This window comes from Equus przewalskii, chromosome 1, assembly GCF_037783145.1.
Source record: "Equus przewalskii isolate Varuska chromosome 1, EquPr2, whole genome shotgun sequence".
NCBI classification, from domain to species: Eukaryota; Metazoa; Chordata; class Mammalia; order Perissodactyla; family Equidae; genus Equus; species Equus przewalskii.
Window position 1 is genome coordinate 104,056,747 of NC_091831.1, and position 230,648 is coordinate 104,287,394.

General features: G+C 45.4%; 1 protein-coding gene and 1 pseudogene across 13 annotated transcripts; both read right to left on the minus strand.

The window, feature by feature from the left end:
* Window positions 1-11,478: 11,478 nt before the first annotated feature.
* Window positions 11,479-222,060, minus strand: FAM169B (Protein). Of its 13 annotated transcripts, XR_011540039.1 has the most exons (11): window positions 221,911-222,060; window positions 206,623-206,753; window positions 203,363-203,462; window positions 177,950-178,035; window positions 172,173-172,350; window positions 149,360-149,542; window positions 145,716-145,847; window positions 123,789-124,016; window positions 122,264-122,416; window positions 86,924-87,052; window positions 78,758-80,812 (listed from the first exon to the last, which is right to left on the minus strand). XR_011540039.1 is itself a non-coding variant. In XM_070619438.1 (9 exons), the coding sequence occupies exons 1-9, from the start codon at window positions 221,942-221,944 to the stop codon at window positions 140,131-140,133; spliced, it is 963 nt and encodes a 320-aa protein (XP_070475539.1). In that variant the 5' UTR covers window positions 221,945-222,060; the 3' UTR covers window positions 137,924-140,130. The 13 variants fall into 13 exon arrangements, 3 of the variants coding, with proteins under 3 accessions (XP_070475528.1, XP_070475539.1, XP_070475559.1); XR_011540052.1 differs by lacking the exons at window positions 177,950-178,035; window positions 221,911-222,060 and adding an exon at window positions 205,674-205,832 and having other exon boundaries at window positions 206,623-206,758; XR_011540045.1 differs by lacking the exons at window positions 78,758-80,812; window positions 86,924-87,052 and adding an exon at window positions 90,218-91,065 and having other exon boundaries at window positions 122,264-122,360.
* LOC103542053 (SPRY domain-containing protein 7 pseudogene) lies at window positions 164,029-164,832 on the minus strand (annotated as a pseudogene).
* Window positions 222,061-230,648: the final 8,588 nt, after the last annotated feature.

The following is a 230,648-nucleotide window of genomic DNA, read 5'->3' on the forward strand; positions in this document are numbered from 1 at the left end:
CAGCCTCAGCCTGGTCAAATTTTCAGATTCAAGATTAATGAGGTCTTAAAATATAAAAGGCTTGTTACGTCCTTTCTGAAGACATTTTATCTCATCTAATACGCTTCCTTAGGAAGTAATCAACCTCCTACCACCTGTAGGATGCACTGTATCTAGTGGGAAAGGCATGGCCTTTGAGTCAAGGCAGATTTAAGCTCAAATGTGCTACCTGTAGGACTTTGGGCCAGTTACTCCAGCTCTCTGAGCCTCAGTTTGTCATCTGTAAAATGGGGATAATAACATCCACTTCAAAGTTTCATTGTGAAGACAGAATGTGACATGTACTAATCTGTGAAGAATCTAATCAGAGCCAGGTACATGGATAATCAATAAGGTCAGTTCTCTTCCTTTCCCTTCCATGTGAAATCTTGTTTGTTTGCTTGTTTCCTTTTGGTAAAGAGAAGAGAAGGGCTAGGACAGAGTTTTCCAACTCCAGCATTATTGGCATGTTGGGCCTGATCATCCCTTGTTGTGGGGGTCTGTCCTGTGCATTATAGTCTATTTAGCAGCATCACTGGCCTCTACCAGTAGATGTCAGTAACACTCCCTCTCCAGTTGTGACAACCAAAAAATGTCTCCAGACATTGCCAAAGGCTCCTTGGGAGCAAAATTGCATCCAGTTGAGAACCACTGGCCTAGTCTTCCATAACTTGCACGTCACCCAGTAAGAAAAGATGCTTGACTTTCCTTTAGGATCTGTTCTGAATGGTGCTGAAGGCACATGTGATGGAGTCCACGCCAGTCAACCTTCAGGACGAGAGAGGATGCATTGTTGATGTCACTGTAGCAGGATGCCACTGATGTCAATGGCCACTTCATTTACCACAGACTGAATTGTGTTCCCCCAAAATTCACATGCTGAAACTCTAACCCCAATGTGAATGTATTTGGAGATAGAGTCTATAGGAGGTAATTAAGGGTAAATGAGGCCCTAACGGTTGGGCCTTGATCTGATAGGATCAATGTTCTTGTAAGAAGAGACGCCAGAGAGCTCTCTCTCCCCATGCATACATCAAGGAAAAGCCATGTGAGGACAGAGCAAGAAGGTGGCCATCTACAAGCCAGGAAGAGGGGCCCACCAGAAACTGAATTGGCCTTCACCTTGATCTTGGACTTCCCAGCCTCCAGAACTGTGAGAAAGTAAATTTCTGTTGTTTAAGTCCCCAGTAGTATTACGTTATAGCAGCTCCAGCAGACGAAGACACTGACATCATTCTCTCAAACTGAAGATTGAATCGCTGCTCTCGTGACATTCCCAGCACACATCTGTTTGGTCAACAAATTTAACTTGATCATCTACTACGTGCCAGGCCCTGCACTAGGTGCTGGGGGACACGACAGTGAGTAAGTGTCAGCCCCATGGAGTGTACACACAGACACACCCAAGGGATAGATAACTAAATGTCAGGGAGCGATCCATGATCTCTCACTCATCTCATAAATGATGGAGACGACTAAAACAGGGCCAGGGAGATTTTCAGTGATGAGAGGTGGTCCTTTCTACAGGACTACACCTGTCTTCTCCCAGCTGTGAGTAAGGACGGCAGTGGAGATGTGCGCACCCCCAGAGATGGTCGTAGCTGAAGAATCCTTCTACTGACAGTCAATAAGATAGACAGATTCAGGAAGGTTCGTCAAAGAAAGGAAAAGTCTGCATTGTCCCCACATGCCCCCTGCAGTATGTCAGTGGCAGTAAGCTGTCAAAATTGTCTCCAGGGGAAAAAAACTAAAAAAGGCACTGGAGGACATGGTCCTTCCTGTTCACTCCATATAAAGAATATCGTAACCACAGCTATGCTGTTTTTTAAAAGAAAGGATTGGAATTCAAGTTGGGCTGCCTTTGATTGGCGGGATTATAGTTGATTTTTACAAATTCATTATACCTTTGCTGTTTAAAATGTCTATGAGGAGGATTATTTCTTGTAATTAAAAAGTCTCATAAACTTTCTTAAAAGTCGGGGTACCTGGTTTGTAGGGGTGTCTGGTTTGATCCTGATTTATAACCGGGGCTTCTCGTCAGTGAAGGAAGAGGTTGCCACAGGAGGGAAGTGATTTACGACAGAGCTCTGTAATGTTTAAAAATACACTGTAGACAAGGAATTTTTAAAGCTTCAATTATTGCTTTGGACCCACCAGAGCCCTTGGAGCAGGTAGTGTGAAAAAGGGAAGCACTTTTAAAAGTCTTTTGATCTGAAAGACTGAAGGGTCTCTCTCTGAAACTATTGCAATGACCGTTTATCATGTAAACCCCTCTTAATTTGTAAATTATTGACCCCTGAGCTCCTCAGAGCTGCACAGAAGTGTCACAGACAGCCCTGTCCTGCAGGTGGCTGCTGGACCCTGGGAGGGGCATAATTGCATGCATTAGTGCCCACAAACGGGCAAAAATGCTGTCCTTGCAATGCAGCTTCTAACTTCTGCCAGTTCTTCTGTGCCAGGCCGAGGAGGTGGCCATGACCTGGGGCTGTGGGGCTCCCGATACCAGGCCTTTGGAAGTGGCCCCAGGGTGAGGGTCCCCTGGTGTCCTGGGGCATGGGGCTGGTTGCCTTCAGGGGCTTCCACTCTTCTCCCTACAAAACACAGCCCCGAGACCAGCTTCTGGGCTTACAAGGCCATGTGTGGGCAGCCTCTGTCCTCTCCTCCTTCAGCCACCGGCCTCTGGGAACCCCACTGCAGAAGCCGTTGCTCCTCTCTGCCCAAGTGGGGCACTTGTGGGTCCTCTGGGGATGCCAGAACTCAGAGGCTCTGTTCTCTGTGCAGCATCCCAGCCCCTACTCTGCACAGGACTTTTAAGAACACAATTATGTTATGAAGTGTTATCTGATGCACTTGAACTTCACAGGAAAATATCAGGGCAAACTACATCAAGTTTTGCAAATACTGCTGGCATGAGAGAGGGAAAAATCAATTCTTTTTATTACTGTTTTCCTTTTTCACTAATTGGCCAAAAAGGAAACTAAAATGAGTCCACTTTTTGAAATTTTTCAGTGGTGATGTAGATTGCTTGCCATTCATGGCTTCATTGCTTTCTTTTCTTTGCCTGACTTGACCCTGATCACGCCTTTAGCTCACTTTATAATAATGCATTTCTGCTTACAACTTTCTAATGTGTTTTGGTTTTGTGTGTGTGTTTTTTTCCAAAAAGGATCCTCCCTAGAGCTTTCTCACAGCTACTCTGCACCTGATTGAGATAATTTCTCTTAAGATCAATTGTCTCTTCATCTCATGCCCAGAGCATTTTGCTCCCGGAGCCAGCATCCAGTTCTGCGTGGCCTAAGAGTGAGTCATTTCCAAATGGGTCTCTCCACTAAACAGGGAGATCCTTGAGGCAGAAGCTTTCTCCTAGTCCTGTCTGGATTCTCAGAGCCAGAGAACAAGTTCTGACACACAGAAAGGGCTCAAAAGCAGCCAAACGAATCAATGATCAAACGAAAGAGCTCTTGAATTCCTTGTTTGAAATTGACAAATGTATTGGAAGCTATTTTGCTCAAAACGGCAGCAACAACAAAATTCACATTTTTAATTAGAAGAAGAGGGGTGAGATTTTTTTCACCTGAACCCAGAGGCACAACCAGGAGCACTAGTCTCTGCTCTCCAGGTGGCTCGGGATGGGCCACACCAACTCTGTAGGACTTGGACAAGTGCTGAACCCTAACCAGAATCACCGAATTTCGTTCCTGAATGCCAGCTGATGGAAGTGGGAATAATAGAGCCTTGGGAATTAAGCAGATACAAGTTCAAATCCCATGTCTCCTGCTTACCAGAAGTGTGGCCCAGGACGAGTTACGAGACTTCTCAGTGCCACGGCTTCTGCGTCTGCAAAATCAATAAGGCAGAACGTACCTTTTGAGAATTTTCTGAGAGTTGGATGTAATGTCACACTTGTCTGCATAAATGGCTGTTTCTATCCCAGGAGAAGGCACCTGGGGTGAGTTTTGAAGGCTGAGTATGAGGACATCATGCCAAACAAGATGGAGTGGGCATTCCTTCTGCAGCCCTCAGCAAGGGCCTCCAGAGTGTTCCCTTCTGCTCTAGTGCTGGGCAGCAGGCGAGGACATGGGCCTGTCCACACTGTGCCAGGTCCCAGAGGATGCTCAGTGAACACATGATCGGTAAATGGCCCTCCTCCTGCTCACAATCCAGAGGGGAAGACAGACAGTGAGGGGGTGTGATACAGCGCTGGGAGGGGACTAGGGAGGACAGTCCGTCACTGCACTTTTGAGGTTCACTAGAGCCACTGTGTGACTCATTTTCCAACCCGTCAGATGCATTCTTATCCTATAGCTGAGGCTAGCACTGCCATCACAACTACAAATTTGAAACCGACCCACTGATTTCATCATCATGGTCAAAACTAATCATTGAACTAAATCTGTGTAAGTATCGAGATCATTAAACCACCCATAGTTTTTGCCCAGTAACTTCTCTTGCGGAACGTACCTAGAGGAAATAATGAGGGATTCACTCAGAGATATGCGTATAGCAATGGTTTGCACCCCAGCATTATTTATAAAGTCAGCCTGCACCTGGAAACAGGAATAAATGTGTGAATTAGGAATTTTAAAATATTCATGTACACCTCCACAGGAAGGGACACTATGCAGGCGTCAAAAACTTATTTATAATAACAGCATATAAAGTATTATGACAAAGCATACTGCAAACCGGTATATGGAATATGGTCTCAAACTTGTAAATATATATGTACATGCATTTTCAGAGCAGAAATGACAACTAAATGGTATCGGTAGTTTCCCTCAGAGGCAGTAGAGTTGGTGGCTGAAAATACAGCTTAACCAGAGCCGGACAGCTGGGGTTGAGTCCTGACTGCATTGCTTCTGAATGTGGGATGCTGGAGAAGTCACTGAACGTCCCTGTGCCTCAGCTTCCTCATATTAAGCCAGTGGTTGCTAGGCGTTTCTACTTCATGGATGGTTTAACTCATGTACCAGTAAAACAATGGTTCCAGACAGAGCACAGCATCCAGTTAGCACCTGTAAATGTTGTCTATCATTAGGAATTATTATTAGTGGTGGGATTACTGGTGATTTCAATTCTCTCTTTCATCCTTCTTTATATTTCCTACATGAAACTGTATGGCTCTTATAATCATGGAAATGAAATAATTTTTTAATCCATTTCAGTCACTGACATGAATTCAATGAAGAGATTAGTGAGAACTACTTTGCAAGAATTGACACAACATCTGCTATTCACAGAACTAAATCAAATAAAATACAGTCAACTCCCGATTCTACACAAGGCACGTTCATTTATCTGCGGCTGATCTTGCTTTCCCGTTTTTACTGGCCTCATTAAGCATTGGATATAACATCATATGTTACAGCTCTCTCTAGCATCTGTTTGCTTTCTCTCCCACAGCCAACAGCTCAGCAAGAGCCTTGTAAACCAATTCTCTTAATGATTTATCCAGTCGGAGAAGGCATGAACCAGTGATATGGGGAACGTGGAGGTGAGGCCAGCAGCTCGACTTCAGAGAGTGGACACTGCGGCTCCAGTTGGTGTGGTTAGGACTGAAGGCTGAGTGTGCCCTGTGTCTCTGGGTTGGGCCCCTCAATCCCCTCTGTGAGACCATCCGGGCCCAGACCCACATAGGATGGTGCCCGAGGAGGGGGGGGGGTCTTTAATTTAGTGCTGTATGAAGACAAAAGATTTATGGGGAATCATGGACTCCATAATCTGTGATGAAGGTCCACACTATTATAACACATGAATTTCTATAACACATGTAATAAAATGTGCAATCTCCAGTGAGTTTCAGGTGTCAGCCGCCCATCCCTCTCCATCAATACACGATCCCCTGCTCTTGGCACAGAACTGGAGGGGTGATGTTGCTCTCATTTCAGATCCCAAGCTACTGGATTTCCAGTCTTTGCATCATCCAAGGTCAACATTCCCCTCAAGAAGGGTTTTCTGGAAGCTTTGCTCATCTCCCTTCTCAGGTGTTTGCTCCTGAGCATGGTTCCATGATGCTGTGCTTCTCTGTCCATCTCTCTGACGTAAGAGGCTGCTGGCCCTGCATGTTGGCCAGCTGGGTCCTCTCGGGCCCACCATTGTTGTTCTTGGTGCTACAGGGATGGGGGAGGCCATTCAACGCTCTGAGTCTTGGACACACCACACTCTCATTGGAGCCGCTGTGGCCTTCCCTGTACACCCCGCTCTGGCTGCAGCAACCCAGCTGGGGTAACGACCCCCCACCATGATGCTGGGCTGCAGCACCTCCTCTTGGCAAGCCACAGAGAGCAGGAAAGAGTCCTAAGAAGGTGCAAGGGCTCAGGAGACAGATAAAACTCACTGGAAATTTGATTCTTGCATCTGATACTTCGTTCTTCACACTAAACTGATTGTCTGAACAAGGAGAAATTATTCAAGCTCGGTTTTCTCAACCAAAAGTGGTAATGACACCATTACCTTTGATACTGCTTGAAATAATGCATGTGGAAGCCCAGTGTCTGGCCCATCATAGACACTCCAGAGAAATGTATTTTTCTTGCCATCTCTCCTCTAGTCAGCTTTTGATCATGATGTTTCATTTGAAAGTGTGTTTGTTTTTAATTATTTGAATGCAAGTGACAGATAAACTACCAGTGGCTTACACAAATAGGGGCTTACTTTTCCCCTATAATAAAAAGTCTGGAGGCAAGTTGCTGCTGGGGTTGACTTATCCTGTTTGAGCCAGGGACTCTTCTTTTCTCTTAGCCTTACCCTCATGGTTGCAAAATAGCTGCATGAGTTCCAGGCATCACATCTACATCCAAGAAAAGAAGAAGAAGGAAGCAGGTGGTGGTCTTCCACATCTGTCTCTTTTAATGGAAAAGAAAAAAGCTTTCCCAGAAACACCATAGTTGACTCTTCTTTACATTATATTGACTAGCTCTGGGTCACATGACCATCCACTGCATTAAAAGACAGCAGAAAATCACATACTTATTTCATTTCTTCAGTCTCTGTGCTACACGGGGTCAATGGCTGGGACTGGCCCCTCAGGCCAGGCAAACTTCCCAGAGAACTGGACATTTTCAGATTAGAACTAATCGCTCAATGTTAAGTAAAATAAAAGTAAACACCTAGATAATAAACATTTCAAAACCAAACATATATGGTTTACCAGCCACCACGTGGGGTTCTGTCCTTCCTTGGTGGACAGCAGTTCTCCAGCCTGGCTGCACATTAGAATCACCCAGGGAGCTTGTAAAATGCATCAACGCCTGGATCTCTTCTCAGACTAAGGAAACCTGACAGTGGGGCCTCATGATGGCAACTCACAGCAAAAGCTCAGGACCACTAGGTTAGGACCCACGGAGAGTACCCGGGGGAGCCACGAGAGGGCACGAGTGATGACTTGGCCCTGAGGAATCCTCCTCCGTCAGGGAGACCGCAGCAGACACTGAGCCAGGGCTCTGGGCTTCCCATTTACGGAGGCACAGCACCGGAGGCATGAAAGGCATTCTAACCTACAAGGATGCACCCATCCCCCAGAGCCGCTCAGAAGTCTTACTGAATCCTGGCCACGCGGAATACACTGAACTGCCGTTTTGTACTCTGTTGGTAAACTAAGTCCCGAAAGGTTCAGAAACCTGCCCCTGATGGGCTGGAACATCAGCAGGGGCTCCAAATGGCAGGTGTCCTCTCCTTGGTGCCTCTCCCCTCTGTCACACAGAGTGCAGCCCGTCCCCTCAGCCGGAGCAGGGCCCAGAGCCCTGGGCAGCCTGCCTTCCGGTGCCTACTGCTCCTGCCGCTGAGTGCCCACCAGCTGCAGCCCCAGGCAGCCGCAGCAGGGCCCCTGGTGGCTTTCTTGCACAAAGTGCCTTCATTTACATCATTCTCATCTCCCTTCAGAGGCAGCCAGTTCGCTAACGCTGCCAAGAAGCTCTTCCCCCACTTGCTAGCTGTATTTTTAGCGAACAGAGAGAAACTGGGTGTTAATAAGCCTGCACAGTACACAGCACTAATTCTGATACACAGGCAGCTCCAACCACTTGCGGCTCCTGCGAAAACCACAAAGCCAGCAGGAGAAGATCTAATTACCACGTGAATTAGTTAAAAAAAAAAAAAAAAAACAGATGTGAGGTTTAAAGAAATGTCTGCGACTGCCTAGTAAATGGCCACAATTGATAGAGACATTGCAAAGACATGCTGGGGACAAAGGCTGGCTCAGGCAGTCCCAACCCAAAGAGTGCTGTCAACAGAGGTTCGAATCCCCAATTCCTGCCCCCACCCCCACCCCAGTTCCATTGAGGGACAGAGCTGGGAACTAGTCTACAGGCGGCCGTGATAGTCTGGTACGTGCGAACTGCAATTACCGACAGCAAGCACCACCCACAGACTCTGCGGGAACACGTTCATGGTTAATCAATTCGATTGATCACTGTTTATTAAGTAAAAACCTGCTTTCTAAACAGTTCCTCCCTAAATGGTGTTTTTGCAGGCTGCTAGAAAACAGGAGACTAATTAGGGCTTTTAATTGAAATCCAAGGAGGAGGATGCAAGCGTGTACATTAGTAAAAGCATGAGGAGGGGGTTGCAGACATGACAAGTACCCCCATCCCTCCGGAACAGCAAGGCCAGGGCTGGCACGCTCCCAGCAAGACCTCCCAAAGCCCCTCTTCATTTCTCGGATCCAGAAGCCACTGTGACCAGGTCAGGTGAGGACAGCAGGAAGGCAGCTCCATGATAATATAGATTATGGAATGACTGAGTCATATCAGTGCTGTTCAATCGATCGGCTCCATTCAGCACCTTGCGAACCGACACGGGAAATCGATGGTTGGCCGACGGGTTAGGTGCCGAGATAAGTGACCATAGAGGATTTTTGTTATCTCCTTTCAGAGAATAATGATCTCAACCCCCTTGAGTGCTCTAAATCTAGGCAAAATACACACTGCAAATCCAATCCAGGCCTGCGTACAACACAGAGGGTCAGAGGGATTATGCCACTGGTGCATCCACAGAGGGAGGGTCTGGCATGGCCATGGTTGAGGTCTTTCTAAGCGTGGCCATCGCAGGATGTGAGGATGCAGACTAGGGGCAGCACATCGGCTCCACTTCATCCACATCAACTTTCCCTCTGTGCACGTGCTGGGGGCTTAGCAGAGCAGCAAGGAAACCGCCCCCTCACCAGCTGCGACTGCCAATGTCAAGACACCTCTGACATGTAAAGGACCTGAGCCTGCCCTCCAGGGAAGAAAGCCTTGCATGTCCTGTGCGTTACCTGCCTCTCCTGCAAAATCCTCATTGACACCTCACGGAGCTACGCTAGAGTGACAAGCTTCCACGATTCCCGTTATTTCTCATAAAGTCTGTTATCCAGGTCTCTGATGGTTGCCCAGCTCAGGAACTCCTCTCTCTCTGACTGAGGAGACTGCAAAGGTCCCTGCTAAGTCACAGACAGAACAACAATGAAGAGGAGCCATTAATAAAAGGAAACGCAAGTTTTTGCCTGCAATTATATATGAAACTTCTGCATGGACGAATATCCGAAGTCTCAGGAATCCAAATCAGAAATAATGCTAATTACTCTGAAAAGGTACAAACCAAAGGAAATTGAAATTTTCTAAGGATGCTGACATAAGGATTTTAATTTCTGATTCATAAGCCATTTTGAGGTTCAGACCCCAAAGTTCAACCACATCACATGCAAATACCACTAGTCCATATGCTGGATACAAAGCTAGTCTTAGGTATGTCCAAAAACAGGAAAGAGAAGCTCTGAAAATTCTGGACAATAGTTTCCACACAGTTTGGTCTTTCTGTGGTCTTCGCTCGCCTATCTGCAGGGCTGTATTAAATCTGTCTCTACCTCAGTCTCATAAAAAATATAAACCAAGTTATCACCATTCGATAGCAAAGTGACAGATGCTTTTCTCCTTCTGGAACGTGAACATCAAAAAATCTAGAGGATGGGAAGACGAAGTTTCTCGGGTACAGGGCCTGAAATGCGACTGCTTAGCTGGGAAATAGAGCTGAAACATAGCACCCACGTTCTGCAGGAAAGACGGAAAGTTTTAATAGGAGTGGGGCTGCATCAAAGCAACTCATAATTAAGTACAAATTTGGCTCATGGCTCAGCAATTTATACAGATTAGCTGCGCTGACCTTCCGGGCCCCAGGGTGCTTCCTTTCACATATGTGGTCGCAGAGTGACCTCTAGTGTCAAAAGAGGAGGAATTTATTTCAAAGATAACACAAAAAATTAAAGGACGTATTCATAATGTAATAAGATATAGACGCGATCTCTTTGTTCTATACTTGTCACCTTTAGAGAATGTTCTAAACCTCCCATCATGGAAATTTCCAAAGTGTTTGCATAGTTCAGAAAAGATCTTTGATTTTTTTTCTTTTCATTATGTGTTGCGGTTGTGTGAAATTTTATTTTTAAAAATATGTGTGCCTTGTGATACCCTCTGGCCTATAGACAATTAAAAGCCTTATTATTCCTTCTTAAGGAGAATGGACACAGCTTTCACCCCAAACTGAACCTGACATTTGGGGATTGTTTTCAAAAATCTTTCTCCTGGCTCATTGAAAGTAAACGCAGGGAGTGGCACGGTGGACAGGGCTGGGTCCACGGTGGTGACTCACCTCTGGCATGTCAGGCTCGGTTTCCATGGGACCAGGAGCGGCAGGAGCAGGACACGGTGTGTGCCCTAAACCTGTTCTGCTGGCCAGGGTTGGCTACAGAATTGCAGGGCCCAGCGCAAAAGGCAAATGCGGGCCCCATCTTCAAATAGCGGGGCACTAAAATATATAGACCTTTTCTTTCTTCTGTGCGCTCTCTCTTGACTCGGTGTGGTGTTCTTATTTGCTACTTAATAATACATTCCAAGTAAATAAAAATTAAAATCAAATTTTTTTAAATTTTACCATTCACCTTTACAGCATGCAAGGCCAGCTTAAAATGCAAACGTAAGAGCATTCAGCTCAAATGTGGAATAGCCCAAATTACAGACCTCGTGTTTCCTAGCTTATCTGTGCCTTGTTTTCATCCCAGTGCAGGGGACAGAACCCTGTGGAGCCACAGTCACGGAATCGCCCCGACCCCTCTGGCATCGTAAGCGGACCTTTACTGGACATGCTGCACAAACAGAACTCTTCTCATTTCTCTTCTTGATCTGCAGGCATGCCGCCAACCCCCTTGGCCTTTGAGGAGTTAGGGAGGACCAAAAGAACAGCTGATTTCCTTCTAGCTCATAACTCTCAGCACAAGTGGTTGGCTCATACAGGGAAATAAGGGTAAGAAAGGGTATTTTAGGGTTCCTTGGGGGCTGGTCTTTCCTAGGACACTGTCACCTTCTTTCTGTGTTCAAAGCAAGTTCTGGTTCAAACGGAAAGCATGGCTGCTCAGAGCTGCAGTGCCCGCTCACTCAGTCACACGTAACACGCTTACCTTGCACTCACTTTGAGTCCTGCCGGACTCATCGTAGGTTCATCAGAATTCTGGGCTCGTGGGGCATGACAAACACTACATGTGAATGACGTACACGGCCTGTATCTCTTCTGCTCACAGGATGCTCCATCGTCCCATCGGACCTCACTAACAGAACACAAACATGAAGACAAAATTACCAAATATTTCAAGATGGCAACAGCAGAGCATGAAACCAAGCTGGGGCCCTTCTGAGCGTGGGTCCCTGTGTGACTGCACAGGTCACACGCCCATAAAGCCAGCCCTGCTAGGGCCGTGTGAGAGGGTAGGGGAGCCGGCCTCACGGCTGCCATGGCTGCAGGGGACCCTGTGTGCCTCTGCAAATGGAAGCAGAGTAGGAAGTCCCAGTGGGCAGGGCAGCAGGAGGCTTCAAGGAGGCCACCTGGTCTGGGAGGAATGAAAACACGACTGATGCTGTTTTTCACAGGGTGACCCCACCTACAAAAGTAAAAGCTAAAAATGCCTTTCACAACGGGTCCTCCCAGCATCTAGGAGGCAGGGCCAGGCGACGCAAAGGCGATCAGTCGCAGTGACAGGTGAGGAGCCCGAGACTCAGAGAGATGAAGAGATGATCGTAACGGCCCCCCAGCCCGGGGTGGGAGGGGCTGTTCCCACCAACCTCCACACCCCTGGCTTGTTGCGCTACAGCTGCTCGGCTCCCTTGCTGCGCCTCACCCTGGGCTTACTCCTACCACAGGCCTAGGCTGTTCCCTCTCTTGCAATGCTCTTCCCTCAGATATTACATAGCTCAGTCATCACCTCCTTTAAACCTGGCACAAATGCCACCCTCTCAATGAGACACGCCCTCAGCAAACCATTTAAAATTGGGGGCTTCATCCCACCCAACACGTTCCATCTCCCCCTTTTGTATTTCCGGAATAGCACTTATCACCACCTAACCAATCAACCATGTGATTTCCTTGCCACGTGCATCACCTATTGTTTGCTTCCCCACTGGAATGTAGGCACCACCTTTGTCCATTAAGTCACTGCTGGATCCCAAGTGCCTAGAACAGAGTAGGCGCTCAGTAGTTGTTTGCTGAATGAATGAGTGAATGAATGAAATGCACATTACAGATCACTGCCAGTGCTGACTAGAGGAACCACACACATCTCCTAACTCACGGTCCCAGCCCAACCCTGCTTATGGGCCTGTCAAACATCCCCAACCGGAATGGAAAAGCTGGGAATTCCCAGGTGCAGCCTCTGGGAATAACGACGGTGCCTTCCAGAGACATTTTGCTCCACCACATCCTTGTCCGCAGGGGAAATAACATTGACTCTGCCAAGCCGTTCTCCACCGCACCAAAGCTGGCAGCAGTGAGAAGAGGCCTTGGCTAGCAGAAAGAGCTGGAGCACCCTGCTGCTGACTGCCGACTGCCTGCCTCTCTGAGCTTCCCTTTTTCTCGACTGTAAAGTGGACACTCGATCCCAAAGGGAGGGGAGCAGATGGAGAGCCTGGCATGCAATCCTGTGTGTGATGCCATCTCTCCTGCTCCATGCATGTGGACACCCCCGCTCCCGAACTAGTCAGGAGCTCGGTGGGTGATTAAAGGGACGCCCTGCCCCATAACCAGGCCAGCCTGGACCACACGCTCTCAGGTTCTCGCATCCAGCAGAAGTCAGAAGCATGTGGCCCAGAACGCGTGCTGTACACAGTACTATTTTGCTTTTAATTGATCAACTATATCTTCTAAATGAAAGATCTTTTGGAAAAATGCAACTCTCTGGAGTCCCTTGGAAAATCAACCTCTCTGGTGAACCCTGCCTATGATCCTGTCCACTGGGCAATGGCAGAAACAGGGCGGAGGCCGCCCTTCAATGCGGGCACACGCTCAGCTTCACTCCTCCCCCTCCTGGGTCCACTTCACTCCCAGCCCTGGGTGGCTCCTGTGGACACTCACATTTGCCCCCCATGCCACATGCCTCTCCAGCCCAGCGCTTGTCCAGTTCAACTGGAATCCCCCTGCACACTCCCTCCAGGGGGAACCCACTCCTCTGGGTGGCCTTGTCTGATAGCAAATGGTTACAGTGGCCCCTACTCCCCTCAACCCACCTGCACCCCGTTCCACCTCTGCTGCAAAGTCAGAGAGAAAATGCTGGTCCCAGAGTGACCCAAGAAACTAACAACGTTGCAGTTGATTCCAAATGAAGGGAAGGGACAAAGAGCGTATTTGTCTGGTAACTGGCCCTGGGTGATTAGGGAGGGAGATAGAGGCCCGGAGTGTGAGAGCCCCATAAGGGAGACGGGGATATGGGGCTCTCGATTGGTTGGTTTGCATATGAAAGGAGCACTCACAAGTGAGTCCTCCGCTATCTCAAGAACTGGCTAGTCTTGGGAGAGTCAGGCTCCCCAGGGTCAGGAAGTGCCCAGATGTCAAAACAGCAGATAGAAAGACATGCTTAATAGGCTTTCATGGTGCCCGGGCATTCCCCATCGCTGGCTCCCACGACAGGCCGTGCGCTTCTGAGGCGTGAAGAGCTCTTACACCCACTGCGGGTGAGGTCCCTTCCTCAAGATCCTTCTCTGCCTCTGTTTCCCCTATGCTGCCTCCAAGGGGCCCTGAGTCCTGCTCGCCCACCAGACTCTGCCCCTGCGTTGACGGCACCTCCTCAGCATCCCAGCAGCTCGGCACTGCCTCCCTCCTGCTGTATTCCCACGGGGTCCCTGGGCCCTCCTGCTGGGCCCACTGATACTGCTCTCCCTCGGCTCTCTCAGTGGAGTTTCCACCTGAGAAACCCCTTTAAAAACGTCTCCAGAGTGACACTTCTCACTCTCCACCAAGCAACCCCTGATGCTCCCAGTAAAAGTAGGGAAGATGCAGTTTTATCGAAATATCTTTGCAGGAAATTTACCTCCTCCTCACCAGCTTTCCATTGTCTGTTTCACAGCTTCATGCTACTCCCTCCTGTTCACCATGTGCCTCCCTCCTTCCTGGGGGGACTTCCTGTCTAGGCTGTTCCCATCCCACTGCACCTCATCCAACCTCACTCCCCACATACACAGAGCTGTGTGTGTGTGTGCGTGTGTGCTGCAGGAAGGGTTTCAGAAGGAAACTTCTGTTCAAACAGCTTATTCCCAGCTGTCTCTGCCACTGGCACCCTCCCTTTTTTAAAATGGTTCTACTATGGGGATGAGACTTTTCAGCCAGACTTTCCATGGAAGCAGCAGGAGATGGGTCCCCAGGGCTGGTTTCCAGCATCATCCTCCTTGAGTGTCTAGAGGGAAATGCGAGCACTTCTGTGGGTGACGGCTCTACTGCTTTTCCTGGACACGTCCTGATTTCAAACACACTGACTCAGATTCCACATAAGCGCTCTGAGACCCCAAAGACCATATGCCCAAACTACGGGCTCAAGAAATATCGTCACTTCAGACTTGAGTGGATCATTTGTCTCTCCGTTTCTCCCAGGAAGAGTGAGGTTGCAAGGACAAAGTGCAGTAACAAAGACGTGTGCACTATGGAAAAGTTTAAAATGCTACAAAAGTATGAGACATCAGCCAGCTCTCCGCTCCGGTTAGAAAAAACGGGGAGTAATCCATCTCTAGCCCGTAAGTTAAAAATGCTGGCTAGGGCACCACCATTATTCTGTGAATGTATTCACACAAGCATTATTTTTGGGGTCTTGCTAACCACAATAACTAAAAACCCGCCCCCCCAAAAGAATAGAAAGGGACAAAAAATGCCCCCAGTCAGTTCCATTTAATATAAACATCTTGGTAAGTGTCCATCAGTTCTATACCTACAGCAGAATTGTATCAAATGATCCTTGCCATCTTGTCTCCTGCTGTTCCCCTCAGCGTTAGATTCTGAACATTTCCCCAGGTACATAGGGACCTTTCCTTCACGGGTATTCACAGTTACCCTGGTTTACCTTGATTTTCTTAATCCCCTTCAGCTGTACATTTCAGTTGTTTCCTCTTAGTTTTTTCCTCTCCCTCTTCATAACAGTATTGCAGCTCTACCCTGAACATCCTTGAAAATCCTTATTTGGCAATCTCTGATTAACTCCTTAATAGCAGATTCCTAGACATAGAATTGCTGGAACAAAAGGCATCAAAAATTTTGAAATGCCTTATTTTTTATTGTTGAGGAGGCCATCTTAGTAACACACACCTGCTCTTAAAATACGGGTAATAAACACAGGACATACGTGGACTCTGACAAGTGGACTCGAACAACCGTGTGGACCCTCCTTTCTGACTCTGAAGTGCCCAGCCAAGTTCCTCTGGTAAACAGAGAACTTGGAGCTGAATCATCACTGAAATTGTTTCCTGCACAGAATTTCACCACTGACTTGGAAACTTTAAAACCCAAACTGCAGGAGCGAGTGTCGGCCAAAACCGTGTGAGGAGTCTCTGTTGTGTCTGATGGATGCTAAAATTGTCTCCTGGTGCCAGAGTGTAGTTGCTAATCTGGACTTGGTTTTGGAAAGGAATCAAAGCATTTATAAGTAAGTAAAGAATAAAAATCCAAGTCCCAATGTACAGGGAAGTCCCCTGACTCCTAAAGAGCCCACCGGTCACCTAGGAACCCCAAAAGAGGCCCCCGAAGACCCATTGCCCACAGTGTTGCTTGTAACCCATTTTATCCCAAAATGCATTTGAGAGATGGGTGGTCACTTGGCTTCCACTTGAGTCATCAGTGCCTGTGGTGCTGAGAGGTGGAGGGGCTCACAAAACAATAAAAGAACAATAGGCACGAGAGAACGATGATCCTCTTCCTTACCACTCCAAGGGAAGGGATGGCAGTGGGAACGCAGAGCATCCTTGGCCTTGAACTTGGGTCACAAATTAGAACGGGGATTCGCTTAGAAGAGAAAGACAAATCTGAAGCCAAGAGCCACGCATGCCTGGATGGGGAACACTGAGGACTCCTTGGCTGGCACGTGGGTCTGCTCCCTCCTCCACGAAACAAAGCTGGTGCCCCTCCCACCTCCCTACTCATGTGTGGCAAGGAAACACTAAGAATGGGACCACGCCGCCCTGGACAGTGAGCTGGAGAGGGTGTGGCAGGACACCTCTGAGCTGTGGCAGCGAGGAAGACACTTCCTGTGCCCAGGGAACAGCCTGACGTCGTCACTTCTGCCCAGTGAGAAATCCTTCTTCAGCTTAGACCTAATCCAGCCAAAAAGACACTGAAAATAGCCTTCCCATAATCCAGGACGGTGCAAACAGGTAGCCACAGGGTGCTCACCCCAATATTGTCCGTAATAGCAAAAATTTTGGAACAACCTATGTTGTCCAATAGAAGTCAGGCATATACAGACCTTACGTACAATGATGTACTAACTTATCATTTTAAAAAAATGAGAGAGAAAAAAAGATATTGGTACTGAAACAGTAATTCCCAAAAATACAAAGCCTTAAGAAATTTAAAATAATCCAAAAATATTGAAAAATAAGCGAATGATCTGAAAACGTGCTTACGATGCCATGTCAAGTGTAAAAGGCAGATTATCAGATGGCAGAATCAGCATGTTGTGTGGACCAAAATGCTGATGTTTCTATTTCTGCTGCCAGACCATAGAAGAGCCTGCTCTCCTGCTAGCTCATGTGTATTTTTTAATTAAGTATCCTACTTTTATTTATGTCTATGTTATTTTATAGTTTACAATTGTGTGATTTTATGATTCCTTTCATGAGTAAAGGAATCGTGGCTGGCTCTGTTTCTCTGCTTTGCCTTCCCCCTGCCTCTATCCCAGCGCAGCAGACAACTCCAGGAGCCAAAACGCTGACCTGGCAGACAAGGGGTCAGGCACGGAGCTGAAGTGCCGGGCGGGTTATTAATAAGTAATTAGGGGCCGGCACTGGTCAGAGCGCTTTGGAAGAAAGTCATGCCTCCTTGTAAGTCTCACAAAAAGACGCCAGACTTGGGACTTTGGGCGAGTTTAAGCACAGACTTACTCAAGAACCAATCCAGCCCGTGGGCGCCTGCCTCAGCCCAGAACAGCCCGAAACCCAAGGAGGGGAACGCACAGACCCGGGCAGGATGAGCCCCGCCCCTTGGGAAGGATGTCAGCAGCGGCTCAGGGAGGAGGGGCCAACGCTTCCATCAGGATCCGATCGCACAGTGCGCGCGGCCTGCGGTACCTGGGCACCAAATGTGTTGGATGGTTGCAAGCGGATCAGCAGACCCGCCTGATTTTGGCAGACGCGGGTTTGAAGCCAGAATAAGTAAAGCAGTCCGGAAGGCCCCCTTAGGATCTGTTGCTTCAGCAAAAATTTTTTCTCTTCAGGCACACTATGCTTTCCGAAACCATTTTTGTTAAATAAAGCGCAGGTTCTACGCAAGGGCAGTGCTCATTTAACCTGATTTTCTATTTCCGGAAAGGCATAGATTTGGCCATTGTGTTCATTTGAACGGCAGTGTGGGACGAGAGGGGCTCCAGAGACCAGTCCAGCCTGGGACCGACCCTTAACGGCAGGGGGCCACAGGAGCGCTGTGACGCTGCAGCGGCTGCTGGCTGCTCCAGAAGGTGGAATGCAGCCCACCCCCAGAGGAGATCCTCAGCCGGCAAAGTGATTGCAGGAAGAGAAAATAAAGGAAGGTAAAATAAACGAAAAGAAGGAGTGGGGCAATGAAAAGTCTTCCTGATTAGGTTATTCAAAAAAGTGGAAACGATTTTTTTAACTTTGGCTTAAACCTCCCCAGAATTCCCCAGACCACAGGGGAAACTGAGGTTGGTGAACCTTCCATTTGAAGATGCTGCGATGGCCTTGTCTCTTCCTGAGAGGGAGGTGCCCTGTCGTCACAGCTTCACAAATGGGAACTGGCGCTCCCAGTTCTTCCACTGGAGGGTTAAGGAACCTGCTGTGAGCCAAGGGCTGGGTTGGGGCCCTGGTCTCCCAGACTCTGAGGCCCAGCTGCCCAGGAGCCACACGCAGAGAAACTAAGACTCCAGACATAGCACCGGATTCTCCACCCCAGCCAATGAACTTTTGACTGAGAACAGTGTGGCAATTTATTAAGTGATTTCTTTTTATGAGTTGCAAATAGTGGGCACTTGACCTGAAGCCTCCAAGAGACGCACAGATTCAAATCACTTTATCATTCAACAGCTTGGGTTCGGTGTGTTACAGCCGCCCACTAACCGATTCTGTGACCTTTAGCAGGCCACTTAACCTGCTTTGCTGAGTTGCTTCATGCATAACAAAATCCGTCTCCATCCAATAATGCAGAAGCCACATGACCCAGACATTAGTGATCCTAAGCTCGCTTGAGAAGCCAGCCAAAAATGTAGATTTCACCCCCAGAATTTCTGATTCGGGAGGTCTAGGTGAGGCTGGCCAACTGTGTTTTTATAATGAGCATTTCTGAAAGTGCGGATGCTGGTGGCCAGACAACCTCACACAACAAAACAGGAGGTTCCACCTTTTTCTCCTCCAACATTCTGTCAATCAACAAATTTGTAAGGTATGGAAAAGAGAAAGTAACAGCAAGTGGTAATGACGAAGCAAGTGACTGCATTAGTTGGCGCTTTCATAGAAATGATGAAAATATGTTTTGATAGTAAGTCATGAGCCTGGCAAACCATAGGTGTTCAATAACTACCGAACAGATGAGTCTTCCTTTCTTTCTTTTTTTTTTTTTTGTGAGGAAGATTGGCCCTGAGCTAACACTAGTGCCAATCTTCCTCTGTTTTATGTGGGATGCTGCCACAGCATGGCTTGACAAGCGGTCCTAGGTCCGCACCCAGGATCCAAACCTGCAAACCCGGGGCCACCAAAGCAGAGGACACTAATTGAACCATTACACAACCAGGCCAGCCCCAAGTCTTCCTTTTTCTTTAACACACTTTTTTTTTTTTTTTGAGGAAGATCAGCCGTGAGCTAACATCACTGCCAATCCTCCTCTTTTTGCTGAGGAAGACTGGCCCTGAGCTAACATCTGTGCCCATCTTCCTCTACTTTATACATGGGATGCCTACCACAGCATGGTGTGCCAAGCGGTGCCATGTCGGCACCCGGGATCTGAACCGCCGAACCCCGGGCTGCTGAAGCAGAACATGCGCACTTGACCGCTGCACCACCGGGCGGGCCCCCACACCTTTTTTTTTTTTAAAATTTCCACATTCCTCTGCTCTAAAATACTAAAATATTTATCATTGTCAAAAGCAAGTTGAAGAAAGGCTGCCCAGGTCTGAGCAAAAAGGACTGGGTTTCATACTCAGTTGCTCTCAGAGAGTTGTGACCCAACTCCAATGACCTAACTCAGAGCTGCAGTTTTCCAGCTCACAGGTGACAAAACTGACCGGAAATGTGGATCTAAATACACTGCCAGCAGTGAGACCCAGACAGAAGTTACATGGATTGTATACCTCATGTAAGCTCTCTTATTCTGTCATTATCACTAACATTGAGGTCAGCCACAGGCGAAATGCCACAAAACTGGACTCAAAAAGGACAGGAATGGGTGTGCCTGGGGTGAGGGTCCTTTGCTCCCCCAGGCATCCCTGGCTTCTGCCCTCCTTGCTAGAACCCTCAGCGGCCACGAGGAAGGTGGAGGAAGAGGGGACCCAGTGTTCTGGTTCTCGTTCCTGGTGTTACTGCTGTGTGGAAATAAACAAAGACCACCCCAATGAGAAGAGGCAAAGTCATCTCCGAGCTCGCTGAGCAAGTGAGTCTGTCACTGCCGCTTGCATTTTGGCAGAGTGCTGGGAGTGTGGACTGAAGATTGTTAATGGGGAAACTGAAGATGGCTAACTAGAAGTGGGGCGTCCGGTGTGAGTGGTTAGGGGAGCATATTTAGCTCTCTCCAGTTAGTCCTAAATTAGAAGCAAGGACAAAGATTGGGGAAGGTGTCAGTTATTAATCTAATCCTGGCCATTTGGGGTCTGTTGTCCTGGATTATTGCTGGACAGCACAGTACGGCTTCCTACAAGGCTGGCTTATAGTAGGCTGGCTTCCCGGGCCTGTTATGATAGATAAAGGGTTGGTTTTCTGGGCAGGTGCTACAGGTTGTGGGTTAGAGTTCTATTTTTATATACTGTCTGGCCATTATCCATTTATATATTCATTGTCCATTTATATAATCCATTCTTTAGCAAAGACCCGCAGATAACGTCCCAGGAGAGAGGAGGCAGCCACCTCTAGACTCTGCTCGGCAAACTACGCCTGTCCCCCCAGGCAGGAACTGAGACAAATGAGGACTTCGGAGCTGGCAGGAAGCAGGGGTCAGCTCCCCACTGCCTCGTGTCATAGATGAAGTTCCTGGTCACCAGCTGGGGACGGCTGTGCGGGACTGGAACCCCAGTCTCCTGAGTCCCAGAGCTACCTGCTGAGCTGCCTCCTCAGAAGATTCTTTCTCTGTTCGATGCCACAACTTTGAAACAAGACAGAAGATGAGTTTTGAACAAGCTTTGTTCAATGTCCAAAGAATGGAGAAGTGGGAACAAAGTTCATAAATCAACTTCTCAGCTTTTGGGGCCATCAAGCAACAGTTACAAGGGGTCAGTGTAATGAAGGGGAGGAACATTCATAGTTATTTGGGTAAATGGGCAGACTTTTCTGGGGAACAGGGTGCCACCTCTTTTCCCCCCTTAACTGGCCTGGTGTTTCCTGACACGGCTGCAGGTGGCTGTGTTATTTAGGATGGTAACGTAGTACAGTGGATGCATAATGAGCTGCGGCGTCTATGTCAGGTCAAGCCAGACCACCATGTTACCTTCAACCAGTTTTAACTGGTTTTGACCTATGTCTCAGCCATCTTCTTCTTCCTTCCTTTGTGGTGTCCTGTAAGCTAAAGGTAATATGTTAGGCTTGTTCTGAGCTGGTTGTGATTAATATCTTATGGGGCTGGGGGCCTGGGTAACACCTATTCAGCGGTCCCCAGACCACAAGGTAGAGCCCATGATTCTGATGAGAGATGCCATTATGAGTGTGTGGGGGTTATCTTTGAGTTCACAGAGGCATTTCCAGTGTTCCAAAACTCCGAATTAGCCATGTCTGGAGGGCAAGCTCACAAGTCCTGCACTGCAGATCACCTCCCGCTCCAAACTCCCATTTCCTCCTCTGGAAAGTTGCAGGGCTGAATGAATCCATTTCTAAAGAGATTTCCAGGCTAACGTACTGTGATTCTATGATCTAAATGTGTCTACTGTGAGTGTTTCAAAGGAGATTCCTTCTGTCAGGAGCAACCAACGGAGCAGCTGATGGGACTACAACATCCTACTCAGATTGCCTCAGCTCGTCGGAGGGGCTGCCTGCTCCAAAATGAAGCTATAAAAATACACTCCCCATTGGCCCTCTACTACTGAAGCAACTTCCAGGAAACAGAGCAATTTAAGATGTCCATCCTGGGCCTGACCTGGTGTCGCAACGGTTAAGTGTGCACGTTCCACTTCTGGTTGGCCCGGAGTTCACCGGTTCGGATCCTGGGAGCAGACATGGCACCGCTTGGCACACCATGCTGTGGTAGGTGTCCCACATATAAAGTGGAGGAAGATGGGCATGGATGCTAGCTCAAGGCCAGTCGTCCTCAGCAAAAAGAGGAGGATTGGCAGCAGTTAGCTCAGGGCTAATCTTCCTCAAAAAAAATAAAAATAAAAATAAGACGTCCATCCTAACAGGCCACGCCTGTGATCATCCAAAGATGAGGGCTTTCCCACCAAGAGCAAACAACAGTCAATGTCAGAATAAAAGAGAATAAAATAAAAAAATAATGAAGAGCATCTCTAAATATCACATAGGACTTTGACTCTGTCACTTCATCTGTTTGCTTCTCAAAACGAGTAAATTTGACCTAGGATTCTGTTCCATCAGTTCAGATAGTCAAGGAAGAAGAAAGTACGTGTAGTTCAAGTTTAAGAGATTGTCTCTGGTGTTTTATCCAATTCTGTTTTCCAGTTCCAGGGCTGTGGATTTTACTAACAGTGCCACACTGTGCAGAAACTGAGAGCAGCTCGCAGTTACATGCTCACACAGTCAGAGCAAGGAGGAGATTTATTTTTCCATCTTGTTCACATGTTTATAACTTGGTGTCCAGAAACGTTCCTTTCATATTTGTGATAGCAACAGGGAATAAACCCTATTTATTGCTTTAGGTAAATTCTCTCCTGGTCTTGGACCTTTATACTTTCTTATTCTTTAGGTTCTTATCTCCTTCTCTCTTTCAGTTTTTACCACACCCCCAATTTAGATCCCATCAGTTCCCTATCCTTTTATCTCTTCATTCTCTCATCCTTTCCAAAACAGAATCTCCCCCACACACAAAAAAAATATTGCTATTATAGAATAGAACACAAACATTAAAATCTAAAATAAGCCACACAAAAAAATTTAACAACTGGCCATGTGGATAAATCTAAGTAAGCATTAATTGATATATGGTGATAAGAATGATGGTGATGATGAAGATGGTGATGTGGCAGCCAATGTGGGGACTCTAAAATGAAAGTAAATTCTAGAAAGCATAGCGTGGAAGATGAGAGAAATGTGAAAAAAATTTAAAACATTCTGAGGTCTTTGTACTCTTCAGGAGAAGGGAAGCAACGATTATTACCTTAGACTTGTTAAGTCAAATAGGCACAGTGTGAATTTAAGGATAGAAAAGAAATAGAGTATATAACTTCAAAACAAGTAGATGAGGAAAAAGCATTTTTGAGAATACTCAGCCTCTAATAAAAGACAAAAAGATGTTTAAAACAAGGCATTATAACTCACAACTGAAAATACACAGCTATGTCCTGGGGGGCTTTGGGGAGAAAAAGGAAAAATAAAATCTTTAAAAAAAAAACAAGGCATTGTAAATATATAACAAAAAATGTGGTAGAAATACATCTAAACATATTCACAATAAATGTAAATGGACTAAACTCTCCAGTTAAAGATCAATTTTTCCAGATTGGAATTTTTTTTTTTTTTTTGAGGAAGATTAGCCCTGAGCTAACATCTGCTGCCAATCCTCCTCTTTTTGCTGAGGAAGACTGGCCCTGAATTAACATCCGTGCCCATCTTTCTCTACTTTATATGTGGGATGCCTGCCACAGCATGGCTTGACAAGTGGTACATAGGTCCACACCCCAGATCCGATCCAGTGAATGCCAGGCTGCCAAAATGGAACATGCGAACTTAACCACTGCACCACCAGGCTGGCCCCCAGATTGGATTTTTTAATTCAGTTATGTGTAAAAATGAATCTACTCAATTTACATATAAAAACATTAACAAATCTCATAAATACAATTTTAGTGAAAAAAGCAAATTGAAAAGAAATAGAGTATCAAGCAATTGTGCACAATTTTAAATGTGTTAAACAATACTGATGGGTTGTTTACGGATATATGGATGGGAGTTTAATGATGAGGGTGGGACAGATGTGAATTTCATCTGCACCTGTAAAGTTGTATTTTTTTTTTTTTAATTCTGGAGCAAACATATAGCAAAATGTTAAAATGGGTTAAGTCTAGATGAGGGGTTCGTGGGTATATGTTATAGTCTATATTTTGGAGTATGTTTAAAATATTTCCTGATAAAAATTAATTGAATAACTGAATAAAACAAAGCGACATATATATCACAATCGCAGTTTTGAGGATTTTTGCAGAAGATTTTCATGGCAAGAAAATATATAAGATATAATCCTTATGCTTTTCTGTATTTTCCAAATTTTCTACAATGATTTTTTATAAATAAGAAATGTTAATTTTAGAATAAGAAAACATTTTCTAGACATAAAAAAATTTTTAACATATTTTTTCAGAGAAAGATAAAAATAACCATGGGAAATATTTCACGTACTCTACCTCATCAAGACCAGACCCTTTACTGATGGTGCCTTAACCTGATACCTTTTCTGGCCAGCAGGTGGCGGTGGCGCGATAGTCATTTTAAATCAAGAATTCAAAATCCTGACGTCATTCCTAATGTGAAATAGTCTTTAAATCACGTCTGTTTTTGTACCAAAGTTCTATTTGGCTTATATGTGCTCTCCCCACTTATGTTTGTTTCTCTCTATTCACTCAGAATCTGTGTTCCAAATCTTTGACTCTCCCCAGGCCATTTGCAGAAGTAATCCCCCAGAGAAGTAAGAACGTTACAAAGCCAGAGGTAATGAGCCATGGAGCGCCGTCCCCCTGGTTCCTTTAGTCCAGTGAAATGTTTCATTGTTATCCCACATAAAACAGACCCAAAATAATGTAGTTTTCAATTCAACATTTACCAGCTCACTGAAAAAAATATGAAGCAAAATAAAAAAAATTAGCCCTATCCTTCCAGCATTCTGTGGAGAAAAAACTCTCATGTCTTGTGAACATCGCTAACTCAGATCCAATATTAGCAAAGCCAGCCTGCAGAAATGCTGTGTTCGTGGTGACCCAGAAACGGGCAGCGGATGCTGGTGATTCTCTGCTCTGCTCTCCCTGTCGGGTTTCCCAACCATATAAACAAGGTGCTTCCTGCGAGTTTCTCTGTCCACCCTCCTAGTGTCCACCTGGGGACCTTTTCCACTTCCTGTCTCCCTGAACTCTTAAAGGCCACACAGAGACCTTTCAGCTGTGTCCCAGCCTCTCTGCACACTACAAGACCAGAAAGCCAGGGCAGAACCCACCCAACTTCCTAAAAAAGGAACCTTGTTTTTGTTTTTATCATTCTTTCTCTACCTATTTTCTCTCTTTTTTTTCTTTCTTTTTTTTTTTTTTGGTGAGGAAGATTGGCCCTGAGCTAATATCTGTTGCCAATTTTCCTCTTTTTGCTTGAGGAAGATAGTCCCTGAGCCGACATCCGTGCCAACCTTCCTCTACTTTGTATATGGGATGCTGCTACAGCATGGCTTGATGAGGAGTATGTAGGTCCACACCTGGGATCTGAACCTGCGAACCCCCAGCCGCCAAAGCAAAGCGTGAGAACTCAGCCACTACACCACCTGGCCAGTCCCTCTACCTCTTTTCTTTATCTCCCATTAGCCACTTCCAAGCTCCCTTGGGTCCTCTCTTTCTAACAGTCCTCAGTGGGGCAGGCTTCTCCCCATGGTAGTTTCCCATCTATGGAACGAGGATAACAGAAGGGAGCGCTGATTGCAACCGTTCAAGCTGCTTTGAGCACAGTTGCACATAGGAGAGGCAGGTTATAGAAGCTGTTCATGGGTGACGTCCCACATGACTGGGCCAGCGGGCTCCTGATCACAGAGGCCCCATGCAGTGTCAATGCACCCCACAAATTTGGCCCCCTATACAACCTCCTGCCCTTGCATTCCATATTCATCCTGTAACTGCCCTATGAGGCAGGTACTCCAAGTATGCCTTACCTGAGTATCAAGAGTAGATTTGTGAGAAAGCTTTGCAAAAAGGTTTACCCCAAATTCACTATCTGATGCGAGGACATATGAAGCTGCTCTGCAGTCACGGACCGAGTCACGCTCAGCAGCGATTTAATTTAAACATTGCTTAAATGTGATGTGCCTTATTGCTATCATCTTCCCTACATTACTAAGGGAAAATGCCTGCTAAGAAAGTGGAAAGCCCTGGGAGACTAAGAGGCCTAGAAAAACACATACTTTCGACAAAAACGTGAAAGTGAGAGAAATGGACACATAAAGACATAACTTTAGTCAAGTACAAGTCCACAATGACTTGATTGTTTTTTTATGCATGGAAAAATTTAAAAGTTATGGAAGTGTGGTGGGTTGTGGAAGGCTCCACAGTGTTACTCAGGAAAGCATAATAGTCATGAAAAACTGGGAGAACACCTAGAAAGGGGCTTGATGGCCACTGCAGGATGTCGCTGACCATCTTGTTGCAACGACAAAAGGAGCTAATCATCTCAAAGATCAGAAGAAGGAGAGAGAGAATTCAGTGGAGAAGTTGAGTCCTAAACCAGGGCCTGGATGGTTGGAAAGATTTAAGGAAGAATGAAATACGCAAGAACAGATATTTTCAGGATCACGGCAGCTGCTGCTGATGGTGAGGCTGCACGCACCCTCCCCTGAGAATGGCAGAAAACCCTGAAGGAAGGTGCTTTACTGCAAAAGACATTGTTTACGTGGATGAAACTAGGCCATTTTTTTTTAAGGATGCCATTTTATATGTGCATTTCAGAAAATAAGAAAATGTGCCACAACATAAAGCCTTTAAATAGAGGCTGGCACTAATTTTTGGAGGAAATTATAAAGAAGGTGTTAGGCTAAAACTGATCAGTGTCTTCTTCCAACAACTTCAGTGCCGTTTAGAGCCGGTTGAAGAGAAGGAATGCGTGGGCTGTCATGTGGCATTTGAATTATAAAGCCTGTGGCAATGACTCCCTCTCAAGCTTTCTGTTACCATCCACCAAAGATTATCTAAAGAATGACATTTTGTGATCGACACTCTTTTATCGATAAAGAATGCTCCTTCTAGTGCTGTTGATCATGAAGATAATGTCCAAGTCGCTTTTACAGCTTATGGACCAAAGAGTCATCATATCTTCAAGACATCCCACACACAACAGTGACCACAGCCTCCATCTCTTCTCTCACCTCCCAGTCTCGCCTTCAGTCTGTATGTCTTCAATCAGTAAGCAATCAGGTTTTAATTTGCCTTGTTTATTTTATTTCACTATGTGTTTTGGGGTTTTTTATATTTTTAACATATTACCTCATTGTTCATTTATATTAGAGTATACGTGTGATGAAGTCCAGAAAGAAAATAATTCTTATAGCTTCTGTACATGCAAACACACCCACAATGAGTTAACTGATTAAAAAATGAGATAATGTTTTAAATACTCGTCCGTTATGTAGAAATCAGTGGGTTGTTATGAAGTGTTTGAGTTTCAGTGATTTTGGAGAGTGAATTGGGATCCTAGGATGAGCTAGAAATGTACTCACCATTTTTCCCATTTAAAATAATGGGATATAGGTTTCTGCTTTGTGAATGTTCACTATCTTACATGATTTCAGGAGCAAATTGGTTTTGGATAATGAGGGATACTTGCATTTTTCTCCTCTGTTTATAGTGCAAGAAACTAAAGCACAGAGCATTTCAGTGACTTGTCCAAGAGCATCCAGAGCAAGTGGTAGAGCCAAGGTTTGAACCCCACTCAGGTGCTTCTGTGGCCCAGGCTGTGACCACTCCCCCATACTCGCTCTCAGGTAATAGGGCAACATTTGTTAGGGTAGCAAAGACAAAAACAGAAAGAATCAGAGCGATGGCCCCATCTCTCAGGACTCACCAGGCTAGAAAGGAGGGGGTGCATCCACTTTAACAGTTTTCAGTAGTTGAAAAACCTAGGTGACAAGCAAGTACATTAAAAAGTGTTATTTGCTTTACAGCAGGCTCCTTTCCATGGGCCCGAGGGCATTTATCCTTACTGTTATTTTGTAAGAGGACTTATTGTAAAGTCCCCTGCATCTCAAAGTTTCCTGGTTTGTTTGAATAGTAAACAGTTGTGAAATAGCACTATAACTGACCACGGTCTAACGACACACAAGTTGGAAATTTAGGAGAAAAAATTAATTTTTATCAGGGACTCATCAAAAAGTCCAAACTTCAAAGAAAGTCTTAGAGTCAACATAGATGGGCTCTACTCTACCTCTAAATCCAAAGGAGCCAACAGTCATAACTGAGAGACCACAGAGATCATCGAAGAAGAAAACAAAACGTGCTTTGTGTGCCTTACTTAGTATAACCATCGGCAAAAGAGCCTGTCATTTTACTTCTTCTGCTTGACGTTGATGTCACTGCCATCTCTTCTCCAGCAGGCACAGGGCCCAGGGCCCCTAATACTTCTAAGGGCCATGAAAATGTTTTAATTTCTTTTAAAACCAGAAGAAAACAAACACAAACTTTTAGGTGGAAGAAAAAGTTTTCATATACAATATTAATAATGTCACCTTTATATCAACATGTAATAAAATACAGTTTTATGGTAAAAGGGGCCCATGAAGGCAAAAATGCCTGGAGCCCACAGAAGTCACACTGGGTCCCTACTCTTCTCGCTCCATCATCTTCTCCATGTTCCAAGCGTCTTTGGTCAGGCTCCATCTTCCTGTTCCAGGCAGGAGGGAATAAGAAGGAAGGAAGGAAGCTTGAATACTGCCCATGAGCCAAGCAGCACGCAGCACGCTGGTGTTTTATAGTTAGCATCTTTTGTGGGAGGACAGGGGATTCTCCAAGAAGATGCATTCAATGGGCCACACTGCAATTTGATCATCAATCATGAGAAAAGCATAATATCTATCAATGGGAAATGGCTATGTTGATGGGTACCTTGATTTAGGTCCAAATCTAGGTACACAAATGCCAAGACAAGTGGTCAGGGACCCCCCCCCCATCATAACTGGCCACTGCACAGTCAAACCCTTGGGTACGAGGCAGATGATATGGACAAAAGAAATCCAGAGCCTCATCAGAAACGATTTGAGTTGTACACACTGTCTCCTCTTTTCACACACAGTTTTACTTTCTACTTGAAAAGAAACGTCCCGTGCTGCCCCTCATTGCTTTTCCCGCCTGACGTTACCCACACCGATTTGAGGCTCCACTTTTGCAGTGTCACAGTCTGCCGACTAAACACCAAACCCCAGGTCCCTCTGTGCGCATCAGCTGCGCCAGAAGCATCATTCTGACACTGACCCCCAGCCATCGGCACGTCCGCTGTGTGTCACCAGCCAAATCAATCGTCCGCCGCTCCGCACCGTTAGAAACCAAGACTAATAAATCATTTGCCCGCTTTCAGCCCACAGATGGTAAGTGTGGTTCAATGCAGGTAATTATAAAAAAAAATGACTTTAGGAGAAAAAATCAAAACATGGGAGTATGTGTCTAATAGAAAAAGCCTGCAAAGAGATTTGGGAGTTCTAATGACTCCGAGGAGCAGGTGAAAGGTCCCGGAGCCTGACAGTAGCTGGGTAGCCTGATTGACAGAATCGATCCCTTCTTCCGTCCAACATCGCCAGGCCCTGGATCTGCACACCTCTGGGTCCCTCGTGCCAGGCGGGGAGGCAGGGCCGGAGTATTCCCTCCTGCTTTAATGTGCTTGCAGAAAACAACCCCCACCAACCCATCAATTACCAAGACTGTCAGCCCCGAGAAGGTGTTGGGACAGTGACAGGGTTAGGAAAAAGCCTTAGGGGCTATGTTGAAAGGTTCCAACTAGACATCAACCACTCTGTATGTCTCCACCTCCTGTCCTCCATTACCCGCTCCACTTCAAAGAATGCATTTGTTCTTTTTCTTTACCTTTCACAAGGATGTTATGGTTTCTGTAAAAAAGTAGCGTGGATGACATCTTTTTTTATTTCAGCTGTCATTCATTATTGCCATCAGTCCTCCCTAAGCTCGAAGTTCACTCTCTGTCTCCTAGCATGAACAGTTGGTTGATGCTTTGGTCTTCCACCATTTCCTAATGAGACCACTCTCTCCCAAGAGACTTGGAGAATTCTCCTGCTCTAGGGCAGAGATAAAAGCTCAAGCCTCCTCTCAGATCTCTTGAGAACGTTTTGTTTGTTTACTGCAAAAGGAGGTTTTCTGGAAGTCATTCAGAGCTGAAATTTTCACATCAGTTATCAAAAAGTTCTAATCCACTTTCCGGTAGAAAATGGCATTATGCTCAAGCAGAATTCAACTACGGTTCTTTGGGCCCCTTACAATCAAATGCCTCCAACAAACATTGTTAACGAAGGTGATTGTACATTCTCCAGAAACATATAAATATCCCTCATGGCCTAAACAGCTCTTGAGTAGGTTAATTCAGTCAACCAATGAATTAAGTACATAAAAATAATTCAATCTATTGACCGAACTGATGCATCATTGCATCATTCAAGAACTGGTTTTTCAACAAGAAATTGTAAATATTTAAGGTATACAACGTGATGATTTGATATACATAGTGAAATGATTACTACAATACAGATAATTAACATCTCCATCTCCTCACATAGTTACCTTTTTTTCATTTTTTGCAGTGAAAGCACCTGAAATCTACTCTCTTAGCAAATTTCCAGCATTCCAAACACTATTGTTAATTATAGCTATCATGCTGTACATTAGATTCCTAGACTTACTCATCTTACATAAATTCAACTTTGTACCGTTTGACCAACATCTCCCCCTTTCCCCCACTCCCTTGCCCCTGGTAACTACCATTCAACTCTCTGCTTCTCAGTAACTGCTTGTTGAGAGTCCACTTGATGCCAAGAAATGTGAGAGGCATTCAGGATACAGAGATAAAAACATTCCAGTCTCACCTAACTTCAAAAAACACAAACAAAAGTTTCACGTTATGTAGACAGCTTTGGCAATTTTTTTTTTAAATCACAGCAAGGAAAAAACATCATGTAAACGGATGAAAGGTATCTCAGAAAAATAGTGCTAGAAAAAGGTACATTCTCACCCCAGGTAAAAGAAAAGAGGCTGTAAATTTATAGTATAGAATTTCCCTTGAGCTGTGAAAGGTCTCAAGTGGTGTGCTTTAGAAATCTGCTGAAGCCAACAAATTATATTAAAAGCCGTGGAAGCAAAGCTAAGTACTTTAGCTTCAGAAGAAATGCAGTCAGTGCCTCAGAATCAGTTCCCGGGAGAATGCCGTGGTTATCACACCCAGCGCGTGAGCCCCTAGGTCCAGGCAGTGGCACAGACTGACCTCACGTTTTACTGATGAAATAGCACTTCATTCTGCACCTACACTTGTTCATCACCATTCCTAATACTACAGGGCGAGGTGAGGGAGGAAGATAACAACTGTTTTTAGAAGGCACATATTTCTCCTCAGATTCAGAAACTATTCAAATTCAGTTTATGTGGAGTTGTGATTACCACAAACTGAATGGCATTTAGTTGAATTGCTAAACTATACCTTTGAATTGCCTTTGAGTCAACCCCACAGGTAGTTTGAAGAATGTGTTGTGTTAATAAGCTCTAAATCAATTCTCACTGGTAACAAGTCCTCACAAAGCTGAAAACGAACACACACACACAAGCTAACCCAGGTCTTTCGTGTCCTGGAGCCCATATAGACAACAGGGCCAACAGCTACAGCGTAAATATCACCTTTCATACCACGGCCTGTCAAGGTGAGGTGCAAAAGACGTAGGCATCATTTAATCACTCAGCCAGCAATTCCAAGGCAACAAATGAAGAGGAATAAAGGGAGAAAGACCCACAGGCTCCGTCTTAGATGTGCCAAAGGAAGACCGCGGCAGACAACCAAAGAACCTTGAGTGTTTATCAGGTCTGTAGTACACAAATGGCATCACAGAAAGAAAAAACAATGGTGTTAAAAGGCTAGAACAACAACATAACATCACATATAGACCAATGAAAGCATTCTCAGGAAACAGCTGTCTGAAAACTTTCCAACATTCTTCTCAGCCACCATCTGAACTCACCTGGGAGAGACCCAACTGTGGGAATACAGTTGGGATTCAGCACAAATAATTAAGAGGTCGTATAATTTGCCCAGATTGCACATCTCACCTCTGGGGTGGGAGGTTGCCTGGTTCAAGAACTCAAGGTCACACCCAATGAGGGTCATTCTCTCACCTCCCTGACCATCCAGGTGGAAATTAAAGATCCCAAGATACTTTTCAAAATAGCACAGGGGATCACCCAGCTGTCTGGCTTCAGTCTCAGTAAAATCCAACTTAATGTTCCCAGCTGGGAAGTAGTCCTTCTCAAATATAGAGAGTCTGTGTTCAAGTCCACAATTACTAAGCCATCCTTTGAGCACTGTAATTACTTTATAATCCACAGAGGACTTCCAGATACTTGGAGAGTGCGGGATGCTATGAAAAAGTCAATTCTATTGTAATTTATAATTGAATTTATCCACTGAGAAACAATTGGTCACTGAATGAAAGTGTCTTCTAGAGAGCAAATTCACGGGTGGAGGCCTTACGACATAGCTCCAGGAAAATTCAAATTCCAAAATAATAACTTTCAACAAAAACACACCTTTAGGATTGAGTGGTCATATTTTTTTTAAAAAAGGATTCTCCAAAAGTAACATTTTAACAGTTCAATCCCCTGTTAGTTTGATGTCTACTCAATTGGCGGGAAATGGACATAATGTGTAATGAAGATGAAACTAAACAACGTTTCCACAAATGTCTCTTATTGAGAAACTTATCCTTTAAATGAGATGGGTACATGTTATGTGGTTTGTTTAAAAGAATTAAGAAAATTGAAAACCTACAAACATTAATTTTATACTAACTTGTTGCAAGGAAATAATGAGTTAAGTAAGTAAGAATGTCTTAAAGGAAAACAAAATGTTACCATTTTATGCATCAAAGCTCATATGAAGAGCCATAAAGGACATATCTAAATTTAAATATTGCATCTAAATCCATCTTTCAGCCTATAATCTGAAAGATATTTTTGTAACGTGTTGGCAAGCAGATTTCCTAAAGAAAAGAGAGAAAGATAGGATAATGTGATATTTTATCTGTTGCTGCATAAAAATTTATCCCAAAACTTAGCAGATTTGAACAGCAAGCATGTATTTTCTCATAGTTTCTGTGGGTCAAGAATCCAGATGTGGCATAGCTTGGTGTCTTGAGCAAACACAGGGTCTCTCACAAGGTTCATTGAAGGTGTGGACAGGGTGTGAGTCACGTCTCAAGGCTCAACTGGGGATGGGTTTATTCTCAAACTTGCTCACGTGGTTGTTGGCAGGATTGAGTTCCTCACAGGCTGTTGGACTGAAGGCCTCAGTTGCCTGCTGGCTGTTGGCCACAGGCCTCCCTCACTTCCTTCCACATGGGCCTCTCCACAGGGCAGCTCACAACATAGCAGTTGGTCTCATCCATTCACAATTCATGAAGCAAAAGAACAACAGGGAAGCCAGAGTCTTTCTATGACCTAATGCCATCGCTTTTTCAGAATTCTATTTACTAGAAATGAGTCACTAGGTCCAGACCTCATCCAAAGAGAGTAGATTACAGGAGGTATGAATACCAGGAGCTGGGATCATTGGAGGTCATCTCAGAGGCTGCCTGCCACAGGCACGCACCTGTGTAGTGAAGAATTAACTTTACCCAAAGAGAGGTCTGGCTTCTGTCCCAGCTCCTGGGAGGTAACCACTAAACCTTGGAGTTTCCCAAGTGATCCTACTGTATTTGCTATTCATGGTAGCTTCCTGGATAGTTTGTGCTAACAGGGTGACTCAGGATGGGGACTGGCAATGACAGGAAGACCAACTATATTAAAGATGATTAAAGGGTTAGGGCTTTGAGCCATGTGATATCACCTGGCCTCTCAGGGAGGGGAGGGAGTCTGGAGATTGAGTCACCTGGCCAAGGATTAAATCAATCATGCCTATGTAATGAAATCCCAATAAAAACCCTGGACACTGAAGTTTGGTGAGCTTTCCAGGTTGGTATTACTCCATGTGTATTGTCTCAAATTGAGGACAGGAAGGTAACATGTCCCTGAGGACACCGAAGCTTTGCATTTGGGACCCTTCTAGTCCCGGACTCTGCCCTATGTGTCTCTTCCTTTGGCTGATTCTGATTTGCAACCTTTTGCTATAAAACTGGAACTGTAAGTTCAGTACTTTCCTGAATTCTGTGAGTCATTCTAGCAAAGTAAGAAACCTGAGGGACTCCATGGGGATCCACAATTTTATAACTAACTGCTCTCATTTGAGGGTGGCCCTGGGGACTCCCACACTTAAAGCTGGGGTCAGAAGTCTTGGGCAGACTTGGCAGTCTTGGAAGACTGCAGCCTTCTCCTGAGTCTGGCTAACTCTAGGTAGTACCTAAGAGATTTCTGCCATTCTATATATTACAAAAGAGATTGTCTTGTTTGCTTGTTTGGGTTTGGATTTTGTTTCTGTTTTGGAAGATAATTTCCTCAAGAGATGTCCTAGATAGGAAGGTTGGGAAACTGTTGCTATTCTTTAGAAGATCCTGGTCCCATCGAGTGACTGCCCTCAACCTGATGGAGCCTCCAGGGCCATTGTGACTCTGGAGTCAGAGCAGGAGACCTGGAAAGCGAACATGAGAATGATATGAACCTTCTCCATCCCACCAAATACAATGAAATTATTGAAATGCTTGCCAATTCAATATCACAGCAAATATCTTGAGATTTTAGGCAATTTGGAGTTTCGAGTATTCCCATCATGGTCCCCCATTACAATACATATTTACTGAGAGATTCCGTCTGCCAAGCATGAACATAAGTGCTTTCCAGCATGACTACATGCAATCCACAAAAATTACTCCATGAGGTAGCTATTATTACTGTATTAACCCTATTTCAAAGAGGAGAAAACTGAGGAATAGAGAGACTAAGTTGGCAAGAAAAATAACATTCTAAGTTCACATTACAAAGTAAGTTAGCAGATCCTATACCAATTCTTGGTAGGATCATCTTTACTTAGAATGTAAAATTGATTGACAAGCATCAGGCTTTGAATTTTCATCATGGTGGATTGATCATTGTAAACTTAATTGCTTTTTAAAGGCAACTGAAATTACGTGTAAAACTAAAGGAAAAAATCTCCTGTCTTCTTAGAACAGAGATTGCATACTCGAAAGATTCAGGGGTCGGGCACATAATGTGAATGAGTGAGTGAAGCAGCTGGGTGGGGCCCGGGTGAACCCAGGAACACCAGCCCCATCTACAGGGAGCAAAGACCACCTGGACCTGTGGTCCACGCCTGTGGGAACTGAGTACACCAGTGCCTGCCTATAGGCTTGTCAAGAAAAACCCGGAAACCTGGAGTTTTCTGTGGAAATTTCCGGTTTTTAAATGTTGGCAACAAATTCATTTTTTTTAACTCTGTAAGCTAAACAAAACACATTGGTAGTTCAGAATTTTGACTTAGAAAAGTTAACAAAGAGAACAACAGTTATTTTTGTTCATGTGATCCCTGTGAAGAATCAAACTGGATAATCCTGGCCCAGGATTGGCACCAAAATGGCCTGCGTCTGTGGAGAGGATCATCTCACAGACACCTCACCTCTCTACTCCCCAAACGTTGCAGACACTGAGCTGACCAGAGAGACAGCTAAGAAAGGAACCATAAAGTCAGTAGCTCTGGGCTTGGGAGAAATCTTAAAACATGAACTAATTTATTAAAGGAATCGCTGCTACAAATATTTCTAACAAATAATTACCCAGCTTCTTCCTGAATCTTCTAGGGGTTCTAATTTGAAGGCAGCCCATTTCACTTCTAAAGAGCTCCAATTGTTATGAAAATTCTTCCTAACACTGGCTTGAAATGTGTCCTCCACTCACTGGTCCTAGTTCTGTTCTCTGGAGACCCATGACAGCCTTCCGATATTCGTAGACATCTCATGCCCCGGGTCTTCTCTTACCTCAGCTTAGCACCTTAGCCTTTCCTCACACAAATGCTCTCAGAATTCCTCAGTACTCTAGTCACCCTCTCTGGGCCAGCTTCGTGATATTAGTCTCCCTCTTAAAACAAAGCTCCTAGAACTAAATATGCAGGAGGTGAGTTCAAACTGCCCCTCCAAATAAAAAGGCCCTCCACATAAGGCCATGCTACAGTTTCCCAATGAGAAAATTCTACAGCCCACTGTGCAGCCAACATGGATATGTAACTGATGGATTACAGTGAAAGAGTCAAATGTCTATTCTAAAATTTTAATTTTGTAACTTAAGAATTAAATTACATGCTTATGCTGAATCCCGTATTCTGATACAATAGGTTCATTTAGAAGTGTGGCTTTTCTTTCCCACACACTTTTCAGCACAAAAATCATTCACCCTTCCTTTGCATCTTTGACGTCATCTTTGCCGTCACTAAAGCCTCTGCTGGAATCACGTGAAACGGTTTTCCTGAGCACATCATCTTCAGTTCTAAGTTGTTCAGAGTGTGTTCTTTTCCATTGTTCCCTTGAAGAACAACAGGCACACACAGAACAGTGCACAAATCATTGCTGTTTGGCTCGTTGGCTTTGCCCAAAATGAAGTGATCCTTGCACCCAACACGCGATCAGCATCCCGGAAGCCCCCTCCGTCCCCCTTTCGGAAGGGAACCACCATCCTGACTCCTAACACAGTCCACCAGAGCTGCCTGCTTGGGAATTTTGTGTAAGTGCCTTTTTGTGTCTTGCTCCTTTTGGTTAATACTGTGTCTGGGATATTCATCCAGATTGTTTCATATTGTAGTTATATTCAAGGAATTCTGCACTGTTTAAATCTGTGTGTGGTGCATTTACTTAAAATTGGCTCCCAAACCACAGTGGCCATTTGCATAATATTGGACAACTGGGATTTTTAAATTCATCTCATAGGTTTACCTGTGGGATTCCCACAAGATAACTCCCTACTGATGGAGCTTTGTCCAGCGATCTCTAAAAGATCAAGGAAAAGCGTGTAAATCAACATTCAACGTTTAAAATTGTGGGGTCATGCACCTGGAAATAATCACTAAGTTGATGTTAAATTTATTTGCCTCCTTTTTTAACTGTTTCTATCAAGGAGCTTCTGGAAAGTGTCAAAACTAGCATTGACTGAGGTATTTTTAGGCTAATATGTCTTCCTAATATGATATATTATTGTTTCCTATAATATGAGAGACTTTGTTAGAACTTGACTATAGGGTGGGTTTTTCCTCAGATGGATAATTTTAGGAGAAAAAATTCACCATGAATTCAGGCATAAATTGTGTCTCATGTTAACCTCTCATCACTTGGATCCCACCATTGTCCCTTATTGAGTTTGTGGTCAGCTGATACCCAGATCTTTGGCACATGAATTCCCATCAAACTATTTATTCCCAAAGTATATTTATACTTATACTTGTAACTAAATATAATTTTTACGTTAAAATTTACAGTAAGATCATGCATATATATAATGCTTAGGATTTTCCAAAGCACTTTCAAATGCATTATCAAAATTCTATGCTCAATAGCTCAGGGAATGAATGATTACTCACATTTTATAGATATAAACATAATTATCATTGCTAGACTTCACTTTGTTTAAAGGGATAGTGCTCATGTATTATAAAGGGCTCATTCAAATGGGAAAACATCACTATACAGCAAAATATTTGAATATTCACCAAGAAAATACAAAGACTAAGCGAGCACATGGGAAAATATCATTGCTATAAATTTTTTTAACAAGGCAAATTGAAATAATAATGAGTGCCATTTCTGACCTAGTCAATGTACAAATGAATGAGGCAAAATCCAAGACTGGTAAAATCAAAGTGTAACTGTTAAACTCATTATTTGCTGGTGACAATATAAATTAGCATAATTCTTCTGGAAAAGTAAGTTGATGATATACATTTCTTTAAAAAAAATTCCATATCCTTTAACCAAATATTCCCATGTGTAAAATTTATTCTTGAGGAAATAATTTAGAAGAAGAAAAGAGGTCATTTGCAGGAAGATGTTCATTGAAGCATTATTTACAATAATAAGCAAAGGAAACGATACAGATTTATTACAAATAAATAAAACAGAGACAGCTTTGTTCAAATGACTGTAGCACCCAATATTCATGAAGAGGAAGGCATTGCATTTCATTCAATACTTTCTCATCTACTCATGGAGTTAAGTTTGCATTCACCCGACAACAGTCTGCGTAGCCCCCAGCCTGAGAAGGCTAACAGGGGCTCCACCACCACACGAGAACCATGATCCTCAAAACGGACAGGTGGCAGCAATGTCTACACACTGACAAATGAATTGTGTGATGAAAACATATTTGCAGGAAATTCCAGACAACCTGAGCAATTGCTGACCCAACCACTCAGCCCCTGACCGTGTTGGAGGCAGGCCATGTGAGCGCGTCCCACGAGCCATGTCTCTGGCTGTGTAAAGTGCACAGTATCTCCCCCACGCCTTCCTGCTGGGGGAGAAAGGGAACAGCGATGCCATTAGCCAGCGTAGCCCAAATAAACATCATTTAGACTTGAACATGGAATTTGATTTTCTCCTAGGAAGGAAAATGTTCATTCAGTTCATATATTTGCTGGGATTTTTCAGTGAATACCTGGAGGCAGAAAGCAGGGTATTTAAGGAGATTTTGCACCTTAAACAATCTAGCACCTTAACTTCCCCTCCTGGGGCCAGGGGAACCTGCTCAGGTCACTGCAACACTGTGCTCAGTGTCGGTGTCTGACTTCCCGACTTCACACCTTTCTGGTCACTTCATGACTTGTTTATTGGTCTTGATAGGCAAGGAATAGAACAGGAAACTGCAACCTCGTACCCATCTGACTTGTCTGTTGACAGAGCAGCCTCAGTCTCAGGTTTGTTCAGCTCTGCACGGTGGCTACAGCCCCACCAGCTGCTAAGCACCTCATATCCGATTCGCTGTAAAATTCATACCAGCAAGTCTAAGGCAGTTAAATATACGGCTTGGGTAATTAAACAGGTTACAGATGAATATTATTTGGTCTGAAAACAATTCTGTAAAAGGTTCCAGAGGGTTGTGTCTTGAGGATTGTAGCTTATTTGTGGGGTTTCGTCAGGAAATGGCTAATTATGACACCTGCACGAGTTTCTATGCAATTGGTCCTCTGGGACTGGCCACCTTGTGTATACACATCAGCCTTGCCTCTGGGGTGGGAAGCCATGATGTCTCACATGGCAGAAGGTGGCAATCAAACAGGGCCTTGTTAGCTGCACCTTTGCAGAAAACAGCTCAGCTCACCATGTGCCCATGTGCAGGGCTAGCATTTTCCATCCACGTATTCCTCAGGCAAGCCATCCTAAAGATGATGGCATTAAATTTAGGCCCTTTCAACCTTCCTATCCATCCAGGCCTTCTGAAGGTGCACTAGTTTCTCATGAAAAAGCTACTTCATAGACTGGACCATTATCAGAGAACAATTTCTCTGCCCCTCTACATCAGGGATCCTGTTAACGGCCTCTGGGAACACTCCCTAAAACTGTAGGCAGAATTGGCTATGGGTATAAGGATGGGGGGAGGTTCCATCGCTTTAATTTACTTCTCAAGACTATGACTATGCTCTGCCTGGTGTAAATGCTCCAATCTCAGAGCAGTGGGGATCTGTTGAAGGACTTTAAGACAGGGAGCATAAGCCATCCCCACCTCTCCCTGGGCATCCTGCCAACCCCATTTCCCAGCCTCCCTTGCTGGCAGGTGTGGCCACGTGGCTGGGTCCTAGCCAATGGAATATGAAAAGGAAGATGGCGCCTGTTCTGGCCAAGGCTTTTAAGAAGTAGCTGTCCCTCCCACACATCCTTTCTCTTTGCACCAGTTCGTGCAAAGGATGGCCAGAGTGTAGGGCACAGTGGAAGACAAAAGGAACTTGGGTTCCTGAATCACTGTGTGGAAGAAAGCTCCCCACCAGCCAGGAGCAGCTGCCTCAGACAGTAGAGCAAAAACTACAGTTCAATGGTGCAGGGCCATTCTACATGTTCCTACAGAGTAGACTGATCTAATGCAGAGAGTGAGTGACACGGCCAGATCTGCATTTTAGAATGGGCTTCACATTTCAAATACAGTTTTTGTGATGAAGAGAAGCATCAGGCTTTCATTTTACTGCCACACTTTTTGTATTGTCACTTTTCAAAGTGCCGAACACATTCCCAAAGCACCAAAATCTTAGACAACGAAAAAGCATTTTATTTATAGATTGGCTGCTGGGTCATCTCCTTCAGACATCGAACACAAGGGCAAAGAGTCTTCCCATTCTATTTCCCCAAGTATTACAGCCAATTTTCCCCTGAATAACTCCAGTTCTGGTGTCTTGACAGCTTCCCGAGCAAAATTATTCTACGGCCTGATTGACCTTCATGATTCAGAACATTCTTTCCTCGTGTCAGACTCCTGTTCTCCTTCTTCTAACTTCAGCAGATAACTGGTCAGACTCTGGTGAATGAAATTGTCCCACAGTAAAAGTCAGAAATACGGCCTTAAATAACTTAAATTAGCCTTTAATAAAGTCTCCCCGGATCTGATCTCATTTAATTGTCATATCGGGGGTGTGGAACATCATCTGCACTTGACAGGCTCTGAGATTTCAAACAGTTGGGCTGGGGCCACAACACAAGCGATGAAACCATGACTGAGACCCCAATTGGCTTCCGCTATTCTGTTGATAGAAGCCCTGCGGCCACTGACCCGTGCTCCAGTTCCTCCATAGTTTGGGCAGATAAAACTTTGAATTCAGTGGTATTTTAGCTTTGACAGAGTCCACTCCCCGGGACTAGAACAGTCTTGTTTGTACAAGTATTGTAATTCCCTTGAAAGTAACCCAGAAGAACCTTTTGCAGGCTGGAGATACATGGAGGCATTGGATTCAAGCAAATTTCATTCTCATTGCTCAAGACGAGCTTCCAGAACTGACCTGAGGAGTTGGGAAATTTTATATTGGTCTCAATTGGGTCCCTCTGTTCATGTGTTGAAGATCTGAGACCAGGGGCCTGCGTGTTGCTTGTCTCCTCTTCCTTCCATTGCCAGCCCGCCCATGAGGAGGACAGAGAGTCCCCACACCCTCCACCGTGTCCTTACACTCCCGCAGTCCTTGTTCAGTGACACACAGCTGGTCTTGACTGGGAGAGAGATCAGGCCTTCCTAAGCCATGAGAGAGAGGCATCGACACCCACCCACGTTCCCCAGGCCAGAGGTACAGGGTCTCGGAGGCAGGGCAGTCCCAGCCTGGGCAGCCGCAGCGAGTCCGTGCCAAGCTCATCGCCAGGGCTGGATAATGAGGTCAACGTGAAAACAACTGGAAGGCACGTTCCCCAGGAAACACAGGCAGAGTGGAAACAGCCTGACCTTATGTTGTAGAATCCAAACCCATTGAGTCAATTGCCAGGAAACATGACATGACCTTTCAGATGCAGTGAACATCGCTGGGAGAGCAGGCTGCCCTGCTCTTTTCCATTTCACTGCTGCCCTCAAGGCTGCAAGTCACTGGAAATAATAGCCCAGGCTCCAAATCTGTGCTCCTTTAATGAAACACACACACACAGCAACGAGTTTAACACTGGGGCATCACACACACGTGTGTATATATGCATGCAAACATACATATATAGACATGTACTGTGTATATACATTTTTTAGTTTATTTCAATCCCTTCCAGCTTAATATTTTATGTCCTACATTAGCATATTCATTCTAGCTTATATTTTGAATAGAAATCTTTGGGATCCAGTGCATATTTTCAAATGAGAAAATAACCTTTACAGACTCATTCTCAATAGCAGCCAGTGATTCTTGCACTGCAACAACAAAGCCACTTTCCAGCCCAACACAAATCCAGTGCCGAAGAAGGTACTAAACTCTGCACTTCCATCTTTTCTTGTCTTTCCAGGCCCTATTAGAATCTAGACCCAGCGTTTTCTTCACGATCAGCAGTGGCACATTTTCTCTCTTCAGAAAAACCGTGTGGGTGGGGTACAAACCTCAAGCCAGGAATGCTTGTCTTAGAAACCCCAGGCAGGTTCAACAAATGAACAGGAAAAATAGCTAACTGGTCTCCGATGGGGAAACTGCTTTTACGAAGAACGGTAGTTCAGGATCCCCTACACATCATCATAAACCTTCTAAAGACTTTGCAAAGGGTCTGCAGATCTAAACTTTTTAAGGAAAGAAAACTTTCTTACAGGAAAATAGAAAATGCTAGCACTTCACTTGGAGTGTGAAAAATATGATCCTATTTTTTAAAGAGGAAATTTGGGGTGGGGATAGGGGGCCCGATGTGCGATTCATTCATTTCATCTTTGCTGCTGAGAACAGAATAGCATCATCATGAGCAGGCCAGCTAGACACAGGTTAATTGCATGGATATTGCATACATTGAGTGCCCCAAAGGATAATGTATGCCTAGATTGCTCTCCTCGTATTCTATGCTCTACTTAAAGTGTGGAATGACAAATAGCGGAGCTGGGAGGGCTCCCGGGAGCTGTGAAATGTATTCCCTATAGATTACAAAAAACTTTGAGCAATCATTAGAAAATGTAATCACTGCTTTATCATATAAAACTGTTTCTCACTGTTGGAGGTTGATTTTTGTAGGTTTAAAATAGCTCTAGGTCTTGTTTAATGGATCGCTCTGCAGAAACACTTTGCTGGAAGTTTCCATCAAGGTTAGCTTAGCAACGTGGAGGGTAAGGGACCTGGGCAGGGGTGTGGCCTTCCTTCCTACGGAGCTGGAAGAAGATCATTCCTCTAGGGCCCCCTGAGAGGACTTAACTTTGGAGATGCTCCTGGCACAGATGTCCTACAGGTCCTGCTTTCTGTAGGAAAGCCCCATGAAATTTATAAAATCAGCAAGTAATGGCAAAGGTATATGGAGTCAAGGCTGCGCTTGAACATCCCTTAAGCAGCTCATTGAGTGGAGTAAGAAGAATCCTGATGATACCTACACCCAGTGGGGACTTACTCAGTGCCAGCACTACCTTAACCTTAAGAGGCAGGTGGGATGATGAGTTCCCCTTTATAGATTTGGGAAACTGAGGCACAGAGCAATTAAGTTACATTCATCCAAGGTCACAGAGCCACCAAGGTTTGGAGTCGGGATTCGAACAGTGAAGTCTGGCTCCAGAGGCCTCAGACTAACCCCTTGCTTTATCGCCTCCCAGTACATGTGGCTTGGTGTATACTCCCCAATGCACTATTGTCTTTGTATAAAAATCTAACGTCTGATGACCTGTGGGGAAGGAAGATGAGTCCCGTGTAGCTTCCAGAGATGAGTCATTCTCTTCCCCAATAATGCCACTGAAATTGCCATTTTCCTCTGTAAGGGGCTCATGGAGTTGGGTATGAGTAAGCCAGCTGTTCATCCAACATGATTCCACTGTGCATAATACAACTTTATTCAGTCGGGGCCGAATAAAACCGAAGACTGCGTAACAGACAGCTCCATCCTCCCCAAATCGAGGCAGTGCAGTCAAGGCACCAGGCAGCACCCAGTGGCCCAAGAACGTGTGACGGCTGCAACACGGACTCTAGGTCTCCTCGGAAAAACTTCAAGACCAAACTTGGTACTCACACAGGCATCCTTCTTGCTCAGGATGCTGGTCCTTACGCACCTAACAACAGCAGCATCCTAAATGAGCACTTCTGCTTTGAAAACACCACAGTTAACGTTACCCCATTTAACTAAGAAGGAGCCCTGGGGAGCCAGGCGGCTCACAGAATATTATAACATTATTCCTCTTGTCTTAAGACACCAGGCATGAATAAAACCCAAACCTGGGATTACACACATTAAAAAAAAAAATTAGGCCTGCCCAGGACAACAAAAGAAATATTTAAGAACTTCTTCTTTCATAGACTTCTATAATTAATTAAATCTACAAAAATCTTTGTTGCTTAATTGGAAAGACACATTGTGCATTTGGACTGTTTCCAGGAGAAAAATGGAGTGACATATCAAATGAAGGATTCACCACAGAGCCACATCATACCCATGAGGCTTAAAGGCTTAGAGCCCTGGTTTTGTCAGCCCACAGAAAAATTTGTCTCCCAAGGGCAGACTCACCATAGTCAAATGAGCAGAGACTGATGTATAAGCCCAATGTCTCCGGATTAAAAGCTTTCTCATGACTCAACTATTTTCTTGGGCATGGCCAGGAGAAAATCAAATTACAGAATAGAAAATCAAATTACAGAATAGAAAATCAAATTACAATCATAAAGGGACTTGAGGAACATGAAATCAGAACTAAGACAGGTACCAGATCTGAAGAGCAGTGCTCAGCTGAAGTGCCTGAGGCACTCTTCTCCATCTTGGGAAGAACCTTGCCAATGGTCGTCACCCTAAACTCCTGCTGCCCAGCCCACAGCCTCACCACCCTGAGAACGGCTTCCCTCCCCGCAGTACACATCATCCTTCCGTTTCCCTCTTACCTTTACAGGAAATCTCTCCTTTTTGTTCAAGTAGGTTTCTGTCTTGCAATCAAATAAAGTTATGATGATGTCAAACGGGACCAGCCAACATCTGCCTTCTAAGCAGCCCCTTTCTCTAAACCTCCAGTAGTGACTCGTCCCCCTTAAGATAAGTAAGTATGTTCAAATCAACTTCCAGTCCAGTCTGACTATGCTTACTCACTTTCTTTAAGGTGATTTCTCGGGTCTCTGTCTCAGCCATTGTATGTTGGATTCACAGTTTTAACTCTTTGAATGCAACTTGTGCTGGTGATGGAACTTTTGCTGCTTAGCTCCAAACTCGCCCTTCTATACTCTGCTCTGTGATGCTGGGGCCAGGACTGTGCAAACCCCAATCCTCCTTTGCCAGCTGCCCCTGTTAGGCTCTGCCAATAGGGGGCGATAGAGGGACACTGGAGGGTTGGAGGCAGAATAAAGGACTGGCACCTTCACTGTTCCCATCAATAATGCCCCAGTCCTGGCACTTCACCCTGGCAGCAGCAATCGGTTCCAATCTCCAGCTTTTTGAATCTTCCCAGAACCAGCAGCACACAATCCCTCTTTGAAGGTCTGAGTCCCAGCTCCAGGGCACTTTTCCTGCATGGCGTCAGCAGTCAACTACACCTCCTTCTCCAAGATCTGAGTCCCAGCTCTACCGGGCCCCAGCTCTGAGCTCCTAGTTTGGATGACCCTAGATTCTGGTAGTTGCGTCTGGCAGTTGGGATCCTTGTGCTACTAAAGAGTTTGTGTTTGGCTCTTTGAGTCCTCCCACATTTGTTTAATTCCATATTAAATTATCCCTAGTGAAATACCTACCACGGTTTCTGTGTCTCTGTTTTCTTGGCTGAGCTCTGACTGTTACACAACCATCTTTATTTCATTTATAAGTTCTATAAGGTACCTCCTTGGTTCTCCAATGTTGTTCCCAGCCCTAGGTGATGTCATTTGCTTGGGGCTGGTCGGGGGACTGAACAAGGGGAAAAACACCTAAATATTTTCCTATTTCTTCACGAGACGTGTTGGATTTATAGCCATCATCTGGAATCCTCTACAGTGTGTCTATCAGAACGGCCTTGGGAGTTTTTTTAAACACACGGATGCCTGGGTCTTACATCAGATCCACTCAGAATCTTCAGGAGTCAGGCTGGGCAGCTACGGATTTTAAAAGCTCCACAAGTGATTAAGCTTAGTCATCGAGATTGAAAACCATCGAATGGATTGGGTCATGTATGTTGACCACGGGCTACTCTAGACAGTGTGCTGAGGGACCCGTCTCTGGACTCCATCCACTCATAATTGAAGACAGGTTAGACTCGAACAGCCTTCTGGTATCTGCTCTGACATTCAAAGGACTTGGAAGCTCCCTCTCCCCTTCTTACAAGAAAAGGCTGACCAAACTGAAATCAACGCCTTTTCTTGGACCCATCAGAGAACTGAGCTCTAGAAAGACAGGTGAATCCAGAGTCACAGTCGAGATCTGCTCATCTGGAGCAGAAGCTCCTGGAGCCATAAACTGGGTGGAACACTCGAATGGCAGTGTTTAGGAATTGCTGGAGGCTTAGTGTCACGGTAGAAGAGTGAGAAATTCCTGGGGCTGCACTCTGTGGGGGCCTCCACACTTTTATGGGTTTTGCCACCAGGTTCTCACAGTGTGGATCTGAGAAAGGAACCCTCATGACTCTGGCAGAAGCAAGGGAAGAATAATCACTGTGAAATACCCCCGATGGTTGCAGATAATGAAGTCCTACTCTCCAAGAGGAACGGCTTTGCCAGAGTCTCACCCCAGCTGGGGGAAGGGCACTCCTCCCACTCCAGCCCCTCTAGACTTCCCATCTCATCCCAAGGGATGAGAGGTCAGGGTGGAGAAGCTACACCACTGGAGAAACACTTGTGAAGGTCACAGCCCAGAGACACAGGCCCACTAAAAGACTGAGGTTTACTCATAAGATTGGAGACCACTTCCCCTCCCCCACACTTTATACCACACCAACTGGGCTCCAGGATAACAACAGGGAATTACAGCAAAAGAGCTGCAAGATACAGAGTCTCCTTCAGGAAGCCCGAAGTCAATAGTGGACACAAAAATAAGGACACTGGAAGAATTTAAATTCTCTGGTTATTTAAAACTGAATACAATAAAAATAATGTTATATACCATTAGAAAATAAATAAAATAAAGCCTCTGGCATCTACACCTACAGCTAACATTAAACACAGCCCAACTCCTAGCCAGATTAACGTAAAATCTCACACCATAGGCCTATTACCCAATACAACATGTCCAGCTTCCAACAATTACTGGACACACCAAAAGACAAGAAAAACACATACTGAAGAAACAGAGCAAGCTTCAGAACCAGGCTCAGCTATGGCAGAGATTGTGAACTTATCAGACCAGGAATTTACAATAACTATGATTAATATGATAAGAGTTCTAAAGGGAAATGTGGACAACTTGTAAGAAGAGTTGGCTAATATAAGCCAGAGAGATGGAAACTCTAAGAAAGAATTGAAAGGAAATGTTAAAAATCAAAAACACTGTAACAAAAATCAAGAATGTCTTTGATAAGTTTATCAGTAGGCTGGACACCCCCAAGGAATCAGTGAGCTTGAAAAAATATCAATAGAAACTTCTCAAACTGAAATGCAAAGAGAAAAAAGAATGAAAAAAAAACTCCACAACATCAAAGAACTGTGTGACAATTTCAAAAGGTGTAACATGAATAATCAGAATACCAGAAGGAGGCAAAAGAGAGAATAGAGTAGAAGGAATATTTTAAGTAATAATGGCTGAGAACTTTGCATAATTAATGACAGACACCAAGCCACAGACTCAGGAAGCTCAGGGAACACCAAGCAGGATAAATACCAAAATAACTACACCTAGGCATATCTATTCAAACTGCAGAAAACCAAAGATGAAGAGAAAAATCTTGAAAGACTCAGAGGCAACCTCTGACATGTGGACACAAATATTTTTAGAAACTACAACAGCAGTATGAGAACCAAAGAGAAACTCAAAATTCCACTGAAGTGAATTATATCTAACAGATCTCTTAATTAAAGTTAGATAGTAATGTTTTACATATCAAGCTTTACTACCTAGCGGGCTTGCAAATTTACTCACGCTACACTCAGATGTGCATTGAAAATGCACTTACTATATTTTCTCCCTGGGTAGCAGAAAAATTTACATGTGTCAATTAACCACTCTCCTATCTCTCCAGGTATGAATAATCTCCTCTTGGTTTAAACAGCCAATCTATGCAAAGTTCAACTCTCAGGTCAAGAGCCTTTTTTGTTGACTCCGTCTCATCAGGCAGATGCTCATCCTCTTCCCTAAGGTGGGCCTGCAGATGTGAGTGGAGCTCACTGTGTCTTCGTGGGCATGGGGTAGGGAAGGAAAGAAGGTCTTTGGATCTACAGTGTCCTCTGGGTCTTCCTTGCTCCCCACCACCAAGGGGCTGGACAGTTGATCACCAAAGTATCAGTGGTCTCATGTGACTTTTTGTCCTCCGTGTGATGAACCTCCCATCTAGAGTCACGGCTAGGGCCAGTAACCACCAGTCTCAAATGCCCAGCCTCTGGGCCCCATCCCTCCTGTACATCCCATCACTAGGGCATGGGGACCTCTGCATTTCAGGCTCTGCCTTGTCCAGGCCAACCTGAAGTTCACTAATCTAGGCCCCTCCCACCAATACTGCTACACTACCAACTGTGTCATGTTGGAAGTGACAGAGGATGGGCCACTCCTTAAAGGATAAGCCGGGCAAGCATGCCATTAGCTCTATCTCCTTGGGAGAGCCTCCCTCATACATATCTGGATATTTCTAAAGCACCACTCACCCATCTCAAGGTGCAGGCCTCCATTCTACGACTCTGTCCCATCTTTATCCCATACTCCACTAAGCCAGAAGAGGCAGGCTTGAACCTCTCCACTTCCAAAGGCTATCCTCCTTTGTTGTAGCCAATGAGCCTCACAGTCTAGCCTCATAGGTGAAGGACATTATAGAAAAACTATGTGATCGGATGCCTCTAAGCTTTGTTCTGTTTCCATTAAAGAATCTGGAAAATCCTTCTTTCTTTGGGGATGCCAATAGCATAAAAACAAAACCTAATCTGAAGGTCAAAGCTAAGCAATGACTCATTCTAGTAAATACCCACGCTTCTCTGGAACACCTGACACCCATTGCTCTATGGGCACGAAGCCAAGAATTACAGAATAAAATATTACAGAATATAGAATAAGAAAACTATTCTACACACAACAATGGCAAGCTTGGGTAGTGCCTGCAACTCAGATCTTTAGAAGTCTAGTGTGATTACAGACTATCTAATGTGAGGGAAGGAAATTAACATCTTATTGGCCCTTGCCATACACTGGGTACTAAACCAGGCACTTTGTATCATGTATTTAATTCACCAACAATCCTGAAAGGTTGATATTATCACCCATTTTACGGATAAGGTAACTGAGAGCTCAGCCCAAATCTTTTCTTTTCATTGCAGTAACGTTGGATTGTAACATTATATAGTTTTCAGATGTACGTTGTAATATATTTCTAATTCTGTGTAGATTACATCATGTTTACCATCCAAAAACTAATTATAGTGCATCCCCTCACATGTGAGCCTCATCACCCCTTTTGCCCTCCCCATCCCTCCTCCCCCTATGGTAACCACCAATCCAATCTCCATTGCTATGTGTTTGTCATTGTTTTTATCTTCTACTTATGAGTGAGATCATATGGTATTTGCCTTTCTCCCTCTGACTTATTTCACTTAGCATAATACCCTCAAGGACCATCCACGTTGTCAAAAATGGCCAGATTTCATCATTTCTTATGGCTGAGTAGTATTCCATTGTGTACATATACCACATCTTTATCCATTCGTCCTTTGATGGGCACCTAGGTTGTTTCCAAGTCTTGGCTATTGTGAATAATGCTGCAGTGAACATAGGGGTGCATGTATCTTTATGTATTTGTGATTTCAAGTTCTTTGGATAAATACCCAGCAGTGGGATAGCTGGATCACATGGTAGATCTATTTTTAATTTTCTGAGGATACTCCATACTGCTTTCCATAGTGGCTGGACCAGTTTGCACTCCCACCAGCAGTGTATGAGAGTAGATCACATGGTAGATCTATTTTTAATTTTCTGAGGATACTCCATACTGCTTTCCATAGTGGCTGGACCAGTTTGCACTCCCACCAGCAGTGTATGAGAGTTCCCTTCTCTCCACATCCTCTCCAACACTTGTTTCCTGTCTTGTTAATTACAGCCATTCTGAAGGGAGTGAGATGATATTTCATTGTAGTTTTGATTTGCATTTCCCTGATAGCTAATGATGTTGAACATCTTTTCATATGACTGTTGGCCATCCATATATCTTCTTTGGAGAAATCTCTGTTCAGATCTTTTGCCCATTTTTTAATTGGGTTGTTGGTTTTCCAAATCTTACCTTTGGAAAACGGTGGAGCTGAGATTCCAACCCAGCTCTGTCTGGCTCTGATGCACTACATGAAGTTGCATTTTCCTTCCAGTCATCCCCTCCTCCCCTCCAGTTCACAGTAACCAAACAAGTAATAAATGAGACAAGGCTGATTGTATTTGAACTTCTGACCATTCCCAACACATCTGGTAGAGAACTGATGCAAATACAACCCTGTCTAGGCAAAGTTTTCAGATGAGAACGGGTAATTGGCTGATTCTGTGCCTTGCATGTTCATCTCAGTGGCTGCGTCAACGGGCTTGGGCCGCCAAGGCAGGGCTGACTGTGACCGGGCGACAGGGAGCCCCCAGTTAACACGCTGTCATAGCCTGTGCAGGGCACAGAGCGCAATTTACGGAGGCGTAATTAACACCTCCTTTCCGACAGAACAAATTCTATAAACGGAGAACACAGAGCTCCCTCAACACATAAAGTTAATCCAAAGGACTCCGGAAACTTCACCATAATGAAGGAGGAAAATGACTTGGCATTTTCAGCTGTCTGAAATGGAAATGCCCGTCCATATGGCAAGGATAGTTTCTTATTGATCATAACCAGGCCCCCAGTCAGCCCAAATGCTTCTTTTTGGAGCAATTTGTAGCATAAGGTATATGTTAGGGGAAAGTGGAAGGAAGGCACATCAATACAAACTAAGGAAAATGGCCCCCTGTGCTCTTCTGTGTTATGACTCTACCTTTCAATTGTCCCTCTCCCTCTTCACTCTTCTGGAACGTGTGCACTGAATGGTGAAAAACTATGCAGGTTAAGATGAAAAGTGCTCAGGCTGGAGAGTTCTGACTGACACCCAAGCCCGAATGTCTCTGAGATTGAACTGTACTTCAGCGATGTCACAGAGGCCCGGGTGTAGGGCAACGGATGCCCAGGACAAGCAGGGAACCTCACGGGACGAGAGTACGGGGAGCAGCAAGGGCCAAAATACCTGCAGCGAGGGCTCTGGCAGATGAAGATCAGCAGAGGAGGAAAGAAGCTAATGAAAGCAAGCATCAGAGGATCGGCGGGGTGGAGCCTAAGGAAACCGCGAGGAGGGCCTGCGTCCTGCAAGGACGGGCAGCAACTAGAGTGCACAGGGGCCAGAGATGGAAGTTTTGGCTCTCACTGTCAGCCAGGGGGCAGTTCACCATGCCCCCTGCCAGGGTGTCTCCCACTGCCCCAGGAACCAGGGCCTGCCAAGGGAGTCCACACTCGATGACAGACAGGATAAAGGAGCCAGGCAACCGGGCCCAGGTGTCCTCCACTGCAGTTTTGGGTTCCATCGGAGAAAATGGCTCCAGCATCCTTTCTGGAGCCCTTTACTCAGCTGGCTTTTATGGAGGAGGAGGAGAACAGAGAACAAGTCATGTACAATGAGAAAAACAGCAGCTCTGCCGTGGCTGCGGTAACAAAGAACCACAAGCTTTGTGGCCTAAAACAACACAACGTTATTCTCTTTTAGTTCTGGAAGTCAGAAGTCCAAAAGAAGTCTTATGGAGCTACCATCAACATGGCAGCAAGGTTGTTTTGCTTTTTGGAGCTTCTAGGGGAAAATCTGTTTCTTTTGACTTTTCCAGCTTGGGGGGGGCCACCCACATTCCTTAGCTAGTGACCCATTCCTCCATCTCCAAAGCCAGCTTCCTGCCTCCCTCTTATAAGGACTCTTGTGGTTCCATTGGACCCACCTGATAATCCAAGATAATCTCCCCGTCTCAACATCCTTAATGTAGCTGCACCTGCAACGGCCCTTTTACCATATAAGGTAATATACTCACAGATTCCAGGTACTAGGAGGTGGAAATTCTTCGAGCCATTATTCATCCTACCATGTGCTCTTACATTTTTTAATATATTATTTTGCTAATTTCTTTTCAGTACAGCGTATACAGTCAAGCGCACGAATCTTTCTCGAACAGCTCTGTAACACGTGAGGTTTTCCTGAAGTGCCTCTGAGATGAAGATTTGCATTCTGCTGGTTTACAGGGGAGCGATTAGAGATCGACACTGAGGGCAGAGCTAAGTAATGACTAGGTTAATGCTCCCCTCCTCTAAGGGGAAAGCATCCAGCAGATCACCCTGAGAATACAGCAAAACCCCTGAAGTATACAAAAATGGCATCCGAGAACTCAACATATTCATCATAAAGTACGGAGACTAAAGGCTGCCTTTGGTAGACTCATAAATAGAGCAGATTTTTAGTAGCAAGAAAGTCTCTTTAAGACCGGGGATCTTGTAACCTAACTTCATCATTTTCGGGTAGGGGAAACTGACGTCCTGAGAGATTATTGCCAAGGTCACACCAGCGGTTCGCAGTGCAGAGTTTTAGTCCACACACGTGAGTTCCCACGCAGACCTATTCCTAGCTTACTGATTCTTATTTCTCATACAACGCCCACAGTACTGATCATCTATTTTCCTATCTCAGAGTTCACATGACGGCTATAGGGTGGGAGAGAGGGGAGCGCTAGGCAGAAACGGCAGCAAAAAGAAAAAAATTAACAGCCTGATAATGCAGGAGGAGACAGAACCAGTGAAGTAGAAGTTCCAGAAAGCAGCCTGGGAACATCTAGTGTGAAAACCTCTTGATAATTCCTGAAGAACTTGCAACGCTCCACAGCTTAAGATCATAACGACTTCGAGTCATGAAGCAAAGATGAAATTGTACGCATTTTATGAAATGGTGAGAAATGTGATATCCTTATTAAAATAGTTTCCATCCAATACCATCCTTTGTATGAGGTTTTGAGCAACATCACTCCCTGCCCCCAATCACACCAAAATGGACAATAAGAGGTTTAAATGCATTAACTCTACTGGACATAGGGTCACTTGCAAAGTCTATTGCTGTGGCATAAACATTTCATCACCCAAATACAGCAACACTAAATAAAAACAGTTCTGGGAACACAGCCCAGATTATGTAGGCCTCTAATCACATTTTATATCATTTCCCAAAGTGATAAAGAATAAACTGATCAAAATTTTTTAAGTGAGAAAAATACAGACAAAATGAATCTAATAACATGCAAAGCTTCATTCACTTCCTGTATTATTTACTGAGGCATAAATTCATTATGCATTTTGTGTTGCTATCTGAACTCTTGGAATTTAGCAAGAAAAGAATTTGAAGCTTGAGAATATGGAGGAGACAGAAAAACAGACACAGTAATAACCATAAATCCTGAAGCATGTGGATAAATGAAATGCTGATGCATTGAAATAAAAAGCCACAATAATGTGGTGTTAAAACAAATATACCCTCCTCCATAATAGAAAAGAGGTCTCAAGGTTCCATTCATGTGAAAGGATCAGCAGATTTCTGCTCCATAATAATAACTGTTATTATTATTTACTAAGCACCTATCATATAATGGATGCCTGAGGCACCATCCATAAATGAAAGAGAAAAGAATTTTGTTAAAAAATCAGTGCTGAAGGCCCTATGAAATAAAAAGATTCTATATCCAATTTAGCAAAGATAGTAATCGGAGCAATGTGCTTTCCCTTGCCCTCCATTTAATGGTTCCAATCAACACCAAAGGAAGCTTCTCGTCCTTCTTGGCCTTGGGGAAAAAAAATCAATCATGAGTGCCTACAGGCACACGGACAAGGACAATTATCAAGGAGCCATTGGAGCTTCAAATATCACAAAAGCTCTACCTTTATTAATAACAAGCACCTATTCATGATAATAAATGTAAAGGGTGAATCTAGTGTCAAAAATGGAACCAAAAACAAAGACCGACTCTGCTCAAATTTTTTGTTTAATTGGGACAATGTGTTAGTAGTTTAGCTGGGTCCCTATAACTAAAAGAATTGATTGACTTGGTGAATTCCATTGAAGAACTAATAAAGTTAACGAATCAACTCTAACTTACTTTATAGATGAAAAAGATCTGTCAGCATGCAAGAAGAATGGATGAATGGATGGATGGATTGATTGATGGATGAATGGATAATGGGATGGATGGATGGATGGATGGATGGATGGATGGATGTAACAACAGAGAATGAGAATTTCTTGCTGCTGAAATCTGTTCCAAACTCTTTCCTAACCCCAGGCTCCAGATTTGGGCCATCTTCAGTAGGACTTATGTCACCCCCAGATGAGCCTCAATTCTGGGAGATGTCATCTTTCTGGTGCCATTTGTCCCAAGAGCCAAAAGTCAATTAGGATGTTTTGGTGTTATTTGTCTGGCTTGAACCCTCCTTGGAGAAAAATGATTTTGTTCCATTTTATAGATAGAGAGCGTGTGGACTTTGCCAGTTGTTTATGAGTGAAGAACCACATAGAGGGGAAACAGTGAGATACCCTGGCATCTGATTAAATTAGGATATACTGATGACTTCAGGCATCTCTTAGGTAGCTCTGTCTGAAGGGTAAACTGTAAGTTGGTGATTAATGGCTGTTTGGGACGTCCCCAGAGTCCCAAATGAAAGATCTGTTCACGCCTGTAGCCAGAGTCCAGCTGTGGAAATGTGTTAAAATGTGACATAAAATAATGTGAATATTCACTGAGTATTTTCTCTCTGTACAAACCAATTCAAAATCTCACAAAGCCCTGTATTGTTATTATTCCCGCTTCTCAAGTGAGGAAATTGAGGCAAAAGAAGTTAATTAACTTGCCCAAGAATACATAGGCTAATAAGAGATGGAGCCAAGATTAAAGCCATCACCTGGGTCTACACCCCACCTCACCAACAGGAAGGCCGTGCCACCAGAAGACGTGTAGGCAATCCAGCAGACAGAACAAGGAGCATCCAAGACAGGCTTGGGCAGCATCCATGGACCACTGACCAGGAAAAGGTCTTCTGGGCAATGAAACATCCCCTGTCCCCTGGGTAACTTTTGAGACCTCCAGTCACCCTCCCCAGCCTCCTGGCTCTCTCCATCCCAATCCACCTTAGATACTGCTGCCTAAGGAGTCATTGCAATACACCTGCTTATCAAGTCACTCCCTTGTTCCAGAATCTAGAATAGATTCAGTAGTGGATCATATAAAGTGCCTGAGAAGGATCAAACTCCTGTCCTTATCCTGATGCTTAAGGGCCCACATGCTCTGCTCCCTCCCAGCGCCCAGCATTGTCTGCTTCTGCTGCCCCTGCTGCCCACCCCTCTTATTCTCTCCTCTCTACCCGGATGCCCTCTCCCCTCCCCTCATCATGCCTGGTCCTCCCAGCGCTTCCAGCCTCCCTCAGCTCCAACTTCTTCCTGGTGACTTGCTCCTTTCTGACCACTCCTGACACTGACTGACTTTTGAACATGTAGCTTCTTCTGTTACGTTCCAATTGTTTCCTTTGTGTGTTTCCTCCTCCTGACAGATTCTAGGCTCCCTGAGGACGGAAGCTTATCCCATGCTTCCCTTGGCAGAATTTTAGGCATGCAATACCACTCTACAAATACTTGTTCAACTGAGTCTCTTCACCATTTCTGTTCAACTCGGCCAACATTTACAGAGGCTTCACTGTGGAAAGCATTGTGAGAGGAGTCGGAGAGGTGGAGTGTTCCTCCCGCCTTGAGAGGGGTCACTTCTGGGAGAGACAGACTTATACCCCCACCCCGTTTATTTATGTAATGCGGTCTTATTGGCGATCTTCTAAGTCAGGGGCCAAAGCGGATGTTCTGGTTATTATTGCTGAGTAACAAACTCACCCAAAACTTAGTAGCTTAAAATCACAATAATCACTTATTTTGCTCACAAATCTGCAATTTAGGAAGGAGTCAGCTGGGTTGTCTTGTCTCTGTTCCATGCGACGACATGACCTGTGGATGAAGGATGTGCTTTCAGGATGGCTTACTGGCATGGTACCCATGTTAATGCTGGACCTCAGCTGGAAGCCCAGCCAGCACTGTGGGCTCAGGGCCTCATTTCCTCTTCACACGGGCCTGTACATGGGCTGCTCAGACGTCCTCACAGCACAGAGACTGGAAGCTATGTCACCATATGTGTCCTAGCGTCAGACGTCACATGGCATCACTCTCACCATAGTTACGAGCCCAGCAACATTCAAAGGGAAGGGACATAGACTCTGCTTCCCATTGGGAAGAGTGTCAAGGTCATATTGCAAGAAGAGCATGCTGCAGCCATTCATGGAGAATACAGCATGCCACAGTGAGGCCACTGATCCACACTGATGACTGAGACACAGTTCCTGTCCTCAAGGTGTTCACAGATTTGGAGAGCAGAGAAATATTTAATCAAATAAAGCCAGTGTGAGATTAGATTTAACTTTTTGACCACTTAGTGTGCATCAGGCATTATGCTAAGCTCTATTCATGACTTCTCATTTACACCTTACAACAATCATACAAAGTAGGTACTATTATGAGATTTACTTTGTGCACTAGAAAACTATAGAGCAGCAAATCAACTGGCCTAAAGCTTCACAGCCAGTAATCAAGAGCCGGGATATAAAAGATATACTGTGAGAGAATATGGGGGAGCTGGCAGAGCTTGGCAGGGAAAGTGCACTTAAGCTGTGCTCGGAGAGCAGCGGGGAGTGGACCAGGAGGCAGCGGAGGGCATTCTAGGGGAAGGAACAGCCTCTGCAAAGGATGAAAGTAAGGACGAGTGGTCAGGCGCATCCCTGGCGATGCTGGTGGAACTTCAGGTTCGGTGGGGGAGGTGACAGGAGGAAAAGCCAGAGAGCTGTGGGCAGGGTCAGCTCATGGAGCATGTCACACATCATAGAACAGAGGACATAAACTAAAGCACAGACTGAGACGGATGAGCAGCTTGATCTCTGAAGTTTTATAATGGAAGAGCCGGGTTCCCATAGAATTAAGCTGGGGAAGCTTCTTAGAAGGTGAGATGAGACTCAGAAGGAACAATAAACTGCTCATTTTTAGAGAAAAGGAAAGAACATCACCAAGGACCCCTTTCCAGGAAGAATCGGTTTGCCACTCATGGGACCACACAAGACCCACAGAAGGACCTCCTTGTCTCAGAGAGACCCCCTGGGGAGTGGGACAAGGACATGACACCATGCCACATCAGTCTGGCCCCAGATCTCTTCATCTCATGACCACATTAAATTTGTGCCACCCCCAAGGCAGAGCTATTGCATGAAAATAGGGCCAGGGCCCCAAATGCTGTCCTAGTCCTGTCTCCTGCATGAAGTAAAGACAGAAGAGGGATAATAAAAAATCCTCGCACCTGCAGATAACAGGAGGCCACGCCATCTACCAGGAGCTAATTTATTGTGGTGAGAGTGGAAGGCAATTGTCAAGCAGGCTTCTGGCACCTTCGGACTGCCTCAGCTCAGCCCTGGACAAGAGCAGCCACGAATCCCGTGCCCCTCCTTCACCTGCATCATGGCCTCCTGCTCCCCTCTTTCCTCTCTGGTCTTCATCAAAGTCCATTAAAAGACACACGGGTAGAAAGAAAGACCAGTTCAGGCAGTGTTTAAACCCTTCTGTCCTAATTAAGAATCCCTCAGGCATTTTAAGGTTACCCTCAGAGGGAGGTCTGGAGACTCTGCTGGCCCCTCAGAGAAAGGGACCCAGCTTCCTGGCGGCTTTCTCAGGTGAAGAAAGAAATTTAAGTCTCACCCCTCAACTCTCCGTTTACATACACACCACAGAGTCTTCTGGCCGTCCTCGCTTTCCCTGGAGCTCAGTGTCTGTTCTCCCACACTTCACTGAGGAGAAAACATGGCTGTGGGGTCAGACCCGCGGGGACCCGGAGTCCAAGCTTTGCTCCAAAGTAGCCCTGATGGGGCAAGATATTTGACTCCTCCGAGCCCCCGTGCCTCGTCTGGCACTGACACGGACCTTTTGCGTTATTGTGGGGTGTGTACAAAAAGCTGTGTTAGCTTGCTTTTGCTGCATAGCAAATTACCACAAACTCAGTGGGTTAAACAGCCACGTTTCCTCTCTCACACCTTCCCTGGGTCAGGAGTCCACGCACAGCTTAGTGGAGTCCTCTGCGCTGGGTCTGCAACCAAGGCTGAGGCTGTGGTCCCACCTGAAACTCAGGGCCCTCTTCCAAACTGGTTGTTGGCAGAAGTCAGTTCCTTGCAGGTGTGGGACTGAGGCCCTTAGCTCCTGGAGGCCACCAGCAGTTTCCTGCCATGTGGGCCTCTTCATAGTCAGACCACATCAGAGCCACTTGCATCTTCCAGGCCAGGGGGAGAGCCATTCACGCCAGTCTGCTAACACAGTTTTGTATAATGTCGTGCAGTCACGGGAGTGACATCCCATTGCCTTTGCCATATTCTGTTAGTTAGAAGCAAGTCACAGGTCCTGCCCACACTCAAGCGGAGACGATCACACAAAAGCATAGACACCAGGAGGCAGGAGTTATTGCAGGTCACCCCAGGGTCTGTCTACCACAGTGCCTAATGCAGAGCCCAAACCTACAGTGTGTCCAAAGGTAAGTTTTATTTTTATGTGTGTGATGGGTAATTTTATGTGTCAGCGTAGCTAGGCTATGGAGCCCAGTTGTTTGATCAAACACCAGTATAGATGTTGTTGTGAAGGTATTTTTTTAATGTAATTAATATCTACAATGAGATTTTGAGTAAAGTAGATTAACCTCCATGATGTGGGTGGGCCTCCTCTAATCAGTCAAAGGCCTTAGGAGTAAAGATTGATATCCTGAAGAAGCAATTCTGTCTCGAGACTATACCATAGAAACTCTGCATGAGTTTTCAGCCTGCTGCCCTGCAGAATTCAGACTCAAGACTGCAACATCAACTCTTGCCTAAATTTCCAGTATACTGGCTCGCCCTACAGATTTTGTACTTACCAGACCCCAAAACCATATATTGCAGTTCCTTTTATATATATCATTAGTTCTGTTTCTCTGGAGAATCCCAGCTAATCCAATGTCATTGTGTTGTTTTATACAAATCCAGTCAATGACTAGAGACTTATTCATTCAGTCATTTCAAAATATATGTACACGTTACATACATATATGTATACATATATCTCACATACATATACACACACAATATTAAACACCTAGTATGTGCTCGATGTTGTTCCAGGCATGGTGAAGCTGGAATATAGTGGAAAATATATATATATATATATATATATTCTATAAAGATCACACAAATAAGAGTAAAATCGTATTTGTGATGAATACAGTGAAGGGAAGAGTTTGGTGTGGTAGAGAATGTAACCAGGGACATCACCTGGGTAGTAAAATTGGAAGGAGGGAGGGGAGTGACGGAGCATATTTTTAAGGGGAATCAGGAGAATGTGTCATTTCTCTGATATTAATGACTAAGCAACTACCAACTAATGACTGGTCAGTTGTCAACAAGACCAGGCTTCCTACCAGCCCAGGATAAATAGTCAAAGAATGAATTCCCTGAAAATCAAATGGGAAGAAAGTGGCAACATTAAAGAAATCAAATGAGGGCCAGCCCGGTGGCACAGCAGTTAAGTGCGCACATTCCACTTTTTGGTGGCCTGAGGTTCGCCAGTTCAGATCCCGGGTGCAGACATGGCACCGCTTGGCACACCATGCTGTGGTAGGCGTCCCACATATAAAGTAGAGGAAGATAGGCACGGATGTTAGCTCAGGGCCAGGCTTCCTCAGCAAAAAGAGGAAGACTGGCAGAGGTTAGCTCAGGGCTAATCTTCTTCAAAAAAAAAAAAAAAAAAGAAAAAAGAAATCAGATGAGACACGGATCCTAGAGCTGAAATGAATCTCTCGGTCATCTGTTCTAAGCCTCCAGCAGCTACTCACCTCCTCCCTACTTCTGGCCAAGTGACCTGAGGCTGTGTTTGAGCCCAGTCCATCTTGGGCACTTACCACTCTTGGAAAACTCTTCGCTGAGCGGAGCTCTGCCTTCCTGCAACATCTGTTTCCCCCATGGTTCCTGGGACAAACATTTTAGGCTATATGGAGACTGTCTCACTTCCTAACAGTCCCTGGCACCTAGTGGAACTCAAAGAGAATGTGTCTAATGAATGAGTGAGAGATGGAGGGACTAAATTAATTCAGAATAAGATCAAAGAAGAGTTTTCTGGATGAAACTATTTTTAACATTGGAATTAAGCTAATAAAATAAATGAGGGGAGTTCTCTGAATATTTTCTATCTAAATTGGTTTGGAAGTTGACTTACCTAAAGACAAGGAGATAAACCAAAGAACCTCTCAAAGTCTTTTCAGCCTCATAATTCTATTCACACTAATGATGTAACCATTTTCTTGAACACCACACATTTCTTCAGTTTAGCTCTGTAAGAACAATAGAGCCGGACCTGTACCAAAGGTCGATAGGATAAAAATCACAGTATAGACTCTATGAGTGGAGAGATCCAAAGTCAAGAATCCATTCAATCATTTAACCTGTCCTATATGTAGTATAAATCAGGTTTCCAAGTGAATCCTTCCTCCCTTGTTTATTTTTCTTGGCTAACAAACACTGTCAAGTAGAAATGATATTTATAAAAGGATCATGATTCAGAATTCTCCCAGAGATGTATACCCAACCCCATCTTTCCACTAGCAACTTTGACTAAATGAGCCATTACTGTAGATGCTTTGAGCTAACCAGTTGGCAAATGTACTCCATTTTCTGCACAGGAAAAAGAGAAAATCCAAGAGATGAGAAAGGTATGACTATGAGGAGAAAAAAAGAGGACTCAAGTGAAAAAATGATTTGTCAAACCCAGCCAGAGGTTAATCAATACCTTTTGGAGGTAATTAGTGTCTCAAGTGGAGCACCGAGAAAATAGACACTAGAGTTCTTCTGTCTGAGGTCCAGACGGGGAAAGAGAACCACACCAGTTATATTTAACAGAAAGAATTTGATATCTGGAGCTGGTTAAACACAAAGTGTACAGAAAGCTGTGAGTTTCCCAGAACACCACATGTGGACCCCACAGAAGCAAGATAGGCTAGAGTCATCCAAAAAGAGGGCCCAAGAGTACCATTTGGAGGCGGCTGAGACCCCAGAGGAGCCCAGGGAGGCAAAAGCCGTCAAAGTAGTAAGATATGATGTTTTAATGATCATTTGTAAAACCAGACTGTTGACATGTATTTCCTTCACGTGTGTCTGCACTCGTCATTATACTGAGTATGAGCTATATGTATAAGAAGCAAACTGAAAGTTTTAAAGTGAAATCAAAATATCATAAACAAGTTTACACTATGGAAAAATTGCTTCACACTATATAGTGTTAATTTGAGGAATAAATACTTTCACTAATTAATTAGCCAAGGGAAAGAGTATTCCAGTTAAGAAATTTTACACTGAAATGCTGTAAATGTACAATTACAGTCATGCTTCTCTTAACAATGGGGTTACTTTCTGAGAAATGTGTTGTTGGGCAATTTCATCATTGTGCAAACAAACTGAGTGTACTTACACAAACCCAGATGCCTACAACACACTAGTAATAGTGTGCCTACTGTAGCCTATTATACAGCTAGGCTACGTGGTACTAATCTTATGGGGCCACCGTCGTATATGTGGTACATTGTTGATAAAAACATCGTTATGCAACACATGACTATATGTGCCTTTTTAATTATGTTACATATTAACAAAAAGTTTCATTACTGCTTTGAAAAACTTAACCCATAATATACGCACCAATTCACATAAATTTTGAATTCCATTACTTAAAAAATAAACAGTTCTGCTTAAATAATATTTAAATATATGCTGCCAAATAAATATATAATTTATCTAAAGAAATATGTATTTTATCAATAGGCCATTTCTATGAAAAATAGACTCATAGAAATTAGATGAAAATTGAAAAAAAAAAGGAAGGCAGTTGGACTGCAGGCAGAAATCCCAGCTAGGAACCCCAAAAGGGTCAGCTCAACGGAAGACACCAGCATATGACAGTTCCCAGTCATTGCAGCTGCATTGGACTGTGTCCAGTCCACCAGTCCCCACTGGTGACTTGGAGTGGCTGAAAGCCACAGCCAGCCAGGGGGGCAAATGCAGCTAGGAGAGGTCAGGTAAGCCAGCCAACCAGCCTTGCTGTCCTCCTGCAGGCTGCTGGCCAAGATGCAGGAGAGTGGGAGGGGGAGAAGGTTGAAGCGACGTGATTATGAGACTGAAGTAAACTTATCATCTAGATGCACCAAGATGCATCCAAGGACAAAAAAGAATTACCCCATGAAGAGAGTTTATTGGAGAATGATGACGCATGGAACAGCTGGACTTCCTTTCCCTTCTAAGTCCAGCTCATTCAATAAATCTGTTTCTTAAACTCATTTCTATAGCTATTACTGTAAGAAAACTATAGCACAAGCTCAGTAAGAGACACCAACACCAGGAACCAGGAAAGTAATAGGGAGTGGTGGGGACAGTGGCAAACTGGCTATCCAATGCCCCATCTGATTCTAAGGTATCTGTGGAGTTTGTCTACATTTACATAGAATAACTTCATACTCTCCAGGAGCCAGATGCTCACATGGGCTATTCTGGGGTCACATGGAAGGCTATAAGACACATCCCTGCCGTTTAAGGGTGTGACTTCCCTGGATCTAAGGTATTGTTACCACACAAGAATTGTGGACCCAGTGTTGTCAGGTCTGCTGACATTTCAAGAAAAGCTGCAATTCTGGATGATTACATAAATTTTCCTGAGTTTACCAACATTGCCAACTAATTCAAAATACTTTCAGAACACTGTGTGAGCTTACAGTGTATGGGCCATGCAATACATGTCTACAGTGAAACTTGACCCAGGGACCACTGATGAGACCTCTGGCCTACGTCCACCTCAGACCTTGCTCAGAAGAGAAGCTGAGGAGACCTGGATTCAAGTTCTGGTCCCTAATTTCTTGAGTTTCAGTTTCTTCCTTGGTAAAATGGCGATAAACGGGTAAAAACCCTTATCTCTCATGTTTGTTCTGAGAATTCAATGAGATTATGCCTGTTGCATGTCCAGCATGGTGCCCGACAGAGAGTGAACCCTCTTAAAAGTGACCTCTGAAGCTCATGCATGTGGTTAAGCCTGGAGAAATGCCATAGCACTGGTGTCTTTGCTGTGCTGCCTGCCCCGAGGGTCCTCGGACTGTAAGTCAGAGGGCTCTCTGGGACCCAGATTCACCAAGGTCATGTGCAGCAGAAGCCTCTGTCCTCAGCCACTTAGGCCTTGTTCTACCTTCCTCCTCAGCATCCAGGCTCCACAAACATCCCCTCCGGTTTCCAGCATAGAGGGGCGCCGGGAGCTGGGATGCAGGATGGTCTGTTCCAAGATGTTCGCGGGGATCTAGCATGACCTCCCAGGGGCCAGGCACTTACACGAGCTATTTGGGGACCTCACTCCTGCTCTCCTTCAGAAACTCTCTCGTTTTCTGTGCCTGAAAGTCTTTTGAGGATGACAATGACTTTTTACAATGAAAGATACAGTAAGGGAGGGGACATAGTGAGCTTAAGTCAATCCTGAAGTGAAAATGACTCTTCTGCAGACAGAATTATTGTTCTCTCTTTCAAATCTTCTTTATTGGAGTTTTCAATTATCAAAAGATGGTAGATTGAGTAAATGTTCTGTTCCATCTGAACCCTCTCTGAAATCATAGTGAAGGGGAGAACTGTGTAGCCCACAAAGCAAGGGTGACAAAGGAGAGGACATCAGTGGACGAGAGATTTTGACATATTCTTAGGAAACACAAGGCAGATGGGGCAGTGGTCACTGATGGAGTGAACTGGAGGAACCAATAGCCCAGAGTGTCTGCACAGAAGTACATGGACAAGAGGAGAGTCCAGCTACCCCTGCCCCAAATGCCCAAAATCCAGAGTCAGGGGCCTGGGATTTAATGCAGTGGTTAAAGTCACATACAGAAATGCCTACCCCTACCCTCTCCCCCGTTCCACTCCCACACAGAATGCCAGCTGCAGGTTGGCATCCTCATGCAAGAAAATGGAACTCTGCATTCTGGAGAAATCAAAAAGAAATGGCACAGGACTCAAAGACATGTTAGATCTAATCTTAGGATGGGGTGGTGTAATTGAAGGACCAAATATGAAGTGATCTTGACTCTTAGCTTCAATTTCACACCTTATATAGAAAATGCTGGCAGCCAAGGGTCTATTCCTCCAGGAGAAAGATTATTCATATGGAGAAATTGAACAACTCACAGAAAAGGCCACCATATTCTGGCATTTTGGAACCACCCAGATAAATGTCAGATCCCCACTGAAACTACCCAAAGTTAAGGAAGAACCATCAGAAATTGCAGCAAGCCATCTGATATCAAAAAGAGAGATAAACAAATTTTAAAAACTAATGAACCCAGAAGAAAGAGATCATGCAAGGAATATTTAAAAACTCCATTTTTAGAATCCTTTGAGAAATGAAAATATATTTTGCTTTCACCCAACTAAAACACAATGTTGTTTTATAAAATGATGCTCTTGGAAATTAAAAACATAATTGCAAAGACAAAAAATCAACAGAAATGTTCATAGATAATATTGAGGAAATGTCTCAAGAAGTAGATAGCACAAAATGACATAAAGCTGAAACATGTAAGAGAAAGGATAAGAAATCCCAAGGATCATCTACACGGTCTAAAATGTAACAAATAGTAGTGAGAACAGAAGAATAAAGAGAAGAAATTCAAAAATAATACCCAGAACTGAAGAATACAGAGGTGCACACTAAGTGCTTAGTAAAATGAGAAAACTCTACACATGATCAAAAATACACCACATTATAGAACTTCAAAAATAAAGAGAATAGCCTAAAAGCCTCCAAAAAGAAAAAGAATAGTCACATGCAAAGGATCAGGAATAAGAAGTATGAGACTTCTCAACACTGGGAGCTAGAAAACAATGGGGTTTGTAAAATTCTGAAGGAAAGTAATTCTCATCCTAGAATGTCATACCCAGTCCAACTACTATTCAAATGTAAGAGAGAATGAAGACCTTTTTAGATAAACAAAGACAAGCAGTATTTATTTATAAAACACTCTTCATTAGGAAACTACTAAGAGATGTGCTCCAGCAGAATGAAAGAGCAAACAAAAAAAAATAAGAAAAGGAATGCATGTGGTCCAAAACACAGGCTCTAACACAGGAGAGCTAGTCTCCTTGCTTCCACCTGTGTCTATTCTCCATTGAACAGCCAAAGTGATCCTTTGAAATATATGTCCTCTCAGTAAAACCCTCCATTGGTTTTTCATCTCACAAAGAGTAAGGACAAAAGTCTTTACAATGGTCTACAAAGTCCTCCATGCTTAACCTCCTGACCTCCCCCTCATTGACTCATCTCGTACTGCTGTCCCTTGCCCTCACTCTGCTCCGGCCATGCTGGCCTCCTTGCCGTACTTTAACATCCCAAATGCATCTCTGCCTTAGTGCCTTTACACTGTTTAACTTTGTTGGACCATGGCTTGCAATACTTTCCTGAGAAAGAGAGTTTGTATGTAAATATTCTGAGTCCTTGGACATTCAAAAAAAAAGTCTTTATTCTATCTTTACATTTACATTTGAGTGTTAGTTTGGCTGGGTATAGAACTCTAAAATGAAAAGTGTTGTCTTCAATTTCCTTCTGCCTGGAATACGTTTTCTCCAGATATCCACATGACTGGCTCCATACACTGTTCCAATGCACTTTATCAGGCCTAAGCCGCAGCATCAGAGACCAACCATTCCACATTAAAGCAGGAGAAGTGATAACTCGGGGGAGAGGGACCATGAAAAAATGAGAACTCTATAGAATAAGTCATATGGTGGAGTATTTAGGAAAAATAAGAAGAAATAATTAGCAAACTATGCAAGTGAAAAAACAAAGAAGTAAGATAACATAGGAGAAAATCTAGATGACCTTGGGTACGGCAATGACATTTTAGATGCAACACCAAAGGCACAGCTCACTAAAAAAATAATTGATAAGTTGGGCTTCATTAAGATTAAAAATATCTGCTCTGCAAAAGACAGTCAAGAGAATGACAAGACAAGCCATATAATGGGAGAAAATATTTGCAAAAGATATCTGATAAAGGACTACTATCCAAAATATACAAGAAAATTTTAAATTCAACAATAAGAAAATGAACAATCCAATTAAAAAATGAGCAAAGACCTGTACAGACACCTCACCAAAGAATATAACAGATGGCAAATGAGCATGTGAAAACACGCTCAATATCATATATCATTAGGGAATTGAAAATTAAAACAACAATGAGATACCATTATACATCTATTAGAATGGCAAAAATCCAAAACACTGACACACCAAATGCTTGGGAGGATGTGGAGCAACAGAAATTCTCATTCACTGCTGGAGGTAATGCAAAACGATACAGTCACTTTGGAAGATAACTTGGCACTTTCTTGCAAAACTGAACATACTCTTACGAGCAATTGCACTCCTTGGTATTTACCCAAAGGAGCTGAAAAACTTTTGTTCACACAATAACCTGCACACAGATGCTTATAGAAGCTTTATTAATCATTTCCAAAACTTGGAAGAAACCAAAATGTCCTTCAAGAGATGAATGGTTAAATTGTGGTACATCCATACAATGGAAAATTATTCAGCGTAAAAAGAAATGAGTTATCAAGACACTGGAAGACATGAAGGAAATGCATATTATTAAGTGAAAGGAGCAAATCTGTAAGATTCCGAGTATGACATTCTGTAAAAAGCAAAAGTACAGAGACAATAAAAAGATCATTGGTTGCCTGGGGTTAGAGGCAAGGGAGGGATAAATGGGCCGAACACAAGATTTTTAGGGCAGTGAAACTATTCTATATACTCTCAAGGTGGACACGTGTCCTTAGACGTTTGTCTAAACCCAGAGAATGTACACCAAGAGTAAACTCTAATGTAAACTGTGGACTTTGGGTGATAACAATGTATCAGTGTAAGTTCATCAACTGTAAAAAATGTACCACGGTGATGCAGGATGTCAACAGTGAAGGAGGTTCGTTTGGGGGGAAAGTGGGCATATGGGAAATCTCTGTACCTTCTGCTCAATTTTGCTGTGAACCTAAAACTAACCCAAAAAAATAAAGTCTATTTTTTAAAAAAAGAAGAAAATGGCTGTATGAAAGCCTACATCTGAAAAATTTAAAACTTTCTTTAACATTTGAGTCAGAGGAGGACAACATTGAAACTGAAGAATTGGAAAAAATAATAACAAAACTACATTATAGAACCCATGGGTTACAATTAAAGTGGTCCCATCAGAAAAATCATACCTTTAAATACTAATATAATAAATAACAGAGAATGACAATAAATGATTTGAGTCCAACTCTAGAAGTTAGAAATGTAACAAAAGGGGCCAGCCCCGTGGCCGAGTGGTTAAGTTCGCGTGCTCCACTTCTGCGGCCCAGGGTTTTGCTGGTTCAGATCCTGGGCGAGGACGTGGCACTGCTCATCAGGCCATGTTGAGGCAGCATCCCACATGCCACAACTAGATGGACCCACAACTAAAAGTATACAACTATCTATTGGGAGGGATTGGGGTATAAAAAGCAAAAAAAAAAAAAAAAAAGGGAGATTGGCAGATTGTTAGCTCAGGTGCCAATCTTAAAAAATAAAAGAAAAATAAAAAATTAAAATAAGTAAATCAGAGGAAAGAATTAATAAAGAGCAGAAATAAATGATTTGGGAAACAGACAGTGGTAGAAATAAATCTGAGAGCTGTTTTCTAGAAAAAATAATTTTTAAAAATTACTACTAATGAGTCAAGAAAAAAACAGAAAACATACATATACGCAAAAAAACTTTTTGAATGAGACAACTATAGATACAGAAGAAATTTAAGGAACCATGAGACTAATTTGTCAACTCTATGTAGATAAATCTGTAACTTCAATAAAATAGATGATTTTCTGGGAAAATATAAGTTACATAAATTCATCAAGTTTGGAGCAAAAAAACCTAAAGGGACAAATTTCCATTTATATGGAAAAAGTCATCAAAAAGAGACACGTGTATACACACGATCAGTTTCCCAGGTAAATTCTACCAATCATTTAAGAAACTGATAACATCAATTCTATTTAAACTGTTAACAGAGCACAGAAAAAACAAAGCAAAGCTATCAAATTCTTTGTATGAAGGCAGTATAACATTGACATAAAATTTAACAAAAACACTCAAACTGTGCGGAAAAACCTCCTCCGTGAAAATCAGTGCAAAAATCCTACGTAAAATATTAGCAAACAAAATCCAGTAGCATATTAAAAAAAGACACATTGTGGCTGATGTTTTCATATCAGTACTTCAGAGATGATATAATCACTGAATATGTATTAAAATATTTACTACTTCTATATAAAAAGAAAAAATCATATGATCATCTCTTTAAATACTACAAAGATTCTGATATAATATTCAACATCAATCTCAGAATTTTTTAATTAAAAAAGAATTTGATGTTTCCTTTTTAAACATGGTTTACTTTTTAAACATATACATATATACAGATGTAAAGATTTACAGATAGGTAGATGACAGATTGATAGATACACACATACCTATATGTAGCTACATATGTGTATGTACATACAAACATGTATGCTTACTGGTAAATACCAGAGGTTTTCCTACTAATGTCAAGAACAAGACAAGGATGCACTCTGTGCTGGCTCTCTCCTCTTTGCCCCTCTGGGTCTGCTCTATCCTTCCAGGCCTTGCTCTTGCTGGGGAAGCTCACCTGTGGAGAGTGCATCAACAGGGTGCCTTATCTCTGGCTACTCCCTGGATTCTGCCAGTGGGGTGCGCTGGCAGATACAGGGGAGGAGCATGGTTGAGCACCATTCCTCCACTCTCTCCCTGTCATAGCGGTTGGCTGTGTTTCTCAACTAAAGGCCACCCCACTTGTGTGATGACCCTCTGCACAAAGCTCTCTCTGGCTCCAGGCTCCAATAGCTTCTCCCTCCCTTCACCCCGTCAGGCCTAGAGGTGGTAAGAGGTACCCACTGTTACTGGCCAGAGTACTGCGCCATGCCTGGTGGCTTCACTACACTTTGTTCACACTTTGGAAGCAGCTCGTTTATTAAACTTTTCTCATGTTACCCAGTTTTAACATGCTATCTGTTTTGTGTCAGGATTCTGACTTCTTCTCCACCATCTATTTAAGTATCTGATGCAATCAGACAAGGGAAAGAAATGAGAGTATATAAAGAAAGTATCATTAAGTAAAAGTATCATTAATAGAGCATGTAAAGAAATAATGTAAAGCCAAAGTATCATAGTAGGCAGACGAAATGATATATAACTGAGAAACCTAAAAAAGAATCAACCGAAAACACTACTACAAACAATATGAAAATTTATTAACTTGTCTGATTACAAAATTAATATGAAAAATTATTATATTCCCTATATACAGATTAGGAAATATAATAGAAGAAAACAACCCTCCTAAAATAACAACAGAAAAGGCTGAATACATGAGAGTAAAATTAACAAGAAATGTGCTTGAGACCCATCTGAATAAAATGTTCTGATGTTTCTAAAGAACACACTTGAATAAATTAAAAGGCATACTCTATTTGATGAGATAGGAAGACTCAATATTAAAAGGATATCAAATTTTCCTAAATTAATACATAAATTTAATGGAATCTCAGTAAAGATACCAAGCAAAAACTTTTACAACACAATCTGATTCTAAAGTTCATATGGAAATATACAAAAAGCCAGGAAAAAATTTGAAAAAAAGTTAAAGAGGAAATACTTGTCCTACTAGATATTAAAATACATTATAAAACTAGAGTGAAGACATTGTGGAAGTGGCACGTGAATAATCAGATCAATGCAACCAAATAGAAATCCTGGAAGCAGACCCAACATCTATTAAAATCTAGCAGATTATTAAAATGACATTGAATATCAGTGGGGAGAAATTCAATACGTTAACGGTGTTGGGCAACTGAGTAGGTATTGGGGGGAAAATTAAGTCAGATCTCTATCTCAGTCCTTAGACTAAATGAAAGTAACTCCAGATAGATGAACATTTTTTAATATAAAATTGAAACTAAAGTCACTTCCGAAGGAAAATGGAGTCCTTTTTTTTAAGTTGTTGAAGTGAGGAAGGCCAAGAACCACGCTGCTATCAGCTAGAAATTGCATTTCAGGTATACAGAGACTTAATTACAAAAGGATAGACCATTGCTGCTGATGGTTCAGGATAGCAATGATGCCAAGTGTAAGGTCTTTGAAATTCTTTTGTCCCTTCATTCATGAACCAAAGATGGCTGCTGGAGCTCCAGCCACGTTTTCTGCTTCCCAGGAAACTGGAAAGAGAATGAAAAACTGGCTTTTCATTCAAAGAAGACTCACTTGACAAATTTTGCTTTGTTCTCATTGGCCACCCTTATCTGCAAAGAAACAGGAACACTGCTCAAGGTTCTGTTAATAAGGAAGGAAGGTAAAATAAATATTGGGTAGATAATTGGCAGCATCTGCTAAAATTATACATTTTTTAACTTTTTAAACTAACTTATAGACACAGAAAATTTGCAAGAATAGAGCAGAGATTTTTTTATAGCTCCCCCCCAAACACACACCCACTGCTTCTACTAATGTCAACATCTTACATTACTGAAATACAGTTATCAGGACCAAGAAATTCATATTGGCACAATACTAAAGACCTATTCCAATTTCACCAATTTTTCCACCAAAGTCCTCTTTCAGTTCCAGGATCCTATCTAGGATATTATGTTGTATTTGGTTGTTATTTCTCCTTAGTCTCCTGCAGTCTGAAACACTTACTAAGTCTTCATGACCTTGACACTTTTGAAAAGTATTATTTTGTGAAACGTTCCTCAATTTGGATTTGTCTGACATCTTCTCATAAGTGGAGAGGTTATCCAATTGCAAAATGTGATTAGATAAAAATTAAAGTTTTCTGCATGAAAGAAACACTATAAACAAAGTCAAAAGATAAACCCCAAACTGAAGAAAGTAATCTGCAAGACAGAACTCAACAAAAAGCTCGTTCTCTTAATACATAAATAGTTTGAACAAATCAATAGGACATACAATCCAATAGAAAAATTGGCAAATACACTATTAGATAATTCACATAAAAGGAGTTATAAATGGCTCTTAAATGTATTAAAATATACTCAAATTCATTCATAGTAAAAGAAATGCAAAATCAAACTGTGATCATATCTCATAGTTCTTTGTCAGTTTGGGCAAAGAGGAAATTATTTAACAATATTCTCTACTGGCAAAAGGCTAGAGAAACAAATTATATTGGTGGAAATGTAAATTGTTACAACCTCCTTGAAGGACCACTTCACTGTGTTATCCAAACTTAAAATGCCTACATTATTTCACCCAGAAATTCTACATATAGGAATTTATCCTTTAGATAGATAATAAACACACATGTGAAATGACATGTGTATAGAATATGCATTCCAGATCTGATGATAACCTAAATTTCCATCAATACAGCACCAGTTAAATAAATTTTGGTGTATTCATACAATAGAATACTATGCAGCCGCTCACTATATAGAACGAGGCATGTTTATATGTAGATATAGAACAATATCTAAGATGTATTATTTTTTTAAAAAACCAACCAAGTGAGGGATAGTGTATATAATACGCTATTATTTCTAGGGGGGGAAAGGAAAATATATACATATGTGCTCACATGTGCATAAAATTTCTCTAGAAGGATGCATGAGAAATGCGCACCGCTCTGTAGAGGGAATCTGATTGTGAGGAGCTATCAATGGTGGGAAGATATTTTTCACTGGAAACACACAAAATACCCTATGTAATAAAAGAAATGCAATCATAGTCAGAGATTTGGCTCTTTCGGAAACCATAATCCTACAGCCGTAATGAGATAGATGCTTTTCATGGATGTCACTAACAATTGTGATACCATACAACTACGTGGGAAAGACAAAAGAGAGGAGGGACCAGGCGGGGTGAGGTGGGATGGGGCAGAGCTGGGGAGATAAATGCTCCTCCACCACCCCAGGAAGACACAGACAACAAACGCCTAAAACAGGAAGCATCAAGGAAGCACAAGCACATTATTTAGAAATACGGAAGTGGCAACCGAAAGAGACAGCTCAAGTAATTAAAAGTGATTGCCTGTGGGATGACGGATGGGCCGGCGGGAAAGAGCAGAGCAGGGCCCCTTTTTTCATTACAAATCTGTTTGGTACTATTAGATTTTTAACAATGAGCACGTTTTATTTCAATAAAATTAAAATTTTAATGCACAAATACTTTGTTGTAACAAGCATACAACTCAAAGTTGTAAAAGAAAATATTAATAATTAACATGCACACAAACCATCCCTTTGTTCTCACCCCTGAGATGAGCACACTCTCACATATGCACTGGTCTTTGCACACCTTTCACCGTGTCTATGCAAATATAAATGTCTACACACACACACTACTTGTAATATACATATGTGACTATCTGTGCATGTGTATATACATGTATATTTATATATTTGTGTATATGTGTATATTTTATATATAACATACAATATATATTACATAGGCACATAAATATAGAACATTTTTGCAATTGAACATTTTGGTTTTAAATTCTAGAAAACCTTCTTTTGTTCAAGTGCATGCCATTGAAATTATCTATGTAGATATAAACATAGATACAGATACATGAGAGAGAGAGGAGAAATATATATGTATGTATACCCATGTTCATCTCTGTCTCCTGTCTCTGTTCATTCATTCAAGATTCTTCAGTAAGAATTTTCCACCAGTTGTGCAATTAGCTGACAGCCTTCAGCTGCAGTGCCTTTAGGTCCCGCCGCAGGGTTCATGCTGAGGTCATATTCTCCTCAGGCAGCTTCCAGTCAGTGACCGAGCCCAGTGGGGGTACAGGCCTGGCCATTTCTGTCCCATCCAGACACTACAGGCAGTCTTTGCACTGAAGCTCCACACTGGGTTGGCTGACTTTCTCGGAGCTGCATCTCAATCCTTCTTCCTTCCCGTCTTCTGACACAGAAAGCAGCCCCCATGAGGGTCTGAAGGCTTTCCCTGCCTAGTCCTGCTCTTTCTTCTCTTTGTCTTTCACAAGCATTAACCCCCAAATATCTTGCACTTCTAAATGCATCTTGGCAGCTTCTTCTTGGAACATCCAAGCTGACTCACTTCTCAGCTGAGGAACACCGAAGGAAGCTCACTACTCTTAGGTTTATTCCAACTCACCCAGTAAGTTGTCTCCCAACCCAGAAGCCCACAGGTAGTTATCTGGCCTCTGTATGGCGCCCCTTAGCAATCCAGGGTCAGCTCTCCTCATAGCAGAAGGTTCAGGGGGATCCCTAGGGAGGGCCCAGGCCTCTGCTGACCAGGCCTTCTCAGCTGGCACAGTGTCTGCTGTCTTCCCTCTGAGCTGCTGGGAGAGGAGGGCCTTCCGCTCTGCACTGGGCCCTCCTGGTTCACCCTAGGACATGGAGAACGCCCCCCTCCACCTCCATCTTCCACAGGGAGCTCAGACAAACTCACGGCCATGCCTGCACTGGTCATCAGTCCTTGTTTTACTCAAAAGAGAAAGAGGACCTCAGAGATGTGCATGCAAGCTGCCATCTTCCCAGAGTGCCCCGGGCGTGATCCAGGAAGTGAACAAGGAGAGCCTCGGGTGCCTAACGACCAACAGCAGGAGGGGATATGGAGAGAACGTCAGGGGTCACTCAGGACAAATGTCATCCATCACCTCACATGCCAAAGAATTGGCCTCCAGGACAGATCTCAGGCTGTCCTTTATGCCAAACAGTACAACACAGATCTTAGCTTAACAAGAGAAATCTCACCAGCTGATTACTTTCATTCCATGGGTCTCCACATTCGCAAACTGTCACAAGAGAATCAAAACAACACGGGACTTCCACACTGGCTTCCATTCTCCCAGAAGTTCTGAATCCCACCAATTAGCATCTGTCAATGAGTCTTGTCATATAATGAAAAAAAGGAAGTGGAATGGGAATAAAGAAACAAAAGAAGAAGCCCCACAACAATATTATGTTCTTTCTATTCGGTATTGATTGTACGTCATTAACCATTGGATTGTTTTCTGCCTTTTCACTTCAAAATTATTCCAGTAAGGAATGAACGTTTTTCGGCAGCTGACAGAGATGATCAAATGTACTTCTGAACTCTTCTATGAAAGACAATTACTTTACGTTGCCTTAGGCTCTTTCCAGCCAACAGGATGTCGATGTCAAATTCTCCAATTAAAAGGGACATTTTTGAAAAAGACTAATAAAAACTTTAAAGAATGAAGTTGGTTTCGCAGCTATGCTAGCAATCAGAACTTTCTATTAACTAGCTTGGCAGCTCCTGCTGTGCGTGGACAGCACACTGAGCCGGCCCAGGCCCGGGACTGGAATCCCAAATCTGCCACATAAACTGTATAACGTGAACAGGTCGTTTACCTCGATAGGCCTTAGTTTCCTCACCTTTCAGATAGCAGACTTTCAAAATACTTAGCGCTGAGCTTCCTTTTTAAAGAAATCTTATCCAGAGCTCCAATCTATTAAAAGCATCTGTTATGGACTCCATAATGTACCCCCCAAAAGAGATATGTGAGTCCTAACCTCCAGGACCTCAGAATGTGACCTTATTTGGAGATAGGGTCTTTACAGAGATAATCAAGTTAAAATGAGGTCATTAGGGTGGGCCCTAATTCAACATCACTGGTGTCCTTTTAAAAAGGGGAAATTTGGACCCAGAGACACAGACAAAGGGAAGACAATGTGAAGAGACATGATCTCATCAAGCCTGAGGCTACCAGAGCTGGGAGAAAGGCCACAAACATGTCTTCCCCTTAATCCCTCATCCCGCAGCCCCTTCAGAGGGAGCATGGCCCCACCAAAATCTTGATTTTGGACTTCCAGCCTCCAGAACTGTGAGACAATAAATTTCTATTGTTCTCTGCCACCCCAGTGTAGTACCTTGTTATGGTGGCCCTAGCAAACTAATACAGCATAAATGCCCAGTTTAAATCTTCCATTTTTTATAGAATCCCACAGAGAGGAACCCAAAACTCCCTGAACTAAACCATGGCTATGAGCCCTGTGCTCTCCCAGGCTGTGAAAGCTGGTGTCCCTACGTGACCCGGAGGCCCTAAGATTTCTGAGTCCTCAGCCACAGAAAGACATTTCATCCTATGACATGTGAATGTGAAGTGTATGCTCATGCAGTTGATATCTTTAAAATTATTGAAGGGTGTATAGTTTATCTGCTACTCCCAATTGTAAAATTTAACTGACTTGAATATGCTATGCCTACTTGTGACAGATAAAAGAGAAACCCACTTGGATCCATTTTTTAAATACTTGGTGACAGATATTAAGGTTGTATTTGTTGCCTCTAAGTTGTGTGAGCAAGGCCTAAAAGTGCTTGTAGGTACAGTCCTTTTCCAGAAAGATCTCACCATTGGATGATCATGGCCACACACCACATTCAGTTCTTTATCTTTCCCATCCTTGCTCGGCGGGGTGTCTGGGAGGACATTCCTTCAGAATGAAACGTCTGCAGGACCACCATCATTTCTCCTGACAACCTCGGCTGGCTCTTATAACAGAGCTTAGATAAACGATAGTGATATAGCCTCTTTCTAACTCTTACCAAAATATGTATGTTTTAGGTAAAGAAGCAAGGCAGAGAAAAGAAAAGGGATGCAAGGGTGGAAAAAGCCCATTCTGCCAAGTGTTTTATCTATCTTATATCTATATGGATGTAAGTCCAGATAAACATTTCCATATTTATGACACTCATGTCAGTACAAAGATAGGATATAAAACCCCAAGGGGAAAAAAATCTTTCCCTTTTTAAACTTTAAAAAGTTTAAAACTTGGTGATTGACTAAAATAGACTGTTTCTGACAATATCTCAAAGTCATGGTTTCAAGACATACAGAGACACTCGATTTAAACCATTAGACACTACCACAGAGGCAACTCCATTGCTCCCAAATGCCCTCTCTTGAAGAAATCAACTAGTCCCCAGTGAAACGGAGCCTTGGTTACTATTAAAAAGACAAGAAATAACAAGTGTTGGCAAGGATGGAGAGAAAAATGTCACCCTCATACACTGCTGGTGGGAATGTAAATTGGTGCAGCCACCATGGAAAACATTTTGGAGATTCCTCAAAATATGAAGAACAGAACTACCATATGATCCAGCTATCTCACTTCTGGTATTTATCCAAAGAACACGAAAACACTAATTTGAAAAGATACATGCACCAGTACGCTCATTGCAGCATTATTCACAATAGGCAAGATATGGAAACAACCTAAGTGACCACCAATGGATGAATGGATAAAGAAGATGTGGTCTATGTATAACAATGGAATACTACTCAGCCATAAAGAATGAAATCTTGCCATTTGTGAATGAAATCTTGCCATTTGTGACAACATGGATGAACCGTGAGGGCATTATGCTAAGTGAAATAAGTCAGATGAACAAAGACAAATACAGTGATTTCACTCATGCAGAATGTATAAAACAACACAAATGAGCAAATAAAATGGAAACAAAAGCAAACTCGTAGATACACAGAACATATTGGTAGTTACCAGAGGGGAGGGAGGTTGGGGGGAGGGCAAAATGAGTGAAAGGGGTCATTTGTGTGGGGATGGATGGTAACCAGACTTTTGGTGGTGAGCACGCTGTTGTGTATACAGATGTTAACTTATAATGTTGTACACCTGAAACTTATACAATGTTATATACCAATCTTATCTCAATAAAAAAACAAAAAAGAAATGGAAACTTGGGTGCCGCACATTCTCAGTTAGAGAGAGAGTCGCCAACTAAATGATCATAAACTATGACTCCTGCCATCTTTTGAAAGCGTCTCTTTAGTGAGTTTTTTTAATTCGTCGTTTCATTTAATCCCACAGCATGCCTAGAGGAGGCACCATTTATCCTCATTTATGGTCAGGAAGGAAACTGCGGCCCAGATGACTAAGCGAATGTCCCAAGTTGCCTGAGCAGGACACTCCAGTTCTTGAGAGCCGCGGAGTGGCCACAGAGAATGAAGGCCATCCTCATCTTTCCACAGGATGTGGAACAACCTCCGCGGAGCTGCCGTGTTCTTCCAGCCCATGCCTGGGACCCTCCTCCCACCCAGAGCCACTGTCCTGAGGGTGCCCAAGCTCTTCTCTACGAGCTGGTGGAGAAGCAGCAGGACCACGGGAGGAGGAGTCAGACGCCCTGGTGGAATCCGCTCAGCCACCTCCCTTCTGGGCGACGCTGGGGAAGTTTTTGTACCCCTTCTGAGCCTCAGTCCCTCACCTTCAAGGTTGGGGTAAATACTGCTCACCACGTGGAACCTTCTGAGAATTAGATGAGCTAACAAATTAAGGGCACAAAAAATGGAGGCACGACAACAGAAAAGACAGCAATGGTGCAGGATTTTTACTCATTTAGAGGGGAGCTTTACTTAAGCAAAAGATCTGCAACCCTGTAGGCTGCATTTCCCACCGGAACCTCTCCAAGGGGCATGTGAGGAAGCCTGCAAAGTTCTCTGTGATGGCGCTCAACCCCGAAACGTCAGAGTCCCTCCGAGTATCACTGAAACCCTGCCTCTGGGTAGTGTTAGCATTGGAAACCAGAGTCCCTCTCACTCGGTCACTTACCAGATGCAGATCCCTTAGTGTCTGCTGAGGGGACCTAACTTTGTATTGACATATCCTGCCCAGTGTCCTCCCTCAGAAACAAAATAAAAATAAAATAAACAAAATAAAAATCCCATTGGTTCTACCTTTTAAAATCCAAATGACTTAGAATCTTTTTTAGCCATTGGAGAGATTATTGGCAATTCTTTAGAGATGCGTTGTAGATAAAACTAGAACAGAAAAACATAATTCTAAACTGTTCTCCTCTATCCCAATCATCTTAAAAGAGAGAGAATCTGTCTGTCTATAGAGTAAGAGGCTGTCGGTGCAGAGAGAGAAGATACAAGAGAAACAAAGCTTTTCCATTGGGAAAGTGTTGAGTGAGCACAGACTGTGGCCAGGGCCTGGGAATGGAAAGAGGGCACCTCCCTCTGCTAGCTCACAGTCTGGCAGCAGAGCAGCCCAGAAAGTTTCCAATCCTCCTCTTTTTGCTGAGGAAGACTGGCCCTGAGCTAACATCCGTGCCCATCTTCCTCTACTTTATATGCTTTATATGTGGGACGCCTACCACAACATGGCTTGACAAGAGGTGCCATGTCCACACCCGGGATCCGAACTGGCGAACCCCGAGCCGCTGAAGCGGAACATGCAAACTTAACCGCTGCGCCACTGGACCGGCCCCAGTATAAAGACAGAACAGTGTGGTAGGAACTAAGATGCAGGGAACCCCTAAGGGTTATGGGAGTCAAAGGAATCGCTTTCAAATCCAAAGGTGAGGAGATGAAGGTGCCTCCCATCCTTTCTCACTGGTGGTTATGTGCACAGTTTTGCATTTTGCAGACTTACTCCTGCTTTGGGTATGAGGTCAGTCTAACTGCTTGAGAGCTGTCTCCCAGCCTCTAACTCTTCCACTGGCTCCATCAAAAAGGAGAGCGCATCCTGCATAGGACAGTCTCTAACGGGCTCTGATAGGCATGTTTGTTTGTTCTGGTTAGTCCAGATGGTGTGTAATTAAAACGGCGTGCTGCTGGCCCCTGCCTAACTCTCGAAAGCTTTGACCAAGTCACTCGCAAGCCAAGCCTGCCCAGAGCTGCTCCAGCGTCAAGCGCCATCATGAAATGAAGCCCTGCGCGCCTGGCTCTGGAGCACCCAGCACTGGGATGTGGTTGTGAGCAGCAGCTTGATCCTGACCCAGAGCCCGAAATTCGGATGCTCTGCACAAGGGCCTGTACGCAGACACGCGGTTTGTTTTCCCCACCGACGGCCCATGAATACACAGCTGTGTGTCCTGGCTGGCAGTGGGCAGGCCTCTTAGTGTATCATAATTGAAGGCACCTACCTTAGTGACATGCTCCCTGGCCCCCGAAGTAAATGTTGTCATTCTATGCCACCCATCTTTGAAGTTAAACCATCTCAAACACACCTTCTGATTCCAATGAAAATCTCTCCAGCCAGTTTCTCATGAGACATTAACAACACAGAGAATTGTGATTTTATTTGTAGAGGTAGGAGTTGTATTATTTTTATTTTTAAAAACTTTCAAGGTGGACTATAACACACTGTATCAGTCAGGTATGATTTGGCCCCGTAAGGTAAAAGCAATCTTCTGATTGCCTTTGCAAATAGGCTAGAGAAAAAGCCTTTATCTGGTCAACAGCCACATACCAGTATCAGGAGCTGTGTTGATTTGCTCCAAAATAAAACACCACATCTGGAACAGCAGCTGCACTGGAAGTCGCCACTCGATTAAATACAGGATTGTTCACACTCCTTCTCCAGGATCCAGCCACCGCATGCACAGACCAAAAAGTGAGTTACGTGGGACTGTAGCAAGTATGCAGCAAGCATCGCTTACATCTTCAAGTCTTCTGGGGTGGCACTCGTGTCAGATCAGAGTCGGGACTGCGGTGTAGCTTTTGGTTTACTACTGAAGTGGGAAGGGGAAGTTCCAGAGACTTCCCAGCATAAAGAGTTCGTTTATGAATTCTGCCCACTGCTGAGTACCTATGTCCTGATTTTATCTTCTGGAACTGGAGAGACAACCGCAGCATGAGTTCACAGACCTCCTGGGACCCCTGTGATTAGAACTTGGCTCAGTTCTCCATTTATAAACTGAACACCATAAACCCCTACTTTGACAAGGGGATCCCAGTGGCATTTTGGGTCCCTGGGAATTGGCATCAATTCAGAGTCAGGAAATCCTGAAGGGCCTATGTACTTCTCTTCCCTCAGTGTGGCATCACCCTTGGCAATGACCCCATGTCCCTTTAGAGAAGGCTTGGAGGAAGATTTACAGGCTATACTTGTGACAGTGTAACTGTCCTCAAGGGGACCCTACCTCCCCTCGATCCAGGGGCTCCGGATCTGAGCGCTGGCTTAGGCCCAGGATTGGAGTGAGAGACCAGACTCTCTACTCTGGCACCTGTGGCCAGCAGACCTGGAGTGTCCCCCATAACACAGATACATTTTAGTAGGCTGCCCATCTATTTCATTCTTAAGGATGCCATGTGATCATTAGCCTCCGCTGAAGACCCTGGTGGGGGCATGCCATCTGTTCCAGCACAGCCCACCTTGTCTCTGGAGGTAAGGGTTGCACTTGACCTCTGCTGTTCTGGAGTCCCATCGTCCCCAGGGAAGCCCGAGAGCCCCCCTGAGCGGCAGCATGTCCTGTCATCAAACGGCTCCCATCATCAACGCTAGTGCTCCCCTCACCCCTGCATTTCTCAGACCCCTAACAGGGGAAGGTGCCCTGGGCTCTCTTAAGGGATGTAGTGGGGACAGGAGGGTGAAGTTTTCACAAAATAAGTCCACTGCAACATTCCCATCTCCCTAAGACTTAGGATCCCTTCCTCAATGTTATGCCAAGGAAGTTCCGGCTTCTCACTGCCATTAAGCGCGGGCCACCACTGGGTCTAAGCTTTAGTCATCCAAGCAGACAAACCATGAGAGCCGATTCTAGTTACAGACAATTTCCTGGCTCTCTGGTAAGTGCAACCATAAAAAGAAATTTGGTCCTCCAGTGTCACACCCTGTCTTCTTTAAATACATTAAATACTTAAAATACATTACTACCCAAACTCCCCAGGTTTCTGGTAATATAAATTATCAAAACCTTGCAATTCCTTTGAAACATAGGCTGTTTCCTCCTGTGCAGGCTTTGTACTTGCTCTCTGGAGCATGCTGAGCAACGAGAGGTGGTTGGTTAGGTTTTAGGGAGGGCAGGTAGCCTCCCTCGCCAGGCCACTTCCCTGGGTGAGATTATTACAGTGTCTGCAGCAATAAGAGCCTGGTCTCCTCAGACACGGATGACAAGCTTCTTCCACCAACAAGGAAGGATCAAAGTGTCTCAGGACTTCAGTATTATCAGCTTCATCTGAATCCATCCGGATGTCCCCCTACCGGGCCTCAGGGTCCCACTCATTCCCAAAGAACACCTTAAATTTCACATGAGACACTTGCCATAGCTTTGAATTCATTTTAGGTTGTGATTCTGCATCCTGCACAATTAAATACTCTGTCTGATTTTCAGCAAGGTCAGCCCAGGGTCTACAAGAAAAAGAGAGAGTCATTCTAGAAGCTCTCTGGTTCTCTGATCAAGACTTGAACTGAGAGTTTAAAGACCTGAGTGTGTTGTTTTCCTTCCTGTAAGTGCTCCAGCACATTGAGAAACTTCCATCCCATGCTCCACAGTCCTTGCTGTCATCCTTACTGACAAACAGCAAGTGTAGCAGCCGCTTGATCCCCGCGGCCTTTCCTTCAGGAAGCATCTCATTACAAGCCACTGCAGGGGATACTCTGATGACTCATGACACCACTACACGCCACAGCAAGGAGTGCAGTGCTGAATTCAAGTCTAAGGACACAATCAAATCACGCCCCAAATCCCATCTGTGAGGATCTCTTTCCTGAGGTCAATTCCCAGAAACATTTTCTGTATCATTTCAAAGATTTAGTCAGGAGACAGGAACCACATCAATTTTTTTAATTTTATTTATTTATTTTTTTTGCTGAGGAAGATTAGCCCTGAGCTACCATCTGTTGCCAATCTTCCTCTTTTTCGCTTGAGCAAGATTAGCCTTGAGCTAACATCTGTGGCAATCTTCCTCCAATTTATATGTGGGTCACCGCCACAGCATGGTTGATGAGTGGTGTAGATCTGTGCCCAGGAACCAAAGCTGCAAACCCAGGCAGTGAAAGCAGTGTGTGCTGAACTTGAGCACTACACCACAGGGCTGGCCCCAATTATTTTAATATAAAGTGATGCTAACTATGGGGCCACCCCGTGGTCAAGTGGTTAAGTTCACGTGCTCCACGTTGGCAGCGCAGGATTTCGCTGGTTCGGATCCTGGGTGTGGACATAGAATTGCTCACCAAGCCATGCTGAGATGGCATCCCACATAGCAGAGCCAGAAGGACCTACAACTAGAATATATAACTATGTACTGGGGGGCTTTGGAGAGAAGAAGAAGAAAAAAAAAGAAGATTGGCAACAGATGTTAGCTCAGATGCCAATCTTTAAAAAAAAAAATAGTGATGCTAACTAAATTCGTTTTCTTTTTCTTGATTATTGAGAATGAAAAAAAAAAAAAAAGGTGGACGTGCAGTTTTCACAGAAGTAATACCTAGAACATCTCCCAAATGAGATTCCTAAGCATTTCCTCCAGGCTCTAAAGTTTGGTAATAAAATGTAAATGACAACAACAGGACCCAATACCATTTAATAACTTCAGTTAATAATAACTTATAAGTGTTTTCCATAGAAAGCAGCTACATGTAGGAAGCAGTTACTAGCCCTAGGGCTGCAGGGACAAAAGACAGAGGCTGGGATTGTGAAAATTTAGAAGCTGGAAGGAGGGGTCCTGCAGAGCTGGCAATCAGGCCTTCGAGAGCAGGCCACTGCTCCATTTGGACTAGGAGCCTTGCTGGCCGGTGCTGTGACTTCTGAGGAGGGACAATGAGGCAGGTTCCAGCAGCCTAAAAGGCTGCAGATTGGAATCAGCTGCTGCTGGAATCAGCTGGACGGACCTGGCAGGTGAGGAAGCGTGGCTTCGGGGATGTTGGAAGGACAAAGTCCCTCCTTTGTCTGCCAGCCCTCCAGCCTCTCTCCAGAGACAATGTGTAACTGAGCCATTTGGCAAAGGAGAGTGTGGTTCCAGGGTGCCATCCCTAGCATTGAAAAAGGTGTAAAAAGGATAGGTTTAGAGCTCAAAAACAATAGGTTAATAACCAGCAGACCCACATACAGAGAAATGCGTAAAACCTCATTGTACAGAAGTTATGCACTGCCGATTCCAAGAAGTTCCTCCACACCCCTTCCCATTCACAGCCCTCCCTCTGCCCCACGAAGGCAACCACAGTCCTAACTTTTAAAGCATCACCTCCGTGCTTTTCTTTCTACTTTTCCCACCCATATATGCATCCCTAAACACTACAGTTAATTTGTACCATTTTTAAACCTAAAATACATATTCTTCTGTGCCTGGGTTCTTTCACTCAACACATACCAGCCGTAGTTTATTCCTGTTCATTGCTGTATAGTATTCCATTTTATAAATATATCATCATTTATTATCCATTATAGTTGATGGACATTTAGGGTGCTCCCAAACAACCATTGATTTTAAGGCACAGAAATACTTGTTGGTGCACTGGAAGAAATAATTAGGATACTTATTCTCAAGCTTTCTTGTCTCAAGATCCCTTTACACACTTAAAACTTATTGAGGACCCCAAAGCAATTTTGTTTATGTAGGTTGTATCTATCGATATTTACTGTATTAAAAATTAAAACTGAGAAATGTTAATATATTTATTATTTCATTTAAAATAACAATAGTAAACTCATTACATGTTAACATAAGTAATATATTTTTATTAAAGAAACAACTATATTTCCCAAAACAAAACAAAAATGAGAAGAGGGGCATTGTTTTACATTCTGCAAATCTCCTAAACATCTGGCTTTGTAAAAGACAGCTGTATCATTGGGCCTGCTTTTGCATTTAATCTGTTGCAATGTCTTGTTTGGTTGAAGTATACGAAGAAAATCCAGCCTCACACAGATACCTTATTGGAAAAGGGAGAAAGAGTTTTGGGGATCCCCAGGGGTCCTCGGACCACCCTTTACAAACTGCTCATTTGGAAGATGGTCTGGGAAAGTAGATGCAATTCCAAAACAGGATGGCACGGAGGAAGGCCAGGTGAGTTTTGGCAGCTCTTGTAATTCAATGCTCTGGTTTAAGGTATCTCCTCTCCCCTTGCAAGCCTCCTAATTAATAGGAAATTCACACAAATAGATCGACAGAGGTGTGGCAAGGGGCCGGGCAGGGCTGCCAGTGAGAGGCAGACGCATGGTCCCACCTGTTGATCAGGCACTGCCATGTCTCCATCCCAGTTTAAACTCTGCCAGGGAATCCTCTCTGAGTGCAGAAACATGTAATATTTTTGTATTAAGAAAATAAAAGTTATTTTCCAGAAGAAGGAAAAAACAAGGACAAGGGGGAGAGACAGAACACCCAGAAACTTCCCCCCACTTCTCTCCTTGACAACAGGAGCCCTGAGCAGGGAACAAGATGGCGGCTGGGAGGGAAGCGTGGACCAGAGAAGAATGATGGAGCAGCTAAGAAGCCCAAGACTCTGCACTCAGAGACAAGAAATTCACACGACACGTGCCAGAGTGTGATTTCTGCTCCAAAAGAAAGAGATAGGTATTTTTCTGCGTTCATATTTCCTCACTGATGGGATTGAAATGCAAACCTCAAGAGTCAGGAATAGAAACAACGTGCAGGGAGAATCAAGACCCTACGAGAAGGACCCCCAGCGTTGCCTCCCGGTTATACATTACTCAGTGTCTCTGAGTCACTGCTCGAGTGAACAGAATAATAACCCCTAGGATCCCGAAGCCATCCAAAGTCAGATACAGAAATTGTCCACAAAGTAGAACCGCATCAGGGCACAAGATGCAGGTCCTTGCCAATGAACGGCATCCTGGCTTCACAGCCTGGCCGCTCGCCAAACCCATTTGTTTCCAGGCTCTCCTCTTGCCCGCTGAAGTGGTTGAGAATTAGTAGGTCCCCAAAATCTTTCTTTGGATACATAATGTAACAGCTTTCAGGTCTGGCCACTTCCACTGATGCTAGAAGCAGCAAAGTTAAAATGCAATGAAAAGGAAGACCCGAGGTACAGTCAAGCAACACTCCACATGGAACATCCCAAAAGGACAGCAGGTCGTGGCTGCAGGCACGGAGAGGAACGTTTATTCTAAATTCAGCTTCCGATCTTGTGTCATCAGGGTACTGCTAGAGCGTGCGAAGGGAAGCCTTCTACCGCCATAAATAATAAATGTGTTCCAATTTACGGGACTTTTCACTTAAAACAAGCCACATAGTATATACTAACCTGCCTGGGAGGAAATGATAGAAAGTAGATTTTAACTGAAACAGAGAATAAAAGGTAAAGCAAAAGATAGGAGAAAAGTCCTGCAATCCCCATAAAATGTTAATTCTTTAATAAACATTAAAATTCTCTTTTTAAAAAATAGGCTGATGGGAGCAGATCGTCAGCTGCAATTCCTCTCAGATTATATCTTTTCTCATTACATACTTACTTATCAAGCTGCTATTAAGCAAGTTAAGGGTCTCTGGATTTGCCCTGCCCTCTGATTCAGTGGTGTAGATGAGTCTATGCACTTCAACATCAGCTCTCCTGCTGGCGGAGCCCATACGCTCAGCGCCCAGTGCTTTTGCATACGTATACATTATCACATTCCATCCTCACGACAACCCGGGGCGGGGGGGTAGTTTTATCTGCACTTTCCACATGAAGAGACTGAATTTCGGAAGTGAACTAACTTGCTCTCTGATATAAACACACAGTCTCAAACACACCACTATTGGGGATCAAAACAAAACAATATGCAACCTTGAACTCAGTGAGTGTGCGCCTGTGTGTGTATGTGTGTGTGATCGGGAGGGTGGCAGGAGGTGACGAAGGTGCTAGAGCGACTTCCACAACTTGAGAATGATTCCCTGCAAGCTGGATTCAGGAAGTGGCTGCAAGAAATTCATGAAAAACCCAAGGAGGAATTCAGTTTGGGGCTTAAAGGTAACATTAGCGGAAAATTCTAGGAAACGAAAGACAGACAGACCTGATAACTGGGGGCTGCAGGCTGTGTCCATGCTTTAGTGGCTCCATCTCTAAAGCCATAGAGCTTGTCAACCGTCTTCAGAGACATGTGGTCATAGGAATCTCAAATTGCACGAGAATGTCTCCATAAAAAACTTACACCCATCACAGAATATCTGGGACATGGTGCCTTCCCACGAACCAGTCATAACTTTTACAAGATCCAGTACGGACATTTGTGCGTCGGCAACCCAAGCAGCCTATATTAGTCAGGATTATTAACACTTGCTGCTGTAACAAACAGTTCCCAAATTTCTCACTGGTGTGACAGACCAGTGTACGCTGGGCAGCTCTATTCTAAGCACCTTTATCTTCTCAGACACTTTTATCTTGTGGCTCTGCCATTGGGCCTTCTCAAAGTCCCTCTGGATCCTCCATTTTCAGAGTCCACATTACATAGGACATTTTAGTGGCCAAGACTAAAAGTAGCAAAAATCGTGTCTGCCCATATCATTGGCCTGAACTCATTGCATCATCTGCTACAAAGGGAGGCCTGGGAAAGAGTCGTTTCGTTGTGTGTCCAGGAAGGAGTGGAAAACTGGATATGTGAGTGCCAGCAGCTCTGCCAACAGTCCCTGTGACCACAGGAGGGGATGTCTGGAGAGGAGAGGGGAGCTGATGTGGAGGCAGCAGGGGGAGAAGGAAGAAGGTTCCACTGAACTCGGTCCCAGCTCTGCCGAGGACCAACTTTGTCATCTTGGCCCAAATATGGGACCTCTTACAGCCTCAGTTTCCTCGTGTGAGCTCACGGGTTGTTTCAAGGATGAATTAAAGCAATGCATGGAAGTGTGGGCTTTAAATGATTAAAGACCAATTACTGGACCCCCTGGCCAAGGCAGGGCTTTGACCATGTCCAGGAAGTGTGAGACGGCTGATGATTTCTTCTGGTGGAGATAGGTTTCTCAGGAGGATCCTGGCCTGAAAGCTGTTCCCTACCCAAACCCAGAAGAGCCTGCTCAGCACATGGCCCCACACCTCAGCCTCCCCCACCCGGCCCCAGAGCCAGCCCATCACAAAGAGAGGCAAGGAGAGGTGTGGCTCCCTGAGAAGGTAGCCCAAGCCCATGAGAAACTATGGTGGGGCCTTCACAGAGGGGCCTCAAAGGAGGGAGACATCCTCTGGTTCAGCTGTGCCTGGATCCAACAGCAGCTTTCTAAGGGCAAGGAGAACTGGTGCAGAAACCCAGTCCTCTCTGTCTAGACAGTGACGTTGGGACATGCGCAAGGCGAGGGACTGAAGACTTTTCTTCTATTAGTTCTAAAAGCATTGATACAAGGATGCCTCCTGTTCAACTCAGAATCCAGAGCAAAGGGAACCAATGGGCCCCTAGCAGCAGACATGTGACTCACTGAGGGTGACTGAGGAGGCCCGGAGAGGACCAAAAGAGCCACGTGCCTCAGCCGCACACTAGAGAAAGCCATCAACACCTCCTCCTCCACCCTTCCCTGGCACACAGAATGCACCACAGCTCACCCAGCTCATGCTCTCAGTGGCCAGATAGGCGACACACGTCTTCTTCCTCAAGGAAGGCCCGGGAAGCCTCAGAGTCGTCCAGATGGGATCACCATGCTGCAGGCAATTGGATTTTCTTTTGTTCTATGCCTGAAGTCAAAAAAGAGATTTAATTCTAAATCTAAACTTCATGGCTTGGGGCTTGATCAGTTAAGATGCCTAACAGCTGGGCCTTCTCTTTCCTCTTTACCCAAAGGAACCACAACGGAGCCAGGCTCTTTCTCACTGCCATCTCCACTATCCTTAGGACAGAAATTTTATCCTTATGGTTGCAAAATGGCTGCCCAACCTCCAGCTCTTCCATTGCTGTTCCAGGCAGGGAAAAGAGCAGTAGGGGAGGGCAAAAGGCAAAGGGCTAAAGGCACGTGCCAGTCAGTTGACTCTGTCCCTTCATATCAGGGGAAACAAATAATGTTTCCAGAAGCCCCACCCAATAGACTTCCACTTAAGTTTCTTTGGCCAGAACCATGTCACACAGCCACCCGCAACAGCCAGACTGCCTGGAAAATGACTTTTTGGTCTGTACATTGTCCCCCTGAAAAAAAAATCTGTTAGCAAAGAAGAAGAGAAATGCATATTAGGCAGGCAGACAGCATAGAGCGTATCCAAAAGGCCCACGGAACTTCATTTTGGGAAAAAAATTAAATCCAGAGTTGGGACTAAGGTGGGTACAAGGCCCTGGTTAGCATCTTCTCTGACAGTTCATTGCCACTGAGGCCCAAAGGGCTGGGCCACAGCGAAGCCTGGGACGGCACTACGGACACTTCATCCACCTGACTTACTCAAATAGCTCCAAATGTGCGCGTGTCCACATAATTACTGATTTCCTCAACAGATTTCATGTCTAAGTTTATCTTCACTTTAATCCAATTTCATGCCTGGAGCAGAGGGATTCCGGCAGAAGGTCTTTCTTAACCTTCCTATATCATTAATTATTGCTACACTGGGAGTTGCTGCGTGGAACAAGCAGGTTTTTAAATAGAAATCATTTGTCTCTCAGCAGGGAGACCAACGGCTTTATTTCCGAACACTCAGGCCGCCGCTTGAGGAATCGGCTCCTGGGGAGCCCGTGCTCACCTCTGTGCAGGATTGATCCTTGCTCTTTGGTTCCCAGCCCAGTCCAATCGCCACCTGTAGCAGGAGGAGTCCATTTCCTGCTTTAATTGTCGAATAGAGTTTTCTAGAAGGAAAGGCCAGCCTTTCCCTGAGCTCTGGGCATTCGGTCATGCTTCCTGGTGATTTTCTGCTAAAGGAAATCCCCTAACTCATTAAAAAACAAAAAAATAGATTAATTGACCAGTTCAGTAACAAGTCGCTCCAGGACCCAATAAACTTTGCAGAGTACATTCCAATTACAACTGTGCTCAGTGGGAACCCAGCGGGTCCGCCAGCATAATCTTTCTCCAGCGTGCAGGAATTTTTACGTCTTCTTCCCCATTCATGTCACTCTTTTGCCTCAGTTTGGGCCCCGGGTCCATCCGCACTTCCCCCATCTTGTCACTCTACCTGCTACTGTGACTCAGTGCCAGCAAATGACTCTGAAACCAGTGGGGTCTCAGACAGGTGGCTGCAGACTTGAGTTTGCAGGAGCCCTTGCAGTGGGAGCCTCCATTCAAGCCTCGGAGGGACCCTGGTCCTTGGAGCACAGGCATCTGGGAAGCTGTCAGGGTCCCGGCTGGCAGTGCAGCTGCAGCCTGCTCTCCACAGCACGACAAAGTCAGCAGGAAGCAGGGACTTCAGTAACTAGCCTGACGGCAACAGCAGGCCAAAGGGAGCGTGAGGATGCGTTGCTGAGAGCATCAGAGGATGCTTCTCGATGGTGATGGCATGCTCCCTGTAGGATGAGGTACACCACCATCTGGAAACCTTGGACATGGTAAAAATATTCCCCCTGAGAGGGCACCAAGCAGAGAGAGTAGGAGAGTTCATGCAAGACCAGATTGCAAACCAACTCAACAAATGATTATCAAGCCCCTCCTATGTGTCAGCTTTGACCTAGAACTCATGGGTTGCAAAAAACTAAGTCAATGTCCTTGCCTGCCTCTCCAGATAAAATGTGATTTAGAAATCAAGTTAAAGGACAGCTACAGCACTCTAAATTTGGCCTCTCTTTTCTTGGCTGTTTTCCCCTGGAATTTTTTTTCCCGTTCCAACTTGCCCTCGCTGGTCTCCCTTCATGCAGGCTGAAAGAGGAGCTGGCCCAGCGAGGCAGGAAGGACGTGTCTTGTTTTTTCACGTGAGAAAAGGCAAAGCAAACACCCTAGTCCATGCATGGGCTCAAGGGGAGGTGCTCCTGTTTCTAGAAACTCAAGCCCGCAGCTCTTCAGTGACCTCTAGCTGTGTGCGCGCAACTCTGTCCTTGCTGTAGCTCACAAGCTCTTCAAGATCACCAGTTAAGTCCAATTTCCCTCAATATTCCCAGGAATTGGCACGATGTCCAGAAGCTAGCAGGCCCTGAATCAAGGTTTCCCAGGCTCAGCACTATTGACATTTGGGGCCGGATAATTGTTGGGGGGCTGCCCTGTGCCCTGCAGGATGCTGAGCAGCACTCCTGGTCTCTACCCAGTAGATGCAATGCCAGTAGCACCCCCACTCCAGTTTTGATGACCAAAAATGTCTCCAGACACTTTGTCTAGTTGAGAAACCACCGAACAAAATAAATTTTGTTAAATGAAATAAATGAGTGGCCACCGCCGTGTCTGAGGGTATAGCTGCACCAATATTGCTTTCGAATTCTAATTTCCAATCATGTTTCCCAATCCGTTTAACCTCACAATCTCTGCAGAGGTAAGACCCCAGGGTCGAGGGGCGGGGTGATTTACTCCTCGTGGTCCATGGATCGCCGGGCGCTCACCAGGCTCTGGGCAGAGTTAATGAAGTTCTCCCAGTGTCAGTGCTACAGCCCACGAGTTGCTCATCTCAGAGACAGCGTCCTGGTGGTTCAAGTGCATGGGTCGCCCGCTGAATCCCTCAGGCTAAAGTCCACAGTCCTTAGTGTGACTTGCAAGTTCTTCCACGATCTCAAGTCCCTGTGTCTTCACCAACCTCGCTCCCTAGCACCTCCCATGGACCCCGCACTTGCCAGACACCAAGCCCATCTCCTAGCGTCCCCTAAGCCTGCTCTGTCCTCCCTCCTTCTGCCTGGATCATCTTGGCCCCTTGCCACCCTGCAGGATGCCTTTGGATGGTTCAGCGCTGGGCTCTGAGCTCACCACCTGTCCTGGGGCGGGGGAAATAACTCTCCCAAACCCCCACCTGCTGCATCGCTGCAAGCTCTGGCAACCCTCTGCTCCACAGAGCAGGGAACGCACGTCTTCCCTGAAGGTCTTCATTCATGGCTCAAAGCCCGAATCACGGCTGCCATGCCCTCAGCCACATGACATTGCGCCGAGTGACCGTCGCTCTCCATGCTCCAAGGAAGTAGCACGAAGTTAACTCGGGTTTTTTTACATCATTTAGAAAAAAAAAACAACTGGTTGTTTAACAAATTTGGGGGTTTTTTTCCTGCTGGTTATGTGGGCACTGTGAATTCACAATCAGTATTCTTGGTTCCCGGGACCTTAGGATAGTATTCTAAGCATGCTACAGATATTCAAAAATTACACACTGCAGTGGGAGGTGTTTAAAAAAAACGCACATTAGTAAAATTGGATCTACAGCAAGTGTTAGTGACGGTTTGAAATATTAATGCATGTTGAATGCCAAGTTATTTTGAAGGCTCCACCAGACTTCTATTTGGCAGGAACAATTTTGCATAGGCAATTAGATACACGTGCAAATATTTAACTATAAGTTGCTGCTTATACCATTGAAATCCAGTGGTCCATCAATTAGCCACCTGGTTAGCAGGGCCAATTAAGGATTTGCCCATATTACAACAAAATCTTCCCCACCTTTTAAAATTCCCCCACCTTTTCAGCATTCTGGGAATACAAACAACTGGGCTAGTCGTGGTGGGAAGGCAAGAAAGGTTGAAACATACCTCTGAATTCTAATTCTCAGTGGAGTCCAAAGGGCTGGAAACATGCCAGCTGTATACACTTACCTATATGTCACTAAGAGATCATGAGTCACTGAGTTGGCTAAACACACTGGAACTCATTCTTCAGTTTGGGTGGATATTCAACAATTGCATGTTTCATGTAGGAAATGAACATTTTCAAAAAGTTAATTAGCATATGGAAGATCCACTTTCATCATATATATTAAATAGTGAGCACTAATGTGTGTATAAACACACACACACACACATGAATGTGGAAGATAAATCTATGGAAATGTGTGAGGAAGCCAAGATTTTCCAGTCCCTGATTTGACCACTTGTTCTCGAGAACCAGATGACGGCAGATTCAGCATATCGTGCAGGAGCAAGAAAACGGACTTCGAATCACAATGGCAGGTCTAGCCTGGCTATTTTGTTCACTAGTGTGTGAGCTAACCCCTCTGAGCCTCAGTTTCCTCAGCGGCAAAGTGGAGAAAACAGTACCTATCTTAGAAGGTCGTGGTGAGAATTGAAATAGCAGAAGCCAAATGCTCACTTTCCTCCTTTCTTCCTGAGAATAAGGGAAGCCAGCCCTGCAATCCACGCTTGACCAGCGCCTCTGGTCTTCCAAGAGACTTGTTCACAATGCAGGAAGTTTTCTCTGTGTTTCTAGAGCATGTTGTTGGGAGCTGTCCTTCAAAAGCCACACGTGTGTCCTGAGACACATTTCTAAATTAATAGGACATTTTATTCCAAATTAGCCTGACAATGGATGAATGCTTTGACACAGTGTGATATACAGTGAGGCTGGACCCAGTAACATGAACTACTGCAGGGCTATGTTATGGACATTCTAACAATTCCAAGAACCAACACTTTTCAAGAAATTTATGTCATATTTTAGCCATGATACCCATATTTCAAGCTTCTAGCTTTTAAATCTAGCAAACCCTTCAAATTTCCTACCCCAAGTCCACCCAAAGAATTTTCAAATACATATATCCTTTCTCATGAGGTCCAAAGTAGAAACTTACACAGGAATCTCTTATTTAAATGCTTCTGTGCCTTGCGAAGATTCATCTCAATACTAGAATGTACTTTGTCTTTTTATCATTTGCTTGGCCATTTTGCAAAAGAGTGTGATCCTCAAAAGTCTCAACAGAGACAACTGTTGGTATCTTCAAGCTGAGAACCTGAGAGTTCACACCGTTTTATTTCATAGCCAACACCAGACGAAGCAGACACTGCTCGTGTCCGCACCCTCTGCTCCTTGCAGCGCTGACTCACTTGGGAAGCAGAAGGGTGTGGATGAAGGGACAAGGATTTGGCCATTAGACAAGTGAGCCCTATCTGGCTGGCTTGCTAACTACGTGACACTGGACGGTCACTTACCCCTTCGCAGCCTGGATTTCCTCATCCACAGAAATCAATAATAATACCTATGCCTCAGGATCGCTGTGCCCCACTGTGTGCTGGATGCCATGGAAACGGAGGCCCAGGAGGTCCCGTGTCTCAGAAGCACAAAGCGCCAAATCCTCCCTCCGGCGCAAATAGAATGAGGGGCTCTCCTCACCCCCTCACTGCCGTTACTGACAGTAGATCAGTTTCCTGTGAACAAAAATCCTCTTTGGAACTTCCTTCTAAAACATTCCTGAGTGGTTTAGATAGTTCAGGAAACCTTGGAAGATTTTCTGGTGACATCCTCACCTGATCTCTCACAACATGACAACCTTTTGGTGGCTGAGCTGATGCAGCAAAACCAATTCCTAGCTTCTTTTTAATGTGTGTGTAATTTTTCACTTTTTATTTTGAAATAATTATATATTCAAAAGAAGTTGCAAAATTAGCACAGAGTCCTGGAGGCCCCTGCCCAGCTCCCCCCAGCAGTGACCTCATATGGAACCGAAGTACAGTATCAAAACCAGGAAACTGACCTTGACTTTGGGACAATGCTGTTAACCAGACTACGGACCTTAGTCAGTTTTCGCCAGTTTTTACAGGCATTCGTGGTCTGTCTGTCTGTCTGTGTTTGTTGGCAGTTTGATCCCATAAATAGATTCTGTAGCCACTGCCACCATCATAAGACAGAACGTTCCATCACCACACGGGAACGCCTCCTGTAACCCCTTTATGGTCACACCCTAATGCCAGCTTTTAAAACTGATTGTGGTACATAGGAGCATAATTCATAACAGACGAAAAATGGAAGCAACCCAAATGTCCATTGACAGACGAATGGATAACCAAAATGGGGTATATGTGTATAATAGTCTATATTATTAAGTAATATATACTCCATATATAATATTCCATTGTATAATAGAGTATTATTCAGCCTTAAAAAGGAAGGAAATTCTGACACAGGGTACACATGGATGAATTTTGAGGACATTATGCTAAATGATACAAGCCAATCACAAAAGGACGAATACTGCAGGATTCCACTCATATGAGCTGCCTCGAGCACTCAAATCCATCGAGTAGGAAAGCAGAATGGAGGCTGCCAGGGCGGAGGGGAGGGAGAACGAGGGGTTGTTTAACAGGGACTGAGGTTCAGTTCTACAATGAGAAAGCGTGGCGGATTGGTCGTACAACAACATAAACGCCCTTAGCACTGCTGAATCACGCACCCAAAGCTGGTTAAGACGGTAAATTTTACGTTATGTAGATTTTACCACAATTGAAAATAAAATAAAAATAGAAATAAAACTGATGATGACTATGTGGCCTGCAGGCATTCCAGGTGAACCTTGATTGCCATCTGAGGAGCAGCAGTTAAACACAAAGCCCTCGGAATCACGAAGACCTGGATTCAAATCCCAGCCTGGGGGGTTTCCTGTGTGGCTTCAACCAGGCACTTAACTGTTCTCTGCCTCCATTTCTCCACCTGAAAATGGCAATAATTATAGAGCATACCTCTCAGGGTTTTGATGAAGATTAAATAAGGTGACGTTTTTCAAAGGTGCCTGGCCTGTGTTTCGTGCTCCGTGAATGCAAGACCGTGGCCTCTACGGCCGCTGCCCTCCTTCTGGGCACCCCAAGCCTTTCCTGCAAGGTGGGACCTGGGGGGTGATTCCGAAAGGGGCTAAAATAAGGAGGTAAGTCACCGAGCAGAGCAGGCCCCCTGTTCCCAGGTCAGCGTCTTCCACTGAAGGACCTGTGGACCCCAACACACCCCAAGAGCGCTCCGGCTACTCACTCACCCCGCTCCAGTTCTATCACATTTCTACTGATTTTAAGTCAAGACAGTTTTGTGGGTTTTTAAATTTTCAATCCTAAATCCCACTTGCCCTGTGTTGGTAGCTTAAAAAATGTGAGAGGTCAAAGAAAATATAGGCCAATGAAAATAACATTGCACCAAGAAATTAATTGCAAAGCCTGTTTAATATGACAGGGGACTCCCAAAAACCCTATTATGTCGTTCCCTGCCTCCCTTCGTCGTGTGCACTGATTCTGTGCACAAAGGCCAGGGCGGGCTCCCCAGTGCATTGCTGCATTAATTTGACATTTCTGGCTCCAATTAACCTTACATTTCAGCTACTTTCTAAAGATTGTTCTTTTAATTTGCGATAAGGTTATTTCTTTTTCTATTGGTGCTCACCGGCTTGTGCACAAAGGCCTGTTGTAGAAACCCCAGCCCAGTTTCTACATGTTTCGAAGTAACGCACTGTCATCTATACTTTGCCTATTAGCAAGCAGAAGAGTTGGGTAAGAGATGGTTTCCTGCCATGTATGTTAGTGTGGGATGGGTTTTAGTTCCAGGAGAGCTGGGTGGGGTGACCCTACACTGGCACAGTGGGTGTTATGAGCTAGTAGCCCATACCCCAAGGCAAGATCAAGCAAATCATAGTGTCAAAAGAACACTGGATTCTAACTCAGTAGATCTGAATATAAATGCCACCTGCATCCCTTACCAGCTGTGTTATCATGGGCGAGTTGGCTGACGCTGTGGAGGCTCAGTGTTCTCATCTACCAAATGGGGCAAAGCCACCTCCCTCCTTGGAGCATTGAAGGAAAGCTCAGTAGGAAAGCACCCTTCTCAGAAGAGACCTTCAGGAATATGTGCCCTACTTGGCTCTCCTATTGTCACAAATAGTTCTAGAGCAGCAGTCAGTGAACCATAGCCTGAGGGCCAAATCTGGCCCACCACTTGGTTTTATAAATAAAGTTTTATTGGAACACAGCCATGCTCATTCATTGATTGTTATAGCTGCTTTCTCACTACAATGGCAGAGTTGAGAAGTTGTGATGGAGACCTTATGGCCCTCAAAACCTAAAATATTTACTACCTGGCCCTTCGTAGACAAAGTTTGCCAGCTTCTGTTACAGAGGAACAAAAGAGAGCAAGGAGGCCACAGGTCTTGGCACCGAGGCACCTCTCCTTTCTCACTAGCTTCCGGTGATGGCTGGAACCTAGAGGTTTGAGGACTGGAGGAGGTCTCTGTGAGGTTCCCCATCTCTCTGTGGCACTCAAAACAAGTATCAGCCTCAGCTGATACTGTAGATAATGCCCCCCAACACACACACTGAACTGGGGACTCCAGGATTTAGAATGCTTAATTTCAATAATTTATTTTCTGAGCAACCCTAACTCTAAAAAAATCACCTTTAGAGATGAAGCCCATTATAGGACCAAATTTGACTCCTGCAAACACAGAATTTATTTCCTGTAAGATATTTTGAGCAAGACAGCCTTCCTCCAACTTCCTTCTGTAAACTGCCACCTTTCAGCTCCTTCCACGAGAAAGACACAATTCCACAAAGGACACTTGGAGGCAAACAAAAATGAGCCAGACAGGAATCCTTTTCTCCTTATAGCTAGACTCTGATAGGAAATATACACATAAAAGAAAGTTTGTGATACAAAATGCCACCAGGGCAGCAAATGGGCATCTAACTACTCCGTGTGTGGTCCAGGGACCTGCAGCAGCAGGGTCACCTGGGAGCTGGTGAGAAAGTGGGAATCACAGGCAGGTGATCGCCAACCACATTTGCCAGTTGGCTCCTCTGGGAGTTAGAAGTGCGAGAGATTCATAAAGGGAAGTGGGATCAGGAGCAGGAGTCAGGGACTTCGGTTTGCAATGTAGATCTGACGGCTGGAAGAGAAGGCTGGAAGGAAGGAAGGAGAACTGGGAGGGAAGAGCCCCGGATCTGCAGCTCCAGGAAGCACGGCCAGCCCAGCAGACAGCTCAGACCAGGTGGAGTATACAGGGACCCTTCAGGGAAAGGAGCTGCCCCGCTCCTGTCTTTATAACTGTGCTGCCCTCACTTCTTTTGGCCCTGATTTCTTCAACTGCCTCTTGTATTACTACTTTTGTTTTGTAAGCCTCAAAACCTACATGTGTAGCTGCATAACTTTTTTGAAAATTCACATAAATAAATACATTTTTATTTATTGAATTTGAGCAAACTTTTCTTGAAAAATCATCCCGATCATTGAACACTTAGACTGTTTTTCCACCAAACCAATATTTACTGAAACTGTTTTATGGCTGAAATGCCAGGGATCGTTCCGAAGTGCTTCCCGGAACGAAGCCCTCGTCCTCTGTCAATGCTTTACGTTCCCTGGTAAGTTAAGAAAAACTTGCCCAGCTTTCAATAAGCACAAAAAGGATTAAAAAGATGTTTTTTCACACTTCAGGCATCAGATGCCGGGTTTTAAAATACCCTGCATGGTGTGAACTTAGCTTTCAACATCAAACACAGCTTTTCCAAGTTTGAAACCAAGTGGCTGAGAAATCAAGATGCTGGGCGGCAAAATGCACACTGCAGAGCGAGCGCCACGGTGTTAAACCGACATGAGTGTGGGCAAGTGTGGCCGTTCACACCCAAACAGACATCTGGAGGCCCTGACAGGATGCTGAATTCCCCAACCCCCAGCGGACGTGCACGCACACGCACACACACACACACATCATAGCAGCTAGCAGACACGCCAACTGAGGTGCTGTGTGTCGTTGCATTAATGTGAGATCCCATATGTGTATTCGACATCTGTACCAGGGGAAAACGCTGTGGAAATACCTGATGAAACAGAGTTGCTTTTCTTCCTCTTTTAAAAAAAATCGCCCCGTACACCCTGGAAATTACCAGGATCATGGATCATTCTGATTTGTTGTACTTGAACACCAAGGGAGCTAAGAATGGTTTCAGTAAAAAGTATTAGCTGAGTGTCTCTAGGACCTGGGCCTTGTTGGCTACCTTGAGGGGGTCCCCAGGGGTGACACTGCTGGTGACATGTGTCCCTGGGCCCCATGCTCATTCCACACTTCCAAGTTTAGCCTCGGTGATGGGACATGTCCTTTGGCTGTTCTCATTTGCTAAATCTCCAAGAAGGCAGGTGGGCAAAGCGACAGAAAGAACCCAACTTCGTGTTGTAATATCTGGCACCAGTCCTAGCTCTGCCCCTGGTTCCCTCTTAGTCCCAAGTGGGGACTAATATCCTGATCTGCAAAATGGGTCCATGTCATCTCCTTGTGTGGCCTAAGTAAGGATTCAGGGAGCGAAGGCGAGTGGGCTTCATCAACCGTAGGGGGCATGCAAACGTGCAAACCAAGGTACCTTGCAGAGTATGTGGCCCTCACGAGGAGAGTGCAGACCAGGGCCTGGCCAGATCTGAGAAAGTTCAGGAAGTCAAAGGCTTCTCTGGGCCCTTCCTAGACTCGCCCTCCAAAGGCTTCTTCCCAGGGAAACAGTATTAACACTGAACGGAGAACAACAGACCCTTTTCAACATGAGTGCTTCCTTCCAGCCCTACCAAGCCCCTGCAGACTCAGTCTTTGGGGAAGTCAGACTCCTAGTTTTTGTTGTTTGTGAGCATGATCAAAATGATCGTTTTAAAGCTTTTAATAATAACACTATAGTAGCTACAGTTATTGGGTGCTCACTATATGCTAGAAAGCACCAATAAATGCTTTATTACCTTCTTAAACCCTTATAACAATTCCCATTTTTACAGATGAGGAAAATCAAGGCACATGAGGTGAAATAAGTCGCTTTAGGTCACAGAGCTAATAAGGGGTGATGCTAAGATCCAACAGGACTATGACAGGCCAGTGCCCGTCGCCTTACCTACTGAGCTCTCCTGCCTTCTAACTTAATAATCCCCCTTTCACTCTCGAAAGTGTCCAGGCTGGAACAAAAAAGTATATGGTCACTCTAGAGTTAAAACCTTTGCAAGGATACATAAACATTAAATGAATAGTAATGGGAATTCCAAGAGACAGCCCTTAAGGACCTGAAGACTATTTTTCTGCCAAAACCTTTGGCAGAGTCTCTCTCCTGCTTTAAGATTGTTAGGTACCAAGTCCTTAAACCTAACCTGCTTTATACATTAGAGAATTTCTCTATAATTGAAATCACAATATCTTAGTATACAACGCCACAAATTCAGGGGTTCTGGGCAGTGGGGGATCATTCCAAAATTCTGTTTTAAAACCTTGGCACTTCCTGTTTTAAAGTCTGAGTTTGTGCATGTGGTTCTGTTTTGTTTAAGTTATGTTCTGACTTCAGTTTACCTATTTCTTTCTAATTTATTTCATGCAGCTAGTTAATAAAGGATACAACTATTTAAATCTTATTCTAATTGCATAATTTATCTTAAGACTGTTTACACTAAAACTGATTAACATTTACGTTAATTGAGTTAATAAAGAGTTCCATTTTGTAGGATTCTTTCCAGTTACCTCTGGATGCTCTAACTAGTCAGTCGATAAGGAAAGTTGAACAGAAAAGTATAGTTCCCTAAGTCTTACCTATTTAAATGGAGTCTTGGGGTTAATAGTAATTAAGGCGTATTGCTCATCGGTGAGATGAAGATTTCTCTCTATGTTTAAAGGCTAATTTTTTGGGAAGAACGTGCTGCTAGTTCCCGGAGAACCACCCCTGTGGGATCTTTGCGTGAGGGATCAGAATCAATCCTACTGTCTGAGAGGCAGCAGAGGTGGAGACAAAGAACATTCTGGGTGCAAACCTCACAATGCAAACAGCTGGAGCCCCCCGAGGCCAGAGCTCTCCCCAGGAACTTAGCGGTTTGCTCCCTGAGACCTGGAAGGCAACCAGTGCCCAGCCATTCCCAGTGATCAGCACAGATCACATGGACTCTAGCCCCCCCCCCCAAAGAAGTCGCTCTGCACGTTTCCTTGGCCAGAATCTCCACGTGTCTGGGTCGGGGAAGTCGCAGACAGACAAAAGTTTCCGTGAGAGAGTTCGAACTTAATCAACCTTAAATAAAGCATCTGTTTTCTAGGAACAAGGATTTTTCTAAGCTGCCTTTTACATAATGAAATTACCCACATTTCAAGGCCTTTTCTCAGAGCCCCAGAGCTGGAACACCAGTTTCCTGTAAAATTGGGACCTCTGACCCCTTCGACGTTGAAGTGTATCCCAGGTTGGAGCTACTGATGATCTCCATTTTATTTTAGCTGGTTTCACTCAAAGGACAAAACGTAGGGGCCTTGAGCACTTGACCCTCCTGAAAATATTTAACATCTGAATTAAACCGACAGGCTCTGCCAGAAACGTACGCATTTTATGTCTGAGGCTATTTCCCCCAGCACTGAATCACTGAAACATAAGTAGATAAAGACAGCGCTGATAAATTGTGTGCCCTGAACTAAATGCCATCAAGCAAATTCTTGATTTTCCCTTTTTCACAGCTACTGTTATAAAGTGTTCTACGCCCTTCGTGTCCCCGCTGGATTCGATTATTCTGGAAACAAACATTATTGTTCAAAATGAAGATCCGGGGGCTGTTAGCGTGATCCAACAGCTGTACCAGAGGTGAACCCAGAAGCAATGAGGCAGAGATGCGGATGGAAGCGAGGAAGCTGGCTTTGATGGAGGATGAGAGACGATAAAATTATACAGCCATCTTGGTTTACTGCCCTTTCGGGATTCACGCCAAAAGGCCCATTCCACGACAATTGACTGCAAAGAGGAATAATGGGGCTTATTGGACATTTCCAGAAGGCATGTCTGGACCACCTTTTTCCCTGTGAATCAGTCAACAATATTTATTAAGCACCTCCGTCACATTAAACTGCTGCAAGTTGCTGTGGGGATATAGAAAAGAAAGCACAGTGCCTTTCTTAAGAAAGATGCACATTCTTCTCACCAATGAAGTGAGTACCTATTTCCTGAAAAGTAATGGGCTAGACACCAGGGGCTGCAAGGAAAAAAGAAATCTAGCCCCGGACTGTGGGAGGCACATTCTGGAGTGCCTTCCCAGCACCTGTCCAGCCTGTGGCTTCGGTGTCTTTGCTTGGGCTGATGGTCTTGTGGCCTCAGTCACAGCTGGGCTCAGCAGGGCACAGTCCAAATTCTGGGCAGAAAGTGAACCCTCTGAGGTCTGGCAGACAGCAGTGGTGGTCTTTCTCCAGAAGCTGCACCACAAGATGGAGCAGATGGATGTGATCAGAGGCAGTAAGACCGTGTGGACTCAGGCTCGTAGCAGAGGATGGAGACCAGGAGGAGATGGAAGCGGAGATGAGCAAGATCACCTCAGCCTGCGTGGCCAGAGTTGTGGGCGGTGGTGTGGCCCCTGAGAAGTGGGACAGGACCTTGGATGCTGACCTCACAGCTTCAGCTTGCATAGTCCTCTCTAAAAGTGGGGCTTCGAGAGGATCCCTGGAGAGCCAGGCGAGGGCCCTGGAGCGGGGGCACAGTGGGCTGTGTCTGACCTGTGCCTGACAGATCTAAAGGAGGGAGGCTGGAGCCAAGGCAGAGGGTCCCCCCTCCACAGGTGAGTCAGGGACCCAGAAAGGAATCCACAGGTGGGACCCTGTCCTAGGTAGACAAGTGGAGAAACTGAGCCTATTGGAAGGGGCAAGAGCTGCCCACTGGAGGTAAGCACCGCCCTCTTCATGAGGGCCACAGCCTCTGAGGGACCCACTGACACATCTGCACCATGAAGGAGAGGCAACTCTGGAGGTAGGCTTGGCCCAGAGGGCCAACGGCATCTCACAGCGCCATTAGTCAAATGTTACAGACTGAATTGTGTCCCCCCCTCAAATTCATATGTTGAAGTGCTAACCCCCAATGTGACTGTATTTGGAGATGGGACCTTTGGGAGATAATTAGCTGTAGATGAGATCATGAGGTGGGGCCCCAGATGGTGGACTTCCTCTCTCTCTGCCACGTGAGAACACAGCGAGCAGGCGGAGTCTGTAGCTCAGGAAGAGAGCTCTCACCAGAAACTGACCATCCTGGCACCTTGATCTTGAACTTCTAGCCTCCAGAACTGAGGAACGAGACTCCTGAGGTTTCAACCTTCCAGCCTCTGGGATTCTGCTATGGCAGCCCGAGCTGACGAAGGCGTCAGGAAAAGCTGTTCTCCCCTCCTCGTCCATTCTCACTCCCACACTCCAGCTGCGAGGTGTCAGGAGCCAGGGCTAGCAAGCTGGGGGCGGAGCGGCAGGGAGAGCCGGGCCGGGGCCTGTGTCCTCCCCCAGGGCAGGCAGCAGGAGGCTGGCACAGGGAGGAGAGAGCATCCAACTTGAGTCAAATGCAGAGCCTTGACTATCCCACAGGACTGGGCACCTCCGTCTCTGGATGGAAACCATTTGCTGCTGACGCCACAGGCCCGTCTACCACTTCAGAGTGACTGCTAGGGTCCTGGGGTCCAGGCGTGGCAGGCAAGTGTGGAGGAAATCAAGCTGCCTTTTGATCACATCCCCAAGTGTGCATGTTCAAAAAACAAGCATAAGAGACGGAAAAGCCTACACTGGGGAGGTGGCTTCTGAGTGAGGTCGTGAGGAACGAACAAGGTCAATCCAGTCCGTGGTGGGGAAGGGAGAAGCCCAGGCCAAGAAACTGGAAGGGCAATTTGTGGCCAGAATGTGAAAGGCTTTAAGAAGGGGAGGGGCATGAAGCGAGCGGTGCTTGGGGCCCATATCTCTGAAGAGAAGGAGAGAGTTAAATGGGACGCATGGAAACTGGGTAAGCACCTTCAAAAATTCCTAGCTGAGAAGTTATTAAGGCCTGAGGGACAGAAGGACAAACAGGAGAGTGGGCCTGGCTGAGGCATGCAAAGGTGGGCCCAGCAGGACCTGGTGAATGATGGGCTATTGGGGAGGTAACAGAGAAGAACAGCCATGGGCTTTCTAGCCTCGGAGATTGGGAGGGTGAGACATCATTGATCCGGGGAGAAAAGAGCAAATCTGAGAAGAAGATCTGCATGAGTCAGGGCTCTCCAGCGAAAGAGAACCAATAGGAGGTGTACAGGTATCAAAAGAGATTTACCATAAGGAACCAGCTCACACAGCGATGGAGGCCAGGAAGGCCAAATCTGCAGTGTGTGCTGGCAGGCAGACAACCTGGAGAGCCGATGCTGCCGTTCCAGTCTGAAGGCAGTCTGCTAGAGAATTCTCTCTTGCTTAGGGAGGCAATCTTTTTCTTCTACTCAGGCCTTCAACTGATTGGATGAGGCCCACCCACAACATGGAGGACAATCTGCTTTACTCCCAGATCACCAATTTCAACGTTACTTTCATCCAAACCCACCCTCCAAGCTGATACACAAAATTCACCTCACAAAGATCATCAAAACACCCATCTGGCTCAGCTGTCCATGAGCACAGTAAGAGCTGACCGCTTCCCTCAGTGCGGAAATGTTGAAGTTCTCAGCCTGCAAGGGCTGGGTATGCATTTCCTTGAAGAATCACATGAGGGACTTCTGCTGAAACCCACGGAAGCAGCAGCCAGCCCTGCTGAGGTCCGACCTGCAGCACAAAAGTCACGTCCTTTAGGTAGAGTCTTTAGAAAGTTTCCAGCTGCTTCTGCGAGCCAACCATGGACTTCATCATCACATGAAGATGACAGTGTCCAGAGTTCACTCACACAGTCACTGTGTGGAAGGAGGGAGAACGCAGAAGGTGATTTAGATCTGTGCAGGTGACAGGGACTTTCCTGAGGAAGGAACAAAGTCTTACCGAATAATGAGGACCTCGTCCCAGTAGGTCAGCAGAAACACACAAAAAATGACTCAAGAAAATAATGCATTCTTCATGTCACTGCAGCCCCTATACACAGAGGACACATTCAGAGGCCAGCAAACCAGGGTGCTTCCACCAAGAGGAGCTCCCAAATAGATGTGGAATGATACACTTATCGTAAAAAGAATTGCTGTGACAGGCAGAATTCTGAGATGGCTCCCTAGATTCTCTCCCCCTCATATATCCGTATGTTCTCCCAGAGAGTCAATTGAACACTATTCTAGATGCTGCCATGAAGGGCTTTTACAGATGTAATTAAGGTCCCACATCAGTTGACCTTAAGAAAAGGAGATTATCCTAGGTGAGCCTGACTTAATCAGGTGAGCCCATAGAAGGGACTGGGCTCCTCCTGGCTAAAGAGATTCAAAGCATAAAAGAGATTCAATGCAAGGGTAGATCTCTGTGTGTGGCTTAGAAGACGGAGGGGGCCATGTGGCAAGGCACGTGGGTGACCTCTGAGCACTGAGAGCAGCTCCCGCCTGAAGGGCAGCCCAAGGAAACAGGAACCTCATTCCTACAGTGTTAGAGAAGCAGATTTGACCAATAATTTGACTGAGCTTGGAAGCAAACTCTTGCCCAGAGCCTCCCCAAAGGAATGCAGCCTGGCCAACACCCTGGCACAGCCTGTCCGAGCCAGAGCAGAGACCCAGCCTTTCCAGGGCCTCGGACTTATGGAACTGTGAATGAAAACACGTGCACTGTGTTAAGCCCAAAGTAGGGGGAAATTTGCTACACAGCAATAGCAAACTAATACAATTGCTAACACTTACTCAGTGGTCCCTCTTTGCCAGGCAGTTATAAGTTTAATTAATTCAATTAATTCCCATGATCCTGGATGACGGATACTTTTATCATCCCCATTTTTTCTTTACAGGTGAGGGAACAAGGGCACAGAGCATTTAGGTAGTTCTTACTCATTTCTTTTTTTAATAAAAATTATAATGATTTAAGGCATACAACATGATGTTTTGATATACGTATTCAGAGTGAAATGATTACTACAATCCAGCTAATTAGCATCTCCATCTCATATAGGTACCACTTTGTTGTAATTGTAAGAGCTAGAGCTACTCTCTCAGCAAATGTCCAGCGTCCAAGACAGTATTCCTAACTGTAGTCATCATGCTGCACGTCAGCTCTCTAGAACTCATTCATCCTACACAACTGAAACTTTACACCCTCTGATCAACATCTCCCCATTTCCCCAGCTCCGCCCCCACCCCGGTAACCACTGTTCTACTCTCTGCTTCTGTGAATTTGACTTTTTTAGATTCTACATATAAGTGAGATCACGCGGTCCTTTTCTTTCTCTGTCTGACTTATTTCACCTAACATGATGTCCTCCAGGTTCATCCATGTTATCACAAATGGCAGGATCTCCTTCTTTTTTATGGCTGAATAATATTCCATTTTGTATATATACCACATCTTCTTTATCCATTCATGCATCCACGGACACTTAGGTTGTTTCTATATCTTGGCTTTTGTGAATAATGCTGCAATACACACGGGAATGCAGATGTTTCTTCCAGATACTGATCTCATTTCCTTTGGATATATCCCAGAGGTGGAATTGCTGGATCGTATGGTAGATCTATTTTTAAATTCTTGAGGACCCTTCATACCGTTTTCCACAGTGGCTGTGCCAGTTTGAATTCTCACCAGCAGTGCACAAGGGTCCCCTTTTCTCCACATCCTCACCAGCGTTTGTTATCTCTTGTCTTCTTGATGACAGCCATTCTAACAGGCGCGAGGTGATACCTCATTGCAGTTTTGATTTGCATTTCTTTAATAATTAGTGACGTTAAGCGCCTTTTCACATACTTACTGGCCATCCATGTGTCTTCTTACCCATTTCTTCTAATGTTTAGTCAGCACTGAAATTCTGGGGGGCTCCTGGCCTCCCTCCCCCAAGACCCTGGATCACTTTCCCATCCTTCTCCTTTCTACTCACAGGGTGCCTGCCTCCCCCTCTGCCATCAGGGCTCCAGTCTTTCCTTCTCCAAGGCTAACAGGGCGCCTCCTCAAGTTAGGTGACGTGGTGGCTCCAAAATGGTGCTGGGCGGGGGACAGGTGGCCCAAATCAAGCAGAGAGTGAAGGGCACTGTATTGGTTTGCTGGGGCTGCCGTTAAAAAGTACCACAGACTGGGGGACTTAAAGCACAGACATTTATTTCTCACAGTTCTGGAGGCTACAAGTCCAAGATCAAGGTGTCGGCAGGGCTGCTTTCTCCCGAGCCTCTCTCCTCGGCTCGCAGGTGGTCTGCGTCTTTGCATCGTCTTCCCTCGGTGCCTGTGTCTGTGTCCTGATCTCCTCTTCTTACAAGGACCTCAGCCAGGCTGGATTAGGGCCCACCATCATGACCTCATTTTAACTTACTTATCTTTTAAAACGCCTAAACACAGTCACGTTCTGGGGTTTGGGGCTTAGGACTCCAACATATGAATTTGGTGGGGGACAGAATTCAGCCTGTAACAGGCACCAAGTCCAAAGATAAAGGTTTTGTCAGAGCCAGGTGAAAGGCCCCTCAGCATCCCCAGCAGGCAACATGGTCTGAGACCCAGCAGAGCTGCAGGGCCCCCCAGTTCCATCTCCACTGTCTCCTCGAATCTCGCCATCACCTGTACCCAGGACCGCCAGCGCCGGCACCACTTCCTGCCTCACATTCGGAGACAGGTGTATGCCCCACAGAGCACTGGGCACCACGGTGTAATCAGCTCTTCTCATCAGAATTTCAAAGGAGAGCAATATTTAGCAGTTCAAGCAGGGCCAAGGGCTGACATTAAGCAAATTTCAAGGGTTATTTGAAGTTAATTGAGTTTAATCATATAATGGTTTTATAATTAGTCATTGTGCTCTTGTTTCTATCCGAGTGGACCCAGACTCTGAAGAAAAGGACTGTATCAGCCAGGGAAGGGCCGGGCTGTAGAGGGGATGGCAGCAGGGCCACGGAGAAGGACGTGGTGTGCCCGGGAACCCACTCACTGTGCCCCAAACTTCACCAGCCCTGAGCCTGGATCCCAGCTGGGGTTCCCATGCCCTGCTGGACCCACTGGTGGTTTCTGCATTTTTGTCATGCTCACTTGAAACGTGGGGAAACGTCCCATCTGTGTCAAAATGGAGCCTTGTCATCACAGGTGAGCACAAAGAAACTTCTAAGGTGACCAGACTCATCGTAGGCTCCGTGAATGCTGCTTCAGACTAGACCATGTAATTAGTAAGGCGCTTTTTTTTTTTTTAAAGATTTTATTATTTCCTTTTTCTCCCCAAAGCCCCCCGGTACATAGTTGTATATTCTTCGTTGTGGGTTCTTCTAGTTGTGGCATGTGGGACGCTGCCTCAGCGTGGTCTGATGAGCAGTGTCATGTCCGCGCCCAGGATTCGAACCAACGAAACACTGGGCTGCCTGCAGCGGAGCGCACGAACTTAACCACTTGGCCACAGGGCCAGCCCCTAGTAAGGCGCTTTTTTTAAAAAAATTTTTTTTTGAGGAAGATTAGCCCTGAGCTAACATCTGCCACCAATCCTCCTCTTTTTGCTGAGGAAGACTGGCCCCGAGCTAACATCCGTGCCCATCTTCCTCTACTTTATACGTGGGATACCTACCACAGCATGGCTTGCCAAGCCGTGCCGTGTCCGCCCCCGGGATCCGAACCGGCCAACCCCAGGCCACTGAAGCAGAACATGCGAACTTAGCCACTGTGCCACCGGGCCGGCCCCTAGTAAGGCTTTTTAGTCCAAAGATAACGACTTCCCCTAATCAACTGAAAGCAATGGACTCCTGTGCAGTAATGAGCAACATCCGGCTGCCCGGATTCAACTCCGGCTGGTCTTCACAGCGGGTGCAGCAGGTCCCTCTCACTCAACCAGACCAGATGGTAAGTTTTGCCCCCAAAGCCAGAACGTTTAGCAGCTGGGGACCTCACTGCGTCCCTGAATATTGGAATTAGGAATGACTCAGAGATTCCTAGGAATGCTTTTTGAGGCTGGGCTTCTCAGAGAAAGCCCAACTCTCTGGGAGGATGAGGGGGCCTGACTGACCAGCAGGACAACATGCAACGTGTCACTGTGTCTGCGATTTCCAAAAAGTCAAGGAATATTCTCTCTTAATTGTGTGACCACAAACTGGGAGGGGAGTGGAGAAGGAAGCTGCCGTTTATCGAGCATTCACTATTGGTCAGACCCTGTGCTGGCTCACCTGTTTCTCATGGCCACCTTGTGGGGTTCCAAATGAAGAGTCTCTGAGAGGCAAAGCCACCTGAGGTCACACATTCAGTGCCAGGCATATCCGACTCTAGCACCTAGGGACGGCCCACCATAACACACCGGCTGGCAGGCAGAAAGAAGACACGGCGGGAAACTGGATGGGTTCGTGCAAAAGCCCCCAGCAGGGTGCAAACAGCTGAGATGCCATGAACGGGGTCCAGCCCACTGTCCTCCCCGGGTTCCAGCTCACACAGAATGTCCAAGGAGTACACGACAGACGTGCTAACACTTTTCTTTGCCTCTCAAGCCCTTTCCTCACAGAGGTCAAAGTAGCTATATGAATAGGATTCCAGGGAAATGATACAATGAGACAAAAGTGTAAAGAACTAAGGGTATAGACTCTGACCTTGTAATTTTAATTATTTCATGATGGAAACACTTGTAAAAGGGACCCTGCAGACCCAGCCCTGATGGCCTAGTGGTTAAAGTTCGATGCTGTCACTGTTTCAGTGGCCTGGATTCATTTCCCGGTTGTAGAACCACACCTCCACCCCCATCCCCCCACCGTCTGTCAGTTGCCATGCTGTGGTGGTGGCTCACCTAGAAGAACTAGAAGGATTTACAACCAGGATATACAACCATGCACTGGGGGTTTGTGGAGGGGAAAAAGAAAGACACCGTGCAACCCAAGCGCCCATCAACAGATGAATGGATAAGCAAAATGTGGTCGATCCATACAATGAAACATCACTCAGCCTTTAAAAGGAAGGAAATCCTGACACATGCTACACATGGATGAACCCGAAGATACTGTGTTAAGTGAAACGAGCCACACAAAAAGGCAAATACTGCTGATTCTGCTTACATGAGGTTCCTAGAGGAGTCACATTCGCAGAGACAGAAAGTAGGATGGTGGTTGCCAGGGGCTAGGGGAGGGGAGAGTTGTTTAATGGGTACAGAGTCTCAGTTCTGCTAGATGAAAGAGTTCTGGAAATGGGTCATGGTGATGGGTGCACCACAACATAAATGTACTTAACTGTAGACTAAAAACAATGGCTAAGATAATAAATTTAATGTTATACGTATTTTACCACAATAAAACAAATTGGGGGGAAAAGGGACTATGTAAGTCAGGGCCTGTGCTGTTTCCCAGAGCTCCTGGGCACCACGCCCCCAAGGCCAGTCACCCCCAATGGAACCTCCATTTCCAGAATGCATAGGGTGAGGCTGCAGAGCCCAAGGCCAGAGCCCAGCCTGTTGGAGCCTCTTGCTCCCCCTTCAGAAGAGGGTCCCTAATGAAAGCTGAGCCCTCGACTCGGGCTTCACCTGGGACAGCTTGTCTTGTACAAGTTCAGGAAGCAGGTCCCCAGTCAGAGGTCCCATTGCTGTGGGGACTGCAGGCGGCTGCCCCCTGCAGGTGCTGTCTCCTCTCCCCCAGGCTCCTGTGGCTGCTGGTCAACGTTTCCGTTCCTTTCATAGGCAACCCCTAGTCTGATGGAATTGTGACATTCTGTGCCACGTTGTAGGTGGTGCCACACACTGTGGAATAATGTATACTGTCTCTCTTCCTCCCTCATACACACACACACATGTACACACACATACTGCACAGTTCCTAAGAGCCCACATCTACAGCAATGAGGGCAAGCCCCCCCTGAAGGGGCTAAGACACAGCTCTGTCTTTCAGGAGGGCAGTCTCCTAAAACATCCAGCAGTACAGGGCAGTGACAACACAAGGCAAGGGGGCAAGGACAGAGGGAAGCCCCGATGCCCCTGAGCATAGAGTGCTCCACCCTGGACCTTGGGAAGGGGCAGAAAGCAGTTTCTGAGGTAGCCACTGACTTGGATCTTGAAGGACAAGGAAATTCAGGTCAACAGGTGGGTAGGGTGGCCAGGACAGAGCTACAGCCGGTGTGGAGAAAGGCAGACATGGAGGGCTAACCCTGCTGCACGGGGTCTCCCTTCTCGCCACGCTTCTCATCACTCACAAGCTGAGGGGTCTTGCTCACTGAAATCATAGGTTTCCACGTCTTCATCCATGGAAGGAGACGGAGAACGTCTCTCCCCCAAACAGAACTGTCAGGAGTCAGTGCGCTCGTGTGTGGGGTTGTCAGGCCCCTTCCCAGCTGAGGACCACATGCCCACCCTCTGCACAGCCCCGCCCTTCCGGGGCTCCTCATTTCTCGGCACATCGTGTCACCCTTGTCGCTTCTTCAAATCTCCAGGCCTCTGTTGGTTGCCTCCGTCAGCCTCCTTGTCTCCAGTTACTTCAGACACACACACACACACTCTCACTCACACTCTCACACATTCACACTCACACAAGAATTCTTGCACACATACTCTTTCACACACTCACTCTTTGACACACAATCACACTCACACTCTTACACACCCACACTCTCATATACACGCTCCCACACACACTCTCACACACACAGTTAACCCCTCAGTCAAGCCCATTACTCTCTTCCTTCCCAACAGGATCCTGCCTGTCATCTTCAGCTCCTCCCTGCTGCTCCTGTCACTGATGAGCCCTCAAAGCAATAGTCCAAAAACTTCAGCTACCAAAAAAAAAGACCTTCTGGAAACACTTGTTAAAAACACAGAATCCTGAGCCCCACCCCAGGAGAGTTGACTTTTGTAGGCCTGGGGCCAGGAGTCTGTGGTTCTAACTGATGATTTTGAAGTGGGGGATGAGTTGCCCTGGGATCGCTCCTTCCGTCGTCCCCTGAGAAGCCTCCCTCTCCTCCTGGGCTTCCGGGTTCGCAGTTCTTGATACCCGAAGGCCCTGGAAGGCTGAAGTCTGACTATGTGTTACCACCATTCTCTAGAGAAGAAAGCATTTAAAAGCTCCATTAAGCATAATTTCCATCAGTCATGGAATGACAAATCATTACAGAGTGTCGCCCACATGGAACTGGTATTGTTGATCATTTGACTGTCTTAACTGGCTCAGCCAGGTCTGCAGCACCCAACGTCCGCGCTCCCTCCCCAGGAGCACTGCCCACCAAGACCCTTCATCAAGAGAGCTGTCATTAGCCCCATTGGCTTCCCTAGGGGCGACACGTAATTCAAATTCCCTCCCCACACCCAGTGGCCCAAACTGTGGGTTTTTATAAGGTTAACCAGCATAATTTTTGGCCACAATCCAGGACCACAGCTATACCCACAATATCTGCCACTGCCCAGCTTGGATGTTTTCAACTCCAGGCAACAGACATCCCTGATTCAAACTGGCTTTAAAATATAGACATTGATTATTTCCTGTAACAGGGCATCCAGCTAGGGCATTGATTTGTCCTATGGTGTCTGTAAAGATTGTACTCCACAGTCATCATCATCTTAACACTGGTCCCCTGGAGGTCCAAAGATGGCTGCCAGCAGCAGCCCTCCATCAAACAGGTGAGCTGCAAGAGAGAGAATCCTCCTCCAACAGCAGACTCTGGAACTTTTCACATGGGGCCGACGTAGGTCCTATGCTCACCCCTCGACTCAGCTCAGCCACCAGGGGTAAGCTGCTACATGCTGATTCCCCAGCCACATTTCCTGCCTCCCACAGGAGAGGACACACTGAACAAAGTTGGGGGCCCTTAGGATGGATGAAGGGGGACTGGATGCTGGGTAAGTGATTCCAAGAGCCACTGCAGCTGCTGTGACATTGGCTTTTCTCAACACGAACCCTAGACCAGACACCTGGCAGACCATGATAAGAAGCCAACACTTGCCATGTGGCACCTCTCCAAAAAGAAAGTCATTCATGTGGGGAGCGTCACAAGCCGATCCAGGCAAAGCCAGCCTCCTCCATCACTGGGCCCTTCATCGGTCATACGGACCCTCTGACAAAATCCCTCTTAGTCTCTCTTTTCTCTTCCCCAGGAAGCCCCTGTCGCAATACTGTGTCTTCCCTGCCCCCCTGCACGCCCTTGGCTGTTTAAGCTCTGGGAGACCAAGCAAACAACCTGCCTTTGGTTCATTTGCAGGGGGTGGGGCGCCATTTCCAAAGCCTTGGGTTGTAGGAACATTGTCACAATTTGGGGCATTCGTGGCTCTAGTTTGGAGAGTTTTGTTTTCCCACAAAGCACTTACAGACTAGAAAACACGGAGGGTCAATGTGATGGGGTTTCTGCATTCTAGGCCACCTTTCCTGTAGGTTAGTGTTATTGATTACCCACACCTCAGGCCCTGACAGGTAATCAATAGACCCTCTGACCCAGATATGTGACTCGGCCTGTGGGGGCTTTAAAAACAAGAAGTGAACATGGTAACTCTGGCTCTTGCTTTTCATACACGAGAATTACGTTTTTTTCCCCCAGAGCTGTAAGCTGTTTCTGCTCAAAATACCCCAGCCATCTTCGCAGGGAAGAATCAGAGGGTTCTGTTCATTTTTCTGCTGGCTGGCTCTGCAAGCAACACCAAGCCATTAAGAGCAAGCGACAGGCCAAACTTGGGGGAAATCTCTTCATGCCCCAAAGAGCTAGGATGCTATACCTTCACTCTTTAGGAGGGGCCACCCAACTTCTCCATGCGGGGGGAAGCGGGAAATGATGACTCTGAGGTCAGGCCAGGGGAACAGCAGGGGCCAAGCACCTGCCAGGGGAAGAGGATGGAATACAGAAGCCATTGAGATTGTGATCTTCAGAAACAGAAGGATCATGACTGGTGATAATGACATTGACCCTCAGGCTATGGAGTTAGTGGGATGGGGTGTGGGGTGAGAGGGCAAACAGTGAAAGATTCTCAAAGACAAAGAGAAGATGAAACCTCTAAAATGATTTCTGGTATCACCTCCTCCAGGAAGTCAGCCATGACACAACTCAATACCCAGTCTACACTGGAAGCCACCTCCTGAGGCTGCCCATACTTCCCTGGGTGTATCTGTGACACTTTCTGTGAGTCTCTATATTGCTATTCCCTCAAGGCTGTGGGTCCATTGAGTTTGAGGGTGGGAATCATAACCAGTTCACATCTAAATCCTAGCCCCAAACAAAACCAAGAACATAATAGAGTCTTAACAAAACCTACTGAATGAGTGAATGAATGAGTGAACTTACAAATGAGTGGATTTATGAATGAGTGAATGAATTTATGAATGAGTGTGTGAGTGAGTGAATGAGCCAGTGATTGAATGAATAAATGAAAATGTAGCATCCCACAAAACACAGAGTATCAAGGTGCTAATATCCCCAAGGATAACAGCCCAAAGGAAAGGGGCACCTTACTTCCCTTTCCTAGAAGTTTGCAAACGATAATTGGGTCGATGCAATATAAAGTACAAAGACTTTTACGCCCAGAGCTCAGTCCAAATCTTGGCTCCACTAGCAAAGTGAGTTTAGGCAAGCTATTTAGCCTCTTCTTGCCTCAGTTCTATCATCTGAGAAATAGGAATACTATACGCCTCCCTGATAGAGCTATACTGAGAATTCGAGATAAGGTATTCTCACTGCTATGCTGGCACACAGTTGGCACTCAATACATTGTTGGGATTAACCAAGTTCTGCAATGGCATGGCCAAAGCTGGGGTATCTGTCATCAAGCCAGGGAAGGTTAACCTCACGGAGAACGCCAGGGTCATTCTAAGATAGCAGACCGCTGGGCTGTGGTGCCAAAAATAGTAGACCACAACTTCTCTCTTCCCAGTCTTGAAAAGGATAATAAATCCTGACCATCCAATAGGCCATCAGTGAAAATTCCCTCAAGGAATTCTTGAGCTGATAAACTCAAAACTGATAAACCAGGAAAGGCAAAGGCACTCACTGCCTCTGTGTAAATGAAGTTACGGCAAATATTAAGTTGCCAAAAATGTCAACATGATGTATCGGTCAGGCTACACTAGGATGTGCTGTGGTAACAAACAACTCCAAAATCTCAGTAGGTTAAAAATTGTGTCACATGTCCTTTGTAGGTCAACAAGGGGACTCCGCTTGGAGATCCAGGCTTACTAAAAACTTATCATCTCAATTGGTGCTGGTCACTGGTGCCCCAGAGAAAGAGAGCTCTAGAGGATCTCACATTTGCAATTAAATGTCCAGTCTGTGGGTGACATGGTCCATGTACAATCATTGGCCTGAACTAATTACTTGGCACCAGCCAACCACAGAGGGGCAGAAAGTGCAGTCACAGCATGAGCCTAGAGTGGGAAGAAAGGGAAATATTTAGTGGATAGCACTAATGAACACCACGTGCTACAAGAGGGGACATCTAGTAAGCTCCATTCACACCAGCCCTGGACAGCAGTGCCACAAGGATGACTGGAAGGCACAGCATCAAACCCCTCCCGAGATCTAGCAGCTCAGCGCGGAAGCAGGGATCATCACAGAAGACAGCTCTATTTTTCATTTAGCAAAAGGTGGGGAAGCTCAGAATTTCCTCGCTGCTCTCGTTAAAAGTCAGCAGTATTCACATCAATCGAGCATGCACATCCTATCACAATACCGCCTGTGTTGGGCAAGAATAGGATGAAAAGCCTCAAAACAATTGGATTCTTGCATGGGGGTGACAAAGTGCTTCTTTCCCTAATTTGGAAGTGAGTTTAAACATGCACAAGGCAGCAGAAACTCCTCCGGGCATATTACTCTGCCAGGTACGGCTGTGAGTTATTAGCAGCAGCAATACCCGCCGGCTCTGCCAGGCTTGCAGGGCGCTCAGGAAAGGACCTCGTTTTCCAGGTCAAAATCATTAGGGAGTTTAATTAGCACCTTGGTATCAGGATCTACATGTAACCCCATCCTCTGAGGCCCACATAAAGTTGACTGGGGGGGCCCTGTTCCTTGCCAGGTGGAAAGTTCAGTGCTCCCCAAGATATTTTTGGACTCTTGGGGCTTACATTCACAGGGGCTCCTATGGCGTTGCTTCCTTTCTCCCTACTCCTTCATCCCACCAGCCAAAGGGAAACAAGGACAGGAGCAAAGGTGGGGAACTGCCTGGTGGGACGATAACAGTAAGAGATGTGGTGCTGCGAGAACAGGACGTGGGCATGAGAGCAGCCCGGAGAAGCAGGCTGGGGGCTGGGGGCGGAAGGTCTTGGGCACCACAGAAGGAAGCTGGACGCTATCTAGCCCTGAGTGAAGGCAGGGAAGGATTTTAAGCAAGGAAAGCACATGGTCAGATCTGTACTTTAGATGGGTTACAGGGCAACCGTATCTATAGAAACTGGTGAGGAAGTAGATAAAAATAGGGAGAGTCCAGAGGGCTCTTGCAGGAGTACTGATGAGAGACCCTGTGTCTGACCTGGGAGGAGAGACAGAGCAGTGGGGACCAATGTCTGAAATAAATTAAGAAAGTAAAATCCACAGGCTTAGTGATTAAAAACAGGGGTAAAGGAGGGGCAGGAGTTTAGAGGGTGATGGGAATGAGTGGAGGCAGAAGGATGGGGAAGCCAGGATGCGTTCAGAGAAGAGCAAGTCGTCAGGTGGGGCAGAAAGCGGAATGTTCTTAGGGAAGGTATGGTTAGGAGCCTGGAAAGCTAGGGGCTGGAGGACTTTGAGCTGAATCCTATAGGCAAGGGGTAGTCCCTGAAGGGTTTTGTTTTAATTAATTAATTTTTGTATTGAGGTAACAGTGGTTTAAATCATTATATAGATTTCAGGTGTACATCATTATAATTTGACTTCTGTATACATTACATGGTGCTAACCACCAAAAGTCTAGTTTCCATCCATCACTGTACACATACACCCTTTTACCCCTTTCACTCCCCCCCATATCCTTCTCCTCTGGTAACCCCCAATCTGTTCTCTGGATTTATGTGTTTGTTTGTTTGTTTATCTTCCATAAGAGTGAAGTCATATGGTATTTGTCTTTGTACATTTGACTTAGCATACTATCCTCGAGTTCCATCCATGTTGTCACAAATGGCAAGATTTCATTCTTTTTTATGGCTGAGTAGTATTCCATTGTGCATATATACCACATCTTCTTTATCCATTCATCAATTGATGGACATTTAGGTTGTTTCCAAGTATTGGTTATTGTAAATAATGCTGCAATGGACATAGGGGTGCACATATATTTTTGAATTAGTGTTTGAATGTTCTTTGGATAAATACCCAGAAGTAGAATAGCTGGATCATATGGTATTTCTAGTCTTAATTCTTTGAAGAATCTCCATACTGTTTTCCATCATGGCTGCACCAATTTACATTCCCACCAGCAGTGTATGAGGGTTCTCTTTTCTCCACATCCTCTCCAACACTTGTTATTTCTTGTCTTTTTAATAATAGCCATTAGGACAGGTGTCAGGTGATATATCATTGTGGTTTTGATTTGCATTTCCCTAATAAATAGTGCGGTTGAACATGTTTTAATGTGTCTCTTAGCTGCCTATATGTCTTCTTTGGAAAAATATCTGTTCAGATCCTCTGCCCATTTTTTAATTGGGTTGTTTGATTCTTTGTTGTTGAGTTGTATGAGTTCTTTATATATTTTGGATATTAACCCTTTATTGGATGTATGATTTGTGAATATCTTCTCCCAATCAGTAGGTTGCCTTTTCATTTTGTTGACGGTTTCATTTGCTGTGCAGAAGCTTTTTAGTTTGATGTAGTCTCATTTATTTATTCTTGCTTTTGTTTTCCTTGCCTGAGGAGAGATATTCAAAAAGATACTGCTAAGACTGATGTCATAGAGCATACTGCCTATGTTTTCTTCCAGGAGTTTTGTGGTTTCAGGTCTTATAATCAAGTTTTTAATCCATTTTGAGTGAATTTTTGTGTATAGTTGTGATTGTGGTCTAATTTAATTATTTTTGCATGTGGCTGTCCGTTTTACAAACATTATTTCCTGAAAACTTGAAGATGTCTAAGCAAAGATCTGACAGGACTGGGTGACTTATGCTGGCAGCTTGTCTGTCTAGAGTAGGATAAACCAACATGGAAGTACCTTACAGACTAACTTCCTTAAAAACACAGAAAGTTACATTTACATAAGGGATGTGGTGATTTTAAAATATGTCCAGAAATTCCTCAAAATTGCTCCCTTCAAAAGGTGGGAACTGGGGCCAGTCCAGTGGCACAGCAGTTAAGTTCACACGATCCTCTTCAGCAGCCCAGGATTCACCAGTTCAGATTCTGGGTGCAGACATGGCACCGCTTGGCAAGCCATGCTGTGGTAGGCATCCCACATACAAAGTAGAGGAAGATGGGCACAGATGTTAGCTCAGGGCCAGTCTTCCTCAAAAAAAAGGTGGGAACTAATTCCCCTCTCCTAAAATAAAGTAAGAGCTGGCTTCTAACAAATAGAATTGGGAGGAAGAAGTGATATCAGACATCCAAGACTAGGTCTCAAAAGGCAGTGCATCCTCCCCCTTGCTCTCTCTCGTGGACCATCTGCTCACAGGGATGCTAGCCACCATGTTGTGAGGACACTCAAGCAGCACTATGGAGAGACCCATGTGGTGAGAAACTGAGGCCTCCCACCAACAGCCGTGTGAGTGCGCCATCTTTGAAGTGGGTCCTCCAGCCCCAGTCAAGCCTTCAGATGACTGTGACTCCAGCCAATATCTTGGCTGCTACCTCACAAAAAACCCTGAGCCAGAACCACCCAGCTATGATGCTTCCAAATTCCTGACTCTCAGAAACCGTGTGAGATAATAAATGTCGATTTCAGCCAATATGTTTTGGGGTAATTTGTTACACAGCAATAGAAAACTAATACACTGGGATGTTCAAGAAATAGTTGGAAGATGAATGATAAAATGCAGGGAGCAAGGAGACCTGTTGAACAGCCCTTGCCAAAGTTTAGGAAGGACATGGAGTTGCTGAACGAGGGTGATGGAAACAGAAAGGACAGGAACACCCATGAGTGATGAAAGATGGAAATGCTAGGGATCTTGGTAACTGGTTGACCATGAGAGGCGTAGGAAAGGAAGATCGCAAAGCTTGTTCCAAAGTTTGGAGCCCGAGTGATTGAGAAGGACCCAAAAGCCTTTGGAAATGGAAATTACGTGGACCTGTCGTTGTCATCATAAATGTCATCATCACGTTGTTAGTTTTGGTATTTAGAACAGTTTTCCTTTTAAAGAATATCTTCTCAAAAATGGCTTCTTATAAAATGATTTCACTTAAAGGGGCTTCTAAACTTGTCATTTCAAAGATTGAAATGGCCAAATCATGTCTTGTTACACTAGAAAGTTTCCATTTTGATGCTTTGTTTTCTAAAATGCTTGCAGTTACCCTTGACCATTTGAGAAACCTGGAGCAGGCGTGGCCTCATTCAATGGTCAGATGAGCAAGTTAAAATCCTTTGCAGCAGCATCTTATAGCACTTTAACCAAGTGTGTGTTGACTAAAGATCTGGTTCGCACGCACGCATGCCCATGGGCACACAGCCGCCTCATCAGAATTCCCAGCTGAGAGACAACTGCAAGCACCACAATGATTGACTCATCAACACCTTGGAGCTAAGCAGAGAGAAAGGAACTCAGCTGGACACAGGAGGAAGAAGCGGGGGTGTTGACAGCGTCTTCTGAGAAGGATGCTTGAATCAGATGATACTCTTCTGCTGGACATCACAGGCAGCAGATGCCTATGCCTTGCCAAGAGCCAGATACAGCCAAACGTTTGGTAAAAGCTGAGGCTGGCCCCCAGGATCAGGCACAAAGAAATCCATTTGCACACTCTCCTTTGCTGCTCCTTCAAGGGGCCACAGAAACACTGAGGGAACTCCAGTTTATTCGAAAAGTAGAAAAAGTTCCGATTCTAGGCTGCCACCAAATGAACTCACTCTCCTACATGGCTGTCATTTCCAGGGGCAGGACAGGCCAAAATAGAGGAACAGAGAACATCACTTTATTCTTTATCTTACTCACCGATTCCGCCACCTACTTGTTTTGGATGGTGCCAATTAAGAGCATCCATGACAATCCCATGATATTAATACAGGTCTTCTCTTGACTGGATTTTTTGGGGGACCTGTGGTCAATTCTCAACAGGCATATACTAAGCACTGACTGCCAGCCCCCCTGCCCTGACTCTGTGACCCCCTGAATGGAGCCCCCCCGAAGTCCTTCCCATGCTATGTAAGCTGTGTGGTACAGGCTCATTTGGCCGTCTGTCTCCCACTCCATCAGTGGTTCTCACTAGAGTGATCTGTGTCACCCAGGAGACATTGGGTGATGTCTGGAGACATTTTTTTTTAAGATTTTATTTTTTTCCTTTTTCTCCCCAAAGCCTCCCAGTACATAGTTGTATATTATTCTTTGTGGGTCCTGCTAGTTGTGGCATGTGGGACGCTGCCTCAGCGTGGTCTGATGAGCAGTGCCATGTCCACGCCCAGGATTCGAACCAACGAAACACTGGGCCGCCTGCAGCGGAGCGCGTGAACTTAACCACTCGGCCACGGGGCCAGCCTCTCTGGAGACATTTTTTGATTGTCAAAACTGTGGAAAGAGGGGAGGTGCACCTGGCATCTAGCAGGTAAAGACCAAGGGTGCTGCTAAACACCTTACAGTGCACAGGACAGCCCCCACAACAAAGAATCATCCGGCCCAAAATGTTAATAACGCTGCAATCAAGAGATTATAAACTCCATCCAGGTGGGCACTGGGCCTTTTCTTGCCCGTTCTTTGTCCCCAGTGCCTAAGACACACTGACTGGCTCACAGCAGGTATGGAAGGGAGGGATGAGAGCAGAAAAAGGAGGGACGGAGTGGGGGCACATTCTCTGGAGAAACCTAAACGCTGGATGAAGGGGCATTACTAATTTTGTCTTGACCAGCGTGCTGTAGTCTCTCTGTCAAAGAGTTATAACCTCCAAACTTTTATCAATCCAAGCACGGTTGTTGATATCTAGCCGGATGCCCCTCCCAGCACATCAGGCAGCATTGCTCCTAATCAGTAGCCCCTTGTCTCCAGCCAGAGAGCCACGAAAAAGGAGGTCCTCCTTCTCCACCCGAAGTGTGCTCTCACTGGGGCCCACAAGTGACCTTGGACACTGACCTTCACCTTTATCGATAAAAGCCACACAGGTCTGACCACCCCACAGCCTATGTGTGCACACACACACACTCAGGCATGTATGCACACACGGGAACTAACATGCAGGGCCACTTGACACTGCTGCTCAGCGCTGGAGCTGGTGGCAGGATGGTCTCATTCCCAGTTGCAAACACAACTCGGTGAGTTCTGAACTCTTCCGTTCCAGACTGATCTGTACAATCCTTCCTCCCCCTTCCAAGTTTCTTCTGAAAGAACACAAACTCCGGCAAGACACACTGGGATGCAAAGTGTGCACGCAACCCTCTTCCAGGGGGGTCATCGTTTTCCTGGGCATCACCCTCCCATGCACCCCAGGCCAGCATCCCTGGCGACTGCGCTGGCTGACTGATGGAGCAAGAAACGGATTGAAGAGAGGCTGTTGACAAGGGGTCCACAAGCACGGCTCTGCCTGCCAAGGTTTCTGTAACTCTGGAAGTATCTGTATTTGAATGAAAAGTCCAGCGTCTGCAGTCACCCACGAAGTTTTTACTTGTGGCAATGGAGCACGCATTCTAGAAGACCACAAAGGCAAGCCAAGGCTGTGAGGGACCAGAGAACAGCCTCATTGGTGGGATCCCCAAAGTTAGACTTTCCTCCTTCCCAGGGATGGAAGGTCCTGTATTGACCATGTCTGTCATTGTCTGTATGCTGATGCTTTGATATCCAGGCCTTGCTGACCCTGGAGGGACCGCCTCTTCCAGAGTTAGCCAATTCCTAGAGACAGTAAACAACTCCATGGCACCGAGAATCCTTCCACATGCAAACCAGCCAATCCAGAGCCCACTCCCCAGACGCTTCCTCCATGGGCTCACATCCTCAAAGCCACTCTCCACCTGCCCACTTCACCCCAGGGCTGGGTTCTAGACAGCCAGGGACAGCCTCTAAACCCCAGAATCCCGAAATTATCCAAACTAGCCTGTCCTAAGCCTGCTTACCTTGCCTTGCTGTTTCCTTCTATGGAAACCACAATAAAGGCCCTTGCCCACGATTCCCCCTCACTCCCTCTGCCCCCTGACCAACCCTGGTGCTTCCCCGCATGGCCCTGCCTAGGACATTGTGCCTCCTGTGTTCTACGGAACAGTGAATCTGATAAAACTCTTCTCCATGACAGTCCTCATTTCCATGTCTGCATGCCTTACTATATCTGATCAACACACATCCTGGGTACCCTCAAAACAATGCCAAACCAGTAACAGTCAAAAATGCCACGGGGCTGGTCCAGCGGCATAGCGGTTGCGTTTGTGCATTCTGCTTTGGCGGCCTAGGGTTCATAGGTTCAGATCCTGGGCACAGACCTACACACTGCTCATCAGGCCACACTGTGGCAGCATCCCAGATACAAAATAGAGGAAGACTGGCACAGATGTTAGCTCAGAGACCATCTTCATCAAGCAAGAAGAGGATTGGCAACAGATGTTAGCTCAGGGCCAATATTCCTCACCAAAAAGAAAGAAAGAAGAAAAGAAAAGAAAAAATGCCAGAGCACCAGCATTTGCAGATGCCTGTGCCCACTTGGGCCTGGGTCATGGCGGCACAGCCAGACCCTCTGCCATCTGTTAGGTCCCTCCTCATCTCAGTGCTGGAGGAGTGAGCGGAGAAGGCAGCCAGGAGCAGGAAGGAGAAAGGACACCACACTTTGGAAGCACAACTGTGTCCAAACACAACACCCGGTGCACACATTCTCTCTTCTATCATTGCTACAAACTTCGAACACAGAAGAGGCTTGGGAGCAGTTAAGGCTCCACAGGCATCAGAGGTAGAACCAAGATTTGACCCCAAGACCCAAACATGGGCTCTGTTTCCACCTCCCCAGGCTGCCTTCCCCATGGACAGTTTAAAGCATCGAAAAAGATGTGTCTTTTTTTCTTTTCTGGCACCAGCAAGGACCACGCAGAAAAGGCCACTTTCAAGGGTGTCACTGCTGCAGCCCCGGGGCCCTGTGGTCCAGCTCTCCACAATGCCCTTCCCAGTGACACTCAGTTAGTGGGTCATCTCCAGGAGCCCATGGCCAGCGATGGCTTCCAATGTCCCCTCTTCTTGGGACATTAGCATTTTAGCAGCACTCCCCATGCGACCGAGCCTTCCAAGTGGTCCCTTCCCAAGCCCTGCCGTCTGCGGCATTACACGCGGTGGAGTGTTTTCAGAACTACACAGCAACATGGCCAAGGAGGTAAAAGGGGGATTGTTCCCAGCCCGGATCTGCTCCTGGGGGACTTCACAGCACGGCCTTGGTGGCAGGAACAGAGAAAGTGCCTTTGGGAAGCGTGGGGGCCGCCGGCGCTGCTCCGGCTTAAAGTCAGGCCTTCCCACCAGAAGCCACGGGGCTCGTTCAGGTCGCCTCACCACAACTGACAGGAAAGCCTTTTTTTTCAGAGCTCACATTGAAAAAGAGCCACCTCTTGGTGCTACAGCATTTGCACGGATCCTGTGGGAGCAGAGAAACAGAACTGGCTGGAGCTGGGAGACGGCACGTGAGGAAGGTTCTGAATTTAAATCTGCCTCCAGCTGTCACACCTGAGGAGGAGCACTGTGCCCCAGCATGACCACGAGGCAGCACCGGACAAGCACAAAATAAAGAACATTCCGCTGGAAAAAAAAAAATAAAGCAGAGGTACTATGTGCTTGGAAAATGTCACTGTCATAAAAGAAAGAAATGTTGTGGAAACGTTCCAGATTAAGGGGTCTGCAGAGACAAGACAACTAAACGCAGCATCTGCCCCTTGACTGGATGTATCACAGGGGACATGTTCTAAAGGACATTATTAGGTCAAGTGACAAAATTAGAATACAGACAGTAGATTAGAGGAAAGTATGGTGTCAACGAAAATCGATGATGTTGATAACTGTGATGACATAAGAGATCAGCTCCATTCTCAGGAAACACACGCTGAAATCTTCAGGATTGAAGGGCCAAGATGATGCACCGGTCTAGAACGGGTCAGAAACAACATGACACCCAGAGCAAATCTGAGCAAAGCGTACACGGAGGCTCCTTGTACTATTTGTATTTTTTGCAACTCTTGTTAATTTTAAAATCATCCCAAATTTTAAAATCATTCCAAAAAGTTGGTTTTTAAATCTGATCTTTGAGTGACTGCGGGCAGAGGTAGAGATGCAGGAGGCAGCGTGGGGCCCAGGAGAGTACCTGTTCCAATGTTCTCCAGTATCCGTTATGTTCCAGAAGCTTCTCTAGGTCCTAGCCCAGTGGGTATGGAAACCAACAGTCTCATGGAGCTGACAGACTGGAGGAGGAGGCAGAAGACAAACCAAAAGTCGCAAGTAAATTCACTCTTCAAGGCTGGAGGGAGAAGTTCAAAAAGATATAAGAGAGTGAAATGGGGAGCCTATGAGGAGGTACAAAATCGGAAACCTACATTAGACCATGTTTCACAAAAACTTAAGCCGGAGCTGAAGGAGGCTGGAGTAGTTAAAGACTTGGGAGTGGTCCTAATGGGTCTAGCGGATGCGCTTGCCCTGGTGCAGGAAGCAAGGGAGGGGCCTGGGGCTTGAGCAGTCAGGTGACAGGTGACGGGAGTGCCTCACTGAGACCAGACCACCTCGGGGGAGCCACGCTCAGCTCTTGGGGTACCATCCACACAGCTGTTTCTGTTTCCTACCCTTGTACTTCATGCTCCCTGCAAGTTCGTCTTCCCTCTGGTTCCCCTGGACATATCTGGCTCTGGCTGGCTGCTTGCCCTGATCCAGGGGTTCCCGCTTTCCCAGGCCTGGTCTTGCCCCCCTGCACCTCTGGCCAGGTTTCCCTTCTTGGGAAGAAGTCTGATTCTAAAGCTGCAGCCTGGGGCTGGCCTGGTGGCCAAGTGGTTAAATTTGCTCAGCTTCAGTGACCTAGATTCGCCAGTTGGAATCCTGGGCACAGACCTACACACCGCTCATCAGGCCATGTTGTGACGGCGTCCCGTAAAGTACTAGAAGGACTTACAACTAGGATGTACAACTATGCACTGGGGCTTTGGGGAGAAAAAATAATAATAAAGAGGAAGATTAGCAACAGATGTTAGCTCAGGGCCAATCTTCCTCATCAAAAATAATAAACAAATCAAGCTGCAGCCTAACCAGTGCCCATCTGCAGTCCTGGGGGCCTGGGCACTCTCTTTTAGACCTCCTCGGTCGAATAGAAACAGTGCCCTGTGGTGGTTGTATGATTCCCTCCAGCAGCCCCAGAGCCTGTGGAGCTGCTCTGGAGGACACGGGCCCCTCCAGTGGAGGAACGTGACCCCAGAGCACTGGGACCTCTGGCGTCTCTTTGACCCTGATGCCAATGAGAACAGACGAATCCCAAGAGGCCCCAACAGGGGCAGCCTCCTCAGTGGGACCACTCCTGGAGGCCGTTGGGGCTGCCAGCTTGGTGGGCAACAGGCTCTGGAATCAGAAGTTCCACTGGTGAATGCTGCCTCTGCCCTTCCTTGCCGTGTGGGCTGACTCCCCTCTCTGGGACTCTATTTCCTCACCTGTAAACTGGGAGCAACAGTCCCACCCTCCTGGGGTGTGGTGGGGACTGCAGGGGTTGGTTCTGTTAGAACAGTGCCGGGCTGGGTAAGCGTTTCATCCTCGCTGCTGCAGTTGTGTTTACAACTATTACAGCCTCACAATCAGGAGACCCCACCCCCTGGGGGTCTCTGGAAGGGGCGCCCCTACTCCCCAGCACTCACAGAGCCTCGCACACAGTGGGGTCTCCGAAGTTCCCAGGCGCAACAGCTGTCCTGCGCTCCGTCCGACCTGGAGTTGCCCCTAAACCCGGTCCCAGCCTGCTGCGCACAGCCCACATGCCCGCTCGTTCGCATCCAGCCCCGATGTCCTCAAACGCAGCAGATTGTTATTCCTCCATCTGAGCCTTCTGCAGGTCCCTTGCCAATCTGTGGTGTTTTTCCTTTTACTCCCTGTCGCGGCTGAATTGATGCACAGACACACAAAAGAATGAGAGGGATGCAATCAGATTAGAGGCTTCCCCGGAGACGAAAATAGCCTGTCGCCACTTTTACAAGCGCTCCTCCCACGACTGATATTAGGGTCTGTGACCAGAGCTCTGCCACCCCCAGGGGCCAGGGCTTGGGGTGGGGGGAGACATGCAGCGCGTGGGGAGGGAGCTTATAAAGTCCTAAGGGGCTTTCCCGCTACAATCCCCCAGTCAGCGTTCCCTCTGGCCAAAGCCTCCTGGCTGCATATCATTTCCTGGACATCTTAGTGAAATAGGCCTCGGCTCACAATGGCACGTTGTTATTTCACTTCAGGCACTCTGGTGGGACCCAAGGAAGCCGGGTGGCGGCGCGGCGCGCCCCGCGGAGTCCGCAGGAAAGTGCAACAGCGCCATCTAGTGGCCATGCGGGGCGGCTGCTGGGATCCGCGCACTTTGGCCGGGATCTTCCATCCTAGGGAAAACGTGGTCCCGTGGTCACGGCACAGTGACACTGTCTCTCAAGCTTCTTAGATAACACAAATGGCTAGGCTGTCACATCATTAAGAGAAGTAAAGGTCAAGACGTGTACAGGGGTTTGACTTATTCGGCTTGGGTGTTGATGAAGGACCTAAAGGGGACGCTGGAGCGGGATTCCCGGGACACCCGGGCTCGTGGAGCCCCGGTGCGAGGCCCCTCGGGTCTCAGGGCCTGCCTGCCTGGGAGAGAGCTGGCTGGCCTGGGGCGCCTGTCTGCCGGGCTTGCAGTTAGCAAAGCTGTCGTGGAAAGGCCTCCTCCAAAGAAAGGAATAGTCTTCGTTCTTTTGGGGAGAGACCTCCAATAGAGCACAGGTTCTCAGACCTGAGTGTGCATCCACGTCACCTGGGAGCCTTGTTAAATCAAGGATTCCTGGGCCACACCCCGAGTCTCTGATTCCCTAGGGGTGGGACGGGGCCTGAGAATCTGCATTTCTAACATTATTTCGGTGACCTTGATGTTGCTGGTCTGAGGTCCCACTCTGAGACCCATTGCTTAAGTCTAACATGTATTTAGGCTGGATTGCTTCGTCGTAACATTTGGAAAAGTAGTCTACACTTATCTTGCTCCAGTTACACTGGCAGAGTCCCAGGGCTACAGACTGGCAACTCTTTGAGGAAAAGCCAGGGAGGAGCTGGGGTATATGGGAGAGAAGATAAGAGAGAGCTGAACACCAGAGCTGTCTTTCCCATCCCCATGCTCTTGCAGGCCAGGATGCACTGGGAGACAAAGCCAGAAGGACCCTTGGTCTCAACCGCAGCATCCAGCCGGTCAGTGAGGTCAGGATACCCAACATCCACATCCACGGAGGGACAGCTGTAGGTCACTCCACAAAATCAACGGCCCTGAGTTTTGCACAACTTTTACAGAAAGACTTGTAGTGGGGGCATTTCATTCTAGAGATTTCTTAACACACATGGGGAGCTTCTGCCTGGTACAACCAATGTGTTCCATTCCATTTTCTCAGCCTGCAGTCTTGAGCACGTGGGGCTTTGCCTGACACCCAGACCAATAAGCCAGCGTATGGATTCAGCCAATCAGAAGTGAACAATGCTCTTAGTATTAGCCTATCACATTCTGGCCAATCAGACCACTAGTGTATTCAGCCAATCAGAAGTGAGCATTGCCCTAAGACACTCCCCCCATCACACTCAAGCCAATCAGACCACAAATGCATTCAGTCAATTAGAAGGGATGAATGGTCTGAGCCCCCACCCATCAGAACACAGTATTGCTTATACGTGTTCTAAGTCAAAAACTGGGTCTCAGTTGATGTTGCTCTTAATTGCATCATAGAGAAATTGAAAAGGTGATTTGCTTGTAAGTAGGAACTCACTGTTCATTATAAATGTATGCCCATGGCAAAACCATATACAAGCAGGAGAAAAGATCACCCTTAGAGTTGGCTCACCCGTTAGCACAACAGGCACTCTGCCTAGGGCCCAAGGAAATGTTTTAATTTATCTCAAAATAAGAAAAAAATGAATACAATCTGTCCTGGGTTATATTCATCTTTATGCTAACACAGTAGCAAAATGGTTGTGTGTGTGTGCGTGTTTTGTGTTTGCGTCCACAAAGGCAGAAGTGTTGGGGCCCATGACAGTCTCGCCTTAAGCACATGGGCGGAATTAGATCGTCCTGAAGGCCGGTACCGCTCTAACCATCCGAGGTTCCATGTCACCTTTTTCTTTTCCTTCCATTATTACAAAAGACAGTAAACTGGAGAAAAGAATGTATCAGTCTAGACTCTTGATTTCAAGTAACAGAAAAAAACAACTCAATCTGGCTTAAGCAAAAGAGGGAGACTTCTAACTCTTGCAACTGAAAACTCCAGAGGTCAGCTTCAGGCACAGCTGGATTCAGGGACTCAATCAAAGGCCCTAGGATCTGGTGTCTCTCCATCTCAGCTCGGATTCCATTTTCCAGCCCTTCTCTGTAGCCACAAGATGGCAGCAGTCTTTCCACACTCCCTTCCCCCGAGCCTCTTTTCAGGCCCCTTAGACTCATCCTGTCTGGACAACTCATGCTCTGCCTGGCTTAGGTCTGGGTCACCCGCCCCAATCACACCACATGGGGTATCTGCATGGCAGGACAACCGATGTGGGAAGCCAGCTGCACATGCCTTACAGCTGAGTAGCCTCCACATACGCCAGCTTCTGGGACCAACCAATAAGCCCTGAGGACCAGGATCTCATTCCTCCCATTTCTTTTTTTTCTTTACCTTTTTTTTTTTTTTTTTGGAGGAAGATTAGCCCTGAGCTAATATATGCTGCCAATCCTCTTCTTTTTTTGCTGAGGAAGATTGGCCCTGAGCTAACATCCATGCCCATCTTCCTCTACTTTATATGTGGGATGCCTGCCACAGAACGGCTTGATAGGCAGCACGTATGTCCGCACCCAGGATCCAAACTGACGAACCCTGGGCTGCCGAAGCAGAGAGTGCAAATTTAACCATGGTGCCATGGGGCCGGCGCCTCATTCCTCCCATTTCACAGATGACGAGACTGAGGCCCACATAGGTTAGACTTCTCACCCAAGATCACCTGCCTGGAAAGCAGCAGAGCCAGAACACAAAGCCAAATCCCCAGCCCCAGGTGTGTGTTTTCCACCTTACTGCTGCCTCCTTGTGTGATAAGATTTCCCCCTGACTGTTGGTACAATCTTCTCTCTTACCAAACCAAGAATACTCCCATCACAAATTAAACTGGGTCAATTATGTTTCCCAGCTTTAAGGACAGAGGGTACAAACCCCTCAAGGGAACAATCTAGAGTCTCCATGGTATGGCCATGTAGCCATGAGGACATTTTCTCGCCTGGGAGATTACCGTGGACCATATGCTGATCATCCTGTAGAAATAGAAGCCAGAGGCTGGGTCACCAACAGGGGCCCAAACAGTCCCCACGTCACTCTCATCCCCAAAGCTCCAAGATTTCCCACCCTGTGGATGGGGAAGCCCTTGTGGGAGCGCATGGTCAGGATGATGTATAGAGGCTAAATTCATCTTTCTCGCACAAAAACAGTGTGTCTGCCAGGAAGCAGGTCACGGTCTGCGCCCTTTATTCTTGCAAATGACGTCTCTGCTCCGGGTTTCTGAGCATTGTTCCTTGGCTGAGCATCAGTCCCGCTAACTCCACGCCTCCCCCCCATGACAGTGGGAGAGAGCGCTTCTTCACCTCGGCTAAGGAAGAGAGCTGAGAGCAGGGCGGGGCAAGGACAGAGAGAGAGGCTAAAGGGGGTAGGAGGACAGACTCTTCGAAGCCAAAGTTTGTGCCAAGGAAACAGAATTCCGAAGAAGGCTGGTCCTGTGAGGAAGGATTTGAGAGAGATCAGAAATCCTCCCCAACCAAAATTATTTCCCCTCCCTTCACTCGTTGGTTTTATTCCTTTGGATAAGATCTCTACATTTTGCAACTTCTTCTTTGTAACAGCTAAAAACAGGAAGCAGCCTAAATATCCAAGAGGAGGGAAGAGGTTGTATAAATTACGGTACAGCGATTTGATGAGATCTTAGGCAGACTTAAGTATGACGGTTAAAACACTGGGGTAAAATAACTCAGTAATGCTCACGTTTAAAAAAAAAAAGCAGGAAGGAAATTGCTTGTACAACATGATTACTACTATGGCCTTACTTTTTAAGCAAAAGGTCTAGAAGTATATACACCAAAATACAGCAGTGTCCATCTGGAGCAGTGTGTAGAAATGTAGCAAGTCATGACTCCACTGAAGGCAAGTTTGCCTGTGCCCAATCAAGCCTCAGAGCCGCTGGGACGCCCAGCTCTGCCCGACAAGCCCACAGAGCTGTCACCTCGAGCTCAGGCTTCCTAACGGGGTGTGTGCCCACCCCTCCTCGCCCCAGGGCTTCTCCATGAGAGACACCACCAGATGAAACAGTGTCCAAGTTCTCCTGAGGGTTCTTCCCATCTCTGCAGGCTTTCAACTGATATTCACGATGGGGGGCCAACTGCATCAGTGCTGTGGGGGTGTGAGCCCTGACTGGGAATTCAGGGGGCCGACGATCCAGGATGAACTCCACAGGTGGACCTTAGCTTCTGGGCCACTCCTTTAGAATCATAACAGAGAGTCCAAGGTGGCTGAACAATGCCACCAGCCAGTGACACAGATCTCGTCAGCCATGCACAAATCTCCTTCCTCTCTCTCCTCTCTCCCTCTTTCCCTCTCTCCCTCTTCCTGTCTCTCTCAATCTCTCCACCTACCTCTCTCCTCCTCTCTATCCTTCTCCCCTCTTCTGTCTCCCGCTCCCCGCCTCCCCAACCCCTCAGCGGCACCTTGCCCTCCTCAGAAACCCCTCCTGCATTCACCTCACTGGCTGTGTGGTATCTGGTCCTGGAAGCCATGAGCCATGGGAGGATGGTTCTCTCCTCATCTTTTCTCCGCCTCTAGGGCACGCTCTGTGCTCATTCTCCCACAGGAGTTCCTTTACCAGCGCTTTTTAACGTCATGTGTTAACACGCTGATTGTGAAGACCAGGGCCCCTGTCTCCATTACTATTATTGCTTCTTGCAGGGGTTGCTACTTGCACTGGCCAGAAAGTTCCAGGAGGGCAGGGGCCACAGCTGCCACGCACACAAGTCCCAGCCCTGGGCACAGCACCTGGCCCGTGGAAAGGATGAACGCACGAACTGGTTTCATACCAGTAATAAGAAGCTCGATACGCGAGAGCACGCTGTCCTCACATGGACCACTGTGGCTGGGAGGTCCTTGGGCACCTTTGTTAGCAGGCCCAGCTTGGCTTAATGAAGGGGAAGGCCCCGTGGGCCAGAGGGTGTCCCCCATGCTTCCCACCTGACCTGGGGACCAGGGCTGGCTCCCCACCTCCCCCACGTCTCAGTTCACCCTCCAGCGGGGAGGCTGGCCAGGCTCAGCTGCTCTACTCGCTGTTCCGCCTTCTTTGGTCCCTCTCTCTCCTCTTCCCACCAAAGGTCCACGAGGAACTGGGCATCTCTGGATACTAGGCATTTACCTTAAGCCTCCCAATGAATCCTGCAAGGGGGACATTCTTTCCATTTTATAAATGAGCAAAACTGGCCCCAAAATATTTTAGATGCTGCTGCTGAGAAGCCCAAGTAGCATATCAGAAAAACTAAATGAAAATGGGGCCAAAGTGATGACACAGAAGAGAAGGGAGTCCAAATCACAGTTGGATGGTGACCCGTCTCCAGGTTAGTGCCCAGGCCCCAGGGTTTCCTGAACCCCACCCCCATGGGAGGAGGCCAAAGGGCTAGAGAGCGAGAGGGAGGGAGGGGGCAGGGGGCTGGACAGAGGAGTGCCAAGGGGCCCTGGATGTGCATTCTCCCCAGTGAGCCTGGCTCCTAGGTCACTCAAGGCAACCCCCCCCAGGGGCCCAGGCTTGGGCCCCTCACAGTGGTGCACAGAAGGAAGGAAACGTGTTGAATAAAAACAATAAAATGCCATCAAATGCCAAAAATGAGTTGGTTGAAAGAGTCCTGCTCTGGGAGGTGTCTCTAAAGAGAAAGAGCTGGATCAGGACCTTGAAGAGCTACCTGCAGCCCGTGTTCCCTGAGGCATCACTCACCACAGCCGAGACATCTTGGGAAAGAACCAAAGAGCCCACCAATGGAGGAACGGATAAAGAATGTGGTCTATACACACGATGGAATATTATTCAGCCTTGAAAAAGAAGGAACTCTTTCCATTTGTGACAACATGGATGAAACTGGAGAAAATTATTGCTGAGTGAAATAAGCCAAGCACAGAAAGCTAAATAGTATTTGATTCTACTTACATGAGGGACTTAGTCAAACTCTTAGAAGCAAAGAACTGAATGGTGGTTACCAGGGGTTGGGGCAGGGGAAAATGGGAGGTGTTGTCCACGTTTCAGTTATGTAAGGTAAATGAGTTCTGGAGATCTGCTGTGCAGCATAGTGCCTACAGTGAGCAATACTGCATTCTGCACTTAAAACTTTATGAAGAGGGTAGATTTCAAGCCAAGTGCTCTTACACCAATAAAAAGGGACACAGGAAACTTTCGGAGGTGATGGTTATGTCTATTACCTTGACATTGTGGTGATGGGTTCATGGGTGTGTACATATGTCCAAACTCATCGAATTGTACACATCAAATATGGGCGGTTTATTGTATATCGATTATACCTCAATAAAGCTGTTTTTAAAAAAGAGAGAGGACCAAATGGAACGTTCTACCCATTTCTCTGCATTCCAGTGTGGATGTGGGCTGCACACATGGGTGGAAAGAAACCAGTAAAGAGCAATTCCCCTCGCCGGCAGCGCACCTGTCGCCGATGGGTGTAGCGTTCACGTCCTTCTCACTCCTTCCCTTTCCCCACAGCATCGCCAAAGCCCTCGCTCTGTGAAGGGTCGGGGGGTGGGGGGACACGCAAGTGTCAAGGCCCCCTACTTCTTTTTTTTTAAGATTGGCACCTGAGCTCACAACTGTTGCCAATCTTTTTTTTTTCTTTCTGCTTTTTCTCCCCAAATCCCCCCGGTATATAGGTGTATATTTTAGTTGTGGGTCCTTCTAGTAGTAGTACGTGGGACGCCGCCTCAACGTGGCCTGATGAGTCATTCCATGTCCACGCCCAGCATCCGAACCAGAGAAACCCTGCACCGCTGTAGCAGAGCACGCGAACTTAACCACTGGGTCACAGAGCCTGCCCCAAGGCCCCCTACTTTTAACCAGCGGCCAAGGGAGGCAAGGTGCGTTTTAGTGGGTTGGTAGCTCCGTGTCTTTATTTTTTATTGGCAAGCCTACGGAGTTAACAGAGAAATCAGGGAAATTTGGGATCGGTCTGCATTCCTGGACGCACAGTGAAAGCTAAACATTTTTTCCTTAAAAAAAAAAAACGAGAGAGGGACCGAACCAGTGGCACAGCGGTTAAGTTCTCATTTCCACTTCAGTGGCCCGGGGTTTGCCGGTTCGGATCCCGGGTGCAGACCTACGCACTGCTTGTCAAGCCATGCTGTGGTAGGCGCCCCACATACAAAGTAGAGGAAGATGGGTGCAGATCTTAGCTCAGGGCCAGTCCTCCTCAGCAAAAAAAAGGAAGATTGGCAGCAGATGTTAGCTTAGGGCTAATCTTCCTTAAAGAAAAAAAAAGATTTTGAGCCTTTCTTAAGAATAAGTCTCAACTGTATTGTTGGTCTTCTCACATCACTGAAATTCAGGGGCTGGGGTGGCGAACCAGTTCCTTATTGAAACATTAACAGAGGAAGGCATGAGCGGTCTATACAGCTGTTTCACTTGCAAAGCGCAGAGTTTCCAGCTGCAATGAAAGATGCCCACCGACCCGGCCTCCTCGGTTTCTGCAGGAAGGCAGGCAAGTGTTCACGGCCCGACACCTACTTAGGGCCGCGGTCCTGGCCGGAGCCCGCTTTGGTTTGTGCAAGGCTGCCATCGTGTGGCCGCCAAGGGTATTTCCCTTGGAAAACTGCCCAGGAGAGAGGTGTCCATCCAGGCTGTCTCCAAGTCTATTCTAAGATGGCCGTTTTCTGCCACCAGCCAGAACGGGGGTCAAGATACAGATTAAGAGAAGAATCAAGTTCCAACGTGGCCATCCAGATCTGAGTCTTCAGGGCATCTCCTGGGCCCTCGCATGGCCCTCAACTACAGGCACGCAGTGATTTCTCCTCTAAACGAGGAAGAACCTTCTTACCAGTCAGGCCAGTTGGAAGGTCCGAGACGTGAAGCGTCCCCAAGCACCAGCCCGGTCTCCATTGGGTCATCTTGCAGGTCCTGCCCCAGCCTCAGAGTTGGACACAGCCCTGGGAGTTCCTGGAACCCTCTTTGAGTAGGAACCGAGCCGGCACAGAACAACTGCCCAACAGATGGCAGCTTTAAGTCTTTCATTGCTGTCTCCTCGAGGCCTGAGCTCTCAGCAGACTCTGAAGCCATAAATGACCAAGGTCGACATTGACAGAAGCTGCAGACATCTAGGCCTTCAGCGCTAAAGGCACCTGTCAGACTGAGGAAGGTTTCTCAGCCTTGGCATAACATTGCAGGCCGGATAATTCTCGGGGCCGTGGGGGCTGTCCTGACAGCGCAGAGGTTCAGCTGCATTCCTGGCCTCTACCCACCAGATCCAAGAGCGCCCCTCCCTCAATTGTGACAACCAAAAATATCTCCAGACGTGGCCAAACATCCCCGGGGGTGCAGGTCAGCCCACTTAAGAACCACTGTCTAGGGACAGACTAGTTTCCTATTGTCATTTTTAACAAATTGCCACACCTTTAGTGGCCGAGAACTGCATGGATTCATTATCACACAGTTCTGGAGGTCAGAGGTCCAAAAGGTCACACTGGGCTAAAATCAAGGTGTCGGCAGGGCTGTGTCCTTCTCCAGGCCCCAGGGGGACATCTATTTCCTTGCTTTTTCCAGGTTCTAGAAGCTGTCTGCATTCCTTGGCTCACTGCCCTTTCCTCCAAATTGAAAACCTGCAGTGCTTGGTGGGGTCTCTCTCACACTGCATCCCTCTGACAGTTCTCTTTCGGAGTCGAATCTCCCTCTGTCTGCCTCATTTAAGGACCCATGTGATGACACTGGACCCACCAGGATAATCCAGGGTAATCTCCCCATTTCAAGATCCCTAGCCACATCTGCAAAGCCCCTTTCACCACCTAAGGCAATCTGGTCACAGGTGCTGGGGAGTCCAACGTGGACATCTTTGCAGTCGGGGGGAGCATTATTCAGCCTGCCACAAGGCAGCCCAAACGTAATTGGCTCCAGCTGGCCTGAGAGTGCAAGTGAGTAACACAGCCAGTGAATGGCAGGGACACACCCTCCCTGAAATGGACAGCAGTGTCTTGGTCCTAAAACCCTGTGTGGCCCAAACAAATATCTGCAAACTGATTTGCACCATCAAACTGCCAGTTCACAGACCCTGACTCAGCCACTTCATTTCACCACGAGGACCCTTGGCTGCCCCGAAGGGAAGTGGCCACCCCAGGACCCACTGGAGTGAGGGGCCAGGGTGGAACCAGGCCCACGCTCTTCCCAATTCTGAGACACAATTCCTGGTTACTCACCCAGCCCCAAGGAAAACATTTCTAACAGTGGGATTTTAAGCTGTGCTTCAGGCCTGTGAGAAATGGTGGGTTCCACCTCTGTCCACAGCCCACACCCCACAGGAGGCTTGAAGCCTGTGAGAATCAGCCACGGATCCTGCCCTGCCTGAGGGACTTGACCTGAGAACAGCGCTGGGGCTGTAACTCTGCCGGGGGGGTGGCCAAAAGATGCGCTCAGGAGTCTATCCCCGACCTGGACGGGGAGACCTGAGTTTGGCTCTGTGCTAAGTGTGAGGATATAGGGCACCCGTGAAGGAAACCAAAAAGAAATGTTCGATCGCTGGCTTTGAAGACTAGAAAGCCAGGCTCCTTTGGACAGGGATGGGAGTGGGTGAGAGAAACTCCCAAATAGATTTGGGCGCCCCAGAGTAGACGCAAGGTGTGCCCCACCCCAGCCTGGAGTTCCCAGAGAGGGAAAGGTCCCAAAGAGCAGCCCCGAGCCCCAGATGACAGGAGAGGGCCAGCCCCGCACACATCCCCCATGGGAAGCACATGATTTCCCATGTGACCAGGAGCACGAGGACATAGGTTGAGAGAAAGAACCTGCAGGCGCCAGCAACGCCTCCTGTCTGGGACCAGCAGAAGCACCAGCAGATGCCAGTGGGGTCACATGGCAGGAGTCCAGGTGTGGAAGGTGACCAGCACAGTCCTCATTGCCCACATGGTCGGGTACCTGGGAGCAGAGGCCCTGACAAGACAATCACACATATGAGCTGGTGCCCGTGGGGGCAGGACAGACTCAGGCCAACAGCAGCTGTCCCCTCCTCACCAAGGACCCTGCCCTGCGCAAGCCCCAGAGCTAAGAATTGACCCCAGGAAGAAAGAGGCACAAAGGAAAATCCTATTTAGAGTGAGGTTAGATTGCAAGGTATCTGGAATTGACTAGATTACATTTTCTGCCATAAGCCAGAACAAGTGCTTAAAATATAGGTGAAGATCAGATCAGTTATTTAATTGCGTGCCTGAATGTGAACTGTGCAAAGTCACAACTAAGTACAATACCCGATGTGTATAGCACATCTACGGATGGAAGAGTGCTGTCTGGGGCATCCTTCCCTGAGCCGCACAGGGAACTGCCCGGTGCACACATCATTCCCATGGACAGGCAAGGTCTACGCAGTCTGGGCTGGGCAGTGACCAGCCCAGGATTACCCATCACAAAGTGCTGGGCCAAATCTTTGGACTCAAAACACTATGCGTCCAAACTGGCTCCAAAGGAGAGATGGTGGAATGGAGCCCTCTCCCAGGGCTGCCTCCTGATCTGTCATCAAGGGCTGATGGGTTCTGCATGTCACATGCACCCAGGACCCTCTGAAGGCCGGGGCTGGGGAAGCCGGCATGGAAACTCCACCCCCAGGGGTCAGCTCAGACATAATCCAGGTCCTGCAGGGGTGGGGATGTGGCTCTGAGAGTCAGCCTGGCCTCCTCACAGAGCAAGACACCAACATCGAAGCTGCCAGAGCTCCAGAAATGACCTGTCCAGCCAGCTCTGGTCCACAGCAAAAGTGAGTGGGATAAAAATCAGCACGTACACTGTTGAAATCTGTTTTCTTCTTCTCAAATTATGTCTGAAGCATTCAGGAAGGGAGCAGCATAGGATTTTTTTAAGAAAATGGCCAGAAATCTCTGACAAGGGGAGAGAGATCAAGGCAGAAGTCTGAGTTTGGCTTTCTGACATTCAAAGCCCGTGGTCCAGCTCCAGCCCCTAGGGCCACAGCCGTCAGCAGCCCTGGGAATGATGCCCACCAGGGAGCAGGAGAGAGCTTGACGTCTCCCCACAGGGTCAGGTTTACATGTATTCCTCACAGTATTTCTTTATGTAGCATATGTGGATTTAATTTATATGGATTTTCATAAAATTACTTTGCAAATATAATACACATATTTGGTTATATATATATTAGATCACGAGGACTTCACCTGCTCCTGTTGGTCACATGAGAATCCAGCAAACATCTCCCAAAATCAAAGCACCGCAGCCGCAAGCAAAGAGACGAGAAGAAATGATAGTCAACTGTGCGCACTGCCCCAACTCACACGGCACCAGGAAGATCCTACCTTCATCCACCCTGAGGACACACCCTCCTGATCCCACAGAATCTGAACAGAATCCAAGCACCCAAGGACCAAAGGAGCCAGACGCTCAGTGTCCATCCACAGGCTGCCCCCCGGGGAGTGGGTGCCACAAGTCGTGGGCCATCAAGGCTGTGAAATTGCATGAGCTCTGCAGTCATCTGCACATGTCAGGGTCACTGTTGGAGCAGGTAGCTTCTAGTACCTAAAGATGACTTTCGTTTGGTGGGAAGGAGGGCTCAATAAGATAAGCCAATGTCATTAAACAGAGTCCACATGCATTAAAACAAGTCCACGGAAGCATTTCAGTTGCCGTGGCCATTTGTGGGATTTTTCTGACAGGATTAATCTACTCTTTCTGATTACGTCTCATTTGTTGCTGAAAATGACAGAAAGTCAAGCTCCCTGGATGTTCTGTTGGGGACCGGGTTGCAGGCCTCCCGTGACTATGTCACTGTGGCTCCAGGTGTTTTTGCCTTGCTTGGCCATGGTGATACTTTGCGCCCTATGTGAAAGAGCCGAGGGGGAGGCAGGAGAGGAAGGGGGCCAAGGAATTTCAAGGCTTCTCAACATGGAAACTTGGACACCTAACTTCAAAACATCCAGATGTTGACCATCTTTGCCTAGACAGAGAACAAAATCGAAATCAGAGATTTTACATTGCTTCTCGCAGGAAATGGGGATCTTAGAAATTGTCTCAGAATTTGCTGGCCCTATAATTTTTGCAAGTAGCCAACCAGTTGGATTCATTCCTTCCTCAGCCCGAACGGCTTGTTCTCAGACTTCCCGGAACAAAATGCCCGATGCTGAAAACCCTTTCTTTCCCTGAAAGAAAATCTGTTCGAGGGCCCCATGCATAGCAGTGAATGTCCACCACCGCCGCCAGACTCTGAATCCACAAGGCAAGCTTGCGCGGGACCATGGATCTCCAACGTCCTCCGCGGGCCTCAGCCCATTCACGAGTGCAGGGGGAGCAGTCCGCAGGCAACACGCCTCTCCTGGGGCCTGGGCCTGGGGTCCACACACAGCTTTCTTCCAAGTAATGACTGCTCTGTGGATTTGTCTATATTCGCCATAGAGTGAAATAACTTTCTCCCCAATAACTCCCTTTAGATGGGAATGAAAGGATATGCACTTATAAAACACAATCATTACTACTGTAACACCAAACGCACAAGCCACCAAAGCAAAATAGATGAACTGGACTTCATCAAAATTCATAATGTTGCACTTCAAATGGCACCATCAAGAAAGTGAAAAGACAACCTATATAATGAGAGAAAATATTTGCAAACGATACGTGATAAGACTTGTATCCAGAATCTATAAAGAACGACTACAATTCAATAATAAAAAGATACCCCAATTAAAAAATGGATAAAGAATCTGAATAGATACTTCTCCAAAGACATAAAAAGGGCCAAAAAGCACATGAAAAGATGCTCCATGTCATTAGTCTTCAGGGAAACACACATCAGAATCACAATGAGACACCAGTCCACGCTCACTAGGATGGTGGCTATAATCAAAGAGATAGATAGCAGTAAGTGTTGGCTGGGATGGAGAGAAATTGGAACAGTCACACATTGCTGGTGGGAATGTAAAATGATGTAGGCACTTGGGAAAATAATTTGGCAGTTCCTCAAAATGTTAAATATAGAGTTACCACACGACCCAGAAATTCTGCTCCTGGGTAAATACCTAAAGAACTGAAGCTATAGGTCCGCCCAAAAACTTGTTCATGAATGTTCATAGCAGCCTTATTGATAACAGCCAAAAACTGAAATCAATTCAGAAGTCCACCAGTTGGTAAATGGAGAGACAAAATGTGGTCTCTCCACACCATGGAATGTTATTCAACTATAAAAAGGAATGAAGCACTGACACCTGCTACAACATGATGCAGCTTGAAGACATTAAGTGAAAAAAACTGGATGCAAAGGGCCACATATCGTACGATTCCACCAGTATGACATGTCCAGAACAGGCAAATCGAGAGAGAGAAAGTAGATTCGTGATTGCTTAGGGCCGGGAGGTAGGGAGAAAGGGAGAAGCTGCTAATGGGCATGGGGTTTCTTTTTGAGGTACTGACTGTGGTGGTGGTCGCACAATTCTGCAAATATACTAAAAATCACACGATTATATACTTTAAGTGAATTTCATGGATTATGAATTATATTTCGATAAAGCTGTTAATAAGCAAGAACAGAGAAGAACTGAATAGTAAATTAAACAAAGGTGATTTAATAAAATCAACACAACATATGCACGCACAGACACAGACACACACACAAGCCTTACCAACACTCCCTGTACACGCCCTGTGGAAAGGAACACTACACACAGCCCCAGGCCAGACAGACTGTGCCGCTGCCCGGGGTGTTTCCACGAGCTCAGAGGATTCCCTTCCAGCTGTGTGTGGCTCGTGCACACGGCCTTCAGTGAACTACATCAGCACATCAGTTTTTCTTCCTTGAGAGGACTCTTTTATTGGACAGTAACTTCATCAAGCCCCTGAGACATTTCCATCAGTTCATATTCACATAAACACTACAAAGCACCAATCATTCATCTCAAATGGTACAATGTTCACAGCGCATGTCTACGTCACACGTGAAAGGTTATGTCGGGCACCACACACACACAGAGCACGCTCCCAGCTGCAGACTTGACTGCCCTCTTATGGTCTGTGCCTCCTTCACAGAGAGCCCACATGCACGGGTGCCCTTTAGGATGTCTCCAGATTCTACTTCTATTCAATTAGACTCTTCCCTCTTTAACTGATAGGTGTGAGAAAACAACTCCAGTGGAACATTCCAGAAGAGACCCTTCCAGAGAGAATAGTTAATCCTTGAGTCCTGTAACCGTGCCTATCTCCCCACTGCACCGCACAGAGCTTGTCCCTGAGCAATCACACTGAACAGTTGCTGTACTTAAGGATGGATGGACGGAATGGATGCATGGATGGACGAACAGACAGACAGATGGATGGACAGATGCAGACAAATGGATGAATGGACAGATGGGTGGGTGAGTGGGTGGGTAGACAGGTATATAGATAGATGGGTGAACAGATGGGTGGGTGGACGGAAGGCAAGATGAGGGAGAGATGGAGGGAGAAAGGGAGAGAAGAATGGGGAGATGGATGGATGGATGGATGGATGGGTGGATGGATAGATGGATGGACAGATGGATGGATGAGTGAACAGACAGCAACATGGATGAGTAAATAAGTAACAGGGGTCCCACCACATGCGTCCTTTGCCCAGTGAGGGAAACAGCTGGTGATATCCTGCTGGCACTCAGGACTGCCAGTGGTCTCCTCCCCACTCCCAGATTCCGGGGTAGGTTTACTGTATCCCTAAAAAGCTGAAACTCTGTTCTTCCACCCATCTCTCCAGAGTCTAGCAGCAGAGGACGAGAAAGAAGGTATCACCCCTCACTCCTGAGGTGACCTGTCACCAGTCATTCCCTACACACTTACTGAAGGCCAGCTCCACTCTGGCACTGGGGACGCAGGAGGCAACTAAGCAGACCCAGGGCTGACCCTGGTGGAGGCTCATGGAGTCACAGCTGAGTGCCCAGTGCTCTGAGGCCACATGGGAAGAGGAGGAGGAGGTGGTCAGGAAGGGACATCTGAGCTGAGAGCAGATGCGTGAGTAGGAATCAGCCTGACTGACAAGGGTATGTGTGTGTGAGAGAGAGAGAGAGAGAGATGGCTGAAATCCTGATGCCCCTGCCGTCGGGATGCTGCCAACGTGGCTGAAGCTTTTCTGGAAAAGGAAGGTGTCTCCCCAGAAACCCCTCTGGTGACAGTGTTCCCATGATCACAAGAGGGCTGGCATGGGCAGACTCGCAAACTCTCTCCACAGCGCAGACCGGAGGGGGTGGCCGTTCTCCGAGTTCCGTGTGCTGAAGAAAGAGGTGCATTCGTGGGGTGCCAGCGCAGTCTTTATAAAGCCATCCCGAGTCACAGAAACCACAAGGGGTGTAACGAAGGATCTCCCGAAATCCGAGCTTGGGAAATGATCCTATGCACCCATGCAGCACTGGGCGCTTACAAACAAAGCACCTTCTCGGACTTTCTCTCACCTGAGACCACACAGCAGGCCTGAGGTAGGTGGGGTCTGTGTGGTCACTTTCTCCTCAAAGGATGGCACAGCAAGGACAGAGGCCAGACAAGTGGGAGTGATGGACAGCTCTTAATCCCACATCCCCTGGGGCCCAGGACAGGCCGGTGGACAGGACAGCCTGGGGCCTGGGAATGAGGAATCAGCCACCTATGCTTCTGTCTGCCATGATGCCCCAGCCAGGCCGGCGTCCACTGCTGTCCTCTTGGCCTCCATCCCCTCTGGCTCAGCCCCACAGGCTCTCCCACGCCACCCTGCAGCATCTGTCACTCCACAGTCTTAACCATTCTCTGTCTCTTTCAGTTCTTCTCCGCTGATCCTGTCCTGAAATAGAAAAGAATCAACAGAGCATCCGAGTTACCACCGTGACAGCCCAGCTGGCCCTGCGCCGCGTGCTCAGATTCAGACGTTCCAGCCGGGTTCAAACAGCCCCGCCAGCCAAAGGCCACCACGTTTTGTAGGGACTCAGCTCTGAGCGCCCATCCACTGATGGAACGGAGGGAAGGCCCAGCCCAGGGAGATAGGCAAGGCAGCCAGGAGGCACAGCTTTAAAAGGTGACGTCCTTACACTTGAACACGCAGACTCCCCCAGACACATGCCCATGGGCGTGACACCACGCTGGACACCTCGCGCCTCCTCTACCGGCCTTCCCAGTTTAAAGGGGAGTCAGGGACCAGTGAAGAGGTGAAGCACACGCTCTCTGCCCAGCGGCCTGGAAGGTCATAAATCGGCCCACCTTTCCCTGGACTAGAACTAAGTCAGACACCAGGCAGCTTTTCTGAAACAATCCAGCACTTACTGGGATATTTCATGCCTTTGATGTTGTCTTCTACAGGAGAGCCGTCTATTTTCCAAAATCAGCAGTATTCCCCCCGAAGTGCAACTGTAAGTTTTGGAGTTTAAAATCATTATCGACTCTTCAGGGACTCAAGAGCAATGGCCCTTGCATGCCAGAGAGCGGGTGTGAGCACGACTGCCTTGCATGGGCAAGGAAAATACTTCAGGAATCGTGTCGCTTCAAAGTCTTATAAAACACTGAACGACAACAGGCCGCTGAGAGAGATCCAGAACGTTGCCCTGGTTCTATTCTACCATCACACTGGGTTATACAACTCAACGCCATATTCCATTTTCTAGCATCTGGACTTGAGGGGCGGGGGAGGAAAGAAAGACAAATTCGTCTGCACATTTGTTCTGCGTGAAAGATGCTGGTCCGTGGCAGAATTTGCAATTTAGATTTTTCAATATTTCCTTAACAATGCAGGGCCGTGGCTGATTCTCATGTGTTCTCTGTTTAGTTTTGGCTTCGGGAAAGCTTGTCTAGCTTAGAGAAGAGGACCATGAACAGTCTAATCACAAACGCCTCTCCTCATACTCTGGCGCCGAGGTTCTGAGCATAAATCGACAGCCCCTGCCACCGAGAAGCCCATGGCCAAGGTGCGGAGGAAGCTGCCTTGCAGGTTGGGACCACAGTTTCACCCAACAAGCACAGCATGATCACTAAGAACGCAGGACATGTTCCTAGAATGACACACCCATCACCATACCTCGCTGCCTTCACCATTGTGGACTGTCTGGATCCATTGTCTTGAGAAGTCCGCCTGTGACCGCTCACATCCTCCTTGGAATTTCCTGGATGAGCTGCCCTCCCCAAGCAAGAGAGCAGATAAGCAGATGATGGTGGCTCCCGAGGGAGAGGACAATCAAAAGATTAACAATATACTGAGGACACTTCCAAAAGCACTGATGGGCACAACCCAATTTCATCCTCTTGACCTCCCCTTTACACCTGCCCAGACCCTCTGGAGGGGAGGCACACCTGCCAAGCATCAGGAGACACAAAGGGGTGGTTCTACTCAAGCATTTCAGGGCTGGAATTCTGAGCTTGTCTTCCACTCATTGGGGCATTCAATGGAGTCAGGTTTCCAGTCTCGGCCTCTTTGCTCACTGGAATTTCCACTCACAGGAGAGCCCATAATCACCACGCTAACTCAGCCTCCCGCCCCCTCCTACTGAATCAGGACCAACTCAGAAGCGAATGACTTTCTCATCCTACTGCGCACCTCCCTACACCCCAAAATCCATACGTGGACGTATACGGGGTGGGGGGGGGGGAGTTCAGATGCCTTAGGAAAAAGATATGCAGTTTTCCATTCAAATGGAAAATACAAATGAAACACATTTTTCAAATAACGAGTAAATGTATTATTTAGTTGTTACCTATAGAAGTAAATTTTAAAGTTTATTTCCAGGCTTTATACATTAGCAAAATTGGTTTACAAAATCCAATGGTAAGCATTTAAAAATACCAGTACTCTTTAGTTCTCTCTGATACAGAAAGATTTTATATAATATAGTAGTAGTTGTCCACGCACTTTTCTTCAGAAAAATGTAAGCTCATAAATGAGTTCACAGACTCGTCAGCCTCCTTTACCTCTGTGTCCCTGTCACCTGGGACGGTGCCCAGTGTCAGGAGATGCTCTGCCAACAGTAACCAATTGAATGAGCGAGCGAATACATGAGTGAATGAATGAATGAGAATGAAGCAGATAATCCATTATCAGTTTTCTACATCTCCTGATCAGTGAAACTGTTTTTATGCATTATGGACTAAAGCACGCTAGTAGCCATCAAATGTTCACTTATATTTTATTCTCGACCAATCACGGTCCAATAAGTTTTAAAAATGAAGACACTAATTTGGACTCACAAGTAGAAGAATCTGAGAAGCAACCACACAGGAAGGTCAAAAGCAACCTCTGAGTTACCATCCAGGGCTGCAGCAGACTATAATGGCCACTAGAGGGAGCCACACAACCTTTCAAAGAGCAGCATTAGCCAGAAAAAACCCATCCAGGAGATGATGCTTCTGCCCTCAGCGCTTCCTAGCATAGCTCGCCCCCATAAAATTGCTCCTGCTACTGCACTAGGCAGTGTCCCACTCGCCAGAACAAGCTGAAATACGGGGAGAGCTGCCCTTTGCAAGCATCGGACTTTTAGAAAAAGGACCCCACCTCCCCAGCTCAAATATTTCACATCTCTTTATGTACACGCCCTCCAGCTTTAAAAATATCATGTACATAGAAGAAAAGTATTTTCCCTGTGGATGACAACTGAAGCCATTAAAAATTCACCTGGAAAGAAAGCAAAACTATAACCTAATAATGAAAAAATTTTTAAAGCTGTGTGCAATTATTTTCTGCCTCCGGCACCGTTTTTCTAAAAGAACACTGGACTGTTGACGTATTCGATTTCACCTCCTCCAGGAAAGAAACTGAAGGCATCGGCAGGCTAACTGGGAAGTCACATCAGAGAGAGTCAGGATCTGACCGCTCAAGTTTCAAAGGCTTCATCTGTAAGTGAGTGTAGGAAGAAAATGATTTCCCACAAACTCTTTCTCTCTAAAGGTCTGAAGAACCCTGTAAATGTTTCCAGGGCCATTATAAGCCACAGATGTTATCAACAGGCAAGATCGTGCAAACTTTCAAAGACCTAGTCCACAAATGACACTGCTCCAAAAATAGATTTTAAAACATCTGAAAGGAGCACAAGTTAATTTCCCTTTGGAATGCTGTAAAATGTCCATGCCTTTCTTAGAACGTAAAAAGCGATCAGCTCCACTGGGCTTCTTGCTTACTGTTCTATTTCTATGGCACACGAAATTGCAGGAAACCTCGAAAATAACAGTCAGAAACTGAAAAACAGAACAATTCAAGAAAGCAACTAAAAATAACTGACTAATTAGTAACTAAAATTAAGTGCCTTCTGAGATTTCCAGGGAAGAGAGGATTCCAGAATCTGCGTTGTTTGGTGACCTGTGGGTAAATCCAGCTGGCAAACACTTGCTGATGTCCATGAAGAGAGAGACAGATGGAAACACAGAAACTGCAGAGCGTCTGGGCTAATGCGTAATTGCCCCCACTCACCAACCTGGAGAAAACCCCAACTGTCAGCACTAACTGACACATTTGTTACGAGATGAGGCTGGGCAGCTGAAAACCTTCCTGAGTGGATTAAAATCCTGCCTGCTGGCCCTGGGGAGACAGAAGGTGTGGGTGAAACTGGGAACTAACCATGATTTATACAGGAAGTGAGAAGACCTGAACTTAGAATTAAAAAAAAGAGAGTGAGTTTTAGTAATCTAATTATATCCTAATTATAACAATGACCCTTCTTCCTTCAAGGGACTTGAACATGTTTCTGGAACATTCTCTCCAAAAGTCTCCTCATTTGCTGCTTTAAAGAGAGACTTGGCGCATCTCAGAGTGAGTTAAAGTGACAGGTCTGGCATCTGACTCTCAGCTCGGTTTCCTCTGACCAGACCACACCAGCTCTCAGCTCTTGAAATGACCCCCAGTGGAATTCTCCTCAGAGGAAGCCATCTCCCCAATTATTCGAAAATGTCCTCTCCCTGCTGGCCTGTGCCACTTCCACATTATTTCCACATTCTGATATGTGAGCCAGTGTTGTTTTTTTTCTTTCCTCCATTCCCAGCCAACGAGCTCAACATCCAAGACACACAAGGGCGGGTCGGTGCGGGGGCTGGAGAATCATCTGCGCAGCTCGTGGAGAAACCTGCACGGCAGCCAGCTCAGTGCACGGGGATCCGGGCTGGCCTCCCTTCATTTCTAATTCTCGATGCCACAGGGCAAGTCACTGAGCCGCCTCATTAGGCTCATAGTCACAGCCCTGCCCCGGCCTCCTTCCCAGGTGCCTGGTCACCCCATTAATATCTGAAAAGATCCACTAAGCCTTCAAGTTGAAAGGCACCATAAGAGCCAAACCTCTCACTATCACCATCACTAAACTCCAAGGCACTCTTCACTGTCACCAATAAGGTAAATCAGCTCCCCACGTGGAGGAAAGCCCTGCTCCTTCGTGCCCATGGCCCCTAATGAGCCATCTGCAGCCTCGGGAAGGGTGTCTGACACCGACAGGAGCTCCGATGCCAGGAGGGAAGAAAAGCCAGTGAAGGGAAGTTGTGAGGACCTCCCGTGCCTCCCACCCCATGCAGCCCCTCAGCGTGGGGGGCCCTGCGGGACCAGCCCTGCTCGCGCTGCGCCCTCGGTGCTGAGCTGAAAGGCCCGCCTGCCCCACCTGGGAGAGGCAGCAAGAACACTGTCACAAAGGAGCATGGAGATCCAGAGACAAGGGTGTCTGCCACCCTCTGGCTCCTTAAAGGTCTTCCAGTCCCCTGTCTTGGGACCCGCCCCTTGTTCTTGTCCCTCACAGACACCCTCCATCAAAACCCCGCCAGCAAACTCGCCGAGGTGCTGTCTCTGACAATGCAAACTGAGGCCGGCGCGTGTCTGCAACAGCAGCTGCCTGCATAAACACCACTGCCTCCCCACTAAGGGATCACACAACGCTGCCCTTAAAAAGGACGAGGACAAGGGAGGCACCTGCAGAACGCCGGCCACGGGACGCTGCCACCTCCGCATGCACGTCTTCCCCACAAGGCAGGGGGTCCGCAGTAAACCCTGGCCTGTCTTGAATTTTTCACCCCATGTTCACATTGTCTATTCAAAATAATGTTTCCAACCGACCTTCAGCTAGACAGAGGAAATTAATCTTCTTACGTGTTTCTGTGATGCATCCTAATTGTAAACCGGGAGCCCTTCGTCCCGGGGAGGTTCTGCTTCAGCTAACTGGGGGAGATCTTTCTTTTGGGGCAGGAGGGTCTAGCAGGTGTGGTTCATTCAGGAAGGGAAGGTGGAAGGAGGACAGAAGGCCACCACCCAGGTCTCCCTCCCTCCTTTGTTCCCGCGATGATGACAGACGTAACATCTGCACGGCCTGACTCAGCCTATAAATTCACCTGTGCGACAGATACTGACATGAGGAAGAGAAGACCCAAGGGCACTTTCTTTGAGTCCCACTCACAGTCTGGAAGGCTTGACCGTTGAAGCTGAACCTTCAGCCAGATGTTGCCTCGCTGGCCCCAGGCTCCCGGGGGCTCCACCTCCCACAGGCGCCCTCGCTCCTCCGGCCACGCCAACAGGAACTTCCTGCAGACTGAGAGGAAGGGGCCAGTGCGTCAGGAAGGCCACCTCACCAGGTGCACAGGCCAGCCCCTTCTGCGTCCTCAGACATAGCCGCTTCCAGTTCTTCCCCCAGCCCACCCCATTCCCCCACCGCACCCCCAGCTCTCGGCTCTGACCTGCTACACGCAAACCACTGTTCATCAGCCTCACCTGCCCACCTTGTGCTCCCACCTTCATCCATCCCATCTTAGTCAGCTCAGGCGGCCATAACAAAACACTACAGACTCGGGGCTCAAACAACAGACCTTTATTTTCTCACACTTCTGGAGGCTGCAAGTCCAAGACAGAGGTGTAGCAGGTGTAGCCTCTCCTGAGGCTTCTCTCCTTGGCTGGCAGATGGCCACCTCCCTGCCGTGTCTTCCCACGGTCCTCCCTCTGTACCCGTCAGTGGTCTAGTCTCCTCTTCTAAGAACCTCTTCTTACCAGTCCCATTGGATCAGGCCACCCTTATGACCTCATTTAACCATAATCACCTCTTTAAAGGACCATCTCCACCTTCAGTCACATCGGAGGTCAGGGCTTTGACACAGGAATCTGGGGAACACGACCCAATTCAGCTACAACATTGCCCCACCCGGTCCTCTCCTCGGGCACTGTCCTCCTCCGCCCTCCTCTCCCATGGAACCTTCTAGCTCACCCTCCACAGATCCCTTAATGCCAGGCTCCCCTCAGGGCTTGTAGACCTTTATGCCCATATTCACAGGGTGAGCATTTCCACATGGCAGTGCCTGAATCCAGCCACACGGGAAGCCGCTCCTCCTCCTGCAGGTGCCCGAGGGGACTCCATCGGGCCCTCTCCCAACATTTTCGGGCCCAGGGCAAAAGCACAGATGGAAACCTACACGTGTGATGCTAAGCGTTGGAAAGGTGTAAGCCGCCAGCGGAGCGCTAGAGAGAATGTTCTGCTCTCCTGTCTTGACAAATATAACTTCCTAACAACAGGGAAAGCCAGATTCAAATTTAGAATTCTTGGACTCCTTGGAGTTTTGCACCAGAACGTGGCAAGACCAAGAGAGCTGGCCCCCAGCTGCAGCCCACCGGCTTCTCCTGCCAGCCCAGCTCGCCCTGCACTGCAAGGGGCCTGTGTGTACAAATATGGAGCCCACACCCACACCCCATCCATGTCCCACCTGCAGCTGTCCCTGAAGTCTAAGGATATACAACCTGGTGACGTGGCCGGCCCTTAAGGCCACATATCCAGGGATGCAGTCCCCGGGGGCCCTCAGCAGCCACTAGCAGGAATCCTGGGGTCCTGGTACCTGGAGCCAGTTTAGGAATGACCTGGACCTGAGTGGGAACATCCTCTTGGGCCCACAAATGCCTTGCACTGTGGAAATAGGTGCAGCTTCAAAAGGCTCCAGGGGCCGGCCCCATGGTGTGGTGGTTAAGTTTGATGCACTCTATTCTGGCAGCCCAGGTTCACAGGTTCGGATTCTGGGCACAGACCTACACCATTCATCAGTCACACTGTGGCAGCAACCCACGTAGCAAATAGAGGAAGACTGGCAGAGATGTTAGCTCAGGGCTAATCTTCCTCAGGGAAAAAAAAAAAGAGGCTCAAAACTGTGGGGCCCTGAGCAGGAATCCCTCTTGTCCAGTCGAAGGGCAGGTCTGTACTCAATAAGAGCTGGTCAGTGAAGCAAGGAGTCGGCACACCCGGACCCAGTCTGGAGCCTCCATCTGCTTCTTTCTCCACACTCCACCTGCTCACTCAGGTAACCAGGCACAATCAGGGGTGATGTAAAAGCTGGAGGCCCGAGACCCCAGGCTGGGCAGCTGAAACCCCTGACATCAACAGCGTGATTCAAAATCAGCACCTTCGGGTCTTCTTTCTCTGCCAGGCGGAGACAGAGGAGGCAGAGCTGGGACTGGTCCTGCAAGGGCCTCCACAGTGCCAGCCTGGGGGCGGCCCCCACCCTTTAGAGCCCGCTATTCCCCTGAGGAAACCCAGGTGGCTGCCCTGGGGACCAACACACTCAAACAAAGGACGGGGGTGTGGATGGAGAACCAGCTGCCTGGATTCCAGAACTTTTCAACACCTCAAAGTGAGCTACACATTGCAGGAAGCCTCCAGCACTCTGCAGAAATTCCAGGATCTTCAGATTTTACAAAGAAACAACTAAACACATTTGAAGAAAATATGTTTCACCTGCTTTTCTTATAACTTAGAGCAACAGAAGCTTCCTCGCCTTTCCTGCCTCTTCTCTCCTATCTGTTGTTCCCCTCATCCCATAAGGTCACTGGAAACTCAATACTAAGGGTCCAAAAGCACCTGTATGACCCGAAGCGAGGCAGGGCCCAACAGGGGAGGCGGGGCGCTTCATGGACGAGAAGGGGAGCCTGGGGGAGAAGCTCATCAGAATCTCCCATCCTTGTTGACTTGGCCTGTGATGTTTAACACCAGGGTTTTTGGAACTTCTTCTGGCAAATCATATAAAGATTTCTCTTCTAGAATGTGGAAGACAACTGTGATAGATCATTTTATATGTAAACTCGACTGGGCCTGGGCTGCCCAGACATTTGGTCAAACATTATTCTGGGTGGTCTGTGAGGGTGTTTTTGGATGAGATTAACATTTAAATCAATAGACTAAGTATGGTGATTGATTGCCCTCCCTAAGGTGGGTGGGTCTCATCCAATCAGTTGACGGCCTGAATAGAGAACAAAAAGGCTGACCCTCCCACAAGTAAGAGGGAATTCCTCCTGCCTGACTGACTGAGCTGGAACATTGGTCTTTTCCTGCCTTCCAACTTGGACTGAAACATTAGCTTTTCTTGGGTCTTGAGCACGTTGGCATTTGGACTGGAACCACACCATTGACTCTCCTGGGCGTCCAGCTTGCCAAGTGTAGATCTTGCGACATCTCAGTCTCCACATCAAGTGAGCCAATGCCTTATGATAATCTTCCCTCTACATGTGTAGACATCCTTTCGTTCTGTTTCTCTGGAGAACCCAGTACAGGGAGTCAGTAGGACGAGAACAGGAACAGAAGGGGGAGCCGTCTCCCGCAGCGACAGCTACAGAGGTGCTCGTGGCTCTGCATTCAGAGCTGGCCTCTGCACACCAGCCACTGCCCTCCCCTTCAGCTCCGGGGCTCCCCTGCAGCTTCTAGTTGACAGGGCAAAGTCACGAACTATAAGCTTCAAGTGGAAGAACAAAGGCCCCCCGAGCACCCTCAGCAGAGCAGCAGGTCCCTGGATTCTGCTGCTCTCTGACGCTGTGTTGATTTGTTTTTTATTATTTCTAAATCCAATTATTTCTCAGGCTGCGAAAGGTCCACCCCTGGTGATCGAGCATCAAGTCTCGTTTGTGGGGAAGCAACGAGAGATTTCTCAGGAGGAAGGGAAAACCCACACGCACGTCCCAGTGCTGCCGACCCCAAGGAGCCTCCCTCCCCGGGGGAATTTCAGCATCACCCAGAGCACACACGTGTCATCCATCACCGCCACCCAAACGCTCTTCCCCGACACGAGGGGGGTTTACCTTGGTACATGGCAGGAGAGACGGGGCAGCTGAGCCCCAGGGCCTCTTCATCCCGGAACGCCTCGCAGAAGTCCCGCAGCATGGCCATGCCCAGGCCCTGGCGACGGCATCTCCTCCTCACAAACACGGTGTCGAAGACAGGCAGCAGGTAGCACGCACCTGTGCCACTGCCACACAGGCTGCCTGTGGGGACAGCAAGAGATAGGCGCTGTCCCCGGGGCTTGCACTAACCGGCCGGTGCACTGGTGCCACCTGGAAGCAGGGCTAGCTTCACAAACAACCGAAGACAAAGCAGCGGATCACTCCAAACTGCCAGATCTCCAGCTGACTGATCAGCCCACATGTCATTAACCGCTACGAGCGCGGCCACCAGCCTACTGCACTGAAAGGAAACTCAAACCTGGCTGACCGAGCGGAGCAAGGCCGTTGGTGCACCCAGATCCTTCACGTCCCTCCCCTCACTGTGCATGGTTCTCAGAGACCCTTGAGGGCAATGAGGAGCCTCTGGGCCACATCAAAGCGCTGCCTGAATGCAGGGGATGTGGGCTGGGAGACCCAGCGACACATCTCCAGGGCGTGGACTTGTCTGAGTAAGTCTAACAAAGGCTCCTCGTGTCCAATGATGGCAAAGCACATTCACCCAAGAGACGCAGCACCAGGTCCCGCTTCCCATAAACATCGAGGACCCTGCTGCAGCAGAGTGAGAGAGGCAACAGATGGTACCCGTCCCACTTTTCCACCCTCAACTTAACGTTACTGCAACAAGCGCCAACACGAGCACAGCTGCTGTTTCTGCAATGGAGACTCGGCCTTGCAGCCAGTCACCTGTTGTCACCCTAACCAGAAAATCAAAGCCATGTGGAGCCTACTACATCACCCCCCTCACTTCCAAATTGCACAGGTGCCTGTGCCTGAGATGCACTGGGGTCCAGGGAAACAAATATGTAGCGTATTCAGCTCCTGCCGGAAGAGGGGGTATTTGTCCCTGCCAACATTCAGAGGGTGGGTAATTTCCCGAACAAACAAAAAAGTGATTCAGATTCTAATCAGGCAGACTGAACTGCACAGATACACGCTACTGCAGTGTGAACTGTGTGCAAAAATGGTCACCATTTTTCCCCTTCCTATAGGCACACCCTTTTGCAGGTGATTTTGAAGCTCTGCCCATCAAGAGATGGGTCTAGTTCCCCTCCCGTTCAATCTGACTGGCCCGGTGACTCACTTTGAGCAACAGACTGAAAGCACACCAACTCTGAGGCTAGGCCTCCTGGGGTCCAGTGGCCTGTGTTCCCTCTAAGATCCGTGCCACTGGCCACAAGATCAAACCCGAGCTAGCCTGCCACCATGAGAGAAGCGTGGTCCAGGCAACATCTAGGCAGCCCCAAGAAGCAGAGCCATCTACCTGATGGGCAGATGACTACAGACACAGAAGCCAGCCCAGCTAGACGAGAAAATCCCAGCTGAGCCCCACCCAAACTGCCAACCAAAGGAATGCTGAGCTAAAGAAAGAGCTGGTTTTGTGCCAGAAAAAATTAAGCTATGGCCAACAAGCAACAACAACTCACTTGAGATGGTAACTGCAAAGTATGTGGATTTCACCCACATGTGCCGGAAATGACAGCACCACCTTGGTAGGAATCATATAACTTCCAACTTTTATAGACATTGAGAACAACGTTCTCCAAATGGCGAAGTCTTCCAAAGCTAAGAATGTTTAAAATTAAATAAAGATGCAATTCCATTCACAATAGCATTAAAAAGAAGTAAATACCTGAGAATATATTTAACAAAATAAACACAAGCCTTGTACTGAAAACTATAAAACATTGTTCAGGGGAATTAAAGAAGATCCAAATAAACGAAGAGAAATTCCATGTGCATGGACTGGAAGACTCAGTACTGTTAAGGTGGCAGTTCCTCCCCAAATGATCTGTAAGTTCAAGCCCAGCCCTATCAAAATCCCGGCAGACTTTTTTGTGAAAATTCATGTAAGTGGAAACTTACATGAAATGCAAAGTCTGTACAATAAGCAAACAGTCTTAGAAAAGCAGAGCAAAGTTGGAGGTTTTATACCACCCAGCTTCAAAGCTTCTTATAAAATCAAGGTAATCAAGACAATGTGACACTGAGGCAAGGACAGGCATAAAAGTCAACAGAACAGAACTGAGAGTCCAGAAATGCATTCTTACGCTTCGAACTTCAATACAAGTGCGAAGGCAATTCAAAGGGGAAAGGACAGTCTTTTCCATAAACAGTGGCGGGATGTTTGGACATTCATAAGCAGAAAACAAAAAAAAAAGCCGGAATAGAACAGAGAGCCCAGAAATAGACCCACACAAATAGAGTCAACTGAGCTTTGAGAAAGGAGCAAAGCAAAGTGAGTGGAGAAAGGATGGTCTTTTCAACAAGTGATGCTGGACAAGTGGACATCCACATACAAAAAGATGAATCTAGACAGACCTTACACTCTTCCCAAAAATTAACTCACAATGGATCGCAGACATAAATATAAAATGCAAGCCTATAAAACTCCTAGAAGATAACATAGGAGAAAGTCTAGATGACCTTGGGTTTGCTGATAAGTTTTTACACACAAAGGCATGATGCAAAGAAAAAAACTTATGAGCTGAATTTCATTAAAATTAAAATTTTCTGCTCTGTGAAAGACACTGTCAAAAGAATGAGAAGACAAGCCACAAACTGAGAAAAAATACTTGCAAAAGACACGTCTGACAAAGGACTATTACCAAAACATACAAAGAACTCCTAAAACTCAACAATAAGAAAACAAACAACTGGATTAAAAAATAGGCAAAAGATATGGACACCTACCAAAGAAGACAGCAAATAAGCATATCAAAAGACACTCAACATCATATGTCAGTAAGAAATTGCAAATTAAAATAACAATAAGATACCAGTATTAGAATGGCAAAGATCCAAAACGCGGACAATATCTAATGCCGATGAGGATGTGAAACCACAGGAACGCAATCACTGCTGGTGGGAATGCAAAATAGTACAGCCACTCTGGAAGACCGTTTCTTTCTTACAAAACCAAACATACTCTAACCGTATGATCCAGCAATCACGCTCCTTGATGCTTACCTAAAGGAGTTGAAAACTTATGCCCACACAAAAACCTGCACACAAATGTTTACAGCAGCTGTATTCATAATTGCCAAAACATGGAAGCAACCAAGACGTCCTTCAATAGATGAATGAATAAATATGGTATATCCAGATAATGGAATATTATTCAGTGCTAAAATGAAATGAGCTATCAAGCCACAAAAAGACATGGAGAAAGCTTAAGGGTATCTTACTAAGTAAAAGAAGCCAATTGGAAAAGCCTACATACATACGATTTCAACTATATGACATTCCGGAAAAGGCAAAACTACGGAGGCAGTAAAAAGATAGTGGTTGCCAAAAGGTAGTGGTGAGGGAGGGATGAACAGGGGGAGCATGGGGGATTTTTAGGGGGTGAAGCTATTCTATATGATGCCATAATGGTCGATACATGTCATTATACATTGGTCAAAACCCACAGAATGTAAATAAAAAGAACGAACCCTAATGTAAACTATGGGCTTTAGTTAATAATAATGTATTTTTATGGACTGAATTCTATCTTCCCAAAATTCGTACGTTGAAGCCCAAAGCCCCAGTACCTGAGAACATGACTGTATTTGGAGATAGAGCATTTAAACAGGTGATGAAGTTAAAATGGGGCTGTTGGGGTGGCCTCAATCCAATCTGACTGGTGTCCTTGTAAGAAGAAGAAGAAGAAATCTGGACACACAGAGAGACACCAGGGTGCACACACACAAAGAAAGACTATGTGAGGACACAGGGAGAAGACAGCCACCTGCAAGCCAAGGAGAGAGGCCTCAGAAGAAAGCAAACTTGCCAACACCTTGATCCTGGACTTCCAGGCTCCAGAACTGAGAGAACTAACTTCTGCTGTTTAAGCCACCCAGGCTGCGGTATTTCGTTCTGGTGGCCCTAGCCTACCAAGATCTGTATCAATACTGCTTTATGAATTGTAACAAACGTACCACACTAAAGTGATATGTTAATAAGACATGAAATTGTGTGTCTGTGTAGGGGGAGGGAGATTTGGGGACTCTGTACTTTCTGCTCAATATTTCTATAAACCTAATACTCCTCTAAAAAATAAAGTCTATTAATTTTTTTAATGTATTAGGTATTTTCTTAAATGAAGTTGGACTCTTACCTAACATCATATACAAAAATTAATTCAAGATGGATCCAGACACAAATGTGAGAGTTACAACTATAAAGATTTGAGGAGAAAACACAGAAGAAAATCTTCACAATCTTGGGTTAGGCAAAGAGTCCTTAGGTTCAAGAACAAAAGCACAATCAATTGACAAATCTGACTTGATCAAAATTGAAAATGAAGAGACAAGCCAAAGACTGTAAAAAATGTTTTCAAATCACATTTTTTATAAAAGACACACCCAGAATATATAAAGAACTCTTACAATTCAATAAAATGAAATCAAACAACCAATTAAAAAAGGACAGATAATCCGAACAGACATTTCTCCAAAGAAGACACACAAATGGTTAATAATCAGTGAAAAGATAGCCGAGTTAAAAGCACAATGAAATGCTACTTTTGACCTACCAGAATGGCTACAATCAAAAAAAAGACCAGCAAAAGTAAGTGTTGACAGAATGTGGAGAAATTGAAACCCTCATATATTGCTGATGGGAATGCATAATGGGACAGCCACTTTGTCAAATAATTTGGCAGTTTCTTAAAAAGTTAAACATATGCTTACCAAATGAGCCAGCAACTCTGCTCCTGGGAACCCACTCAAGAGAAATGAAAACCTATGTCCATACAAAGACATGGATGTGAATGCTTATAGCAGCATTATTCATGATAGCCAAAAACTGGAAAGCATGCTGGCAAATGCATAAACAAAATGTGGTACATTCATACCATGGAACACTACTCAGCAAGGAAAAGAAATGAAATGCTAAAATCGCTACCATTTGGATGAACCTCAAAAACACCCAGCTCAGTAAAAGAAGCCATATGCAAATACCATGTATTGTATCATTCCGTTTACATGAAAAGTCCAGAAGGGCAAAGTGATAGAGACCGAGAGCAGACTAGTGGTTGCCTAGAGCTGGGAGGGAACAGAGACTGACAGCAAACAGGCAACTGTTTAGAGTGATGGAAAGATCCCAAAACTGGATTGTGGTTATGGTTACTCAACTCTCTAAATTTACTAAAAATCATTGAATGGGACACTTACAACTGGAAACATTTATGGGACATAAAATTATACTTCAATAAAACCGATTTTAAAAAGATAAAATGAATTGTATTAAAAAGATAAAATCAAGCATGAAAAGGGAAAAACAGTAACTTTACAGCGGAGGGACGTGGCAGACATCCCCTTGAGTGATGACGGTGAACATTCCCAACAGTAATGTTGATACCATGAACTCCACGTATGATGTGACCCTGTGAGAAGGGCATGTCACTTCCCTCAAACCCGTAAGCCCAGTTTAATCATGAAAAACATCAGACAAACCCACAATAAGGGATATTCCACAAATCTCCTGACCACCACTCTTCAAAAACGTCCAGATCATGAAAGACAAAGAAAACCAAGAAATGGTCACAGATTGGAAGAGGAGACTAAAGAGCCCTGAACCCTGGATCAGATCCTACCAGAGAACCAGAGAAGAAGGACATTGCTGGAAAATTAACCAATGTTAATTTCTCACTTTTGATCACTGTATCGTGGTATCTAAGACGTCAACACAAGGGGAAGGTGAGTAAAACGTATATAATAGGAACTCTCTGCACTATTTTTGCAACTCTTCTGTAAATCTAAAATTATTTCAAAATAAAACCTGAGGGGCAGGGAGAAGAAACAAAAGCACTTCACCAGCCTTTTCTAAATGCTAATCACACCTTCAGGGTGGTCGATTAAAACCTGTCTTGTAACATCAATTCCCAAAGCCAAAGAACTGACTTTTTAATAAGAATATTAATTAATTGTAATAAGAATATAACAACCTAATTAGGAAAAGGGGCTGAGGCAATAAGCTGGTTGCACTCAAATGGACTCTCCACTCATAACCACAACACAAAGTCCAAGGAAATCATGCCCCGTAACATGGACTAGTTAGTAGGAACCCTAGCAATGATCTCGTCCCACCTGTAAAATTCTACCTATTTTACAGACAGCGCAGCTGACAGGGTCAAGAAAGGTTAAAAACACAGAGAACATGGGGCTTGGCTCCCTTTTGTTGGTAACAACTGCCCAACGCTGCCTCTCATGAGCTCATGGGGAGCCTGTCGACCCAAGAGCCCACTTAGACCAACGCACAGTACCAAGGTAGCTGGTGGCAGAACTGAGTCAAGAATCAAGACCTCTGGGTGCCCCTTCTTCTTCTTTCTGGCATCTTCACAAAATTACTTTCACTGACTCCACAGACTGTCTCTACACCTAAGGACACTTGGAAGATTAAGGCATATTCCAGATACGCACTATCCAAAATCAGAATAAAGTTGCTGTCCCTCAGATAGATTTAAATATCCAGGAAGACCTTGTTACCTGAGGATAATTAATCCTGGAAAAAGAGATCATGGGAATAGATCCATGGAAACCACAATTCAGAGTAAACAGTGGGGGTGAAAAAAAAAGTACATCAAAGCTCGAAGCGGTGAGAATGTTCCACCCATGAGGCCATGGCACAGTGAACTGGACAAATTGGCAGTAGCATGAGACCATTTTAACCATAAATGCTGACAGCAGAAAACAAGAAAGGTTAAACATTAACAAGCCAAGCATCAGAATTTAAAAGACTAAAAAAAGAACAGAATAAGCCCAAAGAAAACACAGAGAAGGAGAACAGAAGAATAGAAATTAATGAAATAGGAAACAAAGGTACAACATAAAGAATTTTTTCAAAATTCAAGAGTTGCTAAAGTAAGAAAGAAAGAAGACACAATACATAAAGCATATTAGGAATTAAAATAGAGATGTCACTATAGATGTAGCAAAAATTGAAAAGGTAAGAGAATACTATAAATAACTTAATGGCAATACATTTGAAAACAGATGAAAAGGACACATTCCTAGGATAATACAACCCACCAAAACTGACTCATGAAAAAACAGAAAGACTAAACTCCCCTATGAGCATTAAAACATGAAATCAGTAGTTTAAAACCCTCCCATCCTGAACACACCAGGCCCACGTGGCTTTAGAGGCAAGTTCTACGAACATTCCAAGGAAAGCCTTCCAGAGAACAGAAAAAGAGAGAATACGGGCACACCTTGAAGGTAATGTGGGTTCAGTTCCAGACCACTGCACTTAAGCAAGCCACACAAATTTTTTGGTTTCCCAATGCATATAAAATTTAGGCTTACACTATACTGTAGTCTACTAACTGTGCAATAGCATTATATCTAAAGAAAAACAACGTACATACCTTAATTAAAAAATACTTTATTGCTAAAAAACCTAAGCCTTCGGTGAGTCATAATCTTTTTGCTGATGGAGGGTCTTGCCTCAATTTTGATGGCTGCTGACTCATCGGGGTGGTGGTTGCTGAAGGTTGGGTGGCTGTGTCAATTTCTTAAAATAAGACAACAATGAAGTTTGCCGCATCCCTTGACTCTTCCTTTCAGGAACAATTTCTCTGTAGCTTGTGAGGCTGTTTGCTAGCATTTTACCCACAGTAGAACTTCTTTCAAAACTGCAGTCAGTCTTCTCAACCCCTGCCGCTGCTTCATCAACAAAGTTTACATGATATTCTAAACCCTTTGTTGTCATTTCAACAATCTTCATAGCATCTCTACCAGCCAGGAATAGATTCCATCTCAAGAAACTACTTTCTTTGCCCATCCATAAGAAGCAATTCCTCACATTAAAGTTTCATGATAAGATGGCAGCATTTCAGTCACATCTTCAGGCTCCACTTCTAATTCTATTTCTCTTGCTATTTCCACCACATCTGCAGTTATTTCCTCTACTGAAATCTTGAACCCCTCAAAATTACCCACGAGGGTTGGAATCAGCTTCTTCCAAAGTCCTGTTAACGTTGATATTTGACATCTTCCCATGAATCACATATGTTCTTAATGGCATCTAGAATAGTGAATCCTTTCCAGAAGGTTTTCAGTTTGCTTTGCCCAGATCCATCAGAGGAATCACTTTGGTAGCTACAGCCTTATGAAATGTATTTCTTAAATAATAAGACTTGGAAGTCAAATTTATTCCTTGATCCATGGGCTGCAGAATGGATGTTGTGTTAGCAGACATGAAAACAACATTAATCTCATTGTATATCTCCATCAGAGCTCTCGGATGACCAGGAGCATTGTCAATGAGCAGAAATATTTTGAAAGGAATTTTCTTGTGAGCAGTAGGTCTCAACAGTGGGCTTAACACATTCAGTAAACCATGTTGTAAACAGATGTGCTGTCATCCAGGCTTTGTTATTCCATTTATAGAGCACAGATAGAGAGCTAGCATAACTCTTAAGCACCCTATAATTTTCAGAATGGTAAATGAGCATTGGCTTCAACTGAAAGTCACCAGCTGCATTAGCCCCTAATAAGAGGGTCAGCCTGTCCTTTGAGGCTTTGAAGCCAGGCATTGACTTCTCTTCTCTAGCTATGAAAGTCCTAGACGGCATCTTCTTCCACTATAAGGCTGTTTCGTTTACAGTGAAATTTGTTGTTTAATGTAACCACCTTCACAAATTATCTTCACTAGATCTTCTGGAGAACTTGCTGCAGCTTCTACATCAGCACTTGCTGCTTCACCTGGCATTTTTGTTATGGAGACGGCTTCCTTCCTTAAACCTCATCAGCCAACCTGTGCTGGCTCCAAACTTTTCTTCTGCAGCTTCCTCCCCTCTCTCAGCCTTCATAGAATTGGAGAGTGTTAGGGCCTTGCTCTCCATCAGGCTTTGGCTTAAAGGAATGTTGTGGCTGGTGTGATCTTCTATCCAGACCACAAAAACTTCTCCATATCAGCAACAAGGCTGTTTCGCTTTCTTATCATTTGTGTGTTCACTGGAGTGGCACTTTTAATTTCCTTCAAGAACTTTGCCTTTGCATGCACAGCTTGGCTAACTGGCACAAGAGGTCTAGCTTTCAGCCTATCTCAGCTTTCACCATGCCCTCCTCACTAAGCTTAATCACTTCTAGCTTTTGATTTAAAGTGAGAGACATGCGACTCTTCCTTTCACTTAACACTTAGAGGCCACCGTAGGGTTACTGACATAATTTCAATATCGTTGTGTCTCAGGGAATAGGGAGGCCCAAGGGGAGGGAGAGAGATGGGGGAACACCTGGTTGATGGAGCAGTCAGAACACACACAACATTTATCAATTAAGTTCGCCATCTCATATGGGCACAGTTAGTAGTGCCCCAAAACAATTATAGTAACATCAAAGATCACTGATCACAGATCATCATAATGAATATAATAATAATGAAAAAGTTTTAAATATTGCAAGAATTATCAAAATATGACACACAGACACGAAGTGAGCAAATGCTGTTGGAAAAATGGCGTCAATGGACTTGCTTGATGCAGGGTTGCACCAACCTTCAAACTGTAAAAACCACAGTATCTGCAAAGCACAATAAAATGAGGTATGCCTGTATTCTCCAACCTGGTCTATGAGTATAGCATAACTTTTTAAGGAAAAACATAAAAAATAGCCAAGGATAGGAAAAATAGGTAAGTAACAGTAATTCATGAACATACGACAAAAAACTTAAACCAGTATTAACAAACTGAATTCAATAGGGTATCTAAAGTTAATTCAAGTCACTGTAAGGGGCTGGTTTCTCTGCTCACTGTGCTAGCTGTTTGGGAGGAGTTACACACGATCAATAAGGCATCTATGATGAAACCAGGATGCGGGGCACGGACCGACACCTCCCATAGGAGCCCTTGACCTTCCTCAGCCTGGGAGGACCTGAAGAAGGAACCTCTGAGAACAGGACAAAGCCCACCACCGAGTAAGCAATGGGATGCCACCAGGCTCTCCCTCAGTGTGCACTCCAACAGAGCAAAAGAAAGACAAAGAAGGTTACTTCATGAAGATATGAGTGAATTCTCGGACCAAAGACAGAATTCACAGATGGTGCCCTATGGGGAAATGACAGCAGCAGACAGCCAGAAAGTAATAGAAGAGATCGTACCTGCTCCAAAAAAAGAGATCTGTCGCAAGGAAGAAGAAAGAAAAGGCAAGTGGCAAGACCAATGCCACAGCATATTTCCACAATCTAGCTGTTTTGGAGAATGGAGATCTGGGCACCAAGAAAGTTATGGTGTGGGTCCACAGAGCATAAAAGAACCAAGGGCCCAGCCAAAGGCGACGAGGTCTTGGTGCATTTCCTTTTGCAAAGTTGCATTTGTGGGGCTGTGAAGCGCCTGTCCAGGTTTGTCCTGCTAATCCCAAAAGACAATATGCTGACAGCGGCTGTCAGTGGCTCTGCGGAGCATTTTTTAAATAACTGCTCTAAAAATCAGAATTCAGGTCAAGTGGCCACAGTTGCTAGTCTGAGAGATTAAGTTCAGACTATAAAGATATTTGGGATACTCCTAACCCATGGAAAGCTAAAAGAGAAATAGCTAAAAGCATTCACTTTTCCTAACTGTTAGCACTATGTTTTTTACAAGCATACTATAAGTCTGTTGTGAGCCTGCTTCACGAGGTTAGAGCCAGGCTCCCTCGGAACCTGGGCACTGGAGCATCTATTAAGATACCAGTAAATGGTCTGGGTGTTCCTAAATTCTGCCCACCAAGGAGCATTGCTAATGCCAATCTAGATAAAATAATTTTTTAAAAGGTATGAGACATTTAAATTATATTCTCTAGAACAGGGCTGGCAAACGTTTTCTGCAAAGGCCAGAGGGAAACTACTTTAGGCTTTGGGGGTGACCGCTCCCCTCAGCAGTTATAGCCCAAAATCAGCCATGGACAACATGAATGGGTGTGGCTGTGTTCCAGTAAAACTTTCTATTTACGAAAACAGGTGACGGCCATAGCTTCCAATATCTTCTCCAGAAAAACATCACTCTTCACAAGTAGGACTAAGTGTGTATAATATCTATTTGCAATAATTATCTTTTCTCAAAATCAACTGAAAATAATACATTAACATGAACCACCCCAAAACTAGATACATTTGCAGATAAGCTCTAGCGATATTGTTCTTCCTTCTAAAAACTTAATTCCTTTCTGTATCTTTTACTATTATAACAAGAATTTATTTATAAGATGTCATAAAACTTATTTTCACAGTATTGAAGAAAAACTTATTTGCTTACAGGAAATAGCTTTGGCCTAATTGGATTTATCCTAGGTGATTGAACATAAGAAAATCTGCATCAGTAATTCACCTCATTCATAGATTACAGCACTGGGCTCGACCCTGCACATGATTCAGTCCCTACGGCATAGAACATTAAAAAAATTAAAAAGCAAAAGGAACTACCAACGGATTATAGAATTAATAGGAGTATTTAGCAAGGTTAACAGACACGAGATTAATATATAACAGATGACATTTCTATATACTAGCAACGATTAGAAAATAGGCTTTAAAATGAGATATTATTTCATAGAAAACAGATCTGCAACCATGAAAAGGCTGGGCAATACCAAGTGTTGACAAAGATGTGGAGCAACAAAAATTCTCTGCTTCTGCTGGTGAGTGTGCACAGCCATTTCGGAAAACAGCTGCACGTCACCTACGGACACTGAGTTCGTGCTTCTGGTCCAGCCAGGAGTTCCACTTCTAAGTATCCCACCCTAGATCAGTGTTTTGCAAATGTTTTGTCATTATCGCCAATTGAAGGAGCCTTTTTAGACATTTTGTCCTAATAATCATCCCTCCCAAATTAAATACTAAGGAACAAACTTGTTGGGTAGGGTTGAGCTTTGGAGAGCCACAAACCATTGTAATATCAAAGATTTTTTTTTTTTTTTGCCCTCCAAGAATGAATGTTTGTCGTTGGGGGCAACACCCCGCCCCCATCCCCAAGAATGCACGCCTTAGATGAGTGGTTCTCCAACATTAGAGTACAGGAGACTCACCTGGAAGCCTTGTTAAACCACAGACTGCTGGGGCCCACTCCACCACCAGAGTTTCTGATGCAGCAGGTCTGGGGCGGAGCCCACGATAAGTGAGCAGCAGAAATTGTGTCTGCTGGAGCACTCCACCCACGATGCATTATCCACTGTGCAGCAATGACGAGCTGCCTGGTGGTCTCAACCAAAAGTGTTCCAGCTCAGGCCGAGACTTTATAAACAGGATTCTTGCATGGATTACTATAGCATGTCTGCCCAGCCCAAATTCTTTCTTTCTTTCTTTATTTTATAAAGACAGCAAACAGTAATTTTAATTTGCTTTCCCAAGTATGCTCTTTATGAATTAAAATTACTAGGACAGAAAGTCAGACAAAAATGCAAGTATAATATACAGGTAGTTCAATTCTATATAACTTCAGAAGTAACATTTGAGTTTTATGTAAATAAATGTTACACAAGTATCCGTACGTTTTCAAAGCACACTGTCACATTTTTGTCTACCAAATAAACAATAAATAAAAAGTGTGCAGGATTCTCTTGTCCATGGGTCAAAAACAGTCTGTCTTAAATCCTTAGGAAATTGATAGTAGGCAATCATTCTCCAAGAATTCTCTCCTGATCAGCGGTCCTCCAACGTTAGCCTGTTATCAGAATCACCTGCAGTGCTTGTGCAACCACATCTCCTGGGCACCATCCCCAGCGGTTTCTATTCAGTGTGTCTGGGGTGGGCCTGAGAACGACTATTTCTAACGAGTTCCAGGTGATGCTGAAAATCACTGCTTTAGCGTCAATGAGGAATACACATTTATTAAGCGCCCGTGATGATTAAGGTGTTTTACATATATTATGTTATTTAACTAGTTACAGAATCTTATCGAGCAAGCATGATTATCCCTTTTATAAACAGGGAACCTAGGCTCAGAGAGACCGAGGAACTTGCCTGAGGAGAGAATGGGATTAGACAGCAAAACTACAGGTGTCCTTCCATTCTAAGGCCATGTTTTCGTAGTACAACCTACTGCTCCTTGTTGCGTGACACATACGCAGCCGTGGCAGGCTCATTTGAAAAGGGGACTGTACCAAAGATGTGTACAGTGATTAGTTCAGGCTAGCAGGGTGTTAACTCAAGGACAGTGATTCTTACCGAAAACTCGGCAAAGGCTCAGGGTCATGGAGAGGATCACTGATCTCTGAACTTCTGAAATAGTCAGGGCTGAAGTGAATTTACTGCATTATTAACAAAACAGGAAAAACAGGTGTTTACTATAGTACCGAATACTCCTTAATTACTAGTATTTTATTATTCCTTACAGCAAAACACACATTTCATTGCTTAAAAGAATAATCTCATTTACGTTGAAGTTTAAAGCATCGTGCCACTCTGCACATCTGCCCGTGTCCACTGCGTCACCAGGCAACCACTGCCTGCTCCGGGATCGAAGTGACACAGTATGATGGTCCTCAACACAATGCTCTGACAACTACTAAAACGCCTATCTTCTTTCACAAAGCGAATCAAAAGCAATGACACACTAGCAAAAGAAGCAATGTAAAGTTTAATGGTACATTTTATAGTAAATAAATCGCCAAAAACTGAGCTGACAATAATATAAATTTCTGTCACTTTGTTTTACTTTATATAAAAAAGGACACTGAGACACAAAATTATTGAACTGCAGGCTTAATATAGTTAATGGGGTTTAAACTTAAGAATGACAAAAAGCCCACCCAACTCTACATCTCTATCCAAAAAAATATTTTATCTTAAGAAAGATTCTCTTTTAAATACCGACACACATATTTCCACTTAATATTGTTAATCAAACCCATAGTTATATTATTTAAATAAGAATTAAATAACTGCCCAAAATGCTGATTTCATAACACAAAACATAAGTATTTTAAATCACAATTTCTGGGCTGTATATTGACAAATAAAAATGGCAAGCAATAGGATATATTGGAGAATATGAGGAAGCCATGTGGTATAAACCTAATTCGGCCTGACCTTGTCTTTCCAAAAGGGCCTGACCGAGGCCGTTGAGCATGCATTGTATATCTGCTTTAGAGATTCCCTATGGCAAGAGCAAAGGCTCTTGAGATAAAGGTGCAACCTCCCTCCCCCTCCCAACATTGGCGTCTCCTTAAGGATTAAGCATCTTTCCTTAGGCTAGAAACTGATTGCTGCGCTCACCTGTGACCGCCCAGCTCGAGACAACAGACTTGCCTCCTGCTACGCCCACCAAGATAGCAGACCCACTACCTGCTGTGTCCATCAAGCGCTGTGCCGACAGGGCAATCTTGTGACTATTGTGGGAGGGACATTTCAATCATTGGTAAAGCACCCTCTTTGGGGGGTATATAACCACTCTGTACACCTCAGTTCTTTGGTGCCCTTTCTTCCCAAAGGCCCTGGGCCATGGTCCTCAGATTTCAGCTCAGAATAAACTCACCCAAATTTTCATTTACAGATTGGTTATGGATTATTTTTGTCAACAATATTGAATACAATGGCTCCTTAAACAACATTAACAAGCGTATTTTTAAGAATATATTTTCATCTATAGGTCAGGTGAAGCTTTATTAAATGGTAAACACTTTTAACAGTGCAGAAATAGAAGTTTCAAAGACAAATATCTTCAGAAGATTTGCTGTTCAAATGATATTTTTTCAAAACCAGGTGGAGGAATATGATAAAATTCACTGAACTGGCAATCCAAAATTGCACTGTCATCAACATAAACAACTGGATACATTGTCCCTCGTATGCCTGATGCTGGACAAGGCATGTTTTTTCCATTCAAATACACATTTAATTCTACCTGGTCATATGTAATACCCACTAGGTCTCCCTCCTGTGGAAGGCTGTTTGCTGGCAGCCTATTTTTCTCCTCGTTGTTGTGGTACAGGGCCCCATCATTTCTCATCACCAGACTGTGCACATCTTGGCCAAGAGGAATCTGATTCAAGTTAACTTTCTGAGTTGCAACGCCAATACCCCAGATTCCTGTGGACTGGATTTTGAATTCAAAGTAGCTTTTGTTTTGATGTAAAGGCACACTGGCTAAACAACCTCCTGCTCCACATATTCTTCTCCCATTTTTCACAATGACAACATCTGCTCCCATGTGCTGCGTATCCAGCTGCATGGCCGGCATCTCCTTCAGAGGGATGTGGCCCGTCCCAGCATCTCTACAGCACCGCAGGCAGCAGAACCCCGAGGCAGCCATCACGCAGGGACCACTGACGCGTCACTGCAGCCTGCAGCCCCTAGACCACAGCAACACCGCCCCGCACCCAAGTTCTTTAAAATCGCCCCCACCACAGCCTCAGTTAAAGAGTAAGACTAGATGGTCATTTCTGAGGCAGGAAAGCCAGCCCACCTGTCCAATGACAACTGAGCTAAAGGTGGCCCCATGATCCACAAGAAACCAATCCACAGCCCAGCTGGACCAAGCTGATTCTTTCAAGAGAAACTGAATGAAGTGAAACTAGGACTATAGTAGGTCCTGGCCCGTTAAGGCAGGTACAGTTAGCGGCCAGGTAGACATCATGGCAAACTAAAGTCAAGGTTATGAGGAAATAGGAAACAGAGGTGACTAAAGGAAGCTATTTGCAAAGATGAGAATGGAGCAGCTGCTGGGTACTTTTCTCAGCATAAGCAGCCAGGCTGCACTCCCTGAACTTCCCCTGCACCCTTCCAATACTCCATCTTGCAAGTCCTTGAGGGGACTTCTATTCCTTGCAACAGCAATCCCTTTCTTATCAGGCGGTGGAGTTGGAACCTGACCCAATGCCACACTCTTGCCACTCCACCTTTTGCTGCCTATGTTTCTGCTCAAGTCCAGAAGATGGCATGAGGAGCCCCAGCTTGATGAAACAACAGGGCAGGAGGCGCCTCTGGCACTGGGAGTCTGGGGGAGGGGAGAACAGGAGGCCCTGGAGACGGGCAGGGCAGCTGAGGCCACTTCATAAGCATCACTACCTCTAGCAGCTCACATGCTTGTCTGGACCGCAAATCACCTAATTTATTACCTTCAAGTGTTTTCATGTGCTCTTGTTTTGGATTTGTATTAGTGTTGGGTTTTCAGGAATCTGAAACATAAAGTTGTTCTTTTTAGATTTTTACACACAAGCAAAATACGTATTAGCTCTGCCTTAAATTGGCCAACTCCCCACTTGCCAACCCAGTATTTTCTTCCCTTGAATGCCAATAGTCTCGTCAACTGTTTTGGGAACAAAAGTTAAAGTAAAACCTCACTAATTTTGATTATCTAGAGAGAATTTCAGCATGAATTAGTGAAATGATTAAAGAGTCAATATTTTGTATGAAAGGCAATTACAGAACCATCACACAAAAGGAGAAACTCAAACCAGCCTATTAACAAAACGTTCCCAAAGAGAGGTGTACCTGAAAAGATCTCATTCATTCTGTACTAAAGTACCCACTTGTCTGCAAACTGAATGTGCTCCTCAGCAATAAAGAGGCACAAACTACTGATAGACACATTGAACTGGACGAATCTCAAAGGCATTATGCTCAGCAAAAAAAGTCTCAAAAGGCTATACACTGTATGATCCCATTACATGATACTCTAGAAAAGGCAAAAGGATAATGATGGAGAACAGATCAGAGGTTGCCAGGGGTTATGGCGGGGTGAGGGGAGGGGATGATCAGGGATAACACGAAGGAGTTTTTTGGGATGATGGAACTAGTCTGTATTTTCACTGTGGGGTAGTTATATGAATCTACACATGGGTCAAAATGCATAGAACTGTAAAATCAAAAAGGATAAATTTTATCATCTGATAATTTTTTTAAATAATACTTAAAGTCACACACACACAAACAAATGTGCTAAGAATGTGCTTAGAAACAATGTATACTCTTAAACACGTAAAACCTGGCTCCTGCGATCCTATTTATGCAATGGATCTGTACATTTTCTTTTCCCCACAAAATGAAATTATAAACTTCAGTGTAGCCCAATATTCTGATATATTCAGATATTCTGAACAAATATTCAGATATTCTGAATCATGTGGATCTAATCTAATGAGAGGAATTGTACTGCTGCAAGCTGAGAAGCATGCCATGTGCTGCAGCCACATCCTATGCATCAAGACAACACCACTACTTAACACTGTGACAAGCACCAAGGACAGAACCAGCACTGAAGAAACATCATTAACTGTTCCGAACTTCTGAACTATGAACTCCTCCTGTAGTCAATTAAACCAGATGCATTCATAGTGATTTTTCATGAATCATACATGTAAAATAATAAAACATTATAAAATACATGTATTTGCTATCTAAACTATTTTAATTTACCTGCATGCTGCTAATATCAAACGTTTTTTTCCCTTCCCCAAAGCCCCAGTACATAGTTGTATATTCTAGTCGTAAGTCCTTCTAGTTCTTCTACGTGAGCCACCACCACAGCATGGCTACTGACAGATGAGTGGTGTGTTCCACACCCGGGAACTGAACTTGGGCCACTGAAGTGGAGTGTGCCAAACTTTGACGACTAGGCCATCAGGGTTGGTTCTAATATCAACCACTTTTAATTCATCAAAATAAGTCCTTCTCTCAAGAACTTATGGAAAGAGATGGGAAGGCAAGGAACAAAATGTTATCATTCATACCTGAACAGAGTCTGCATCAGATAACGATGGTAAAATGAAGGGGTCAGGCAAAGTCCCACATATAATAACTATTTTTAAAATAAATTTAAGAAATCACTTACATATACCATAAGGAATTCAAAAGCATATAGAAGCCAGAGGAAAATTTAATTTCAGAAAATTGCAACTGGAATAGGTAAAGCCTGTGAGTTTGCAGCTTATGGGCCATAGGGTATAACTCAACCCCCAAGGCTACAGAAAATACTGATGGGAAAAACCACAGCTTTACCAGCTAAAGGTGTCAGAGATCAGATTTTAGGACTAGAACAGCAGCCGGGAACTTAAATGGGAAGTCCCAGCCATAAGAGAACCACAGAATGAATAAAACCCAAATTCAGAGCAACTGCCCAAATCCGTGGCTTATAAATAATCTACAGAGGAGTGAAGGAGACTCAACAAAAAGAAGTCAGAGACCAGAAACATGTCCACTCTTGACAGATGGAACTACATGAGAGCAGATCTGTGAGTGTGATGCCTTCCTTAACCAAGGACATTCTTCAACTTGGCCAGCTCAACTGGCAGAAGCTGAAGCCAAATGGGTTTGAAGGCTGAGAGTACAGAGCCCAAAACCAGCAAAAGCAAGGTAACCACAGAGAGGGTAAGCAACATCCATGACCAAATCTTTGTCTGACCACCAATTTTTCAGGCAAAGGGAAGACCTCTACAGGGTCAAGCTAAAGAGACAGCCATGGGAAGTCATACACAAGATGTCAGCAACTGCATATTGCAAAGGAAACAAAATTTGAAATTTGGATCCAAGCAAGTTAAATGCCTACTAGATCAAAAATCCAAAATCCTCAGAAAAAAATAAACATTAAAAAAACAGTGTTGCTACAATATATCTGCAATGTCTAGTTTTCAATCAAAAATTACCAAATATGCAAGAAACAGGAAAGTGTGATCCATACTCAAGAAAAAAGGGCAGTCAATATAACTGATTTTAAATAGGCCCACATGTTGAATTTTGCAGACAAAGATGTCCAAACAGCTTTACAAATATGTTCAAGGATTAAAATTAAATAATTCGAAAAGTTACAAGGAAATATGTGCTCAAAGAGTAAACGGAGAATCTCAACAGAGAAATGGACACTATACATAAAAGAAATTCTAGAGCTGAAAAGTACAATAAATGAAGTTTTTAAATGGGCTCAACAACAGATTGAAGATGGCAGATAAACTTGAATATAGATCAATAGAAATCATTCAAAGAAAAGAGAAAACTGTTTAAAGAAAAATGAACAAAACTTCAGAGACTTGTAAGACAGTATGAAGCACCCCAACATACATGTAATTGGAATCCCAGAAAAACAAAAGAGAAAGTAGCATAAAAAATTTAAAGAAATAATAGCCAAAACTTCCCAAATTTGGTGGAAAACATTAATTTGAAGATTCCAAAAGCTCAAAAAACCCCAAAATAACCAAAAATAAAATCACTCCTAGACACATCACAATCAAACTGCAAAAAAGCTAAAGTTAAAGAGAAAATCTTAGAGAGCATTCAGAGAAAAATGACATGTTATGTATGAGGGAACAACAATAAATTATTTCTGACTTCTCATCAGAAACTATGAAAGTCAGAAGATACCAGAAGAACATATGCAAAATGCTGAAGGAAAGAAAAATATTACTAACAATTCTATATCCAGCTAAACTATTCTTCAAATGTGAACACGAAATGAAATAAAGGCATTTTCAGTAAACAAAAACTGAGAGAATTTGTTGCCAGCAGAACCCCAATACAAGAAATGCTAAATAAAGTACTTTAGCCTGAAGGAGAAATGACACTGAATGGCAACTGGGACCAACACAAAAAAATTCTTCATGGCAAATATGTGAGTGAATATTTTAAAACTATGTATTTTTTCATTTCTTTTTTTAATATCTTTAAAAGACATGACTACTTAAATTAAAAATTATAAATCAGTACTGATAGGTTTATAACGAACAGATCTAACATATAACAATATCACTATGTAAATAAAAATACACTGTTGCAAGGTTTCTATATTTTACCTTAAGTAATTCAATATTAACTCTAAGTAAATTGGGATAAGCTTAAGATGCATGTGATCCCTAGAGCAACAACTTAAAAAAAGGTAAAAATATAGAACTAGAAAGCCAATAGAGAAATTAAAATGGAATACTAAAAAATATCTAATTAAAACAAAAGAAGACAGGAAAGGAGGAACAGAGGAACAAAGACCAAAAGACAAAACAAATTGCAAAAGAGAAGACCTAAGTACAACCATACCAATAATTAAATGTAAATGGTCTCACACTTCCATCAAAAGACACAGGTTTTCAAGACCAGATTTAAAATCCAAGACCCAATTGTATGCTGTCAACAAAACACACACTTTAAATATAAAGACATAAACAGACTAAAAGTAAAAAGCTACAAAGAATATATTCCATGCAAACAGTAAGCATAAGAAGTGGCTGTATCAATATTAGACAAATATACTTCATAACAAGAAACATTACTGGAGACAACTGGGATACCTCATAATGATAAAATGGTCAGCACATCAGATAGATATAACAATCATAAATACAGATGCAACTAATAACAAAGCTTCAAAATATATAAAGTAAAAACTGACAGAACTAAAAGGAAAACAAGATGAATCCACAATCATAGATAAAGACTTCAACAGACTTCTTTCAGAAATTGATAGAACTAGACAAAAATACTAGTAAGATTGTAGAAGATCTGAATAACACCATTAATCACCTTATCCTAACAGAAATATCCAGAACACTAAACTCAATACCTGCAGAATATACACACCATTTCAAGTCCACATGGCATGTCATCCAAGAGAGACCATATTCTTGGCCATAAAACAACTCTCAATAATTTTCAAAACATTAAAATATAACAGACTATTCTCTTACTGTAACAGAATTAAATAAGAAACCAACAACAAAAAAAACATCTGCAATAGCCCCCAAATATCTGGAAATGTAGAAGTCAGTTCTAAAGAACCCATAAAAATGACAAAGTAAATAAGAAAAAATATTTTGAACTGAATAACACTGAAAATTGATAAATTATACTTCACCAAAACTTAAAACTTCTGCTCTTTGAAAAACATTATTATAGCAAAATTAAAGTTTTTGAAATATATATCTGATAAAGAACTGATATCTATAACACACAAAGTACTCTCAAAGCTCCATAATAAGAAAACAAACAACCCAACAAAACTGAGTAAAAATATTTGAATCAACACTTCACCAAAGAAGATATATGGCTATCAAAAAAGCATACAAAAATATGATCAATATCATTTGTCACTAGGGAAATGCAAATTAAAAACAAAATTACATACTACTTCCCACCTCGTAGAATGGCTAAACTTCAAGACTAACGATACCAAGTATTGGCAAGGATGTGGAGCAACTGGAACTCTCATATATCACTGGTGGTGATATAAATACAATTATTCCATGGAAATATTTTTATTTTGTCTCTTCAAAAATAAGCTAATCCATAAATATTCAGTAAAAGAAATTAAAAGTTGGCAATATATACCTGAATAATCTATTTTCTTTCTTTCTTTAATTTTTACAGGTTTGATACTGAATTCATAGAATCCAGTGGAAACCAAGAGGAGGCAGAAATCCAGGCACCTAGTCTGATCTGCCCAGGCTCAGCGTCTGAAGGTCCTCCTTCCACTCCAAGGCTCTGGGTCTGCCTTGGGAAGGATGAGGCAGCTACAGCCAACCTCTGCTTCACCCCACAGAACAAAGCCCCGACTATGGAGCAGCAGCAGGACCAGGTGAGACCAAGGTCAAGCTCTTTCTGCCCCACAGCTGTGGTTCTCACACATCACGTTGGTGCCTGTTAATAGTTTTTGTTACTATTTAGTAGGACGTCCATGGCGCAAATGATTTTGTTACAGATTTAAGACCAGCCATTTGGTAGAAAAGGACAATGAATAAGTCTCTCAGGAAAGAAAAATCACAAAAGGGATCCCTCCCATTTTCATTATTCTCCAGGTAGCTTGGTCTATCTCAAATTAATGGCCAAAGAACATGGCCGCTCAAAAAAGTGACATGGAACATCAAAACCAAAGGGCAAATGGCTATCACAACCAAAGGAGCCAAAAGACACGGCGCTTAGGCCTCTATGACTGAACTTGACAAATAATTAACCAAAGGAGTAGCTGGCATGGGAAACTGGTCTTATCACACTGAGAAGGACAAAAGGGAGAAATGCAGATTTACTCCACCCTGGACAGGTGGAGCATACACATAGTGTGAACACAGCTCAAAACCAGAACAAGCCTCTTCATCCTCCGAGAAAAACACAACTCAGAAAACAGCCCATCCATGGCGGTTTACTGGGAAATTTTATTTTTGCTAAACTTTAGAACTTTATGAGAACAAATGATGGAGCTGGGACCAGCTGAGTCAGAGACGTTGACAGCCTTTAAAAATTAAAGAAACTATTAAAGAAAGCAACTTTAAAGAAGAGACCAATTTCTTCGGCAAAATGGTACTTGTTCCATGCTTGCTTCTCGTTACAGCCCCTAAAAATAAGTCTTTTAACGTAACCTGGTTATCATGGCCGACCTTTCTCTCTTCTGAGGTAATGTCTATAAATCTTGGCATCCATTGCGCTTTTGCACCACCTGTCAGCTATTAGCAATGGTATTTTTCCTGACAGCTAATTGGTAACATGAAAGAAAAGAAATGAAAAGCATTGTGCTTACAAAGTCATTTTACACCATCAACTGCAACAAGTATTTGGTGGTGGACATGGCACCGCCTGGGAATCAAAGGGACATGCTTTTCACCCTGTTTGCCAGTAAAACGAGAAAGGTGGTGAAAATGAAATCCATACCTGGTGTGTCTTTACATGACAGCTGAATTAGTGACACTTCCTTTGTCAGAAGATTCCCTCCAAGCAATGCCTGTGCTAAGCCAGTCCTCCAAGGCAGGCACACATGGAGAGGGCCTGAAATGGCGGTGACCCCACACCGCCGTGTGCCCCTCACCTTTCATTTTGGTTGTGTAAAATCCAACAGCTGCTCCGTCTCTCCACAGAATTTTAGCTTGCTCCTTCACAGAGTGAGGTAAAAAAAACATGGCATCATCATCCAAATTTCTCTCCAATCTTCCAAAAATAACGACGTTTAGAATGAAAAGCACAATCCTTTCCCCAAATGACTGAACCTTTGAAGGAAAAAAAAAAAAGGAACAACCAAGTGAGACTAGAGAGGAAGATCAGACATGATAAATTCTGTGCTTGGAACGGACCCACACGTCGAGGCCAGGTGTGTGCTCTACTGTCACACGGTTCGTTTCGTGCTCAAGAGCCAAAACGTGAATCATAGTTTCTCACAGACGTTTTCACATCCCTGACCTTTCACACCAATGAGCCTCCAGGAGTGACGGGCAGTGCCAGAGGGGCCTCCTGGGTCCCCAGGGCCACAGATGTAGAACGGAAGTTGACAGAGAACAAGAAACTGCATGCCAAAGAACCAGAAAGTTACCTCTGGGGGGGCAAGGCCAGCATTTCAGATTTGCTGAATGTGTCCAGAAATAAATGATTCGCCATTTTTAACAGCCCCAGAATTTTGGCTCTCAAGAGAAGGGTAAAAAATTGGGGAGATCAATTGTTACCCCAAAAGCAAGTGATTTTTGATGGCTTGTGACAGAGTCTGAGCACACACTAGAGTCCCAATCTCAGAGAATGACTGGGACTCGAAGCCCACGCCACTCAAAGGCTGAAAAGTGGAACCATCTCTCACCCAGAGCAAAGTCAGGAAAATGAAGAAACTGTACTGCAGTCAATGTCAGGCCCACCCAGAGCTTTAGCCTTAACAAGTCAAAATGACTTCATGCCCCTGCCTGTTAAAATTCTCTGCATTTGTATAGTCCACGGATGACAGATACGGGCATAAATGGAGGCCTCCCACTCCTGTGCCCATAGCAGACATAGCTAATCAATCATACTCCATGTGGCTGAGCCTGGATACGGTCTCAGAATCCTCCTAAATGCAGTCCTCCCAACAGCCCTAAGCAACCGCTAAAATGGGGCACTTGAGATGAAATCAATCCGCTATTGTCAAAGTGACAGTATCCTTGCATTGGATTTTACTCTGACAATACTGACATGTGACAGCCTAAGTGTGTGAGTGTTTGTCACCACAAAATCAGCAAAACCATTAACTGGGCTGTGACTTCCACCCACATGCCACCATTGGATTCTCACCACCTGCCAAGGAGGTGCTGCTTTACAGGTGAGGAAATTGAAACTCAAAGACGAGAAGTGATTATATTTATTGATTTCCCTGCCTCGTTCCAAAGAGAACCTACGACAGCTGGAGGAGGGCTCCGTCAGAGGCAGGTAGGCTCGAAACAAGAGGCCAAGGCTTCTGAGTCCCAAATTAGGGCACCTGCTCCAGTCCAGCCAGCAGTCCCCTGCTGCATCTTCATCCATTAGAACTGAGACTTTTGGAAAGGGAAGTTTAATGTAAATATTAACACTTGGTTTTATAGTTAATACTTGACCCTTACATTTTTATCATCATCATCACCATTTGTAGTCATGGCTTCTCGGCCTAGATTTGCTGGGAGGTCTTCAGCAGCTCACAACCTCTTTGTGCCTTAGTTTCCTCCACTGGTCAAGGGAAAAGATCATCTAGGTGTCTCTAGAACATTTGTGTGTTTTTCTAATGCCCTGATAATAAAAATAAGGCAGCTTGCAGCATCCTAGCAAAGGGTACAAAGTGTTCAGTGCCAATAAACTTATTAATTGGCCCAAAATGTAAAATATTTCACCTTCATCTGGAGCCAAATCTTAGATGAGAAAAAGATTTGTGAAAACCACCCCAGCTTAACTCTGAGAAGCCACCCCAATTTTGTATCTCTGACAGTGGCAGCCAAATCAAGCTCAGACTTTAAGAATAACTAGCTAGTCACAAAACCTGATGGGTGTGATGTGGGAGGTTATATTTTTCAACTTATAAAACCAAAAAGTTCAGAGGGAAGCCAGCAGAGAAAAGCAGATCGCATCTGGCAGAAGGGAAATATCCAATCAAAACCTGGCAAGAGAAGAAGGAAAAAAGAAAATGCACTTAATTTGTCCAATTTCATTACTGGGGGAAAAAAATGTGTGACATGTGACTCTGACTTAGAAAGGTTTCTGAAAACACAAAACTAAGATCCAGGTCTAATCCCTCAATTAGGACCACTAATTATGTTAACAGAAAAAACATTTAAAACACTTTTTTTGGTAATTTGTGAAGAAGAGCTAGCTAAGAAACAAAATGTAATTAAAAGAAAAAAAAAGAAGTCAAGTTGCAAAGTTCTATAAATGGAAAGGGGAACTAGCCCCCGTCCACAGCTGGGGAAGGATGGGTTGACAACATGGTTCATTAAGTGGCAATAGCATCCAAGTTTCTTTCTGTTTACAACATAGGCCACATTTTCAGAAGATGTGGGAGTTTTCCTCATCTAAACTTAGAAGAACTGGTACATGAAGGAAGTGACCACTCTCGTTCTGAAAAAATTATTTAAAGAGGAAATCAGACTCTTCCTAGCACTGAGAACACCAAACCGCTAAACACCACCCGGCCCAAGGCAAACAGGCCGGGACAGCAACACCAATGGGCGTGCCAGGCAGCCCCACTGGGTATATCACGCTCATTTGCTGAATCTCAAGCCCATCGTTAATTTGCTGGAAGAAAATCCTTTTCAAAATAATATCTATTGAGTCAATTAAAACCAGACCTGAAAATATCCTGCTGTTTGCAACAACATGGATAGATCTTGAGGGTATTATGCTAAATGAGATAAGTCAGACAGAGAAAGGTAGATACTGTATGATCTCACATAGTAGAATCTAAAAAAGCTGAACTCATAGAAACAGAGTAGAATGGTGGTTACCACGGGCTGGGGGCTGGGGGATAGGAGAGATGTTGGTCAAAGTTTGTTGTCACAAACTTCCAATTAAAAGATGAATAAGTTCTGGGGCTCTAACACACAGCATAGTGACTACAGATAACAATACTGCATTATATACTTGAAAGTTGCTAAGAGACTAGATCTTAAATGTTCTCACCACAGAAAAGAAATGCTAATGACCTGATATGATGGAGGTGTTAGCTCTCCTATGGTGGTAAGCATTTTGCAATATATAAGTGTATCAAATCAACACATTGTACACCTTAAACTTACGCAATGTCAATGTCATATGTCAATTACATCTCAATAAAGCTGGGAAAAAACCAGACCTCAAAAAAGACAACCCACAGAATGGGGAAAAAATCTTTGCAAATCATATATGCGATAGGAAACTTGCATCCAGAATATATAAAAATCTCTTACAACTCAACAGTAAAAAGTCAAATAGGGGCTGGCCCCGTGGCCGAGTGGTTAAGTTCACGCACTCCGCTGTAGGCGGCCCAGAGTTTCGTTAGTTCGAATCCTGGGCACAGACATGGCACTGCTCATCAGACCACGCTGAGGCAGCGTCCCACATGCCACAACTAGAAGAACCCACAACAAAGAATACACAACTATGTACCGGGGGGGCTTTGGGGAGAAAAAGGAAAAAATAAAATCTTTAAAAAAAAAAAAAAAAAAGTCAAATAACCCAACTAAAATGCAGCCAAGGATTTTAACAGATATTTTCCCAAAGAGGATATACAAATTGCCAATAAGCACATGAAAAGATGCTCAACATCCTTAGCCATCGAGGAAACGCATATCAAAAACATGGTAAGATGCCACTCCACACTCACTAGGATGAGTAAATAAAAAAGACAGACAATAAAAAGTGTTGGTGAGGATATGGAGAGATTGAAATCCTCAGACACGGCTAATGGGAATGTAGAAAGGTACAGCTGCTGTGGAAAAGAGTCTGGCAGTTCCCCAACGTGTTAAACACAGAGTTACCACAGGACCCAACAATTGTACTCCTAGGTATTTACCCAAGAGAACCGAAAATATATGCATGTCCACACAAAAACGTCCATAGAGGATTATTTAGAGAGCATTATTCAAAAAGTGGAAACAACCCAAATGTTCATCAACTGATGACTGGATAAATAAAATGTGGTATATACATAAAATGGAATATTATTCAGCCATAAAAAAATGAAGTTCTGACACGTTACAACACAGATGAATCTTGAGGACACTGCGCTAAGTGAAAGAAGCCAGACCCAAAAGACCACACATTATATGATTCCATGGATGTGAAATGCCCAGAATAGGAAAATCCATAGAGACAGAAAATAGATTAGTGTTGTCAGAGGCTGGGGGAAGAGGGACATTAGGGGTGACTGCTAATGTGTATGATGTTTCTTTTTGGGGTAACGAAAATGTTCTGGAATTAGACAGTGGTGATCAACGTACAATTTTGTGAATATGCTTAAAAATCAATGAATTGTACACCTCAAAAGAGTGAAATTTATAGTATGTGAATTACATCTCAATGAAGCTGTTGTTCGGGAATAAAAGCCAGAACTGGATTTGTTTTCCTTTTAACTGTTCAACAGAGAAAAGAAAAAAAAAAACCTGATTATCACCACATTCTTCAAACCCAACCTGAAAGAATACTGATATTTCATTCAGTATTCACAGGGTCCCGTGAGAGAGAACCTGTGCAACTCCAGCCAACTGTGCACAGACCCACCACTTCAAGACTGCCAAGAAGCACCATCCTTCTTCCCACCTACAGAAGTAAGATAAAAATGCCAATCAAATGAAAAGAGGTGAATATTCCAAACTCTCAGCTGGTTCCTACCCTCCTCCTCAGCCGTGGCCCCAGCCAAATCTCAGCCACGAGGACTCCGCCTGACCTCTGAGGAGCTGCTGTGGTGCCTGCTTTCACCCTTGCCATCCTGGGTCTCTGCTCCATGAAGCCACAGCACTTCAAAGACTGCCAGGCCTGACATCAGAGAGACTGGAGCTTATGTCCAGAAAAATCACTTACTAGCTGTGTGGCTCAGCTTCAGTTTTCTCATCTGCAAAACAAATACCTTGAATATTCTGAAATTAGGTCGTCCCTGTAAAGAGTCTGAGGTAACGCATGGGCTGGATGTCACACAATGTCTGACTCACATTAAGTACCAACAAACATCACTTGAATACACTAAGCAGAACTTTCCTACACACTAGAGAGATGCTGTGGATTAAAGTTTTAAAACTAAGACATGAGAGGCCACTCAGGAAGGTAAAAGAGATTTACAGAGATAAACAGATATCTGTTACATTTGGCCATTTACTACTATTTTCCTTGCTGGGAGGGTATTATGGATTGAGTTGTGCTCCCTAAAAAGATGTTGAAGTCCTCACCTCCAGTACATGAGCAAATGATTTATTTCCAAACAGGGTCTTTGCAGAAGATCAAGTCAAGATGAAGTCATTAGGGTGGGCCCTAATCCAAGGACTGGGGTCCTTACCGAAAGGGGGTATTTGGACAGACAGACACACAGAGAGGGAAGATGATGCAGAGACACAAGGAGAACATCATCTAGAAGCCAGGAACACCTGATGCCACCAGTATCTAGGAGACAGATCCTCCCTCACGGGCCTCAGAAGGAACCAGCCCTGCTGACATCTTGATCTCAGACTTCCAGCCTCCAGGACCATGAGACAACACATTTCTGTTGTCTAAGCCACTCAATTTGTGGTATTTTGTCACAGAGCCCTACAAAACTGACCCACAGGGGTAGACTGGTTTAAATTCTTAACATGATAATAACTACAGTGACTATTAACACCTGTTTTGCAATGTCTATTTAAAATTACATCACCTTACCTTCATCAGACCTTCTCGTGCAGGATCAGAGGTTCTCAGGACATCCTCGGTGGTCCACCAGCTCTCCTTTATGTAAACAGCCACAACTAAAGAGGAAGCCAAGAGAAAAGGAGGGTGTGCACACAGCCGACCGGCCCCCAGGGGAGCAAGTTTCAACAGCATGGAGCCCCCGTCAAGGGGCAAAGGAGAGATTACGCATAGGGAAAGCCAGTGATACTTCTAGCGGACGTTTTCTGAGAGCACTGACCAGGATAGAGTGGCCACTATCACCTGCAGGGGAAGTCACAGATGGTTCACTGTTGACTCTAAAATAGGATGCATCCCAATGTCGCTGGGCAAAAAAGGCTACACACCAATATTGACAAATTCAATGAGTAAGACTCACATTTCTTTTCAAAGTCCAATTATGTGCCACAACTGGGAACTCCCCAAATTGAGTCAAATCCAACATTATCTCAGGGCATTGAACAAACCCTCTTAACATCGCCCTTGGCCCTTGGCTGCCTCTACATGATTTTCTTTTACTCTCATAAGGAAACTGTCATCTGCATGTTTCTGAGGAGGACGCTGAAGCTCTGAGGGGGCCTGAGGCGGGGTCCAGCCCTAGGCCGCTGGACCCCAAGAACAGTGCCCTTTCCAAGAAGCCGGAGATGGGCCAGCTGTCAGGAATGGGGCGCATCACACCAGGGTGGTGGGGGTGTCTTTAGGCAAGCAGGTCCTGGGGCTGGGAGCTGCAGGAGGAGAAGGGTAGAGACAGCCCTCCTCCCCCCACTCTCGCCTGGCCCAAGTCTAAACAGTCACGGAAGCTGCTGATTCTGCCCATTCTGAGCTTGGACACAGGGTCTGCTGCTTGGTAGGGGTGACCTCGGCACACCCTCCACCTCACTAAGCCCTACACTCCTCATTGGAGTTGCCCAAACTGATCACCCGAGGTGGCTGACAAGTTCTGATGAGGATCGGGGGTGACAGGCCCCGCCCAGGGCCCGGCAGGTGGAATGTGCTCGGCGCCTGCTAATTAATGAGTCAGCTCTCCTCCCCTGGCTCCTGCGCCAGTCGCCAAGTGCCTCACTCCCACCTGCTGCCTCGGGATGGCAGCCCTGGATGCCAGCTGGGTCCAGGCCACCATCATCTCCACAGGTGACTGTGACAGCCGCTCAGCCTGTCCCCTGCCTCGGACTCCCCGTGAATTTACCCCTATTGAGTGGCTGCTCCAAAGGCAAATCCAGTCATGGCCTCTGCCTCCTGTCTCTCAGCTGTGCAACCCTCCCGTCCGTGCTTAAGAATTACATTTGAAACACCAAAGTTACTTTGGTTGTTTTCTGGTATCTTTTTTTTTTTTAATTAGGACGTGTTTTAAGAGTAGTTTTAAGGTCATGGCAAAATCGAGGGGAGAGTACAGAGATTTCCCATATACCCCCGGTACTCACACAAGCATAGCCTCCCCCATTATCGACATCACCCACCAGAGCAGTACAGGTGTTACAACTAAGCGATCTACACTGGCACATTGACCACCCAGAGGCCAGAGCTCACATTCGGGGTCACTCTTGCTGGTGTACGTTCTATGGATTTGGACAAATGTATAATGACATGTAACCATCATTATAGTATCACACAGAATAGTTTTACTTCCCAAAAAGTCCTCTGTGCTCCACCCATTCATACTTCCTTCCCAGACCCCTGGCAACCACTGATCTTTCTACTGTCACCATAGTTTTGCCTTTTTCAAAATGTCATATAGTTGAAATCATACAGTCTGTAGCCTCTCAGGTTGGTTTCTTTCACTTAGTAATACGCGTTTAAGTTTCCTCCATGTCCTTCCAGGACTAGATATCTCAAAATTCCTTTCAGCACCGAATAATATTCCATTGTCTGGAGGTACCACAGTTTACTTCTTCTCTGGCATCTTTTTTATACCCCTTTTATTTCCATTTTTATATCTGCTTCTCATCTGAGCCCCAGGGGTCCAGAAGCCACAAAATAAAAAGATGCACTCTCCCAGTCAAATCTTTCCAGGTGAAGATTTGCAGGAAAATGTTAATGGAGTAGAAAACAAGTCACCTGAACATGTAATATAAGGCTCAAGACTTTGAAGCAAATTTTGTGGGCTGCTCAGGTTAAGCTGCCACCCCCTTCTTCCCTATTTCTCTCTGATCTTTGAGGAACTTAAGTAGAAAACTCTGTGAAGACCAGGTTACAATGACATTAGCCTGTTATTAAACATTAACTCTGCACAGCCAGCCCCTCCTCTCCAAAGACCAAAAGCATCTAATCCATTATGTCAGTTTCATATCATTGGTGAATTATATCATCTCCAACAATAGTTCCAAAATTGACAGAGCCAGCTGAGAGAGAAGGGCCAATTCAGTGCTTGACATCTGCCTTCATTTATTCAGCTAAATTCATTTTCAAAATGGCACCTACTAGAACTTACAGGAGGATTACAAAACTGTAAGGATTATTTTCCTGCTTAACAAGGTGAATCAATAAAAGATGTTCAGTTTACTAATACAGTGTATTACTGAAATACAGATGTTCAATTTACTATGATAGTTTCAAACAGGAAGCTTGTTATGATTTGGTGTTTGCACGGTGCCCTGCAAGTTTCATGGTGCACTGCAGAGCATTAATTAGTCACACAAGTTGTCACAAAATAGACTGAACTGTCTTTTTCAAAACTAATCTTAAGCTGCTACGTATACATAACAATGAAGGTGAATCCCTATCAAATTTAACAAGCCTCAAAGAAATTGTTCTCAAAACCAACTCCTGAAAAGCAGGGTCAGCCTTCTAGAGAGCAGCAGCGTTTGATCAGAAAAGCATGATACCATCCTACCGAGTCAAGAGGAAACAGGAAGGAGGAAAGGTGGCAGGGGCAGCGAAGAGAGGTTGTACCCAGCTCAGCAAGGACAAAGGATGGATCCCGGGGCACTGACAGGCACTGCAGAGCCAGCCTCAGGGCATCACTTCTGAGACCCTGAAGCCAGCGAGTTCTGAGACTTAGAAAGTGGAAACCACAACATCCGTAGTTTTAAAAGAAAAAATATGATCCTGATCAGTATCTTCTAGGCTCTCCACCATCTAGGGTCTAAGCAGAGACTAGACACCTGCAGAAGGCTGTACAGTGGTGACGGCAATCAACGGGCATTGTTAAAGGCCAGCCTCACTGCACCAATTTAATTTCCCTTTCCCCCTGAGTGACAGGTGATGTGGAACACAAGGAAGATGTCAGTAATGGATTTCATACTATGACACTCCAAGGTTTCCCAAACAAGTGAAGACAATGAGGTCCTAAGGCTAACTTCCAGTGGCCTGGCTTCATCAAGGCTCAGCAAGATCAACTGAACTCAACTACCCTTGGCCGAGTTCCCAAAGGCATTAGAAGAGGCTGATGAGTAAGCCTCCACTCTTGCCCCTGGGAGTAGGCAGCCTACAGAGGAGGAGAGAGCTTCTCTGATTCAGGACAGGGTGTGAAAGGTGCTGGAATCAAGCTGGGAACCAAAGCGTCACAAGCACCCAGAGGAGGGAATCAACTGTACTGAAGGGTATTGGGAAAGTGAGCCTGGAGAGCTCCACCAGCTCAGGTTCTGGATCGGTGAGTAGGGTTTCAACAGGCAGGGATGATGCGCAGGGGCCCTGCAGGCAGTGTAACCTGTGAGCAGAGGCACAGAGCCCTGCAAGTCGAAGGCCACACCCAGGGCATCCCAAGCAGCAGGAGGAGCTGGGTGATGCCTAGACAAGGGAGAGACAGGGCTGCAAACACTGATTATGGCAAGATTGCAGGATACAAGGCTAACACACAAAAGCCAATCATCTTCCTATATACCAGCAATGAACAAGTAGAATTTGAAATTAAAAACACAATACCATTTACATTTGTACCTCCATAAACTGAAATACTTAGGCATAAATCTAACAAACTATGTACTAGATCTATATGAGGAAAACTACAAAACTTTGATGAACAAAATCAAAGGAGGACTAAATAAATAGATATTCTATGTTCACGGATAGGAAGACCCAATATTGTCAACATGTCGGTTCTTCCCAACTTGATCTGCAGATTCAATGCAATCCCAATCAAAATCCCAGCAATTTATTTTGGGGATATCGACAAACTGATTCGAAAGTTTATGTGGAAAAGCAAAAGACCCAGAATAGCCAGCACTATATCAAAGGAGAAGAACAAATTTGGGGGACTGACCCTACTCAACTTCAAGACTTGCTATAAAGCTATAGTATTTAAGACACTGTGTCCCTGTATCAGTGAGGAAATATACAAACAGATCAATGGAACAGAACGGAGAGCCCAGAAATAGAACCACACAAAAACAGAAATTCCTCTTTGACAAAGGAGCAAAGGCAATAAATGGAACAAAGATACCATCTTCAACAAACGGTGCTGGAACAACTGGACATCCACACACATAAAATGAATCTAGACACAGCCCTCTCACCCTTCACAAACACCATCTCAACAAAACACACTGGCTTCATTCATTCGCCAGTCTCTAATGGACTGGAGTTACAAAAGAGAGCAGGACGACAGAAAGCATTTTAGATACTGCCCTATATACCTGGTGTAGAAAAAAAGGATATGAACTTCAGAGCCAGATGGGGCTCAAATTCTGGCTTATCCAATTACTAGTTGCGTGACCTAACCCCCACCCCACAGCCTTGAGTCCCCCGCATGTCAAATGGAGACTACAGTATCCTCTCACCTGGTCATCACACAGGTTTCTGGAAAGAGTTCACTTTGCCAAACTGCTTTTCCTCGGTGTTGGAAGCTTTTAAGTGGTTTCTAGAAACTTCCTCCACCTGCTTCAAGCATTGTTCTGGGATTTCAAAGAAGTATGAAAAGCCCTTTGTTATTTGTTGGGTTTTGTCAGTGAAACAATGGAAACTGCTTCATAACACTCCCATTTCTTCCTGGGAGCTCCCTCTCCAAACTTTCTACTCTAGTTTACGTGGAAATATCTGTCTTTCTTTCACAGCTTGATCACTGCCAGCCTGTCCGCTCCCTCAAGTGGATATGTTTCTACCTACCACATTTTCTCATGACTGTTCCTTTTTCTATCAGGGAACGTTAAGCTGACCATTGTGTTCCTCACTTTCTCCTCCCAAGGCTGTGGGCACACATCAAGCCAGGTTAAGGCACACACTTTAACCCAACCAGGACCTCCCAACAAGATTTTTAAAGCTTTTTTATTGCCTAAGATTCTTAAGGGAGATAAACCCTTTTTTATTTAGACATTTTTTTTAACCAATCAATACATAAAACAATCGTTTTGAAAAAGTTACTGTGATTTTTCCACAGTATAGTTTAGGGAGCTGGTTGTCACCTGTTACCTCAGAAGGATGGGCTGTGACAGCAGAGACATGCCCTGAGAAGCATTTTGAGGCCATAGCCCAACTCAGTAAGGAGGAGCACTGTGACAGATCAGCATCGTCCAGATGGGGGATGGTGGCACTTGCAGCTGGCGTTGCTGTCCCTCCTCACCTGCCCCTGCCCAGAGGACAGCAGGAGGCACCAAATTGGCACGTGGACCCTCCAGAGGTCACAATTCTGAAGCACGTGTTGCTCATTCAACCCACATGTTGGGTAGCTATTATGTGCAAAGTACATCATAAATCCATTCCAGGAATTAAATTTAGACTCTGGCTTAAGACACTTAGAACTCAGAGGAGGAGAGCGTGCCTGGGACATGAAGCAGAAGAAAGTAAAATCAGGCCGGGCTGTGTGCTGTGAGAGAGCCGAGAGGAAGAAGCAGGTCATTCCTGCTGAGGGGACAGAGAGCCTTCAATGGAGGTGTCCTACCTGGGACCGAAGAATGAGTCAGGCCCAGTTATGGGAGAAAGGCACTGGAGGTGCGGGGAGGTGACAGAGCCTCAGGGACATGAAAGCACACCAAGCAAGGACAAGAACTACAGTGGGCCAGAGCTGAAGGTGAGGGCAGGACGGAGAAGGCCAGTCGGGGAGGTCTCAAGGGCCGTACCCTGTAGACAAGTGGCAGCCCCCATGCTTCAGAGGAGGAGAGCGACACAACCCAACCGCTGTTCTAAATAATATTCGCAGAACCACATGTCCAAGCACTCACCCAGCATCTGACGCAACGTCAAGGGCAGCATCTCAGTAACGCAGGCCACAGCTGACTCTGGTTTTCAGGTGAACCTGCTCAAGGTCATGTGGTTGTAAACGGCAGCAGTGGGACTAGATGTGAACCAGGTCCCACTGGTTCAAGCCCCTGCTCTAACCACTATGCTCCAGGTGAAGAATGGACAGAGAGACCAGAGGGCAGAGCCGGAGCCAGGCTCCCACAAAGGCCAGAGAGTAGGAAAGAGGCAGATGAGCTGAGAGATAAGGAGGGGACAAGCCAAGACACTGAAGAGAAAGGAGAGGCCGGTAAGCACAGAAAGACCTTAACAGAGTGGACACCTGAGGACCTTGTTTTGCACTGTAGGACGGGGGGCAGGGGGCTGCCATTTATTCAAACATTGACAAGTGCCAGGCACTGTCACCAGGGATCCAGGACAGAAGACACTGTCCAGCAGGGGCAAGACAGGCCACCAGGCCATGACCACACACATCATGACCAGAGCTCCAAGACGTGAGCAGTGCAAGCATCCACTCAGGGGCTGTGTCTTCATTATTCAGGCTGCTGTGACAATACACCATAGACTAGGTGGCTTATAAAAAATGGAAACATAGTTCTCACAGTTTTGGAGGCCACAAGTCCAAGATCAGGGTGCCAGCGTGGTCAAGTTCCAGTGAGAGCCCTCTTCCAGGCTGCAGACTGCCAGCTTCTTGCTGTCCCCTCACATGGCAGAAGGGTCAGGGGAGACCTCTGGGGTCTCTTTCATAAGGGCACTAATCCCATTCCTGAGGGCTCCACCCTCATGACCTAAGCACCTCCCAAAGGCCCCACCTCCTAATACCACCACTTTGGGGGTTAGGATTTCAACATATAAATTTGGGGGGCACACAAATGCTCAGACCAGACATGCTCTCTGGGAGGGCTGGGGCAGAGTTCCAAGAATAGGCCTGGGCCACCCTGGGCTCCAGTGCTGGAGGCTCCAGGGATCAGGTCAAAGTGTTGGCTTCATAATAAGTCCCTGGAAGAGTCCAATCAACGAGAGACATAATCAGAGTGGTGTTTTAGAAAGAGAACAGGTTATGCCCAAAAGAATTAGTCTTTTGAAACTAAAAAAAACAATTATTTGAGAAGAAGAATCACACTGAGTGAGTGTGGAGAATGAATTCAGGTGGGGGTGAGGCTGGCCGGAGGCAGGGAGGACAATGGGAGGCTATGGTGATCTGGCCAAGAGTGAGGAGGGGATGCCTACAGCGATCATGCTGGCGGGGAGGGAAATGCTCAGGGGGCAGAAAAGACTAGCTGGGAATCAGACTAGTCCTAGGCGGAAGAGAGAGGGGAGGCAGGGGCCCAGCCAGCTCTCAAGCTTGAGTGAAAGGATGCAGGTGCCTTCACCAGGAGGAAGTGAGAAGGAAGAAGAGGCGTGAGGGTTTCAGTTTTGAAGTACTCGTTAGATGGCCAGCAGGCAGCTTGATACACAGCCCGGAGCTGAGCAGAGACACAGAGAAGGCCCATGACCTGTACCAGCACAGGAACCAACGAGGGAGGAGTTCACACCCACCCACCCACACACACTAACTGCAAGTTGTTCACGTACTGGCCTATGGTTTATACTTACTCCATCACAACTGAGGGGCTTCAAGTCCCCTTGCCGTACCCACCTCCTGCCCCCTCAATTGCTCCCCTGGAGCCTAAGCCACCACTGCCCCATTACAAATCTAAGAAATATGTAGTTTCACAAAAAAGAAAGAGCACAGTTAAACCAAAGTGACAGGCCATCTTCCCAAAAGCAAAATACACTAAGGAAAAAAATGCTGAAAAGTTCTGGCAGAGGACAGCACATAAACACATTCCAAGGCATTGCATGACTTTTATGCAACACTGACTGAGTCGGTCAATAATTTAAGGGGAGGGGAAAATACGCGAGTTGACATAGCAACTGTCACATCGCATTACTCGGGCTACCATTTCCATACAGATGTCTTCCTTAAAGGAAAACACTTCCCCAGATGCCCCGTGAACTGGGGCGCCTCTTTGCCATGGAGAAGGAAACATCTGGTTTGCAGTATATTTGCATCAGCCTCCTTGTGGTTCTCAGGCCTTTCTTGCCTTAAGCAATTTTGTTTTCATGAGTCTAGACTTTAACTCAAGGAAGATGGGATGAGGTAGGGGACCTGGATTCTGAGGTATAGCTGGACTACAAGGTGTGGGGGCAAAAAGAAACCCACACCAAAACTAGGCTACCTGGAAAGGAATCTTACAATCACTGGGCTGGACCGAGGCAAGCACAGCTTCTGAGGGCTGGGGGAAGCAGAGAGAGGTGCGGGCAGCCCACCCTACAGCGGGAAACCCTCAGAGGCCTCAAAGCAGCAGCACCGCGCTCCATCCTTGACACCGGGAATATTTTCCTTGGAGCGGCCCTGTTTTCCACACACTATTGGTCCCTTGGTGAGAATGACATGTCTTTGTTTGTGGGATGCTGTTTTCCCCTACGTTTAAATCTAACTCACAGTAAGTGCCACAAATTAATAGGGAATCAAGAAGAAAATCCCAAACAATAGCCAACGTGTGTTCCCAAATCACAGCGCTGTCACTGCGAATGGCTCTTCCATCTGCATCTGACACAGCCCAAGGAAAACAGAGCTCTCTCCATTTCCAGCATGGAGTTCCTTTAGCTTATGTGAACTCGTGTCCTACTCAACCTGGGGGCTGCCTGACACTGGCCCAGCACCAGACACATGGCCACCTTAGCTGCCGGAAGGAGCTGGTGTTTAAAGCAAGGCTGAGTTTCTGGCCAGAACTCCTTCCCCCTGGCGGTCAGACCTACTCAAGTGCCACTCCACAGACACAGAAGGTGGGAGGATGTGCCCTGTCTCCGGCTGACATTTACTTTGCATCATCCAGAGAGCAGGCACAGACTCAAGAAAAGACCCAACGTCTGTGGGATCACGGGGGGCTGCTATGTGCCAATGGGGTGCCTGCTCACCAGGTGGGCCCTGGACCCTTTGTGTGTCATGAGACTGTGGGGTCGTCACACTTCAAAACCAGAGAAATTACAATTACTTCTCCATGTGCTAAAACTCAGATGTCACCAGGTCAGCAAGCCTCTCCTCCACTCCCGCCATATTAGCTTGTGTTCCACTGGACACACACAAACCACCATTGCACCAAGTCAGGGTAACAGGATCATCTGGCTAAACAGAGCTTGGCTAAGCCCCATCTGTCCTACCCTTCGGGGGGCCAGGCCTCTCCCTTCAAGGCACACGCAGGACCAGGAGTTGCTCTGGCTGGAGGCCAGAAATTCACAGCACCCCCCACCCCCATTCTAGCCTTGCACCTCAACTCCTCCCCAAAGTCTGGGAAGCCTGCTCAGGGGTGAGGAGTGATCCAGAAAGGGTCTCCCAGTTTTGAAGTTCTCCGGGCAGCTCAGGGGCACACCTCGCTCTCCACCGTCCCACCCCTCCTGACCCACCACCCACCTGCCCCAAACGCAGCCCCGGGAAGGCCTGGCCGCAGGCCTGCCATGTCGCAATCCCACCCGGCTGGGGACAGCCACTGGGAAGGCGGGTTCCACAGCGGCTCTGGTTTCATCCGATTGTTTGCCTTGGCTCCTGCTGTCACTGCAGGCCTAGAATGGGCATGCTTTTCCAGGAAAAAATCATCATTTTTCGATTCCCTGCTTGTTTTTCTCAGGGTGCACATGACATGCAATCACCAAAAACTGTAAATAAATTAGCAGCAATTTGAAGGATGAGTGTTATGCTTGGTCACAAAACGTCCTGGAAGCGGGCTGGGGGACAGACATTCTAATCAGGGAAGGCAACATGTGGTAACGATGACAAACAATCTCTCCTCAGTCTTCATTCTCCGGAAGTAGCCTGCTTTCTATTGTCTAGCCTCACTTCCTCCCCTGCCCATGTGTGTCACCCCTGCGCAGCAAGCCGACGAGGTTTTCTTTACCAAACATCATGCAGGAAGAGCCCAGAAGATCTAAGTAACATGATCCCTCCGCCCTCAAAAAGCTCACAATCAACGTCAGAAGATCAGCCGCAGGAAATGAGCTGAGAGACGAAGAGCGACTGGTGGACAACTGCAAAGTGATGTGCTCCACACTGAAGGTGCAGCCCGGGTCCAGGGCCCCATGCAGACCCCTCCTCCACCTGACACCCCACAGACCCTTGACACACGAGCTCAGATTGCCCTCACCCCAAGCTTTTTCTCCCAAATTACCCAGCACCGTTGTACCACCACCACAACCAGTCAAAACCAGACTCATTCCCGGCCCTCCTCCCCTTAGCCTTCGGTCCACTCCAAGTCCTGTCATTTCCACTATTTCTCTAATCCATGCCCTCCCCACCAGGCAAGCCCCAGCATCTCTCCCCTGGGCGCTAACAGCCTCCTGGGATTGGGTGACTTGTTCTTCCTTCTATCCATCCTCGTTTCCGACTATGAGTAGGACATTCCGCAAAGAGCTGAAGATCCAAAGACAGGAGCCCTGTCTCCGGCCCCAGTCCCCACCCGTCCTCCATAACATCACCAGGCATCTTTCTAACTCCCCTCAGCATGGCCTCCCCTGTAGCTGAGGGCTAAGAGCACAATGCGAAGACTTTGTGAAAGGAAACTTCAAAACACTCAAAGGAGGGACTGGTGCGACTCATAGCCAGATTCTGCAAGGTGGGGAGCTGCCCGGGAGTAGTGGGGGGACTGCTTTCTGGGGCCCCTTGTGCCTCCAGAGGTACTCCTTCAGGTCCAGAACTCCCAGCCCTAAGGGGCAGAGGAACAGCCTCTGTGACCACTGTGTGGCCACCAGAGAGCCTGGACGCCAAGAGAGAAGACCAAACGTCCCAGAAAGTGTACCCACCCCCTATTTTCACCAGACTGCCACTTCCCTGCCAAAAACCAGAGATGGCTCCCTGCTGTGCCCAGCAATATCCAAGAGTTCCCTTATTCTGGAAACTTCCACAGCACTATGGGATTAGATCTTCATTTGACTCAATTACAAGTTGCCATTTTTAATCAGCCTCTGGGACATTCTTTGCCCTCCCCTCTGATCATCTAACCACTGGGTTTTATATGAAAAAAAAAATATCAAACAGATATTATCAGAAGGAAAGCTGAAAAACAGAAAAATCTGACACGGAAAACAAGAAGAGAGCATCTAGGAAAACTCTATGTGAGGCCTTGGAGCTCGCAGAGAGGGCTTGCATCAGAAAGGGTCAGATGTTAAAAGAACAAGTGTAAAGGAGGGAAGAGACCCCATAAAAAAGCCAGGTCCCCAGGCTGGGCACAATCCTTTAAGAACTAAGTGGGAAAAGCCAGAGCACTGAGTATGTTCAAGCAGGCTGGGGAAATGTTCAAGCAAGTAGGGTGAGCTGCCTGGGTGGCTAGACTCAGAGCGAACAACCCCAAGGAAGAAACACACCTTAGCTAGATGCTCAAATGGTCACAGAGGATCATCTCCACCGGGAGGGCAAAGCGCCTCTAACTGAGGAGCAAGGCTAGTAGCAGGAAATAGCGGAAAAGCAACAGGAGAGCACTCACTGCTTTTAGAGAAGCCCAAGTCTCTGAGCCCAGTGAATTTACATCCCAGGCGCCAGAAAGTCCTGTGAATGTGATCCTGACGCTGTAACCCTTAATCTCGGAGAGCATGTGATGCCAGAAGTGGCCAAAAAGACCAAATATGAGCTGATGCTTTCCTAGTCTGTGAGGGGAAAATAGAGACCTTGGAACTAACGCCTGGTTCCCTGAAACCCCCTCCCAACGTAGGTCTAGAGTGAATCATGAATTCACCAAGGCCTGAGAAGGCCAACAGGCCTCACTGCCTTTTCCGACAGTGTTCCAGGATAGGGCTAGGAGAATAATTTTTTTAAAGTTATCTTGGGCTAGTCCCAGCGGCCTACTGATTAAGTTTGGTGCACTCCACTTCAGCAGCCCACGTTCGATTCCCAGGTGCGGACCTATACCGTTCCGTTAGTGGTCATGCTGTGCTGGTGGCCCACATACTAAGAAAATAGAGGAAGATTGGCACAGATGTTAGCTCGGGGAAAATCTGCCTCAGCAAAAAAGAAATAAGTTCTCTTAATTTCAGCAGCCAGATTTCCCTCCATTCTTAATTTCAGGCATGCGCTTCATAAAGTCTCTTGACATCTCCTCGTGGATGAACTGGAAGTGTCTGCTAAACAATAGTTTGGGTGTGTGTTTAATGGTATAATAGTAATTGCATGAATAAAAGCCAGCATTTTTAAAAACTACTTGGATTAAACATAAAGAATGCACACCTTCAGAACTTCAAATGACATTAACTATATAGCAAGGAGGAAGAGTTAATATAACCAGATGGAAGGACCTACTCTTGAAACAAGCAAACTTTTCTTAGATATGACACCAAAAACACAAGCAACAAAGGAAAAATAGATAAACTGGACATCATAAAAATTAAAAAGTTTTGCACTTCTAAGGACACCATCAAGAAAGTCAAAAAACCCACAAAACAGGAAAAACTTGTTTAAAATCATATATCTGATAAGGAACTTGTATCCAAAATATATAAACAACCCTTACAACTCAATAACAAGTCAAATAACCCAATGTAAAAATGGGCATAGAATCTAAACAGATAGCTCTCCAGAGAGGATGTAAAAGTGACCAGTAAACACTTGAAAAGATGCTCAACACCATTAGTCATCAGGGAAATGCAACTCGAAACCACAATAAGATACCACTTCACACCCACTAGAATGGCTACAATCAAAAAGAGACAATAACAAGTACTAATGAGGATACAGAGAAACTGGAATTCTTACACATTGTTGGTAAGAATATAATAGTGCAGCCACTTTGGAAAACAATCCAGCAGTTCCTGAAAAGGTTAAACATAGTTACCATGCTAAATTCCATACCAGCAATTCAACTTTTTGGTTCCCAAGAGAAATGAAAACATATGTCCACAAAAAAACTTATATACGAATTTTTTATAGCAGCAGTATTCATAATAGCCAAAAGGTGGAACAACCCAAATGTCCATCAACTGAGAAATAGATAAACAAAATGTATGTCCATCCAATGGAATATTATTCACCCATAATAACAAATAAAGTATTGAAATATACTACAACACAAATGATCCTTCATGCTAAGCAAAAGGAGTCAGACACAAAAGGCCACATCTTGCATGATTCCATTCATGTGAAATGTCCGGAAGAGGCAAACCCACAGAAACAGAATGGATTGCCTAAGGCTGGGGAAGATAGGGGGTAGATGGAAGCGATAGATAAGGGGAGAGGGGTTTCTTTTATGGGTAATGAAATGGTCTAAAATTAAGTGTGGTGATCGATGCACACTCTGTGAAAATCCTAAAAACTACAGAGCCCCAGTCTCGGTGGCCTAGTGGTTAAGTTCAGCGCACTCCACTTAGGCAGCCCAGGTTCAGTTCCTGGGCACAGACCAACACCATTCGTCTGTCAATTGGCCATGCTGTGGTGACAGCTTACATACAAAAAGAGGAAGATTGGCGGTGGATGTTAGCCCAGGGTGAATCTTCCTCAGCAAAAAAAATTAAAATAATAAATAAATAAAAACCATTGAATCATACACTTTAAATGGGTAAAATATATATGTGAATTATACCTCAAAAAGCTGTGTATATACACAAAATGGGGGTAAAAGTAAACTTCTTCCTGTAGGTTCAAAACATCAACTACACAAATTTTGGAAGATAGTACCACGTCTTAACAACAAGTTTGAGTGAAAAGCCCAGGGGCAAGGCATGTAGGTAATGAGCTGTCAGCTGGAGGTGAGTCAACCTTGCGTTGGTTCTACTGAAATGCTGAGGTAAGCTGAGGCTAACTTTGTAGGAACAGAATGTCCAAGAAGAGTAAGGAATGCTCTCACCATCCACCATTCTCTTCCCATAGTTCTCTAGGCAAGCATTTCTCAGACAGCAATGTACCTGCAATTACCTGGGGATCTTGTTAAAGTGCAGATTTTGACTCAGTGGGTCTGGGTGGGGCCCAAGCTCCTGCATTTCTAACAGGTTCCCTGGTGATGCCTTGCTGGTGGGCCACAGAACACCGCTAAGTAGGAATGCAGGAAACAGAAGCTCAGAGATGCTAAATAACTTAATCCAGATCACCCACTCATAAGCGGCAGAGGATGTGAACTCAGGTCTCATCAACTCCCAAACCCAGGTTCTTTCCACTCTAGCACCCATGACACAGGTTCTGAGCACAATATTCCAAAACCCCAGGTCTGAAAGAAGGATCCAGGATGTGACGAGCTCTGGAGCCCATGTCGCAGGAGGAGCAGTTGGAGAATGAGAGATGTGTGATCTAAAAAGAAGACTCAGGGAGAGCGACATCAGCATCATGGAAGAATGAGTTGTTCCCTTTGTCTCTCCCCTCTAAGTTACAATTAAATGGACATTTTTTAACCAGGAGAGGATGCCCTGCACAGCACAACAGGACATCTGAGAGATCTACACAGCCTTGCCTCTGAAGGTGGATGGACGGGATCGCTGTAAGGCAGTAGAACTAGGTGAGCACACCCCTCCTCCTCCCACACCCTGGCAGCAGTGAGCTACGTCACAGGAGCTCAGACAGCAGCCACTGTGACTGAATGAGAAGGCGAGGGTAGCCCAGCCTGTGTGAACACTTTTGGAGTTATAGCCTGGCTCATGAGAGAGCCCACTGTGGCACAGCAGCCCCACCGGTGGGAACACTCACCACCAAGTGGCGTGGCTCAGCCCCCATGAAGGAGCCCACACCAAGCACACCAGCTCAGCTGAGCTACCTGTGAGCACAGAGCTGGCCTGCAGCTCCCAGCTCAGTGGGTCCCTTGCCAAGAGCAGGGATCCTGCACCAGAGCAACCTGCTGGCAGAGCAGAGACCCATCCTGTGTGTGCAAGGATGACCTGCCAAGCAACTGCAGCCAGTGCACAAACACAGAGAAGCTCTATGGGCACAATTTCCAGCAGAGAGGGTGGGATCAGGAAACACAGCTCCTGCCCCACTCCAACAGTGGCAGGTGGAATCTGCAACCTGATACAACTGCAAATGCACCAGCAAAGGATGACTTCATCAAACACCATGAAGAACCACATTAACACTTCAGAGCAGAAGGAAAATGACAAGTCTCCAGAAACCAATCTTAACCTCACAGAAATTTACAATACAGATGACAGAGAATCCAAAATACTTGTCATAAAGAAACTCAATGAGTTACAAGAAAATTCAGAAACACAGTTCAGTGAGCTCAGGAATGATATCAACGAGCGGAAGGAATACTTCACCAAAGAGACTGAAACTCTAAAGAAAAAAAAAAACCCCAGAAATTCTGGATATGTAAAACACAATTAATGAGATAAAAAATAATTTAGAATTCATAAAAAATAGAGCTGACATTATGAAGGAAAGAATTAGTGATGTAGAGGATAGATATATAGAAATGCTTCAGGTGGAGGAAGAGAAAGAATTAAGATATTTAAAAAATGAAAAAATTATTGGAGAACTATCTGACTCAATTAGGAAAAGTAACATAAGGAATATAGGTATTCAAGAGGGAGACATGAGGGAGAAAAGAGCAGAAAGCTTGTTCAAAGAAATAACAGTTGAGAACTTCCCAAACCTGGGAAAGGAACGGGACTTACAAGTACATGAACCCAATAGAACTTCTAATTATATCAATGCAAAAAGACCTTCTCCAAGGCATATAATAGTAAAACTGGCAAAAGCCAATGACAAAGAAAAACTCCTAAGGGCAGAAAGGCAGAAGAGAATAATCAACAAAGGAACCCCTATCAGATTTTAGCCGATTTCTCAGCAGAAACCTTACATGCTAGGAGAGAATGGAATGATATATTCAAAATACTGAAAGACAAAAACTTCCACCCAAGAATACTCTATCCAGCAAAACTATCTTTCAGATATGATGGAGAAATAAAAGTTTTCTGAGATAAACAAAAGTGAGGCAGTTGATCACTAGTCCTGCCTTATAAGAAACGTTGAAAGGAACCCTCCATCTGAAAATAAAAAACAGAGGTTTACAAAACCTTGAGCAAGGAGATAAACAGACAGAATCAGGAAATTGTAGCTGTATATCAGAATAGGTTAGTAAATACTTAATTATAATAAAAGACAAAGGGATGGAAAGCACCAAATAAAACTACAAACACTTAAATTAAGTCACAAACTCAAAAGACAGAAAAGAACAATTTGTGACAACAATAACTCAGAAAGGAAAGAGGAAAGGGATGGGACCTGCTTAGGCTAATGGAGATAAGAGGCTATCAGAAAATGAACTCTCTCATCTATGAGAACTTTTACACAAACTTCATGGTAATGATCAAACAAAAAAATAGAGCAGAGCCACAAATCATAAAGAGAAAACCACCACACTGCAAGGGCAGTCAGAAGTACAAGGGAAAAGAAACAATGGAAATACAGAACAACCAGAAAACAAGAGATAAAATGGCAGCATTAAGGCCTCATATATTAATAATCACTCTAAATGTAAATGGATTTAATTTTCCAATCAAAAGACACAGAGTAGCTGGATGGGTTAAAAAACAAGACCCAACAATGTGCTACCTCCAGGAAACACATCTCAGCTCTAAAGACAAACATAGGCTCAGAGTGAAGGGATGGAAGATGATACTCCAAGCAAATGGCAAGCAAAAGAAAGCAGATGTTGCCATAATTATATCAGACAAAGCAGACTCCAAGATAAAAAAGACAATGAGAGACAAACAGGGGCAGTATATAGTGATGAAACGGACATTCCACCAAGAGGACATAACACATATGAACATATCTGCACCTAACACAAGAGCACCAAACAATATAAAGCAACTATTTACAGACCTAAAGAGAGAAATTGACAGCAACACAATAATAGTAGGGTACCTCAACATTCCACTTATATCAATGGATAGATCATCCAGACAGAAAGTCAAGGAGGAAAGAGTGGCATTAAATGAAATACTAGACCACGTGGACTTGATATAGATAGAACATTCCATCCAAAACCAGAAGAATATACATTCTCCTCAAGAGCACATGGAACATTCTCAAAGATAGACCATAAGTTAAGAAACAAGGCAAGACTCAATAAGTTTAAGAAGATTGAAATCATATCAAGCATCTTTTCTGACCACAATGCTATGAAACTAGAAATGAACTACAAGAAAAGGCTGGGAAAGTCACAAATATGTGGAGACTAAACAACATGCTACCGAACAACCATTGGATCAATGGAGAAATCAAAGAAGAAATCAAAAAGTACCTGGAGACAAATGAAAATACAACATACCAACTCTTATGGGATGGAGCAAAAGTAGTGCTAAGAGGGAAATTTATAGCAACACAGGACTACTTCAACAAAGAAGAAGAATCTTAAATAACCAATTTTAAGCTATACCTAACAGAAGTAGAAAAAGAAGAACAAACACAGCCCAAAGTCAGCAGAAGGAGGGAAATAAAAATTAGAGCAGAAATAAATGAAATAGAGACTTTAAAAAAACAATAGAAAGGATCAATGAAACTAAGAGCTGGTTCTTTGAGAAGATAAAATTGACAAACTCTTAGTCGGACTCACTAAGAAAAAAAGAGAGAAGGCTCAAATAAATAAAATTAAAAATTACAAAGGAGAAACTAAAATTCATACCACAGAAATACAAAGGATTATTAGAGAATAATATGAAAACTATATGCCAACAAATTGGACAACCTAGAAGAAATGGACAAATTCTTAGACTCATACAACCTCCCAAAACCGAATCAGAAGAAATAGAGAATCTGAATAGACCAATCACAACTAAAGAGATTGAAAGAGTAATCAAAAACCTCCCATGGGGCCAACCTGGTGACCCAGTAGTTAAGTTAGCACATTCCACTTTAGCGGCCTGGGGTTCGCCAGTTTGGATCCCAGGAGTGGATCTATGCACTGCTCGTCAAGCCATGCTGTGGCAGACATCCCACATATAAAGTAGAGGAAGATGGGCACAGATATTAGCTCAGGGCCAGTCTTCCTCAGCAAAAAGAGGAGGATTTGTGGCACATGTTAGCTCAGGGCTAATCTTCCTCAAAAAAAAAAAACCTCCCAAAAAGTCCAGGACAAGATGGCTTCTCTGGAGAATTCTACCAAACATTCAAAGAAGATTTAATACCTATCCTTCTCAAACTATTCCAAAAAATTGAAGAAGACTGAATGCTTCCTAACTCATTCTATGAGGCCAACATCATCCTGATACCAAAACCAGGCAAGGACAACACAAAGGAGGAAAATTACAGGCCAATATCGCTGATGAACATAGATGTAAAAATGCTCAACAAAATACTGGCAAATCAAATACAGCAATACATTAAAAGGATCATAAACCATGATCAAGTGGGATTTATACCAGGGATACAAAGATGGTTCAACATCCATAAATCAATCAATGCAATACACCACATTAACAAAATGAGGAATAAAAATCATATGATCATCTCAACAGACACGGAGAAAGCATGTGACAAGATCCAACATCCATTTACAATAAAAAACTCTCAATAAAATGTGGATAGAGGGAAAGTACCTCAGCATAATAAAGGCCATATATGATAAACCCACAGCCAACATCACACTCCTTGGGGAAAAACTGAAAGCCATCCCTCTGAGAGTAGGAACAAGACAAGGGTGCCCACTCACACCACTCTTATCCAACATAGTACTGGGCGTTTGGGCCACAGCAATTAGGCCAGAAAAATAAATAAAAGGTATCCAGATTGGAAACGAAGAAGTGAAACTCTCACTGCTTGCAGACAACATGATACCATACATAGAAAATCCCGTAAGAATCCACCAGAAAGGTATTAGAAACAATCAACAACTACAGCAAAGTTGCAGGGTACAAAATCAACTTGCAAAAAATCAGTTGCATTTCTATATATTATTAACAAACTAGCAGAAAGAGAAGTCAAGAATAAAATCCCATTTACAATCACAACAAAAAGAATAAAATATCTAGGAATAAATTTAACCAAGGAGGTGAAAGACCTCGACAGTGGAAATTGTAAGACATTAATGAAAGAAATCAAAGAAGACATAAGTAAATGGAAATACATTCCATGCTCATGGATTGGAAGAGTAAACATAGTTAAAAAGTCCATATTACCTAAAGCAATCTACAGATTCAGTGCAATCCCAACCAGAATCCCAAGGACATTCTTCATGAAAATAGAACAAAAAATCCTAAAATTTATATGGAACAACAAAAGACCTCAAATAGCTAAAGCAATCTTGAGAATAAAGAACAAAGCTGGAGGCATCACAATCTCTGACTTCAAAATATACTACACACCTACAGTAATCAAAACAGCATGGTACTGCCATAAAAACAGACGTGCAGATCAACGGAACAGAATTGAAAGCCCAGAAATAAAACCACATATCTACGGACAGCTAATCTTCAACAAACGAGCCAATAACATGCAATGGAGAAAGGAAAGTCTCTTCAATAAATGGCGTTAGAAAAACTGGACAGCCACATGCAAAAGAATGAAAGTAGATCATTATCTTACACCATATACAAAAATTAACTCAAAATGGATTAAAGACTTGAAGATAAGACCTAAAACCATAAAACTCCCAGAAGAAAAGATACACAGTACACTCTTTGACACTGGTCTTAGCAAACATCTTTTGGAATACCATGTCTACTCAAGAAAGGGAAACAAAAGCAAAAACAAACAGATGAGACTACACCAGCCTGAAAAGCTTCTGCAAGGCAAAGGAAACCATGAACAAAATGAAAAGACAACCCACAAACTAGGAGAAAATATTTGCAAATCATATATCTGACAAGGGCTTAATTTCCAAAATATATAAAGAACTCATACACTCAACAACAACAAAACAAACAACCCAATCAAAAAATGGGCAGAGGACATGAACAGACATTTTTCCAAAGAAGATATACAGATGGCCAACAGGTACATGAAAAGATGTTCAATGTCACTGACTGTTAGGAAATGCAAATCAAAACTACAATGAGATATCACCTCACACCGTCAGAATGGCTATGATTAACAAGATGTGAAATAATAAGTATTGGAGAAGATATGGAGAAAAGGGAACCCTCATCCACTGCTGGTGGGAATGCAAACTGGTACAGCCACTACAGAAAACAGGATGGAGATTGCTCAAAAAATTAAAAATAGAAATACCGAATGATCCAGCTATCCCACTAGTATTTATCCAAAGAACATGAAATCAACAATACAAAGAGATCTATGCACCCCGATGTTCACTGCAGCATTATTCACAATAGCCAAGATGTGGGAACAACCCAAGTGCCCAAGAAATGATGAATGCATAAAGAAGATGTGATATATATACAATGGAATACTACTCAGCCATAAAAAAGACAAAATCGTCCCATTTGCAACATCACAGATGGACCTTGAGGGTGTTATGTTATGCAAAATAAGCCAGACAGAGAAAGACAAACACCGTACGACTTCACTCAAATGTGGAAGATAAATAAACACATGGATAAAGAGAAGAGATGAGTGGTTACCAGAGGGGAAGGGGGTGGGGATGTGGGTGAAAGGGGTAAAAGGGCACATACATATGGTGAAGGATAAAAACTAGACTATTGGTGGTGAGCATGATGCGGTCTACACAGAAACTGATACATACAATGTACACCTGAAATTACACAATGTTATAAACCAAGATGACCTCAGTAAAATACATAAAATAAAAGCAAATGAAAAGAAGACTCAGGAGATATGGTAGCTGGCCCCAAACCTGGGAAGAGCTGTGCTGTGGAGGGGCCTTGCCCACCTACCCGGATGGCCCCAGTGTGGGCACTAGGCCAATGAGGAGACTTACAGGCTTTCAGTGTGAGCTCCTTATGAAGGATGTTCTAACAGTCAGCGCTGCCTCAGAGTAGAACAGGCTACCCCAGGATGGAGAGGCCCCAGAGCAGAAGCCAGCACTTCCCAAACACCTCTTCACGATTTTGACATATCTGTGAACCACCTTATTAGCCCTACCATAAATGAGGCATCATTTACTATAGTTATCAAAATAAATCTTACAAAGACAAATCTTTGAATTCTAGCAAAGGGCCCTGGAAGCTGGGAGGCCTATTCTCTTTTTAAAAAGGAGGGGGATTAACAAGTGTTAGACGAGCATTAAAGGCCTATTAGCAGGAAACGGACTCTTTTTCCTTGATACAGTTAGGATTGAAATACAATTCAAAAGATCACCCTTTTTCTCCTGAAATTCAACCGCACCACCTAAAGTCTTCCTGGAACACACTGGACCTAATGATCTAAACGCCCTTTCAACCGTGGGCTCCAGGACCCCTGCAGCCCTCCTCCAAAGCTGAATAGCCCTTGTTTCCTCAAGCCCTGCTCAAATGGTCTCAAGCCCTCGCACTGCCTGGCTGCTCTCCATGGGTAGCACCGGCTTGCTTCAGACGTGGCCTGAGCAGTACCAAAGGGAACTGAGCTGTAAGTGAGTTGGAGCATTATCCTTTCATTAACGCAGCCCCAGGTCCCATCCACTTCCCAGCAGCCCTCTTCAATGCCAGGGCTCACCGTGCTTTCCGAGGATGAGAACTGTCATCTGCCTCCTTTCACCTTGGCAGTACAGAGGCACATCCTCCCGGGCCGACCCTTGATCACTTGCTGATTTGGACGGACTGCATGACATTTATCCAACAAGGCAGTTTTGGATTAGGAGAGGAACAGCTTTCTTACAAGGAGACAATTCAACCGCCAAAGTTTGGCCAGCAGTTAACAAGAAGGCCTCCACTCTAAACACCTGTGCTTCTGTAACACAACGCTCAAAGACAGTGGAAGAACACGCAAAGGTGTGCCATGATGGAAGAACACAGCTAATTCCATGCCTACACTCTGCCCTGGATGGTCCAAAGCATCCAATTTTCGCCACAAATCATTTCATTCTCACGACAGCCCTGTAAAGTGGGTAAGAGGTCCCCGTTTTGCAAATGACCAAACTGATGCTCAGAGAGGCTACATAACTTATCCGGGTCACCCAGTCAGTTGGCAGAGTCAGAATGCCAAGTCAGTTGCACCTGACACCAAAGTCCAGGTGAATCCTATTCTACTGCACAGGTCAGAGGAGGAAATGAGAAAAGCCAGAGGCCAGCAGTTGACTGGAACCCGGGATGCTCGGGTAAGCAGTTTTGATTGAACACAGGAGATAAGAAAAAGACCACAACTTTTTTGATGAGAGGAGTTATTCTTTCATCTTTGTAAACCCTTGAGACCAGCTAATAATTTAAAAATAGGAAGAGTAACAAAACAAGAGGAAATAAACGAAATAATAAATAAGGGGAAATATATGAAAGATAAGGCACTTGGGAGGTACAGAGGCAACTAAGGGAGGGAGCTTCTTGGCAGCCTTTGGCCATATCCCCTCGGTGACATAAACCAGCCTCTGATTAGAGAAACAGTCAAGAATGAGCCCCGCAGGAAACACAGGGATGAGGCACATGCTTCTGAAACCACCTTTATGACAAGCGCATTCCCCGTTTCTTAAAGAGGGAAGTTGGAAAGCTTCACCACTTACATCCTAACAGCAGGCTGCCGCGCAAGGTGACTGCTCGCCACCCGGGAATTCACAACTCCAGGATGTCTTCCATTTGCTCACTGGGTTATTGGAGGTTACTGTGATGGATGCAACCAGCTTATCAATAATTAACTCATACACAGCGCTTATCAAACAGCTTCTGATCCCTTTAGCTTCTGCCTAAACACACATGCAAACACACACGGGCTTCACAAATACAACTGCTTGAGGACAATTACAAAGGAAGCAGCAGCAGCGTTCAGGATGGGCACAGCTAAGCATTAGGGTGAAGGGAGACATGTGTCAAAGCTGTGGCGTCCACGTGTTTCAAGCCACAAGAGGCTCATTTACACAATGTGTCAGCTTCTAAACACCGGATTAAAGAGCACGCGGGGTGGGTAACACCTGAGCGCTTTTTGGAAATCATGCAAAATCGCAGCAACCACAATAGAGCTCCAGCAGCAGAAAAACATTTGGAAACTTTATTTAAAGCACTATTCTGTATAAGGAAAGGTCCGGAATGAGATGTCTTGGAGCTCATGAATATTTATTATAATATATTCTTGAAAACAACCAAAAAATTAAGTACAGTATAAATAGGAAACAGATTTATAAGAGTCAGTCATATGTTTACATTATGCAAATTGTAGTTAAAGACCTATAACCAGAATATTGTTAAATGCCGAAAAAAGGCAGGGGGGAGGGCTGCTGATATTTGGACATCTTCTTTAAAGTTGGCATATGATATTTTTAGAGTTTTTGACAATCTGTTCACTGAGGAATGGCTGTGGGCACATCTTTCACTCTCACTAACCTGGTGGCGGAGACGCAAATGGAAGGCAATGTCGAAGGCCTGGGGTTATCACAGCCCCTCCCTTCATTCATGGCGACCAAGCTCTGCAGGGTGGAAACAGGAGACGTCCCGAACCCTGACCGGCACGCTCCCACACACAGCTCAGCCACCCCAGCCTTGAGCAAGGAGGCGGCTTTGCACACATGCCATCCACTCTCAGCCAGCCAGTCAAGCGCACTTGTGCCTCTGGGTGAGCAACAAGAGATGCATTAACGACACTCTATGCGCTGAATAACTTTCCCCAGTTAAGGATGTCACCTTGGGCTTCAGGACACCAATGGAGCAGAGCACCCTCTGAGGACAAACCCCAGACAGACATGCTGGGTGAAAGGCTCGGGGGTGGGGAGCTGAAGGAGGCCCCCTCTGCAAACTGTAGTTAAAGACCTACAACCCCAAACTTTCACAGATACCACATCGTTCAAGGAGGGCTGACTAATTAAGAGTTGGGTTTTTTTCATTATGGCCAAAGACAGGTGTTTGTTTTTTGGTAGGTTTTCTTTTTTTTCCCCAAAGATTGGCACCTGGGCTAACATCTGATGCCAATCTTTTTTTTTCTTTCTTTTTTCCTTCTCCCCAAAGCCCCCCAGTACATAGTTGGATATTCTAGTTGTGAGTGCCTCTGGTTGTGCTATATGGGACGCCACCTCAGCATGGCCTGATGAGTGGTGCCAGGTCCACGCCCAGGATCCGAACCAGCAAAACCCGAGACCACCAAAGCGGAGTGCATGAACTTAACCACTCAACGGCGGTGCTGGCCTCCTTGGTTTGTTTTTTGTTTGTTTGTTTAAGGAAGATTAGCCCTCAGCTAACATCTGCTGCCAATCCTCCTCATTTTTTGCTGAGGAAGACTGGCCCTGAGCTAACATCCGTGCCCATCTTCCTCTACTTTATATGTGGGACGCCTACCACAGCATGGCTTGCGAAGCGGTGCCAAGTCTGCACCCAGGATCCGAACCAGCGAACCCTGGGCGGTCAAAGCGGAACGTGCTAACTTAACTGCTGCACCATGGGGCCAGCCACACTTGGTTTGTTTTTTTTAATTTCTCTTTAGGAAAGCCATATGTGGTCATTGTAGGAAATGCGTAAAACAGAAAAGTATACTAAAGGAGAACATTTCTAAATAAGATTGAATTTAAATTGGGACTCCCTGGAGGTCAGAGACGAGGGGCTTTCCTTGGAGCTCACTGGTGCCCTGGGCTCAAGGTGGACCACGGGGCTGCCACCCTTCTCTCCTCCCCAACTCACACTCCCACTGCCCACAGCCCCAGACCCCTGCCCCACACGCAACTGAGCAGGGCCACGCCTCTCGAGAGAGCTCACTGCAAGGAGCTAAAAGAGGTCACAAACGGTCTCTTCAGAATGCAGAAGAGGAATAAATGAGCTATGGGTTACATAAACTGCACGGCCAGAAACAAACCCCACCCCATCAGTGCTTTGCAAACGCCTACCACACAGGAGCTGTGCAGCCCTGGGCAAGTTACTTGACCATCCGAGGCCTCCTTTCCTCATCTGTCCACAGGGGATAAGAATGGTCCCTGTGCTTCACAGGGCTGTGGTGACACTACAGTAAAAGGGCTCTACCCCATGCATGCAACGTATACACAGATTAATAAGAATGGCAAGGGCCACCTTCAAAAGCAGCTCTGAATACTGTCACTGTGGGCGAAAAGGTCTCTAGCATCTTTAACACAAAAATCGATACACGTGGCAATGAACAGAAATAATAATGCACTACTGGATCTCTAAAAGGTGGAAACAAATCATTCTGCCTTGATGTTCTAAATCCAGCCTAAGAGTACAACCGCCACTTCCTGGCTATTTGATTCCGTTAGTTGTCAACAATTCCATCAGAATCCCTGTTTCTTAAACCCATTAATAACTACCAACCTGTCTTTGTGTCCTGGGGATTAACCAAGACCAATATTTTCTGCTGAGGTTCATCACGGTGCACGGTGCAAAAGCAAACAGACGAAGCTTCGAGTTTAACCTGAAAAATAATAAAATCACCATTTTGTGCTTTCATCATAGTAAGGGCACAGGGAATTAGTTAATTAGCATGCTATTCACTGAAAGAACACTATTACACAGAGGTTAATTTGACAAGATATGGGCAACGTAAACATGGAAACCTTACACTCTGAGCTAAACACAAGGGGAATTTGACAAGGACCCTGCCCCTGTCCCCCACCCAGCAAACCTCTTTCCCTCGTTCCCCTGTCCATCTGTCCAAGCATTGATTAAACACCTACTCAGCTGAAGGCCCTCCACTCTCTCGCTTCCATACGCTTCCTGCCCCAGAAGCCTCTGCCACCCCAATCTCGTTTGGGCCTCAGCCTACAAAAGCAGAGGGTCACATGCCCACCTCAGGCCCATACCTGCCAAGCCAGCCTCAACTGCCTCCTGTGGCCACTCTAAGGAGACAGCCTGGGCAAGCCTGTCTTCACCCAGGACGCCACTCAGGCTGCCTACTGCCCGGCTTGCATCGCTACAAGCAAGCTCAAGAAATCTGGGCCCCCTATGCAGGCTCAGCCCTGGCTCCGTGGCAGCCCCAGGGTGAGCACCTCAATGCTGGGCGCCTGCTCACTCATGAATGAGAACAGCACCGAGCAGCAGCTATGGGGCCTTTAATGCAGGGACTGTCCCAGGACACTTCTCTCAAGTGTCCACATCCCAAGCCCTCTTTGTGGCCATCAACCCCACTGCTCCCAGCTCCCAATGCAAAAGGTCAACACATTCCATGGCAAAGCGTGTTTTGAAAACTGAAGAGAGTATGAGAAAATGAGAAAAGAATGTGTCGGCTGAGCGAGGCAAGCAGGTTGCTTGTAAGAGTTTACAGCAGGCCTCCAAAGTTTCAGAGAACTGGGTTTCTTTTGGTTTTTTTGCTTGGGGAAGATTAGCCCTGAGCTAACATCCGTGCCAGTCTTCTCCCACTTTATATGTGGGTCACCGCCACAGCATGGCTGATGAGTGGTGGAGGTCCACGCCCAGGATCTGAACCTGGGAACTCAGCCTGCCGAAGTGGAGCGCCAAACTTAACCACTACGCCAGGGGGCCAGCCCCCAGAGAACTGTTTCTTAACAAATCCTGGGACCAGGAAACATGTTGGTGCCTCCCCGTTTTCAATTAAGACTCCCCACACTGGCCCTCCTGCAGCGGTCATGTGAAGCAGGGTCCACCCACCAGATGGCCATCATAAGGCCATTAAAACGATATGGACGAAGCAGCACACGCCATAGGAAGAGCCTTGTTACAGATCACGTTGTTGTCAGAGTGTGATCTGAATGTTAAAAAAGCACACACAGAAATAAAATCAAATGGAAGCACATCAAAATGTTTACAGCAGTTAACCATGGGTGATTTTATTTTCTGTCTTTGGCTCCAGTTCCCAAATACTATGCAACAAGCAAACACTATTTTATAACCAGAAAAATCCATAAGTATTATCGTATTTTAAATGTGACAGAACAATTTTAAGACTGGAAACAGAGTTAATTACGAAAGACTTTTAAGAGGACCAGAGCAATGTGGTTTGATCCTCAAACCATTTCCTTTTTTAAAAAGCAAGAAAATTTGGAAAAATTTCTCTGGATTCGAAAAGAAAAGGTAAATTTACTAAAAGCAATAACGAGGTCCAATACTATCCCAATTAGAATATTTCGACCTGCTAAATGGTAGGAAACTTCTACCATTTCTTAATTAACTGCTAACACGGTAGGAAACCAAATGATTGTTTTCATGAAACGTTCTTTTTTTTAGAAGCAGGAGAAGAGGATAGGTATAAAGCCATTTCAGCATTTCTATAATGTCAAAACAACTGAATTTTAGTAACTGTCTTATTTTATTAAGTTTTTGCTAATAACACTAAAATTATTCACTCACTGAGCATACTACATATTCGTTTTAGGTAATATAATCCATAAATAAGCGTGAAATAAAAGCAGATGACTGAAAACTGTATCCTAAAGTATTTCAGGGCTAACTCTTGTATTCACCACACGTCTCGGATTACCCCGCATTCGCCAGGCACCACACCACCCTGCAGCCCACCAGCCCTGCCGGAAGCTCTAGGTACAGGAGCCCCCAGTCTTGACCGACTGACCGACTGAGAGCCCGCTTTCTTTCCTGGTGTGACTGTCACTAGGGGGCGCTGACAGCGCGTGAGTCCCGCCATCTCCCCTGCAGATCAACAAGGACTCACCCAAAGGAAGTGGATTCTTCTAGGAGTTGATTACAAACTAGCATCTCCAACAGCTCAGGGAAGCCGCACTATATAAACCGTACAAGCCGTTGTTTTAAGGCACTTTGGAACAACTTCAGGGCGGTGAAATAAAACCCTGTCTTCCTCAACCAACTCTGCCTGCCAGAGAGCGACAATTTCTGGCATGAGTGAAATCTGACATGTATAAAACAAGGAAATCTTGTCTTTTTCAACAGATCAGCCTCAACTCTGAAAGGTGACTGACTTAGGGACAGCCCAAAATTCACCATATATTCTTTGTACTTACTGTGGGGGGGAGGGAAGGTCTTAAAAGTAACGCAATATTAAAATTTCACCCACAATCCCACTGTCCTAACAAATAAGTGGTTTTCATTGCTCTCTGTTCTCTTCCAATCCATATTCAAAATGCAATCTGATCCGTGCTAAAAAGCGTAATTGACATAACTTCATTCCAATTGATATAACTTCATTCCAAATCACAAAATTTTAGAACTGAGCCAAACTTTAGTGACCAAGGACCAGTCAACCCCCTCATTTTACAAATGGGAAAACTGACACCCAGCCAGGCATTACACACAGTGTCTCATTTAATCCTCATAACAACAGTATGTGGTAAGCTATGTTATTGTCCCAGTTGTAGAGATGAGAATATCAAGACCAGAGAGGTTAAGACACTTCCTCAAGGTCCCACAGCTAGTGAGTGGTAGGCCGGGGAGTCACAACAGGCTGCCTGGCAGAACTGGGCCTACAGTCAGGACTTCAGAATCACAATCCAGGATTCCTTCTGCTTCTCAAGGTGGAATCACCCTAGCATTCACTCCACAAAGTTTTTTTTGTTTTTAATCTGTAATACCCTTTCACTAACATTCTACTCTCTAATAAGTTAGATTTTAAAGAGCTCTCCACCAACCAGGATGATCACACATACCTGCTCCCCGGTGGGAAGAGAGAAAACCTCCGCTGAGGGCCGCACGCCTGCCCTAAGCGAGGCATAGTAAGCCAGAGCTGCCTCCCGATGCCCTTCGGGGTCATCTTCCAAAATATCCACTGGGTAAAGGTCTGCTGGGCGAAAAAGAAGGCAAGAAACGGCATTAGTTTTACTCTTTCAATAAAGGAAAAGTCACTTGTTTTTTGAAGATTTTTTTTAAAGCACCCAATTGAACACTTGCTTTAAAAATTATGTTCACCTATTTTTTTAAAAAATGAAAAAACAGCAGTGTAGCAGCAGGCACCAAAAGAAAGACATTCTCGATGGCAGGGCTGGTGCCAAGCCCCAGGAGACAGAGGTTCAACAGGAACCCTCCCATACTGCCACAGAAACTTCCTTCCATACACCCAACCATGGAAGGGTTTCCCGCGTATTCTCCAAATGGGTCGGCCACGGCAGACGTGTGGACATCAGGGACCTTGAGAGCTGACGCTAACTGGTTAGAACCTTGGAAACTTTGACAAAATGACAACTGCGGCTTGAGCCATCATTCACCAGCTGACACTGGCCGTGCACGTTGATAAGACTTGCCACTTCTCTCCTGTGATGGGGCTGCTCTTCTCTAAGAGTTTCAATTACTAGTTAGTATGAACTGTAAAACTACCTGTAAACTACATGTCCATACACAGACTACCGTCCATATTAATTCACCAGTTATCTCTTGGCTTTCCTCAGCATCGCTTTCTTAGCACCACATTTTTAGAGGAAAATTCTCTCCTTTGAATAATCACACAAATGGATAGTATCCAACTCAGCTTGGAAGCGGTGGTCAGTTTTCCGGAGACACTGGCTGACCTCTGGCTGGCGTGTTCCTCAGTGGGAGGGGGCTCTGTCGCCTTCTGTGGACCCCCACCTCTGACTCACCTCTGGGCTCTTCCTGGGGGGGGTTGGGGAGGGATGCCAGAGCCACCCTCTGCTCTTCCTCCTCTTCCTCAGTCAGTCCCCCTGCCCCTGGCTTCCACTGTGAAAACCTCATGGGCACACACAGACTAGGAAAGAGCTGGGCAGATACATTCTCCCACTATTCAATTTTTGTACGCAGGTATGAAAAAAGATTTGACACATGTTCAAATGCATTAAGAAAAATAAGCTGGAAAGAGGGCTGCTTCAACCCTGGGGCACCCAACTCACGCTGCATGCTTGTCCCATGAAAACAACTTCAACAGCCACCTTTCTCAAAACGCCCCCAGGAACACCATCCTAAGGAGCGAGTGCAGATCCCACCTCCACTTTTACTCTGCTCCTGGCCCTGTGTCTTGGGAGAGATGTTTGTGAGACCTGGGGCCTCAGTCCACTCCAGTGAGGTCGAGGGTCAACAGAAGAGCCTTATCAACCAGCCCCACCCACAAGCTGAACTTGGCCCCTTGAGACCCCTCACAACAGGGTGCTGGGAGGATGCTGAGGTCCTCCGGGGAGGGGCATCGGCAGGGGGTACCTCACCCAAGACCACTGGGCCCAGAGGCCTGGCTGCTCCTTTAGAGTCCACAGAGGCCTCTGCCTGGTTCTCCCCAAGCTGCCAAGGGCTGCCTGGCATCAGTTCTGGTCGCGTGTGGTCAGGAGAAATGCAATGAATGCAGTTCGCTCCTTGCCCACCATGAAATCATTTCTCCGGCCAGTTATCCTGCTCGGGCCATGAGATCCCCTCAAAGATCCAGGGGAACAGTATCCCAGGGCACCCAGGTCCCTCGGGGCTCTACTGCCCAGCTGGCCCAGGGGCGGGTGCCTCTGGGGTCTTCCGAACAGGAAGCCCCCAAACCTGAGAGTCTGGGCTGCTTCCAGAGCCTCTGGGGAGAGGGCCCAGCAGGCATAAACTAACCCTGGGGGAAAAGAAATATCTGAATATCTCAATACTCACACAACTAGGCGGCACCCGAGCTCTGTTCCCCCTTAAAACCTGGAAGCGGGGGCCCACCCCTGCGCCCCAGGGAGACCCACTGCACCCCCGCGCATGCCTGGAGGACCGCGGGGGGCCGCGACCCTCCGGCCTCTGGTTTTCATTACTTCTCATCCCTCGGGGGGAAATTCCCCCAAAGGAAAATCTCGGCAGCTTCCCTCTCACAAAGCAAATGTTTGGGTTAGCTTTCTGCAAAACTAGGTGGGAGGGGAAAAAAGGAGCTGCCTAAGGCGGGAGACGGGAGGGGGCATCCAACGACCGCTGGGAAGGAAGACCCCCGCTCCAGGGAGGAAGAAACGCCCCAGCCCTGACCCCAAGAGGAAGACCCCCCGCCCTCAGGAGGAAGAAAGGCCCCCTTCCCGACCTAAGAGGAAAGGAGACCCCCTCCCCAACCTAGGAGGAAGGAAAGAAAACACACAGAGGCACAGGCACAAGACCCCGCCTCCATCTCCGGGAGGAAGGAAGCCCCCTGCCCACCGCCAAACCACAGGGCGCTGGGGCAGAGCGGAGGGGCCCCGGGGAAGTCAGCAGGCCTGGGCGGTTTACGCAGGCGCTGGAGGCGAGCGGGACCGCCACACTGGCTTCGCTGGTGATGGAAGGCAGAGCGGGGCAGGCGCTCCCAGATGCGAAATGCGAACAGGCTTAATGGCTTGAACTGAACAGGAAATATTTTTCCAAAGCCAAAAGAATGTAATCTTTTCGGTACAATGGAAAATGCTTTTATGAAAAAAAGCACCCGGTTGAAATAATTCATTGCAGACTGTAAAGAAATTGAAAGCCCCAAACGACCCCCAAAATTGAGAATTCACTTTAAGCATATGTTTGCTGTAGTCACCGGAAAAACAAAAAAAACAAGTGGTATATTTTAAAGCATTCTTCTATGGAAAATACTTAATTCACTCAAGATCTTTGTACCAAAGCTCAAGTTCCCAGGGCTGCACGCACGGCTTGTCACACTGCGGTGAGCCACCGCCTGTCACCCACTCCTGCTCTGCCAGTCACTGCTGCTTCATCAGCCATCGCTGGTCAGTCAGGCAAGGCCTAATGCTTGACAGCTCTCCCAGCACTTGTTGGTCTTCCAGATGTAAACAGCAATGCCAGTTAATGAAAGGGATCAAATGCTCTGCACTTAATCATTGATTCAGTCTCACCTGCAGAAGATTCTCTCCAAACACTACTTCACCACAAAAATTAGGAAATTTCATTTTAGCAGAGTCTAATTTTTCTCACAAGGGACTATAATTATGAGAAAGACTAATAAAGATATTTTAAGTCTTACTAGCCCCAGTCTTTAGAATTTCTACTTTACTAAAAGTGTCAGTAACCACCCGGCATTCTGTCACTGGAAAAGCCAGCTATAATCATTTGGTTTTTTTGTAATGTGGGTTGTCATTCTTGAATTAGAGTAAGAATAATTCTTGGTCATGATAATATGTGAAAAAATTTTCAAGGATGTAAAATTATAAAGTATATTTTACTTTTGTTTTTAAAAACTGGTTAAAAGTAGATAGCACTCGTACAGAACTTTTGTTTTTCTCTTTTTCCATGCAATTGGTATGGGTTTTCCTTCATAAATTAGTTTTCTTCTCAAAGGAAATTATTATAAGAAGGAATCCTTACCATAGGAGAAAGCTGCTGAGTGGGGCTGAGTGATTAATTCTGAGCTTAATAGAGAGCTTGGACACTGGTTTCTAACCAGAGAGGAGGATGCCAGAAGAGACAGGAAGCTTCGAGCCAGAAGTCTTTGGGGGGTTCTGAACCCAGGTGTTCTGCACACCCAAGGCAGTAGGGTAGTGCCTAACGGGAGAAGATTTCCAAATGCCACCTCTCCTGCCCAGACTTCAGGACCAGGAATCCATCAGGGTCCCCAATCTCTAACGAGGCGTGCGCTGCCCTGCAGTCCAGCTCCCAGAGCTGTGTGTCTTCAAGTTGCAGGCTTTCAGAAAACTCAGCATTCACAGAGGCAAACAGCACCGAGCCGCCAAAGCATTCACCACAGGATGCCTTAAAACCGAAACTACTTTTAACTTAAAATATGATTATGTTTAATTAAAAAAAAAATAGGGCTGTTGCTTACAGTGAGAAATACCCAGTTGTGCGAGGCAGTGCCTGGCATTTATTCAATATCAAAGAATCCAAGGTTTCAGCACCCATCTCTGCGACTGTCCTTGCATCATGCCATTGTTTTCCTAGGGCATCCTGTGGGACACTAGCCCCACAAAATTTGCTGGCGACGGGTTTCGGCACCTGGCAAGTTTTGAAGACGCGGCCTGCCGTGGCACGCAGAGCTCACTGCTGGACGTTCTCCGCGCCTGTCCACACCCAGAACGTATTTAGAAATTTAGAAATCCTGCAGCAATGCGATTTGCTTAATCCGGCATTTATTTCCCAAACTTATTTAACTAGGGACCCCTTGTCCTAGAACACTAACTGACAGATGACAAAACACAGCTTAGAGAAGTGCGCTCTGAAATAATGTCAGGGCAGGAGGCCCCATCACTCTCAGACACACGACAGACGTGCAAACGCCTGGAGCTCCAGGACGGCCAGGAAAGGGGGCCGAGGTGTCAGCAGAGCAATCCTCTACACGGAGGAGCAGAGAACAGAAGGTGAAGCAAATACACACTCGGATATTTTTGTTGGTTTTTGAAGAGCATCTGATTGCCAAAATATTCTTAGCAAAGAATTGAAAAAAAAAAAGTTGGAAGACAGAATGTAGAATATGTTAGAATTTTTTGAGCAGATGAGCAAAGTTGTCAGGGAATGGGGAAGCGCTGGGAAAGGTCTGCAGGTGGTGGCGGTGAAGGTTTCGTTACCCGGTAATTGACAGGGAGCTGTTGCTCTGTTATCACATATTTAGTATTGGCCAACTTGCAACTTGTCATTGCCTTAGCTGAGAATAAATCACTTGTCCCAAATCTAAGATGGTAAAATATGCAGATGACTTTATGTGCCACCCACACAAAGGTTTATGTAATCCTAATTGCTTTTAATATGAAGGTCTCGTAATCTGAGCGTTGGTGCATCTCACTTTTAGGCAAAAGATAACAAAGATCAAACTATTTTTTCCCCCCTGAATCATTTAAAAGGATAGGAGGTGAGACTGGAACATACTGTTCCCTTTGTATTCAAAGAGGTGTCACATTTGGGGACAAATGTGGAGCCCTATTTGGGGCAGAGAGGAGGAAAAAAAATCTCAAATATCTGCTTCCTTAAGAATGGTAACAGAAGAGGGGTTCTCACCTTACACAACTGCAGGAAGCTCGAGGCTTCCTCACCCCTGAACTTGAGCTTCAACATCCCCTGTGGTCGTCATTATGGTGCCTTATTTGTCTAACCTGTACCAGGAAGGAAGAGGGCTTTGACACGTGCTCAGGGAAAACCCCACTCTTAGTATCCTTGATTTAATTGACCTAGAGTTCATCAAAATGCCGAGCCCCAGTGTCAGTAACGCCACCACAACACGTGGTGGCCCTGAAGCTGGTGGGAAAATGCTGTGGGCGAGCATGTCCAGCCTGGAACCGGAGCCCTAAACCACACAGCACAAGAGGAAGAAAAACAACTCGTCACCATAATGCTTCTACCCATTGAAATGTCACATGCCCATAGAAATGTCACAGAATAACATTTCTCAGAACTTAGCCAAAAATTGTGGCTGTTAATGGACTTTATAAACTTTCATCCAGACATCACATCCTTGTACATTCATCTCTTACACTGAAAACAATAATACCTCGGAAGAGGAATAAAATGGGTTTCTCTCTGGCATGCCCAGGCCTTTGCGAAGCAACAATGGAAGCTGAAAGTAGACTGGTCCCCAGTCTCACAACCCAGTTCTAGATGAAGTTGGTGCTCACTGTTAAGTACTTAGCCTCATCACCACACACGGAGAAAGGACGGAGAAGAATGGGATTCCCTGAAACTGAGGCAATGATTCGCTTAGGGAAAATGCAGTTACTTCCCAATAACTGGAAAAATATGGAGACAGCTACATTTCCATAAAGGCACTGGACTCATTTGTGTAAAACTGAAATTAGATGATGGAGTACACGCTGAATACAAATATTTGCATCCGGTTAATGCCAGCTCAGTTTTAAACTGAAGAAATATAAAAGAAAGTTAATATTCTGCCTCCTGCGGATAAACAAAGTTTCTAAAGTACTAGTTGGCAGAAAAAGTATTAGAAAAATAGCGCTATGTTCCCACACTAAAATGCACCCTTTTACACCTTACATTTGCACAGTGCTTGCCAGTTGACAAAGGGCTTTCACACATCCTCGCTTGTTTGAAACTTATGTCAACCCTTTGAAGTCAAGAAAGCACAAAGTACCTACTCTATTTTTCAGATGTGGAAACAGAAGTTCAAAAATGGAAAGTTAGGTAGCAGGAAGCCTAGGGCTGAGACCCAGATCTTGAGATTTCCAGCAGAGCCTTCACTGACTCACCTAATTACTAATTTATATCATGTCACGGACCACGCACAGTGTACCAGCACCAAATGGCAGCTAGTGATCAGCATGGCATGGCTTAAAATATCTTTTTAAGGCTGAATAATATTCCATTGTGTGTATGTATATATTAATGTATATATACGTACACACACCATTTTGCTTATCCATTCATCCTTCAATGGACACTTGGGTTGCTTCCACCTTTTGGCTATCGTGAATAATGCTGCTAAGAAGATGGATTTAGAAATAACTGTTCAAGTCACTGCTTTCACTTCTTTTGGGTATGTACCCAAAAGCAGTACTGCTGGATGACATCATAATTCTATGTTTAATTTCTTGAGGAACTGCCATGCTGTTTTCCACAGCGGCTGCACCATTTTACATTCCCACCAGCAGTACACAAGGGTTCCAGTTTCTCCACAGTCTCGTCAACACTTACTTTCCATTTTTTGATAATAACCATCCCAATGGGTACGAAGTGGCATGTCAGTGTGGTTTTGATTTGCATTTCCTTAATGATTAGTGATATTGAGTATCTTTTCATGTGCTTACTGGCCATTTGCATGTTTTTGTTGGAGAAAAATCTATTTAAGTCTTTTGCCCAGATATTCATAATATTTAAGATCTACTTTGAAAAACCTTTAAGAGGTGGAAAGAGAACTGCACACTGCAGTTAGGTGAAGTGGTAGAGAATAAGCACGCCATGGCATGCATGGAGGGGGAAGACTGACATGGGAGGTGGGAGAAAGGGGACAAGATAACCAGGGAATGTCTCTTTAAGGAGGTAACCTTTAAGTAGGACTGAAGAATAAAATGCTGGCTCTGTGCAGAGCAGAGGCAAGGGCCACCAAGACTGAAGGAATAGCCCATGCAGGAGGAAGAAAGGAGCAGAGGGATTCCAAGAACCAAAGGTCGGCCAGTGTGCCTGCAGCATGGCAGCCAAGAGAAGAAGGAAAGCATCAAGGGAAGCAGGCAGGCAGGGGCTGGAGGAGCAGGACCTGGCCACATTCCAGACTTCAGGTTCCAAGCAAAATGCAGTAGGAGGCTGCCGAAGGGTCCCCAAGAGAGCACGATAGCTGGAGTGTGTTTCCTGCCTCCTCCAGAACACACTGCAGTAGGAAACAGAATCAGAGGGAACACAAGTTAAAGCAAGCAATGAGGATGGTTTGGACAAACGATAGCAGTGAAGAGGACAAGGGTACAGAAAGCTTGAGCCAGGTTTTGGCAGTGGACATGGCAGAACTTGCTGCTAGCCAGATGTGTGGGGTGAGGAGCCAAGCTGACCTTCTTTTTTAACCCTCCCTTCCATATATGTCAATGAAATTCAACTGGTAGTTTTCAAATTGTGACATTTATAAACTAACATTGGAAACAGTCTAAGTCCATTAAGATCCTAGCTCTTTCCCAAAAGGTAAATTAATCAACCCTCCAAAAGAAGAATAAGGTGTACATTACTCTAAAATGCCAAATATTTTCCTTAAGGTATTACAAACTAAGCCAGTATGAAAAGACAGATGAAGCACCCATAAAAGGATGAGGACTTATCAGAGCTCCCCAACATTAGGCCACACAGGCATGAGGTTTCAGCATGAAGGCAAGGACACCAGCTTTGGGGTCATGCAGACCTGATTTCAAGAATCTCTGAACATATGATGAAATAAACTATCGCAAAAGGGTCAGCACAAACTACAGAATCAGACCCACACAGACTACAGATATTGAAATTATCCAATACAGATGATAGGGATATTAAACATGTTTAAAGAAGTTTAAACAGAGAATTTAAAGGGCCAATATTTTTTTTTAAAAGATTGGCACCTGGGCTAACATCTGTTGCCCATCTTCTTTTTTTTCCCTTCTTTTCCCCAAAGCTCCCCACACAGAGTTGTATATTCTAGTTTTAGGTCCTTCTTGTTGTGCTGTGTGGGATGCTGCCTCAGCATGCCTTGATGAGTGGTGCCATGTCTGCACCCGGGATCCAAACTGGCAAAACTCTGGGCCGCCAAAGCGGAGCATGCAAACTTTACCAGTCAGCCACAGGGCTGGCCCCCCCAAGATTTTTCAAATTGCTCAATAAGATTCTAGAGGGCAAGAAAATAGAGCTTCTAGAAATGAATGTCTTAAATAGCTGATGAACTGGAAAATATGAAGAAATTACTCAGAATGCAGCACAGAAGGACACTCAGGTGGAAACTATGAAAGGCAGGTTAAGAGAGATGGAAAGTAGAATGACAAGGTTCAGTAACAACCTAATTAAAGTTCCAGAATGCGAAAACAGAATGAGGAAGAGTCAAGGTTTGAAGAAATAATGACTGAAATTTTTCTAGAATTACTCTAAGTTACCTATCGTCTGATTCTGGAATCCTAACCAACCCCAAAGCAAAGAAAAGAAAAAGAAAAAGAAAAATCCCCGCCTAAACACACTGTGGTCAAACTATAAAACAGCAAACACAAAAAGCATAAAAGCAGCCAGAAGGGAAAACAGATCTTCCCAAGGGAATGACAGTTACACTGACAGCTGCCTTCTCCACAGCAACTATGGAAGCCAGAAGACAATGGAAGAACATTTTTAAAGTGCTAAAGGAGAATGACTTTCATCCTCCATCCAGCAAAAGTAACTTCCAAGAATGTGGATGAAATAAATAAATGTTTAGAAAAACAAAACCAGAGGGTGTTTACTAGCAACTGATCCTCACTGAAGTTATTTCTACAGGACGTACCTCAGGGGAAAGGAAAATGACCTGAAGAGGAAGTTAGTCAAGAAGGCATGGAAGCAAAGAAAATGAGAAACATGTGGATAAAATCTGACCCAATGCTAACCATACAAAACAAAAACATCTCATCTGAGGAGATAAACAAATCATAAGAGAACTAAGGTGTTGCATTAACAATAGCACCTAAATTGGGAAGCTGGTATGTGGAGCGAAAAGGTTTCAAAGCCCTTTTGTGATTCCAGAGAAAGCTTAAAATTGATTAATTTCAGAATTAATTCCAGTGCACAAGCATATTAGTATTGCTAAGTTAGCCCCTAAAAGAACAGAAATATAGATATTAAATTTATAATATTAAATTATATTTAATTATATTAAATATTTAAATATATATTAAATATATAAATTAAATTAATAGGAGAGAAAAAATGGAATTAGGGCAAGGGTGGAGGGAATCTCAATTTAAAAGAAGAAATGAAAACAAGATGATCTGTTGATCTTCATATGTAATTGCTTTGATTAAAAACATATTCATCAACAAGTAACTAGACTATGCTTTTGCAGAAGGACAAATTCTGTTTCCGTTGTGTTTTTACCCCAAGTATTTTATAATATTTTAATTAACATTTTTATTCAATATTCAGGTATTATGAAAAAACACAAAGCAATACCCTTCCTTCTGCATAGCTTAAAAAAATTTTTTTCCAAGATGTTCTAATAGGCCATATGTCAGCAAGACCCACACATTACAGAAAGCACTTGTTGAAAAACACGGAGGTCAAGATGAACAACCAACTATAACCCACTGTTTGGGCATCATACCCCTCCGCCCACATACATACACTCACCAAAAATAGTCCCCTAAGTAGGAGTCTAACAGAGTACAACCGGCAGGGGGACAGTGCGGTGAGAGGAAGTTTTTTGCAACAGTGACATCTCCCTGACGCTGACTTCTCAAGCACTGAATACTGAATGAAACATTCAAGGACCTGATTAGGGTTCATCTCAGCAAAATGTAATGAAGAAATGAGCACAGCTTTCTCCCTCCGGAATTAATGGAATTTTCGAGTAGTGGTTAAAGACTAGGTTTCCAAGAAAAACACATTTATCTTAATTTCTACAAGTGAAGGAAACCAAGCGGTCTAGGAGGGTTGGGCCTCGGCAGGCCGCGCCACACACACACACGGACAGGAGCTCCCCCTCTGACTTCCCCAGGAGCCCCCAGCCCCAGCCTAAGGTGGTTGCCAGGGGACCCGTGGCTGCCCTGCTTTGAAGGAGCAAAGAAGCATCTATGCCTTGACAGACAAGAGGCATTGGTTCAAGTAGGAAATGAGGCCACTGCCTGGACATAGGAAATGCAAAAGGTTTGATGTGAGTGGGCTCCCAGTGGGCCAGAGAAAGGGGGTGGGGGGAATGACATGGCTGGGTTTCAACAGACAGTAGTCTTTGGATTCACACAGGCTGGGTGTCCCACCCCCACCCAAGCTTGCTGATCACTGGCCTTGGAAAAGAAAACCCACAACAGAGGATGGGTGCACTAAAGGGCATGGAATTTGTAACCCACAGCTGTTATATCCTAATAAGCGTTATTCAAATGCCCCAGACCTTCAGTTGCTACTGACAGTCACTGAACTGCAACTGCCCCCCGCAGCGACCCTGACTTTAAAAGTCCGGTGACACCATGGGCATCTGACTGACAAATGTGCTCGAGTTTTGCCTTGAAGTTTATTTCTATACCACACAACCCAGCAAAAGACACAGCCATTTTCTACAATCCTCTGTTTGGAATTTCCCAGGGCTGAGCAACAAACAAGAATGTCATCAGAGGAGCCGGGAGCCAGCTGCTGTCAGGAACCCAGCTAAGGCCAGTCAGCCGGTCACGAGACTAGGGTTTCAAAGGTCAGAAAGACAACACCTGAGTGCCCACTTCCCTCCCACGGCCCAGCCCGAGTCCTGGCCGCCCGGTCATTCACTCCATCCTGCCAGGGCACAGCAGGCTCCTGGATGAGGTCAGGATACCAGCCATCTCTGGCTCGGCCTCGTGCAGGGGAGATCCCTCGTTTCATATAGATATAACACAGCCCTTGATGTCTAGAAATGGGGAGTCATAGGGGGAGGACAAGAACCATCTATAGGATGGATACCATTATATGACAAGGAATCAACAACAGAAGGAGCGCATACAATATGCCCAGGCCATTAGGAGGACCCACCCAGGACCTGGCCCTCCCAGGAAGAGCGGGAACCCTGGAAAGACATTCCAGGGGATGGGCCGACCAGGGGCACTCCACCCCAGGGGTGGCAGACCAGCTGGCATCACCCCAAATCCTGATACAACCGATCTGCAGAAAACTCCCAGCGATCCTTCCTATACCCATGGAACTGACACAGGTCTTCACCAGCACCATTCACTGCTCACGGAGTTCATGTGCCAGGTGCGAGCAGGGCACTAGGACAGAACAAGCAATAAGGGCCCTGCCCTCAGAAAGATTACAGTCTGGTTGGGTCAGAAGTAATAGACAAACTTCACCGCCAAGTGAACTTCACAGCCATCTCATCCTGGCCTTTCCCTTCCCTCCTGATGAAGGAAAGCAGACTCACCAAGGGCCACAAAAGCACTTAGTGACAGTGACAGGAGTCCTGACGGCCCAGCCAAGCCCCAGCCCATGGCCCTCAGTGAGGCCCTGCTCTCCAGGAACTGAGGTCCCCAAACTTGCCAAGTCCATGTTCCTCTATGGGGACACTTCACCTTGAACTAGAGAAGACCCAAAATGGCTGATGAATATTTGATTTTGTTTTTTAAGTTGTAAGTTAACATGAGGTCTCTGAGGAACCGGTTCATGGATTATTTCCTTCCTGAGCCTGTTTTTTGGGGGAGGGGGCCTCCATTTCGAACCCCACCCTTATGACAGGTTCCTTCCTCTGGGGAGTCGGACCACCACCCCCACTCCCCCATTTGAATCCCAACACTGCCACTTCCTAGCCAGGTGACCTCAGGCAAGTTACATCTCTATGCCTCAGCTTCCTCAGCAGCAAAATAGGGCTAATGAGAGTATCCATGTTTACCCTTTTGTATGGGCATCAATTAAGGGGAGGCTTGGAAAGGGCTTAGCCCATACCGGGCACACAGTAGAGTGTTCCTAAGGGTTAGTTTACCAAAAACGAAGACAAGTCTCTTCCACCCAAAAATGGAGGGGAAAAGCCACCTTCCTCACTCGCACCACCCCCTCAGGCTCGGCCTTCTCCCTCTTCTTGTCCCCGCAAGCCCTTCTGAAAGAGCAGCTGTGCCTGGGCCCCTTCAGGGTCCTGTGACATCCCGACCGCTTTCCCTTCTGGCCTCTCCCTTCCCTGGACCCTCCTTCTGGGCCGACCCAGCTCTGCACCTGCCTCAGCCTCCTCGGCACCAGCCCTGCCCACGGGCTTCTTTTCCTTCTGGTCTCTGTTCCTTTGGGTCCTCGTCTCCACACCAAGTTCTCAGAACTTCTCCCTCTCCAAGCCCTCCAGCTGTGCCCTCAGCTAGCTCCTCTCCTCCTCCCATCTCCCAGGGGACGCCCTTCCCAGGCCTCCATCTGCTCTGCTCTCTCTCCACTCAGCAACAGGGGTCCCCAGGAGAGCTCAGGGGAGGCACTGGCCCTTCTAGAGTCCTCCTACGCTCTGGGTTAGTGTTTCTGACTAACTCTTCAGTGTCTCCTAGGGGAGGCATGTTCTGAAACAGTCTGAAAGCACTCTGTCTAGATTGCATCATGTATAACCCCTCCGGGGGTGGGTTCCTATCTTAGTGTCACCACTGTCCCTGTTTCTCCCAACCCGAGCTTCAGAGTCGTCTTGGGTTTTCCTCCTTGCTTGCTAGCCTTTCTATCTCTAAAGCTCTGCTCCATTCCCAGGGCAAACTGTCCAACACCCAACTTTTCTAAGTTGGAACGGTAAACCGACTTCCTAAATGGAGATCATAAAATAAGTAATTTGCACAAACGCTTCCATTTGTGTGTAAACAGAAGGGAGGAGTGCAAAACAAATGGGCTTCTCAGAGCCTACTCTAAATTTCACCACTGGCCCAGCAGTCGGCTCTGAGGCAGGTCAATTACTTAGTTTACAGATGAGGGAAGGTGGAGGTAAAGGACGAGCAGAGTCACAGAAGCGGGCTGTGTCTGACTTTCTTTCTCCTTCCCACTAGACTCCAAGCTGACATGACAGCAACAGATGGTCTGGTGGAACCTAAGAAGGTCTCCAGCATCAGGGAAATTAACACATACTCTCAGAGAGAGAGAACTGGTGTGTGGTCCTGGGGCATGTCTTGAATGATTGGGGGGCATCCCAAAGCCCCATTGGATAGCACCCCTCAACCAGACACACCAATATTGATACAGAACACAACTCCCACAGCAATGTCACCTGCCCTTTCTCTATATTTTCACGCTAGAACTAAGTGCAGGCTGGGAGACAGCCTCCTCCTCTGAATGCTTGATTCTCAGTGTAATGCTTCCTTGCTAAAGGAAGGATTCCCACGTAGACATGATGTACTCAAGCCCTTTCCGGAAACGGGCTATCAAAGCAGGGGCAGCAGTTCAGCTATGTAAAACTGCAACCCATAAGGATGGAGCACATGTGGAAATGATTAACGAGCAACTGCTGTGTGTCATCTGGGCCATCAGCAACCACGAAAGCCACAGCGAATGCTGAAATGAATACAGGAAAATCCTTAGACTGTTTTGGCCAACTACACTTTTCCAGAAGATGAAATTACCATCACTTTTCCCATTAAAATGGAGTAGGCCTGGGCAGAACAAGCACAACTCTAAGGCAATAGCGGGGACGACCTCTGCCTCATGGCACCGCTCTGAGGGGTGGGGAAGGGAAAAGCTGGGATTGACCGACTCTGTGCGCAGGCTTGCTAAGGGTTTAAAAATATATGAGATATTGTTGTACAATAAGTCCCTAAGTGGGCAGAATCTTCCCCATTTGGGGGATGACGAAGATGAGCCCCAAAGAGCAGTGATTTTTTTCCTCGCCCCAGTTCTCAGACATATAAACTGGCAACAGCACTCACGATCCACAGCCACAACGACCAACTTTCCAGAAAAGACCATAGGAAAAAATCAAAGACGAAACAGAATCTCCCTCTCTAAAAATAGAGACAAAACCCTAAGTATCTAGACCAATGAAAACTTTCACAAGGAATGTAACCAATTCATACCACTGGCTACCCGCCACCTTCTCTCCTTAACTCACTCACTGGAAGTCAGAGGAAAAACAACTCAGAGTCACAGCTTTTAAATGCAGGTCATAAAAACAAGTCGTCCCCCCTGATGGCTTCCAATAAAAGGCGGAGGAGCCGCTATAAGATCGACCTGCTCCTTATGGAGATGTGCGGCGGGAGGAAGCGGCGGCGGGGTCCGACTGCACGTGGGGGCAGGGCTGTCCACCTGCGGCCGAGCCCCGCGGGCCAGCCGGGACGTGGAAGGGACGAGAGGACCCGGCCGAGGGGCCCTTCCTGCCGCCGGTCCCCGCGGGTAGAGAAGGATGCAGGAGCGAAAGAGGCACTTTCTCAGCATCCAACGCCCCTCGCCTCGGCGGGGCAGGCGGAGAGCCCTTTGGGGATTTGTCCTGCGTGCTTTCAGATTCGGAAGTCGCACCGCTTTGGGCCCCTCCTGGGGGCGGGGGCCGAGGGGCTCGGGGCGCGGGCTCAAGTCCGGGCTCCCCGCCGTCCCCCGGGCCGCCAAGCCGAAGTCCCCGCACCGCGCCCACTGCCCAGACGAGGCCCCTGCGGCTGCGGGAAGGCAGGCAGCTGGCCCCGCCGAGGCAGCGGCTCCGACGCCCGCACGGCCGGGAGAGTGGTGACCGCGACCCTCCGGGACTGCCCTCCCCCGACGTCCCGGGCCGCGCGCCCGCCAGCCCGTCTCGTCCCCCGGCGGCGACAGGTGCGCGGCCCGCGACCCCTGGCGCCGACTCCGGGAAAGTTTCCCTGGCCGCGGCGCGCTGTTTACGGTGTCGCTTTGAGGCGCGGGGGCCCGGAGCCCTCGGCCGGCCCAGCCATTGAAACCCGAGCCGCGGGGAGGGGCCGCGGCCGCCGGCGGAGGCGGAGGCGGGCGGGCGCCGGGCTGGCCGGCTGCAGCGGCCCTCACCTCCTTCCACACGCTCTTAGGAGGCTTCCACTGTGTACCGGATACTGTACCTGCAGCTCCGCGCGCCGCCGCGGCCGCCTCCATGCTCCGCTCCGGCCGCGCCGCGCCCCGCCCCGGAGCTGCCAGCGTCCCCTCCGCGTCTCCTCCCCCGGGGCTGCGCCCTCGCCCGCCCTTGGCACCTGGGCCCGCGCTGCGTGGTCTTCTTCTCTAGCGACCCTCGGATCCCTAAACAGTTTGCAAAGCGAGTTGGCCACCTCCGAGGAGTACTTATTATGCCCTCTAATTCTTTCGCAGAAGAAACCGTTCGCACCCCCACCGCCTGCATCCAGCACCCCCTCTCCGCGCCCCTTCCCACTTCCTTCCTTTAGGTCTATTTCTATGGACAAGAATCATTTTCATTATTCCTTTTAGAAAGTGTACACGGAAAAATAACTCAAAGACAATCAATGGCACACATTAAGCAGAACATCCCGTCCTCTTTTCTGCCCATTTCACTCTTTTCGGGTTTTTTTCCTGACAACTGTATTGTGCCCATTTTTGCTGATAACTAATACTTTTATTTATTAAATGTTCAAGCTTGTGCTCACTTGAAATAGCAAAATTCAACGAGAGGCAATTGTTTGTGCAGTACTTCTTTTTCTTGGCCGGTTTCAAGGTGTTTTTTTACAGGGGAGGTGGGAGCAGGGGTGGTTTTAAAATGCCGGCAGCCTTGGAACCCAAAGGCCTGTGATCAGTCAGCTGGTGCCTGCCCTCTTTGGTTGGCAGCTCTGAAGTTTGCCCTTGTGGACTGGCACCCGCAAGCTGCATGCTCAGCCCTTGTGGACCTCTGCCCCCAAGACTGGTCTGGAACTCACCTGCCTGCCTTGTCCCTCCACCCCAGAAAACAGCCCATCAGGGGAGCCTCCTAGCTGCTCCCAATGATGCACCCCCACCGTGGAGCAACCAACTTGCCAGGGACCAGGGCACCCCCATGCATGGAATGGAAAAAAGCCCCAATTCTGCTTCCGTTGCCTGTTGCAGCAGTGTGCACATTGTTGCAGCCAGGAGCTGGAGGCCCCCCTTTATGCCACCTTTGAGTCACCTCTTGGAAGTTTGAGATTTCATTTTCTGCAGTAATGGAAATACAGGTCTCCCTGGGCGTGACATTCGGGACACTTCACTATGATATCAGACCTCTTAATCTCGATTCATGTGCCCATTCACAATAAGCCAATCACTGAGACATGGGTGCTTGGAGATGGAGAAAGGCTTATTCGAATTGGCCAAAATGAGAAGGCAGGAGGATGGGTTCTCGCAAACCCACCTTAACAAAAGAAGAAAGCAGCGGGTTTTATACAGCTAAGGAGCTCAGGAGGAGGAGTTTTGGAGAAACAAAGGGGAAATCGGTGTTTCTTTCACTCCAGATAAGCTCTTGGGCAATCAGACTTCTGGGCATCAACAGCCCCTGGGGACTGGTTATCTGGTGATTGTAAATTCCTTGAAGGCATTCTTTTTCTTCTGTAAAACAAGCTCATAAATTCTTGTGACCCTTGAGTCACCCCTCAGGTTAAACAAGACAATAGTAAATTATCAAGATTAACTTCTTTTCATCTGTGTCTGTGTTGGGAACAAGGTCCAGGGGTAATCATCTTCTTATTGAATATTTATGGTTACCTTCAGGTACCCAGCTTCAACTCCTCCAAACACTGTGTCTTCATTCAACACATATTTATTAGGCTTCCACTATGTGCGCTATACTGTTCTAGATTCTAGAGATTCAGCAGTAAACAAAGCGCATAAAAGTTTCCTCACGGCAGTTACTTTCCAGTGAGCAGGAGTGGACAGGAGATAGAGCACAATAGTATGTTAAATAAGATCTAAGGGAAAAAAAAAAAAACGAAAGGGAAGCAAAAATATGAAGAAAGTGAAAGGGCTGAGCATATGGGAAGGGTAAATGGCAAAGGTTACAGCAAGTGCAAAGGCCCTGAGGTGGAAACAAATATCTCTCTCTCTTTTTTTTTTTTGGTGAGGAAGACTAGCCCTGAGCTAACATCTATTGCCCATCTTCCTCTTTTCGCTTGAGGATGATTGTCATCTGTGCCAACTTCCCTCCATTTTGTATGTAGGACACTGCCACAGCATGGCTTGATGGACAGTGTGTGTAGGGCCATGCCCAGGATCCAAACCTGTGAACCCTGAGCCACCAAAGCAGAATGCACAAACTTAACCACTATGCCACCAGGCCGGTCCCTACAAATCTCTTTTTTTGTGCCTTGAGCCTGTGGAGATCAGAATCTGCCACCTCAGGGGCTGCCTGGTGGCATAGTGGTTAAGTTCGTGTGCTCCGCTTTGTCAGCCCCGGGGTTCGCTGGTTGAAATACTGGGCGTGGACCTACACACCACTTATCAAGCCATGCTGTGGTGGCATCCCACATAAAAAATAGAAGAAGATTGGTACAGATGCTAGCTCAGGACCAATCTTCCTCACCAAAAAAAATAAATAAATAAATAAATAAATAACTTTTTAAAAAAGAATCTGCCACCCCAAAATGTGTCTCTTTGGCTTGATTATATTTAAGAACAAAAAACTCAGAAAGAAATTTTGACCTTTCCCAAACTGCCTAAAAGATATGAGATAGAAGGCCAGTTCCAGGAAGGAGCCAATACCATAAGATAACTATAGTATAATATAAACTAGGTGTGTAAACAGGGAGAAACATAGCAAGGCCCATTTAATAAAAGTCCTGCCCATGTCCCATTGTTTTTGCACAGTATGACAGACATTTGTTTACCAAACATTTGCTTTTCCATCTCCATGTGAATTGCCTTCCTTCCCTTTGAAGTCCCAAACTGCTACCCCAACATCCTCCTTTGTCTTTAGCTCAAGATGATATTTAATTACGGTGGTGGCTTCAGCCATTTTGGGAGTTACTCAGTTTTCCTGGATTTCTCCCATGTATTCATGTTATTAAATTTGTTTGATTTTCTCCTGTTCTTCTGTCTCACATCAGTTTAATTCTTAGATCAGCCAGAAGGACCTGGAAGGTAGAGGAATAGTTCTTCTCCTACAAGCCTTTGTTGAGGCCCTCATAACCATGGGTGTTACGTAAGCTGTTGGCACGTAGGGCTAAAGGCTTATTCATCTCTGCTGAAAACATACTTCTTCTTATTACAGTTTTTTAAGTTTTTCTGTTGTTTTTTAACTTACTCACATAGTACTCAAATACATGCTCCTTCAGGGGAAAAAAATAATGAATTATAGACTGAAAAGTTCCCTGCTTCTCATTCAACTCTTGTTCCTTGTTCTTGTTTACATTTAGTCAAATGCTTCTTTTCCTGTATAGTTTCTGGACTTTCTGTCTTGCTTGGATAGACTGAAACTACCCAAAAATTAGCAAGTAAATTCTTTTACTTTTACTTTCAATATTTTTATTGTTTTGGTCTTTAGATTTGAATTTTAAACCCAACCAGAATTTATTTATGTACATGGCGTAATATACAGTAGTATATAGCCAGTTGGTTCCACACCATTAAATGTTTAAATTTAAGCATTAAGTTAAATCCATTCTTTCCCCCACTAATTGGAATTACTTCCTAAGTCATATATTAAATTCCCATATACATTACAGCTGTTGTTTTATTGACTGTCACTATTTCTATGACAATACAATACTACTTTAATTACCATAGCTTTATTATCATGTGTTTGGGTATCTGGGAGGACAAGACCTTCCTCATCAAATATTCAAACCAGCTGGTTAATATATTCGGATCTGGTTGAGGATATCGGGATTACATCTAGTCTGGAACATTAACTTACAGAGCGTTAACATCTTTAAGCTTCTGAGTCTTCCCATCAAAGAAGAGAAGCACACCTAGGTGTATTCAGGTCTTTTATGCTTCTTTTTGGCTAAAGTTCTAGAGTTCTTACAAATGGATCTAAGACATTTCATGCTAGGCTTACTCCTACAAATTTCTGATATTTGTCGGCTATTATGAATGGGCTCTTTCTTTTTTCCAATTACATTTTCTAATTGGTTATTACTGGTATATAAGAAAATGTTGCCTTGGGTACATGCTAGTCTCATATCTAGCCACTTTTATGAGGTCCAATAGTTTTTAAAGTCAATTATCATAGATTTTCTGAGTAGACAATCAGATTGTCTATAAACAAGTTGTTGAGTTTCTAAAGCTTCCGCAAACCTACTCAGCCACTTAGCACTCACTTCTGACACTAAAATTTCCCTTGACCCTAAGCAAGAAAAAAAGAAAAATATAATGTATCCATATATACCGGAAAATAGGGGCCCCATGAAGACCTGGGCGTGTTTTCAGTATGGTCCTCTCCTCCATTCCGTGAGGTCATTAAGCGCTCTGCGGCAGCCTCCATCTGGCCTCATTCATCTCCACAGGAATTTTCTCAGTGTTGAGAACACAACTGTTCTAGCCATTCCCAAGGTATTTGTGAAATTTCAAAGAAAAATCCAGTATTTAAACAACAGGGCTAGCAAACTAGTGGATTTTAATAAGGGAACAAATTCCTGTTGCAACAGTTGCTACTTTTCAGTCAAGGAGATGCAGTCCTTAAAAAAAGAAAAAAGATCAAGGCTTAGCAGAAATCAAGGGAATAATATAAGACAGAAGAAAAATATAGGCAAACCTTTCTCCTGTAAAATACAGGGAAAATACCTTACGATGTACCATAGCAGGCTGCCAGAAGTTTTAAAACACTAATTTTCAAGCTTTTAATTCATAATTCATAGCTGAAGTTATAAAAACTAGTATCTTCTATACCAGTTTCCCATGGAATGTTAAAGATAATCCCAGCGTTGTAACATGGTCACTAAAATAGCAACTTCCCAACTGTTTTGAAAGAAATGGTTATTTCAGAATGTTATAAAAGTCTCAAATTTTTAATTTTTAAGTGCCATAAGCATTTAAAAGCTATGTTTTAGTAGAAAGGCTAAAACTATGAATATATGGCATCTGAAACCTCAAAAAAATGAAGTTCAGGTTCAGAATCTGTCCTTACCTGCGTGTTGGACCCAAATCTTAGCTAGAACAAGCGACAGTCGCACATCAATGAGTAAGAAAGCGTATTAATTGGTAACTGCCTCAGTACGCTTATTCCACAGCAGTAAAAATCATAAATACTATAGTTCTGAAAGCAAAACTATTTGCCACATTTATTTAGAATGCGCTTCTAATTTAACACTGGACAAACCTAACAAAACAGGGAAAGCAATGGGTTTTTTGACGGAATATTCTAAATCACTTAATCTTCGTTTTGATTTTAATTATAATCTATTTACTCACTTAACTGAAAATTTGTTCATGCATACCATAAGGTCATTTTATCACCAGCCGTATCATGTTCCCTATAGAAGAAAAACTGTATTCTAGTACCAAGTTTGGCAAACTACAGCCCACAGCCCCAACCCAGCCCACCGCCTATTTTTGTATAGCCTTTGAGCTCAAAATAGTTTTTACATTTGTAAATAGTTGGGAAAAAATCAAAAGAAGAATAATAGGGGGCTAGCCCGGTGGCTCAGCTGTTATGTGCACACTTTCTGTTTCGGCAGCCCGGGGTTCGCCGGTTTAGATCCCAGGTGTGGACATGGCACCGCTTGTCAAGCCATGCTGTGGCAGGCGTCCCACATAAAGTAGAGGAAGATGGGCACGGATGTTAGCTCAGGGCCAGTCTTCCTCAGCAAAAAGAGGAAGATTGGCAGCAGTTAGCTCAGGGCTTATCTTCCTCAAAAAAAAAGAAGAAGAAGAATAGTTGACGACACATGGGCATTATATGAAATTCAAACTTCAGCTTCCATGAATAATTATTGGAGCATAGACACGCCCATCATTTGCATATCATCTAAGGCTGCTTTGATGGGACTACAGCAGAGTTAAATAGTTGCAACAGAGATTGTGGGCCTGCAAAGCCTAAGATGTTTACTATCTAACTTTCTCCAGAAACTGGGTGTCAGACCCCATTGGAGTATTAAGCTGAAAAGGCAAACAAACAGGGGAAGATGAGTCCCAAAGCTACCCTGGAAGAGGGACATTTCTGGAGAATCTGTTGCTGCTTTGACAAGCGGCAGTTTGGATAGGAATTCTCTGCTTTATGGTAGAGCTAAGTAAGGGATCTGGAAGCAGTGATGTTTGACACAGAACGGAGCTTTTGTTATCATTCTGTTAATCACTAGTACTTTTGGTTGATTGATTTATTGTCCACACCTCCTGAGAGGAGTTTGCCCAGTTTGATTACATTTCATTTGTGTCAAGTGTACAGTGTGTGGTAAGAGCTGTTTGTGTCGGAGACAATAAACAAACCCTTCTAACCGTTTTTCTTGCTGAAGCAGCAAGCCACAACTTGCCAATGAGATATTTAAAACAAATCCAGAAAAGTTTTATGTTGGTTCAAAGCTCGAAATATTTTGTTCTTAGGTTTTTGTAATCTTGGAACCCCCATTGGTCATCCCGGGTGAGAACACGTGCGTGCCGTTGCCCACTTTCCGGTTCACTGACAGAGAGTCGCACCTTGCCCTCTTAATCCCAGAGTCACATATGATTACAGATATTTTCCTCCCAGGAATCTAACTTGTAGGGGAGATCACTGTGCTTTCTGTTAAATAAAACCCCTCTCTTTCGTTGCTTATGCGTTCTCAGGCCGACTGTATTTCATTGGCCTAAAGATTGTGTTTGACATCAGCTATTGTTAGAGACCATTTGCTTTTACGACGGAAGAAGAAATAAAAGCGTGGGTGTCAGACCTCAAAATCCATACTTCTCTGAACTGTTTTCATTTTAGAGAGTGAAAATGTGTGTTTTTTTCTTCCAGGTGAGGATGAATGTCATCATAGACATGTCACCATGGCGAAGTAAAACTATTTTACATCTTTCATTTTCTTTTTTTTTTTTTTTGAGGAAGATTAGCCCTGAGCTAACTGCTGCCAATCCTCCTCTTTTCGCTGAGGAAGGCCGGCCCTGAGCTAACATCCATGCCCATCTTCCTCTACTTTATTTGTGGGTCTCCTACCACAGCATGGCTTTTGCCAAGCCATGTCATGTCCGCACCCGGGATGGGAACCAGCGAACCCCAGGCCACCAAGAAGCGGAAACGTGTGCACTTAACTGCTGCGCCACTGGGCCAGCCCCCATCTCATTTTCTTTTTTATTAATTGCAAAATTAAAGGAAATATTAGGACATAAAAAAATAAGTGAATTACAGGAAAGTGCAAATTCCAGGATACATTCTAGTTTAATGTAAGAATCACTCATGCCAAATCCTGAAAAAATAAAAATAAAAACTGCAACTTCCTTATCAGAAAAGCAGCATCATTAAGAACTTGGAGTCTTAGCAGTTGAGGAGTCTGTGTTGAGGCAAGATAAGTTAACATTAGGAAACACCAGTTAGATACCCAGATCTCATTAGTTAATGTCGGTATCAGAGTTTGACCCTAGCAACAACCAACTTGACAAACGTGGGCATTTCTAGTGATCTAATACCCCCATTCATAACCGTGATGAGCGAGCAAAACCCTCCTGATAGAAGAACAAGGTAAATGATGTGAACCAGGGTTGCCGGTCACCATGGGAGGTTGAGATAACTTCAACGATGCCCCAGGGAGCATGAGAAACTGGGGGATGGCTTTCAAACTTGAATTTCTATATGGTCTACCTTAATCTCAAAACAAAGTGAAGTGCAAAGCCCTGTGCATCCTCTGACGACAAGGTGGCCCCGGCTTCCCAGAGCAGGCAGGGGGAGGCCACTGAGGGCGAATGCCACTTCCCACCTGTCCTCTGCCATAAATAAGCCTGCAGCCCACACCAGGGGCCAATTAAAAGGAACGGCTGTTGGTTCCTCATCCCAGGAAGGTATCAGGTGAAGTCTAGTCCTCAGCAGTGATCCCAATTAAGTGGGGGGCGGGGGGCGGGGGGGGTACCTTTTTTTTTATCAGGGGGCCAATTAAGACCATAAGTGCGTGTAGGCCACGCCCTCCAATACAGGGTGAACGTGGGCAAGCAGTGTGAGACTGGAGAGGTTCTGCTGGATTCCCCTGGGTGGAGTTTCTCAAGGCCATGACTAGATGGGGAAAGAGAATTGTTTTTTGTCCTTCCCATTAGACAGCTTTTTTAAAAAGTATTTTTGGTTAAGAAAAATCTTGGGTTTTTTTAAATAGTGTATTCTGAAAGGTCAAGATGTTGCATGACGTGGCTTCTTCAGTAGAGAAACTAGCCCCAAATGTTAGCTCTTTTGGTCACTCTGACCCCATTAAAAAGGCGGAAGAATGCCTGCCAAGCCTGGTGGAAAGCTCGACCCTGGTGGCTAACGTCTAGTGGTGCCTGTAGTCAAAAACTGTGTTAAGCACTTTTCGCAGCCCGAACGTCTGATGGTAAGAGCACAGTCTGGGAAGCCTGTGAGGGCACAGCGGGCTGTGTGAGCCTCTGCCCCCCAGGGCTGCCAGGGCTTGGGACAGTGCTGGGGGCTCAATAAGTCTCCATTCAAGAGGGGGGTGCTGTGATCATCCTCATTTCACAGAAAGGGGCAAAGACACAGAGAGGTTAATTTGCCTGAGGACCCACAGTTTACAGGCAGCAGGGGCTTTCACCAACTCTCTTAACCATAAGCTCCAGCCGTGGTTTGGGTTTTGGTTTTCTTTTCTCCCTCCCCGCCCCCCACCTTTTTTAAAACATATTTTGCAGAATCAGTTTCAACAGCAACCAAATTTCACCAAGTCGTAATGACCAAACACAATGAGGGACTCTGAGGGAGATTACTAAAGAGGAGAAAACAGGGTTGCAACAATTT

Coding starts and splice junctions, on each gene's coding strand:
- FAM169B (XM_070619427.1), bottom strand. CDS start 221,944: ATGGAGGCGGCCGCGGCGGCGCGCGGAGCTGCAG. Junction 172,351..177,949: donor CACGAGAAGGTCTGATGAAG/GTAAGGTGATGT, acceptor TTTCCTTCAAAG/GTTCAGTCATTTGGGGAAAG. Junction 124,017..145,715: donor ACGGTCAAGCCTTCCAGACT/GTGAGTGGGACT, acceptor CAGCCGCGACAG/GGAGTAAAAGGAAAAACACC.